Source organism: Mytilus californianus, unplaced genomic scaffold (genome assembly GCF_021869535.1).
Source record: "Mytilus californianus isolate M0D057914Y unplaced genomic scaffold, xbMytCali1.0.p SCAF_3, whole genome shotgun sequence".
NCBI classification, from domain to species: Eukaryota; Metazoa; Mollusca; class Bivalvia; order Mytilida; family Mytilidae; genus Mytilus; species Mytilus californianus.
Window position 1 is genome coordinate 89,211,656 of NW_026262679.1, and position 288,358 is coordinate 89,500,013.

A 288,358-nucleotide genomic window follows, 5' to 3' on the forward strand; every position below is an offset into this window, starting at 1 on the left:
ATATCAAAACTTTAATGTACAACAATTGACCTTTCTGCTTTGTCCATAGACTCCGGAACACCAGCTAAATAGAAAGTTTCATACTCAATAGCCAGTGACAAAGCCTCACTTAGACTATCAGGGCGTCTGAAAATGAAAAATTCATCTCAATATTCAAACATGATGGAAATAAGTCAGCAAAATACAACTCTAAAATTAAAAACTTAACGGGATAAGCTTTATGAGCTAGCATTTTGAATCGTTGACCAAATTCAGAAATTGTCCCATTTTCCTTCAAACTACAAACCCTTAGTTGAAATTTAAAATATGCCAACTTCTCCTTAGGATTGAACCTCTGAATGACTATATTTTTTCAAGCAGTTATAATCATACAATTGTGGTATTTTTAGGAAACGTAAAACAGTTTGAGCATCACATCTCAAATTCATAATCAGCTGACATGCCATCTCAAAATCATCCCACTGATTCCAAAGAGAAACTGTCTCAAAATTGACAAAGTCATTGGTGATATCAATGCCGACACCGTCAAATGAACATGGCCTTTCCTCAAATCGAAGCATGACTAATAAACTTAAATGATATTCTAACATTGCTCCATTTAAGTTTTCAGAAATATTCTAGTAAAGTTGCTTTCAAAACTCCGTATCCGACTCCCTGGACCAAAATGTAGCAGGATCAATTCTGCTGTTGATTCGGGAATGCGGACCACAGCTTATGCTAGATTATTGACTGATTGACGATGGATGCCAAATGTAATAACTTTTAATATCTAAGAGTAAATGAAACAAAAACAGTGTAATCAAAGTATATAATTTAGTTCCCATATACAACTTTCAGTATCAATTTTCAATTTTAACTAAATAGTGCTGTATGTAGGTATGTGGCAGTTGCACTAACTTCAGTGTATGAAAAGCACGGCTTACCTCCAATCATCAACAAATTGCCAGGTCTCAAGTTCTTTCCCAAAGTTAGCTAAATACTATTTATATAAATTACTAAGGTTCTAAAATTTAGTCATTTATATTGTTTTAATTTTCAAAACAAGATAAATAAATTTCTGAATATAAATAAATGTCTTTAGTAAACAAATTATCAATACCAAAGTCGAATAAGTGTGACAAATGTGTAAAGATTTAGCATTAGACGAAATATTTCTTAACAAATATGAATTTGGATATAAAAAAGGAGAGCTCACATCCCATTCTGCTAAACTAGTGAAAGCAATAGATTTTATCAATGATCTTGCATTGCAGGTAAGAGCTACTTACTGACTGTCGAAAAACAAAACAAAATATCTGCATTCGCGACGAATATGGAGAAAAAGTTCGTTTGGACTCGTTTTTTCTGTCTGTTTATAACGCATTTACAAATAACTTGAAATTTTCCGAAAATGTGTTAGGTGGTGGGCAGTGTGCCAGATTGCTTACACTATCAATAAAACTATTTAAAAAAACACGTAATAATATATAACATTGTTATGACATTTATTTAAATGTTATGACTAATCATTTCTCGAAAGGTTATATATAGTAAGTAAACGATAACGTAAAATTTGGTTTTGTTATTACATCAAGAAACAGACTTTTCATAAAACATATTTGAAGAAATTAGGCAAAAAACCATGTACAAGGTACAAATAAAAATAAAAAGCTTAATTTCCTTTGCAAGTCTGGCCGCAGGGGAATATTATATTGTTCACTTCAATTTCTCCATGTTCTTCTAATCATGCATTTTTTAAAAATTTTAATCAATTAAAATTTCTATCTTTAGTAATTCGTAAAATCCTTTGGACGAGTGCCAAAAAAAAAGGAAATATTTGAACAGTTTAAATATATAAATATATAAATAGCTCTCTTACAAAATTGTCATCTAGAAACTATCTGACAGTTTTTAGAAAATCATTTCAGGTTAAACTTATCTGTCAATAAAAGGAGATATGGGGATGTGTGAATAAGACAACATCCCAACGACAAAAATAGCTAGAAATCAACGAAAGGAAACATGCTTTCGTTTTATTTTTTATTATTTGTTTGTATAAGGTCAAATTTAAAAACCTATGAATCATACAGGAAGAAATAAACTAAAACTACACAGCATTGAATGATTTATAACTGAATAGTTTTGATTATTTAAGACATGCTATAATTAAATTATTGATTCTTAAAAGATTACAATGTCGCATTGGGCAAGTGCCAAATATGATAAAGCATAATCTAACTTACAAAATGACCTAACCTGAAACTATTTGAACGGAAGTTATTAAAATTATTTCAAGTTAGTTCATGTCAAAGTAAAGTTAAAGTTACAATCAAGATTATTGAACTGTAACTTTAAACTCTTCTATAAACCATGTTCGGTGTTTAATTTGTATGATTGCCAAGATTTTTTTAAATTATCATAGCTAGTGATGCCATTTTACACAAGGCTGCACATACTGATGAAGAATATTTGTTATCTGAAAAATTTATTGAATTTTGTATTTTTTGTTTTATATTTTTTACCCCCGCGCAACGCGTTGCAGGGGGACATAGAAATACCGAGCGTCCGTCCGTCCGTCCGTCTGTCCGTTTGTCTGTCTGGTCTTCTTAGCGCTCTCACATGTACAATTCTTGGCAGATTTTTATGAAATTTATATCATAGGTTTATATTAGCAATGTGTCGGATGATTTAAAAAATCAGTGCCGATCAATTATTTTTAAAAGAGTTATGCCCTTTGGAAACATTAATTATATGGAAAATTTCATCGTTAGCGCTCTCACGTGTACAATTCTTGCCAGATTCTTATGAAATACATATAGTAGGTTTATATCAGCAATGTCTCGGACGAGTTCGAAAATCAGTGCCCATCAATGATTTTTAAAAGAGTTATTCCCCTTTTGGAATCATTAATTATATGATAAATTGCATCGTTAGCGCTCTCATGTGTACAATTCCTGTCAGATTTTTATCAAACTTATATTGTAGGTTTATATCAGTAATGTCTCTGACGAGGTAAAAAATCAGTGCCAATGAACTTTTTTTAAAAGAGTTATGGCCTTAAAACATTAATTATATGGAAAATTGCACTGTTAGCGCTCTCATGTGTACAATTCTAGCCAAATTTTTATGAAACTTATATTGTAAGTTTATATCAGAAATGTCTCGGACGAGGTAAAAAATCAGTGTCAATGAACTTTTGTTAAAAGAGTTATGCCCCTTGGAAACATTCATTATATGGAAAATTGCATTGTTTGCGATCTCATGTGTACAATTCTTGCCAAATTTTTATGAAACTTATATTGTAGATTTATATCAGCAATGTCTTGGACGAGTTCAAGAATCAGTGCCGATCAATTATTTTTAAAAGAGTTATGCCTCTTGGAAACATTAATTATGTGGAAAATTGCATCGTTAGCGCTCTCATGTGTACATATCTTGCCAAATTTTTATGAAACTTATATTGTAGGTTTATATCAAAAATGTCTCGGACGAGTTCCAAAATCAGTGCTAATCAATTATTTTTAAAAGTGTTATTTCCCTTGGAATTTTTTTTATATGGGAAATTGCCTAGTGAGTGCTCTCATGTGTGTGCTAGATTTTTATGAAATTTAAATTATAGGTTTATATCATCAATGTCTTGGATGAGTTCGAAAATCAGTGGCGATAATTTTTTTTAAAAGAGTTATGCCCCTTGGAAATATTTATTATATAGAAAATTGCACCATAAGCGCTCTTATGTGTTCGATTCTTGCCAGAATGTTATGAAGCGTATATCATAGGTTTATATCCGCAATGTCTAGGACACTTTCGAAAATAAGTGCTGATCAAATACTTTTAACGAATTATGCGGCTTGGAAATATCAATTATATCAGAAATCACATTGAATTTGCTCTGAAGCATTCATTTCTCTAAGATATTTATGAACAATTTATAGAACAAAACAAAAGAGTATTGTCTAGCTATTGCCCCTGTACCTTGGATAGATAAAATATGTGCAACGCGGGGGACATTGGAACTCTTTTCTTTTATTATCATTGTGTTGGCGTTGTAAAACGTATATAATATATATATATATTAACCTTCGCCTTGAAATTCTAGAATTATACCAGTTCAAATCGCACAGTGCTATTCATTTGGGATGTATAAATTCGCAGCCTCTGCTGTAATTACTTAACCTTCGTCAACTTTAAAATTTTAGAATTATATCAGTCCAAATTGGACAGTGCTATTTTTTTTTTAAATCCGATTGATATGAAACATTTTACCGTCATCATGATTATACTGATGAAGGATATCTGTTATCCAAATATCTAAAGATACCTATATGTACTGTTTCCTTTTTTTAATATTGTTTTTTGTTTTGTATACTTTTTATATAGTTGTAAAGTTTGTTATATAAACTAATCAGTGCACTTAAATTATGAGCGGAGGAACAAACGAAAATTGTGCGGCGAAGGATTATAAGGGATCTTTTCAGTAATTCAACCAGTCGGCAGAATTATAATTTAAATTCGTAGAACTATCTATATTAGGATGAGGATTACGCGTATTTAAATTGAAATTATAGAAAAATAAATGAGACGCTTTTATGAAAGAATAAACAGAAAAAAGTGTAATATTTTAGCAAAAGATGTATTGGATTAGGGTTTTGTGATTTTATATTTTTTTTATATACTCTTGAAAAAACTCGGAGTATTTTCCGAATCATTTAGTTCACCACAAACAATAACTTTATGGTACTGTCTACGATTACGTTGAAAACGTAACAATAACGAAAATGGTTTACAAGGACGGGTTAGGAATCGGTTAATTACGAACGTGACATTAATATTTGTGTCTACAGCTATATTGTATTATTGCTACGTAAGATTTATTAAAACATTAGTAGACTTTAGTTTGGTTGCTTTAAAATTCTCCGATTGGTTATTATCATAATTGGTTTTCTTACGTAAAACTGTTTTAATGTTCTTTAAGATAATACTATATAGTTTAGTACTATTTCAATGGTTCGATTTTTAAAAGAAAAGAGTTCACTTCTTTGATTGAATTACGCTTATCTATTACTGTCAAGTATACTTTAATCAATCATAGTGGAAGAGGTTATTCCCATTACCAATTTGTCTTTGTTTAAATAATTTCAAACTTAAGATTTGTTAGACTCAATACTAAAAAAAACAAGATTCTAATTTTGTACAGTTCTATCAATGAACTTCGTATCTTCAAATAGCCATGGAGGACGTAATTTGTTTTCAAAATCTGACGTGTACACCGGGTTCTATTACTGCACTCCAACGTTGTTGATAACGGTAACACAGACGTTGTGCCACCGATAAAAAGCACCATGCAGCTGAACAAAATATACTGTGCTTGATCTGCGCAACAAACCTTATCTTCTATTGTTTTAGTTGTACAAGGTTATGTTCACCATGGTTGATCTCACAGTGGCATACTTGACGTGTACCACCGGGTTCTATTACTACATTCCAACGTTGTTGATAATGGAAGCCCAAATGTTGTGCCACTGGAGATGGATCGGGTCCATCTGTATGCAAGGTTCTCAAAATAAAGTTGGACGATGTCCAGCTTTTTTTGCAAAAATTCTCAAAATAAAATGGACGATGCCCAAATTTTGCGTTGGGTACTAAATAATGGATCGGGTTCATCTGTGTGAGCTAGAAGTGTTCCTAACTTCAAGCTAAACGTTCCATTTTCACTGAACTAGCACACAATTTTATTTAGGGGCCAGCTGAGGACCACCTCCGGTTGCGGGATTTTCTCGCTGCATTTAAGACCCATTGGTGGAATTTGGCTGTTGTCTGCTCTTTGGTCGCGTTGTTGTCTCTTTGAAATATTCCCCATTTCCATTCTCAATTTTATTTTACACTATTTGGTTTCTGTCATGACTTACAAAAGTCAAGAAGTCGGACTTACAAACGTCAAGAAGTCGGACTTCCATAAACTCTCTAAATACTAAATATTCAGCTAGAGGTTACAATCCAGACAAATGAGCAACAACTCATAAAACAAACCAATTCCTATTTATATTAGCTAACGGTCTTAACTACAAACTGCACTGACGACCAGACATTATTAAAGTTATAGAACTGAAATGATTCTTACAAGTTGAGATGCACGGCATCCCTCAACTTCAAATAGAAATAACCAAACAGCCAAACTGAGGTGTGTTACATCGCTGTTGAAACAAGCATTCTGTGAGTATTGCATGGCAATACATAGTCCCCTACTAGTTAAAAATTCATTGTATAAGAACAAAATTTTATCTAGATCTATAACTTGTCATGGTGTATAAACTATACAACAAATATCAAGTCAATATCTTCAAGCCTGACGAAAAAAAAATTGAAAACTGATTATTTAAGTGAATTTTCTAAGTCCAAGGATCATTACTCTGCACAAAATCATCAGACCGGAAAAAAATTTGAAATTGATATGTAACTTGTCATTATTAAACTATATACAAATTTTCAAATCAATATCTTTAAGCCTGACGAAAAAAAAAAGTTGAAAACTGATTATTTAAGTGAATTTTCTAAATCCAAGGACCATAACTCTGCACAAAATCATCAGACCGGAACAAAATTTGACGTTGATATGTAACTTGTCATTATAAAACTACATACAAATTTTCAAATGAATATCTTCAAGCTTAAAGAAAAAAAGTGCGGAAAACTGATTATTTGAGTGAATTTTCTATGTCCAAGGACCATTACTCTGCACAAAATCATCAGACCGGATCAAAATTTGAACTTGATCCCTATTTTGTCATGATAAAACTATATACAAATTATTAAATCAATATCTTCAAGCATGACAAAAAAAGTGCGGAAAACTGATTATTTTAGAAAATTTTCTAAGTTCAAGGAGCATAACTCTGCACAAAATCATCAGACCGGAACAAAATTCAAACTTGATCTGTAACTTGTCATGATAAAACAATACACTAAATATCAGATCAATATCGTCAAGTATGAAGAAAAAAAGTGTGGAAAACTGATTTGCCGGACTGACTGATGGACAGACGTCGGTAGGGGACTAATAAACCTAAAGTTAAACTATAAATATACAACACAAATGTAAGAACAAGCATTAAACAAGGGTAATAAAATCTGAACTACAATAACTGTGTTTCAAATTGTTCTTTAATATCCCGTCTTTTTTTGGGAACTTCACTTGACTATCTGCAGACCTTTCAACTGTAGCGTGAACTTTAATAGTCATAGTTGGACACTTAGACCTGATATGACCTGACTGTTGACATTTAAAACACTTCTTAGGTTTACGTTTACTACATGATCTCACTGCCCTTTTAAAATATTAATCATAATTTCAAGTCTTTTATGTACAGTATGACAACAATCTGATAAACAGAAAAGCTTCGTATTTCAGAGCCAGTGACAAAGCCTCAATTAAACTATGAGGGCGTCTGAAAATGACAAATTTAGCCATCTCAATATTCAAACATGATGTAAATAAGTCAGTAAAAAAAAAAATCTAAAACTAAAAACAAATTCAGGATAAGCCTTTTGAGCTAGCATTTTGAATCGTTGACCAAGTTCAGAAATTGTCCCATTTTTTTTTCAAACTACAAACCCTTAGTTGAAATTTAAAATATGCCAACTTTCTCTTGGGATTGAACCTCTGAATGTGTATATTTTTTCAAGCAGTTATAATCATACAACTGTGGTATTTTTAGGAAACGTACAACGGTTTGAGCATCACCTCTCAAATTCATAATCAGCTGACATGCCATCTCAAAATCATTCAACTGATTCCAAAGAGATACTGTCTCAAAATTGACAAAGTCATCGGTGATATCAATGCCGACACCGTCAAATGAATATGGCCTTTCCTCAAATCGAAGCACGACTAATAAACGTAAATGCTATTATTTCAAAGCTCCATTTAAGTGTTCAGTAATAATAACTCCGCATTCGACTCGCTGGACCAAAATGTAGCAGGATCAATTCTGCTATTGATTCGGGGATGCGGACCACAGCTTATGCTAGCTTATTGACTGATTGACAACGATGCCAAATGTAATAACGCTTAATATCTAAGAATTAATGAAACAAAAACAGTGTAATCAAAGTATATAATTGAGTTCCCATATACAACTTTTAGTATTAATTTTCAATTTTTACTAAATAGTGCTGTATGTAGGTATGTGGCAGGTGCACTAACTTTAGTGTATAAAAAGCACGGCTTTCCTCCAATCATCAACAATTAGCCAGGCCTCATGTATTTACCCAAAGATAGCTGAATACTATCTATATAAATTTTAATGGTTCTAAAATTTGGTCATTAATATTTTTTTAATTTAGTAAAACAAGATACATAAATTTCTGTATACAAATAAATGTCTTTTGTAAACAAATTATCTTTACCGAAGTCGAATAAGTGTGACAAATGTGTAATGATTTAGCATTAGACGAAATATTTATTAACAAATATGAAATTTGGATCTAAAAAGGGGAGCTAACATCCCATTCTGCCACACTAGTGAAAGCAATAGATATTATCAATGATCTTGCATTGCCGATAAGAGCTACTTACTGACTTTGTCGGAAAACAAAACAAAATATCTGTATTCGAGACGAATATGGAGAAAAAGTTCGGCTGGACTCGTTTTTCTGTCTGTTTATAACCAACGCACTTACAAATAACTTGAGATTTTCCGAAAAATGTGTTAGGTGGTGGGCAGTGTGCCAGATTGCTTACACAATCAAATAAACTATTTTAAGAAAACACGTAATAATATATAACATTGTTATGACACTTATTTAAATGTTATGACCAATCATTTCTTGATAGCTTATATAGAGTAAGTAAACGATAACGTAAAATTTTGGTTTTGTTTTCACATCAAGAAACACCCTTTTCCTAAAACATATGTGAAGAAATTAGGCAAAAAATCATGTACAAGGTACAAATAATCACATAAAAACCTATAAATAAAAATAAAAAACTTAATTACCTTTGCAAGTCTGGCCGTAGGGGAATATTATATTGTTCACTTCAATTTCTTCATGTTCTTCTAATCATGCATTTTAAAAAAAAATTTTAATCAATTAAAATTTGTATCTTTAGTTATTCGTAAAATCCTTTTGGCGAGTGCCAAAGAAGATCAAAGGAAATATTTGAACAGTTTAAATATATAAATAGCTCTCTTACAAAATTGTCATCTAGAAACTATGTGACAGTTTTTAGAAAATCATTTCAGGCTAAACTTATCTGTCAATAAAAGGAGATATGGGGGATGTGTGAATAAGACAACATCCCAACGACAAAAATAGCTAGAAGACAACGAAAGGAAACATGCTTTCGTTTTATTTTTTATTATTTATTTGTAGAAGGACCCATTAAAAAACCTAAGAATCATATAGGAAGAAATACACTAAAACTACACAGCATTGAATGATTATTAACTGAATAATTTTGATTATTTAGGACATACTACAATTTAATTATTGATTCTTAAAAGATTGCAATGCCGCATTGGGCAAGCGCCTAGATAAATCATAATCTATTTTACAAAATGACCTATTAACATGAAACTATTTTAACGGAAGTTATTAAAATTATTTCAAGTTAGTTCATATCAAAGTAAAGTTAAAGTTACAATCAAGATTATTGAATTGTAACTTTAACTTTTCTACAAACGATGCTCAGTGTTTAATTTGTATGATGGTCAAGATTTTTTAAAGTTATCATAGCTAGTGACGCCATTTTACACAAGGCTGCTCATACAGATGAAGAATATTTGTTATCCTAAATATTTCGTGAATTTTGTATTTCTTGTTTCATATTATTTTATCATTATTTTGGCGTTGTTGTACACCTTTTTAGACGTTTAATATATATAATATATATGTCAGCTGTAGTCAGAGGAGGGGATAAGGCGTCCGCGCAATGTCAGGCGGTGTTGTTGTAGAAGTGAGAAAATGAAAAGTACAAGTTCCAGCCCCGCTCGTGGAGGAAATAAAGAAACAAATCTACTCTAACATTGTTTGGTTGATTTTCTAAATATATAAATGTCTAAGCACGCTAATTGATACATTAAAAAGTTCTATTAGATTTTAACTAGATATACGCAATATTTCGCTAGACAAACTAGCTTCATCAGGCGTGTGCATCTATTAAGGTGAAATCGGATGCATGTCAAAAAATATTTTTGTAGCTTAAACTACACACAGTTGGAATAAAAGTTTAACATATTTATTGATGTTCTATAAATTAAACGAATTTCAAGATTATTGTTTTGATTTGTTTTTAAATCTTTCCTCGTCTCTCTCATTGAGTCCATCAGGTTCAAGAGTCCATAACTGGTACATCCAAAATCTCTCTCTCTCTTGTCTTCCTTGCGTGTCCCAATTTTGGTTTTTCTCAATGATTAGATATGACGTTTTCAAAATCATGCCCTTCTCTTAAAAGATGTCTTGTGATTGGGCAGTTTCTTTCTTTTGTATAAAATGACAGATGGTTATTCAGTCGGATGTTGAATGGTGTTTCTGTTTCACCAACATATTGCAACTTGCAAGTTCCACACGTTAGAACATAAATACAATTTTGCGTTTTGCAATTTGATGTTATAAATATGTTGTATTTATTTTTTGTGACTGTGCTGACGAGTTTGGTTTCAATGTTGGCCTCTTCCGCATGGTTTATAAGCTCCTATTGTCGATGTTTCTTGTTTAGATACTTTAGATGTAACTAGAATATATTTGCGGTATTTGGGTCGGCGGTAAGCTATGACGGTAGGTAATTGAAAAATCTCTTTTAAGGAAGGATAATTTTCAATAAGACGCCAGTGTTTGTGAACAATAGATGAAAGATTTGTCAGGTCAGGATGAAAGCTGACAACAAACGGAATTTTCTTTTCTTTGTATTCAAGTAGGTTTCTTCGGACTTTTTCCTTTGCTTTACCGAAAGCTTCTGAAAAGGTTTTGTTCTTATAACCTCTTGATTTAAGTTGCTGTCTGAGTTGTCCCAAACGGTGGTTTAATTTTGATTCCGCTTTAACCTGATAGCTTGGCTGTACGGAATGCTTCGGGAACAGTGTTTTGGATGACAACTCTTCGGAGAGAGAAATTGGTGTTTTTTTGGTGTGAAGGTCGGTTGTCATGACTCCGTTTTCTAAAGTTATGGTGGTGTCGAGAAACGTAATTTTTTCATTTGAAATTTCAGATGTGAACTTTATAGATTGATGAAAGTTATTACAGAGATCAAGAAAATCTTGTAGATGTTCTGCAGTTTCGTTCCATTTGATGTCGATGTCATCAATATAACGGAGCCAAGACAAGGGTTTGTATGGCACACTCGAATGGATGCGTTCTTTGAGATTCCCCATGAAAATGTTGGCAAAAGAAGGTGCCATTTTGGTTCCCATACTGGTACCGTCAATCTGAAAGCAGTGCTGGTTGTTGAATACAAAATTGTTGTTTTCGAGCACTAGTTTCAGCAACTGAACCAGACAGTCGGTTGGGGGATGTTTATCCTTACGATTATCCCATACTTTTTCACAAGCGACTACTCCTTCATTCTTTGGAATATTGGTGTATAAAGAACGCACATCCATCGAAACCAAAATTGTGTTGTTTGGTAAGGAATTTAATGAATCCATTTTCTTCAAATAATCTGTTGTATCTTGAAAGTAGGATGACATTGTTCTAACATGTGGTTTAAGATGGTAATCAACGAATTCAGATATTTTTTTTTCGGTTGGGTGGCCATTGGCAGATACTATTGGTCTTCCCGGAATCCCTTCATACAAGTCTGAATTGAAAAAAACGTTCAAACCTATGATTGTGTTGGATAAAAACCGCAATTTTTATACGTGTGCATGCAAAACAAATTTCTTGGTAGAGGGGTCTAAATACAGCACAAACAACATTTTCCAAAAGACCAAAAAAGTGAAAAAGTATATTTTAACAAAACGCATTTGACTAACAGGTCGAACAACGGATGTTCTTAAACCCTGCTGACTGCCATGGCGATTGCCAAATAAACGGATCACCAGATGAAACAAAATGGATCTAGATTATTATTTTAATACCCAACAGAAAACAATAAACTTGCCGAAAAGATGGTATACCGCAAACATGAGGTGCAAAAATTGGAACATCATATCCGGTATATAGAAGTCTATAAAAAGGACCAACCAGCAAATTTAATATGTACCGGATCGTCTAGAATAGACGATACTGCGCAGATAAGGAAAATATCATATAAGTTTAAAGATTCACAAACCTTTATACTATATATAAAATATAACAACTAATTTTATAACACTCATTCGTGTGTTAAAGTTACATTCTTAGGCATTCATATAAATTAATTTAGTAACTGCATTAGTTTATTTTCAAACTGATCCACGCCTAGATAGATTGAATATATATATTTGTCACAAATTGAGCCCAACAATGTTAGATCTGCAAATTTGCGTTAGCAAATTTTTGTTCTTCCCTCAGCGGGATTCGAACTTTTGCGTCTGTGACATCGTAACAACACCGCCTGCACCGTGTCCAGCGTCCTAGACCACTGGACCACCTAGACTACATAAAAATATAGCTTTCGGTGGTCGATGTAATGCCTTTCCTCGTCGGCTTTATCTAGGGTTGTAACACAGTACATGATGTATATTGGCAAGTGGATGATGTACCTTTCAGATCAGCGATTTTGTCTGTCATAAAGGATGATAATGTTAATTACCATGCCGCCATATCAAATGTTTTAATTTTATTATACATGTCTAAACATGTGACAACTTTATATATATACGTTTAAATATGTGACTTGAGAACAGACGTTAACCTGTGGTTATACAGGGATAACACCATAATAATTAAATATATATATATATATAACCTCAGTCTCTGTTGTAATGCCATTACCTTTTACCTATTCATTTGGGATATATAAATTCGCAGCCCCTGCTGTAACTTCTTAACCTTCGTCAACTTTGAAATGTTAGAATAATATCAGTTCAAATCGGACAGTGCTATTCGTTGAAGATGTATACCTACGCAGGCTCTGTTGTAATTACTTAACTTTCATCACCTGTGAAATTTTAGAATTGTATCAGCTCATATCGCACATTACTATTCTTTTTGGCTGCATCTCTATATAGTGTCTTTTGTAAATATTTTTAAACCCCGTGTCAACTTTGAAATTTTAGAATTATACCAACGTGGTTCGGTTTTTATTTTGTATAACGTTAAAGATTTATTTAAATCATAAAATTGAGAATGGAATAGATTGATATGAACCATTTTACCGTCATCATGATTATACTGATGAAGGATATCTGTTATCCAAATTATTTAAAGACAAAAAATCTATTGTTTCCTTTTTTAATATTGTTGTTGTTTTGTAAACTTTTTATATAGTTGTAAAGCTTGTTATATATATTATATAAACTAATCAGTGCACTTATTTTTTTAGCGGAGAAACAAACAAAAATTGTGCGGCGGCGTATTATTAGGGTTAATTTCAGTATTTAAACCAATCAGCGGAATTATAATTCAATTCGTTTTAATATCTATATGAGGACGAAGATTTCGCGTATTTCAATTGAAATTATACAAAAAAATGAGACGCTTTTATGAAAGAACAAATAGTGAAAAGTGTAATATTTTAGCAAAAGATGTATTGGAATAGGGTTTTGTAATTTTATATTTGTTGGTATACTCCTGAGTATTTTTCGACTCATTTGGCTCACCACAAACAATAACTTTATGGTACTGTCTACGATTACCTTAAAAATGTAACAATAACGAAAATGGAATACAAGAACGGGCTAGGAATCGATTAATTACGAACATATTAACATTAATATTTGTGTCTACGGTTATAGTGTTTTATTGTTTCGTAAGATTCAATACTAATCAAAGAGCTGAAAGCTCTGAGGAAAAATGACGCCACTGTCTCTAATATTGTGATATTTTTTATGCAAGTCTTGATTTTCACATACTGTAATTAGTTTAACATTCCAACATGTCTCGTAAGCATATAATTGATATTCGTATATGTGTGTGTTATGTAAAGATGACAACTGGCTGTTATTTTAGTACAAATGTATAGGTCAAGACTACCTGAATGATCTACAGTATCCAATGACTACTGGCTGTTTTTTTCTATAAATAAATAGGTCAAGACTACCACAATGATCTACAATATCCAATGACTACTGGCTGTTCTTTTGTACTAACAAATAGGTCAAGACTATTTGAATGATCTACAATATCCAATGACTACTGGTTGTTCTTTTGTACATATAAATAAAGACTACCTGAATGATCTAAAGTATTCTAAGTAATGTGATTTTTGTCTTGCAATTACATTTTTCTAAATCAAGAATATAGACTACTAGTATCCTTTTCAAACCAAATGATTATGAAGAGCCTGTTGTTATCAAGCTCTTATACCCCACATACTCATTAAATAAGTTACTAGTGACCTAGTTATTTCTGTTACTTGAAGCAAATTATATTTCTGTAGATTTAGACAATAGTATAATATTGTTTTACTAGTTTTATTTCACCTTGAAGATTAGACAAATAGGGATACTCCTTTGATTTTTTATTTCATGTCAGTCTGGTCGCTTTATATTAAACTTGAAACCACTTCTCTGCCATATTGTTATATCATGACAACTCTGCCCTTGACCATGTTGACCCATGTTATTGATATTCATTCTTTAACCATATATCATAGTCAGTTAGTTTTTGATTTTGCACTCCCACACCACCTTTCAGGTCAAATGTCTGTCTCCATTTAAATTAATGACATTGAACAATCATGGTATTAAACACAATTTCAATAGTGATAATGCTGTTCTAGTAGGTCACCATATATTCAACTTGGGTAGCATTCCAGTTATTGAAATTTGTGTCAGATTAGAACATTAATGATCTAGACCTTTAGGAATGGATCTTACAATTTAATATGGAGCCATAGTATGGGACCCCTACACGGTAACAAAAAAAAAACAAGCTTGAAAGGATACAACGTCAAGCGGCAAAATCTATCACCAGAAATTACAAGTCAAGAGAGGATGGACGGGATACGTCTCTAAAATGCTTGCCTAACTGGAACTACAACAAGATTTCCAGACAAGACGAACAAGGAGTTGAAGCCAGAAGTTAATATTTATGTAAAAAGTAGTTGAGGGGCTGATTCCCGCTATTGACCATACTGTAATTCTATAATATTATTGCGTAAGTATTTCTGTATTGTCCTTGTTATTGGTCCATGTCTTGGTGTATTGGTCTGAGGAGAAGCCGAAGGCCAATACTGCTGGCCGAGGACCAACAATAAGGCCAATACAGAAATACATGTAATAGTATCTTTATTAATTAACTACAGTGTTACAATATTTTTTTATTTCATTTCATAAGAGATAAACATTTTTACCTTGAAGTGGAACTATCCAAATCTCAGTTTCTTTTTATAAGAAGCAATATCTAATGATTTGGTGCCGTTTCTATGTATCTTCAGCCTTTTCTCATCTGATGAATTTTTCTACCCTTTCCAGTCACTATAAAGTGTTACAACTTTAATTTAGACACAACACATAAATAGTAATTGGAAAGGTACTGCCATTGCATGTGTAATGCAAATATATTTAAAAAAAAAATAACGTAAGAGTTGAAATTGATACAACTATCCATAAGCCAATTGACCAAAGAACGAAGATTTGCGCAATTACAGAATGCATATGCCTGTTTCGGGTTTAAAAATAAAAGACCGTTTACAAAACATGAGAAGCGAAAGTGAACAGTAAAAATCGATTTGTACCATCGACATGATGAAATTATGAGGTCGTCAAGAAATGAACTTTGTGATAATTTACTCGTTCCCCAAACCTGAAATAATTCCATCGTCTACTTTCAAAATGCTTTTCAAATGAATGGGACCGTCTTTAACCTAAAATATATGCCATACTGAACGTTTCAGCTTGTTTATGGTGAGTAAATAAAAACTGCGTCGTACAAACAACTGTTTACTTTCAGTTTGAGTTTATCGTGACTTACGATCTAAAAACTAGAGACGTTCCGAAATCCTGTTTTGGCCGGATCAAAACTCGGACAATACGGAAAAAAAATCTGTATTGGCCGAGTTGACATCTTATATTGCATATGCAGTTTTCATCATATTAAGTACAATAACAGTGTAGTTAATTAATAATGATACAATAACAGACTCTGCTGCTATAACTTTGTAAACAAAGATTCATACGCACCGCGTGGGTATAACCGTATTACTAATTTCCGATTATTAAAATCTTCGTAAATCTGGATAAAGACCAGTTTCTATCCAATGGATATCAAAATGATTCCGATTATTACTTTTTTAATGATTGTAAAGTTGAAATGGCATGAAAGGCTGACATTATTTAGGAGACCTATTTTGTCTAGCGATTGCTGATCATTGGAGGGTAAAAAGTCCAACACCATAACAAAACGGATCTATTTATCATGTATACATACCGATTGTTTACGATTGTAAGACATGTGCATAAAAGTGAAAGCTCGAATAAATATGAAAAATATAACAAAGGGATAGCTCCGAATAGCATTTAATAACAAAAAACATATGGACAGGTCAAGGATTTGTATAGTGAGAAATCACTATACAAATCCTTGGACAGGTCAAGATATCTTTTTGGTAAATAAAATAACGCGTACGTATGTAAACTGGTTCCTGTCCGACTACAACACTTTAACAAAGACCTTGTAGCGTAATACAAGCAGATTCCAGTTAGTATGTAAAATAGTAAATATGAAACCGAGTGCGGTAGGCGGAGGCATAATCAACTTCCGTTAGTTCTGGTCAATGGTATAGGAAACATGCCGCTGATAGCGTCATTTTCCAAAAAAAAACAAGATTTTAATTTTTACAGTTGTATAAATGAACTTCGCGAAAAATCGATGCATCAAAAAACGAAGTTTGACAGTTGTGATATCAGCAGTGAACTAAAATATTGTCAACATGTTTGTGGAATAGCCATGGTGGACGTAATTTGGTTTCAAACTCGGGTGCAACACGTCCAAACCAAAGGTATGTTTTTGAACTCTCTGGTTCCGTTTGTTTGATAAGTTGAAATGATATTTTTTTTGATGAAATTCCGATTGCTTGTTGAAATCACGGTAATTATTAAAATAATAATAATAATAATAATAACCAAGCATTTCGGAAAATTCAGCAACAAAACCAAAATACTAGTATTACTTTCGCAACTAATCGTTTCCTAACTCAACCTTGCATTCCAAAAACGTCTTAAACGTAAAAATATTTGTTTTGTTTTGGTTACCTTTTTAATCTTAATCGTAGCTATTGCCTATTTTAATATCTACGATAGTAACTACCGCTTTACTAACAATGTTTATTAAAGAACCCACCGAAGAATCAAAAAGCATATGAACATGGAAATCACCAGAAAAACCAAATCAAGTAAAGTCTTGTAAAGGGTCAGATGCAAACAAAGTATGAGCTATGGTACCAATTATTAATGAAAACAGCTGCCAAAATTCCTCAAAATAATTAGATTATTTTTCCGATCGGTTTATATTCAAACTTTTGGTTTCGATCTTGTTACTGTTTAGTTTGATTACTTGTTGAAAATCATTCGTGGTTGTCAAGTATCATACATTTTTATGTTTCAACTTCACATGTGCTTGTTCAATTTTATAATGGCTTTGATTTCCGGTTGTCCGTTCAAATTCTGAAACTGAGTTATGAGACTGTTAAAATCTTCTTCCCTTTTCCGAAACAATATAAAAAATAAAGTAGATTTCGATTCATAATATGGATTTTGAGTTGCAGTATACACTAGGAAACAGTAGACAACAGTTTTTCTAAAACAAAAAAACACGACGCTAGGTTTGATTGATTGATTGATTGATGGGTGTTTAACTCCAGTTTCAGCACTATTTGGGTATTTTATGTCGGTCAGTTTTCATTGGTGGAGGATTTAAACTGGAGTGCCCGGAAAGAACCACCGTCCTCCATTAAAAACACTAACAATCACAGTCAATTTAGATCGGAGTCGAACGGACCTGCCAAGTGCGGGATTCGAACTCACAACCTCAGTGTTGACAGGCTAGTGGTACAGTAGTAGGGCTACGCGGACTTCTCTCTTTAGGTTTGAACTGTAATAATTCTTTCTATTTTGATAATTAAACATCGTTCTATATTATTTGTTCACAAAACTAACTAGTCTTGGTACACGTTCTTTAAATAATTTCATATACTTTGGTTAACAATAACACTCACTCACGGTGCGGTGGGCGACATCTATTAAAAGAAACGATGAAGTAACCACAGCAGACTGGCAATCTTTCATTTTCATTTTCGTGTTCTAAAAGAAAAGACAGGTTATTCGCAAGAAAAACATCATTGAAGGAAGCAAGATCATTACTCTTATTCACAAAATCTTTACGTTGTAATTTTGTAAAAATCAGATTAGGAAAAAATCAAAATAAATGGAAAGTGTTTTAAACACGACAATTTTGTCTTGCATGCAAACAAAAATCTTTTTGAAGACACTTGGTAAAAGGGAGGAAACAGGAACACATGCACGTAATGAAACGCATTTTCAAGATATTTTATATAGGTCTTCTTTCGATAAAAATAAAATATCCAGATTCAAGGGGCCAGCAAAGTGGCTTTATTATACCTTCACTATAAAGCAAATGATTTTATAAAACATAATTTTGCAACCGGAATCAACAGTTGCTGTCACATATCTAGCTGTCTGTCTTTCTGTTACATTTTTTACTAAGCCGCCAACCACTTTTTCTTTCAAATTCAATACACTTCCAAGTTGACCTATTTCAGTTCCAAGTTGACCTTTTTCACTTCCATGTTGATATATCTCACCTCCAACTTGACATTTCTCATTTCCAAATTGACATTTCGAAGTTTGAACTTGGAAAAGAGAAATATCAACTTGGAAGTGAGAAATATAACTTGGAACTGAGAAATGTCAATTTGGAACTTAAAAATGTCATCTTGGAACTGAGATATGCATGAAACTGAGTAAATGCTAACTTGGAACTGAGAAAATGCTGACTTGGAACTGGGAAAATGTTAACTTGGTAGTGAGAAATGTCAAGTTTACAAGGAGAAATTTCAACAACGGAATGTCCATATACTTATCGGTCTTTCGTATATATGTCAATTAAATATGAAAAGAATCAAAGCGGGGAAAAAACAAAAGGACACCAGTACACTTCAAAACTAAACCCCCCTATAGACCTCAAATTTTCAAATTGTCATAGCTATTCCATTTGTGTTGTATAGTAATAATGCATTGATAACTACTTCGTAGGAATAAAAGATGTTGGAAAATATTTTAAAACATTTTAACTAAGCCAACTTTGCTCCTCGATGTCATAATTTCAGATAATAATAGTATTTCAAATACTTTACCTAGCTTAAATGCACCAATAAGCATTTTATAAAAATCATATGTTGGGAAAGATGTCCCATCATTTTTTTCCTTAACCATGGAATTTCGACCCCCATCATGGAAACTTGGTCCCCTAGTTTCCTCTCTTAGACGAAATAGACGAAAGAATCTTCAATTTCATGTTTTCTGGATTTTAAGCCGTTGTTCTGGAATTGTGACCACTAATTACTAGAAAATATCAAATTGCACTATGTGATGTTTAATTAGGGGTTTCAATTTTCCATGGGGGTTCAATTTTCTGTATGGCACCGGTTCACTCCGTGATCCCCTTTTAGAAAATACAGAACCCACCACCTCTTTCCTATTAATTCATAAACAATAATACGTTAACTGTTAAAAAATATTTTTATGTAGATATAAACGATAATTTAGTTAAATCAGTATAAATGGCAACATCAAGTGACACAATATGCTGTGTATGTGAAGTTGAACATATAACCAGAAATGCTGAATATTGGTGTCCTGAATGTGAACAAGGTCTGTGTTCCAAGTGTCTGAGGTACCACAATGCATTAAAGTCCTCTCGAAATCATGGTGTAATCTCTGTTGATAGTTATAAACAACTACCGCCGTCTATAATCAACATAAAACAATATTGCCCGGATCATGATAGGAAATTCACAAACTATTGTCCTCAACATTAGAGCCTGTGTTGTCCTTTGTGTATTCCAAACAATCATAAGGACTGTCATGGAATATTAGCGGAATTGGCCGAAGTATGATTTATTTTATCACCTTGCACTTTCACGACTTGACAGTGGTTTTCTACAGCAGTTTGTTCTAATTTCTGACCAGTTGAACAGTTTGGTTTTATAAAACAAATTGCAATTTGGTCAGAATTTTGAATAAATTGTAATTGGTGGAGAGCAACACTAACAGTCAAGTCACAGTAAAACTTTCAAATTGAATTTAGCCTATGCTGAAAACTCAGATTTGAACAAATTGAACACGTCTTTTTCTAATGAATAATGAATAAAAAATATATACATTATAGCATTTTAAATAAGATAAATGTAGTTTCATTTTGAAAAGTAATGATACTGACATTTGTACTGTATGTGTAGCTGGAAAACGCGATATGTATGATTCGAACATTCATTTAAAGCAAACATAATGTTGTTAAGACATGTAAGAACTGTTGTAGTATTAAAGCTTATTGTAATAGCTTGAAGTGATATATAGTATGAATAACACCTCCATGCAATGTAGATATAAAATATTTGTCTCTTATCATTGAGAAAATATATCTCTGTATATTTGTTTTTTTGTTTATTTTTGTCTGTTTTTGTATTTGTATTTTGTAAATGTCAGCTGGTATCATTCCTGTATTGGAATTTACACCAATAAAATTATTTGATTTGATTTGATTACATTATTTGTTGAAGACAAGTCTAACTACATTTTAGTAAAATTAGTAACAATAATTTTGATCTAATATTGCTGGCATGTGCTTTCAGATGATATTATTGTAGCACTGTATTTCAGGCAACTGATAATGAGGAATTCATCAAGTTATTTTAGATAAAGCGCCATTCTACATTTTTATAGCAATTCAAAATTACTACCCATCACCTATAGCATGACAATAACAATAAAATTTCTATACAAACTGTTAGACTGATTTTTCTTAATAACATTGATGTGGACTTAAAGTCTTATAGGATTGTAAGTATGATTTATTTTATCACCTTGCACTTTCACGACTTGACTGTGGTTTTCTACAGCAGTTTGTTCAAATTTCTGACCAGTTGAACAGTTTGGTTTTATAGAACAAATTGCAATTTGGTCAGAATTTTGAATAAGTTGCAATAGGTTGAGAGCAACACTTACAGTCAAGTCACAGTAACATAAATAATATATGTATTGAATTTCATTTGCAGCGAAGATCGGTTGGGAACCAGACATGGCGAAAAAGATATTACTTCTATTTTCCGTGGTGAACTTGAGCTATTTTATGTAGCAACTGTATTATGGTGTATTATCTTTTGATTGATATAGAATTCCAGCTAGGGCACGTGTGTCCTAACAGAATTGTGTTGATAGAAGGTAACTGCTTACAGGGAAGCTATTGCACCAACGGTTCACAACTGTAAAGTTGAATTCACACACCCTGTTACCGGCTGTCGGTACTGCAGATGCAATAGGTAACACAGATCAAATTCTACTGTACACGATTGCAAAATCCATTGTATTGCAATGGAAATCGAAAATTCAAACAAAAATATGCCGTATGCGATAGCCAAACAATTATTTTAACAGCAATCGGGAAAACAGATCATATTTTATCATAGCTCCGGTACTCTACTAAGAATATCATTGGTGAAAAGCGAACACGTGCGAACCGTGTATATTAAATATTATGTCAAAAAAACAAAACGGTGTTTTCTTATTGTTGTACAGTACTCCATATGAGCTTTGTATACTATTGGGACGTATAGCACCAACTAAGCAAAACAATCAATATTTTTTCCAGATATATATTGTCTACAGCAGATGTCCATCAGTACTTTTGCATCCAGGAGGGAACATATTAAAAATCTACCCATCTTTAGATTTTGACCTGTTCTGCAGTGTGAAAAGCATATCAAAAGCCATTAATATTCAATTTCTATTAATCAAAATGTATATTGATTACAACAATTGATCTATGTCCCGCTACTCTTTGAATCTCTTTAAGTTGTAGGTAAAATTTTGTTTATAACACATTATAAAATGAACCGGTGTAAGGTCGCCCATTTTTTGTAATTGGTTTAGATGAACTTCAAACAAAAATATTTATCTTAAGTACAAAAATGTCACAATGTGGATGCAATGGTGGTTGATTCTTTTTTACGTTTTATTGCAAATAGGTTTGAAATTAAGGCTGAAATTTCAAGCTCATACTTATCAAAAAATACCAAAATACACTTGAAGACTGCATTTGGACCGCTAGCTGTCTTTTTAGTTATGTGTTTGGTCGCTGTCCCATTGCACGAGTATACCCAACATATCATTTTATCAATATTATGTATACATTTAAGTAACTCAATAAATTGTATTTCTCTAATTTTTTCACTGTTTTCACATTTCCCAACCGATTGTGAAAAAATTGTTCTCACTAGTGAAATGTCTGTTCTCGGCAAATGATTGGTCTTTCGAGGGTGATTTCCAGTAACAGTTTATCCACTATTTCACAAATCACAGTATTTAATTCGAAGATTTCAAAATTCGAAGAACTTTCTTACCTTAGGGTTTTTACTTGTATAATTTTGAAGTCAGTCCTATGAATGTCATCATTACTTGAGGGATCAATAAGGAATATCTATATCATATATAAGTGACAACAGATACGTTCTGTTCATCGAGGCCGTTCTCCTTCCCTTTTTTTAAACTTATTGTCTTTTTCTGTCTGTCCCCTGCAACTTATGGTTTATCATTGCCACTTTTATATCCTCTTACATTTGTTTCATCCTAACTTCTTTAAATGTCCACTCAAGAAGCAGTTCAAATTACTTCTACGGTTTATTCCTCTGATATTTAGTTAGGTTTTTTCAGAAGTAAAAGATCATGCGAAACACAACTCCTTGAATGTATCGATGACATCACAAAAAAACCTGGAAAACGGAAAACAATCAGATCTGCTAATACTTGACTTTTCAAAAGCTTTTGATAAGGTGTCCCACAGCTTACTCCTCCATAAATTACACCATTATGGCATCCGAAGTAAAACAAACAAATGGATAAAGGAATTTCTCACCAATAGAACCCAGGTAGTAGTTGTTGAAGGCGAAACATCTGACAAAGTAAAAGTAGAATCCGGAGTACCGCAAGGATCAGTATTAGGACCCAGTCTTTTTCTGTTTTACATCAACGACCTACCAGAAGGCTTACACTCAACAGTGAGACTGTTTGCGGACGATACTGTGGTCTATTTGACAATTTCATCAGACAGCGACTGCCATAAACTCCAAGAAGACCTGGACAAACTGGCAAAATGGGAAGAACTCTGGAAAATGGAGTTCCATCCTGAAAAATGTAGTGTCCTCACAGTTACAAAAAAGAAAAAGCCAACCAAGTGGGACTATAAACTCCACGGCCATACCCTGGTGCATGAAACATCAACTAAATACCTAGGCTGCACCATCGCAAATGATCTAGATTGGGGAGAACATATAAACAACATTACAGGAAAAGCCATTCGAAGCCTTGGTTTCCTACATCGAAACCTCCACATTAGCTCAAAATCCATCAAAGAGCATGCCTATAAAATATTAGTAAGACCGCAAATGGAATACGCCACGACAGTATGGGACCCGTACCAGCAAAACCACATAGATAAAATTGAAAAGGTACAAAGAAGAGCTGCACGATATGTAACCAGCAGACATAGAAATAGATCAAGTGTCAGCAACATGATAAATGAATTAGGATGGAAAAGCTTACAAACAAGACGAAAAGAAGCGCGACTCATCATGTGTTACAAAATAACAAACGACCTTGTAGCCATAGACAAGAATAAATATCTACAAAAACCAACAAGAAGCTCAAACCGGACAGGACAACATACTTACCTATTACAGCCAGCCACCAAAGACTGTAGGAAATGGTCCTTCTTCATAAACACCGTCAAGGATTGGAACAAACTGCCACCAGATACCGCCACAGCAAAGTCTCTTGAGATATTCAAGTCTCAAGTCACCAAAACCACAAACTAAATCAACAGAACAATTTGTTTTTATCCTGTTTTTAACCTGTTTTTAATCATGCGCAACTTGCCAGAATATTCATCATGTTGAATGTGGGCAGTATTTGGAAGAAGAAGAAGAAGAAGAAGAGGTTATGCATATCACAGGAGGGCATATCAAACAGTAGCTAAGTATGCAAAAGCGAAAAGAGCTTCCTAATGTATGTTGTCCTTTACTGTTATATAAAATTGAGAATGGAAATGGGGAATGTGTCAAAGAGACAACAATCCGACCAAAGAGCAGAAAACAGCCCAAGGCCACCAATGGGTCTTCAACACAGCGAGAAAATCCCACACCCGGAGGCGGCTTCAGCTCTCCCCTAAACAAAAATGTGTACTAGTTCAATGAAAATGGACGTCACACTAAACTCCAAAACATATAAATGAACTAAAATTAAAAAACATGCAAGACTAACATATGACTAGTTCATGCATCATACATGGGAATATTTGTTTTTGTAACTGCCTGTTTTATTTGTATCATTATTGCCAACATTTCAATAAACACAATTATTATGAAGATAAATTCTGCAACAATTATAATTCCAATGTTATATATTAACTGTGGAAACTATCTGACTAAACAAAATATTGTAATACATCTGCTTGTCTCAAAAGAGATGAGGCAGATACCAAAGGGATATTCAAACTCACAAGTCTATGACAAAGCCATGGCGAAAAACACAACATAGAAAACTAAAGACTGAGCAACATGAACCCCATCAAAAAGCAGGGGTAATCTCAGATGCTCCGGAGGGGTAAGCAGATTCTGCTCCACATGATCAACTATACACATGCGACATAGCCGAAGACATTATCAGATTCCTAAAAGTATTTCAATATATAAAGACATAAGACTAAAACAAATATAAATTGCACATACATTAAAACTTTAGTAAGTATCATAACATACAATACAGAAAACTAGAGCAACCATACGGGCAATACAGAAAACTAGAGTAACCATACGGGCAATACAGAAAACTAGAGCAACCATACGGGCAATACAGAAAACTAGAGCAACCATACGGGCAATACAGAAAACTAGAGCAACCATACGGGCAATACAGAAAAAACGAAAGCAAAACACATGCAATCCATTAAAAACTTGTGGTGAACTCATTTGCCTGCATGGGTAACTTGTGCACCCCAAAAAGGAAGGCAGTATTTCCTCAACTAGTGGCACAAGTTTTCTTATCCAAGTAAAGATAAGCCCCAGAATATTTTATCTACTGTGAGATAAATACGTAACAAGAAGTGAGCTGTCAAATTGACAGCAAACCAGGTTTTCTGTATGTTGAAGGTAACCATTGTTGAACTTAATAGGGCATCTAGTACGCATGAAAATGATGTATTCTAATGTATGGCACTTTTATGCTTGTTGTGACCTGCCACGTTCTGTGTTATTTTCTAATCTTATCAATTATCATATCCCCTAACGGGTAAAGTGAAAAAAAAATCCTTTTGTCATCAATAACAACATATTGAAATTTGAAGAGAATTGGAAGAACAGTTCATTGGTTATTGCATGGAAACGACAAATAGTGCAATTTTCCAATAATAAGGACCAAAATTCCTAAAACGGCAAAGATGAAAATCGTCAATATCAAACTTGACCTCCATTTTATCATCAGTAATAACATATTAAAATTTGGAAGGCATCGGTTAATGGTTCATAAGTTATTGCACAGAAGCAACATAAAGTGTCATTTTCCAATACTAGTATATCAAAGACCATAGCTTCTGAATGGCACAAGTGAAAATCATCAATATCTAATTTGACCTTAATTTTGTCATAAGTAACAACAAATTAAAATTTAAAATGCATTAGTTGAATGGTTCATAAGTTATTAAACAGAACAACATAAAGTGTTATTTTCCAATCTATCGAGGAACTGAACGGTAAACATGAAAATCGTCAATATAGAATTCGATTCAATTTTGTCATCAGTAACAAGAAATTAAAATTTGAAAAGCATTTGTTGAAGGGTTTATAAGTTATTGCATTGAAACTGTTGGCAGCCGCATGCCTGCCACAAGCCCACGCACCAAACTGCCCGCTGCATTTCACCATTTCATGAGCCAAATTTTTCCATTGAAAATCCGGTTTATAATATTATTAAACTACATAATGGAAAATGATTTTTTAGTCCTAAAGTTTACTTCTCTCATCCTACCCTTACCATCAATTTTTAGATACAGGTCAAGATAGGAAGCAGAAGCTTACCTATAAGTAACTGTATCTGAAGTATCTTTTACTACTCGTTCAATAGGATAGAAAATGAGGTCACATTGTCTCCAAACTTTGATATATTTAATGAGAAGACAAACATATTCCATCATGTCATGAACAAGGAAAGAATGACACCATTGTGGTTAGGACAAACATAGTAGATGCAAAGGAAAACACAAGAAGGAATGGCTCAATACAACTCAGTAGACACGATTCATGTTTGAGTTTATTAAAACTACATCAGATGTTCATGTTAGATTTTGCTCAAATCCACTTATTAAGAATAAGTATATGGTAGCCTTTATGCTGGGAATATTGCCCATTGAATTACTTCCAAGTTAAGCTTTTTTTCTTGTCGACTTGGGACGTTATATTATTTTTGGCCCCTTATTCCTAAACGTTTTGGGTAATTACCCCCAAACTCAATTCCAGCTTTCCCTTTGTGATATGGAACCTTGTAGTACAATTTCAAAAAGATCCATACACTTACACACAAATTATTGTCATGAAACTAGAAAACTGCTAGTTTTTTGCCCCTTTTTGGCCCCGAATTCCTAAAATATGGAGGCAATTACCCCCAAAATTAATCCCAGCATTCCCCTTGTGATATGGAACCTTGTGGTACAATGTCAGAGAGATCCATACACTTACACACAAGTTATTGTCATGAAACTAGAAAAATGCTTGTTTTTTGCCCCTTTTTGGCCCCTAATTCCTAAAATTTGGAGGCAATTACCCCCAAAATCAATCCCAGCATTCCCTTTGTGATATGGATCCTTGTGGTACAATGTCAGAGAGATCCATACACTAACACACAAGTTATGTCTGGAAGTTACAAAAATGCTTATTTTTGGCCCCTTTTTGGCCCCTAATTCCTTAACAGTTGGTACCATAACCCCCAAAATCAATCCCCACCTTCCTTTTGTGGTATTGAACCTTATGGTAAAATTTCATAAAGTTCCATTCACTTAAACTAAAGTTAAGAGTGCGAAAACCAATGTGTCTTCAGACGACGACGAAGACGACGACGACAACGACGCCAACGTCATACCAATATACGACCGCAAAATTTTTTTGCGGTCGTATAAAAACTGTCATATCATTATTTATGTTGATATCAGTGGTTGCTTTTTCTGTGAAATAAACAAGAAGCCTGCTTGGAACTTCCTTTTTAAACAGAGTCATATATTTATGCTTTCGTAACTAAATACCAAACATCAATGAGGTGTGCATGACTACTTTTTAAGAGTTGGACCTACTCAGAAACCTTTAAAGTAGGAATTGACAATACTTATGATAAAACCATGAAACCAAAAAAATTATCATATGTTATAACATCAAAGTCTTGGATTACAAGAAACATTGTGATCATCATTTTTGACAGAATTTTTTTTACTTTTCCACTTTCATATTTGTTTGTTTGACTGTTAGTTCCTCTATACATTCAGTGGCCAATATCAATAGCAAACAAGAAATATATACAATTCATTTTTATACACATACATAACAATAAAGAGACATATTTGAATGCTGTCTTTCTATCCTTCCTTTGTAAAAAAAAAAAACATTTATACAGAGTTTTTTTCTTTTTTCTTTACAAATTGTTCTGAATGATTCATTCTTGCATAATGCCCTTCCTATAACAACTGCCAAGCTACTGTGCTCACAGGATTAAATATCAAAACAATAGAAATTCCTCTTTCAGTGACAAAGATTTTGATCATGTGTCGTCTCCTCTTGTCTTTCTTTTCTTTGATTTCCCTCCCTCCTGATGAGATTCTGAAAACGTTCTTCTTCTCTTCATGTCATCTTCCTGTTGAAAAGATATAAAATCTCATTCAAAGAGAAAACATAACCAATCATAATGACATCTATTTTCTTTTCTATGTGCAAAGTATAATTATAAGTATTGATTGTATATCCACCATTTTCTTTACTTTTTTCATATCTTTCAAAACTATAAAAATAAGAAGATGTGGTATGATTGCCAATGAGACAACTATCCACCAAAGTTAAAATGAAGTGGATGTAAGCAAACATGGGCAACTGTACAGCCTTCAACAATGAGAAAAACTCATACCGTATAGTTGGCTTTAAAAGGCCCTGACATGAAAAATCAAAGCGTGAAAGCGCTGTAAAGGCAGTTAATTACAGGTTGTGTGTATTTTTAGTCCAGTTATATCATTATCATGCATAGTACAGTGTACTTATCTGAGGTGGCTTTCAGTATTTATGATTTTGAGTTCTCTAATGATATTGAACAAGTTATATGAATGTCATATTCTGAGCACTATATGAAGGTGATTGTTCTCACTTGTTTATGAACTAGTGCATTATGTCCAGTTTGTACCTTTTTTTTCTATGTTTATAGTCAAATTAGTTATCAAAGGTACCAGGATTATAATTTAATACACCAGACGCGCGTTTCGTCTACATAAGACTCATCAGTGACGCTCAGATCAAAATAGTTATAAAGCCAAACAAGTACAAAGTTGAAGAGCATTGAGGACCCAAAATTCCAAAAAGTTGTGCCAAATACGGCTAAGGTAATCTATTCCTTGGATAAGAAAATCCTTAGTTTTTCGAAAAATTCAAAGTTTTGTAACAGGAAGTTTATAAAAATGACCATATAATTGATATTCAAATACTGTTTAAAATAGTTAGGCATTTTCTTTTCAGTAATAAGTAAATGCTATCAACTGTATTTTATTCAACTCTGCAAATGTGGTTTGTTACTGTTAAGTATGAATGATAGTTGTTTCATTGGCAATCATTACACATCTCCTTATTTATATAATGATCTATATTCAACGACCTCAGGTACAAAACAAATGTATGTAACTTAACTATGATGGGAAACCTTTGACTTCTTTCTTTTATATAAACTTTTGATTTGGTACCATAGAAGCTTGAATATTGTGTCCATTTTTGCCCCAACTGTTCAGGGTTGGACCTCTGCGGGTGTATCCAGCTGCACTCAGCGAATCAGTTTATTTCTTAATTAAGAACTCCTTTTTTCATTCATAAATTACTTTAAACTTGGAAATATAATTTTGCTTGGAGTTATAGTTTCTAAAAAAAGTGTCAAATGAAAAAAGGAGTTCTTAATTAAGAAATAAACTGATTCGCTGAGTGCAGCTGGATACACCCGCAGAGGTCCAACCCTGAACAGTTGGGGCAAAAATGGACACAATATCCAAGCTTGATACAGCTCTGAATTTGGATTGTAATTAAATATTTGACATATTATAGTTTCTGAATAAATGTAGTCAAAGAACTTGAAATCGGTTATATGAATTGAATTTATATTCAATTAAAGATTTCTTGCTGTTGTGCAATACACTGTGCTGTTGTGCAATACTTAATAAATCTGTTGCCAGACTATAAACAAATAAAGTTCAATTTCTTCTCAATGTCATATTTGAAATTTATGAAAATCTATAGGGAGATTACATCAATAGCTATAAATAATTCACCAAAGTTTCATGCGAACTGCTTAAAGCATTTTTGAGTTGTTGTCCAACAAGAGTGCACACGCTGAAATGTCTCTCCTTCTTCACTAATCACTGATATTATGTTGATAGTCCTTAATATAAAGCTTTATTACAACTGTCACATAAACTTAACATTAACCAAGAAAACTAAACATTGACCAATGAACCATGAAAATGAGGTCAAGGTCAGATGAACCATGCCAGGCAGGCATGTACAGCTAACAATTCTTCCATACAACAAATATAGTTGACCTATTGCTTATAGTTTAAGACCAAAACACAAAAACTTTACACTGAGCAATGAACTGTGAAAATGAGGTCAAGGTCAAATAAAACATGCGCGACTGACATATAGATCATAAAATATTTCCATACACCAAATATCGTTGACCTATTGCATATAGTATTAGAAAAAAAGACCAAAACTCAAAATCTTAACTTTGACCACTGAACCATGAAAATGAGGTCAAGGTCAAATGAGACCTGCCAGCTAGACATGTACACCTTACAATCATTCCATACACCAAATATAGTAGACCTATTGCATACAGTATAAGAAAAACAGACCAAAACACAAAAACTTAACTATAACCATTGAACCATGAAAATGAGGTCAAGGTCAGATGACACCTGCCAGTTGGACATGTACGCCTTACAGTCCTTCCATACACCGAATATACTTGACCTATTGCTTATAGTATCTGAGATATGGACTTGACCACCAAAACTTAACCTTGTTCACTGATCCATGAAATGAGGTCGAGGTCAAGTGAAAACTGTCTGACGGGCATGAGGACCTTGCAAGGTACGCACATACCAAATATAGTTATCCTACTACTTATAATAAGAGAGAATTTTACATTACAAAAAATGTTAACTTTTTTTTCAAGTAGTCACTGAACCATGAAAATGAGGTCAAGGACATTGGACATGTGGCTGACGGAAACTTCGTAACATGAGGCATCCATATACAAAGTATGAAGCATCCAGGTCTTTCACCTTCTAAAATATAAAGCTTTTAAGAAGTTAGCTAACGCCGCCGCCACATCACTATCCCTATGTCGAGCTTTCTGCGACGAAAGTCGCAGGCTCGACAAAAACTGGAAAATCTCCCCTTTTTTAATGAATAAAACCCCATAACTCAGAAATGTAAAATCTAAAATTTATAAAATTCTAAAGGGAGCTTACGGATTGATAATTTAGTCTTAGATGCAAGATTTTTTTATCAGTTGTTAGTGGCTTTGAACTAGCTGTAAGTAACTGTGAGTACTCTCAGATCTGTACTTAGTGTTTTTTTGTTGTTTGGATGTACAACTACCCGACCACGTCCACTTGTATTTGTCTTTATCCATCTGATGAGTTAAGCCTTCTCAACTGATTTTTATAGTTCGTTCTTATATTGTACTGTTACACCACTGTCCCAGGTTAGGGTGAGGGTTGGGAACTTGGGATCCTGCTAACATGTTTAACCCCGACACATTCTGTATGTACATGTATGTGCCTGTCCCAAGTCAGGAGCCTGTAATTCAGTGGTTGTTGTTTGTTTATGTGTTGCATATTTGTTATATTCGTTCATTTTTTGTACATAAATTAGGCCGTTAGTTCTCGTTTAAATTGTTTTACATTGTCATTTCGGGGCCTTTTATAGCTGACTGTGCGGTATGGGCTTTGTTCATTGTTGAAGGCCGTACTGTGACCTATAGCTGTTAATTTCTGTGTCATTTGGTCTCTTGTGGAGAGTTGTCTCATTGGCAATCATACTACAACTTCTTTTTTATATTTACATCAACAGATATAAACAATTCACCAAAGTCAAGGTGAGACAACAAAACTTAGTGGTAAGATCTCTGAAATTTTTTACATGGTACAAGTTTTTCTCATTGTTGGAGATTGTACGGTGACAGTAACACCTGTAACTGCTTAAACCCATTTCTTATGCACTTTAGTTCTCCTTATTTTTATATGCATTACAATTTACATGTGCATGTAATTATAAATATATATATATCAGAACAAAATTCATTGCGTCACTTTTATTTATGCATCCTTTGGCACAATACAAGTTCTAAAATTACACATCATAAAACAACTAAATATTATTTCAGATGAATGTTTTGTTTCAGTTCCATTCATAGGATTTATTAGAATTTTGTATGTTTTGCCAAGTCCAATAATTCGCTCTATGTGCACATGTTTATTATGTCTATCAATTTGAAATATATGTATCTCAAACAATGTGCTGCTGGACCAAGTTTGGTCAAAACAAATAAAAATTTAGTATACAACTCTAAACCGGTATAAAAATGCATGGCTGTGTCACGTGTCTTCATTTCAAAATTCTCTGCTGAAAACATAGGCATTGATGGTGTTTGCGTAATTCTATCTGTGAAGCTCAACATTAGCTCGGCAGTTGGTGGTGGACAGTCATAAATCCTTTCTGCAGTATGAATGACTTCTTCAGGAAAACCAACTTTACAATCAAAACTTTCCTCTAGATTTCTACTACAATATTCATCAAGTTTAGTTCTTTTGTTTTCACAGGAAACTGCCCTGATTTTTCTTTTTGCGGACGATTCAGTCTCTTGCTTGGTCCAGGAAAATAGGCTGGGAATGGCAGTAGACTTAAGTCTCTGTATGGTGGGTTTGCGCCCTGAAAAAGGTTATAAAACATTAGTTTTTTGATAATTAAATGAACTTCCATTAGCAATGTATACTTTGTATTACCTGGCGAAATATTAACTAAAATTTATTCATTACAATCTGGATAAAACTATGTTTGCCTGATTCAATGTATGTTATGTAAATCCAAAGGACAAACAATGAGAGACTTATGCAACAAACGTACATTGTTTGTACCTAAATAACTATAATATAGATGAGAGCATGTCATTGTTTTGTTCCTGTTAACATTGTCATTGATATTTTTCATAGCTTATGCATTCCTGTCATTACTACATTAGCATAATTACTGCTAAAATGATTCTCAGTATGATATACCTCTTGTAAGAAATCATTATAATTGTAGCAATCACCAAAAAATCTCAAACAGATCACATTGAATCGTAATCCAAAAAATTATGATGTCTTGAATTAACCACCCCCTTTTATTCTAAAACGATAATTGCGGTTGTAAACAGACTTTGGTTTATTCGCATGGCGATTACATATATAACTATATATTTCAAAAAGAAAATAGAGTTTTACCATGAATAGTTTCCTGCACGTAGTCTTTTTCAGTAAAATGTGCCTTGCAAACAACAGCTGATTGAGATGGACTCATCGTGTTCTCGTCCAATCTGCGTATGGGCCATGGCGTTGATCCAACTTTTCCTTTTGTTTAAGTCATTTGGAAATGCATGTCCTCCTCTTAAATGACATCCAGGTACACAACAACAAGTACTTGGCATCGTTAATTAAAATTGTAACTGAAATAGTTGCACAGTGCAGAAACCGGAAGTTGAGGAACAGGATCGGCTACCACGGCGCCAACTATTCAGGAACGATAATTTGCTACTTTATATAACTGCGAAATAACAATAACGTTAGACGGGTTCACGTGCATAAACAGAAATGCGCTTTAAATTGTATAATATAATTCATGTTCAGTCGACCTTTAATTATTATATCAACGACTGAAATGATTTATAAACATATAGATTGCAGATAACACTCGAAATTAACCCGAGCTCTTTCCACACGGAATTCAAATAATTCTAGTTTGTCAATCGGTTGACTGCTTATAATGCAAAATACAAATATATCAAAAGTTTTTAAAACTAACAAAACACAATGATCGTTTCTCTATTTCCCAATGTAAATGAAATGAAACAAAAAACATTTTATATCACAATAAGGAGAGGAGAGAATTCAACATTTCCGGATCTACTTGGAGCCTAATGACCCCCCACGTAGATAAGTTGGATTTCGCGGAAGGAAGGATTAACCCGGCAACCAGAAAGGCATTAAAGCACTGCCTTTAAAAATGAAACAATTCAATTGAGAAAACTAACAGCCTAATTTATTACAAAACAATTTACGAAAAAACAAATATGACAGACATGAACCAACGACAAACACTGAACTACAGGCTCCTGACTTGGGACAGGTACATAAAGAATGTGGTGGAGTTAAACATGTTTGTGAGCTTTCAACCCTCCCCTAACCTGGGACAGTGGTGTTACAGCACAACATGAGAATAAACTATAAAAATCTGTTGAAAAGTTACTTGATACTTCACAACTGCTGAGTTAAAATTTTGATTGATATATATAATATGTACCACATAAACATTAAATTGTACAAAAGGATAGCCAAGCATTTAAACTACATATTCAAACTCAAATCTTTAATAGGTATAGCCCTTCCTAATAGACTGTGGTGGTTTATTTTTGCAATTTTCTACCTTTGTTGATGCATTTAATGTCAGAGAAGATCCAAGCTTTATATTTTCAGAATGATTTATTTTCCTGTTATTTTTCTTCTCAGGAAAATTGCATATTTAAATTGCTAGCAAAAATTTGTTTGGTTACTGTGATTTTCAGAATGTAAAAGAAGATTTTTCTCACATGAAAATTGGCACTGCAACACAGCATTCCTTCTTAAAAGACCTAACCTTTTGATTCTAGCATAAAGCTTTTTTCTAAGATGAAGCCTTTGACAATGATCTCTAAAGATTTGATGTAAAGTCTCACATGCCAACAAGTTTGAATATCCCCAGTATCCTTGACCTCTAACCTTGAAATTAAATAAGAATCAAGCACTCTTAATTTTCTCAGCTATAGACACATATTATTAAAATTCTAAAAATAAATGTATATGATACCTAAAAGCCTATAAAGTCATGATGTAAACTTGACCTTTGACCACCCAGCTGTGAACAGAGTCTGAGATTAGATTCAAGATTTGACCTCTTGTACCTTAAATAGTTTTGTAGGCAGACTGATGATGGTTAACTATATCCTTTCCACAGGGATTACATAAAAATAAAGGAGATTAATGGATAAATATCAATGATGAACAACACAACATCAAGGAACATATACCTTATCACTTTTGTCACTGCTCTCTGTCCTCCTGGAAGGCCTTAATGATTTACTCTCTGATGACTGTAGCATTAATTGTGCACTGACATATTGCTGAAAACAATTGTAATCAAGTTAAATTACATCCATTATATTTCATTGTGAAAAATAGGTTTAATTTGTTGCTATGCGAATAAATTTTTGAAGTACAAACTTCAAAATGTTTTTCTACTGGCTGTATACCTCTCTGGAACACGCCAATTATCCGTACATGTATGCAGCTAGATCAGAGAAGTTCAGGGGAAAAATTCCAATGGAATCTATTGATATGCAGCAAAGATTAACACTATTGAAATTAAGTTACTAAGCAAATTCAAACGGACCTTATCCAAATGTAAACATTGAATGTAAATAGATCGAGAAGACCACAAATACATGTACAGAAATCGAGACGACCTTTTCTTAAAATTGTAAAAAATATTAATAAAAATCTTTAAACCAATAACCTACTTTATAAAAATAGTTATCTTAAATTTGTTAACCTGCACAAACATGACTTTTAAATTGTTGTATTCACAAAAAGACAATATTTTCATATTGAAAGTTCACATGACAAGAGCAGACAGGTGTACTGGATAACTTAAAATGTGAAAAATAGGTATATTTTGGGAAATTGTAGCATGCTGAGGACTATATGGAACGCTTTGAAAAAAATTGACCTGAAAGATCTTTAGATTTTGTATGTACATGATTTTTTCCAATATTTTTTATCAATATGCAGCAAAGATTAACATTTTTTAAATTTTAGTTTCACAAGCTTCTAATGCAGTTATCTCTGTAAATAATGAACATTAAACATTGTGTCTTTGCATATATATTTCTAATAACACAGTTTAACAAACAATTTCTTTAAATGTACGATTGTTTTTTAGAAATAACTTTTGATCAGTATCGTCACCAGCATTGTTTTACTACTGATTTTCTCAACTCTATCATAAGAAGAGGTTATTTTCTATTGTTCTTGTTCATCAGTTTAGACACTGATGTAAGTGGAATTCTAGTACATAACATCATCTTTAAAAACATTAATCTTATCATTTAATAAATTAATTATATAACTGTTTATATATTCCCATTTATAACTTTTGTAAAGTTCCAATGTCATTTAGGATAGTTGACCACATTTTTTTCAATTATCCTTTTATAAGACCCTTTTCTTATATCACTCTATATGTCTTACAACATCAGTACTTAAAATTTAGCATGTTTGCGCTCAACAGACATATTTGTATTACTAACCTCAATGTGTGTCATGACATCATCATACATCTCCACGGCCATCTTGTGTACATTATGATTACAACTGTTGTACATGATAGCGTTAGTAAACATTAACATCATGTCCCTCTGGAACTCAGGTGTCGTTCTTGTAATACCAGCTTCAACATTCTTCTTTATAGTTGTCAGGTCCAATGGCCTGGAGGGGCAAATAAAACATTTTTTAAAAATAGAAATCTTCAACAACACTTTAAAGTGGATGTCTAATTATCACAACATTTGTTGAAATCAATTAAAATACTTTATTCTGACTAAACTGTACCTTCCTTGTCATTTTAATAGAAAACAGTTAAAAACACTTTTCAAATATTTTCATACCAAATTTTGGGCACACAAGAAAATGCTGTATCAGTTCATTGCTAGATAACAATCCATGTATATTAAAATCAATGAATCAATTTATTACAATTTATTCAATATAACTTGGCTGTCATTTTAAAATTGTTGACTTGATACCTCAAATGAACTGAACAAGTTAACAGAAGACAGGTCTGAAATGGATGTTTGTTGTTTCATTTTTTAGTCTTACGGTGAAGGTAAATGCATGCAGTCAAATCAATCAGATCCTATTATATGAAAGGGACAAGATGATCTTTCACTTTTCAAAGCTTCTTAACCATTTTACCAATCAAGATGACAACAAATAATTGTACCTTGAGTAATATCACATTTTTTAAGTCACCATTAAGCATTGTACAAGTACAGAAATTTGACTCAACTCTTGTAAATGAACAAAGAAGGACTTATTCAATAATATAAAGGTAAGGATATATGAATTTTCATCTTTTCACAGAACTAATTGATCAGCAAAACAAGAGTAATCTATCCAAATTTAAAAGTGTGATACATGTAAACTTGTCTAAACTTGTATCATGACCTACACAGTGTTTTCTCTTGCAATTAATCCTTTGTAAATCAAACACCTGTCTTATTTGAACAGGTGTGTCAGTCCTGAAGGTATTTAATTGATATAGGTTCTACTGAAGCAATATATATATATATATATATATACCTGAGTACAATGCCTTGGTATCCTGGAGCTATTTCATTGGTTACTGGATGTAGGAACACATTTGCATATCTATAAATATATTGTAATGATTGACATTAGAGCTATTTTCCTAATGCTTGTAGTTTAAAGGTTTGGTTGGCTTGCATGCTTTGTTTGTATAAATGTTTGCTCAAGCATTGTAATTAAGATTGACATCTGCAATCAATAGATAGGCGGGGCTACAGCTTGAATACATTGTTATTGAGTATAATGTATACAAGCTGAAGCCCTGTCTATCTATTGATTGCAGATGTCAATCTAAACAAGCATTCTGAGAGTATTGTATGGTAATACATAGTCCCCTACCGTTTAAAAATTCATTGTACTGGAACAAAATGCTAACTTGATCTATAACTTGTCATGGTGTTAACTATATAACAAATATCAAGTCAATATCTTCAAGCATAAAACTTTGCAACAGAAATGTTTGTGTGTTCAGTCTTGCTAATAAACAAGTGATAAGAAGCAATTCTTCACATAAATATAACATACTTCTTGCTCATGACTGAATAATCTAAAGCAACCTTTTATACTACATGAACTTCTTAAGATTGGCAAACAATCTTCACTCAATTATATAAGATTGGCAAACAATCTTCACTCAAATATATAAGATTGGCAAACAATCTTCCCTCAAATATATAAGATTGGCAAACAATATTCACTCAAACACTATAAATTACATACTTGTGATTAGCAGCCATTCTCCACACCAACATTATAGATTTCTTCCAGTTCTTGTGGGCTTTGTCATCTTCTGTATCACTACTGCAATGGTCATTGAAAAAAAAATCAATATTTTTTTAAACACAAAATGATAACATTATTGACAAATTTTTATCTTTGAAAAAATGGTGTTATTAAAATATTAATATTAGCAAGGCTTATTGACATAAGTTTGTGACATTATTTATGTGCCATAGTGAGGAACATTAATCAGGTTTTAACGAAACAAAATTGGTTTATTTCAGGAACCGTTTTAGTAAAATTGATAGGGAACCAAAAAGGGATCATTCACTCATAGTAATCATAATCAACACACTATAAAGCACTTACAGTGCTCAGGTAGATATCCATCTTGGTATTTTTAGGCATTTGAAAGCTCAATGTTCAATATCTAGTGTTATTTTTCATTTTACTGAATAACAATATCATTAACACTACCAATTTAACTGCACCACCATGGCTTTTAAATATGTAATAGGAAATGCTTTACTAGTTACTTTAACAAAAATAGAAATGTTTTATTGAAAAACATTATTCATTTAAGTAGAGAAATTTTATGTGTATATGATTTCTGCAAAAATTTTGCCCCAATTTATACTTTCTCTTTCCTGTCTTTGTCTTGAAATTTAAACAAAGAAAAGTTTTTAATTGCTTTTTAAACATTTTATATATTTATTCAAAGATGAATAAGTATGCAGATTTGATTTGCCATACACCACTGACTATAAAAAGGTTTTTTAATTAACTTAATGACAGTGTACAATAATAAAGGGCTAATCCAAACTGGACAGTACATTGTATCAATAGCTACTGGTTGATTTACATGCATTGGTTGTTATACATGCATCTCCATAAAGCAATACGACAACAAAATCTTTCTCATGTGAAATTGAAGGGGATATCCACTTTCTTTTTAGATATACCAACATGCGTGTGTGCTTTGGTTGCATTCTCTGATTGATACCCCATACACATCTCCTTTTATTCAGACATACAGCACCTGATATGATCTGAAAGTAACTTTCATACATTTTTACCAAAAATATATTACCAGTGCGATAGAGGACTGTTAGGAATGGATTCTGAAAATGTAGCTGTAACTGATGTATTGGCAATGGATGCTGAACCAATGGCTGTGTCATCACTTTCCTGGCCATCATCGTCACTTGTTTCTCCATCTGTCAACTGAGAACTAAGATCTTCTTTCTTGTCTTCTTCCTGATATAAAAATGAATATATACAACTTTAGAAAATTCTACTCTCGGAAATCATATTGAAATCATATCTTATAGAAATAACAAGAAATTGTTGAACTGATTAAAATAAACTGAAAATTTTTAATTAGGATCTCTTTTGTCACTTAAATGTTGGTAGCTCAATACCTATACAAACACTGCAATACTATAGATTTCTCCTGTGTTGCTCAACAGGATTCTTAAAATGATTCAACACAATTAGAATATTTACAAATGGTCAATGTATTGGCCAAAATTTTGTCTTGCTGATCCTTTTTTGCTGAAGTTAGTTTCTGTCTATTGATTATGGTTTTAAGATAACAAAAAAAAATGAAAAAAAATCTCAACTGATGATTTCATCAATATTGACTGATTTGTAGATCTTGTTTTGCTGATAAGTTTTTGCTGTTCAAAGGATCAGTCTTACTATATATTATAGTTTTTAAGATAAACACAGTATATTGGTCAAAAATCATTATTTTACTTCTTTTTAGTCCCCTGTCAATTCAGCCATTTTCTTACTTGTAGTCTACAGTAAATCTTATTTTGTGATTTTCAAGATAATAGACAACACTAGCTTGCATTTTATAACTTTTGTGAGCTCATTAATAAGTTAAAATATAACAATATTATTTCAAACAAAAATAAAGAAAAATAAAACTTACAGAAACAGATTTCTTATTTCTAGCTGAAGATCTCCTGCTACTACTTTTCCTTGCTCCTGGAATATAAGCATTATAGTACTGAAGAGCCAATAAAAAACCCATCAACAGCATATCAATAACCTGTGATTAAAACTAGATGTGAATCTTCAACCAAACCTGTCTTTTGTGATCTTTCAAGGGATACTGCTAAAAAGATCACAGTCAACTGATGTTTTTTATATAGTGATCATCATTTCTGGGACAATAAGATTGAATTCAAATTCTACAGTTGCATACTTTATGAATTTTTATGCATTTGTTTTTATCTTTGTCTTTTTAAAAGATTCATTTAAGAAAGTGAAAAATATTTTTCATGGCACTCTAATTGTAGATATTATCATAATCACATTGTAACAATAATTCTTAGTTGCATTTGACATTTTTGTAGTCGTAAAATGAATGACTAAAATGTTGAGAAGGAATGAATTAGGTGAGATAAAACAAGAATTTTTATGCCATCACTAAGACAAAGTCTGAGACAACATGTTGATTGGCAAGGGATGCTATACTGCTGTTTAGTTCCTGTCTCAAAAGCATAACCCTTACTTAGTATTTTTTACTAAATCTTTTGATATGTAAACTTTAAGAACTTCCCTACAGTTTTTCTTAGTAAGGTATACAATATCCCATTCAATAACTGTTGGGTGGACCCAAAATCTTTGGAAATGGTAGTTGAGATTGAAGGAGGGGGGGAGGGGGGATTAGAACATAGAGATAAAAGAGGGGTGTTTCTACGGATTTATTGGAAACATACCTCTTTTGTTGAGAAATCTGACATCTCCTTCACTAACTTTTGATGATTCACTACTAGCTGGTGACATTGGCTCTTCTCTGATTGATATTTCTTCATCTACACTAACAAATGTAGCATTTCCAGCATCCACAGAGGCTTGACTATCCTCCTATCACAATACAAACATACGATTTGTTATGTCAGGTTATTATTCTATCTTAAATTTTTTGAAAATATACCATACCAAAATATCTACTTTGGGATGAGCATTTCTTTTTAAAGAATTTCTGGAACATTATTTATAAAAAAATTCTGAAACAGTCTGATACCAGATATTTTGAATAGTTCAACATAAAAGATATTCAAATCATAAAAACCTTAAACATCAAATGCAAATTTTGTCTGAGGTATCCTATCTTTATCTTAATAAATTTTGCATAATTTCAATTTTAAGGCAACATTGTTTGGAATGTTCAATTGATTGGATAACACCATAAATTTCATGGCATCAATTCCATGATTAATAGGAGTGAAATCAAGCTCGCAAATGCAAATGTCGTCTGACTGATTTATAATGTATGATTTAGTGGGGCTTTCATTCAGTTGCACTAGAAGGGAGATAACCATCCTATTTGAAGATTTGTGGGTATCAATTTTTTATTTGACAGTGGCAATATCTAGTTACTTACGGTCACAAATATCTATTAAATTTAATAAAGCATCACCAGTAAACTTAAATTCTATTTCAATCAATTAAACACAGTTAAAGATGGTGGTAAAGGTAGTGGATTTATTTGTGTACCTCTAAATACCTAGCTTTTCATCTGAACATTTTGTCATGTTAGGTTTCATATATTAGTTATCTGTAGTAATAAAATTGCTAAGTTTATATCACTGATTACTTTAATGGTTTCCAACAATATTTGAGTTGTTTGGAAAAAAAATCAAATTTAAACACAAAAATCTAGTATTAAAATCTTAGTACAAATAAACCAACTTACATCTTCCTCTTTGACATCAGATTTCTCCACTTCTGGGGCCTCTTTTTTACTCTCCACAACTTCTTCTTTCTCCAACTCTTCTTTTACTTCTTCAGTTTCTATTTCTACATTCACCTGAACATCTGTAATTAAAATTCCATTAAAACAAATCTAAAATAAAACTGGAATTAATAAAAATAAAATGCTCCACTGGGCGCAGCTTGATACGACCGCAGAGGTCGAACCCTGAACAGTTGGGGCAAGTATGGACACAACATTCAAGCTTGATACAGCACTGAATTTGGATTGTGATTAAATATTTGACACAGCATAGGTTTCTGACACAGAATGAATGTGGTCTAAGAACTTAAAAATTTTTGATTTACATATTCAAACCATATCATTATTATTTGCTTTTATATACAAATCAGAAATAACCAATTTAAAATGGAAAATTTTAAAGAAAAAAAAGGGGAAATATCCCCCCCCCCCTTTAATTTTTTGAACCCCTTATGATTCATCACCCCCAAACTCAATCCCAGCCTTCCCTTTCTGGTATGGTACCTTGCAGTACAATTTCAGAGAGATCCATACACTTGAACACAAGTTATTGTCTGGAAACTAGAAAAATGCTTGTTTTTTGGCCCCTTTTTGGCCCCAAATTCCTAAACGTTTAGGGCAATTACCCCCAAACTCAAACCCAGCTTTCCCTTTGTGATATGGAACCTTGTAGTACAATTTCATAAAGATCCATACACTTACACACAAGTTATTGTCCGGAAACTAGAAAAATGCTTGTTTTATGCCCCTTTTTTGGCCCCTAATTCCTAAAATTTTGAGGCAATTACCCCCAAAATCAATCCCAGCATTCCCTTTATTATATGAAACCTTGTGGTACAATGTCAGAGAGATCCATACACTAACACACAAGTTATGTCTGGAAGTTACAAAAATGCTTATTTTTGGCCCCTAATTCCTTAACTGTTGGTACCATAACCCCCAAAATCAATCCCAACCTTCCTTTTGTGGTATTGAACCTTGTGGTAAAATTTCATAGAGATCAATTCACTTAAACTAAAGTTAGAGTGCGAAAACTAATGTGTCTTCGGACGACGACGGCGACGACGATGACGCCAACGTCATACCAATATACGACCGCAAAATTTTTTGCGGTCGTATAAAAAATATATACCACAGCATAAAAAAAACATGATATAAACCATAGAATAAAAACTCTAAATTCAGGAAACCGTTCCTGAAAACCAGAGTTCAGAAAACAAAATAAAAAGGCACCAATTCTTATAATTGTTTCAGTGGAAACTGCAGATTTTTATTACAAATTTAATAAGATTAGAATTTCGATATATAACCAACAAGGTCACCCACCCTATCGAGGTAATGACAGTATATCTTGGACTTATTCGACTGGTTCTATTTTCACAACATTTACCTTGTATTTGTTCTATTGGTTCTATTTTCACTACAACTTCTGGATCTATCTCAACCTTCTCTGTGCTTGGTCGCTGTGGTCTCTTAACTTGTGCTGTAGTACCTAATATATAAAGGTGAAGATGATCAGTCCAAAGAAAAGAAGTTATGATATTCTTAATTCATCTAATAGTTAGTTCAAGTGAAAGAACATATCTCAGTTACTAATGATTTATGGAAAAAATAGATGTGTCGGTATGACATGAATACCCCCACTTGCATCCTTATTGTGAAATGTTGGTCAAGCAGAATGAAATGCAAAGTCGATCTGTAAGTCATTATTTTACAATTTTGTAACAAAAATAAGCATTAGAACTGCAAGCATTAGGTGAAAAGTCAAGAAAAGGTAAATTTTCAAGAAATTTTCTAAGTCTTACTGTCTATAAGCTGTATTTCTGGGAAAAGTCTATAAACCTGAACAAAAAGTAAAACAGATCTGTTAGTCATCCTGATACATTAATGTACCAAAATTCAGATGAATATCTACTGGCATAAGAAAAAAAGTCAACATGATTGTTTGATTTAACAAAGACAGAATGACAGTCATGTGTAACAACATATGCCCTGGACCCTTAATGGCAGGGGCTTTAAAGCACTGAGTTAACACAAACACCCAATTTAGAAAAGATATCAAAGATGACTTGCCAATGAATTCCTAATTAGGTTTCTTGAAATCCAATTTTCCATCTTTCATTTTAGTCAAAATTATACACAAAATTTCTAAACCAGTCTCACAATATCTTGACACATTTCATTTGTATACATTTCAATAACTCACTTGTTTTATCAGTTGTCTCCCCTGGTGTAGCTGTAGTACTTTCAGTTTGTTTTGTTGAACCAACTGAAGTCTTTGGTGTCTGTTGTTGGTCTTTAGATTCTACTTCCTGTAGTAAAAAAACAAAACAGAAAACAGAAATGAGTACTGCAAAACAATTACGGAAGCACCATGGGAGCCTATGCCAAGTTACTTTCGTAATGGATTTGCAGTAGAAGAAAAATAGATATTTGTGTAGAGTACATTTGAGAATTTATAAAAATGTGTGGAAACAAAATTTGCCTAAATTTCAGTGTATTCATTGCTGCTGCTGTAACCTTCACCTTTGACCTAGTGACCTCAAAAGACATGTGGAAACCAAATTTTTTTCACAAATGTCATTCTATCAGAAGCGGCCCTTGATCTTTGACCTTAAAATCAATAGGGATCTTCTCCCTCCCATGAGGTGTTTAAAATAACAAGTGGTAGCTGGTAAAAATTGGATATATGGTTCAAAAGATGACATCTTGAAACCAACATTTTGTTGAAATTTCAGTCTATAAATAGCTGATGTGACCTTCACCTTTGATGATTTGGGCCAAAAACATTAGGGGTCCTAAACCCATGGGACATTGTCCATACAATTTGGTATAAATTGGATATATGGTTTCGAAAGATAAAAAAAATTTGGTGAATATATTCCTAATGGCTCTAAAGATTTGGTCTAGAAACCAAAGCAAAATGTCTAGAAGGCATTCATTATATTATAAGCAGAGTTCGACTTTGTTTCAGATCAGCTAAGAAATTTTATTACCTTGTGTCCAATTCAGGATGGAGACGATAAGTGAGTAAGAACCTAATTCTACATATCATAAGGTTGAACGATTGTACTAAATGAAATAATACATACTGTGGATTCATTTATTTTCATGGTCACCAATTTTCATGGACGGAGAAAAAATTGTATCTTCGTAGATATTTAATTTGATTGTTTTGCCAAACTTTACACATATGCCTACAGTCATGAATAAAATTGCTTGGGAAAACAGCATGGTAGATCCCCAATAACTTTTGTTCATTTTACCTGTTTTAACTGCTGTAAATCCCCAAATGATGATTTAGAACTCTGTAACAATGTTGATAGCAATGGTGATGTTGGAGGGGTAGACTTGGGTTTGTCATCAGCAGATAACCTCTTTATATCAAGGGTCAATGGTTTGTTGATAGGGACACTAGTCTCTTCTATTTCGACCTACAATGTATATGGACATGCTTGTGTGATGAAAAACAGAATTTATATGAGTAAAGCTACAAATACTAAGCTGACTTTATTTTTATGTGATAAAAAAACCCACTGAAAATGGTTGTCAAAGTTGTTCTGTAAGTGATTTTCTGTATGCATTTTTAAATTCCACTGACTGAGATAATAGGATGTTGAGAACTCATCAAATTAGTTGATCCTTTCAAAATGTTACATTTTTTTTTCTGATATGATTTTACTGTTCAATGGGGCTCTTTATTCATGCTCATTAGTCTGTTGTAATCATTCACCTCAACCACGAGATATATTTAAAACTTGTAATAATCTATGGACGCCTGTCTATCATTGATGATTGTATAAGGACCTCACCTCTTTTTATACTTTGAACTGGATAATAATTGAAACAAGTTTACTCGATTTGAATAATATAACTACGAGATCAGGTGATAACTTAATGTTAACTCTTGAAAGAATTCAATTAATAATTTTAGTCCCTTACTATTGGGTCATTATTTCTAAAATTATGAATATTATCCAGCCAACCAAATATTCCATAATCTTCTTTTCCTCATAATCTCTTAAAAGAACCAGATTATAAATAGCATGCAATCAGTATTAAAAAAATGTACAAATAAATAGTGACACAACAATAAAATTTGATGTTGAAAAGGGTCATTAAAAATCTTATATTTCTTTCTTTGATGATGTAAATAACATTAAAATAAACTATAACCTTTATAGGAGGTGGTATATCTGTAGGTTCAATGACTGGTTCCTGGTTACTCTCTTCTGAATTTACTTCAATCTCTACTGACTTTGGTTTATCTATAAATTAAACAGAAAATACAAAACTGATACAATGTTTATTCTTGAAACATAACAGACATTATTTCAGAAAGCAAGCAATTATAATAAAAATATATTCATAAATGAAATCTATGAACAGTAAAAAAATTCTATAAATTCTTATTAACTAATAAGTGTCCTAGCTAGCCTAAAATAGAGGAGCAAAGCACCCCTATGGCCTTTTCTGTGCTCCCCTCTTACAGTCCTGCTGTATGAATTGTTTTCTTAAGGAAAACAAGTATTTTTAAATGCACTTTAACAATATTGGAAATAACTGTTTTAAAAAAAATAAAATGCTCCGCTGGGCACAGCTTGATACGACCGCAGAGGTCGAACCCTGAACAGTTGGGGCAAGTATGGACACAGCATTCAAGCTTGATACAGCACTGAATTTGGATTGTGATTAAATATTTGACACAGCATAGGTTTCTGACACAGAATGAATGTGGTCTAAGAACTTAAAAAATTTTAATTTACCTATTCAAACCATATCATTATTATTTGCTTTTATATATAAATCAGAAATAACCAATTTAAAATGGAAAATTTTAAAGAAAAAAAAAGGAAAAAAAAGGATCCTCACCCTAATTTTTCGAACCCCCTTATGTTTCATAACCTCCAAACTCAATCCCAGCCTTTCCTTTGTGATATGGAACCTTGTAGTACAATTTCAGAAAGATCCCTACACTTACACACAAGTTATTGTCATGAAACTAGAAAAATGCTTGTTTTTTGCCCCTTTTTTTGCCCCTAATTCCTAAAAATTTTAGGCAATTACCTCCAAAATCAATCCCAGCATTCCCTTTGTGATATGGAACCTTGTGGTACAATGTCAGAGAGATCCATACACTAACACACAAGTTATGTCTGGAAGTTACAAAAATGCTTATTTTTGGCCCCTTTTTGACCCCTAATTCCTTAACTGTTGGTACCATAACCCCCAAAATCAATCCCAGCCTTCCTTTTGTGGTATTGAACCTTATGGTAAAATTTCATAGAGATCCATTCACTTAAACTAAAGTTAGAGTGCGAAAACCAATGTGTCTTCGGACGACGACACCAACCTCATACCAATATACGACCACAAAATTTTTTTGCAGTTGTATAAAAATAAAAATCAAGCAAAAATACACTAATTCATTCAATTATTTCAATGTTTTATCTACAAACATGACCAATTGGTCCCTTTTCAGAAAAGAAACCACACTAACATGCCCTTTAATTTAAAACTCATTTGTGTGCCCTATGTACTTGAATCCTAACTAGTTCATAAACTGTATAATAAATTACTATGTGCAGGCTATATATATTATAAATTGTTTTTATATGATTTCCTGTCTACCTAATATTTTGTATTAGGTAAATCAATTTCACTTGGATACAACAGCCTTAAGAGATCATAAGTTGTTTTTTGTCAGCAGATCTCTAACACTTGACATATATTTTTTGTCAGCAGATCTCTTAACACTTAACATCTGTTTTTTGTCAGCAGATCTCTAACACTTAACATATATTTTTTGTCAGCAGATCTCTAACACTTAACATATGTTTTTGTCAGCAGATCTCTAACACTTAGCATATGTTTTTGTCAGCAGATCTCTAACACTTAACACAGTAAAATTAACTGATAATCTTACCCTCGTCTTCTGTGGTTTCTGTTTTCTTCTCTATCAAAGCTTCCTCTTTTGCTATTTTTTCTCTATAAATAATAAATTATTAAAACACAGAACAACTTAAACATTTGGAAACTACTATAAGAAAAATTTCAGTTACAAATTGTTTTGCTCTATAAAATATGAAAAATATTCTCAAGGTTTCTATGGAGCCCTGTGTCTTGTCTGCAATTGATCTGTTAGTATAAAAGTCTAATGTTGACTGCCAAAATTAAGCACATTTCTCAAAATACATAAATATCTAAATACAAATCAAAAATTTTTTCCTTAGATAGAATTTCTTAATGATGATGAAGCTTCTGTCCAATTTTCATAATATTCTATGTTTGTATGACAAAGTTATTGATGTCTAAAAAATCTAATCCCAGTCTTGTTGTAAATGTTATCTGCAATAAGAAAAACCTCAATCCATCTTTAAGTCAAATACAGATAAATGAAAAAAATATTTTCAAAAGTTTAGCTTTTTAATCATGTTAATCATTAAAAAGCTTTTGTTACAGTGTCATAAAATTCTATTTAAATATCATCTGACATAAATACAACTAAATACAACCATTCTGTGAGTATTGCATGGCAATACATAGTCCCTTAAGGGTTAAAAATTCATTGTAATGGAACAAGATTCTAACTTGATCTATAACGTGTCATGGTGTAAACTACATCAAGTCAAAATCTTCAAGCATGACGAATAAAACTGTTGAAAACTGATTATTTAAGTGAATTTTCTATGTCCAAAAACCATAAATCTGCACAAAATCATCAGACCGGAACAAAATTCCAACTTGATCTGTAACTTGTCATGATAAAACTATATACTAATTATCAAATCAATATCTTCAAGAATGACAAACAAACTTCCACTAAATTTTTCAAACAATTTACCAAAGACAAGGAAAAAAATCCAAAATGTCATTTTGTCTTTTAAATTTTTTTTTTAATGAGTTATTTCCCTTTGAACAGAAATCTACTAATTAATAAGTATTTCATCAAAAATTTAATTCTAGGGAAAGGGCTTTAACTGAACAAAGAGAAAATTTAAAATCGTGAAAATTGAACTTGACCGGTAACTTGTAAATGATAAAACAATAAACCAAATATCAAATCAATATCTTCAAGCACGAAGAAAAAAAGTCTGGAAAACTGATTTGCCGGACTGACAGTTGGACAGACGGACGTAGTGCAAACCTAAAGTCCCCTTCGACTTCGTCAGTAGGGGACTAATAAATTATTTATTGTAAGCTCCTCTAGGCCCAATGCTCCCAACAATTTTTTCTTTACTTACTTTTGTATTTGTTCCCATATTTCTGGCAATGTATCATCCCACTGACCAGTTTTGATGCTTTCAAGATCCCTCTTCAGTTTCCTGAAATGAAACGCATAATGTTAAATTTCTTTACATTTTACATTTTTCCCTAGCTACCTGTCTAAAGTATTTGCATCTATTGATGTGTGTTTCCTTTCAAAAATGATTTTGTCATGACATATTTGCCACTGGACGTTATGCAAAGAACAATCAATCAATCAAAAGTATTGTCCCCAAATGCCTAATTGTCTAAATATCAATATATCGATTGCTTTACAACCCATCCAAAAAAGTATATGAGATATCAATATTTTAGGAATAATATTTACTGGCATCTTTATATCCCTCTCTTATAATTCATGGCTAAAGATTGACATACATCTAAATAGAACAGTACTATGTTAAAACTGATGTGACCTTCAATATGTACATATGTAAACTGAATGCGTTTTTTACTGGATCATTTGAACTTCAATTAAGCAAATTATCATCAATATATAATTAAAGTTGAAAACAAAAAATATGAGATATATGTCAGAGTAGTTCCAACATTTTCATCTTAAAGCTAGTCATCTTTATTTGAGGAATTAAATGCAGATAAAAAGTTAAACAATTATTCATTTTAGGTAAACAATACAGTGACTCTTCACAAAAAATCTTACAAATAAAATTGATCATAAGTTATGCTGAAATGTTCATGACTTTAATATGAGTATTTTTATTCGTGTAAGATTTTTTGTGAAAAGAGCCTTAGGAGCATAAAGTAAAGACAGATCCTGCATACTGAATCTTACTTATATCTTTGCTGATATTCTACCACATGTTTCTTTAACTCCTCTGCTCTGTCAACAGCCAGCTGTCTTATTATCTGTAATTGAGGTGTTTCTGCTTCTCCTCTGTCTCCCCGCTTTCTCCTAAATATACAGAATAAACTTAAATATTATTCTCCTTTCTCTATAAGCTACATATAAATGCTGTACTATTTTTCCTTAGTTTAAAAATTCTATAATATTCTAAAAAAGCTAAATTTTCTTTTTCAACAATTTCTGCAAAAATGTCATTCTGTGACCTCCAATTAATGAATGAAATTATCTTTCTCAACAAAATTTAAAACAAAACTAAATATAGAAATAAATCAAAATGCAAAGATTGGATGTGAATGAAACAATTGTAGCGTCAAAATAGGATTCTGAAGGCTAGAAGTCTATTAGTAGTTTGATTATATCAATAAAATGACAAACATATGTGGAGGCTCCACTTGTGATATACATTTTAGTACACCTGTAAAAAAATCCCCTAATGTTAATAGCAAATTTAAATAAAAGAATTTGAAAATAACAAATATTAGGCCAAAAAAAATATATGTCTGTTTACGGTTACCCGACCGACCCTACTTTTGAGCGCCGACCCTAAGTCATTTTATTTCCGTTGTAAAGTGAAAAATAAACTGAACTCGTGTCAAAAGCGAGGTTAGTGTTGCCAATAATATAAATCAATTGCCTTATACATCCCAATGTTCACAATCGTGAATATGACAGCTGTTTTAAGGAAATTAGCGACTCGTGTGATGAAATAAACACTTTGCCACAATTTTTTTCCAACCAATAACCAAGGGAAATAATCCAATCATTACAATAACTGGTAAAATCGGCCCGTGATCAACTCAGACCATGACAAGACGAAACCGCATGACTCAAAATCATGTCACAAAAAATAAAATGAAAAAATAAAATAAAATGGAAATACCGACCTACCTACCCTATTTTTTTAAAGTATGTAAACTTAAACAGACATATATTTTTTTTCGGCCTTATAAACAAACCTTTCTGCAATGCATTCTATTTTCTATTGTAGTTAAAATATTTTTTCAAAAAGAAAGTGTTTGACAAGTGACTGAAAGTTTTATTAGTTGAAGAACCTAGAGTAAACCAATGACCTACAGGAGATACTGACAATCTCTATCACAAGCAGGTTGATCAGGTGTATGACCTGAGCAAGTCTAGATCTTGGTGTTTTCATGATAAGATAAAGTACAGGTAGAAATTGACCAAGCTCAAAATGGTGAAACATGAAGTTACCTTCCCTTGGTATTTGTTATATGCTAACTTACTTTGGTGTTTCAATTTTCTCCAATAAATCTGTATACTGCAAAGCACAATTCTGCAAAGATAAACAAATCATATCTCTGTCATGCTTAGGTAGTTATAAAAATTCTCCACTTGAAATGGGTTTTTAGTGAAGATTTTATAGCTCCAATTCTAATTAATTTTTAAGAAATTGAAAAATTCTTCAAGGCATTTAATTAAAATTTCTATACCCTGCCAACAATAGTACAGGGGCATTTTGTTTTCTGGTCTGTGCATCCATCTGTCTGCCTGTCCTGTAAAGTCAAAGTTTTGGTGTAAGGTAGGTTAAAGTTTTGGTTTAGGGTCACATCAACCTGAAACTTAGTTCATGTAGTACACATGTTCATTATGAAATGAAATATTTAATATATATGCCGAAACAGGGTTTTGACAAAATTAGTGTTTTGAATCAGATTTCACTGTTCATTGATATTTTGAAAGGTCTCAGTAAATCAATAATACCTACCCTTTGTGAAAACCATTCTGGTGATCTGTTATTTTCTCCAAAAGGTTTGATGGCTCTACTAACTGATACCCTATAAACAAATAGAATAAATGACACTATGAATTCACAGTGCAATAAAACAACTAATCTAACCTTTTTAACTAAACTTAAAAAGAAAGGTGTAAATTCGGTTAGGGTCATATTTGTACTTGAAGATTAAGTCTAATGTTTCAAGACAAAAAATGTTTCAAGTTGACAAAAAGACATGGAATAAAGAGAAATGCAACTATATTTTTTAAGCTTTTCTTCTAAAGCATTGACATTTACAACCCAAATAAACCCAAAAAAGAGATTTTGGTGAAAGTTGACAAAATTTAGATCTAGGAAATATAGATCCTTCTTTACACTAAAACACACAAGGAAAACATACAGAAACCCTAAAAAAAAAAAAGGATTTTTATATTTAACAATCTACTAAAATTTTAAATATGTTTTCTTTATGTATAGCATCAACATGATCAAGATACATGATTTAGAAATGCTATTGGTAGGGACTCCAGGAAAAAATTATGTATATGTGCCACATCACATGTGATAATTTTATAAGATAGCTCTTGCTATTGTGAACAAAGCAAAGAAAACAGAATGAAAATTGATAAAATAATAAAAAAGTTACGCAAGTTTTAAGTTGCAGATTTTTGCTATTATTTTGGAAAATGTGAAAATTTAACACAAATTTGCTTCCCATTGGCCTGGAAGGGCAATTTTGTAGGGCTACTTACTCCTAATGTATTCAAATATGACCATATATAGTTGTTTTCTTGAAGCAACTCACAGACTTTATGAAGACTTATATTAAACTCATACTCATAAAATTATATTTTTAGAACCAGGGGAACATCCGCTGTTCATTGGTTGTTATTTTAAAGGCGTAATTTGATTGGCTCACTGTTTCTTTTCATTGCGATCACGTGTGTACTAAATTATTTCAGTACCTTTACACTTTCAATGGAAGTACAGCATCACGACCGGTAGATTTTAGCGACTTAGTTCTCGATAGTCAAACAGAATAACTCAGTAAATGAACACAAAATTAAACAGTAGGTAATAAGGAATTGAATGCTGTATTTTTTATTTTATAAAAACACACAATCAGATAGAAATTAAGACATGAAAGTAAAGTGTCAGCTCGTAAAATCGACTGTTGCAATGCACGACGTCCAGACGTTGGAGTCCCTACTATTGGTTATTCAACAGATAACATAAAATCAAAGAACTGTTGCCAGTGTTCTTGCATAACTTTAGAAAAATGAATTAGTCTGTTTACATCTAATTATGTCTGGCTAATTTCTCTCTCTCTCTCTCAGTTGTTTTGCCTGCTGAACATATTTTTAAGTGACATATCATGAGGACATGGAGAAATCAATTTTTTATAGGGGCATTAGCTACGAGATATTAAAAAATATGATTTTTTTTTGTTCAATTATTAATGAAAGTAAAATAGTGAAATAATAATTCGCTTTTAGCAGCCAGTTTGGTTCAATTTTGTCAAAATAAGCTAAGAAACATTGCTGATGAACGACCTCATTGAATGCGTATTCATGTGACCCTCAATTTAAATACTTAGCTAGAGATGGGTTACGCATAAACTAGGTGTATTCACCTGTTAAAAGGAAAATAATGTCAACATTGAAAGTGAAACAAGGGTAAACCATTTGGTTGACTGATTCAATACACAAAAACTTATTCTTATACAGGTAAAAACGATGATTAACATATTTTTTTAACATATAATATGAAATCAAACAGACCTAGGAAAATTCAAAAGCATATGTTTGCTATCTATTTATATCTATGTTTATATAGAGTTATATGAACGTTGGCAGACTTCAGAGGTCACATCGATGGAAAATTAGATGGCGTCTAGACTGAAATACACACCATATGCTGATACATATCATCGAGTCCATGCATCGTAAATTGTATATTTTTTACTTTTTATAATTTGGATATACATTTTAGTATATTATAAATCAAATTCGTAAATTATATATTTTAGACTTTTTATAATTTGGATATACATTTTAGTATGTTATAATCAAATATGAGAATTTGAGTCAAATCTGTGAACATGAATTTGACAGCTAATCGCAGCCCCTTTAAGACTTCATTATCAATTTACCAGTTCTGATCTCCACTTCTTAATACAGAGCATGCTAGTGCCAGTTTTTCCCTTGTAGACCATGTGTCTAAAGGACCATGAAGCTTGAATTCTACAAAAATATAAACATGAGCATGCATAAAATTGAGAAAAAATATTCTAAAAATACATACAGTAGATTTAAACTTACATTCCCATACTGGCATAGAAAATTCTCCTTGTGAACTATGCAATGTCTAAATGAAATGCTTCGCTGAGTGCAGCCTGATATGACCGCAGAGGTCGAACCCTGAACAGCTGGGGCAAATTTGGACACAATATTCAAGCTTGACACTGTTTGAATTTGGATCATGTGGATTGTGATCAAATTTTTGACATAATATAAGTTTCTGACACAAAATAAATGTGGTCAAAGATCTTAAAAATCTATTGCTCAATACTGTGCAATGGAAGATTTCTTCTTGAAACTTTTCAAAAATTTGAAATTTGAAAAATTTGAGAAAAAAAAATATGAACCCTTTAAGAAAAATTGGAAACCCCCCCTTGGAGCAATTACCCCCACACTCAATCCAAGCCTTCCCTTTGTAGTATGGAACCTTGTAGTACAATTTTAGAGAGATCCATACACTTAAACACAAGTTATTGTCTGGAAACTAGAAAAATGCTTGTTTTTGGTCCCCTTATGCCCCTAATTCCTGCATGTTTGCGGCAATTACCCCCAAACTCAATCCCAGCCTTCCCTTTGTGATATGAAACCTTGTGGTACAATCAGGGGTACAATGTCAGAGAGTTCCATACACGTACACACAAGTTATTGTCTGGAAACTACAAAAATGCTTGTTTTTGGCCCCTTTTTCCTAAACTGTTGGTACCATAACCCCCAAAATCAATCCCAACCTTCCTTTTGTAGTATTGAACCTTCTTGTAAAATTTCATAGAGATCCATTCACTTAAACTAAAGTTATTGTCCAGAAACCAAATGTGTCTTCGGGCGGACGACGACGACGACATCATACATGTAGCATTATACGAACCCCAAAAAATTTTTGCGGTCGTATAAAAATGTCTATCTCTAGATGGTCAAGCATTATATACAATTGGTACATCTGTTGCTTGTCAATTTTTTAAATAATCATGATGTTTTCCTTTATTTGATATAAGAATTTTAAAACTTTTGATGGATACATACATAGATATAAGAAGATGTGGTATGAGTGCCAATGAGACAACTCTCCAACCAAGTCAAAATTTATAAAAGTAAACCATTATAGGTCAAAGTACGGTCTTCAACACGGAGCCTTGGCTCACACCGAACAGCAAGCTATAAAGGCCCCAAAAATTACTAGTGTAAAACCATTCAACATGTTCAAACGGGAAAACTAACGGTCTAATCTATACAAATAAACTGCTTCGCTGAGCGCAGCTAGATACGCCCACAGAGGTCCAACCCTGAACAGTTGGGGCAAAAATGGATACAATATTCAAGCTTGATTCAGGTCTGAATTTGGATTGTAATTAAATATTTGACATATTATAGGTTTCTGAATAAATGTAGTCAAAGATCTTGAAATTGGTTATATGAATTGAATTTATATTCAATTAAAGATTTCTTGCTGTTGTGCAATACTTAGTAAATCTGTTGTCAGACTATAAACAAATAAAGTTCAATTAATTCTCAATGTCATATCAGAAATTTATGAAAATAAAAAGGGAGCTTACATCAATAGATATAAACAATTCACCAAAGTTTCATGAGAATTGGTGACAGCATTTTTGAGTTATTGTCCTAAAACTGGAAAATCACCCCTTTTTTTAATGAATAAAACCCCATAACTCAGAAATGTAGCATGTAAAATTTATAAAATTCTAAAGGGAGCTTACATCAATACATACAAACAATTCACCAAAGTTTCTTGCAAGTTGGTGAAAGCATTCTTGATTTATTGTCTGAAAACTGGAAAATCCCCCTTTTTTAATGAATAAAACCCCATAACTCGGAAACATAAAATCTAAATTTTATAAAAAACGAAAGGGAGCTCACGTCAATAGATATAAACAATTCACCAAAGTTTTATGCAAATTGGTTAAAACATTTTTGAGTTAATGTCCGACATGTTGACGACTGACAGACGGATGGATGGACAGACAGACGGACAACGGTATACCATAATACGTCCCATAAACGGGCGTATAAAAACGAGAAACGAGAAACACTTATGAACCACATCAACAAACTACAACTACTGCACATCAGATTCCTGACTTAGGACAGGTGCAAACAATTGCAGCGGGTTTAAACGTTTTAATGGTACAATGTATATATGTTTAATCCCAGTTTCCCACCCATCTACTCAAATATACACCCAACAGGTGTTTTTTTTAATTTCTCATGTACATGTAGCCAAAAAAAATGCTTCTGATGGAAAACTGCTCAATTATTTGAAATTTAAACAAAATTTTGGTTATAAAAATTATCTCTCTTTGGATAAGAACTTTGATTTTAGAAGAGCTATTTGCAAATTACATATATCTGCTCATAAGCTTGAAATTGAATTTGGCCATTTTTCAAATACCACGAAATGAAATAATTAGCAAAAAATGCTCCTCTGGCTGTGTTGAAGATGAAATCCATTTTTTAACTTCATGTGAAAAATTTTAACTCTGATAGAGATGCTCTCTGTGACTTTGTTTGCCAAAAAATTCCAAACTTTTCTTTACCATGTTTACTAGACAATCAGCAACAATTCATTTATTTATTAAGCTGTGAAGACAATCAGGTCCTTAATGCTGTTAGATCTATTTATTTTTCATGTAACTATATTATATACTATAAACCAAGGGCTTTATTACAGTATAATTGTATTGTGATTGTGTATTTAAATTCTATGTACATGTATCTATGCTAATCAATGTTCTTTCTTCCTTATATATTGTACATGTATTCTCTATATGCCCCTTGTGGGCCCTTAATTGGTAATAAAATATGTTCTTGTTCTTGCTCTATAGTTCAGGGATCACCATGACCTATTGTAGCGTGTCAGTGCGCTATACTTTTGAATATCCCTGCGCCTATCTTTTAATTTTCATGCACTATACTTCAAATTTCAACAGATTGTTAGATACCGAATACCTCTAACCTAATTAAATGTATCATGTCAGTTGCAATAGGAGAGTTCCGGGATAGTTGTTTCAATTTGGAGATAAAAAAGTTGTATTGCACGACATTTTTCTATGCACATGCCTATATTTTTACACAGGCAAACTAAGTAAATGATATGATCTAATTATAATTCTACCAAAAAAGTCGACCACACTGTTCTAGTTTGACTGTCTCACCCTGACGAAAACCTATTGTAAGGTGACATCATCCATATGTTGTTTTTATGCAGTCTATGTTCTACTGATCCCAACACTGCATAGTTTTCTGACGTTATCACATTGTGTGTTAATATCGGGACACGTTAAAACGGACTATCTACGGGTATCAGGTCCCTTCGCGCCCAATACACGTTCGCACCCTACACGTTCGCACCCTACAAGTTCACACCCAATTTTTATTCAAATTCCAGTTGAATTATTAGATAATTTTTTATATGTATATACCAATAAAAATTATATTTTCCTGAATAAAAATTGGGGAATTATTACATGAAATGTTTTTTTTTTTATTAATTTGATGATTAATTGTTTAATTCTAATTATGTATGATTACTGCTAATTAGTATTTATACATGCAGCTAAATTTGGTATTATTGTTGTGTGTTTGAAAATCATGATTGTTGTTTTAACTTCCTTCGATGTAAATACTGCATGAATTTAGCTTGGTATGAGTAAAACATTGAAGATTTTAAATGAAAAACAAGAAAGATAATTGTTTTTTAACAGCTTGGCCCCTTTGAGCTCACTTTATTTTGAAACAATGAAAAAAAATTAAAGCAATACACTAACCAAAACATGATTATGATTTATTCAACACAAAACAAAACGTTGTCAGAATCTTAATTTATTTCATGGACGTTAAGCAACCAACAATCAATCAATCAATTTATTTTGAAATAATAAAAAAAATAAATAATAGCAATACACTTACCAAAACTCGATTACAAATTACTTTTTAAACACAAAACCAATAAAAAGGGTGCGAACGGACTTTGGGTGCAAAAGTGTAGGGTGCGAAAGTGAAAGGGGGCGAATGTGTTTTTGGGCGAACAGACCCGGATTCCAACTAAGTAATAAGCAATCAAATTAGTATTCAATTGGTGTGAACACTTTCAACAGTGCCTCTGGGAACATGTACTGAACTGTACTGTTAAGATATATAAAGACATAACAATTTTAATTAGCTTGGATGCCAAAAGTTTGCATTTATTTTTAAATAAAGGGACGTTTTGTTTAATTGAAAAAGATCATATATTGGTATTCAGATGTGCCAATCGTTTCACCAATAAATTAAACAAACTATCAGATTAATCATGTTTTATGGGCATTGAACCTATGCAATATGAATCTAATTGGAGAATTTTTGACACAGTGTATTCATTTAATTCAAAACATTGACAAAATAGAAGAAAACTTACTTGTCGCACTGGCCATCTGAACCGGAAGTCGATTTATGGATTATGAAAGTTAGAGATGCACGTTTCCGACCTTGTCCCATCTATTGGGACTTTCTTTTTTGAGTTCAGTATTGACACTTTTTTAATTTAAAGAATTTATTGAATCAATTTAATCCAATAATGGATTTAATAAAATAAATTGTGACAATTCTTGCATTGTATTTTTGAAATTTCTTTATTCTTTGTTCGGGAAGTTTATACATATTTTATGTCAAGTAAACCAAGTTCTAAATGAAGACCAACTTTTGTCTGATGGTCAACAACCAAAGAAACTTATAAATTTTAGTGACTGAAAGTAATCAATGTACTTTGGTGGATTTATTTATGTACTATAAATACGACTTGAGCAAAATTGTCACTTATACAAAAAGGTACAAATTGAATATTTAACAACTACTGCACAAAGTCAAAGAGAATTATGATTAATCTACAACGGACAAAAATGATTATTTACCTTATAATATGAAGTAATTGCATCAACAAACTGCAGGTAGCTTATAAAACACTGTAATAAATTGGTAGTAAATATGTTATCTTATCACTTGTGAAGTGTTGCTGTGGTTCATTTGATTAGTTGACTGTGCATTTGTCACATATTTCTTACGATTTAAAAAATACAAAAATGGCTGTGTTTACACCTATGACATTTGATACTGGCTACGATTATCCGCATAAAGTAAAAATAAGAAATAATTATTGTTACTTTCTAGACAAATTGCCAAAATGTATTTCCAGACAGGGATCTGATTTCATCCAGACTCTTGACAGAAATTGCATGTAACAACAGGTAAAAATCTGGAAAAAGTTTTCTGCCATGTTATTGAAGTTTGGTTTTTTTCGTGATAGTGCTACACCACTGTAGACCAAAATCGACCTTTCTACCATTAATGCTCTTTTGGGAGTATGATACCCACTTTTATGAGGATCTTAGCCAACCTGTTCAACTACCTTTTTATCAGCTGCAGCTTATGATAGTGGAGTACTACATTTTAACTACAGTGACTTAATTGGCTATTGTGCCATGTTCTTTCACAAATATTAGAATTATTGTTTCAATGTTTTCCCAATGCATCAAATCACCAACCATATCATGCAGCTCTGTTGGCTACTAAATCTGCATACACTAGAATACATGTATACTCCAAATACTTCTGATGTCTATATACATGATATAAATGCACAAATGAACTTTGAAATTTTAAAATTTTACTTATATCTCTACAGCAGTTTTTTCAAGTATGTATAACCTAATTTTGACAATTTTGCTGGTTAATTTAATTTGATATAAAAAGATATAGATAAACGCAGAGTTAAAAGTAAAAAAAAACCAGCGAAATGTTTGGTTTCTTATACTGTATTTGTTGCAAGTTACATTTAAGGAGATGATTTCTTTAAAAAAATTCTCTTACCATTTTAGATTGTCAATGGATGTAAATGTCATGCCAGTAGATGATTTCAACCCTCCTGATATATGTGGGGATGAAAGATGTCGAGATTATTTCATGGAGTTTGTGTATTGTTTCATTATTCCTGGAGGAATAATGTTGTTACTGACAATGATAATTACAGTATCTATTCTATGTACTTGCTGTAAAAGGTAAGATTATTTATATCAGTGGTAGATTGCAACTAGATCAAGTTTAATACAGAAAGACTAAAGTACTAGTACATTAGATAATTTCAATTATAAAAATAATGCAATCAAAATACATATAAAAATAATTAAAGAAAAACCAAAAACATTGTACATATATTGTGTTGGATCTGACAATAACTTTTATTTTATGAGTGCATTATGCATTCATGGTAAAAATGGAATTGCAAAATAGGGATTGTGCAATGAAAATCAAAACAGCTTACCTACAATAAAACATATTCTTTCCATAAGTTTTGTACAGGCAGGGATATAGTTTTAATGTCCTATCTGGGAATTATACCAAAAATTTGAAAATTTGAAACAAAGTGGATACATGTAATTAGAAAATGGACTATTTTATAGAATTAAAGCCAAAAACAAACTAGCTTTGGTTATTGCATAAAAACATAACACAACTGCAGTAACAATACAGTCAATAACATTTTTTTAGGATACTACAACTTAGGCTTATAGAGTTATCTCCCATTTTGAATATTTCTAAATGTTGAAAGAAACAGAAGTTTTAATCATTATTAGATATCTATGAAAACATATTTAAACTTAGTGAATGAATTTACACAAAGATGATTTAGCACATGTTTAAAAGACTCTATTAGTCAAGCTGAAAAGGTTGTATTATGAATATGTGTTTCTAACTTTTGTCTGGTTACATGTAGAAAACTGAAAGCATTAACACATTTATCAAAATATTGATAAAACTATTCTTTTCACTGCAAAATGTATTCCCTTAAAAAAGTAAAATGTCATCTAATATAAAGAATAATAAGCAAATTTGAAGAGAATTACATTTTAACTTTATAAGTTTGGTATTATATATCTAATTGTTCCAAAACATTGAATTATCTCCCCTGCACATCACTTAACATCAACACATATCATATATATACATGTATGATGTACACATAAATCTACAAACATATTTTAAATGTATGCATCAAAATCTTTTCATTGTTTGAAAATAGAAATACACAGGTTTACATGTTCTTTATAGCCAATTTAAATATGACAGATAAAATGCTAACACTAAATTACAAATGTATTGTTTAATTCTTATGTTGAGGTTTGTTATTCATGTTTTGAATATATTATTGTTTAGGTATTGGGGAGGGGGAGGTAATCCATATATATGTTGAAAGGGATTATATCAATATTTCATTCTGATTACATATTATTTGTCATATGCAATAATATGTAATCATGAATTACCTATAAATCAAATCATAACCTGGGAGACCAGAAATATTTTTGACGATAGTCTGTATACATTTTGTTCTTTTTTCTTCTTTAGGAAAGAAAAGCCAGTGGAAGAGTAAGTTAAAAATAATACATTTAGTTTTGAATTGCAATATAATGCATAAAGGTAAACATTTTTATTCTGCTAACGGAATGGTCACAACTTCTTAAGAGTTAAGCAACCCGACATATTACCAGTAACAATATAATACAAAAGTCAATATTTATTCAGGTGTATAACTGTAGATGTGAAAAGAAATAATCTCTCATTCATATCATGAACGTGTGCTTCCATTACAATGCTTAAGTCAAATACAATCAGATGATTAGATTTTTTTTCATGGCAAGTAATCTGTTCTTTCTGAAAATCATGTATTGATATATGTTTATAAGAATTCAGTGCATTTTCTTCTGTTTTGCTGTCTCATTATAATAACATCAGGGGTTAAAAAATCCACTAGCCCGACACCCGGGACTAGACTTTTACACTTCGGGCAATTAAAACTTGTAACCGAATATGCCAGACGGACTAGTAACAAACAATTCTTGGCATTTCCAAAATAGTAAGTGGAAAATACCCTCATCACTATTTTATCTTAGCCAATCAGATTCAATTACGTACGTCATCCGGGATTCCAAGAATTTGAACCGATTTTGTACATGTTTTAAAAATAGAACAACTAACTCTGGGTGGACCAGTATCATGTATTGATCGCAATTCACGTACTTTCAATATCAATTTCTCAGTACAGGGGGTATTGTACATTGCAGAGATTTTCAATTAATGGTACTTGGGTGTATGATGTAATGATCGATATTGACCTGTCTTGTCGGACAGCTGTTAATTTGAGCTTGAAACCATGCACAAATTATTTCTAAACATTTTAGTACGGCCACCACAGGAACTTTGTCAGTTTTAAAACGAAAAACGGTAGATGAAGGGGGTAATGAGGCTGAAAATTTATCCCAAAAAATGCCAAATACGACCAGGAAAAGCGGAAAAAAACATTTATAGTGTCATGGACAGAAAGATTCCCCATGGGCAAGGTCGACTGTTACTGATGATAAACAAGAGATGATGTTTTGTGAATATTGCCGTTATTTTCCCGATCTCGCTGATAAAAAGTCTGCTTTGTATGTGGGAACAACAAATATACGAATTGAACCACTGGTTTAACATGACAATATCAATGAACATGTTTTATGTGCCCGAAAATATTTAACAACCCATAGTACAAGGGATATCCAAAAAGATGTCTAGAGATCCTTGTTATAATTAATAAAACAAAAATTTATTTGATTTATTTTATCAAATACCGTGTATAATGCCGCATTCAAAACAAGTGACACCCACTCTAAATTTGAAAGGTATACTCGGGCTAGCAGGTCAGTTTTGATGGGCTAGCAGCTCTTTCAACAGGGCTAGTAAAATCCTGCTACCAATAAGTCCTGGGCTAGTGAGCTGTAACAAATTTTTTTAACCCCTGAACATTTAACAAACATTTATTTTTGAATACATGTGTTTTGTTCTTTTGTGTTTCGAAACATAATGTGGTATTAGTACATCAACGTTTGTACAACCAAATATTTTGTTGAAATCCTATTGAATTCTTGAAATAAAATGAAACTTGATTTGTGGAAGGTACATGTAAAACTGAGGAGCACAGATCAATTTGCAATTGAAACAAACAAAAGGCTAAGTAAGTTCTAAAACTGAAGGTATGAATAAAATGGGGAAAATATCATGACTTTTAAACTATTATCTTTGATCAGGTATGAAATGGAATGTTACAATACAATAAGAAGAGCTTCTCAGAGTCTTCGAGATCTGTCACACAAGAGAGACACATTGCTAGAACCAAGGAGTGGATCTCTGAGCTTGCCTAGAAATGGATCCAGTAGCAGATCACGAAGAACATGTTACTCTGCTCCTAATACACTACAAAGGTAGCAATTCTTATCTTATTTTGAAGAGTCAATCTTAAAAACATCTTAAAATACTGTTATATTGCCAATCTAAAAGGGAGAGGAGACATATAATGAACAAATAATGATATTAATCATGTTAATGATCTTAGTTTTTTTTTAAAGATTCCAAATATTTTTAGTTAAATTATAACATTATTGCCATGATGCCATCATTGTTGTCTATTTTTGCACATCTTTCCATGGCACTAAATATAGATTGGTTTTCCTGAAAAGATGTTTAAAATGAAATGGAGAGTTATTATTCATTGACACAGTAATGCAACAACACAGAAAAGCCAAAGGACAGCCTTTTTTTTGATGATAGAACTAGGCTAAGACAGATAAACTATGAAATAGTAACTTTTGCATTTTTTTCAAAAAAAATTTATGAAAATTGTTGTTCTATTCCTATATCTAAAAACAGTGTATTCAGTAGCTTAATTTTACTTCAAATAAACTTTCTAAAACTTAAATGGAGTGTAATTAATCATCACCAAACAATGGGCAAAATTTTAATATTTTATATTTTTATTCAAAGTTGTACCTGGTTATAGGTCATTAATACAGAAAGTGTAATTGGAGGGTTGCCTGCCAGTAACAAGTATTTTCACTACAACTTTACCAAATTTGGATACAGTGCTATTAAATTAGGCCGTTAGTTTTCTCAATTGAATTGTTTTCTTATTTTTCATGTCAGGGCCTTTTACAGCCGACTATACAGTATGGGTTTTTCGCATTGTTGAAGGCTGTACGGTTACCTATAACTGCTTACATCCACTTTATTTGAACTTTGTTGGATAGTTGTCTCATTGGCAATCATACATCATCTCCTTATTTTTATATTAAAACTAAACTTATCTTGAATTTTTTGTTGTTGTTGTTATTTAGGTGTTTTTTACAATTGCAAGAAGTTGTGCATCTGTAGCCTTTGAATGCATTCATCTATATGTATTTGTTATGTTATTTAGAAATTAGCAATATGATTGAAATATAGACAACTATTTTATTTTTCAGAGACAGACGTCGACATCAAAGAGAAGAAACACATAGTTTGTCACCACCCAGCTACCAAAATCCACCAGCATATTCATATGTGTCTGACTTCTCTGGGTAAGTCTTAACCTAGCTACCAAAATGCACCAACTTATTCATACAACTGACTTCTCTGGGTAAGCTACCATTTAATGACCAAAATCAACCAGCTTATTCATTTTTGTTTGATTCTCTTGGTAAGTCACCACCAATCTACCAAAATCCTCTACATGTACATCAGATCAAAATTTTATGGGAGGACAAAAGCCCCCATTTTTGAACTTTTATATAATATTCATTAAAGTATCTTTAACAGCAGTTCAAACCAAGCTAATGTTAAGAAAACAGACTCTTAAAAATTGCACTAACAAAGAAAAGTCCTTGCAAATGGAGCTGTTGCATTGCAATGTGAGAAACTTAGCTAGAAAGATAGTTTTCTTTATGAATTATCTTCTTTATATATATCATAAGTGATGGATGATATGAAATTATAAAAGGAAAACTTTTGTCCTAGACCTAGTTTTTATAGTCTCTACATATGTTTTTTTCAAGATGAAACCTATCATTTATGGACAATATATTGTCAATTTCAGTTGTGAGAAATTTGGATAAGCAAACTTTGAAATTTGACTAGGTTTTTAACTTCACTGTTAACTTATCGTAATAATTGAAACATAATTTGTTAAGGGGAGATAACCATTTCAATAGACTTTTTTTGTGTGTCATTAAATTTGATTAATAAGTATTCTGTGAAAACATTTATCAAAATTACATGTCATGTAGATAAGGTTTTTCCTTGAAGCAGCCACAATATGCATTCTTGAGTTCCAGTGCTTCTTATTTATTTACTCCTGTGCAAAATAAATAAAATACTAGCCTAAGAAACTATCTTTATTCAGATTTAATTCACATATACAACAAACAGGAAGCTAATGTTTTACACTTTAAGTGTTTATAGAATATGTTATTACTATGGCTATATCTTAAAGTCCTTAACAAGATGTCATATCACTAAGTCCTTTATAACATCCAAGAAAGTTAAAATACAACACAGTTATCTCCTATCAACTGTTTCTATTAAACTTTTGCGTTGGATCAGTATCGAGATATTTAAAAAAAAATAGGTTAACCATTTGAAGAAATAAATAGCAAGTATTCTTCATAACTTATTTCTTGGATAAAAGATGAATGTGCTGTATGTAAAATCCTTTCCATTTTATTTACAGATCAGGATCTTATGAATTAAACCAGCAAAGTATACCAACACATTACAAATATGACCTGTAATTATAATAACAAAGTTTTGGATTCAAGTTAACGATCTGGGATTATTAGAATGTGAGAAATCCATACACTGGCAGCCAAATGTAACACAGGACCTTCATAAATTTGAGTGTTATCTACCATTATGATTTAAATAATGCCATCAGTTTAGATCTTTCATAGTGGCATACACTAAAGAATATTCTGATTAAGGCTAATTGTTTCGTCAGTTGTGTAGCAAAATCCTTTTTGAAGACTTAAACTTTCATTAAGATCAGGAAATAAAAATCAATGATATTCTCTTTTAGGGCTGTTCCAGAATTAAACACATTTGGGGCATTGGAGGCACTTTTTTTAGACCCAAACCACCCATAAAATAAAATTTTCATTTTACTTATAATTTTTACAAAATTACATGGAAAATGTAACCACCCAGAACTTATTGATTTGATTCCCTCCCATCCCTCCCACCATAATCAATTTTGGAACAGCCCAAATTACATGTCATTACTAATTAGGGTCTTCTTTGAATGAGTCACAATATTAAATTTTTTAGTCATATTTATCAACCAGTACAGTTCCATAATTATAATTATCAGCTAGTGTGCTAGAATTTAATATTGTGGCTCTTTAAAAATAGAAGGTCCCTTATACAAGACATGTTTAGTTAAAAATAGTCAAAACAAAAATTCACATTTAAAGAAATTCTTGTAATGTTTTCATGTATATTCATTTTGAAAAATTACAATATAAGTTGTCAAACTGTTTTATTCATGTACTTCAAACAAGCACTTCCGTAATACCAACAAAGTCATTCTAAAAATAATGTTTGGGTTGATATTGCCCTAGAGTGATTTATGGTAGGACCTTATCGGATAAGTTAAGGTTTAAGGTACTTTACCATGAAGTTTTCATAGAATAGATGTTCCTTTATTATTTAAGTTCCAAATGGAAGAAATATTCTAGAATATTATTTGAACTGGAAGAAATATTCTAGAATATTATTTGAACTGGAAGAAATATTCTAGAATATTATTTGAACTGGAAGAAATATTCTAGAATATTATTTGAACTGGAAGAAATATTATAGAATATTATTTGAACTGGAAGAAATATTATAGAATATGTTTTTGACAGAATAAAGGATAAAGAATATGTGTTCCAACATCTACTTTCCAGTAGCTTACTTTTGCAGTTTATCTGTTAATACATATATTTCTATTTTATTGGTTTATTTTGATCAGAAAAAATATTTATTGTTTTATGTAGAATCTTTATATTCAAGTTATTATAATACTCCGTCCTTGATATATGTGCCAAAATATATTAAATGTTGTTCAGCTTCTACAACTACATTTTAGCTAGTTGTGTTAGTATGTGCATTAAACATATCATATTCATAATTCTTCCATAGATATTATAAATATGTATTTATGTGTATATTTAATTTGATTCAAAGTGAAATTATAACCCACCAAATTATGTTATTTATTTTTTTTTCAAATAGTAGTTTTTTCATGTACATAATTATTTATGATGAAGTTTGCTTTTACAGTTTTGTCCACTTTGTCTTGCCAGTTTGTTAAGATATATTTCAATTGTACCTGATTTTGTGTCTAATATTTGAAATTTATTTATAGATAAATATGTATTTTATAAAATAATTGGTCTTTTTTTCAAAGAAAATGACTTTTTGTGTTTAAATTTTCAGTGTATTTATAATGATGTATTTTACAAGATATAGTTTGGGTGGAAATTAAAACAATCGAATAGAGATTCCTATATCAATGTATTATGGAGGAGGTAGTTTATTGAGAAAACTTATTGTAGCACAGCTGATATATATCAATGTTCATTTACTTGTATAATGTGTTCATTATTTTGGCATTATAGATCAGTAGTCTTTATTATTGAAAAAACCATCAATCATTTTCAATTCTCTCTTTATTGGTTATTAATGTTAATTTATGTAGATCATGCAGTGTTTCAAAGGTATCAATTATTATGGTGTTACAAGAAAAAGTTAACATTTAAAAAAAAAAGATAACGGTACTGGTATATATTTTTTTATTTATCAAAAGAATAAAAATTTCTTTCGTTAAAATTAAGAAAGAACTATGGGATTGCTGTTTCAGTTACATGTACCCCATATCTCATTTTATAATGATATAAACAATTGTCTACAAACATTACTCAGAAAACTTGAGATTAAACTATATGAACTCGACCAAAAATCTCTAGTGAACTACAGAATTTTGGAAGAGTAAGCAGTTTTGTTCTATATTAGAAGCAAATCAAGGAATCAACAACCCCTACCAATAACATTTACAGTCATATCTTACCTCCTTATTTTTTATATATGTCTAAACAGGTGCTATTGTAATGTAGGTTTTGTCAGATAGAAAGTAACCATATGAAAAATGATATAAAGGTATTTGTACTTTTTATAGTGTAATGATTTTCACATTATAAACAGTTGGTTAGGTTTAAAAAGAATTTATCAAGATTCAATCAGTATTTTATTTATCAATTATTCGCTGTAACTCTATGTATTGTTTGTATATCTGTTTCCCAGAAATGCAAAGGTGTTTTTTTAATGTAGAAAGGGAACAATTGGATTTTTTTTCCAAAATGATCTTTGACTTTATTAGTTTATTTCCTATCTGACATACCTTTCATGTTCAAGAAAGTTCCCTAAGGTGCAATATATCTATATTTGTGTTTTTACAATATTTTTGTACTGATTGATAAAATGTAATAAAATGTTAATAAGTGAGCAGTGTTTTTGTTGATCTGTTTGCATCACCTTTATGTAAAACACAGACCAAAGAATGAAAATCTTTACATATTAAGTATCTTGCATATGCAGAGTTAGCAAGGACTGCAAGGCAGATACTGATTTTTCATATGTACTCTTATATTTATAGTTTCCATGATAGTGATAAAAACTTATGAGAGTTTGTGAACATGTCGGCGTCATCTGTTCTGTCATCAGTTCACCTAGGCCTAACAGGCCAGCTGAAGATATTGCCATCATCTGGCATTAATTGTTAAAACCTTTAATGGTCTAATTAAGATTTATAAAGCCTGACTTCAAGCACTTAAGGCCAGCATGCAACCACAAGACCATGGGCGTGTTTCATTTTAAGAATTATATGCACACAATAAAGTTCAGAAATTTCTACCCTTTTCAGAATTACCGGTAGTCTTGTTTATAATCTCCTCATTGTTGATTTTATCTGAATGAAATTATGTGGTAAATTGTTAGAAAATTAACATGAAAATGATTTGGTCCATTGAGTTTTGTTTACATTATTCCAATTGAAGTTAGAAAAGATATAACTATTAAGAAACCATGCTTTCATCATAACCCTTGTCATTTGATTAATTGTATGTATCTGAAACTGCTTTTTTTTGGATTTTGTCTCGCCTGTGACGAGGTGGCAGAATGTGAGACATATAAGGGATTACAATCTGCCTGTGGCAGTGAATTAAACTATTTGTATAAAGCTTTAGATTTCAGGGGGTAGGAGACCTTAATGCTTCTTACTAGTATACAGGTGTATTATGTCATAAAGTTTCTGTCTGTCATATGTCCGTTGTCCTTGACCTCATTTTCATGGTTCAGCGACTGCATAAAAAATCTGTATAGTTTTTTTTTTGTCATGTGAATTTCTCACTTAAAAAGCTTGAGTAATATGATAACTATATTTGGTATTTGAGATCCTTGAAAGGTCTACATGTCAGTAAGACAGAGTTCATCTGATATCAACCTCATTTTATGGATCAGTGATAAAGGTTAAGGTTTTTAGGTCAACTAAATTTTGTGTATGAAATGATTGTAAGGTGTACATATCTGTCTGGCAGGTTTTATCTGACCTTGACCTCATTTTCATGGTTCATTGGTCAATGTTAAGTTTTCATGGTAAGGTCAGTTTCTCTGGTACTGTAAGCAATAGGTCAACTATATTTGGTGTATGAAATAATTGTATGGAGTACGGTACATGTCTGTCTGGCAGGTTTGTCTGACCATGACCTCATATTTATGGTTCAAAGTCAGTGTTATGTTTTCATGGTTAAGTCTGTTTCTCAGATACTATAAGCAAAAGGTTTACTATAAGTGGTGCATGGAATGATTACAAGGTGTACATGTTTGTCTGGCAGGGTTAATCTGACCTTGACCTTGTTTACAAGGATCATTGATTATGTTTATTTTATGAAAATCTTGTAGTAAAACCTTTTATGCTGAGACTCAACATAAATTCAATTAATGAACAACATCAAAATAATAGCACCTGATATCAAATCAATTTCCATATAAGTTAAGTAATGTAAGATGTAGTAATGTCAACAATCCTCACAGATGCACAGCAGTTGTGGGTGTGCAAAAGCTTATAATTCAAAAAGAATGCACACCCTTCATAAACTGATTATGACTGAAAGACTTATTAGAATTTTTTTAGATCAACATCAATAAGTACTGGTTAAGAAGCCATTTAATTGTTTGATTTATTTAATTCAAAATATACTATGTGAATGGTTTAAAATACATTGTTCGTATATATTTATATACCGGTATATAACATGGATAACAAAATCACTTTAAAATACATATTCATTTTTGTAACAATGATGATTCATTGAAATGTTCTTTAGCTAAACCCTATACTATTTGTCATAAAATTCTATGAAAGTTTGACAAAAATTATTGATGTCAAAAAAACTTAAAACACCACACTGTCTCTAAATGTTAGCTGCAAAAAAAAATAAGTACATTTATCAGCAAAATATGGAAAAAATTGAAGATTTAAAAAAAAAGTTTGATCTAGATACTGTCTTTTGATCATGCAGAAACCTCTTTACGAGTTTTTGTAAAATTCTATGATAGTTTGACAAGGTTATTTATATCTAAAAAAAAGAAAGTAGACTAAACCTGCAATGGAATGTATGATCACTTTGCTTTTGTGACATTCGTTTCAATTGAGATCAAAATTAGATGTATTCAATTTCTTTAATTTCCAATTCATTTGAGAGCACTTTGTGATAGTTCATCTAAATGCAGTACTAAAAAAAATTTATGAAGAAAATTTTGTGAAAAACATTTTGATTTTTCATGGGACAAAAATATAAATCTTTGTATGGCAGGATAGCATTTTAATATCAATTCAAACAGGATTGATGAATCAAATTGTAATTGGGTCAGAAATTTTAAAGAACTGCAATTGGTGGAAAGAAACACTTACAATCAAGTCGTTTTAAATTCACTAAAATTTTGTCAAATTACACACTTCTTGAAAATGTCCAAAAGACTTTTGTTTTGTTTTATTTTACTTTGGTAGAATTTGTGTAATGGTAACTATCACACAACTTTCAATGAAATTTCAACATAATTTCACATATAATTATGTGCTATGTTATTCCCTGTATAAGTAGAACTCAACACTATTATTATTTAAGTTACCAAAAAATATACAGAAAATTGTAAAGAACGATTTCAATACTTCAAAATCAATAAATACATAAATACATACACATGTATACACAGGAAGTGCAAGTATATATACAGAAGCTTTATGTGTGTAAAAATACTAGTTTACTAAATCTATAAAAGAGAACTGAATTGTTCTTATAAAATATAAATCCAGTTAAAAATTTGTTCAAATCACCAGAGTTGTTCTTGATTACTGTAAAAAGCGATTAAATCAATTATTATGGCAAATAAAATTGAGAATGGAAACAGGGAATGTGTCAAAGAGACAACAACCCGACCAAAGAGCAGAAAACAATTTATATGCCAAAATATAGTTGGTTTGTTTATGGAAAGAAATTTTCTGTAATATATAGCTGAATCTAGTTTGTATCAAGTCATTTCTAAAGAAATTATCACTTTCCAAAAAGAGTTGATCTATCACTGCAACTAAGAACTACAACTCAAACAAAAACTTTAAATTGACCATTTGAGAATTCTGACCATTCTTGTACATACTTACGATGCAAATATAGTGAAACCTGACTAGTTGACAGCACTGCCATCAAAAAATTGTTATGAATGCCATGTGGTCTTAAAAATAGGTTTAATTAGTAATCATTTCTATAGGAATGTCAAAATCTTTTTTTAAAAAGGTGGTATCTTCATAGCAGAATAACAGCTGACAAGACATGATAATAATACCAAGTATTTTTAACATTCTTCAAGGTATTCAAAAGTTTTGAGCCAGACTTCACATTGTATGTTTAGATCTACATGTACATTTTCACTAGGAATGTATATATAAATCAAGTTTGCTACATGCCAATTGTAACACCCTCTGGTGAAGATCAACCCTGCAATGTAGTATTTTTTATTTATAATAATTAAAGTATATATGAAAATACATTTACTAATTAAATGGTAAAACAATTCATACAATGAATGCTCACTAACAGTATTATGCTGAATTTCTCTCAGACCATGATTTCTTTTAATTTGGCTTCAAAGTATAGACCAAACCGGAACACATGCACACACAAAAAATATGAAGTAAACAAACCAAACTGAGCAATATTTGTTATTATCCTAAAACACCATATAAACAGCCAACAAGATTGGCTTTGCATTGGTTTTCAAAATAATTATCGAGAAAAAAACCCAACTGAACTACTACATCGACATTTTTTAGAGCTAATATTAAATGTAACCATATACAATCTATGATGCAGGATCACAATAAAAACCCTCATAATCTTACAAATAAACATAATTTTACAAAAACAGTGATTTGAAATATACACTAAGACAAGGTCAGTGTCCTCTATTTTAGTTCACTGTTAACATGATATATCTTAACTGACCACTTGTATTTTCTTACAATTTCACTGCTCTTTCTTTACAGGTATGGAAAATCCTAACAAATTATTTAAATGGTAGTATTTACTGTTGTTTGGGAAATTTTTGTGAGGTGCTTTATTTTCCGCTAATTTCATGATTAACATAAAATCTCCAAAATATATTTGCTTAAAATTTTTGATTAAATTGAAAAAAAGAACTGACTAGTAGCTTAAGCATTGATTAACACATAAATTATTATAGCTGTTATCTTAAAATCTATTGATTTTTGCATATACAGTTGTACCTTTTAATTCAAATTGCAAATATTATCATCTATAGATCATCATAAAGTCCAATGGAATGCAAAATTTAATTCATTTAGGAATGTATTATTATATTTCATATGGAATGTCAAATCAACAAAGAAAACAGTAAAAATAAAATTTCAATCCATCTTTTTCCTCTCAACTTTCAACCAAGCATATTTTATCATTTTTTTTACTGAACATTAAATGACAATAGTCAAGTACAGTTTTGAATGCAATAGTGATAACTTTTCACTTTTAAAAGTAATTTTACCTCAAAAACAAATAACAAGCATCAATGGAAAATCCATGGAAAAGTTCATATCAAAATATATATTTAACAAAATCTGTTCAATCTTTAAAAAATTAGTTTAATATTAGAAATATATTAGCAGGTATGTTAAATCCTAAATATTTCTTTACTAATAGGTGTCAGAAAAAATTTATCAAAACATATCTAAAATGATTCTAAGGAAATGGTGGGATTTTATGTATACGTCAGTGAGACAGCAACCCGATGATACAAAAAGCAAAAGATTTAAAATGATCAACATACAGTTTACAACAATTGACAGATGTCATCAAAATATGTCAAGCTCCAAATCTCCCTAATTTTAGAAAAATAGTAAACAGATTTAACTGAGATTATCAAAGATCTGCCATCAACAGGAAATTCACCAAAGTATACAATCATTAAGATATAACATAAGACAACCACTGACAAAGTTTGTAAATTGAGAACATGGTCATGTGTCAGAGTTAACCTTGAAAATTTGTTTACATGCTTGCATGCTATATCATAAACTTTTTTTTCATAATATTAACAGAAATGGGGTAAAAACAATCATAACATCTCAATTATGAGAGGCATTAAGATGCTTTTTTCAAGGCAGAATCTAGCAAGTAAGTTCAATGAAACATTTGTATTTGACACACAAAATAATAAAATAATAAATAAGCACATTTTAAAACAGTTGTATCATATGATCATTAAAAATTCTCTAAAGTATTAATAATCCAGATATATCATAAATACATTTTTCACATCCAAAAAATAAACATTACTGAATGCATAGTAAAACATTTTACGATATATGTAGCATGAACACATAAGTACAAACATGCATGAGATTATTGTAATGTTTTGCATATACATTACACTTGATGGCAACGTGATATATACCCAATGGCTACCACCTCTCTTTATTATCACAGATTTCATATAATTTATCACTAGCATTTTCATAACACAAAAATACATTTACTAATGAAAAATAATGAAAGTAAATTGTTTACACATTTATTTCCTAAGTGCCAAATAATATTTTTTTATGGTCATAATATAAAATCATAACAGTAAGGATCTACCTTTATATTCACTCTTGTGAGTACCAAAAAAAACCCAAACTTTTACAGTTATCATTTTTTTTAAATTAAATAATTTTATCCATTAATGCTTATAAATGTATCAAGCTCAATATTTAAATCATATTCTTTTCTTATCTATATTGTATATCTCAATGCTGATTACTTTATCTTAAACTTTTTGGCACACTCACAACCCTTTTATTTATATTTTTGTGTTAAATAGTGATTCGTGTAGACTCTTTGCAAATTATGATAATTACTTGTGTAGATCATTTGTTATAGACTTTTTGTAATAAACCCAAAAAAAAGAGCAGAGTATAAAACCATGAAAATAAGCACCAATGATTCAAGCAATTTTCCACAAATAACTTAAGTGGCTTTAAAAAAGTTTGGTTAAATAATATTTCTAAATCCTTATTGCCATTCTTCTTTAAATTTAGCAATGACATTAAAATGTTCTGTTCACTTAGGTAAGAGTTAAATTCTTTTAAAATGTATCCCCTTATTTTCAGGGTACTCATGATGATAACCATATCATGGCAATGAATAGTGGGTATTGTATAATGTCAGTTTTCTACAAATTTTAAACATCATAATATGTTAGCCACTTTTCCATTGGATATTGCTAAGTCATACATGGCATAGAAGCTTGAATTATTTTAAATTAAAATGTTGATATATTGTAGATCAATCTTGAATACATTGGTATAACTGACAATTTTTTGTTCATGTGAGTTCTATGGCAGCTGTAGCTATAGCTGAAAAATTGTTTCACCTCAAACAACAAATCTAATACATTATCAGCATTTCTATTCAAAAATGATCAGTTTTACAATATGACAAGTCTGTGAATTTGTCAATGATTATCATTTCATTGGAGATCTAATCAGCATTGTCGTGTCTTGCTTGCCGTCTTTGTGAACCAGAATGACGTCATTGGACTGGTGGTGTTTGATTAAATCTTCCACTGATTTAAAAGACTGAAAATAAATGTAATTAAACACAATGTAAATTTAAACTAACAAAGCCTCCTTAGTAATGCTCAAAGCCAAAAAATTAGAAATAGACCATTTTGTTTAAACTTGTAATCATGCCCAGTACGATTGTTCCTGAAAAATATGTGCCCTTATTTTCATTTAAATTTTGTACATTCTGGATATGCTCTGAAATTTATATAGAAAAGCCAATATAAAATCTGAACCAACCTGAAATATAATAAAAGAAGAATGTGTCTGAGGACATGAAGCCCACGCTCAAGCTTTGCAATATTTTAAGTTAAAAAGGGGCATAACCCTTGAATGGAAAATGACTCACTGCCAAACTTCGACCTCTGTCTGCTTGTTGTGGTTCTTAGTATTGTGTATGAGTTTCATAAAATTTGGATGAGGAATACTTAAGTTAGAGTGCAGAAACGAAAAAATTTGCAATTTTCCAAGTTATAAAGGAGTATAACTCAAGAACGATAAGTGAGTCACTGCCCAAATTCAAACTCTGTCTGCAAGTTTTGGTTCTTAGCATTGTGTATTATTTTCATAAAATTTGGAAGAGGAAAACTTAAGTTAGAGTGTTTAAACGAAAGAAAATGCAATTATCGATGTTATAAAGGGGCATAACTCTAGAAAGGTAAGTGATTCACTGCCCAAATTCAATCTGTCTGCGAGTTTTGGTTCTTAGCATTGTGTATGAGTTTCATAAATTTGGATGAGAAAACTTTAGAGTGCGGACACCAAAATGGGACAGACGGAGGGACAGACAGAAGGGTAACATTTACTGCCCCAGTTGCCTATGGCAGGGACATTAAATAGGACAAACCCATCAAGAGCTATGCATGAAGGAGATGCTACTTATTATCAAGATGAATTCTCAAAATGAGATCACCTACTGTGGATTCATAATTATGTTTGGATACCAATTTTTCCTGGAATTCGTGGGTTAAGGTAAACCACGGATTCAAATGTTTAACAAAATACAAATTTTCTATAGGCCTGTGTGCAGACTTTGACAAAATCATGAAATCAAATATCCATGAAAAATAAATTTTTCCTCAATCCATGAAAATTGGTATCCAGGAAAATAACTGAATCCCCATGAAAATTGGTATCGAGGAAAATAACTGAATCCACAGTATTCTTAAACTATATACAGTTTCCTACAGTAAACATGTTGTTATGACATTGGGGCCATGTTCTATTAACCTCCAATCAAGCATGAGATAAAGGCTAATACTGAGTTTAAAATCTACATACAAACGATTGTGTTTTTGTTAGAGATGAGAACGCATTATCATATCAACCTACCATTTCATCAGGTTTTTCTTCTCCTATAGCCATCCTACCATCATTTCTTTCTCTTATCTTCAGATTATATATATGATCATTATATAAAACCATCAATGTATAAGGCTGATTATTTCCTCCTTTTGTACTTTTTCGTAACAAAAAAGATCCATTCTAAATGAAAGAATAACAACATTATTATATACATGTATAAAGATACATTCAACAAGACCAATACAAGGTCTGGGCCTGTGTCAATACATGCAATTGATTGAGGTCACATGTACTGGAGCATAACTCATCATTCCCTTTCATTGAAGCCAAGACAACTTTGAAGAAAGTTTTCCTTGTACAATGAGTGTTGTAAATTTTCAAACTATCAGCCAACAGGAAATGGATGCATGTTGCATGTAAAATTTGCTTACTCGTTACAACAACCTTATTAAGCTGCAGACCAAATGTAAAATCATTCCCTTTAATAGCAGACAAGAAAACCGTGACGAAAATTTTCCTTGTACAATGGCTGTTGGAAAATTTCAAACTATTGGCAAACATGAAGATGAGGATGTAAAAATTGTTTACTCCCTAAAACTCAACATTATCAAGCTGCAGACCAAATATTAAATCATTTCCTTTCATAGAAGCAAAAAAAAAAACCTTTGAAGAAAGATTTCTACCTAAGGTTTTTTGGACAGACGGGGTGGGGCATTGCTAGAACTGATTTCACTGTTGCATTTGGCAATGCAGGTAAAAGTGCATGTGATTTATATTAAAATGACTCAAACCTAAAGTTTTGCATGCTTTATCAGCAATAATGAATAAAACATAATTGACAATAAAGATCAAAATAATGTTTTTGTCAACTCTAAAATGGAGCCAGCTGCTCATTTCACAAAAAATTTTATGACTAAATTACTCACTGCTCCCACTTTCTTTAATTTATCATTTCCAACCATTCTGTCTATCTCTCCAAAATACCACCTTTCCTTCAACAATGGTTCTTCAAACTTTAAAATACAAATAATAACAATTAGAGGGAATACACTTAATCAATTTTATATCCCCCTCATGTTTTAGTAACTTTACAGTTTACATTAATATGAAAATTCATTGTTTTTCCCCCAATGTTTCATTTAATTTACATTATTCATATTAACATCTTTTTCCAACAGGTGCCTCTGTGGCTGAGTAGTCTAAGTAGTTCATTTACTGTACCACTAGCCTGACAACACTGATGTTGTGATTTGGACCTCGAAGTTGCATTTGTTTCCAATCTTTATTGATATTAACTAGGATTGCCAGTTTTCCGGCTGAAGGTTGGTGATTCTCTCTGGATGCTTCATCTTCCTCCACCAATAAAAACTCAGGGCCAACATAATAGCGCCAATAGTGCTGAAAGTGGCTTAAAACACTTACTACATGTATCAATCAATCAATAATACTTTTTGTAAAGTATCATTAAAATTGTATATTTTTGAAAAAATGTTTGACATTACAAAAAACTTCTAACAGAAACAAAGACTTACCGATATCGCATCATCATAAATTTCTTGGTCATCGTCTTCATTATTGTTTTCTTCTGCATCATTTACACTGACCTTTAAATAATAACTAATGATTACTACAAAATATCATTATTGATCAATTCTATTTGAAAAAAGTCCAAACTTCATAAAGCTTAAAATAGAAAGCCATATCCATATACAACAAAGGAACAAGATCGAGTTAAACCAGTATACTACTCTTTCTTTGAAGCAGGGGTCAGAGATGGGTCTGATTACTTTCAATGTCAATTGTACGATTAAATTAAATTAATGATTACATTCGCAAGTAATCATGATTACATCTGATTACAATGAATTTCAAAATAACCCATTTGAGTGATGTTAATGAATAAAGGTTATAACTGTAGTACTTTTTGAGAAAGGATTTTATTTGATATGTACACATACATAGTTAAAAATGCTGATATGAACTCCTATGCATATGGCAAGTCTTCAGCATATTTTAGTCAAGGGCTATTGGAATGAGAGAAACTAAATTTCTATACCAATGAGTTTTACTTAATGCACAAGTAATTTCTACCTTTCAACATGTAATCATGTCCTCACAAAACAAGTTTTAAAAAAATCATTAAAATAACATTTTGTTGGTATCAAATTACATGTATATCTATATTTCAGAATATTTTAACATGCTTTATAAAGTACTATTTTAACAAGTTATTTATTTATTAAATATGAATAATAAAAATTTCATATAAGACATGATATATTGACCATAAACACAATTTGAGATTTTTTTTTCATTTTTTATCAGAATGTAATCAGGATTACAAGGTTTTTTGAAAAGTAATTGATTAAATCAAATTACATGTAATCAGATTTTTGGCTGATTAATGATTATTGGAAAAATTGTAATCAAGTACAGCTGATTAGTGATTACAATTACAATTACCCCAAGCCTTGCAGGGTATAATAAATAAGAAAGGAACACAAAAAATTAATTCGTTGAGGTTAAGAAAAGTAAAAAATACTTCTGAACAAAATTATATTGGGTTTAATATTGCTCTTATATTGCTGAAATTTTCCAAATAGAATATTCTATTGCATGTACACAATTATTTGTACAAGAAGCCTGCTATTGCTTTACAGACACTTTCAAAAAGAAAAAAACCTTGTGTTTACATACTGTTAAGTTCCTTAATGCTATCAATATCAGGGGATATTGCATCAGTGCAATACATTGTATCAGAGAATATTTCATCGTAATAAACTACTCAATAATATACCAGTTGAGAAATATCTCAATATTAGGGTCATATTATTTCCCTAATACTCGGGTAGTTCCAAATATTTAAGTCATCTGGTCAAATCTTAGCATATTTAGAAAATCTGTAACCCTGATTTATGTCAATATGAAAGCTTGAAATGAAAATCAAAACAGTTATTTAGTGGTTTTCAGGGCAAAGGAAAAACAAGAAAGATCATTTCCAGCACAAACTTCACAGACACTCAAAATCCATAACAGAAAAATATCAATAAAATGCTTCGCTGAGCGCAGCCTGATACGACCGCAGTGGTCGAACCCTGAACAGTTGGGCAAATTTGACACAATATTCAAGCTTGATACTATCTCAATTTGGATTGTGATCAAATTTTTGACATAATATAGGTTTCTGACACAAAACAAATGTGGTCAAAGATCTTACAAATCTAATGCGCAATACTGTGCAATTGAAGATTTCTTCTTGAAACTTTTCAAAAATTTGAAATTTTGAAAATTTTGAAAAAAAAATATGAACCCTTTTAAAAAAAAATTGGAAACCCCCCTTCCCCTTTGTAGTATGGAACCTTGTAGTACAATTTTAGAGAGATACATACACTTAATCACAAGTTACTGTCTGGAAACTAGAAAAATGCTTTTTTAAAATTAAAAAGCCTCCATCAGCAACATTAAAAAGTAATATCTAAAAATAAAATTCCTTCACATACATAATCATGGCTATAATTAAATAACCTTTATTAAACATTTTTAAAATAGTAACTTCTAAAAATAAATTGACAGCTAATCACCTAAAGATAATACATTACTTTATAAATAATTTACAAGCAGTGTAAGGGAGGTAATTTGACAATATGTGTTTGAATTACCTCCCTTACACTGCTTTAAAATTATGTTTTGTACGTAAGTAATTGTCCATTAACCTGGAAACCCTTGTTTTTCCACCTTTTTTTACCCTAATTCCTAAACAGTTTGAGCCATAACCCCCCAAAGCAAATTTTTACCATCCCTTTGTGATATGGTAACTTGTGGTATAATTTCAGAGAGATCCATACACCATTTCACAAGTTATTGTCTGGAAACTAGAAAAATGCTTATTTGGGCCCCATTTTGGCCCCTAATTCCTAACTAATTAGGACCATAAACCCCAAAATCAATTCCAACCTTCCTTTTGTGGTCATAAACCTTATGGTAAAATTTCATAGAAATCCATACTCTTAAACAAAAGTGTCTTCAGACGACGACGATGAGGTGATACCAATATACGACCGCAAAATTTTTGTGGTCGTATAAAAAGTAACACAATCCTCACTTAAAGCAATGATTTAACTCAGATACTCTGGATGGGTAGGAGTTCCTGCTCCATTAGTGAAGCAAGTTTCTATAAAAATATGAAATAGAAAGCATACCTTTGTATAACCATCTTTTCCCCTAGGTGGTGGAGGACCAGGTGTGGCATTGGATGGAGTAGGAGGCAGATCTCGATGATGGGATGGGATTTCTTTGACTTGTGGTGGAACTGGTGGTAAGGAATCACTAGTTTTCTGAAATATATCAATTCTATAAATAATTTTCACCTAAATAATAGATTTTTGCAACAATAAACAAATCGGCTGACAGATAAAATATTAACAGTATTACAATTAACAACTCAAAAATACTTCTTTTTAGTAACAAGTTTCAAATACCATCCTAAATACATACTGAAAACTAAGAAATTAATGAAAAGATATTATCGATGTGATAATTTCAACAGGATGAACGTCACAATAATTAAAACTTGCATTTAAAATATTTGCATGTATAACTCCATAACAACATGTACTAGGCATTGCATTGATTTATCTACTTTTTTTCATAGTCAAAATTGAACATTAAAAGAACTTGAATGCTTAATTGTTAATACTTCAAACTAGAGGCTCCAATGAGCCTGTATCACTAACCTTGCATATTATGCATATCATTCATTATTGTTTCTTCAAGATTTCAAAAAAAGATATAGTGTGTTAGGATTAGATATAGAATAAATTAGTTAGGGAAAAAACATTATTTTGTAGGAAATTTTTATATACTTAGATACTGTTCAATTTGTTTAGATTTTGATAATGATTCTTAATAATTGTAATATGAAACTGAACATCTCCACCAGTTTGCCTGTGAATTAGGTAAGGTTTAGATTACGATCGGTCAAGGTCAGCATGGTCACTTCATGATCAGGTTCAAGATCAAAAAGAAATGATTATAACAGGATGCTGTTACGAAGTCTCCCAAACGAAGCTCCTATAATTCGTCATTCCCAGGTCTGACATTGGACAAAGTCCAGTAAAAATTGGTTTGGTCCAGTAAAGTGATATGCATTAGTGACATCTGGGGACTGACCCTGTAATTCATTCAAATCTTCGAGAAATGACGAACAGGAATATATATGGTTTAGGGGTGGAGAACTTGACCATTTACAAGATATTTAAACAAATTCAAATGACAGGGGGTGGGGATGACCCCTTGAGTCTCACCCCTTATACCATTCAAATCTTGGCATGACAAACCAGAATATATATGGTTTAGGGGTGGGGATCTCAACCACTTACAAGATATAAGAACATTTGAGTGTGGAGGAACCCTGGGGACCCACCCTATATATCATTCAAATCTTTGTGACATGATGAACAGGAATATATATGGTTAAGGGGTGGGGATCTCAACCATTTACAAGATATTAGAACATTAGGGGTGGGGGAACCCCTTGGGGACCTCTCCTATATATCATTCAAATTTTGTGACATGATGAACAGGAATATATATGGTTTAGGGGTGGGGATCTCAACCATTTACAAGATATTAAAACATTGGGGGTGGGAGAAACACCGGGGGACTGACCCTATATATCATTCAAATCTTTTTGACATGACGAACAGGAATATATATGGTTTAGGGGTGGGGATCTCGACCATTAACAAGATATTTGAATATATTCAAATGACAGGGGGTGGGGATGACCCTTGGGTCTTACCATGTATATCATTTTAATCATCTTGGCATTGCAAACCAGCATATATATGATTTAGGGGTGGGGATCTTGACCACTTTAAAGATATTTGAACTTTCTCAAATGGCAGGGGGTCGGGATGACCCCTGGGGACTAACTCTGTATATCATTTAAATCATCTTGGCATGACAAACTAGAATATATATGGTTTAGGGGCGGGGATCTTGACCACTTTAAAGATATTTGAACTTTCTCAAATAGCAGGGGGTCGGGATGACCCCTGGGGATTAACCCTGTATATCATTTAAATCATCTTGGCATGACAAACCAGAATATATATGGTTTAGGGGCGGGGATCTTGACCACTTACAAGATATTAGAACTTTCTCAAATGGCAGGGGGTGGGGGTGACCCCTGGGGACTAACCTTTTATTTCATTTAATGTGCTTTATCATTTAGAACATTTTCAATTATAAAAATTGTGTCTATCACTAATTGTTTTCAAGTTATAATCATTTGAAAATTTAAAAAAATCAAATCCCATAGGGTTCTATAGTAAACCCCTCCTTCCTTTTTGCACCTCAAAGTACCCCTTTATAAACCCCATTGCACAAACAAAATCCTGATTGCACCACTAGACATGTAAGTCTAACATATTTTTAATCTGACCAGCAGTTTTGGAGAACGGGTACGGACAAGTTCAAATTTAAAAGCGGCGGAAGAAGAAGAGGAAGAGGAATTACTGACCGTGCAAGGGCTGTATAGCCAGTCAAGGTCGTTAAAAACTACCATATATAGGAAGAGGAAGAAGAAGAAGAAGAAGAAGAAGAAGAAGAATAATAATAATAAAAATAACTGTGCAAAAACAATAAGTCTTCCCAAACTTCGTTTGGGAGAGTTAATAATCATTAGTTATTAATAGTCTAATTGACAGATGAGGATAAAGTAAATGATATCTGTTCACATGCATCTAGTGGCTCTACCATTCTAACAATTGAAATAACTGCTCCTGGACTCTATTTTTCGATTTGTCAAGAAGTGATGATTTTTAATTTGGGCAGAAAAATATGTGGGACTGAAAAAGAAGCAGAAAGCAGTTTTTGACAGAAGATCTTTAATTAATGAAATGAAAAGACACAGTTACCATTATAGAAATTGCTCGGACAGTAAACGCCACCTTAAATAATTTCATAGTTTATTTCAACTTTAGTTGGATTTACAGTGTAAATTTCTTAATTTGTGCAATATAATTCATCAAGTATTAATTCTGGGTCATTCATTTGTGCATAAATTAGAATCTTTTTTATATGAGAATTGTGCAAATAACTTATATTACTTAGGTTTCGATTGTACAAAAATCTGTTCAATTTCCAGGTTTGGATGGAGTTACATTGCCTCACTGTTGAATAAGTATTCAGAAAGTAGATATTATGAAATGTTTTTTTTACTTTCAAGCCAGATTCAGTATTTATGAAAATTGGTGGTCATGACTTGGCAAGCGAGAATGAACCAGAGAAATTAGTGTGTAATTCTCTGTTTACTGTTAATTCAGAAATTGTTGTGATGCTTTTACTAATCGGAAAAATGGGTCAGTATTAGGTTCCATTAATAAAATCTCCTTTCCTTCACCAAATGTTTGCAATAGCATTTATTAGATCTCACGTCTTCACCAGTAATCAGTGATTCGCAACAATAAATGCAAGCATTAATTTCTGAATTTACAGTATTTAATTACGGTGTATGATCATTGGGCAATAACCGAACGTTCAATTAAATGATGAAGGTATGAACATCTATGCCAAAAGTATTAGTGCAGGTATTTAATCAGTAAAAGTGATCATGTTGCTTACCAGAGTGTCACAAAGAAAATTTTAGAAATTGACCCTTCTGGATGATTCAAGCCATTTTTTCAAATTGTCCTTTTTTTATATAACAGATGTCTAATATATTAGTTTTACACAGACGAAAATCACAATCTTGAATATCACACAGGTTATATATGTAGTATTATAAGTTATTATTACTACAGAGCACATGCATGATACTCAGTTTCCAGCCTGCACATTACAAGCTTATATGTACTTTAATTTCAACGGAAAGTTTAAGGTCTTGATCTGTTTTCTTAAATGAACACTAAGTCTTACATCAAAAAATGTAAAATCTATCTCTTTTCCCTTGGACTTGGAATTTGACAGGTCCAGAAAATTTATAACCATTATTGGACACTGATGAGGAAAGTCTCAGACCTTGCAGCTTAATTGGATATTGATTAAAGATTATGACAGATAAGTGATATATCTGAGGTTATTCATTTTAAAAGAAATTAAAACTCTAGGCTAAAAACACTGCAAAAGTACCATTTTGTAATGGTTAATACTCACCCTTGATTGGGGTAATGACCTGTCACCTGTGGGTGATACCGGGGAGTTTGTCTTGTCATCTTTTGCTGGTATGGGTTTCTTAAAACCAAAACCGACAGGTTTAGGAGTAATATCTGGCTTGACACCTTTAGCTAAAGCTATTAAAGTACAACAGCATTCATTATAAGTCATGCAGTATAGGATAGAATGTTAAAAGTTAAATTTCTATTTAGGCTCAGGATAGGAAATCTGGAAGTGTTTAAGGTCAAACGTTCTGAAAATAAGAGAAAAATATTTATGAGACAGCTGATTCCACTTGTAATATAACTAATAAAAATCAAAATTAGTCAAGATAAACCCAGTAGTTGAGATAGGCACATTAGTTTCAAATTTTGTAAACCAAATGTTGAAAAAACAACCAAATAACCACATATCTAAATTTTGAGAGTGAAAAATTTAATGATCTTGCATTCACTTGAATTTGACCAGTTTATCCAATTTCATAGAATGTTAATGCTAGTTTATTCTTAGAAGTGGAACCAACATGTAGAATGAGATATAGTCTGTCTTTCTGACTGATATGAACAATAAACACGTTTTGGAGGAATCTGTGAATATTTGTCTCAAGATACAGGACTGGAAATAAATCCCTGAAAAATATATAGACAAGAGCAAAGGATTAATGACAACATGCTATAGATAATACAGTGTCACCAGTCATGCAAACAGAATACACAGACATAGAAAGCTACCAGTTTTGGTGGAATCCTCTGATTTGAGACTTCTGGATGCTCATCCAGGTAGGCATGCAGAAACGACTTCTTATCTGTTGGTCTGGTATTTGGTACTGGACGAGTTGGAGGAAAATTTCTTCCAGGTGGCTGTTGGGAAACACTTTCTTTCTTCTGAGCCATAAAACTTGGTCCAGTATGATTATGTGAGCCATTCTTGTCTGATGACTCAGAACTCCTTCCAAATTTTAAAGGTGATGGCTCTCTCTTTGGTGGTTGTAAAGGAATATTGCTAGTAACTTCTTTTTCTACAGTTTCTGCTGGTCTATTTACATGTTTTAACTTTACCTGACTTAAAAAATTTGAAGAGTCATTTTGCTCATCCGAAACACGTGAAGGTTTAAGTGGAACATTTGGTCTCTTCTTGGCAACAGGTTTGGGAAAGCGACCACTGGGAACATCGGAAGGTTTCACTGGTAAAGGTTTATTAAGACTAGGTTTTATTGGTTTCCTAGCATCATCACTGTCACTACTACTATCTGTAAACAAAATACCAATGACAAAATTTAAGGGACGCTTAATACATTGTATGAAACCTACATTACCTCAGTGGTTGCTTTTTGACTGTTTTAAAACAATAAAACATTGATTAAGTGTACAGTCTGATCATACCTGTATAAATGTGATATGTTTACGGGTATCTAATTTTGTCAATATTCATTTCTACGTTTTCTTAGGTGCACTGAAATCTACATTATATGTTCTCTCTGCACACATGAGAAATAGGAAATCATAAAAATCATCAAATAGAGTATAAAAGACATATGATTAAAAAACATATATCTATCCTTCCTGATGAAGGTAAAGCCAGAAAAGTTCTTCAGACTAATGAACTTTATAAAGTGTTTATTTCATTTCATATAATTCATTTTTTTAAACTTGTAGAAATGGAGCAAGCATATGTATAAATACTCAAGCATATGTGTAAATACCCAAGCATGTTTAATTAAAGTCTATTTTCCTCAATTTTTAAGCTATAAATATGTGTTCACTTGTAGACCTCTCTATACTTTTAAGCAATTAAAACTAAACTTTTTAATCAAAACACAAATAAAAATAAACTGTTTTTGATTATTAATCAAAGCTGCATGTAGTAAGTGGGCATGTTAGACAATAACAACTCATCTTCACACTCAGGGTATATACATGTATCATGATATCCATGTCTACATGTATGTTCAACCAACCTTCCATCTGTCCATTGGCTGTAACTGAGTGTTGCTTTTTTTTTTTAATGGATTCCAATTTTCATTCACTCAAAATAATCTATTCATGATGTAACTTTTTTTTTTTAAATAGTTAATTTGAAAAAGTTTCCCCCTAGTCATCAATAATAAAGAACAGTAAATAAACTGTGGTTCCATCTATTTTGAGGGTACCGTTTTTCATACAAGGAGACACTATTTTGACAAAGCACACTTAAAACTCATTTTCAAAATCATAGGTGACACAAAATCATATTCCTACAAAGCAGATAATAAAATGATTCATCAATAAGGTAAATATTTATAAAACACCATCTAAAAAGCAAATAACTACAACAAAGTCTGCCTCGTCTAACATTTCCTCCTACAAAGCCTATATCCATTATTATAATGTATCATAGTCAGTTTGTTGTTTCACAAGAACCGCTCTTTTTACACACAGTGCATTATATTGCACATATATTTCAATGTCTGCTGGCAATTGGTTATATTCACATGAGCTAGAAAAATTATAAGTAAAAGCTTGATGGCTCTGAGGAAATGACTATTGTTTCTATTGATTTAATGGTTCTCCTCACAAAATGTTTGAAAGGGCACAAAATTTAATGCATAGTGATTCATTTAAGGGATGTATGTTGCAAACTCCAATCATGTTAAATTGCAAAAACACTACAAAATGAAAAAAGCTTTTCAAAATATATGTTAATGAGTTTTTGGTAATAAGATCGTTTTTCAAAACATCTTGAATAAAATTAAATATTAAACCAACAAACTCAAGTGTAAAGGTATATAGCACTGTTCATTAATTCAGAAATAATTGTGTTGTTTTAATGCAAAAGATTCCACGGAATAAACATGTCAATAATCAAACTTGATTTTGATTTTCTATTCAAGTGCACATAACCTGTACTTATCACACAAATTGTAGGTTGTCAACAATACACACAAATAAATGCAGGTACGTAAATTCTGAGTTTACATTATCAACATAAAAAAAACCTTTCTTGTGAAAGCAACATACTGAGAAATTTCTATATCTACATGCTTTACTTATAAAGTGCCCCAACTTTATACATCTATTTATCTCTGACATTTTCATGTCCTATAGCCATCATATACCCTTCATACTTAATATATTCTATATCTAATACAGATAAACTTAAAATACAGATAACAGGGGGAAATCTGGGTACTAACTATAAGAATGCACTTTGTGATGTGGGTGGTAATATACTGAACAAACAAAAAATAAAGATAATCAGTTTATATTTTCAAATGCAAAAGTTTTGTTTGAATTTAGTACTTACAAAACGCAGCTGCAATTAATTTAATTGAAAGATAATTTAAGAAGAACTTTTAACTTCTTGAAACATTAAAAGACTTTGGGTACTTTTAATAAAAACAAATAATGATAAAGGGTTGTTCTTTCATTTATTTCTTTATTCTGTATTTTTTTTCTTACTTTCTCTGCATAATTTTGAATACAAAAGGCATAATTTTAACAATTTTCTGTGACTCAAAATGCAAAATATCAAATTACAATAACAGAAATAAAGTTTTACACATCAGTTTATCAAAGTTGAGCAATTTGCATGTATAAAAGTTGGTAATGACAAAAATGTAAAAAATCTATCCTATCTTGCAATTCAATTTACTGGTTCTCATCATTCTACAGACAACAAAGAAACCATTGCACCAAACTTAATTCTACAATTCAAAAGTTTACCTTTTTTTCAGTTTAAAAAAAAAAACGCTGAAACATTTTGTAGGATTAGACAAAGGAATTTTTTTTTATTGCATTTCAATTATATGGTATGCTCGATTCTAAGGTTTTATCAAAATTTTGCATAAAAGCATTTTGAGATTTGTATTTTGTTGAACATTTAAATTTTTTGTGGTTAACCTTCACCAGAGAAATTCCACAAAAATTGGGGACCCACATGTGATAATAAATCCAAATTGGGGACCTACATGTGATAATAAATCCAAATTGGGGACCTACATGTGATAATAAATCCAAATTGGGGACCTACATGTGATAATAAATCCAAATTGGGGACCTACATGTGATAATAAATCCAAATTGGGGACCCACATGTGATAATAAATCCAAATTGGGGACCCACATGTGATAATAAATCCAAAGTGCAAATTGCCATTCTAGCAGGAAACTGTGTATATAATAGAAATCTTCTCAATATCTCCTAGGATTTTACGATAATGTGAAAAGTTATCAGGACAGAGTTAGTTAGGTTACTTCAACAACCTGTGTTAGTATTCAAATTGCAAATTTCAATTCAAGAAATCTGTGGATAACAGTTTCAGAGCAGAACACATTTTCAGTGGAATATAGATAAGGAAAGGTTTTTGATATTATAATCATTAAACCAGGTTGTAATTACTTTTATTATAGGACATATTCAAACATTAAGTTCAGCTATGATTAACAGTTGTGTATTAGAAAAGGCTTCTCATGAAAACACACCATTATTCTATCAGTAAAAATTTAAAGGGAGTCAATACAGTTTAAGGGGAAATAATTGCTAAAGGATGAATAAATCTTAAACGGTCCATTACATTTGCACATAAAAATCGTTATGTTTGCGAACAGCTTTTTATTACATATGCGCTCATTCATTGTACAGGTAAAAAAGGTAAAATATAATCAATGGATTGTGTTTTTTTTTGCTGTGCATGTACTGATTTTGTGTCATGGATGGATACCCTATATCCTTTGTTTTTCTATTATTCATTTATTTCTATTTACAGTTTTTATTGTGCCTTTGCAATTCTTTACTGTGCATCTCCATGAAACAGTGCGTTCACGTTTCTCCAACATTTGATAATTCAGACTAAAACAACATTAGGGATTAGGGGGTCCTCTTAAGGACTGGCATCTTGATATTAACCTGTAATTCACCTGTTTCAGTTCTTAACTAAAATATTGTAAAAAGGAGTATTGTTTAAAGATCATATATATTAATACATTAACAAAACATATTTACAATAATTGGTTTTTCATATATTTTTGGTTGAATATAACCAGAAAATGTTACGTAATTATTTTTATATGTGTTTGAATTACAAAATTAAAAAGTTATTCCACAAAAAAAATCCATAATAATCAAGAAAAATTCAAACATTCCTCCTTCAACTGTGAAAATTTCATAAAAATTTATCAAGAAATAATCTCAAAATGATTTTTTACTGAAAATAACATAAAAAATCGAAATGTTCATTGACTACCTCATTTTAGTAATTTATTCTATAACTTGATATGTTTTTGTATTTGTGTTATGTAGATATCCATATCTAAAACGATGTGCAACAACGAAGGTTTATGTACGTATATAGTCATCGAAAGCTGTTGTCTTCTAGTGCGAGGAACCATATATCATCTACCTGGTTGTTCTGTCTGTATATCATAAGAGCCGAAGTCAATGTTCCTGGTATGCTGTCTTAAGCAGATGGAATGGTCAGTTGTATATCTGTTCACTTTTTCCACGAAAAAGGGAGAATACAAATTGGGCATATTACGAAGTGAACTGTAGGGTGTTTAATTGTGGGAACTGGCTTGTTGAATTGTGAGCTACAAGCATTCTCGATTTGTCACGTAAGCTTTGGACAATTAATGCAAGCTGACTAAGAAATTTAAATATACTACATCTTTGATAATAGCAGCGTTTGATACTTTTATATAAGCTTAATGACTCAAGCTATATAAATTCTTAAAAGCTCTCAGAATATAAGATGTTTATTTTTATTCAAGATCGCAACATTGTAATCAATAATACATTATTATGGAAAATGAAGAAAAAAAATATGAAAATAAAGTAAAATTAAAATTTACATCACTGTACTAGATGATATCGACTTTTAAAATCTTTGAAAAATATTTTTTTTAAATATGAAAAACCAATTATTGTAAAAAAAAAAATGTTTTGTTAATATTTTACAATAAATCTTTAAAAAATACCCCTTTTAACAATATTTTAATTAAGAACTGAAACAGGCGAATTACAGGTAAATACCAAGATGCCAGTCCTTAAGAGGACCCTCTAATCCCTAATGTTGTTTTAGTCTAATTATCAAATGATCGAGAAACGTGAACAAACCTATGAAACATCCGCTGACTTAAGTGTTCTATCCATACGGAAAGAAAATCAACTGTACACTAAAGATTTTTTTCCTGATGGGTTTCTGACAATCGGAACTCCATGTTTGTACATTGACACAACTCTAAAAATTACATAACATATTTACTAAAGCCATCACTATGGTATTTCTCATGATCGCTTAATATATTTTTCTAAAATCATAAATATGTTCAAAATTAATATCTTTCGACAAAATTTATTATGAATGATCTTCATATTTACCTGTGTTACCTTAAATTGAGCGCAAATGTTATAAAAAGCTGCGCACAAATGTAAAAAAATTTAATCCCCAAATATGCACAAATGTAATGTGCCCATTTCAAATGTCCGCTTGTTTTCCAGTTTTATCTATAATGATGTAAAATTAAAACTCTCTAATCTTGGGAATAAACAAAATTGGAAAACGGAACACTGTGAAAAATTACAAAGCTAATAAGTTACAAAAGAGAAAATTTATTTATTTCAAATAAATTGGAAGAGAATTAAGTTTTCCTTTTTTGTTTTTGAACTGAGTTGTTGTTTACATTTATAGTGAATTTATAATTTGCCAGAGACATTATTTAACTTTTCAGAATGTCCTTAAGTCAGCAATAGAGGACCAAAATTTATTTATATTGTTTTGTTTTTTTTACACAGTTTTACCTAAAGCTTGAAAAACTACTCAAAGGTCAGTAAATACTTCGATTGCAGTATAAGGGAAATAACAATACTAGCATGCAATGTTGTTTTTTCCCAAATTTGAATTACAAGAGCCTAAATAAATATCAACTTGCAAATTGAGTAATATTTGTTCTATTTTTTCAATTAAGGTTCCAATAAAAGTGCTGGTGGTGAAAGCAGGTTGTTATTTAATGGTGTTTTAATTGCAGTTCAAATGCTTTGTTTAAGGACGTTGAAATAAAATACAACAAAGAAAAGGTGAGAATAGTCAGACTTACGTGTAGGTGGACCTAAATATATAACAATAAAGCTTGCATATCCTAAATATCCTAAATATAATCGTAGAATACAATATTCTGAACATAGATTGTTTTGCCTTTTTTTATAATATAAGTCTGATTATAACAAATAATAATTCAACAAAGATATATGATGTTTGATTTGTCGCCAATTCTAATAAAAGCCAGCAAAAATTTAGCAAAAATATGAGGTCTTGTACGTAAAAATAAAAACACATCCTAGCTAATTCTGTTAATCAAATAAATGAGGAGAGTGCAAAAGAAAACAAACTCAGTGTACAATATTTCCCACAACTAAAAATGTACTATTGTGAAGTATTTTTTACTTAAAAGAATAGGAGTGTACAGAATTCTATGACCCCAAAAAATCCTACCATTGGTCGTTTTTAACCTTGCTACTTTACATACAACATTTATCAAGCTGTGCTGATATATTACCTTAACACTAACATAAAACATTTTGCAATATATAATAAAATGTTTTAGCTTACCTTCTCTCTCCTTGTTTTTAAAGAAATTGAATTTTGCTTGAAGTTCATTATGATCTGTATACTGCTTTGGTTCTTTCTTTTCAGGTTCTTTTTGCGGGACACTGACTTTTTTTAGTCTGTCTTTTATATTGAGAATGTCTCCCATTCCTATAGCAGGCATACCCATACCAGTAGGTTTTGGCACTGGTTGTTTCTTTTCTATATTCCTAGGAGCTAAAGTACATTATTCTGATCATAACAATATTACAAAATCACCATAGGTGCATAAGCCAAGTTGTTATATGAATGTAATTGCCTGACTTGGCATAGCAGTTGTCATATGGTAATTGTAATGATTGTATCAAGACAATTTTGTTAATTCAAAATGGAAAAATAACTATATCAATGTCCACCTTTCATTACAATAAATTCATAGAACATTACAATTTTTTTTTAGGTTGCTGATCATTTAAAACAACAATCAATAAAATATGAAAGAGGGGGGGGGGGGGTATAAAATATTCACTTCTTTTTATGTAAGTCATACTTAATTTGTTCCCTCTGTTTGTTGGCACTAGACGTTAAGCAAACAACAATCAATCAATCAATCAATCTGATTGTAAGCTTTACATCTCATGTCTGTAATGATTTCAATGTCCATATACAATGTTGTACACACTATTGACTTAATTGAGGCATGAACTTTAGATATAACATTAAGAAACAAAATATGTAGGACACTCTTAGTTTAATAATAAGTTTTCTGTTAAACTATCTATTTCATTCAGAAAAACTGGTCATCTCATCTTTCCGAATATACATTTCTACAATTTTTTGTGTGTGAAGAAAACATAGAAAACAGCACTTTACTATAATTATAATTAAAAGCTGACATTACTAATAAATACATACGAGGTGGTGCATCGTCTCTCTTCTGTTTCTGAAATAAAATTTAGCGCACATACAATATAATGAAATTTTACAGAACAACATCATGAAAAAATTTTTTACACATTTAATTTTAATTGTGAAATTTACTGACAAAAAAAACATTTACTGGGGTTTTTTTTCCATTACAAATTTATAAAAATTAACTAAACTGATGATAGTTATGCTTCATAAAGTATATATCATTGTTCAGGAGAGTCAAACTGATGATAGTTATGCTTCATAAAGTATATATCATTGTTCAGGAGAGTCAATACAGTTTCACATTGTATTGCTATTTTTGTGATTTTGATATTAAGTTGTAGAATGAGATGAGAACTTTAAATAAAACATTGAATAATTAGGATAGCAATTATAAATTGATGCAAAAATTTCTTAATTTACAGCAGTACAAAAGCAAATAAACCCCTGTAAGAAACCTTCATTTCATTGCAGAAATTCCTGAAAATTTCTGAGTCATAAACATATATCTTAGGTGTTTTAAGGAACCATTCTTTTTATTTGGTGTTTCTGTAAAATATTTTAGAAACAAGAGTGAACTAGTTACCGATGCTTGTAAACATGAAAAAAAAGTAGAGAAATTGCCTTGTTGACTTCCAGCAAAGGCTTTTTTCTTACATGCAATGAAACATTGTGTGAAATGTTCACTGTAGTACTGGAAAAGACTTAACTTTATTCAGGCAATATATTTCTTTATTTGACAATATTTGTAGCAAAGGTAAATTCTGTACAATTTTTGAAAACTGTTTGAAAAATTTAACATAGAAAAGTAGGAGTAAAACTTAAAGTGTTATACCCTGATGACAAAAGGCATTTAAAATCAGGTTTAACCAAAAACCATACATCGAAGGAAAACTAAAGGGACATAAACTCACCAATTCTAAACATGCAACAAACACATTTTTACCATAAAGTACGTACAATAATTGATGCAAATAATTTTTTCTAAAATAATATCTTTCTGTAAATAACCACAAAGAAACAAGGTTATACCTTTTCTCAAACAAGTAATTGATCCTGTTATATTTCTGGAAGATTTGGGTAACAACATATTTGGTGAGTTTGAATTATACCATTTCTGTATAAAAATTGTGTTAACTTCTTTTGAATGCATTAAACATGTTAAAAGAATCTAATGTTCATAAAATTCTTTGCAAAGACTTAAAATTTCTATGCAAAGACATAAAAATGCTATGCAAAGACATAACAATGCTATGCAAAGACATAACAATGCTATGCAAAGACATAACAATGTTATGCAAAGACATAAATATGCTATGCAAAGATGTAATAAACAGCTGCACTATGCCCTTATTGTGCATATCATGAAAAATTAACTAAAATCTGACAATTAAAATCCCATAACTCTGGAGGGACAAACCAGAAACTTAAAAAAAAAAATCAAATGTGAGCTTCCTTTCATCAATTCCCACAATATAGTGAAGTCTGGGTGAAATCAATCTAGGAATCCTGGTGTTAAGAGTGCGATTTGTGAAAAATTGCATTAAATGTAAAAGTTAAAGTTTCATAACTCTAGAACGACACACTGAAAAATTCTAAAAATTGCAATGGAGCTTCCTTTCATCAATCCTCACAATAATATAAAGTTTGGAGGATATCAATTAAGGAATACTGGAGTAAGTGCATGATTTTTTAAAAATAGCCTTAAATTCAAGGGTCAAAGTTCCATAACTCTGGAATGACAAAGTCAAATCAAAATAATTGGAAGAGAGCTTTCTTCCATCAATTCTAATGTTGTGTTAAAGTTCTTTGATAATTGGTTAAAGCGAATTTGAGTGATTGTACGAAGTGTTGTTAGACGGACAGACATTAGTATACCAGAATACGTCCCGTCTTTGACAAGTGTATAAAAATACTATGCAATGACATGAGTATATACTAATTTATTGATGACAAAATGCTAAAATAACTAAAACTTTCTTCCCTGGTGAAGAAATGAACCTAAAAGAAAAGGCTCAAAACAAAGTTATGTAGACTTATTTAAACTTGATATAGCTTCCTTTTTCGATTTTATTGCTAATGATAGAGAAGATTTATAAGGTGTTTATATTCTGTGTTATCAGACTTGTACTGCTTTTTCCATTACAATCTTGTTTACTATTTCTATGCAATTATTAACACTACCCAATGCTTACAGGTCTTGGTGGTGGAAGTGCTGGAGCTGCTGCTATTGGAGGGGCTGGGGCCGGAGGAGGTGGTGCCTCATCATCAGCAATCTGTAAAAAAAATTGTAAAAATCTATAAACATGATAAATATTTGTGATGAAAAGCTGTGATAGTATATTTTTTTTTTCGATTTTAACTGACATAAAAGTCTGGATACTTTACAGTATAAATGCCATAACAGAATCATCATATTAGGTTGAAGGTAATGTAATTTATTGAACTATCTGACCTTTGATCTTTCTTAGTATAAATGTGTTTAAAGTATACACCTATTAGATTTGAATTTGACTACTGCTGAAATATTGCATAATTTTTATAATTTTTCTTTTAGAAATGGTTGGCAATGAATGTGCTGGTTGTATGATAAATCCTCACAACTTAGTGACAATGTACATATTTTACCTGATACAATTCTTCTGATACTGCTGCTCCTATGTCACATTCCTGGTACTGAAAGTGTCAGAAATTAATATAGAATTAATTCTCAAAGTGGGATTAATTACAATCTCTAGCAATCTTTGTTTCTCATTTCAACCTAACTGACCAAAATACTGGAAACTTCAGTATAAAAAATACTAGCATTACCAAACTATCCAGTTTTCTATGTGTGCAACAAATATTTTGAAAAATACAGCCGTGTTCATAAGTTTCTAAAAGACATACCTTTAGTGAAAAATTCTACAGAAGTTACTGATACATGAACTCGAAAAACACTTGTCACCTTAAAAACACTTTGAGAGGTCATTGGTAGGCTTTTATAATATTGTTCCTGAGAAAATTTTGAAGAAAATATTTGTTTTCATTCAACATATTGAAAAATTCAAAGATTCAGCAAGAAGGTGCCAGACAGAACCAAAATGTGCTCACACTTTACTCATCTTAATCAAGCTGCTAGCCAAATATGAAGTCATTCTGTTCAATATATAGTGCCTGAAAAAAGTGTAACAGAAATATTTGTTGGACAAATGAATAAAGGAAAGGACAGACAAACAAATAAGGTGATTGCAGATTTGCAGTATACCTACAAATAATCACACACCTAGGTGAAGCTAATACCAGTTACTTGTATGTTTCACAGAGTAAGATAATCTTTGTTGTCCTAATTTTGTTTTTACATGGTTCACAAAATTCTGGAAATCTGTAGTTGGCAGGAAATTCATGCCTCTTTTTATAAAATCTTTTAAGAAGCAGATCTATGATTTGATGGACACAGTGACCTTGTGTGAAAACTGGAATTATTCACCTCCAGAAGCCACAATACAAAGAGTTCTTTAGGGTTCTGCTAAATTGAGGAAAATTTAATTTGCTCTGATTCTTCAATAATAGAACCACATATTTGATAATACTTTAGCTTCTAAACAAACAGCATACTTATCCAAGTTAACAAATATAGACAAAGGACTCAATGAAAATATTAGTATTACCATTTTTACAAAAAGAAGCATATAAATGTCACACACTGCACAACAAGAAGTTTTGAGTCGAGGAAAAAAAAAGAATACCATAATTAAAATATCACATCTGTTAGCAATCATACAGATACAGTAACTACATTGTTATGTCATCATAACCAGTAAATGATTGTAAATCTTTATATTTTATTCATGTGGAATTGAATATTTGTAGTAAACTTCAAAATGGTATCTTGACCACAAGCTCCAATTATCATTTTGTCCATATACACTGTGTCTAAACTACCCCGGCCAAAAATGTTTGGACTCGATAGTATCTAATGTCCGGTACGGTGACGGACAATCAACAGACAGAGAAAAGGTAGAATTTCTGTTTATTTATTTGTTATTTAATGACATTGAAGAATAAACATACACATATAACTATTTTCGATTGTGTGATGTAATATTTTCTACAACCGTTCTAGATTAATGGAGAAATAAGTAAAAAGGCACACGAAAATGGTGAATTGAGTGAACATTGCTACGAATTTGTTTAATTTCTCTTTAAATTGTGCACATTGTACGGAAAGAAAAGTACGGAAAGAAAGATATTAACACAGAGATTGCATGGCTAGTCACTATGAGCACCTCAATATTTGCATTTCTATGCATGGAACGAAATAAATGGGTCATGTCAAAATGGAAGGACCCTGTTTCGTCAATGTTGTTTATTACACAAGGACCCTGTTTTGTCTCAGTATAGGACCCGGTTTTGTTTTGTTTTGAAACCACAAATTTATGAAAAGCTACGTTAGCACGGATCTGGACATTGCCCATCGGAAGAAATTAAATATTTGAGTCAAAAAGATGTTATAAAGATGTTATTGCAATACAAACATGTGTTAAAATATATTTCAAACGGGAACTTTTCGTAATAGGGAGTAGACATTTTTGAATGCTATACGTATACCTTATTGATCTTTTCTTCGAACTAAGTTTAAATGGAAATAAATACTTTATATCATGTACCTACATTAATTCCTTATGATAGAAAAAAGAAGATGTGGTATGATTGCCAATGAGACAGCTCGTCACAAGAGATCAAATGACACAGAAATTTACAACTATAGGTCGCCGTACGGCCTTCAACAATGAACAAAGCTCATACAACATAGTCAGCATTAAAGGCCCACCAAATGACAAGTGTAAAACAATTCAAACGAGGAAACTAACGGCCTAATTTATGTACAAAAAAATGAACGAAAAACAAATATGTAACACAGCAACAAACGACAACCACTGAAATACAGGCTCCTGGCTTGGGACAGGTAAATATATACAGAATGGGGCGGGGTTAAACATCTTAGCGGGATCCCAACCCTCCCCCTAACCTAGGAAATTGGTGTAACAGTACAACATAAGAACGAACTAATAAAATCAGTTGAAAAAGGCTTAAGTCATCAGATGGATACAGATAGAAATACATCTCAAAAATGTTTGTTTGTTTTCTATACTACTGTAATGATGTAAAAATAAGAAGATGTGGAATGATTGTTTTACCATATCAATTTTATCAAAAGAGTAAGGATAGTATGCTTTACTACACTATACGCTATGTTCACAAAATATTTACTCATTCGTTCATCCATTGACGGACAGTGAGAGAAAAAGCTCCGTTTTGAAGGCCGTACTTTGACCTATAATGGTTTACTTTTACAAATTGTGACTTGGATGGAGAGTTGTCTCATTGGCACTCATACCACATCTTCTTATATCTATTAGAACGTTTTGGATATCTCAATCAAAATGGTTGCCTTTCGAACGTGTATTTTATGTCCGCTTCGAAATACACAAGTTCTAAACTTCCCCATTAGAAACAAAATAATTCTATCATGCCATGCTCTACGCTCATTTTAACATAGGTAGACATTATATTTGTCAATATTTTATACCTGGCTAACGCTTGGTTTAAAAATTTTAACAAATATAAAGCCTTCCTATGTTAAAATGAGCATTGAGCATGGCATGAAAGAATTATTTCTTTTTATAAATAAAAGTTGGTTTGCATCATTATAACGTCCAATATCTTCGTCTTCGTCTTCGTAGAACAACCTAATAGGCAATTTAGCCCGTGAAAAATGACAATGAGACAACTTTCCATCAGAGACCAAATGACGTATAAGTTAACAAATATAGAACACCGTATGGCATCCAACAATGAGAAACGTCCATACGGCATAGCAAGCTAAAAAAGGCCCCGAAAAGAAAACTGTAAAAAAAAACTAATGTGGAAACTAACGACCTAGATTTATGTACAAAATAAAAAACGAAAAACAAATACATGTATGATATATAGCAACAAAAGACAACAACCGATTTACAGGCTCCGTCGGTACTGGTACATACAGAATGGCGAGGTTGAACGTATAAGCCCCCCCCCCCCCCCCGCTCCCCCTCCAAAAAAAAAAAAAAAAGTGGTATAACAGCACAACATATGACCAAACTATAAAATTCAGTGAGTTGAAAAAGGCTTAACTCATTTGATTACAGAGCCCCTATAGTAAATATGGGATTGGCGGCTGTCTCTGTTTTTTCGTCTTTTTTAAAATTTTATGATGGTATACGATATAGTTACATTATATCAGTGGCGGATCCAGGGGAGTAGAGGGAGTACGCCGACCCCCCCCTTTTTGGTGGCTAGAAATAATTATTTTATCATGTTTTTTAGGATTTATATATGATTTTTTATTAAGCATTAAATCGTTAAAAAAAAGTTCCCCTTGCTACGCTCGGCGGTATAAAATCCATTTATGAATACGTCCCTTTCAAAAATCATGGCCTTGGTCCGCCCTTGCATATTGGCAATTTTAAACTTGACCAAATTGCTTAAATTGTAGAACATTTGTCAATGTACGATAATCATTATACAATGAAGAGATAAATCTATATATAATAGTTGTACTATATAGGGCAGTTGTTAACAACTTGATACTAGTGCATTAAAGAATTTGTTAATGCTAAAAAAAAAAAAAAAAAGAGAGATGAAACATCGTTTATTTATATAAATTACTAATCAAATAATCATTATTGCAATTTCCGGATGGACTAAGACTTTTATACTAATTTATACTTAGTATTATTATAACAAGGAGGGGTAAACAGATTTTTAACGCACTATTATTGTGATCCTTTGCGCCGCATGGAAATTCCTTTTCTTGGGCGATTCTGCATGCACATACATTTGTCTTATTCTCTTGCATTATAATGAACGTTTAGTTTCAGAATATTTATTTTCAAACGATTATACTGTCTTCCCTTTAAGTAGAGCGGAACACTAAGATAACCATCTTGTTGTCCCAAAAAATCACATATCAAATGTGTCCTTAAATTCTCAAGGCCGTACCCTAATTAAGTTTGAACACTTAAATTTACATAGATGATATAAAAAAAATCTAATTCCGTTTCAAAACCTTCATTTCTTTTTAATTTTTCCTTTTTTTTTTATACAAAACAAAATTGAAATTTGCTTTGTTCTAATATAGCAGGAGTTCAAGTGTTTACGGATTCAAAAAGGTAATAAGTTATCCTCTGAAAGAAAATGTTTTTCAACGATCCCTCAAACTGCGGTTGAACGCCATATTTTAATTTTCGTCATGCGATTATGCATTATTTTCTATGACAAAACCGGGTCTGCTTTGTGAAATATAAGGACAAAACCGGGTCGTACACATTGACAAAACCGGGTGCTTCAATTTTGACATGACCCACTTCTTTCATTCCATGCACAGACATGCAAATATTGAGGCGATCATAGTGAAAAGTCTTGAAATCTCCGTGTTAATATCTTTCTTTCCGTTCCTTTCTTTCCGTACAATGTGCTCAATTTAAAGAGAAATTAAACAAATTCGAGGCAGGGTTCACTCAATTCACCATTTTGATGTGCATTTTTACTTATTTCTCCATAAATCTAGAACGGTGGTAGAAAATATTACATCACACTATCGAAAATAGTTATATGTGTATGTATATACTTCAATATCATTAAAACAACAAATAAATAAACATAATTTCTACATTTCTCTGTCTGTTTATTGTCCGTCACCGTACCGGACATTAGATACTATTGAGTCCAAACATTTTTCGCCGGGGTAGTTTAGATACAGTGATATAAAAAGCTCAGACATTGCAAAAATTTCTCTTTTTGATTTTTATGGCACTGGGGATTAAAATAATATACTTTCTTATTCAAGTATTCAATGCAAATAATTTGTTGTTTATTTTTAACAAAGAGCAATTCTTTACAGGAATTTTTATATTACTGTATCCACTGGCCATAAAATGCAAGCAGAATTTTCTCACTGCGTTGAAGACCCATTGGTGGCCTTGGGCTGTTTTCTGCTCTTTGGTCGGGTTGTTGTCACATTGACACATTCCTCGTTTTCATTCCCTATTTCGTTCTAAGATCACTATGGTTTTGTTCATTTTATATTCTGGTATCTAATGCAACTGATATATTTAATATAAAAAAAAACATGATGCTTTGCAATGGAATTTTGGAGAGACAGGCAAGAAAGCAGTTTAATACTTTCTATTACCTTCCTGCATTATTCAATAATATGTCATAACATAAAAGGTGTGATGATTGGCTAGGCATGTGGATAAGAGACAAGGAAGTGCATTATCTAGGTGAGCTGTGAATTTGACTTTTGAACAAAAATCTCAAAATCAAGAAGAGTTCCTTGATTTATGGCAAATTATAATGTGAGCAAAGAAATTCTGGAGGTATTGGCTATTTTGTATGGGATTTCAATGCAAGTTCACAATGATTTTGATTCTCCAAAAGCGCTTTAGATCTACATGGGTACGGAACATAAGAAGTTTCATGATACTTGGTATGAAGAGTAAACAATGAAACTAACATAAACAAACTCTTTTATAAACAATTGCAGCAATTATTATGAATTCATCTAAGTGATCAATAATACTCCTTAAAAAATATTTTTTTTGTTTGTGGCTATTTGGGGAAATTTTGGTTCAATTTTTCAAGGTACACAGTCATGTGTTTTACCCGTTAAAAGTAAATTATCTGATCATGGAAAATTATAATTTGATTTCTTATGTTATTCTATTGTTGTTTGCCTAGAATACAAATTATTTTTTCATAACGATTAGTTATAAAGCCATCCCATGAAAAAAATTATACAACAAAGGAATCTCAAATAATGAAGAAGAAAAATATTCAAAGAAAAAAAACTAAACTAAAATTATTTGTGTTCTATGACTATTTCGAAACAACAAAACCTACACTAACTGTGTAATGTTAATTATATTCTAAAACAAAAATAATAATTCTAAAAAAGTGCTGAATAAACCTGTAATGCATGTATAGAAATAAAATAATTTGAGTATATGTCATTAGCAGGCTAAATTTAATAAAAGTAGTTGCCTTTTTTTCTTACATAAATTCAATTCTTTATCTAGCTGTATATCATTCTAAAAATCTTTCATGGAGTTACTGTATAGAATGTTCTCCAAAAATTTAGATTAAAAGCCTACTATTTATAAGATGCATGTAAATATTAATATTAGTGATTAACCAAAAAAAAAAGCCTCTACTGAAACAGTACCGATTATTGTTTCCTTGCCATACAAATATGGTTGATGTGTCTAACTTACCATTAATCCACTCTCCTATGTTAAAAAAAAAAACACCAACAAGTTTTATGGTCTCTGTTTACAACATTGCATTACTGAGAATCAACTTCAGATTTAAATATCTCTGTTTAATGATGATAACTATTTTCTACCAAAAAAATATAGTAAAAATCATCTCTTACGGGCAATTATCATACAAGGAGTTGTCGGACAGTTTTGTCAATATGGGCAGTATGTAGATCTCTTGAGATTCTGAACATATCTGCCCAATTATATTGTCTCTAACTATAAGGAATTCCAAGATACATGTACTAGATATTTTTTTATTTTTACCTCTTTTGTTCTATTTTTAGCCATGACAGTCATGTTTGACGATTATGGCTGCATTTTGGTACAATTGGCCTTTTATTTTTAGAGGAAAACATTTTTGTAAAAGTTAATGGATGAAAGACACCAAGTGATGGGAATAGCTCAATCTGAACCTGTGGGCCAGGTGAGCTAAATGAGTTGTTATTCTCTTTTCATAATTAATGGGCTTTTTCAATCTCTGTTACAGGTACATACCTCTTCTTGGGCTTCTTCAACTTCATATGTGTCCTACAAAATGCAAGAACAAAAATACAATAATAATTACTTCAACCACAAAATTTTAGCTTAAATACTATATATTACATATCCCAATAAATACTTTTGGTCTATCACTGAATTTAAAAAGCATCTTGATATTTGGTATATACATTGAATGTTTTATGTTACTTCTCTTCATATTCAATCACAGTATTATTGTTTTCATCAAATTCACTATCCTGAACATGTGTTGATTAGAATCTAAAGTGATCAGTGCCTATTTAATGCATCTATGGCAAAAAGTAATCACAGATTAACGAAAAGTGAGTGTGTCTTAACTATCTTGTACAGTCAAACCTTGTTGTGTAAATCTTGTTTTTATGTTAAACACAGATAAGTTGAGTTATAAGAACAGTCCCAGTAAAATTCAGATTTGATTTATACATTTTTAACTTATTTTCATCTTAATGGATTTGAAAACTGTGTTAGCCTGAGTATATTAATGCTAAAAGCTAATATAAATACTGAATCACATAGGTTGAAATGAGCAATTATATAAGGTTGTTTTTCACATAAAATCATATAAGTTGCTCATCTTCTATCATAAAAGTACAGTCAAGAAAATAGTAGTAAATCTGGTTTTCACAAACAATCGTTTTAATACTATTCTAACTTACAAAGTGCCATAACTCCAGTAAAAGTTCTGGAAGCTAATATACAAAATAATACTTACTTCTGCTACACCTTGAAACTCATCATAGCTTTCTTGTGGTTGCTAATGATGAAACAAACAAAAAATCCCAAATAGATTCATGTAATATAAAAGAAAAATTCTAATACATTTACTGGTATTAAGGATGTTCGCTCCTCTTGTTTTTTAATTTTTACCAGATATTCAGAATCCTCTGGTTTTATCCATGTACTGCCATTAAAAAAATTTCCTCGCTAACCCCTACTTTTCTTTTCATTTTTCATAATTTTATTACATATAGTTTAAAAAGCCCATATTTGAAAATGCTATAAAATCCTTGTTATTTTATCATATTATTTTAAAGAAAAAGAGTGCCAATGTTAAATGTATGAAAAGTCTAGAGAGAATTATTTCCCGCCAAATTTTCAATCTCGAATACAAGCACACGAACCCTTCATTTTTTTCTGCTTTTTTAGTTCCTTTATTTATATACTTTCAATTTATAACAGTCTTTTAAAAAGCTTGTTATTTTAAAACAGAGTAGCAAACATCCTTAAAAGTGAGGGAATATATAAACTATTATATAATTTTCAATATATAAGACAAAATACTTTTTGTATTCATTATATCTTATAAGGCAGTCTACAGGTATTTACAAACCAGGAAAAAAAACTATATTCAAACATTATCAATTTAATAACAAGATGATCACCCCCTTTTTTGTATCAGTATTTCTTCTGGATTTGTAGGATCAACTGTAGGCTATCTAAAAAAGTCACAAGAGTATCAACTAGAGGCTCTCAAGAGCCTGTGTTGCTCAACTGACTCTACTTTGGTTTTAGAAATCATGTAAAGATAGATAAAAATCATAACAGATACCCAAATAATGATTGAGGCCAAATTTTGATTAATATTGGTCCCGTTATTTAATAAAATATCCTGGTGGCCATCTTGAACAGTAAATCGGCAACAAAGTAGCAACTCTTGGTCAGCACTTCATAAGGAACATTCATGCCATGTTTGGTTTCATTCCATTCAGTGGTACTCTAAAAGAAGACATTTGTATGTATTTCCCATAGGGTCCTATGTTAAACTAAGCCCCCCCCCCCCCCTAGCGGCCATCTTGGATGATGGATCGACTGCAAAGTAACAACACTTGGTCAACAACTCATAAGGAACATTCATGCCATGTTTGGTTCAATTCCATTCAGTGGTTCTCTAAAAGAAGACAATTGTATGTATTTCCCATAGGGTCCTATGTTAAACTAAGTCCCCCGCTGTCGGCCATCTTGGATGATGGATCGGCTGCAAAGTAACAACACTTGGTCAACATCTCATAAGGAACATTCATGCCATGTTTGGTTCCATTCCATTTATTGGTTCTCTAAAAGAAGACATTTTTATGTATTTCCCAAAGGGTCCTATGTAAAACTAAGTCCCCCGCTGGCAGCCATCTTGGATGATGGACCGACTGCAAAGTAACAACACTTGGTCAGCATCTCATACGGAACATTCATGCCATGTTTGGTTCCATTCCATTCAGTGGTTCTCTAAAAGAAGACATTTTTATGTATTTCCCATAGGGTCCTATGTTAAACTAAGTCCCCCGCTGCCGGCCATCTTGGATGATGGATCGGCTACAAAGTAACAACACTTGGTCAGCACCTCATAAGGAACATTCATGCCATGTTTGGTTTCATTCCATTCAGTGGTTCTCTAAAAGAAGACATTTGTATGTATTTCCCATAGGGTCCTATGTTAAACTAAGTCCCCCGCTGGCGGCCATCTTGGATGATGGACCGACTGCAAAGTAACAACACTTGGTCAGCATCTCATACGGAACATTCATGCCATGTTTGGTTCCATTCCATTCAGTGGTTCTCTAAAAGAAGACATTTTTATGTATTTCCCATAGGGTCCTATGTTAAACTAAGTCCCCCGCTGGCGGCAATCTTGGATGATGGATTGGCTACAAAGTAACAACACTTGGTCAGCACCTCATAAGGAACATTCATGCCATGTTTGGTTTCATTCCATTCAGTGGTTCTCTAAAAGAAGACATTTGTATGTATTTCCCATAGGGTCCTATGTTAAACTAAGTTCCCCGATGGCGGCCATCTTGGATGATGGATCGGCTACAAAGTAACAACACATGGTCAGCACCTCATAAGGAACATTCATGCCATGTTTGGTTTTATTCCATTCAGTGGTTCTCTAAAAGAAGTCATTTGTATGCATTTCCCATAGGGTCCTATGTTAAACTAAGTCCCCCGCTGGCGGCCATCTTGGATGATGGATGGGCTACAAAGTAACAACACTTGGTGAGCACCTCATAAGGAACATTCATGCCATGTTTGGTTTTATTCCATTCAGTGGTTCTCTAAAAGAAGTCATTTGTATGCATTTCCCATAGGGTCCTATGTTAAACTAAGTCCCCCGCTGGCGGCCATCTTGGATGATGGATCGGCTACAAAGTAACAACACTTGGTCAGCACCTCATAAGGAACATTCATGCCATGTTTGGTTTCATTCCATTCAGTGGTTCTCTAGAAGAAGTTCAAAATGTAAAAAGTTAACGCCGACGACGGACGACGCCGGACAACGGACGACGGACGACGGACGCCAAGTGATGAGAAAAGCTCACTTGGCCCTTCGGGCCAGGTGAGCTAAAAAGAGGTACAAACTAAAAAAGATTGCCCCATCACCACCACAACAGGTATTTCAAGAAATACATGAAATTTTATTAGTCGATCATAATTATTCTTTGTCTGAAAGTCATATACAATGCCCATGCATGTGTTATAATTATTTAACCCATTTCTCTGACGTCAGTCTATTGTTCTTACTGTAGATTATTTTTCAAGAATCCACTGACCACAGTATTAACTTAAGAGAACTTAAATTATAACTTTAACCTTTTAACTTACGATCTTTTATCCTCTCAAAAACGAGTGGCATGTGTAGAATTCGAACCTGCGCGTATTTTCTTTATAATCAATACTCTTCAGTCTATGCATGATACCACTAGACCACGATGGCTGACATCAATCATTATATGAATAGTACTCTTAAAGCGCTTAATTGTCAATACATGTCATTTAACTGTATTTCTGTCTCATTGATAATTCACTTTTGTAATCTTAATGAAATATATATATATCTTGGTTTGTTCATGTTTATTGAGTTTTATTTTATTTTGGGTGTTATGTTTTTTTTTTAAGAAACGGGTTAAAACTACTTCTTTGACAGTAAAAACAGAAACAAAATCATCACCATTATATGAAAATGAAATATATATAATACTTTTACATGTTCTAGGATTAAAACAATATTTTGGTGCAGAAAAAAATTACAATGAAAAAATTTCATTCCGGATACTAGGTTCGAACTTTGCACTGCTAATATCACCGTTATGACATTCGTTACCAACGACTAGACGATCACGGCTATGAACAGCTTGATGGTAAATGAATGAAATCCACATACTTATTCATTGTAAGTCCGTAGCAAGAGCAATTCTGATGGGGATTCAGAATGCGTACCATAGATAAAACTAGTTTATTGACCGGTGAACGATATATGCCAAATGTAATAATGTTAAAATAATCTTAACTTAATGAAACGAAACAGTTTAAACAAAATTTAAATATAATTGTTCAATTTAAATCGTTAGCACATACTTTTAATACTGATGGAAAGCAACATGAATTTGAGCATTATCATGAAATGGCAGGTTTATGGCATCAACGCTAATAATATTTATCTGACTAAGAACGGCTTCACGGTGATTAGTCTCCAATATACCATTTCAAGTTGCTAAATATTATATAAATATTTTGAAGGTTCTAAATTTTGGTAATTAAAATTTTTTAACTTTTCAAAACAAGATAAATAAATTCTGTATATTAATATACGTCTTTTTGAATAAATTAAATATACCAAAATCTATTCAATTTAAAAAATTTGTAATGATTAAACAATAAATGAAATATGTATATACAAAAAATAAAATCTGGTGTTAAAAAGGGGAGCTAAGACCCCATTTAAGTTATTTTAAACTTATGTTAACTTGTCAAATGTCTAAATATAGATGCGAACCGTGTGGATTTAATCATTTCCAGCTATTATCGAATAAAAAAGACAAAATACGAAACTATTTTTATGAGATGTCGTTGATTCATTGTCAAAACGTAAAACAGACAGTCGTTTTACTAGAAATGGTTAAGCTAGAGAATTGATAACAAGTAGTGGATTCGGAAACGATAATCAACTTGCGACTAAAGTCGCTCGTTGATTATCGTTTACGAATCCACTACTTCTTATCAATTCTCTACTACATCATTATATAATTTGTATTCATTCTACTTTTGTGTAGTGTTAGAAATATATATATGTGCATCAATAAATTAGAAATCTACTTAATAATTCTAATCTTGCGCTTATTATAGTACTGAATAGTGCAGTTCTAATCATAATTGGTTGGGACAAAGGTACAGTTTCAATGTTTGTAAAGTTTAAGTTCTTTAAAAACCCTGTACTTTATATAAATATGGGAAATTTCCTTCAAAAAAGAAATGAGCTCAAAAACTAGTAATTTGTAAAAAACAGAAAAAATGCACATTGCTGGTATATGTACAACTGCTCTTCAAAATGAAGGTTCCATCTTGTTAACTGTAAGACAAATTTAACAGACACACCAGGAATCATAAATGGGAAATCACCATTGTAAGTTACAGAAAAAAAGAATTTAAAAACACATCCTTTTTCATTGTTTCTTAATGAGAAAAGTTTCATTGGATACTTGTTGCAGTCAACACCATCTTTTATCATTACCATTTTATTTTGGTGTGCACCATTAACCTTAGTAATTCTTACTAGCATCTACAGCTATACTACCGTGGATTCATTTATTTTCAAGTAAATTAATTTTCATGGATTAAGGAAAAGATGTATGATTGCGGATATTTATTTTTGTGGTTTTGTCAAACCTTCTACACAAGCCTATAAAAAATTTGTACTTAATTGAACATTTTAATTTGTGGTTTAACGATAGCTGCAAAATCCAAGAAAATTGATATCCCATGAATAATTATGAATTCATGGTATTATTAAATATTTATTTTGTGAAAAAAAACTCTTACTTCTATCTCTTCTTCAACTTGACAGTCAGCATACTCCTCTTGTTGCTACAACAAACAACAACATTTAGTTAGTTTAAACAATATTTATTCAGATAAACTGTCACATAACAATATAATACGCATGAAATAAATATCTTGGATTCAGACACATGCAAGTTACTTTTACAAATTTGTCTCCTAACATTCAGTTAAATATTGAAATGTGTTTTCATATATTATAGCAAATATATTACAGTGTATACAAAAAACAAAATTGCTTGGTGGACCATTAAATCACTTTTATATTTGCTAACATCCTTTTTTTTTACTTTATTATTTAAAAATATATTGATCATCCACATGATTTATAATAGAAATTTCTACAAGAACTTTATTGCAATGAAGGTATAATGATAAGGACCAAGAACTCTTACAGTATGCTAATTTTCAGTGACCCTAAAAAGCATTGTTCCTAATTTCATAGGAAAATAAAAGCAATTTCTGTCAAAATTCAGCAGCACTGGATAGATACAATACATATATTATCACCTTAAATACATTTAATTTTGAAGTAATGTCAATGCTTAAATATTTCTTACAAAATTCACACATTTCTGTTGAACAATGTAAACCAAAAATCTAGAGTCATATCAATTGTTCTCTGGAATTTTTAGATAAAAAGAAAGTGTGAGTGAGCAAAACCCGAAATTTTTTAATTTTGGTCAAGAAATATTTTTTTTAACTTTTTTGAGATATTGAATTTCGTAATCCCTTTGAAAATGTGCACGAAAATAATCATCCAATTTGCAGTCTTGCATATAATGCTTTCTTTTTGTGAAAAGGAATCTAATTATCTTTTTAAAACACTGGTATTGTAATACAGTAGATAATGCCACACAAACAAGAGCTGCTGATAACAATCATTTGATAGTTATTGGCACTATCATTGTCACAACAATGTAACAACAAATGGATCTTTTAAGTAGGTCTGAAGTTGAACAAAGAGGGCTGCACTGACATGACTCCTAATATTTCTTATTTGATTTGATTTGATTTGATTTTTTGTGTTTTAACGCCACTTTTAAGCACCGCTTTTGGGCTATTTCGTGGCGGCCAATTTTATTGGTGGATGAAGCCGAAAATGCCCGTAGAAAACCACCGACCTTCGATAGGAAAACTGACAATCCTAGTCAATTAAGATTAGAGTCAAGTGCACCCGCACGAGCAGGGTTCGAACTCACAACCTCAGTGTTGACTGGCTAGTGATTACAGTAGTAACTACTTAGACCACTTGGCCACCAAGGCCCTTTCTTATTTGATGAGTTGTTGATAAATAATATAAGTTATATGGTTCGCTACTGACACCCTACAGATCCATAGAGGTTAGTAAAATCCATAGGGGGTGAAGCCGAAGGCCTAATCTCCTACGTATTTTATTCACCCTCTATGGTCCGTAGGGGGTCAGTAGTGAACCGTATAACGAATTTATCGCACGTGGGACTTTTTCTGCTGCGTTTTGTAGAAAGATAAACAATGAAACACAACAACATTAATAGATGACGTCACCATTAACAGTAGACTTGATGTCATGAACCCCTATGAAATTTACTAACCCCCTACGGATCCATAGTGGGTCACCACGTGACGGCGTTAAACCAATCACAACGTGATAATTTACCCGCGGTGCAATAAAATAACATATACTGTGCATGCTTGTTCCTTTTAATTATACCTCTTTGGTTTCACAGTTTATATTTTTCACATAAAAATGTCTATCATCATTACTTGTTTAGCTTCACTTTAATCTTTTTTTTTTTAAATGTTTCCCCTTATTTTTTCTTTTCCAACTGTTATCTTATCATTTATTTACAAATTCATTTTACTTTGATTGATTTGAACAGTTAGAATTAGAACTCTTTTTATACAATAATAAGAAGTCTTACATCAGCTGCTTCTCCAATTTCCGCATCATCATAAGTTTCACCTTCTTCCTATTAAATTGTACATATTTTATATTATATTCTGCAAAATATTAAGTTCAATCATAATTTAACAGAACTAATATATTCTTCAATTATCATCTAGTCAACCAATCTACGATTTCATTGTTTTAAACACAAAATTCATATGCAAATATTATGTTCATCTGGTCTAATAGATTCTGACATTTTAAACAATCATATAAAAAAAAATACTTATTTTACAAATTTAAACAATCGTTGTTGTAGATGAAGCAGAAGCCAAAAACTTTCAACAAGCTTAGGTCTTTTTCTCAAAAGAAAAGGCAAAAGAAGCTACCATGGTTTGAGGTCCTCACATGGCTTTTTTGCATGATAATATCTACCAGTACCTACCCACCTCAAAAATCAAGCAAGTTGCCTCAGAACACTTTCAGACGTAAATTGAACACTCAGTAATTGAAATCTAGAGAAATTTCATTCAAAAAAATAAACAAGAATTGATTGATCAAATCTACATTATTACAGAATATTTATATTTCATGTATGTTCCATAAGAGTCAATACTTTTCATTGGCTAACAATTGTGAGGCAATCCAAAATCACTTTTTTTTTCTCAATAAAATGCAACATTCATGACTGCACATGCTTCGAATGACAACGTCACAGCAATGCATTGGAAAACAAAAAAAAACTTGATATAACTCGTAATATTTTGGTTGTAGAATATAAATGTAATCATCAGAATGAAAGGCTTCATATTGTAATTATATAGGGTTGTAAAAGCATTGATTGTCTGCATATTTTTTGGAGGCAAATTTTTACATTTTTACCTATTATGTCTGTTTGTTTTTCTCACACATTGTTGTCAATATAATGGAATTCTATGCAAGTGAGAGGTTTAGCTAGCTATAAAACCAGGTTTAATCCACCATTTTCTACATAAGGAAATGCCTGTACCAAGTCAGGAATATGACAGTTGTTTTCCATTCGTTAGATGTGTTTGAGCCTTTGATTTTGCCATTTTATAAAGGACTTTCCGTTTTGAATTTCCCATGGAGTTCGGTATTTTTGTTATTTTACTTTCTTTTTTTTTTGGCCAATGTTTTTACAACCTAAAAACAAATTATATACCTCTGACTCTGCTCCTCCCAAGGCAGCCTCATCATAGATATCACCTGCATCCCCCTCATCGTACAATTCATCTTCTACTGGCTCAGGAGGAGGCTGAAAATGTACAGAGATGTATTATTGATATTTACAAATGACTTCAATGAAATCAGAAATTTCCATCTTTAAATTAACTGAAAAATGAGACGTTACTAAATGATAAAAAGGTTTTTTATTCATATCAAATTCAAAAAGATTTTTTTCCAACAAACCTGAAATTTTATGGAGCATAATTATTTGTCCCATACTTCCCCTTCTCTGTTCCACTGAAAAGAGTACATTATAGCACTAATCCATAAAAATAAAGATGAAAAATGGAAAACTATTTTTCAATATCATGTCATGAATTAATATTCTTTCATATTAAAGTGAAATAATTATCACATACACTCATATCAAACAATTGACTAACATTATAAGTATGTTGATCTTTCACCCAAAATATTTTACCATGCATATATATATATATCCTAAATAAGAACAAAATACTAGCATATCGATATCTGTTTATTCTTCCTACATTTTACATGATATATCTGCAAGCATAATTTTGTTATAACACCAACAACAAATATAACACAGACTAGAAGCTACAACAATAGACACCATTGTTTAAAAAAGTTTCAAATCTATATACCAGCAACCATTAAAAACTGTTGTTTGTATATATGGGTATTTATTTGTTTTCCTTTTCAGCTAGTTTTTAGAAAATATTATCTTAACATTTAACAATCTATTAAACTGCATGTTGCAAGAACTAGGACAGAAAAAATTCTTATTTAAAAAATTTGAGATCTGAAATGTCTTGAAACCATTTATAACTTCACAGAAAGAAATATGTTAAACATAAATAACAAATAAACATACATGTATTTATAACTAAACACATAAAAACTGTTGGTTCATGTGTGAAACTATGACATATTTAGATTATCTGATAGAATTGAATTAACACTTTTCATTCCTTATTGCATGTTAATTTTCTATCTTACTTTCTTTTTTTTCAACTCTTTGATGGATTGGAAGAAACACTATTAATTTTGTATCACTTGTTTCTTTTTCTTCTTCTAGTTTTTTCTTCGTTTTGTCCACATTTTTGTTTAGAAAAAAGAAATTTAAAAAGTTAGAACTTGATCAGTTGAATAATTTTTTTTTTTTTTTTATCTTTAAATACAGCCTGAAACTAAAAGAATTTGAACAGCTTTCATAACATTGAAATTTTTTGCCTAAAGAAACTTACACCCCTAAAGTATCCTTTACAATACTTTCAGTACAGCAGCTCAGTCGGTTATTTTATTTGCAATTTAATTCTTACATCTTAGCATCTTAGGCTACAAATTTAAATTTTTCACAACATAATTCTAAGAAGTTAACGATAGAGACTAAAGATGACATTTAAGCACAACAGTAAATTAATGCAGATGAAACAAATAAGTTTCAAAAATTGAACCAGATGTTAATTTGCATACTGACACAAGACAATGTTATTTTACTGCTTTAGGAAAAATCGTCACTTATATTTATTTTTAAGGTTACGCTTGTGAAAAGAAAAAAATGAGAAATGATTACTTTATAATGTGGGGGCTGTAGGTGTAAGGAAGGAAGTCATTAAACACAAATTTTTAACATCCTTTTTTTTTTTTTAATTTGTTTAAGAAGTTTTGTATTATAAATGCTACTATGTGTTATATTTTATGACAGATAAAAATCATGCAATAACTGAATTGTAGAAATAATGAACTTTACAGAGAGCATTTAATGTACTTATGATCAATGAATTTCAAGTATGGTTAAATCTTCAGAAACCATTGAGATGATTTAGGAAATACATAGAAATTTGTAAATCAAACAATTAGTTAATCAAGATATGTTAAGATTAAAGTGATAAACATGAAAATGTCACTTTACGTTATATATGAAAGACATAACTTTGCTTTTCTATTTTTAGGGTTAAAATAACAGTTTATGAACAGAGCCAAAATGCAAGATGAGAACGATATGCAAAAATATTTCACAAGTAAATTAATAGATTAAATAGATATAAGTTCATAGTCTTGTCAATTCAATCAAAATGTTATTGAACTGCAATAGACAGTGCAATAAAAGCAGACAACAGTTGCCATGGCAGCAGCAGTAACCTTGAAGTTTGCTGGTGGAGGTGGTGGTGGCCTTGTAATGTTATCTTTATAACCTCTTTTTGGTATATCTGGTTTAGGCTGTAAATATAAAAATAAGAAGATGTGGTATAATTGCCAATGAGACAACTCTCCACTAGAGCCCAAATGAAGTAGAAGTTAGCAACTTCATATATTAAAAGTGGTAATCAATATGTAGAATTAACACTGATATATTGACTCAAAAATATCTTATTTTGCTATGACCTGAATGCATTTGTAAAATGTAAAAAAAAAAAATTGTTTCCAGTAACTATACAAAACAAAAAACATTAATCCATATCTAATATTATCCTTGTGCCCATAAAAAATTTGTAAAGGGTTCACCGGAACCCTGTATCTTGATTGCAATTTGTTAAGTCAGTGTAAAAGTGTAATGTTGACTGCAAAAAGTAGGTCACTGTAACGGTTCATTTATTCATTTCTTAATGCTTGCTTCAATGTAATGACACATTAAGCCCCAAATTTTAAACAGTATCTACTGAATCCCTGTCTACTGCTCTACTTACTGGTTCAATGGTCTGTCCTGACATGTCTTCATAACTTTTTGTGGAACTGTCAGAATCAGAATCAAACTCATCCTCGTCTGAATCAGAATCAGAGGCAGGTTGCAGAATTGGTTTGTTCTGTGAAGTGGCACTTAACTCATTATTTATAAGTTATTAAACAAAACGACAAATCATTTCTTAATATAACATATAAACATGCAGCTTCATACATCCAACAGCTTCTTATATTTGACAAATTACAAATAAAAAAAAATAAAAAATGCACAACAGACTAAACTAAATTTAAAAGGTATAAGGGAAGGATGGTAAGAAAGTTAACAAACTTCATCATTGTTCACATTCTGGGTGGGTAATTAGTAAATAAACTTTATGAAAGCAATGTAATTAAGGATGTTTTTAATAATGACTCACTTTGCATTTACAATTACCGACAAATCCATGTCATGTATGAAAGGATTTTTTTAATAGGAAAGGCAAAGTTTCCTTTTATTTTCACTTATTGTAACCAGTTGCTACACACACCTTTTGGTGCTCAGACAATGCTTATCAAAAGGCCTTATTGTCACATAAGCCTAAGTGCTCAGGCAATGCTTATCGATAGACCTAATTGTCACATAAGTCTAAGTGCTTAGAAAATGCTTTATAGACAGACCTTATTGTCACATAAGCCTAAGTGCTTAGAAAATGATTTATCGATAGACCTTATTGTCACATAAGCCTAAGTGCTTAGAAAATGCTTTATCGACAGACTTTATTGTCACATAAGCCTAATGTTAGAAATGCTTTATCGACAGACCTTATTGTCACATAAGCTGAAGTGCTTAGAAAATGCTTTATCGACAGACCTTATTGTCACATAAGCCTAAGTGCTTAGAAAATGCTTTATCGATAGACCTTATTGTCACATAAGCCTAAGTGCTTAGAAAATGCTTTATCGACAGACCTTATTGTCACAAAAGCCTAAGTGCTTAAAAAATGCTTTATCGACAGACCTTATTGTCACATAAGCCTAAGTGCTCAGAAAATGCTTTATCTACAGGCCTTATTGTCACATAAGCCTAAATGCTCAGAAAATGCTTTACAGACAGACCTTATTGTCACATAAGCCTAAGTGCTCAGAAAATGCTTTACAGATAGACCTTATTGTCACATAAGCCTAAGTGCTCAGAAAATGCTTTACAGATAGACCTTGTTGTCACATAAGCCTAAGTGCTTAGAAAATGCTTTACAGATAGACCTTATTGTTATACAATGTATAAGCCTTAGTATGCTTAGTGCTCAAACAATGCTTTACTGACAACCCATTATCAATTTCCATGGGAACTACATGTATAATGAAATACAGATGTCATTAGTTTTAAATCCTAACAATTTATTATTGCAAACAAACAAAAAGCAGCACAAGACTCTGAGGTGTATAAGTTAGGGTACTCATTCTCTTTCTTTGATTTATGGTTCTTGATTGTCCTCTTGATTGTCCTCTTGATATACTCTTGCTTTATATATGTCAATGCAATGTTTACATGTGTGCAAACAGATGCCTAAGGTAAACTATTTTCCATGGCAATGACCATTATTTGTCAGATAGGTCTCTAAGATCATATTAGGATAAGCTTTCCTAAAACCAGAACAAAGTTGTGGATCAGCAACCAAAAAAATAAACAACAGAAACTTGGCATAAGGGATGATTGTTGTATTACCATGATGACAAGTCATAAAAAATCATTTTTTATTTAAAACAATTCAACGTTTATGACTTACAGTATTTTTCTATTTATTTCTGGTAGAAAATTATCTCCTCATTTATGATGTATTTTCATACATTACATTAAGTACATAATGGAAAAAATCACACAAAGTATAACATTTTCTTGACCCCAAATTGGAAAAAATAATAGTCTAAGATGAAGCAGTGAAAAAAACTATAGTCCTGAAAAAGTTGTTTTTAATATGCTTTGTTGCAAAGAAAACACAAGAAAAGGTAAAAGAAAATGCTATTTTCTAAAAATAAGTCCTAGTGCATATCTTATTTTAACATATTTTTTTATATTTCAAACTAGGTATTTTAACATATTTTTCATATTTTAAACTAGGTTTTATAAATCTACCTATATTTTGGGCCAATAGAAGGTCCTATTTTTTTTTTACACAGGAATTCCCTGAAATACATGTATCATAGTAAAATTACAAGAAATGAATAAGAGAAGAAACACTTAAATCAATGTGATTAAATATTAACATAAAAAAATTATTTTTCAAAAAATTAAATCTCTTTACAAATTACATAAAACATGCAACAAAAAACAGTGTATATAAAGACAGAAAAATAAACAAATATGGAAAAATAGACAGTAGAACATGCATATTTCAAATTTAACTAATTATTACCATATGCACTTCAGAGAGCATGAAATTAATCAAAATCATATAAATACAAATGTTCTACAAGTTATCAACTACAAAATACTGATTAAAAATGTCATAAACAGTTTGTGCAGAGATATGTCCCACCTCTGCAACCTTAACACAAACTTTAACAATTGTTGACGCCACCTGGGACTAATAGATAATTGTAAAGATTCAATGTATTAGTCCCAGATGCCACCAATGCCAAAGCTTGAAACAGCATGCCTAAGTTTCAATTCTCAAACTATTGTTGCAGGCGAGACAAAAACTGTGTAATTTATTCCAGACACATTTTTATTTATACAATTCTATAGATAACTCCAATTTTTAATTGACAAGGATTGCCCAAGGTCATGGTTCCCTCTGGTTACTCCCACTACCTCTGTAAAATCAGCCAAGGTCACTGAAAGTGGCATTAAATACCAACAGACAAACAAACAAATCATTCATTCAAGCAAAGATTTAAAGGGGCATTAGCTACAAATAAGACGAAAAATAAAAATATGAAATTTTTTAGTTTTAAACATTATATAAAATGCTCCGCTGGGCGCAGCTTGATACGACCGCAGAGGTCGAACCCTGAACAGTTGGGGCAAGTATGGACACTACATTCAAGCTTGATACAGCACTGAATTTGGATTGTGATTTAATATTTGACACAGCATAGGTTTCTGACACAGAATGAATGTGGTCTAAGAACTTAAAATTTTTTAATTTACCTATTCAAACCATATCATTATTATTTGCTTTTATATATAAATCAGAAATAACCAATTTAAAATGGAAAATTTTAAAGAAAAAAAAATTCCCTTCCCTTAATTTTTTGAACCCCCTTATGATTCACCACCCCAAAACTTAATCCCAGCCTTCCCTTTGTGTTATGGTACCTTGCAGTACAATTTCAGAGAGATCCATACACTTGAACACAAGTTATTGTCTGGAAACTAGAAAAATGCTTGTTTTTAGGCCCCTTTTTGGCCCCAAATTTTTTAATGTTTAGGGCAATTACCCCCAAACTCAAACCCAGCTTTCCTTTTGTGATAATAGACAGTGCAATAAAAGCAGACAACAGTTGCCATGGCAGCAGTAACCTTGAAGTTTGCTGGTGGAGGTGGTGGTGGCCTTGTAATGTTATCTTTATAACCTCTTTTTGGTATATCTGGTTTAGGCTGTAAATATAAAAATAAGAAGATGTGGTATAATTACCAATGAGACAACTCTCCACTAGAGCCCAAATGAAGTAGAAGTTAGCAACTTCATATATTAAAAGTGGTAATCAAAATGTAGAATTAACACTGATATATTGACTCAAAAAATATCTTATTTTGCTATGACCTGAATGCATTTGTAAAATGTAAAAAAAAAAAAAACTGTTTCCAGTAACTATACAAAACAAAAAACCTTAATCCATATCTAATATTAGCCTTGTGTCCATAAAAAATTTGTAAAGTGTTTACCGGAACCATGTGTCTTGATTGCAATTTCTGAAGTCAGTGTAAAAGTGTAATGTTGACTGTAAAAAGTAGGTCATGGTACGGTTCATTTATTCATTTCTTAATGCTTGCTTCAATGTAATGACACATTAAGCCCTAATTTTTTGAACAGTATCTACTGAATCCCTGTCTACTGCTCTACTTACTGGTTCAATGCTCTGTCCTGACATGTCTTCATAACTTTTTGTGGAACTGTCAGAATCAGAATCAAACTCATCTTCGTCTGAATCAGAATCAGAGGCAGGTTGCAGAATTGGTTTGTTCTGTGAAGTGGCACTTAACTCATTATTTATAAGTTATTAAACAAAACGACAAATCATTTCTTAATATAACATATAAACATGCAGCTTCATACATCCAACAGCTTATCATATTTGACAAATTACAATTAAAAAAAAAATAAAAAAATACACAACAGACTAAACTATAGTTAAAAGGTATAAGGGAAGGATAGTTAGAAAATTAACAAACCTCATCATTGTTCACATTCTGGGTGGGTAATTAGTAAATAAACTTCAAAAAAAAAGCAATAGGATGTTTTTAATAATGACTCACTTTGCATTTACAATTACCGACTTATCTCTGTCATGTATGAAAGGATTTTTTTAATAGGAAAGGCAAAGTTTCCTTTTATTTTCACTTATTGTAACCAGTTGCTACATATGCCTTTTGGTGCTCAGACAATGCTTATCAAAAGGCCTTATTGTCACATAAGCCTAAGTGCTAAGGCAATGCTTATTGATAGACCTAATTGTCACATAAGCCTAAGTGCTTAGAAAATGCTTTATCGAAAGAGCCTTATTGTCACATAAGCCTAAATGCTTAGAAAATGCTTTATCGACAGACCTTATTGTCACATAAGCCTAAGAGCTTAGAAAATGCTTTATCGACAGACCTTATTGTCACATAAGCCTAAGTGCTTAGAAAATGCTTTATCGACAGACCTTATTGTCACATAAGCTTAAGTGCTTAAAAAATGCTTTATCGACAGATCTTATTGTCACATAAGCCTAAGTGCTCAGAAAAAGCTTTATCGACAGACCTTATTGTCACATAAGCCTAAGTGCTTAGAAAATGCTTTATCGACAGACCTTATTGTCACATAAGCCTAAGTGCTAAAAAAATGCTTAATCGACAGACCTTATTGTCACATAAGCCTAAGTGCTCAGAAAATGCTTTATCTAAAGGCCTTATGGTCACATAAGCCTAAGAGCTCAGAAAATGCTTTACAGACAGACCTTATTGTCACATAAGCCTAAGTGCTCATAAAATGCTTTACAGATAGACCTTGTTGTCACATAAGCCTTAGTGCTTAGAAAATGCTTTACAGATAGACCTTGTTGTCACATAAGCCTAAGTGCTTAGAAAATGCTTTACAGATAGACCTTATTGTTATACAATGTATAAGCCTTAGTATGCTTAGTGCTCAAACAATGCTTTACTGACAACCCATTATTAATTTCCATGGGAACTATAATGAAATACAGATGTCATTAGTTTTAAATCTTATAACAATTTATTATTGCAAACAAACAAAAAGCAGCACAAGACTCTGAGGTGTATAAGTTAGGGTACTCATTCTCTTTCTTTGATTTATGGTTCTTGATTGTCCTCTTGATTGTCCTCTTGATATATTCTTGCTTTATATATGTCAATGCAATGTTTACATGTGTGCAAACAGATGCCTAAGGTAAACTATTTTCCATGGCAATGACCATTATTTGTCAGGTAGGTCTCTAAGATCATATAAGGATAAGCTTTCCTAAAACCAGAACAAAGTTGAGGATCAGCAACCAAAAAAAAACCAACAGAAACTTGGCATAAGGAATGATTGTTGTATTACAATGAAGACAATTCATAAAAAATCATTTTTTATTTAAAACAATTCAACGTTTATGACTTAACAGTATTTTTCTATTTATTTCTGGCAGGAAATTATCTCCTCATTTATGATGTATTTTCATACATTACATTAAGTACACAACTAAAAAAATCATACAAAGTTTAACATTGTACCTGATAATTTTTGCCTGTTTGAGCTTTTCTTGACCCAAAATTGGAAAAATAATAGTTTAAGATGAAGCAGTGAAAAAAAAAACTGTAGTCCTGAAAAAGTTGTTTTTAATATGCTTTGTTGCAAAGAAAACACAAGAAAAGGTAAAAAAAAATGCTATTTTCTAAAAATAAGTTCTTCTAGTGCATATGTTATTTTAACATATTTTTTAATATTTCAAACTAGGTATTTTAACATATTTTTCATATTTTAAACTACTCAACAGTTTTATAAATCTACCTATATTTTGGGCCAATAGAAGGTCCTAATTTTATTTTACACAGGAATTCCCTAAAATACATGTATCATGGTAAAATTCCAAGAAATGAATAAGAGAAGAAACACTTAAATCAATGTGATTAAATATTGACATAAAAAAATTATTTTCCCCAAAATTAAATCTCTTTACAAATTTACATAAAACATGCAACAAAAAACAGTGTATATAAAGACAGAGAAATAAACAAATATGGAAAAATAGACAGTAGAACATGCATATTTTACATTTAACTAATTATAACCATAAGCACCTCTTATAGCACTTCAGAGAGCATGAAATTAATCAAAATCATATAAATACAAATGTTCTACAAGTTATCAACTACAAAATACTGATTAAAAATGTTATAAACAGTTTGTGCAGAGATATGTCCCACCTCTGCAACCTTATCACAAACTTTAACAATTGTTGACGCCACCTGGGACTAATAGATAATTATAGATTCAATGTATTAGTCCCGGACGCCACCAATGCCAAAGCTTGAAACAGCATGCCTAAGTTTCAATTCTCAAACTATTGTTGCAGGCGACACAAAAACTGTTTAATTTATTCCAGACACATTTTTATTTATACAATTCTATAGATAACTCCAATTTTTAATTGACAAGGATTGCCCAAGGTCATGGTTCCCTCTGGGTACTCCCACTTCCTCCGTAAAATCAGCCAAGGTCACTGAAAGTGGCATTAAATACCAACAGACAAACAAACAAATCATTCATTCAAGCAAAGATTTAAAGGGGCATTAGCTACAAATAAGACGAAAAATAAAAATATGAAATTTTTTAGTTTTAAACATTATATAAAATGCTCCGCTGGGCGCAGCTTTATACGACCGCAGAGGTCGAACTCTGAACAGTTGGGGCAAGTATGGACACTACATTCAAGCTTGATACAGCACTGAATTTGGATTGTGATTTAATATTTGACACAGCATAGGTTTCTGACACAGAATGAATGTGGTCTAAGAACTTAAAAATTTTTAATTTACCTATTCAAACCATATCATTATTATTTGCTTTTATATATAAATCAGAAATAACCAATTTAAAATGGAAAATTTTAAAGAAAAAAAAATTCCCTTCCCTTAATTTTTTGAACCCCCTTATGATTCATCACCCCCAAACTTAATCCCAGCCTTCCCTTTGTGGTATGGTACCTTGCAGTACAATTTCAAAGAGATCCATACACTTGAACACAAGTTATTGTCTGGAAACTAGAAAAATGCTTGTTTTTAGGCCCCTTTTTGGCCCCAAATTTTTTAATGTTTAGGGCAATTACCCCCAAACTCAAACCCAGCTTTCCTTTTGTGATATGGAACCTTGTAGTACAATTTCATAAAGATCCATACACTTACACACAAGTTATTGTCCTGAAACTAGAAAAGTGCTTGTTTTTGCCCCTTTTTGGCCCCCAATTCCTAAAATTTTGAGGCAATTACCCCCAATATCAATCCCAGCCTTCCCTTTGTGGTATGGTACCTTGCAGTACAATTTCAGAGAGATCCATACACTTGAACACAAGTTATTGTTTGGAAACTAGAAAAATGCTATTTTTGGCCCCTTTTTGGCCCCTTATTCCTAAACGTTTTGGGCAATTACTGTGGATTCATTTATTTTCGTGGATACCAATTTTCGTGGATTGAGGAAAACTAGCATTTTCGTGGATATTTAATTTCGTTGTTTTGACAAAGTCTGCATACATTTCTTTAGAAAACTTGTAATTCGTTGAACATTTAATTTCGTGGTTCCACTGTACCCACGAAATCCACGAAAATTGGTATCCAACGAATATTAATGAATCCACAGTACCCCCAAACTCAATTCCAGCTTTTCTTTTATAATATGGAACCTTGTACTTCAATTTCAGAAAGATCCATACACTTACACACAAGTTATTATCATGAAACTAGAAAAATGCTTGTTTTTTGCCCCTTTTTTGGCCCCTTATTCCTAAAATTTTGAGGCAATTACCCCCAAAATCAATCCCAGCATTCCCTTTGTGGTATGGAACCTTGTGGTACAATGTCAGAGAGATCCATTCACTTAAACTAAAGTTAGAGTGCGAAAACCAATGTGTCTTCGGACGACGACGACAACAATGACGCCAACGTCATACCAATATACGACCAAAAATTTTTTTATTTTTGCGGTCGTATAAAAAGCGGAATATAGTGATAATATTTTGCTATTGCCCGTCAATATCGTCAAAATCAGCTAAAAAAACATCCTTGATGTATTATTGACTCGAAGTCAATAAATCAACCTCATTTGAATCCATATTCATGTAACCTTTAACTTGAACTTTAGTGGAGATGGGTTACAAATGAGTTCAGCATGTGGTTCATTCATTAAAAAGAAAACAATGTCTACATTGAAAAATGAAACAAGAGAGACACCAGGAATAACCATTTCTATGACTCATCTGGCCAACAACAAATCTTTCTTATACAGGTAAAACAATGATATACATATATTTTTAATATTCAACATGAAAACAAACAGACTTAGTAAAATCGTCATTATACGATTTTACGTGCTTGACTATTTATTTATATATATATTAATATTGGGTTATATGACCGTCTGTAGTCTTTGAAGGTCACCTCGATACACAATTAGATGGCTCTAGTCTAAAATACACATGAAATGCTGATACATTATAGTGAGTACATTCATTGTTAATTGTTTCTTTTGGACTTTTTTTAATTTCACTATACATTTTAGCATGTTATAATTGCATGAGAATTTGGGTCAAATCTGTGAACATGAATATGACAGCTAATACCCCTTTAACAGAGATATTATATATGAAAAACCATTTTGCCTTTCACAGCTCCCATTAGAGCTAGAAGCACTTGAAATGATACCAATTTATAAAGGATATTAAGGGAGAAATACTGTTTGGAAGTAGATACAACATCTGAGAAATGTTTTTTTAACACTACTTATATATTCACCTGACAGTTTAATGGTTAAATGACTTATTACTACAGTGTTTATAAGTTTATAACATATAAAAAAATATTTTAAGGTACCTGTGGTTCATTTCTGACAAATGATACTCAACTTTTGTTTTTAACTGAACATGTTTTCAAGATCTCAGTTTATAAAGAATTTTCATAAATCAATTAACCTATTGAATCTTTTTAAGGTAAAATCAACATATGACCTTTCAAATCACTGAAGTTCTGTTAATAACCTTGCCATTTGAATAATATCATTACCATTTATATGTATTTTCGCAGTGGCGGATTTACCGGGGGGGCACAGGAGGCACGTGCCCCCTCAGTCGGGGTCACCAAATAATTTTCTAACATAGTTTTATTGCTACTGTATCTGCTTATCTAGATATCTAGATCTAAAATCAAGACACAACTTGATCTGACTTCCTAAACTGGTCGTTAATTAACCCCAGCTTCAACATGCGTGATTTATGACAACTTATCGATGGGTGTGTAAATATTGACACCTTTGTGTAATGTCTATATCCAAAAGCATTTATGTAAACTACATGTACATCTACATGCTGATTGGAATTAATACGAATATATTTATTGATTTCTAATACAATATTACAGGATCAAGATCGATTAACAAGAGAAATCTTCTGATCAGGAAAGAAATTACCAACTAAAATCGGTCTGAAAAGAATATGTAAAAATAGATGTTTTGTGTCAGGAATGTTAGTATCGATATGAGATACGTCTTTATTACCAAGCACTCACATTGTATACGGTTTCTGGGAAATGTGTCTTTCTCAGAACAGTCTTTTTCGGACTTTATTAAACAACAAACGATTTTTTTTCAATGCATACAGCTTTTTTTTAAACTGAATGTCGTGTTTTTTCCCTTTATTTTTTTTATGGAAACCAATGATTTGTCTTTAAAAAAAAACCTTAAGTCCCCCTCCACAAAACATGAATGGTCTGTGCCTTATATATATATCATTAATAAAATGATATTGTACTTTTAGAAAACCTATACTCATATTTGAGATAAAGAACAGCAATAAAAGCGCTGTTCCTTTGCTTATTGTGTGTTTTTTTGCTGTGCATGTACTGATTTTGTGTCATGGATGGATACCCAATATCCATTCTTTTTCTATTATAGTACAGTAATATGTGTATACACATTTTTTTCTTGTTTTAATTACCATGTATGAGGGTATGAATAGGTTACCATGAATGGTTTACCGTGAATGAGGGTATGAATGGGGTTTACAGATTAGAGAATAATGGTCATAAAGTAAAGACTAGAAAAAAATGTGCCCAAAAAATATAGAAAACAGATTAAAGGTGTGATGAACTATAAAGAATAGAGGACAATTGGCAGCAAATAAAAGAGTAGAAAGAAATGGATCCAAAAATACTGAAAAGATATAGAAATGAAGACCTAACCCCCCCTTTCCACGACCACCATCATCCCCAATACATGACACCACCACCACCCACACTCGCATATATACATATCTAAATAAATCTTTAATTTTGGTTTCATGGTGCCCCCCAGACTTCGAGGTTCTGGATCCGCCCCTGTTTCGTATCATAAACCATTAGTTACCTTGCCATTTAAAAACATATTAGATATTTAGTTTTTAATATACTTTAGGGAACATCTATTTGAATGCTGGTAAAATGAAGTGATATCTATTGATTTGTACAAATTAGCAAATCTAATCAATAAATACAGACTCCCAGGAGATATTAATTAAACAGACAAAAGTTCTCATAATGTGTAAAACTATAAAGGGACAAAGGTTAAATAAATTTACAAACTTTATAAAAAAGTTTGTAAGTTGTAGGTATAAAACTGCAGTAGGACTTTTTGATACATCCAAAAGTATTCCAAACAGATATATATTCTTAAACTAGAGGCTCTAAAGAACCTATGTTGCTCACCTGGTCCTAGGTCGTCTTCAACAATGGTGATAGACAATAATTCACGATTAAAATCTCTGTTTTGCTGATCTTGTATTGCTGATCATTTTTAGTTTGTTTACTTTCACTCTATCTGCTATAGTTTTTGCTTAAAAAATGGATTCAAGGACAGTAACTCCTAAAGGAAGTGGACTGACAATTTCGGCTTTGTTGACCTATTTATTAACCATTTTTTACTGATAGTTCTTAATGTTTACATTTTTCTTCATCTTCTTAATTTTTTGCACAAACACACAAAAAAGCGTAAAAAATAATTGTCTGTTAAGAGCAATAACTCCTATAACACATGTATAAGGAGACAACTGACAATTTCGGCTGTTCTACACATTTATTGTCTTGCTGATCATTTTTGCTTTTTAAAGTTTCTCACTATTTAATAACATTTTCAAGATAATAGGCAAAAATGCAAAAAAAGGGTAAATATCATCAATTAAGGGCAATAACTTCTTTAAGAAGTTGTCGAACAGTTTTGATGTAAATGGACAGTAGGTAGATTTCAAAATTCTGAACTTTTTTTGGGACAAGTGGGATTTTATGTATCTATAGCGGTTTTCAAGATATTTGACAAAACTGGCATTCTACCTTTAAATCTATTATTAGCTATGTGAGTTATGTTGGTTGGCAGGTGGGAACATCAGACAAATTTTCCAAATTAGATACCCCAATGACGATTAATTGTGGCCAACTTTGGTTCCAATTGGCCCAGTAGTTTCAGAAAAGAAGGTTTTTGTAAAATTAATGGTCGATGACGAACAACTACGAGGACAGACGCCAATAGATGAGAATAGCTAACTTGATCCTTTGGATCAGATGAGATTAAACTGTTAATCAAATGAATGAAAGAGTAAAAATATTAAAACAAATTGTCCATCAAAACTTCACCAAACAGAATTTATTATTTACCCAAGTTTCAATATATTACATGTGCATTGGTTTCTCCATTATTACCTTTTGAGCTGGTGGTTTTGGTTGAGAAGGTCTACTAGATGTTGGAACTGCAGGAGGAACTGATGGTGTTGGTCTCCCAGGTGTGGGTCTACTAGGAACTGGAGGAGGCGGGAATTCATCATCAGCTGGCAATGGCTGCAAATGCAAAAATATAAACAGTACATCAATGCTGAAAGTATAATCGTCTAACAACACTGGTTGTAGAGGTCAAATTTACATCATGTTTTTACGAGCCCACCCTTATCACAGGCATGTTTGTATTTCATTTTTTAAGGGAGTCAGGTGATGGCAGTTGGTATAAATCCCCAATATCTAGCTCTCCTTACAAGGCAAACAACAACAGATAGACTCTTGGTACAGGCACGAATTGCGGTTTGGTTAAATCAATTTTATGTAGGGATGTTCTGGTGATCCATTATACTGTAAAACAACTAATTTTCGCGAGCGATTTATTTTCGCGACTTTTGCGAGTAGAAAAATAACGCGAATATAAATCGTTGCAAACATGTAAAACTTGGATCTTTCCTTATTAAACAACAGCAAGTAAATTTGAAAATCGCGAAATCGGCTAGAAAAGACTTAACGTGAAATAAAGTATCCACGAAAATAAGTTGGTTCACATTAATTAAAAATCAGGCAGTTGAGGCAATCCAAGTAGATAATCAATTGTAAAATTTCATTATACATTTTTCACATTTGTGGATTATAATCAGATGTAAATATATACTCTGAAAGGCTTGAAGTTACTTTTTATGAATATTTGCTGCAAATATGCCCTCAAGGCCAAGCTGTTTTATTGCGTCACTTTTTGAACAAGCACAAAATAAATGATCTGGTCGCCTTTAAGTTGAAAATAGATATTCTGACCTCATCAAATTTGCCAGGCATCTACTCGGAATTAAGTGGTCGTCACCTAATGTGTATTGAAATATTTCATTCTCATAGGGTATAATACATTTTCAAAGTATCGTTAAATAGAATGTGACTGCCTTGAAAATATGAAAATGGCTAACACAGTAAAACTGTATAACTAAGCATTATTAAATTGTAAAGGACAGGAAAATGGAGCAACAGTCAAGTTCATTGAAAATCAAAGTGCTGGATAGCACCTGTGGAAAGTTTTGCAACGGTAGATGTGTATTATTTCAAATAGGTTGTAGATGTGTATTATTTCAAATAGGTTGTAGATGTGTATTACTTCAAATAGGTTGTAGATGTGTATTATTTCAAATAGGTTGTAGATGTGTATTATTTCAAATATGTATTTAATCACAGCTTTGGTGTTTTCCCTAAACCATTGTCTCATCAGCAATTTTCATAAATCACTTTTTTCATATGTTTGTCATGTAAAATTTTGATAATTTCTATTGCAACCTTAAACTGTAGATTTAAAATAATCAAATATACAGAAAGCTCTGTTAATTTCTTTCTGTGCCCATCCCATGTAAAGGGCCTGAGATTAAGTATTTTTTTATTGATTAAGGTCCTTCATATTTGTTTGTAGTAAATTGTATTATTACTAATTAAGCAGTTAGTTTTCTTGTTTGAATTGTTATATATTGAACAAACTCGGCTTAAAATTAGTAGATTGTGTAATTAACGTTTTTTCCGACTTCTAAATTTTTTTCTTAATACAATAATTGTAACAGGATGCTGTTACGAAGTCTCCCAAACAAAGCTCCCATAATTAGTCATTCCTATGGTCGCCTGACATTGGGCAAAGTCAAGTACAAATTGGTTTGGTCTAGTAAAGTGATATGCATAAGTGACGCTTAGGGATTAACCCTGTTTGTCATTCAAATCTTCTTGAAATCATGAACAGGAATATATATGGTTTAGGGGTGGGGATCTCGACCGTTTACAAGTTCTCAAAAAAGGGGGGGTTGATTCAAGAATATATATGGTTTTGGGGTGGGGATCTCGACCGTTTACAAGTTTTCAAAACGAAGGGGGTGGGGGTGACCCCCAGGGACTCCCCCTATATTTCATTTGATTTGTTTTATTGTCCCATACAAGAATATATATGGTTTCAAGGTGGGGATCTCAACCGTTTACAAGTTCTCAAACAGGAGGGGGTGGGGTGACCCAGAGGGACTCCCGCTATATTTCATTTGATTTGTTTTATTATCCCATACATGAATATATATGGTTTAGGTGTGGGAATCTTGAATGTTTACAAGATAAAAGCCCATTCTCAAATTGAAAGGGGGGGGGGTTGGCCCTAGGGACTCAACCTATATTTCATTTGATTTGTTTTATTGTCCTGTGATCATTACTGAAGACAGCGTGTCTATCACTCACTGTTCTCAAGTTATAGTCATTTGAAAATTTAAAAAAATAAAATCCCATAGGGTTCTTTAGTAAATCCCTCCCTTCTGTAGGCCCCTTAAAATACCCATAAATAGACCCCAAGAAGAATAAAATGCTTCTCTGAGCGCAGCTGGATACCACCGCAGAGGTCCAACCCTGAACGGTTGGGGCGAAAATGGACACAATATTCACGCTTGATACAGGTCTGAATTTGGATTGTATTTAAATATTTGACACATAATAGGTTTCTGACACCAAATAACTGTAGTCAAAGAACTTAGAATTGGTTATATGATTTGAATTTATATTCAATTTTTGCTTTTGTGCAATAATGCTGTTGCATATTGACCCCCCCCCCCAAAAAAAAAAAAAAAAAACTTTTTTTTTACCCCCCCCCCCCCTTTTTTTTTTTAAATATTTGAAGAAATTTTCCTTTTAATTTCTGAAATTTAAAATGAAAAAAAAAATTTGCCCCCCACAATTTCTTTTGTACCCCCCCCCCCCCTCCCCCCCCCCCCCCCTTTTTCCAAAAAAAAAATTCTTTCCCTCAAGATATGGTCATGATCTCAATTCAAATTTCCAATGGAGTTTGCAAACATAATTATCAATTTAAATACATCATAAAAGTCTTAAATAGATAATTTAAAAGCAGGGTAAGGGAGGTAATCCAACATTGTACAAAATTGTACAATTTTGTTTTTGGATTACCTCCCTTACACTGCTTTTAAATTGTCAATTAACCAGGAAAGCCTTATTTTTTCCCCTTTTTTGCCCATAATTCCTAAACAGTTTGAGCCATAACCCCCAAAGCCAATCCTAACCATCCTTTTGTGGTATGGAAACTTGTGTTATAATTTCAGAGAGATCCATACACTTAAACACAAGTTATTGTCTGGAAGTAACAAAAATGCTTATTTTTGGCCCCTCATTCCTTAACTGTTGGTACCATAACCCCCAGAATCAATCCCAACCTTACTTTAGTGGTATTGAACCTTATGGTGAAATTTCATAGAGATCCATTCACTTAAACTAAAGTTATTGTGCGAAAACCAAATGTCTTCGGACGACTATGACGACCATGCCAACGTCACACCAATATACGATTGCAAAATTTTTTTGCAGTCGTATAAAAATGATAAGAACTGAGCAAAAACAATACTTAATAACAAATAGTATATACGAATTTTGTTATAGTCCGATTTTGTAATAGGCCGAGTTTGTTATAGTCCAAGATGAGATACCAGATTACTTTCGATACACTCAGGCTTTTATGTCTTTAATTAACATTTGTATATATAATCGTAGTAAAAAAAGCGTCGAAAAATGTTCATTCATGAAATATTTTAAACACAGTATTTATTTTCTCTTCAACCGGAGGACGGGAGGAAACCCTTGAAAATGGGATTATTGTACTCCCGTCGGGAGGTATACATATATGGATCTCACACATGTCTGAGGAATTCCGATAAAAGCATAACGTAGAAACTGCTGTCTCGTGTAGATGTGTATTGATTTTAATTTCCGTGCAGCGCAGATCAAGGACGTAGTGTTTGTGATAGCTATTTTCAAAATGAAGTTAAATTCATTTGAATTATCGATGAACATTCAGTACATTTTTATTCAAGCTGTAAGCTAATCAAAATAGAAGTAACTCAAAATTTCAAAAGCATCTTCCTAGAATTAGTATTCAAACACTAGTACTACATTATCTAGGAGTAGAACACTTGCAATAGTCTGTCCAACTTCCGGTTTGAGGCTGATGCCTTAGGAAAGTATATTGCTATAGCAAACTTTCCAAAATCCACTAGCTCCTTGAGCTTGGGTGTAATGAAACTTATAAGACACATTCTAAGAAAACACTGAAACTGAAATAAGATACAAATAGAAATAAGAAGATGTGGTATGAGTGTATGTATAAAACTTTTCCTTGTTTTTCAAGATTTCAATAATACGATTCGTCGAATATATCTATTTTTCACATAAGTACCTACTGTTGACGTTCTTATTTATTAATACAAAGAATAAGTGTCTACTTGAAAATAAGCACCATGTAAGACATTTTTAAGTTTTAGCACAAAATATATGGATGGGAATTATAAATGTAAGTAAAGTGACCTGATCTACTTGAATAATTTGGACTTTACCCCTTTCCCCTTTAGGTAAGTGGTCTTACAGAAATGAAACAGGAAAATGAATGTACTGAAAACTCAGTCCATATATGTGTAATGATTATTCACTTCACAATAATACTGTGACTTACAGGTGGTGCTCTCCTTGATGGAGCTATGCCATCTGGTAGGGGTAACTGACGTCTCGCCATCAAAATCTACCTATAAAGTAAAAAAAAAAAACATGTTTTATTTTTATCCAATTTTATCAAAATTGGTTGCTCACCCAATTTTGTCAATATAATGGAACTATATATAAACAACTGTCATACAAGTGGGAGGTTTAGCAAGCTATACAGTGTTCAACTCACCACTTTCATCAGAAAATGCATGTATCAAGTAAGGAATATGGCAGTTGTTTTTCACTTGTTCCATTTATTGATAGCTTTGATATGTCAGTTCTTATGGACTTTGCCTTGGAGTTAGGTATTTTTGTTACATTTTTTTAACAATTATAAAAATAAAAAGATGTCCATCAACTGTTCTGTGTATCTTTTAGTCTTTCAATTTTGATAAGATTTCTCTGCAATCAAAGGGCAGGGTGGGTTAAGGGCTTAATTTAGCCTAAATGTTACTGAAATTTGAACTTTTAATCTAAGATTTCAATTTATGTCTGTTTTCAAGTTTTTGTGCAGCAAAATTAAAAATCAAGAGTTTGTTACCCATGACATCACAAAGTTCATCTATACATTTATTAACAAAAACTTTCATGTAAATAGTTTTGTGATACTTGCATGCGCTCAATATTTTCCAATAATAAATATGTGTAAAAATATGTTAATTTTGCCCATTTTATTAGAAACATAGGAATAACGACATCTTTATAGGCTATTCAATTTCTGTAAATATTCATGAAATTTCAAAGTTATTACAATTTAAACTTTTCTCATACTTAAGAGATTGCTGTAAACCAACTTATTTTCATGAGCGATATATTTTTTCGTGACTTTTGCCAATTGAAATTGTCGCTAATATATGAAATTGGGATCTTCCCTTATATAAATTAAATATATCAAGATAAAAATAAGATAGCGGAAATGAATTGCCACAAAGTCAGCTACCTCCTTTTACTATATTTCTTTGTTTACTTTCTTTAATCAATGAAGGACACCCATTGGAACTAACATTTAATCTGAATGGCTTTTAAAACACATGTTATAATCTGTGAGGTATTCTTTTTCATAGATACAAATTTCCTTTGATGTTTGGGCAAATTCTGCATAAATAAATTGGGAATGTGTCCATGGGACACAGATGATGCCCCCTCTTGCCTTCAACATTATAAAGGCAAGAACAATAAAAGTGACGCTACCCAATTTCATACTTGATCAGAGTTTTGAGGTAATAAGCATTGTGTATAAATTTCATAACATTTGGTTGAAGCAAATTTAATTTAGAGAACCAAAAATTCAGCAATTTTTCCATTTGTAAAGGAACATAACTCTAAGCATTGTGTATAAGTTTCATAACTTTGGAATTAAGGCAAACTGAAGTTAGAGAATGGAAACGAAAAATTTAGCAATTTTTCCATTTGTAAATGGGCATAACTCTAAGGTAAAAGTGATGCCACTTAAATTTAACTTAATCTGTGTTTTGTGGTAATAAGCATTGTGTATAAGTTTCATAACATTTGGTAGAGGCAAACTTAAGTTAGAGAACAGAAACCAATTTAGGGATGTATGGAAGAACAGACGGACAAGGGTAAAACTTAATGCCATCTCCGCTACAGCAGGGGCATAAAAAAGCCAGAGGGAAATTTGTAATGGCCAGAGCAGTTCACCTGGAACACAACAGTTATCATGAATAATCTCATGGCATAATCGTTGAAACAGATCATTCACAATGTTCTTAGGCTACATATTTTACCTTCAGTTTAACTTTATCAGAACCACATAAAGTAAGGAGATTGGGTATGATTGCCAATGAGACAACTATCACTCAGGACTCAGAATCCCAATTAATTGGATTAGATGGAAATAAACACCTGGTGAGTCATGTAACATTGTGGCAGACAAGTAAAGAATACACATGCAGAACTTGAAGCCAACTGTTAAACAATAATAACCTTTGAGAATTCTTCAAGAAGCACCTGTGCCATACCAAAAAGAGAAGAGGTCATTGAGTCAAAACATACCAGATACCACACAAGAGTGCACACTGTGAAATGTACCATCTGCTTTACTGATCATAATTGAAAACATGTTAAAAGTCTTAAAGAGAAAAAGGTTATACTACAAGTACAGTCGACACTCGTTATCTAGGAGTTAACTGGACCAGAGAAATATTTCAAGTTACCTGTAGTTCGACTCAAACGAATACAAGAGGTTTAACAGACCAGGGGATACATCTCTTGCTTAGCTTTGTAAAATAAATCCAGATGAATACATGTATGGGAAGGGAATCGATATATATTCTTGTCTGAAATCGATGTATCTATATGGAATGGTCTTTTTTTATTATAATAAAATTATATGCTTTTTTGTCTCTTATTTTTTTCTTCGTACAGTTACAACTTTTTCCCGTGATTTTTGGCCAAGAGAGTAATTTCCAATCGATTGTTAACTGTATTACATAAAATTAACATTTCGACTGATTCCATTTTTTCTCATCAGGAGTCGAAATACATATATTTATATGAAACAAAGTTGCTGACCACAGGAAAACTTTGACTCATCCAAAATTTCAAGTCCGAGATTGAACATAACTTAACCATGAAAACTTAACAATAACTAAACCATGAAAACTTAACAATAACCAATGACCATGATGACACATGAAAATGAGGTCAAGGTATGAAGACCCCAGTCAGACAGACATGCACACCTTACAATCATTCTATACAACATACATGTACATTTAATTTGTATATATTTGACTTATTGCTTAACCCTTTCGCCGATGAGTCCCCGTTTACCGGGATTCACGCTTCAGACAGCTGACAATGAGTCCCGTTTTACCGGGATCGGAATACCTATTTTATATTTCCCGCTCAACACAGTGCAAACACGAGTAATCTTTCTTTGTTGAATACCCGGATGAAAGTGTAAACATGGCGCTTCCGTTTGTTGAAAACCGTGTCAAAATCAGAGGAAATTTACGGAATTTACGAGAATTTGAAATGAGGGAACATTTTTTTTTAAAGAATATGGAAGAATTGAAGCCAAACTAGTATACTTTTTTGACATAAAATGTTGTTTTATGTACAAAACACTTGGAATGGACATCGTTCAGTGTAAGGAATTTGTACAGCCTCATTAAATTTTTCAAAATTTTGCCGCTTTGGGTTAAAAAATTACGATTTTGGGTCAAAGAGCAGAATTTTTGAGAATTTCACCTAGATAATGCCAAAAATTTGAAAATTGGAATATTTTATGAAGAAAAAATTACCAAAACATGAACAAAACTGTGAACATGGTGTTGGTGTCAATAGTGAATGAAATAAAGACACAAATAACTACAGACAAGTTTTTATTGACATTTATTATGAAGATCTCCCACTTGAGTAATAGTAGCCAGGGAAGCCATCGTCTCAGAGTAGCTTCTGTCTGGGCAGCTATCGGTGAAAGGGTTAAACATGTAGTATCTGAGAAACAAACTACAGCACAAAAATGTAGCATTGACCAATGAACCATGAACATGAAGTCATACTGTCAAGGTCAAATGAAACCTGCCACACAGAGTGATAGACATGTTCATCTTGCAATCATTCCATACACTAAATATACATTTGTTTTGTAGTTGACCTACTGCTTATTGTATCGTAGATACAGGCCTGACCAAGAAAACTTAACCTTGATAAGGCACTGATCCATGAAATTAATAAGGCTAAGATCTAATGAACCCTGTCTGAAGGATCTCATCTACAAAATGAAGTTATCCTATTACTCATAATAAGTGAGAAATTCACATGACAAATTGGTATAAAGCGGTCGCTGAACCACAAAAATGAGTTCAAGGACAATGGACATATGACAGACAGAAACTTTGTTACACAACCCATATGTATACAAGGTATGAAGCATCAATCTCTTTTACCCTCTGAAATATAGCATTAAACAAATTGGTTATGCCATCGCAGCTCGCATTCTTCGTCTTTTGACACAAGCCAGACAAAATTTACTTGCATGAAGCAAGTAAAATCACAGTCTGTAAGCCTGAAAAGTTATAATATAAATGTCATACATGAAACATGAAGAAAAAGTTTACGAGTAGTCCAATACCAAACTCATAAATGATGATATAAGTTTGTTTTCTACATGGTTATTTCGACAAGAGACATATACGCCTCTGGTTCAAATTTAGGAATTTTTACCCATTTTAGCCGTTTACCTATAATGTCAGTATTGGCACTTGGTGTAGTCAATAAGATGCATACACAAAATTATCTTCCCTACAGTATGTGTACAACTATCTTTATTGTCTTCAATCAAATCACTTCCTTGTTTCAAACTTCCGGGTTAGCAGTACTAATCAATCAACAAAGACGGAAAAGCCCCAAAAATATCCGTACACTTTTTCCAGAAAAGACAAGATTTAAATTGAAAAAAAAAATCTTTATTTCAGCCACTAAAGTTCCATATATATATATAACGTTATATATATATCACAAAATATTCTGTCTAGATAGGATAAGATGTTAAAATATGTACAATATCAAATAAATACTTATAGTTAAGAATCTTAGAATTAAGATGATTATATTCATCTGGGACTATTAAACTAAGTTATTATAATAGTCCCAGTATTCACATTTATATATGATTATCAACATTATTGTGTCAATTATCTAACTCGCTGTAATAAATTAATTTGCTCTTCACGGGCCGTTTGATTGGAATAACATGTCTTGAACATTGATAGTATACTGCTTGTTGGGACTAATAGTGGAGTGACCAAGTCGAGGAACTCCTTACATACTTTTGGCTTAATATTTTATATACAGTTTATGTCTCTACAATAATTAATAAATGTTTTAAAGGGACTATAAGAGCCTCATACGGCAGTGTTAATTCTGGAACACCACGATTAAACTGTTCACAAATAAGAATATGTTAACTGTATTGGGGAGAATAAACTCAATAGTCGACAAATATGTCATATAGCCCAACTGAAGTTAATAACTTATCAACTGTTGCTTTAAACAAGATGAAATCCCATGACTTACTGATATTCTTATAATGTGGGAATATAAAACGTCTGCCATAGACCATTTTTCTTATTGGGCAATAATAAACTGTCAGTGCCGTGTTGCTAGGTTTGGTGTATATCACCGGAGCGTACGTGGACTTGAAACGTATTTACAAATTTGAATTCTGGTAATCTTTTGTAAAAGATGAACCAAATTGGGAAATTTTTGTCAAGTGTTTTCTGCAGAAATGGGTATCTAAGTTTTAACTTGAAATCTGAGCTTGAAATAAGTCGAAGAAATATCCAAGACATATCAGATGTATAAAAAGAAGATGTGGTATGATTGCCAATGATACAACTCTCCACAAGAGATATTGTGACTTGGATGGAGAGTTGTCTCATTGGCGCACATACCATATCTTCTTATTTATACTGACATCTTTAAACTTGATTTTGAAAAAGGCATTTGATACAGTACCTCGTGAACTTCTAAAAAGTAAGGTCAGTAGATATTGAGTACGAACAAACATATTAAATTGGATAGACTCGTTTTAAATACAGAGGACACAATGATTGGTAGTAAATGGATGCAATTCAAAAACAACACCAGTGCTTTCAGGTGTCCTGCAAGGCACTGTCTTCAGTGGAGGATCCAGGGGGGTTCCGGGGGTAGCACCCCCTTTTGTTGGACGACCTATGCATTTGAATGGGGACATATGGTTGGAACCCCCTTTTAAAAACGGCTGGATCCGCCCCTGGTCTTGGATCCGATATTAATTCTTATACAAATCAACTAAATTTCTAAGAATAATACATCCTAAATCAAACTATTTGCCGATGACTGCGTTTGCTATAGATAAATTAGCACCATCAATGATTGTAACAAATAACAGGAAGGTATAGACAGCAACAACATGGTGTATGAGATTTTAACCAGTCAAATGTCACATGATGACACTAAGCAGGAAGAATAGTAATGTAGAATTTGATTATACTCTGAAAGGCACCAAACTGGTATTTCTCTAGTAATCAAATATCTTGGCGTAAACATCAAAAGTAACTTACAATGTGGAAAACAAGTTGAAGAAATCTATAACAAAGCATACAGAACACTGGGATCCCTATCAAACGTATCTCCAGGAGAAATGATAAAACTTAAAAAAAGAGCGGCCCCCTTTAATTCAACAAATTACAGAGATTATAAATCCAGAACAATAATAGCAATTTTGAAACATCTCAATTTACCCACAGTGTAGGATACTACTTCTATATAAAGTACTAAACAAAAAATATACCAACAGAGCAATACTGAAAATATCTGAAAAATATTCACCACTGAAATCCATGCATATACATCATTTCCTCAGACCACCATCAAGAACAGACTCGCTCAAATTTAGCCTTATCCCGAATACCATTTAACTGGAACTCAATACCACCGGACATTTTTGACAAGATAATTAGAATCTTCAACAGACCAAGTCATATTTTTTTGTTTTATTTTTCTCAAAACAGATAACAGTAAATTAAGAATACTATCAGGCGCGTAGCTACGTTTACGTCAAAATGTCCGGGCGTACATGAGACAACTCTCCAACAAGAGACCAAATTACACAGAAATTAACAACATAGGTCACCATTCGGCCATCAACAATGAGTAAAACCCATACCGCTGTAGTCAGCTATAAAAGGCCCCGAAATGTCAAATGTAAAATAATTCAAACGAGAAAAGCTAACGATTTATATGTACAAAATAATGAACGAAAAACAAATATGATACACAGCAACAAACGACAACTACTGAATTGCAGGCTCCTGACTTGGGACAGACACATACAAAATGTATTAATGAATGTATTAATAAATTATTAAAAGTGACGAAATTTACTATTAATCAAATGGTATCATATTATATATATTATTCGTTCATTTTCTGTCAAAGTCTGAATCTACTATGAATTCTTATGTTTCCTATTGTATAAAGCAATTCATTATCTGCTGAGATACGATACGTAGTTTGCATTTTTGTCGAGCCTGCGACATGTATGTCTCGAAAGCGAGACATAGCTTTAATATTATAGATTCTATCGGCGTCGGCGTCGTCAACATGAAGGTTGAGTTTGTGTTTTAAGTTTTTTTTAAGCATCAACAATTTTGTCAACACTTTATGGAATTTTATGAAATTTTGACAGAAGCTTTTTATGGTCAAAAGACAGTATCCAGAGCATAAGGAATTCCTTGCTACGCCACTGACTCTTACATTTACTGTCATATGGTATGGCTTTGTTGTAAATAATTCGCTTCGTTATTTTTCTTCCTTCTTTATATTGTTTGGTAGTCGCCCAGTTGCAAATATTTCATGCATATTCTAGACAAGAACAAAACAATACGTAAGCTATTTGATCACGATAGTGCGAGAACTCTCATGCTGTCGAAAGTGTGACTATTGAGTAAGGAGGTCCCTCATGGGGGTGTCCAAGTAATCACATAATCACAAATGTTTTGCCAATGTTATCACATAATCATTAATTATTTTTTTAAACAAGATAATCAAATAATCAAATATACAGTCCTAGATTATCAAATAATAGAATAATCATGAAATACTTGGTCTGGTAATCAAATAATCACGATAAAACACGGCCAAGTAATCACATAATCAAAAACCCCATGAGGAGGCTCAGTAAGTACACAAATTTCCCCTTGTAACTTGTCAGCTTAGCACTGGAGTTGTTCAAATTGTGTTAGGAAATAAATGTATGATTATTTCTATATAGATTCAAATCAGGTTGCTGTAATGAAAACTAGATATCAGGTGTACGTCTGTTTATAACAATTTCGCCGGTTAGTTCGTACTTAAGACTTCGATTGGTATACATACTTATATATATTGTTAAGAATAAATAATATATATTAAAAAAAATATTTCTCGTACTTCTTATTTAGAATTAAAATGAATGTTCTTTCTTAATTATAATTTGTCCCTAGGCTACGTACTTTTTTATGCTCGATTTGAGATCAAAATTTAATTGTTCAACAAGACTGTGGTCAAATGAATTTGTGAGTTGTTTTAATGCCGAGGGTGTGTCAAGTTGTTTTGTTGGTTCTCATTGGTTTCATGTTTTGTGACCCTCATTTTTTTACCAGTGGAAAACTTCCCGCCGAAATGTTTCAAATACTCCTTTGTCTTTAAACGAACAAGTCGGACATACTTCAGAGAAGTAAACAAGTTTTGATGTGATCCTTGTAGCTGTTCGTATCGCCACACATACAAGGTAGATATTTGCCCGGATTATTTTCGTTTTATTGATCAAAACCCGCCTTATAAAAACATCTTCTCTCATAAATTTTGGATAAATCATATGATACATATATCATCTGACGTTGAATTATTTTTTTATATACAAGATGACCCTTTCCAAAACCCCCATTTTGTTTATTGTTAATCAAGTTTCTGCTTTTTAGGACAGTCGTTTCTATTAACTTGATCGTCCTTAATATGCATGAAATATTTGTCACGAAAGTCATGCAAGTCGAAGGAAAATAAATTTATTATTGCCATCACTTTTTTAAAAATTCAAATCGAATGAACCTTTATCAGGGGTCAAGGTCAAAGTAAGCGGAAGATGGTTATATCCGAGATTTATTGCGCATGCATCTTTTTAAATTTGGACGGAATTTCACGATTTCAGTTTGCAATTCCTTCACAAATGCTACGTTGAGCATCGATAGAAAATACCAGAGAGTTAATGGGTTTTTTTTCAGCTATTGGCCATAAACAAGGGTAATAGCATTTTCGAATCTGAAACAGACGAAAAATATTACAACAAAAGATCAGTAGAAATGTGTTCATTCTTATTATACCCCACGCAACGAGTTGCGGAGGGTATAATGTTTTTGACCCGTCCGTCAGTCCTGTTTCTTGTCATCGCAACTCCTCTGAAACCACACAACAGAATTTCATGAAACCTTTTTAGATAATAAGAACATACTACGTAGATGTGCATATCGACAGGAAATTACGATTCATTTTTTTTTCTAGGAGTTACGCCCCTTTGAACTTATTTGCTTCAATGTACTTCTGCAACAATTTGTCATCTCCACTCTTCTGAAACCACACAACAGAATTTCATGAAATTTTGTAGATAAGAAGGACATACTATGTAGATGTGCATATTGACAGGAAATTATTATTCAATATTTTTTCTTATACAATATTTTTTTGTTACACTTATTTAATTTCTCCAATGACAATGTGGGGACGTGGGGTATGTGAGCATGCTCACTAAGGTTCTTTAATTTTTAAAATGAACGAGTGACATTACAGGTCTTGTAGTCTTATAAATAGGCAACAAATGGAGAGGGGTAATCCTACTACAAAATTGTAAGCAAAATGTTAAATGAAGGGACGGAAAGCTGCTTTAAAAACATAATTCAAGGTTTATGCACAAACGCTTTGGAAATGGACCATTTATATATATATATATATATAATATTACATTGTTGTGTTTAAATTTATTTTAAGGTCGATATAATTTTACAAATTTAAGAACATTTTGACTTTGCAATATAATTTTACAAATTTAAGAAAAGTTTGACTTTGCAAATTACATGCTTAAATAAATGAATGATATTATTGTTTTTTATGATATGTTTTGTTTTGTAATCTTTCTTTCTTGCAGTTTGATTAAAACCAGCCCCTGACTACCAACTTGCAGTGGGTGCTGGTTTTAATCGGACTATCTTTCTTGCAGATTGTAGTTCACACAATAGGACGTAGCTCCCTTGGAGAGTTTTGGCTCTTAAGTATTTAATGAAAGTGTTCCGAATAAAATATAAATATATTTTTAGGTCAATATAATTTTACAAATTTAAGAAAATTTTGACTTTGCAATATAATTTTACAAATTTAAGAAAATTTTGACTTTACAATATAATTTTACAAATTTAAGAAAAGTTTGACTTTGCAAATTACATGTTTAAATAAATGAATGATATTATTGTTTTTTATGATATGTTTTGTTCATAATCTTTCTTTGTTGCAGTCTGATTAAAACCATCCACTTGCAGTGGGGGCTGGTTTTAATCAGACTATCTTTGTTGCAGATTGTAGTTCACACAACAGGACTTAGCTTCATTGGAGAGGGGCAAGTTTTGGCTCTTAAGTATTTAATGAAAGTGTTCAGAATAAAATATAAATATATTTTTAGGTCAGTATAATTTTACAAATTTAAGAAAATTCTGACTTTGCAATATAATTTTACAAATTTAAGAAAAATTTGACTTTGCAAATTACATGTTTAAATAAATGAATGATATTATTGTTTTTTATGATATGTTTTGTTCATGATCTTTCTTTGTTGCAGTCTGATTAAAACCATCCACTTGCAGTGGGGGCTGGTTTTAATCAGACTATCTTTGTTGCAGATTGTAGTTCACACAACAGGACTTAGCTTCATTGGAGAGGGGCAAGTTTTGGCTCAAGTTTTTAATGAAAGTGTTCAGAATAAAATATAAATATATTTTTAGGTCAATATAATTTTACAAATTTAAGAAAATTCTGACTTTGCAATATAATTTTACAAATTTAAGAAACGTTTGACTTTGCAAATTACATGTTTAAATAAATGAAAAATATTATTGTTTTTTATGAAAATTTAATGAAAGTGTTCAGAATAAAATATAAATATAATTTTAGGTCAATATAATTTTACAAATATAAGAAAATTTTGACTTTACAATATAATTTTACAAATTTAAGAAAGGTTTGACTTTGCAAATTGCATGCTTAAATAAATAAATGATATTATTGTTTTTTATGATATGTTTTGTTCGTAATCTTTCTTTGTTGCAGAGACTGATTAAAACCATCCACTTGCAGTGAGGGCTGGTTTTTGTCAGACTATCTTTGTTGCAGATTGTAGTTCACACAACAGGACGTAGCTTCATTGGAGAGTGGCAAGTTTTGGCTCTTTTAAAGTATTTAATGAAAGTGTTCAGAATAAAATATAAATATATTTTTAGGTCAATATAATTTTACAAATTTAAGAAAAAATTTGACTTTGCAAATTACATGTTTAAATAAATGAATGATATTATTGTTTTTTATGATATGTTTTGTTCGTAATCTTTCTTTGTTGCAGTCTGATTAAAACCAGCCCCCACTATTCACTTGCAATGGGGGCTGGTTTTAATCAGACTATCTTTGTTGCAGATTGTAGTTCTCACAAAAGGACTTAGCTTCATTGAGAGTGGCAATTTTTGACTCTTAAGTATTTAATGAAAGTGTTCAGAATAAAATATAAATATATTTTTAGGTCAATATGATTTTTCAAATTTAAGAAAATTTTGACTGCAATATAATTTTATTTACAAAATTTAAGAAAATTTTGACTTTGCAATCACATGTTTAAATAAATTTAAATAATGTTGTTTTTTATGCTATGTTTTGTAATCTTTGGTTGTTGCAGATTGTAGTTCTTTCAACAGGACTTAACTCCATTGGAGAGTGATAAATATTGGCTGTTATAATGTTATTGATGTTATTGTTTTTAATAATGTGTTTTGTTTGTAATCTTCCTTAGTAACAGATTGTTGTTCACACAACAGGACCAGGTCTTTAAGCTTCATTGGGAAGTCAGTGGTGAGGATGGGTTATAAAGTATTTGGTGAAAGTGTTCAGAATCAGTTTTAATCAACTCGTATTCTTTATTTTGTTATCTTCCATCAACACAAATGATGTCAAAGAGCCAATAGAAAGCCACGGATTTATGAAGGTAGAGATTCGGAAAGTCGGAAAAAAAGTGTAAGTTTTCACTATATATCAGTTTTATTTTTTGCTTCAGGTTTTGTTCCTTAGTTTGGACATTAAATTTTGATAGATCTTCACTGCATTTATTTCTAATGTTTCATGGTCACAATGAGTTTTGTTATGTATCCCCTCATACTTTGAACGACAAAATTATTTTATGTCTACCTGTGCGAATTTCAAACGCGCGATTTTACGCCAGTACTTAAAATCTTCCATCCTTTATGGGTGGATTTTGTATAGATAAATAAAATCGTATAATATAAGCAAAACGAGGATTTTAAATTTGGTGTATGCCTTTTTGTGCTTCTTCGTTACATTTGTTTGTTTTTATAGTGATTAAGATGATAACACAATGTTGACTACTCACAGTACCCCTATTTTTGACATTTTTACCTATTGTGTCAAATTTAAGAAAGTTTTGACTTTGCAATATAATTTTACAAATTTAAGAAAAATTTGACTTTGCAAATTACATGTTTAAATAAATGAATGATATTATTGTTTTTTATGATATGTTTTGTTCGTAATCTTTCTTTGTTGCAGTCTGATTAAAACCATCTACTTGCAGTGGGGGCTGGTTTTAATCAGACTATCTTTGTTGCAGATTGTAGTTCACACATTCAACAGGACTTAGCTCCATTGGAGAGTGGCAAGTTTTGGCTCTTAAGTATTTAATGAAAGTGTTCAGAATAAAATATAAATATATTTTTAGGTCAATATAATTTTAAAATTTAAGAAAAATTTTGACTTTGCAATATAATTTTACAAATTCAAGAAAAGTTTGACTTTGAAAATTACATGTTTGAATAAATGAATGATATTATTGTTTTTTATGATATGTTTTGTTCCTCATCTTTCTTTGTTGCAGTCTGATAAAAAACCAGCCCCACTATCCACTTGCAGTTGGGGCTGGTTTTAATCTGACTATCTTTGTTGCAGATTGTAGTTCACACAACAGGACTTAGCTTCATTGGAGAGTGGCAAGTTTTGGCTCTTAAGTATTTAATGAAAGTGTTCAGAATAAAATATAAATATATTTTTAGGTCAATATGATTTTTCAAATTTAAGAAAATTTTGACTGCAATATAATTTTATTTACAAAATTTAAGAAAATTTTGACTTTGCAATCACATGTTTAAATAAATTTAAATAATGTTGTTTTTTATGCTATGTTTTGTAATCTTTGGTTGTTGCAGATTGTAGTTCTTTCAACAGGACTTAACTCCATTGGAGAGTGATAAATATTGGCTGTTATAATGTTATTGATGTTATTGTTTTTAATAATGTGTTTTTTTTGTAATCTTCCTTAGTAACAGATTGTTGTTCACACAACAGGACCAGGTCTTTAAGCTTCATTGGGAAGTCAGTGGTGAGGATGGGTTATAAAGTATTTAATGAAAGTGTTCAGAATCAGTTTTAATCAACTCGTATTCTTTATTTTGTTATCTTCCATCGACACAAATGATGTCAAAGAGCCAATAGAAAGCCACGGATTTATGAAGGTAGAGATTCGGAAAGTCGGAAAAAAAGTGTAAGTTTTCACTATATATCAGTTTTATTTTTTGCTTCAGGTTTTGTTCCTTAGTTTGGACATTAAATTTTGATAGATCTTCACTGCATTTATTTCTAATGTTTCATGGTCACAATGAGTTTTGTTATGTATCCCCTCATACTTTGAACGACAAAATTATTTTATGTCTACCTGTGCGAATTTCAAACGCGCGATTTTACGCCAGTACTTAAAATCTTCCATCCTTTATGGGTGGATTTTGTATAGATAAATAAAATCGTATAATATAAGCAAAACGAGGATTTTAAATTTGGTGTATGCCTTTTTGTGCTTCTTCGTTACATTTGTTTGTTTTTATAGTGATTAAGATGATAACACAATGTTGACTACTCACAGTACCCCTATTTTTGACATTTTTACCTATTGTGTCAAATTTAAGAAAGTTTTGACTTTGCAATATAATTTTACAAATTTAAGAAAAATTTGACTTTGCAAATTACATGTTTAAATAAATGAATGATATTATTGTTTTTTATGATATGTTTTGTTCGTAATCTTTCTTTGTTGCAGTCTGATTAAAACCATCTACTTGCAGTGGGGGCTGGTTTTAATCAGACTATCTTTGTTGCAGATTGTAGTTCACACATTCAACAGGACTTAGCTCCATTGGAGAGTGGCAAGTTTTGGCTCTTAAGTATTTAATGAAAGTGTTCAGAATAAAATATAAATATATTTTTAGGTCAATATAATTTTAAAATTTAAGAAAAATTTTGACTTTGCAATATAATTTTACAAATTCAAGAAAAGTTTGACTTTGAAAATTACATGTTTGAATAAATGAATGATATTATTGTTTTTTATGATATGTTTTGTTCCTCATCTTTCTTTGTTGCAGTCTGATAAAAAACCAGCCCCACTATCCACTTGCAGTTGGGGCTGGTTTTAATCTGACTATCTTTGTTGCAGATTGTAGTTCACACAACAGGACTTAGCTTCATTGGAGAGTGGCAAGTTTTGGCACTTAAGTATTTAATGAAAGTGTTCAGAATAAAATATAAATATATTTTTAGGTCAATATGATTTTTCAAATTTAAGAAAATTTTGACTGCAATATAATTTTATTTACAAAATTTAAGAAAATTTTGACTTTGCAATCACATGTTTAAATAAATTTAAATAATGTTGTTTTTTATGCTATGTTTTGTAATCTTTGGTTGTTGCAGATTGTAGTTCTTTCAACAGGACTTAACTCCATTGGAGAGTGATAAATATTGGCTGTTATAATGTTATTGATGTTATTGTTTTTAATAATGTGTTTTTTTTGTAATCTTCCTTAGTAACAGATTGTTGTTCACACAACAGGACCAGGTCTTTAAGCTTCATTGGGAAGTCAGTGGTGAGGATGGGTTATAAAGTATTTAATGAAAGTGTTCAGAATCAGTTTTAATCAACTCGTATTCTTTATTTTGTTATCTTCCATCGACACAAATGATGTCAAAGAGCCAATAGAAAGCCACGGATTTATGAAGGTAGAGATTCGGAAAGTCGGAAAAAAAGTGTAAGTTTTCACTATATATCAGTTTTATTTTTTGCTTCAGGTTTTGTTCCTTAGTTTGGACATTAAATTTTGATAGATCTTCACTGCATTTATTTCTAATGTTTCATGGTCACAATGAGTTTTGTTATGTATCCCCTCATACTTTGAACGACAAAATTATTTTATGTCTACCTGTGCGAATTTCAAACGCGCGATTTTACGCCAGTACTTAAAATCTTCCATCCTTTATGGGTGGATTTTGTATAGATAAATAAAATCGTATAATATAAGCAAAACGAGGATTTTAAATTTGGTGTATGCCTTTTTGTGCTTCTTCGTTACATTTGTTTGTTTTTATAGTGATTAAGATGATAACACAATGTTGACTACTCACAGTACCCCTATTTTTGACATTTTTACCTATTGTGTCAAATTTAAGAAAGTTTTGACTTTGCAATATAATTTTACAAATTTAAGAAAAATTTGACTTTGCAAATTACATGTTTAAATAAATGAATGATATTATTGTTTTTTATGATATGTTTTGTTCGTAATCTTTCTTTGTTGCAGAGACTTATTAAAACCATCTACTTGCAGTGGGGGCTGGTTTTAATCAGACTATCTTTGTTGCAGATTGTAGTTCACACATTCAACAGGACTTAGCTCCATTGGAGAGTGGCAAGTTTTAGCTCTTAAGTATTTAATGAAAGTGTTCAGAATAAAATATAAATATATTTTTAGGTCAATATAATTTTAAAATTTAAGAAAAATTTTGACTTTGCAATATAATTTTACAAATTCAAGAAAAGTTTGACTTTGAAAATTACATGTTTGAATAAATGAATGATATTATTGTTTTTTATGATATGTTTTGTTCCTCATCTTTCTTTGTTGTAGTCTGATAAAAAACCAGCCCCACTATCCACTTGCAGTTGGGGCTGGTTTTAATCTGACTATCTTTGTTGCAGATTGTAGTTCACACAACAGGACTTAGCTTCATTGGAGAGTGGCAAGTTTTGGCTCTTAAGTATTTAATGAAAGTGTTCAGAATAAATTATAAATATATTTTTAGGTCAATATAATTTTACAAATTTAAGAAACATTTGACTTTGCAAATTACATGTTTAAGTAAATGAATGATGTTATTCTTTTTTATGATATGTTTTTTTCGTTATCTTTCTTTGTTGCAGTCTGATTAAAACCATCCACTTGCAGAGGGGGCTGGTTTTAATCAGACTATCTTTGTTGCAGATTGTAGTTCACACAACAGGACTTAGCTTCATTGGAGAGTGGCAAGTTTTGGCTCTTAAGTATTTAATGAAAGTGTTCAGAATAAAATATAAATATATTTTTAGGTCAGTATAATTTTACAAATTTAAGAAAATTTTGACTTTGCAATATTATTTTATAAATTTAAGAAAAGTTTGACTTTGCAAATTACATGTTTAAATAAATGAATGATATTATTGTTTTTTTTATGATATGTTTTGTTCGTAATCTTTCTATGTTGCAGTCTGATTAAAACCATCCACTTGCAGTGGGGGCTGGTTTTAATCAGACTATCTTTGTTGCAGATTGTAGTTCACACAACAGGACTTAGCTTCATTGGAGAGTGGCAGGTTTTGGCTCTTAAGTATTTAATGAAAGTCAGTTCAGAATAAAATATAAATATATTTTTAGGTCAATATAATTTTACAAATATAAGAAAATTTTGACTTTACAATATAATTTTACAAATTTAAGAAAAGTTTGACTTTGCAAATTGCATGCTTAAATAAATAAATGATATTATTGTTTTTTATGATATGTTTTGTTCGTAATCTTTCTTTGTTGCAGAGACTTATTAAAACCATCCACTAGCAGTGAGGGCTGGTTTTAGTCAAGACTATCTTTGTTGCAGATTGTAGTTCACACAACAGGACGTAGCTTCATTGGAGAGTGGCAAGTTTTGGCTCTTTTAAAGTATTTAATGAAAGTGTTCAGAATAAAATATAAATATATTTTTAGGTCAATATAATTTTACAAATTTAAGAAAAAATTTGACTTTGCAAATTACATGTTTAAATAAATGAATGATATTATTGTTTTTTATGATATGTTTTGTTCGTAATCTTTCTTTGTTGCAGTCTGATTAAAACCAGCCCCCACTATTCACTTGCAATGGGGGCTGGTTTTAATCAGACTATCTTTGTTGCAGATTGTAGTTCTCACAAAAGGACTTAGCTTCATTGGAGAGTGGCAATTTTTGACTCTTAAGTATTTAATGAAAGTGTTCAGAATAAAATATAAATATATTTTTAGGTCAATATGATTTTACAAATTTAAGAAAATTTTGACTGCAATATAATTTTATTTACAAAATTTAAGAAAATTTTGACTTTGCAATCACATGTTTAAATAAATTTAAATAATGTTGTTTTTTATGCTATGTTTTGTAATCTTTGGTTTTTGCAGATTGTAGTTCTTTCAACAGGACTTAACTCCATTGGAGAGTGATAAATATTGGCTGTTATAATGTTATTGATGTTATTGTTTTTAATAATGTGTTTTGTTTGTAATCTTCCTTAGTAACAGATTGTTGTTCACACAACAGGACCAGGTCTTTAAGCTTCATTGGGAAGTCAGTGGTGAGGATGGGTTATAAAGTATTTGGTGAAAGTGTTCAGAATCAGTTTTAATCAACTCGTATTCTTTATTTTGTTATCTTCCATCGACACAAATGATGTCAAAGAGCCAATAGAAAGCCACAGATTTATGAAGGTAGAGATTCTGTAAGTTTTCACTATATATATCAGTTTTATTTTTTGCTTCAGGTTTTGTTCCTTAGTTTGGACATTAAATTTTGATAGATCTTCACTGCATTTATTTCTAATGTTTCATGGTCACAATGAGTTTTGTTATGTATCCCCTCATACTTTGAACGACAAAATTATTTTATGTCTACCTGTGCGAATTTCAAACGCGCGATTTTACGCCAGTACTTAAAATCTTCCATCCTTTATGGGTGGATTTTGCATAGATAAATAAAATCGTATAATATAAGCAAAACGAGGATTTTAAATTTGGTGTATGCCTTTTTGTGCTTCTTCGTTACATTAGTTTGTTTTTATAGTGATTAAGATGATAACACAATGTTGACTACTCACAGTACCCCTATTTTGACATTTTTACCTATTGTGTCTGTTTGTTTTGTTACGCATCGTTGTCAATAGAATGGAATTTGATGTGACTGTCATACAAGTGAGAGGTTTAGCTAGCTATAAAACCAGGTTCAATCCAAGGCTTCCAAAACGGTCATATATGCCGGACATTTGTATAATGTCCGGTAAAAGTCCGGCTGGGCAAAGCATGAAACGGTCATCTACTTTTTAGTTTTCAAGGCTTTAAGAGACGGTCATTTTAACATAATTCGCGATCTTTTTGACCCAACATTTTGCCTTTAACAGCCACACATTTCCGGTCATAAAAGTGACATGATCATTAAGTACTATCAAAACAACCCCTACTTTAATACCTTCTCATTTTAATCAAGGCTAATTAGTTGTCAAACAGCTGAAATTTACCTGTTCAGGTGACAGGTAAACTATTTTGAACCGGACATTGATCGGTCTATTCAAAGTTATTTTCTTACATTTCAGCGGTTTGCATCTAATTAATTTTAGTCAAAAAGATTTAAATTATCAGAAATACGTTTACAAATATGATTTGATGAAAAAATTAAAAAGGTGAAAATGAAAAATCGTCACAACCACGTTGTTTGGACCTAGAGACATGTCTCTGTTTGAACTAGTACACGTGTGCGCATGTGCGCAGGTGTGAAATTTAATTATGCATCCTAATTTCTTCAAAAAATGCTTAAATTGTCATTGATACCTTTATCTCACGTTTATTTCGAATATTTTCATGAAGAAATAACGTAGAAATAGCTACTTCCACTCATTCACGCTTTGCAAACGTACACGGAATTTACGTATCCGTCTCTGGTCCATGTTTTACCATTGTCAAGATAACATCCGGTATAAAAACGAAAGTAAAGTTTTTGACAACGTTATTTTGCACAAATAAAGAGTCTAAGGCAGATATAAGTACGCTGATGTTGCACACTTCGAATGATGCACTGCCAATTTAACAGTTTACCTCAGAACTTCGAATTTGAATCAAAGAAAGTTTAATATCGTTTTTTTTAATGTCAATCATTGGGATGGCCAACTCGTGATTACGTGAACTGATTTCCATAATTGCCTTTTGTTTATTTAGTCTTAAGGGATTAAAATAGGGATATTATATAAAATGTCCGGCTGGCTAAAAATAATTTTGGAAGCCCTGGTTCAATCCACCATTTTCTACATAAGAAAATGCCTGTACCAAGTCAGGAATATGACAGTTGTTATCCATTCGTTTGATGTATTTGTTTTTTTGATTTTGCCATTTGATTGGGGACTAATTCCTTTTTGAATTTTCCTCGGAGTTCAGTATTTTTGTGATTTTACTTTTTGATAAAGAAAAATGTTTACTGCAAAAATTGGACACACAAAAATTTCCATATTTATAACTAACTTTGTTTATTATATTATGGATCCAGTTCTACAATTTGTAAATGTTGGCTTGCATATTTACATTATCACAGCAATATATAAGATAGACTTGTTGATCTGTAAATCTTTAACATTTTAAGTTAGTGAACTCTTAATGAAAATTCAAAGGATTTTTTATTCTGAATCTGAATCCGTTTTATATATAAAAACAAACCTATTGTGTTTTGCACAATCATTCAATTGAAAAGTTTAGAAGCATGAGACAACTAGAATTAAGTATACTATATATATGTATTCTCCAATATGTTTTAAATGTGTAAAAAATTATAAATGGAAATTAGTTATACATATTTTGATATCTTTTGGTTATTTTTGCTGGATTATCATAAATATCTTGATTGATTCTACCACAAAGATAGTTCAGCCATGTTGATTTTAAAGTTAATTATACAAACTTATAATTTCAAAACTGTTCTTAATTTTCTTTTCAGACTTTCATCTTGTATACTGGAACAAGATTACATGCCAGCCTGCATCCTTAATTTATCAGATGATGGCTAACCTTTATTTTTAAACTTAATATATCAGGTAATTTATCTCCCCTGCAATGAAAGTCGTGTAAAGCAAGACATAGGGATTTATTCGGCTTTTCCTTCAATGGCGTGAACAATTGTTGAATCAGTGCATATCAGTTTGAATAGATATAGGAAGATGTGGTATGAGTGCCAATGAGACAACTCTCCATCCAAGTTGCAATTTATAAAAGTAAACCATTATAGGTCAAAGTACGGCCTTCAACACGGAGCATTGGCTCACACCGAACGGCAAGCTATAAAGGGCCCCAAAAAATTACTAGTGTAAAACTATTCAAACGGAAAAACCAACGGTCTAATCTATATAAAAACGAGAAACGAGAAACACATATGAACTACATAAACAGACGACAACTACTGTAATCAGATTCCTGACTTAGGACAGGTGCAAACATTTGAAGCGGGATTAAAATACTATTTTTAGGCCCAGCCCCCTAGATCATGGTCCAGCGACTGAATTAATTACCAATTTTCAATGTTAAGTTTTCTGCTTAAGTTAGTTTGATAGGATATACTTGTTATAGATTAATGATATTTTGTTTGAAGTTGCATTACTATCAGGGCATATCAGTTTAATGACTATTCTGATGCCCTGCCCCCTAGGTCATGGTCCAGTGACTGAATTAATAAACCATGTTGCAGTGAGTGTCCATCAAGTTCTTTTTTTCTGAAATTTATGCCACCAGGCGAGACATATCTGTGTCAACAGTTTATTTCCTTAGGTTTTGTTCCCTGTTTGGACCATTTTTCAACAGTTAAATTTGCTGGATTATCATAAATATTTTGATTTATTCTGTCACACAGACATGTGCATTTTATACAAACTCATAATTTCAAAACTCTTCTTTTCTTTTCAAACTTTCATCTTGAATACTTAAACAAGATTATATGCCAGCCTGCATCCTTAATGTATCAGATAATGGTCAACCTGTAATGTTATATATAGCATAAGGTCATTTTTATACCCCCGCTTAAAAAAAGTGGGGGTATACTGTTTTACCTCTGTCTGTCCATCCGTCCGTCTGTCCATCCGTCCCATGAATATATTTCGTCGCATCTTTCTCAGGAACTACATCATAAGGATTTCTGAAATTTGGTTTCAGGGTTTATATAAGTCAGCTATACCATGTGATGCGTTTTCAGATTCATCACTCCACAATTTCATGTTTACCGTCAAGTATTTGGGCGGGGTTATCATCAGTGAGCAGTAGCTTGCAGTTTCACTTGTTTTGCATGAGGTTTTATTCCTTGCTAGGACCTTAACTTTTGACAGTTAAACTCATTGGATTATCATAAACATTTTGATATATTTTACCAGAGTTCATTATATACAAACTTGTAATTTCTAAACTGTTCTCTTCTTTTCATGCTTTTCATCTTTGAAGAGATTATATACCAGCCTGCAAATTCTAAATGTATTAGATGATGGCCAACTTCAGTATCCTTTACTTAATAGATGTATGTTAACCTGTAAGTATATACGATACATATAAGAAAAAAAAATTTATCAGGTTTTGTTCCCTATTTGGACGATGGGTTTTGATAATTAAATCTTCACTGCACTTCTTTTTAACTCACCTGGCCTAAAAGGCCAAGTGAGCTTTTCTCATCAATTGCAATGGCGTCCGTCGTCGTAGTTAACTTTTACAAAAATCTCCTCTGAAACTACTGGACCATTTTTAACCAAACTTGGCCATAATCATCATTAGGGTATCTAGTTTTAAAAATGTGACCCGGCCCGCCAACCAAGATGGCCACCATGGCTAAAAATAGAAGATAGGGGTCAAATGAAAATTTTGCAGGTTTTAGTTATCTTCAATATTATTATAGATAGAGATAAACTGTAAACAGCCATTATGTACAGCAAAGTAAGATCTACAAATATGTCAACATGACCTAAATGGTCAATTGACCCCTTAAGGAATCATTGCCCTTTATAGTCATTTTTTAACAATTTTTTGTAAATTTTTGTAATCTTTTACAAAAAATCTAAAACTGAGACAAATTTAACCAAACTTGGCCACAATCATCATTAGGGTATCTAGTTTAAAAAATGTGTGATGACCCCGCCTACAAACCAACATGGCCGACATGGCTATAAATAGAACATATGTGTAAAATGCATGTTTTGTCTATTATTTTTTGAACCGTTATAAATAGAGAAAATCTGAATGGAGGAAAAATGTTCAGAATAATGAGCTCTACTAATTGTCCATAAAGAATGTAATAAAATTTGACAAAAATAAAATTGTCAGGTGAAAAGTGTGAGTGTTTTGTATATTATTGAAGAAATCACTTATATCCGTTGCCATGGAGGAAATGTACATAGTCTTAACCTTTGAAAGTCATCAATGACCTAACGAATAGCCAATGGAAATGCTGTTATATCTCCTCATGATGCTGGATAAGCCAATCAAATTAACGCGGATTTTTGTATCACTTTTTCCTATCACACTCTGTTCAGTGTGATACGAGAAATATCTATTCTTGCAAGAAATAGAAAACAGGCCACAACCATAAGAGAAAGACTTGTTGACCTGTAAATCTTTAACATTTTAATTTAGTGAACTTTTCATGTAAACTCGCAGATATTTGATTATGAATCTGAATCAGTGTTATATATAACAAAATTACTGTGTTTTGCACAATCATTCAATTGAAAAGTATATAAGCACGAGACAAAAACAAAAATGTATATTGCACTATAAATTCCCAAATATGTTTCAAATTTCAAATACAGATTTTGATGTCTTCCTTTTAATTGGATATAAACATTTTGCGTGATTCTACCAGAAAGACAGTACAAACTCATAATTTCAAACCTGTTCTTTTCTTTTCAGACTTTCATCTTGCGTACTTGAACCAAATTATATGCCAGCCTGTATCCATACTATATCAGATGTATGCCAGCCTGTATCCTTACTATATCAGGTGTTTGCCAGCCTGTATCCTTCACCTACCAAATGTATGCCAGCCTGTATCCTCACTATAACAGATGTATGCCAGCCTGTATCCTTAATGTATCAGATTTATGCCAGCCTGTATCCTTTCTATATCAAATGTATGCCAGCCTGTATCCTTACCATATCAGATGTATCTCTTGTGGAGAGTTGTCTCATTGGCAATCATACCACATCTTCTTTTTTATAAGCCTGTTTATCCTTACTGACTCAGAGGTATACCAGCCTGTATTCTTAATGTTTCAGAAGCTTGCCAACTTGTATCCTTAACCTATAAGATGTATATCAGTTTGTATCCTTTATGTATCATATGTATGCTAGCCTGTATCATTACTATATCGATCAGATGTATGCCAGTCTGTATCCTTTATGTATTATATGTATGCCAGCCTGTATCCGTATTGTTTCAGATGTTTGCCAACCTGCAATATTAACCTATCAGATGTATACCAGTCTTTATTCCTCATGTATCATATGTATGTCAGCCTGTATCCTTACTATATCAGATGTATGCTAGCCTGTATCCTTACTATAACAGATGTATACCAGCCAGTATCCTTACTATATCAGATGTATGCCTGTCTGAATACTTAATGTATCCAATGTATGGCAACCTGTATCCATACTATATCAGATGTATGCTGGTCTGTATCCTTAATGTATGCAATGTATACCAGCCTGTATTCTTACTATATCAGATGTATAACAGCCTGTATCCTTACTATATCAGATGTATGCCAGCCTGTATCCTTAATGTATCCAATGTATGGCAACCTATATCCTTACTATATCAGATGTGTGCCAGCCTGTATCCTTCATGTATCAGATGTATGCCAGCCTGTATCCTTACTATATCAGATGTATGCCAGTCTGTATCCTTATGTATCAGATGTATGCCAGTCTGTATCCTTCATGTATCAGATGTATGCCAGCCTGTATCCTTACTATATCAGATATATACCAGCCTGCACCCTAACTATATCAGATGTATGCCAGCCTGTATTCTTAATGTATCAGATTTATGCCAGCCTGTATCTTTACTATATAAGATGTATGCCAGCCTGTATCCTTAATGTATCAGATGTATGCCAGTCTGTATCCTTATGTATCAGATGTATGCCAGTCTGTATCCTTCATGTATCAGATGTTTGCCAGCCTGTAACCTTACTATATCAGATGTATACCAGCCTGCAACCTCACTATATGAGATGTATGCCAGCCTGTATTCTTAATGTATCAGATTTATGCCAGCCTGTATCTTTACTAAATAAGATGTATGCCAGCCTGTATCCTTAATGTATCAGATGTATGCCAGCCTGTATCCTTAATAGATCAGATTTAGCACAGCTTATATCCTTAATGTATCAGATGTATGCAACCTTGTATCTTTATCATATCAGATTAATTTTTATTTCAGAATGGACCAAGAGTCATACACTTTGAGAATGGCTCCGTTGTAGATGACCCGGACGGGGTAGTTGACAGTTCCACTGTGTTCCTGCAGCAATTACAGGCCTCTTACCCAGAGCTTGTAAAAGAGTACCATTACTTGAGGATGTAACAGCAGACGGTCTCCAATTTGTTTTTATTTCAGAATGGACCAAGAGATCTAAGTCATACACTTTGAGAATGGCTCTGTTGTAGATGACCCGGACGGGGTAGTTGACAGTTCCACTGTGTTCCTGCAGCAATTACAGGCCTCCTACCCAGAGCTTGTAAAAGAGTACCATTACTTGAGGATGTGACTGCAGATGGCCTCCAATTTGTTTTTATTTCAGAATGGACCAAGAGATCTTAAGTCATACACTTTAAGAATGGCTCCGTTGTAGATGACCGGGACGGGGTAGTTGACAGTTCCACTGTGTTCCTGCAGCAATTACAGGCCTCCTACCCAGAGCTTGTAAAAGAGTACCATTACTTGAGGATGTGACAGCAGAGGGTCTCCAATTTGTTTTTATTTCAGAATGGACCGAGAGATCTTAAGTCATACACTTTGAGTATGGCTCCGTTGTAGATAACCCGGACGGGGTAGTTGACAGTTCCACTGTGTTCCTGCAGCAATTACAGGCCTCCTACCCAGAGCTTGTAAAAGAGTACCATTTCTTGAGGATGTAACAGCAGACGGTCTCCAATTTGTTTTTATTTCAGAATGGACCAAGAGATCTAAGTCATACACTTTGAAAATGGCTCTGTTGTAGATGACCCGGATGGGGTAGTTGACAGTTCCACTGTGTTCCTGCAGTAATTACAGGCCTCCTACCCAGAGCTTGTAAAAGAGTACCATTACTTGAGGATGTGACTGCAGATGGCCTCCAATTTGTTTTTATTTCAGAATGAACCAAGTTGGGTATTTTGAGGATGTGACTGCAGAAATATCCCATAGATAACTTATGAAATATTTGTATTTTTTGCAGGATCTACAAACCGAACTTTTAATTTCATTCTTGGAAGGATTTAAATCTATTTAGTAGTTACTTTTTCCTTAATGTATTATATGTATGTATGTATCAGATGTGTTTCGTCCTGTCTCCTTAACATATCAGATTTATTTCAGCTTATATTCTTAATGTATCAGATGTATGCTAGCTTGCATCTGTATAGAAGCATATATATTAAATTGTTGATCTTACATTTTTTTTGTAATTTTTTTTCATTCAAGGACATCTAAAGCAAAATGAATGGTTTTAAAAAAAAAGATTATAAATAGATTAGAGATTTATACTCATTTATATTTGGGAAATTGCAGCTTTGAAAGTTGGCATTTGAGACAACCTGTTAAACTACAAAAAAGCTGTGTGGATATACATCATACATCATTGATCAATTAGACAGCAACCCAACGTCACAAAAAAAAAGAAGATCAACATAAAAAAATTATGGTCTCCAACAATCAACAATTTAAAAAAAAGTGTCTTTAAATAAAGAAAAAAAGATTTCAGTTTTCAGGTACATGTAAAACTATTTGGATGTCAGGTAATAATTTGTTAACTGTGAATAATTAAGCAATTAAATAAAATCACGATATTTTTTGGTGTTAATGGCCATAATTAATTACCTTATATAAAGGGGAATATGTGTACTACATTATAAATTGACAGAAAAATATTTTGATTCAAGGGTAAATGTGATAATACAAATAAATATCAGATAATAAATTCAGAAATACATCTTACTTGCTAGCCATTTCTATACTAACATTTAACCACCAATCTAACAGACCTAACTTTTTTTCTTTATCATTGGTATGGATAAACTTCATTGGTCATTTCTGAGTTGTGTTTTCTTTTTCTTACTAATTTGCTGGTTTGAATGGTTTCATATACATGTATTTGATAGCTGAAATGTTGTCTATAGTTTGTATAGAGTTTCTTAGTTATGTATTTCTGAAGTTTATTTATATGATGTTTTAAGTTTTAAAAAGTTTTTCTATGGGGTCTCATTTGATTCAGTAACAATTTGAATTTTTTCGTAATTATTTCAAAATTATATAACCAATGTAGTGCATATTATTCATTTACTAAAGTCCAGATCCTTAAGTGTCCATATTTGTCTTTTATCATTTAATATGTTATTTAGAGAACTAAATAAAAAAAAAATCCAAAATTTCATAAGTTAAATAGTAGTAAAAAATAATTTTAATATAAACAAAACACTGCTAGTCATTTTATGGTGCAGCAGTTCTTGGAAAATGCAATTATGTGCAAGTGGTAAGAGTTTTCTTACAGGGCCACACAATTTATGTGCAAGTGGTAGATTTTCTTACAGGGTCACACAATTATGTGCAAGTGGTAGATAGAGTTTTCTTACAGGGCCACACAATTATGTGCAATTGGTAGAGTTTTCTTACAGGGTCACACAATTATGTGCAAGTGGTAGAGTTTTCTTACAGGGCCACACAATTATGTGTAAGTGGTAAGAGTTTTCTTACAGGGCCACACAATTATGTGCAAGTGGTAGAGTTTTCTTACAGGGTCACACAATTTATTATTGTATTTTGTATTATTATTTTTGGACCTAATGGTTGTGTTCTAGCTGACTTTGAAGCTTTGTAAGGCAAGGGTAAAATATTCATTTTTAGTGCCATTCGAGTGTGGTTTCTATTTGGGATGGAGGGAAAACTTCAAAGAATTTTAATAAGTATCATAAAATAATATTTTAATTGGTCAATAAATAAAGTACAACAAATCTGAGAATAAAATAACACAAAGAAAACTGTGAGTGAAAAATGAATTGTCCATGCATTCCTCGATAGGTTTTCAACCTAACATTTATGTGCAGAAATTTAGAATACATTAAAAAGAAAAATAAATTGAAGAAAAGAAAACTTTACAACAGAGTATAAATTGTGGTGAGGTGGTATTTAGAGGCAATACCCAAACCCCTAATTAATATAAAATTTTATTCAAATTGGGAAACCCAAGGGTTCAGTGGGGTATGTGGTCATCTGGACTTCTACCATCCAGCGGTAAATCTTATTTGAAGGGGATCTGTTTTTTTTGTAAGGGAATATTAAGCAGTCGCATCCGATTTGATTGTGAAGTAGGAGATTGATCTCTGCACATTAAAGAACCCTGGCAACAACTCTGAGGGGTATGTAGCTTGCCAGTTGTAAGACAAAATTTCTGCCTGCAAGTTTCCCCTTTTTTCAATGGTAGTTTAAATCTTATACCTTTTATCCCGGTTTAACAATTTTGCAAAACGTACCTACTGGAATTATGTCCTGAATATGCATAAAATATTTGCAAGTGAACATCAACTGGCTGCAACGAGTTGGAATGGAATATTATGAAAGATGGTTATCCTAGCAAGAGATCTCCATTACCAGAGCAAAAGACCTGAGTGAACATTAAAGAGATTAAATTATATTAGATTATTCACAGTAATGCATTGCTAACTGATAAGTTAAAAAGCAGACAAAATTAAAGTAATATTTTTTAAACATTTAAATTGAACTTTTTGCATATCATATTTAGTCATCTTTTTTTAGATTTGCCATTTAATGGATTATGAAAAATTATGTGCCAGTGGTGAAGTATGTTTCATTTACAAATGTTAATCCATTCTTTATCAGATGCCAAGATTAACCAAAAAGGTTAATTCGATGTTGCTGCAGGACTTGGAAAATTGATACTGTTTTACCTCGGGTTTGTTAATAAATATTTTATTGTAAAGAGAGCAACTGCTATGATTTGTTGCACTGTCTTGTAGACTTATATCAGTAACATAAAATTGTATAAAAACTAACATTATTTTCAGTCAAAATTCTGAGACACAGAAAAGTGAATGGTGCATATTGAAATCTATTGCAAAGAATAACTTTAATTGAAAAAATTGGGAATTCAGGGAGGATTTTACTTTCTTTTGGAGTAAAATGAGTTTGATATATATGGCTATGGATTTTAGATTACTGTAAATTCAGAAATAATTGTTTTTCTTTGTCAAAATGTGAATAGTGACACTGAGTATTGCAATAATAATAACTTGCATTCTGATATATGAATATATATGCACATTTTTTTTGAAATCGCAATAATGAGTCATTTTTCCAGCCATTTTTCAAAAATATCAATAAATGCATGCAATAATTTCTGAATTTATAGGTAACTAATTTACATCTTTTGTTTTTCAGATGCGGACATCACACACAAAGGTTCAATTCAATGTTGCTGATGCTGACATCACACAGAAAGGTTCAATTCAATGTGGCTGATGCTGACATCACACAAAATGTTACTGCAGGACTTGGAAATTATATCCTGTTTTATCTCAGGTTTGTTAAAAAAAAAATTTATGTAAAGAGAGCAATTGTTTTTGTTTTGTCCCTCTGTCAAGTTTACTTATATCTTTAACAGGAAGTAACTAATGGACATAAAATTTTGTAAAAACTAACATGGTTTTTAGTCAAAATTCTGTAACAACAAAAAATGATTACAATTAAGGATGTTTATAATCTTTTATAAACTGGAACATATTCAAATTTAAATCTATATCAAGGAATTGAAATTATGTTTAATTTGTAACTTGCCATTCAGGGTGAATTTATCGTCTTTTGCAGAAAAATAATTTTGATGTTGAATTGGACCGGAGATCATTTACCTATTAATGATTAGTGTTTTAAGATATATATATGAACTTACTTTTTATTATCAGTTTGGAACAGAAATTGAGATACATTGCTGTCAAACATTCTGTAGACTTGAAAATGAGAAACATTTCATCAACAGAACAGTAAGTAGCATTTTATTTTTAAATCCATTCAGGACATAATTTTCACTTTTGATGCTTCCATTCAATCTTAGTATTAAAGAAAGACGCAAAGAAAAGTCACGTGCCATTTCATGATAATAATGAGCAGGGTTTAAGCTAGGATTTTGAGAGCTTTAGTCACTTTTCAATCACTGATAATGAGAAGTGTGAATAAGTTAAGTTATAGGAATTAAATTTTAAATATTAATAAAATTAGATTATATGCATTTTTAATTATATCATTTGTTTTAACTTTTAAGCATTTTTTTCTATTTTTGTTTTTTTCAGGATGAAAATAGCAAACAGGAAGTTTTCAAGAGATTGTTACCTCAAATCTGAAGTGGTTCAATGCAAAACATGAGGTAATCTTTTCTTAAATTTAAAAAAATACTTTAGAAGGTTGATTTATAATGGTCAATGCATCAATAAGACCCAGTCATCTATCCGGCTGGGACCTTAGAACTCTCATAATTTTTACTATATTGAGAAAATGCATAAGGAAAAAAATCCAATAAGAATAATGGATGCGATATTCTTGGGAAATTGTTCTTGTTTCAAATATTATCTTTCGAACACACTTGCAGTTGATGAAGGCTGAATTTTAAGTGGCTGCTCAGATTGGATAACTTTTAACAGAAAATAAAATCCAGAATAGAAATTAGTAATATGCTAATTAATTTTATTATTCTAATGCTACCAATTAGAATTTGAAGAAATATAAGTATCTCAGGACAGTTAAACATTTTGATAATTTATTTTTTCAGCTTCATTCAATGCTGGCCCTGCATGGTATTCACAAAGTGCCTTTAATAGATGAAAACTTAATGGGAATAAATTTACCTGATGTTTAGGTAAGTCAGCATTATGACAAAAACACTACACAAATGCATTGTTAAGAGACCGGTTGTATTCCTGTATAAAATTTCCTTGTTAAAGCATTCAGATGAGTTATTTCCCTTATTTCTACCAGTTTATATATTTTATAGCTTCAAAACTGACACATGTCTGGACTCATTGCTCAGAGAATCTTTTTTCATTAATAACTCAACGTGAAGATATACTTATGTAAAAATGTGTGCATCTCACAATCATACTGAGGAAAGGGGGGAAAATGCATTGCTGAAAATTATTTCAAGGGAGATAATTTTAGATTTTTTTTTCTTCAGGACTAATTTATAAATACAATATTATATCATCATCAAATCAGATTTGCAAATAGGGCTGAGATAACCTTTGGATCTTACTGCAAGATTCATTTTTTTATGCAAGAACCACAGAATGGTCAAGTTTTACCATTTGAAAATTTTTCGTCTTCTAAAACCAATATTTGCCACCTGGCTTGCATTGTAAACGGATATTCAATCTTGGACACAAAATGGTATAAAAAATAAAGAACATAGCAGCAAAACATAATCCTAACTGTCAATGATTAACCTGATTATGAAGAATAAATATTGTGACACAGAAAAACTGTTTCTCCTTTTTATTTTTAAGAACCTTGTGATAAAACTTATCATTCTATTTGTAGGTAATGTTTGATGCTTCCAGTTATGGATATTTTGAAAAAAAGGTGAAAATGAAGGAAGGACATCAACACACACGAACTTTTTTATTTATTGATTATAAAATTGAGGAGAGAGAGTCAAATATCATTTTAAAATATGAAATGTGTGAAAGGCAGAGAGAGAGAGTCAGCTAGGTTTTGTGAAGATTAAATTTGTTCATTTTAAAGCTCACTCATGCTTATCTTCAATGTTTGATTAAAAATGTTTTTCTTTTTCTTCAAAATTCATTGTTAAAATGTGAGATAGTTAGAATATTCCTTTGTAAAGATTTATCCTGTTTAAACCTTAAAGCTCATAATATTGTTTCCATTTTTACGAGCTGTTTGACTATAGACGGTCACTGCTAGTTTTTTGTTTGTTTGTATTTATGGTTTAAACAAGATTAATCTAAGAGGAATTGCAGTGTATGAAAGAGAGAAAGAAGGACTATGTAAAGGTCTATTCTTTTTTCAGCAAAACAGCAGGTTCTTCTTTATAACTTTTTGTATTGGAATAATCAAGCACCTGCCAATTTGCTTAAATTGGATAAATCTTGGATGAGTATTACATTGTGTATTGAAAATTGTATTTTTATACATACTAAAAAATTTAGATCATAAATTTTCATTTTATATCTAAATTATCACACTTGTGCAATATATTAAGTGTACCATTACTTATATATATATTTTTTTATTAGTTTTCAACACGGGAAGTGAAATCTAAGATGAATGAGGAGCTAATAGGTTGAAGTTATGGCAATTAAGGGGAGGGAATAAACCTATTTACCTCCTAATACTGGTTTCTTCCTATGATGAAAGTTAATTTATCATACTTGTATTATTTACATGTAATATATTTAAGGGACACAGATGTTATCAAAATTTGCCATTTTGTAGAGCTTAGTAAAGAAATAATGTAAACAAAAGAAAAAGAAAAAAAAAGAAGATAAAAGAAAAAACTGTAAACTAAGTTCTAGGAAATGGCAGTATGGGATTTTCTGAAATTTATAAGTTGTATTGGATCGATTATTCTTACAACTTAATACATCTGGTGTGTGTGAGGGAGAGAAAGATATTTTGTGGAGGTTTATTTTCTTTCAGCCAAACAGCATGCAGGCACTTCTTACAACTTTTTGTAGAGCTGGTCTCAAACAAGTTGCCAAAATTAACCTGTCATTTGGTTTAGATAAGATAAATCTAGAATTGGAAGATAGTATTTTGAGATGCTACTAATTTTCTTTGATTTGTTTTATGGCTTGAATCTATGAACAAAGAATATACACTTGAATATGACATGGGTCAAAATTTAATAAATCAGCTCTCATTTTTTTTAAACATCACAGTGATGTTCTATTCTATGGGTATCTATGTCATTTGTGAAACCTTTCAACACAGAAAGCAAAATCCAGTTGTGATGAATGAGGAGCTTAAATAGGGTGAAGTTTATGGCAAGGGGGAGGGAATACACCTATTTACCTCCTTATTCTGGTAGCTTCCTTTGGTGAAAGGTAATTAATTGGACATTAATAGGAGCACATCAGATGTAATCAAAATTTGCCATTTTGTAGAGCTTAGTAAAAACTGTAAACTAAGTTATAGGAAATGGCAGTATGGGTAATTGGTTTGAAATTTAATGATATCTTTTGGATATTCAATTCTTTTTATATTTTAAATTCATCTGATTTGAATATTTGATAGAGAGATAGAACAAGACTTTGTGAAGGTTTATTCTGTTTCAATCTAACAGCAGGTGCTTCTTTCATCTAATTGTAGTCATCTCTTATGACCAATTTTCAATAAAACTACTAAAACCTGCCATTGGATTAAGATTGGATGAATCTAGAAGGAGGGTAAAGTATTTCGAATTTGATTACCAGTACTTAAAAAAATAATTACATTGTTTCTTAATTTTCAATATTTGGAGTAAGAGCATGATATTTTATTAACATAGCGTTATTTTTTTTTTGTAATATTTCTTAATAAAAGTTTATATTGAAAATCAGCAATGATGACTTTTTGTCCTAGTATTATATCCCTCCTCTAGGAGTTAAGGCTATATTGCATTCACCTTGTTGGTCTGTCCCTCTGTCTGCCCGTTTGTCCAGCAAATATTTCCGTCACTTTTTTTTCAGGTACTGCTGAACAGGATGACTACCATTTTGGTCAAAGCTTGACAGTGATGAGTTATAACATGTGAGAGCTTTTCAGATCTGTGAGGTACCTACTTTCTGATTATGGGGAACCACTACTAGTGATAGGTCAATGATATTTGGTATGCAGTTTTATCAGCATTGGCACATCTCATTTCCATGGAGATTATTTGGCCCCGTCCCCTCGGTCATTGTCTAATGACTGAAACTTTTGCTTAGTTTACATGTATAAGTTTGTGATTAGGTCAGTTTATGGGTTACAACCAGTGGTAGGTCAATGATATTTGGTATGTTGTATTAGCATTGGCACATCGTATTTCCATGGAGAATGTTTGGCCCTGTACCTTCAGTCATGGTTCATTAACTTTGAATATTTTGCATAACTTGCATGTTAAAGTTTTGCTATTTAAATATCAACATTTGTATTTTACTAGCAAAATAACAAAAAGGCGAGACATATCTCTGTGTTAACAGTTTATGATGATGTTGATGTATGATGCTCAGAAGTATTCATAAGATCCCTTATATTATATTAGGTCACTTTTATGAGTTGTATTTAACTGTTGAGCTTGCATTTTAGACATTTTTGTTTGTTCATATTAAGGCTATTGAATAATGATATGTTCCATCCCAATTAACATCTGATGGAACCAGTCACTAGCCTTTCAACTTTGATCCAAATCTGAAACCTGGTCATTGCGAGGGTTCAACTCAGATCTTGATTAACAAGGATTGCCTGAGTTTTTCTACTGAAGATTGGTGGTTCTCTCCGGGTACTAGTTCCATCTTCCTCCACCAACCATAGACTGACTGCCTTATATAGCTAAGGTTGCTGAAAGTGGCCAACAACTATAGTCTTGTACTCATGGAGGGAAATGAAAAAAAGTCATATTTCATTCGGATTAATTTCTGCAGTAATTTTGTTCCTATTTAATTAAATATGTATGCTGAATTGATTGAGTAGTTGATGTTTGCTCAACGTCCAGTGGCAAATATTTCATGCATGTTGAGGACGAATGCTGAATTGAATCTGAATGGGGAAAATTTCTTTTTGTTTTAAGTCATATAACATATAAGCTGGAAGAATATCATGTTTGCTGAATGTTGTGCGACCTTAAGTCGAAATATTTAATAAGCAGCATATAATCATATATTTGTGGCTTGTGGCACTTTTTATGCCATGAAATAAGTATTGTTTGCACGGAATGACAAAAACTTTAGTACAGTATGAAAAATGAAAATTATGTCATATCAATTAACACCTTAAATTTATAAATATTGGTCCCAGGTTACGCCAAATAAGCTGAAATTATCCCAACATTATGAATTTTTAGAACATGCACAAGACAAGTAGGGCTAAAATATTTTCTACGAAGCATTAAGTATTTATGTGATTTTGAATTCAATTCAGAATAGTATCATTTTTTTACTTTTATGAAAACTTCTTTTGCCAAAAAAAAAAATATGATGAATATTGAAAACCCTGTAAAGTTGAATATGGAGTTGCATTTTAAAACTAAGATTTTTTCTTTGGAATTTTCTTGGTTCATTGGTTTACATAAAGTAAGATGAACTTATATATGAAAAGATTTTCACAACATTTGAATTATTCATACATGTTTCACAAGGTTGGCAAAAAAGCGGTCAATACTAGTATTGACCAGGCCGGCGGTAAATACCGGGAAATAGTGGCAAATACTGGTCAATACTGGCAAATACTGGTCAATTGAAATTTTGATATAAAGATATTACTATTAAATACAGTCCCTACCTGGTCAACTACAGGGTAAATGGACAAATATATTCACAGGACAGAAAGTCACTTATTTACTACATTGTAAAGGACAAAAAGGTCACAATTAATTAGTTAACAAGTTTTTGAATATGTAAGGGAAAATCCTTGAAATGAATTCATTGTAATGTTTATGAGATTGATAATGAACATGGGTAAATGAAGATTTGTTAAATATTAATCCTACAAAGGATATTTCTTCAATGGTACCATGAAGCCAGTCAAGAAAAGACTTGTTTTCTTAACAGTAATTTCAGCAAATGTAATAAAACAATGTCTTAAAAATTAGTCTTTTCTTAATCAAAGAAATAGTTCTTTCAAAATTGCATTGTGGCTTTCTGTCCTGTGATATTTAGCCCTACATTCAATAACTGTTAATGAAAGTTTTCAAGTCAAAATTAGACTTTTTTAATGTTATCTTTTCTTATATAAATTGAAATTATACATGAACACATCATGGACAGTGATTATTAGAATAAAATTGAAGGAAAAAAAAACAGCAGCCAAAGTATAGATCCTTCAAAATTTCCATTTTCTGTATTTACATGATTTAGTTTTAGAAGATATTTATCATGCAGTTGAATAGTCAGGAATCAAATAATTGTTTTAAATTAAACAGTCTTCAAAAATAACTTTTATGACTTTTTTCCTGTTATGTCAACATTTATTAGGGGACAGTTGTAATACTGAATAAACTTTTGACACCTGATTGCCATTTAATAGGTAATGCCCTGATAATCTAGTCACCTGTAATTCTATTTACCTGTTAAAATCAAACCTTTTCAAGAAAAAAATATATATATTTTATACATGTTGAAATAACTGATATAGCAATTTTATAATCATACCTAAACTATGTTATATCATTACCCATAAGAACTGAATAAGTCATTATTCATGCTAATAGTTGATAAAACATACCAATATCAATCCTTTTTATAAACTGAATCATGCCATATGAATAAAGTTAAAATAATTTCCCCTATCAACTAAGATTTAACTAACATTGATAGTAAAATCTGTCAAAAGAACCATGCAAATTTCAATTGTCCAGTATTTGCCAGTATTGACCACTTGAGGAGTATTGACCGGGGCGGTAAATACCGGTAAATACCACTGGTAAATACCGGGGGTGGTATTTACCGCCCAACCTTGATGTTTCACCTCTTTTTTTTCATACAGCAATATTGCAATTCCAAATTTTTTACTAAAAAGGGGTTTTAATATTTAAAGTAGAATAAGTATAAGACTATCTATCCTGCTTGGGATTTTGCTGCTAAAAAGAAGTTAATAATTTCACCAAATTCTAAATCCCATGTCTCTTGAAGGGCAAATTCCATACTCTCTGCATGTTAATGAACAGCTGCAACAACACTCTGATGGGTTAGTGGGAAATTTCCTGTCTATCCAGTATCCATCCTCAGTAGCCATCAATTTCTAGTGTCAGTCCCTGCTGTTCATCCCGGGGGACCGCTCCAGACATGCTTCAGTGGTCCCTAAAATATCAACTAAATTTTTCCCACAAAAGAGGCCCCTCATGGGGGTGTCCATGTAATCACATAATCACATTTTTTTTGCCAATATAATCACATAATCATTAATTTTTTTTTTAAACAGGATAATCATATAATCAAAAATACAGTCCTAGTTTATCAAATAATCATGAAATATACTATAAAAACGGCCAAGTAATCACATAATCAAAAACCACACGAGGAGGCTCACAAAAGGGGGCCGGGCACCTGCCCTCTCCCCTAAATCCGCCTCTGTCTTTAATTCACCCAATCTTTTTTTAACAATGTTAGCCTTTGATTCTAAAAAGAAATCGAATTTCCCACCGTTTGTACACCATTTAACGAAGTCCTACGGCACATTACGATGAATTATTTATAGATGGCGCTGTTAACGAGAAGTGACGTCAATCGAGAGCCAGTACTCGATGGAGAAACAGGAATACACTATTTGTGTATTGAATTGGATTTTAACGTTGTTTACAGGTGTCATTTCGTGAAATAAAAATCTAGAGCAGATACAAACAATGAGATAGTTCCAATTGTAAAGTGCACAATTTATGTGATGTAGAAAAACAACAATTTCAATGCAAACAATTTGAGTAACTTGCTTTGCACGAGCAACGTATTGATGAAGTGAAATATTATGGACGGGAATTATCCCCGAATGCTGCTTGTTACAGCAAATGTCGGGTCTATATTTGAAGATGTACGTATAAACATAAATATAATCGATCATCTGTTAGCTTAAACATTTGCACAGTGTAAAAAGTAATGTTTTGCTTTTACGACTACGTATCCCCAGGTCAGTATGTCATGAAAATGACCATTGCATACCGTGCAGTCAACCCGAGGACAATTATAATTACAATTTCAATGGCAATATGGACTGTAATCAAAACTTCATCTAAGTGATTTGTCCTGCTAAATGCATCCTGTACATCGAGTTATTAGTTCGGTAACAATACCCCAAATTTGGTACTGAGTTTTATTTGTGTGTATAGGAACATGCATGCTAAAATACATTTTCAGGCCAGAATAGTCTTTATTTTTGCAAGTTACTACAGTTTGATTTCAACTTCACTTACATTCAGACTATCCATATTTTTAAATTAGTAGAGAATGACTTCAAACATTGTCAAATTCACTTTAAATGTTAAAAAAAACAACAAACAAAAAAGTAAATTTCTGGGTACTTTGTTTTCTTGGATTACATGTAGTTTTATTAATTTTTTTTAGTTGAGGAAAAAAAGGTATTGTTATTCTCTCTTGGCGAATTCTCATTATATACAACAATTGAGCATATATCATTATAACTGTTTTTGAATATCAGGCTTTTTACACTATAAATTATTTATATAAACATGATAAAGGTCATAGATTACATTGTAGATATCATCTGCAACTATTTTAATATTAATATTTTTTAATTTGCTTGCTTGTTTAACATTTTACATTGTACATCAAACTTAAAATAGTCGAAATAGACAAGAAAATATGAAAGTCTCTAACCTAAAGATGTGCTTTTGGGACATATGTGTGGGGTAATTTCTAAAACTCTTAACATACATTTGTAACACTGGATCCACTTTTTCTGAAATTTTGTTTTGGAATATGCAAGGATTTGTATACAAATCCTTGGAATATGATACTGTCTTATTGTCAATATTGTAACCCCCTTAGTTTCCATGGCTTTAGCTACTTACCAATTTGGAGAAACATTTCCAGGAACCAAAGGCATTTAGGTCAGTTAGCTTATCTTTATAAAACTAATCTAAAACAGGGAATTAAAAATACTCCCAAAAAGCTTAAAAAAGATTTTTTTCAACTGTCAAGAAAGTATAGATGCAGCAAGTGATAAATTCATGTTGTGAAATTAGAATCTATTTATTAAGAATCATCAAGATGTCATAAAATATGTTTGAAGATAACTAAATATATAGACTTAGGTACTAAAACCTGTCGATCTCATTAAATTACTGCAGCAATCCCTAAAGTGTTGTTGTTATAACTGCTCTCACAAATATAGATTATATAATAAAACAGAAATACAAAATGAAATCATTTAAAAAGACCTTATCATGAAATTAGATCCATAATGATAACAGGATTTTGTGAACTATGAAAGGCAACTGACCAAGGAATACACATTTGGTACTCGTATCTTCATCATGTGTTAACTATGATAAATATTGATATTCAAAATCTGATTTTTACAGATGCAATCCCCACACAGTGAGCTTTAAACTTAAAAAATAATGTTCAATTTTCACAAAAAAGTATGTGCAGAAACAAGACATTAGTCATGCAATATAAGTTGATCATTGAAAATGGTAAACTATGCAAATACAATTGTATTTGGAGTTAAAATGTTCATTTGAACACGAGAAATATCTGGAATTTATTCAAGACTTGAAAAATAAAAAAAAATAATACAATTTTCAGAACAAGTACATTGTAACCATAAGGTTGAAGTTTGGTGATACACAAATTGAAAACCATGTCCCTTGTGAAGAAAGGATATATATATGTGACATATTTCTCAGATGACATTGAGGATGAAACTGGATAAAACTTACTTTTTTAACAATGTTCTTTTTTAATCAGCTTAAAAAAAAATTCTTGATTGTGTAACCAAAGAATGTCTTTCCTTTTCTAATTTTTCATGTCCTATCAGATTTAAATGGTAAAAGACTTATGGAAGATATAAACAAACCCTTAAAATATGTGATTTTTTTTTAGAGAGCCTTCCCGTCTGACTACATTTACATGTACATTGTCTATGCTATAATCATGATAATTAATCCTATTATTAACTACATTGTCTGTAATTTTCCATGATATTTATAAATTTTATCTTTTGCCTTTTATACAATTAGATGTGCACTAATAATGATTCTTTTATAATTTGTTAGACTATATGAAAATAAGGAGATGTGGTATGATTATCAATGAGACAACTATCCACTAAAGTCCAAATGAAATAGATGTAAGCAATTATAGGCAACAGTATAGCCTTCAACAATGAGAAAAACTCATACTGTATACATTTTTGTAGTTGGCATCAACAGGTGCCAGCATGAAAATTGTGAAACAATTCAATTATGAAAACTAATGGCCTAATTTATAACAAAACAAGTTACAAAAAACAAGTATGACAATCATGTACAAACAACAATTACTGAACTACTGGCTACTGACTTTAAACAGGCACATAAAGAATCATTTTTGAAATGGTTATATTTTGAGTATACAGCCCTTGAGTGCCCTTGATTAGTCAATAAAAGTCTTGAATCATCGTACAGCATCTGGAAATGTGGATTGTACCCAAATTTAGTATAAACTATTTTCTTAAATCTCTGTTTTGATTTAGATTTTCCTTTTTTGCTACTAGCTCTAGATCTGAATGCCAAAAGTCAACAGTAGTAAATTTTATTGTGATATATCTTTATTCTAATTCATTCTTTCTGAATATTTATGAAATAAAAGACCACTTTCGAGTTATGTCCTTCACAGGAAAAGTTTGTCAATTATGTGCGCCTTTATGACGTCATATACCAGATAGAGGGGACCGCCTGTATCTGTGCAGTATTAAAGTTCATCAAGCGTCTTGGTGATTGTCAGTATGCAGGATAAAATAAAAATAATTGTTACTATTCTGTAGGTACTTAATCAAAATTCCCTTATGACAGCAGTGCTCATTATCAATTATAAGAATTTAATTTGCCGAATAATTCATGCAATATACAGCTGTAGCATCATATTTTTTTCAACCGCTCGCTCAACATGGGAAGGAAGCAGCGATGCCCCTAAGCACAGGAAAGACGTTCACTAAAACCAAAGTTTTAACGGAAATGCAACAAACTCGAAAGTGGTCTATTGCCACTGGTGTTTAGAAATTAACAAGCAATCATTTTTATGCCCCCGCTGTTGTGGAGGGGGCATTAAGTTTTACCCTTGTCCGTACGTCCCAAAATTGGTTTCCGTTCTCTAACTTTAGTTTGCCTCAACCAAATGTTATGAAACTTATGCACAATGCTTATTACCACAAATCACAGATCAAGTTTGAATTTTGGTGGCGTCACTTTTACCGTTCTAGAGTTATGCCCTTTTACAAATGGAAAGATTGCTGAATTTTTTGTTTCTGTTCTCTAACTTTAGTTTGTCTCAACCAAATGTTATGAAACTTATACACAATGCTTATTACCACAAAACTTAGATAAAAGTACAAATTTGGGTAGTGTCACTTTTACACTTCTTGAGTTATGTCCCTTTATAACATTATATGCAAGCGGGGGCTTCATCTGTGTCCATTGGACACATTCCCCATTAATTAAGTTAAAGTTTTAGATTTGTTGAGAAAATTTACACATCTTCAACAAATGTATAAGTTATACCATATGTTGCCTAACGTAAATGATGATTAAGGCAGCTAGTAGGTTTTTTTCCCCTTCATTTAAATATTTATGAAGTTATTTTAAAAATGTAATGACTGCATGTAAGTCATTTGCTTGGCATTCAAGAGAGTAACTGCTAGTAGTCCTTTGTTAATTTATGTATCATTGTCATTTTGCTTAGTTTCTTTTTTTACCTATTCTGACATCGGACTCAGACTTCTTTTAAACTGAGTTTTACTGTGCGTATTGCTATGTGTTTCTTTATTCTACATTGGCTAGAGGTAAAGGGGGAGGGTTGAGATCTCACAAAACATGTTTAACCCCGCCACATTTTTGCGCCTGTCCCAAGTCGGGAGCCTCTGGCCTATGTAAGTCTTGTATGTTTTTTTAAATTTTAGTTTCTTTATGTGTTTTGGAGTTTAGTGTGACGTCCATTTTCACTGAACCAGTACACAATTTTATTTAGGGGCCAGCTGAGGACCACCTCCCGGTGTGGGATTTTCTTTCTGCGTTGAAGATCCATTGGTGGCCTTCGGCTGTTTTCTGCTCTTTGGTCGGGTTGTTGTCTCTTTGACATATTCCCCATTTCCATTCTCAATTTTATTTACATGCAATAATCCCCTCGACCAACAAAGATGAAAAGGGGATAGACTAATTCATGCCTGTGAAGATATTTGAATATCTTACAGGAAATTAGAATGATCTTTAGTCAGTTAATGCATCAAGTTTGACGATGAAGGAACATACTAAATCCATACCTACTTTGAATTTTGACCTTTATTAACTGTGACTTCATTGTATGTGTTGCTGTCCACCTATTGCAGTTCATTAAAACTTCTGACCAAATTGCAATTTTTTTCATTAAATCGATCAACTGTTCAACTGGTCAGAAATTTTAACTTTTTGCTGTTAAAGAACCAAGGTCAAGTCATCAATGCATAAAGTGACAAAATAAAGCATACTTCAATCCTATTAGATTTCAATTCCACTTAGAATAGGCGAACAGCAATAATAAAGTGACTGTAACATTATTAACATATGGATATCCTTAGTTTAGTTTGCATTGATAATTGATTTAATGTCATTTACCATGTTTACTACATTATCTATGAAATAAGGATATATTTTGAGATTAAAATTCAAAGAATAATTTCCTTTATACATGTAGCTAGCTATAAAACCAGGTTTAATCCACCATTTTCTACATTAGGAAATGCCTGTACCAAGTCAGGAATATGACAGTTGTTTTCCATTCGTTTGATGTGTTTGAGCTTTTGATTTGCCATTTTATAAACAGATAAAGGACTTTCCGTTTTGAATTTCCCTTGGAGTTTGGTATTTTTCTTATTTTACTTTTCGCTAAATTAAAGATCATTAGAAAACATATGGTAAACTACAATGCTTATATCTTAAAAGTATGCAGGTTACTTTGTAATGATTTAAAAGTGAAAGAAAATTAGATAATTCAAATTTTAACTGCATCTAGTGAACCAGTGCTAGTGAGTCTACTTTTGGTAAAATCCCATGAAGTGAATACCTTGGTATGCAGGATTGTCAATAAATGTTATCAAATAAAGTACCAATTTAACAACAATACTTAAAGAGACTGCAATTTTATTTAAGTGCTGGTTGACAAGTTTCGCTTGCCAGGCAGGCATCATCAGGACAATTTACATATAGAAATTAAGCACTGAAGAACAAAGCTAGGTATATTAAATTGTGATGTCAAATTTAACATACCATGCTTTGTACTTCAATGCTTAATTTCTGTATGTTATCAAAATTTGAATATCATTATTTGATTTTAGTAAAAGTTTTTACTTTTCTATATCTTTATCCCTGCCGTAAATGTTTTTACTGATGAAAATATTTAACATTCATTGAAATTTAAGATGTCACCAAAAACATTGGCACTTTGACCAACTAAGAAAATTTCCACTCCACAAAAAGGAGTCAATTGAACATCATGATTAAGGAAAGGAAAATTAACAATAAGAAATGAAAAGTTGTTCCATTTATCACAATCATGCATGGAGAATACCATTAGAAATTCTTATACCTATGTTAAAAAAAAAGACATAGGTCACTATTCATGTTTGATCTAGTAAGTTGTAAAAAATTTCATTTGTATATTTAGAATTGTCTTGTATGTTGTACATGTACTGTCAAAATTCTGCACTGATCTGTCTGTTTAGTTAGTACGATTATAAACTTATTATATTTCTATTTTTTAGCCTGATCATATGCTGAAGATTTGGCTGAGGGAATTTTTGAAGGTTTGTAAAAAATTTACACATTATATAACATGAGAAAGTCACGATTTCAAGTGAGTTATACAAAAATCATACACCGTAAAGCCAATAACTAAAATCTAATTTGAAATGAATCTATGAGTAAATAACGTTTTTGTGATGAAGAAATATAGTAGTTATTTGTTGAACTAGATATATTTTAAGGATGTCTTACTGCTAATAGATTACTTCTGCATACTACTACGGGGGTGTATAACGACCTTGACTACCCATGAGAGTCTCGCACACGTCTGGGTATAACTTTTGCATGGAAACTGTTTAACATAATATATGATAATATCAGAGATAAGTCTTCTTGATTGGATACCTTGGCAGATGATGAAAAATTTGCAATTTTACAGGATTCAAAATTAATATTTTTTCATCCCTTGTTCAAGAGAATTTAAATATTTTTTAGATGCATTAGGATGTACTGTTATATTCCACCTACACATACATGTAAAGATGTAATTAAAAAAGAAATCAACATATGAGTAGGGGATGGGGAGATAAAAATTTACATTATAGGGTACTTAATATGATGCATGATTTTTGTCTCTCTACAAGTAGTGGAGGCAAGACTTCAGCGAGTTATTTCCCGCGACATCAGCATCAACAATTTGTGAATATGTTAGTTTAAGGGAAACCACTAATTTTAAGTCCATAATACTTGGTATGTTTTTGTATAAGCATTAGTACACCTCATTTCTTATTAGGTTATTTGATCCTAACACCTCAGTCATTGTCTATTGACTTTGGAACTATACAGTCTTCAACAATGAGAAAAACTCATACAACATAGCAAGCTCTAAAAGGCCCTGCAAGGACAAATTTAAAACAATTCAAGAGAGAAAGCTAAAGGTACGATTTATGAACAATAAGTGAAAAACAAATATGATATGACAACCACTGAATTAGAGGCTCCTGATTTGAATGTTTTGCATTGTTCACATTTTTCACATTTTAAAGTATTGCCATATTAAAATTTCAACATTTGTATTTACATTCAGCCCAGACATATATCTGTGACAACATTATATTCAGACCTAATTATTACATTTTTTTTTCTGTTTATGTACATGCAAATAACTTCCAAATAAAACTTTAAACTTCAAAACTAGAACAGACATTTTTAACAATAGTGAATGAATATTTTAAAAACTTGCATGAAAAAAGTCAAGGATGTCAATATCTGACAATAATGAAGTTGTAATATATAATGATCATGTATTTGGATTAAAACCCTAAATTAATGATGAATGAAATAAGAAGATCAAAATGATAAATATAAACAACAAATGATGTGTAGGAGGATTTTTGTGATAAGTAAAAAGCAAGCTATTCAAAGGGGTACTGGATATGTATAATACTTGATAACTTCATGTTTTTGAAGAATCTAATTACAGTTTTAATGATAAAATAATATATTTTAAAACATCAAAATTTTCTTCAAATATTTCAAATTTGTGACATGTATACAGCATTTTCTCAAGAGGTTTTATTAATGGTGGTGCATGCCCCCATGCTTTATTATGGGCCCCTGTCCTTTAAAATTTGAGGAATTCACCATAACTCATTGTAATCCCCCTTCCTTTAAATATCTTGACCACCATCCATTCAATCAATCCCCCATCCTTTAAATAATTTCTAGGGAAAACACTGGTTTATTTCCATACTTTTCGAAGTAGTGTTTGACACAATGAGATATCAAATTTTACAGGAAATTTGTAATCTGATTTTGAAGTGTCTTCCTGGAAGAGTAAAATTATCCTCCACAAACTTACAAAATTTATCTTATGATTATCTCATTGTAAGATATTTAAAAAAAAATAGCATGTCTCTTTAAGTACTAAGCTGTTCTAACTTTGTAAATTAAATTGGTGACGGGTGTAAATTTTATGTGTATTTTTTCAACATAATGTTCAGATTTTCTGCTTCGTATTTTGTTTCAGAAAAGAACTACATTTATTTCTGATTTTTTTTCTTTTCTAAGTTTCTAAGTCATCAGTGGTCTTAAAATGAAAAAAAAATGTTATTTTTTTTCATCTGCAAAGAACAAAGATATAGAGGCAATAGACAAATGTGTGGTTGTTTTCTGTCACCATCTTCCCTCTGTAGACACTTTTTGTACATTGCAATAACTTGATCTAGTGGACTGATTCCCCTATAAAGAGGTGGAATGATACACTGGTGACATGCAATAGTTTCAGTGAATATTATTAGTCGTGAATCCTTATCCCTCTACCAAATGGGGTTGAAAAAATGTAGAATAAATTTGTTATGGTCTAGCAAATAAATGGGTGAAGCATTGTGCTTACCATTGCTTTACATATTTATTTTGTTCAACTTCCTTTTGTTGATTGCTGGGGTTGTAATCATACTCCACAAGTCATTGTAAAAATAAGAAGATTTGGTATGATTAAGATTAAAGAAAAAAAACATTGTCTGTTATGTTCTGATTTCCTGTACAGTTTCATTGATATGTATTTCAACTGGGCAGATGTATCAGTAAATTACATGTAGGTAATTAATACTTGATGTTTTAAACTATTTTCCTTGAATTGCCCATAATGCGTTTGAGAAGATTTTACATTCATCTTGTTAGACAGTTGAAATATCTAGTTTTTATAAAAAGTTGCAAGTCAAATTAATAGGGAATGTTGATCTTTATATGAATTATGATTATTTGTATAAATTGGCAAGTAATTGTACATGATAGTTATGGTTGGCATAGAGACCCTGTGTTTTTGTCATCAGCGTTATCTAATATCTCCAGCTTGGGATTTACACAATATACAAATATTTATTTGTTTTGACTAAAGCACTTGCATGTATGTGTTCATATGTGTACTAATAACATATTTATATAATATTGATATGAAAATAAGGAGATGTGGTATGATTGTCGTTTGAGACAACTATCCACCAGAGTTTAAATGACGAAGATAAAAGCAATCATAGGTCACTTTACAGCCTTTAACAATGAAAAAAACCCATATGTTTAGTCAGCTATAAAAGGCCCCAACTTGTAAAATGAAACTATTCTAACGAGAACAGACCTAAAATAAAAATATATCGGAGCTCACCAGGAATATTGTTTAGACTTATCTGTCAGATTCCTTTAACCTTTGTATATGCTTTTGCTCTTAGTCTTGTAATGTGTTTTTTTAAATGTTATTCTGTGCATCCTTTATGTACACATAACATACGAGTGGTCATAATTGTGTTAATATCATGTTACAACATGTACATAGTACAAAAAATGTAGTGGAAAAGACAAAAAAATGATGATGCGATAGAAACAGCTTTCTTCAAAATGTTTCAGAATATATAACTATTGTGAAAATGAAAGAGATGGTCCATTTCATATTTGAACCCCCTGCAAAAGAAAGTATTGAATTTGAAATAAATATATAATGAGGAAACGAATGTACAAAGTTAACTTATTTTCACTTTTAAACATTGCAAGCATTAAAAAGAACTTATGTGCCATGTACCCTCTTACCAATTTCTTTTGACAGTATCTGCAGTTTGAAATAAAAAAAAAAAAAAAAAAAAACATGGTTTGCCTGACTGCAGTACAATAATTCTGTATAAAGTTTGAAAGTGGCAAGAAAGTGTATGAAGAGGCAAATTTTTTTGTCCCTGACATATTTGAAAATCACAGAGTATTAGTAATGAAGTTTGTCTTTCAGGTTTGTTCTTAAGACATCAGTTATAACTTATTCAAGTTTTTATCTGGCATATATTTGTTGTAGAACAAACTTGTAGCATTTTTAAATATATCTTATGGAACATGGCAAAAACTTCAAAAATTTTATCATTTTAAAAACTTAACATTTAGATATGAACAATAGCCTTGTACCCAAAAATGTTTTTTGCTACAAGCTGTTTTGTACAATGATATTGATATGAGTAAAAATATCAAATTTGAAAAGGTAGGGCTTTATTTTATTTATTGAAACTATATTTAATATGACCTACATGTAATTTGTCACAATGATTTTTCTGCACAACTTGCATCACTCTATAGGTTCAACAATAAAATTAGCATAAATGTTATCTTGAAATAATTAACAAAAATACTCATTGTGCAATTCCAGGGGCCAATAAATTATACTTTCTCCTATAAAATGTGTACTATTTCCTGATTTGTAGACTGTACAGCATTACCAGCCAGGATTACTTGCACTTCATTGTCAAGAAGTTGGTGGTAAAAATTATGAAGATTCCATGCAACATGTCAACAAATTCGTCAAGTGAGTACCTCTATGAGAAGTTGTTGTTTTTTGGCTGTAATGAGCAAACAAACAAATATTTAATAGAAAAGAATAACCTGCTGTGCTTGATTGTCATGGGGAAAAATAAAAATCAAATGTGTTAATATTATTGCCATAAGTATACTTCATGAACATTCAAATATTATATTGCATAATAGCACTTTACAAAAGGGACTTTCCTTTCCTAGTAAAGTACCACCAAAACATCCCATGTCAAACTACTTTCACATAAAACAAGTACATCTAATAAAAAAGTCAGCAAGACAAAATGACCTGAAAAGTGGTTAGATTGACTGTTGATGCCTTCCAGTTAAAAATACATTAAAAATATTAAATATTATTTGGGAAAGGGGTACACAAGTGGGACGAAAGATACCAGAGGGACAATCAAACTCATAGATCGAAAACAAACTGACAACGCCATGGCCAAAAATAAAAAGACAAACAAAAAAATAATAGTACAGATGACACAACATAGAAAACTAAAGACTAAGCAACTTGAACCCCACCAAAAACTGGGGGCGATCTCAGGTGCACCGGAAGGGTAAGCAGATCCTGCTCCACATGTGGCACCCGTCGTGTTGCTTATGTTATTACAAATCCGGTTAATAGTCTAATTCGGTAGGTCACATTCGTGAAAAGGGAAGGGTATTGTAGTTACAACATAAGGAACATATCCAATATCATCTGTGAAATGGTTATTTAATAACGGTCAACCAACTCGTGATGGCGTCCGTAAAATTTAAGAAGGGATGATTTCAACTTCACCATTTGGAACTCTTTGGTTTAAAAGCTTCCTTGTGAGCAGCAATCCTCTATCAAGGAAATCATCATAGGAAATACAAGCCCGGGAATATCGTATTTTGACAAAGTTTATACAGAAAAGTAAAACGCACCCCTTTCTCCTTGAATACCTATTGTTTGCATATAATACATGGGTTTCTGAAAATGAAATTAGGTTCTGGGATATAAAACTCTCTGAATACAGGGATTGTCTTCAGGATTTGATAAAGTTTGGTTTGGACAAAAAAAAGATTTCAATCTTATGTCATATGTCAGTCTAATATTAACCATTGTAAAAAATTATTTCATTTAAAAAAATGTTTTGAACAGTGCATGCGAGAAAATTTTAAAGTTATGTTTTTAAGTGTTCTTATATCAGTAAGAATATCCTGGTGAGCTCCGATATTGTTATTTTAGGTCTTTTTATATCACAAATCATGCTGTGAATTTGATAAAAGAGAGACATCAGAATTGTGAACAATACTGTCATTATTTTGAAAGTTTAAATTGTTTCCTGATGATTTTGAATTATTACACCCTTTCTAAGAAATATGTATGTCAGTTCCAATTCATGCATAGATTATACAATTGAATTTAGTCAGCATCTTAACAAAGCAAGCATGTTTAATATGATCATTATCAGGAAACTTAATATATTTCAAACAGGAAATATTCTGTAATTTTAGAGATTAACTTTTATTAGGTGTTGTTAAATTCAAGAGATTGTATGTTGAAAATTCAATACTAGTTTAAATTCCTGTAAAGAAACTAATTTTTGCCAGTAGAAAAATGGGGGAAACTATGGAAAACTTCTGCCTTCCCTTATATGAATACATCAATGAGATTTAAAAATTGTGAAAATAAATGTGTGTGAAGGGCTAAAAGCAAAATAAAGTATCTACAAAATATGTTGGTTTACAGTATTTATCAATTGTTTTATTATAAGTGGACATCTGTATATCAATATTCACTGCTACCATCAAAGTCCATGTCTGACTTCTGAAAAAGTTGGTTAAAAATTGGAAGTGATATTTACACAGGGGCAGATCCAGCCATTTTTCAAAGGGGGGGGGGGGGGGGAGGTTCCAACCATATGTCCCCATTCAAATGCATTGATCGACAGAAAAAAAAGGGGGGTTCCAACCCCCGGAACCCTCCCCCTGGATCTGCCACTGTTACAGCAGGTATTCAGGAAATAAGTTATATAGTATATACTACTTTGTACTTTAATTATTTACATTTGCCGGAATAATGCTTGATAAAATTTCATATTGGCTTAATTGGATTTTTTGTTTGAAAAACTAATTATGAAATTTTAATAAACATTATAACAGAAAAGAGTATATGGAGTTTTTTTGACAACATAAAAATTTTAAATGGTTCTGTATCATGATGCTGAGTCATTACCTTTCTGTGGATACTATACTGTTAAAGATTTATTTCTGATATATGTGTTTTTTTTAGATTACAGTAATAGAAATCCACAGCATTTTAAGTTGAATGATATTTGAAATATTCCCAAACAATTGTTTTAGTCCTGTCTGTTACAAATCTGTAATATTTAGTATGCATTTGTATCAGTTTCCAATCATCTAAACAGCAGTTTACATGGTGCATGAGACCTTGACATCTCAGGCTCCAGCAGTTTTATTGTATTGTTGTGGTGCTCTCATGTTGATATAACCTTTTATCTCCTTTTATTAATGTTCAAAACTGATTAAAATTTTGAATCACATAATAGTTTAAAAAAATAACTTATTTTGTGAAATTTAGATAAACAAGTTATGATAACTTGTCCTTCATGGTCATTTTGTGATGTTTTTTTTTATATTCAAATGTGTGAAATGGAATATTTACAGCTGATGCATTGCCAGTAAAAGTTATTTGCAACCATTAATCCCATGACTGATGTCTGCAAATACAGAAATGAGGAACACCTAAATTTTGTTAAAAGTAAAGATTATAACTTTTGTATGGAAAAAATATCAAATAGATTTTAAAACCAAACTAGTTTTAAATTATGGAGAGGCATTGAAGCAAACCAAATCCTCTCAAGGTTTAAAAGTATTTAATGAAAAGTGGCGCTTGATATTCAGATAAATATTTTAAATGTTTGCTTGTTTTGAGGATCATGGAAATCTTAAATTTCAGTCAAACATATGAAGTTTTTTTTTATTTTCAATCTGTCATTTTTATTTAGATTTGAAAAAGATGGTTAAAAGAGTCATTTTTTTAACTGAGGATATGTTATTATGCAACATTGTGAGCTTATTTTGTTATTGATTTCTTATGTCCAATTTCAGCTCGCTTTGTTAATTACAGCCTATCACTTTGTGAAATAGCTATGCAACCTTTATTTGAATTTTACTCTCTGAGTTCGTCAGATAAGATTTAGGCACAAGTTAAAATAGATTGATTTTTGGTGTTTTAACGCCACTTTTAAGCACCGCTTTTGGGCTATTTCGTGGCGGCCAGTTTTTATTGGTGGAGGAAGCCGGAGTGCCTGGAGAAAACCACCGACCTTCGATAGGAAAACTGACAATCCTAGTCAATTAAGATTGGAGTCGAGTGCACCCGCATGAGCGGGGTTCGAACTCACAACCTCAGTGTTGACTGGCTAGTGATTACAGTAGTAGACCCCCTGCCTCTGTTCATTGATTTTATATATCTGATCCTTTCTCTTACACCACTAAATAGGTTCCATCAAAACTTATATCAAATCTTTCATTGTCTTTATAAACTGAACTTGTTGGGTTTTGGGTTTTTAACCCTTACCATGCAAGGACGGTAATATTACAGTCTTCCCCAAAATACTGTTATTTGGCTTCAATGGCTCTCCATACTTTTAGAAGTCAACTGTATGACATTAATTCCCAAGACTATGCATCAACCTTACTTTTCATTTTGAGCTCAAATACGAACTTCGAAAATTGAAATCAGTTAAAACTGGGTTTTTTGGAAGGGTGGGCTTCCCTTCAATGTCTGACACACGAAGTTCAGTGGCCTTAAACTTCCAAAAATAGTATAAACCCGCAGGCATATAACTACTGATCGTGTTTATTATTGAAATACGCCTAGGAAACGACTACTTCTGGTTGCAGGTCCAGTTGAAGTCAAAAATCAGAAAAAAATCGGGAAATTCCAAATTTTTTGTGCAAATGACCTTCTTTAGACTGCTGTACCCAGATGAGATTCACTCCCTCCTTAGAACTGTTGTGGTTAATATGTTCACTGGGGTCCACTCTTCATGCAGACTACAGTTGGATACATCTATCAGCATCCCTCGGTCTTCCAGTTCAAGAAATAGGACGAAAAATCGTCAAAATTGATGCTTTTTGCACATGATGACCAACTTTGGGGCAAATTCCCGCCCGCCCACCCATCCATCCCCTGACCCCAACCACCCTGCCCAGTGATCCCCTATCTTAGCTTTAATGGAATCAATACGCAGCAGCAGTAGGGTACAGCTCATTTATACATTTTCGGAAAACAATTCAGCATGATAAGTGTTAATAAGGTTGCATTCAAGGATTCAAATTTGGACATTTCCTTGTATAGTGATATATCTTCAGTTTTGTTACCATTTTCAACCCACTGAATGGATTTCAGCCAAAGGTTATGTATTTACTGATTTATTGATATGAGACAGTCATCCAACAGGGGTTTCTAAAGAAGTATATAGTATTTAGGACTTCATAAAATTGAGAATGGAAATGGGGAATGTGTCAAAGAGACAACAACCCGACCACAGAACAGACAACAGCAGAAGGCCACCAACAGGTCTTCAATGCAGCGAGAAATTCCCGCACCCGGAGGCGTCCTTCAGCTGGCCCCTAAACAAATATATATATACTAGTTCAGTGATACATGCATTCTGCCATAAATAAGGGTTTTACAGTATATCAGTGCAATAGATGATCATAGATATGTTCCATTGCAACAATCTTGCTCTCTTTCACTTTTGAGTATTCCTAATTTGTCTTCCAAGATATCTTTTCACAAAATTTTTACTTGTCATAAGCAGTGTTCAATGCAATGAGTGGATCAGGTACTGCTTTGCTTACTTCTATGGAGCACATAAGTTAACCACCAAATTTAAATTGGGATTCATAATTCATACATAGGTATGCTTTTTCCAGCGTCGGTGACGGTGGCATTATCGATGCATTAGTTTGTGATTAGGTCAGCTTATGGGGAACTACAAGTGGTAGGTCAATAATATTTGGTATGTAGTTGTATTAGCATTGGCACATCTCATTTCCATGGAGATTATTTGGCCCCGCCCCCTCAGTCATGGTCTATTGACTTTGAAACTTTTGCTTAGTTTACATATATTAGTTTGTGATTAGGTCAGTTTAAGGGGAACCACTAGTGGTAGGTCAATGATATTTGGTATGCAGTTGTATAATCATTGGCACATCTCATTTCCATGGAGATTGTTTGGCCCTGTACCTTCAGTCATGGTTCATTGACTTTGAATATTTGGCATAACTTACATGTTAAAGTATTGCTATTTTAATTTCAACATTTGCATTTTACTGTTAAAATAACAAAAAGGCAAGACATATCTCTGTGTCAACAGTTATTGTGTTTGAAGACTACAGTTTGTGTTTTTTTCTTTTCCTATGGTGTTGTGTGTACTTCTTTGAAGTTGTATAATAATTTATTTTCTGTATTGTGTTTGAAGACTACAGTGTGTGTTTTTTCTTTTCCTATGGTGTTGTGTGTACTTCCTCAACATGTGATATTTGAAGTTGTATAATATGATACCTTACGTTGCCAAGTTAACATGTCATCACAGCATTATAACTTGGAGAAATTGTGATAACAAAAGAATAATATGATGGAGAACAAACAAGTTGTCCATCATAAGAAGTGTTAATCAGCTTTATACCTAATCTCTTTACCTTTTGACAGTGATGTATTAATTACATTATCTCTAAATTACAAAATCAATAAGTAATTGTATTTAATACTACATTGAATGTAGTCAATGAGTGAGTAGATCATAATAATTAGTACCGTCGACAGAGGCTCATTTAAAAGTATGAAGCAGTGTATTGTGTCAAGAGCAAATTTTATAGGTATTTTTACTATTTATCCATCAAATCACAACTGAAAACATTAAAAGTAACTTTTATTCCTTGAAGTGAGTCTAAAAGGTCCTTGAAAGCTTTCAAACATAAAGAAACTTCAGGAATGTTATTTTCTTCTCTGAATGTGTGTGTAATATACATGGAAATGAACACATGATTTAGTCCAATATTCTTTTTAGTTCTGTTTTTTTCTGAGACCTGAATTTTCAAAATGTTTCTGTGACTGACCAATGCTTTGCAGTTAGACAGATGGAATCATGATGAAGTATGATAGCTTCACATAAACCTCCTTTATCATTGATTTCAACACAGTATAATATTTTTGTCTTAATTTGTCAGTTGCAGAACTTAAATTTTAAGTATATTCCCATGCTGAAGGATAAGTAAGCTGTTTTACCAATTTCAGATCGATTTTCTCTCTCTTGTTTCCTGTTTCCTGCCAGATACATACATGTCTGTTACATGTAATTGACATCTTCAGACTATAAACTTTTCATCACGTTTTTCTCAGCAACTATAAATCATAATTTCATGGTATTTGGTCCAGACTTCATCTGTTATACTGCAGGCCATGTCTTTAAATACATGTACCTGCTAATCTCTCAATAAAAGAGAGTAGGGTTATGTAGATTAACTCTGTTTACATTCAATTATGATTTGATAATTGAGTGTCAACATTTTACAATGATTACAGTCAAAACCAGGAGGGAAAGGTCATCAAATGATGTGACTGAATTTTTTGTAGAATTCATTGCAGACGATTGTTAAAGTTTTCTCCTTCAGGAATTTTCATAGATGCATCATTCCTTTAGTTTTGTTTTTTACCCTCTCTTACTATTCTGCTATCTTTAATGACTTTAACTACCTAGTCTTTACTTCAGTGAGTTTTTGCTAATAAATCTAGCCTTAATATATTTTTTTGTCTCTCCTGCAATGAAAGTCGCAGAATTTTAGACCTAAAGATGAACACAACTGCATTCAATATTTGTATAAAGCTTAATGTTTCAGAGGGTTGAGGACCTGGAAGCTTTCTCATTTTCATGGTTCAGCCACTACTTAATAATGTATAGTTTTTTTTATCATGTAAATTTCTCATTTTTCGTCAGTATATTTTCGACTTATGAGTTTGAATGTCCCTTTGGTATCTTTCGCCTCTCTTTTATAATGAATAGGATAGCTATATTTAGAATATGGGTTCTGTGTAATGTCAACACGTCCTTCAGATAGGGTTCACCTGACGTTGACCTCATTTCATGGATCAGAAATCAAGATAAAAATTATGCGATTAGATCCAATTCTCCGATATTATAAGCAGTAGGTCAACCATATTTGGTGTATTGAATGATTGTACGGTGAACATGTCTCTCTTGCATGTATGATCTGACCTTGACCTCATTTTCATGGTTCATTGGTCAATGTTAAGTTTTCATGCTTTGGTCAGTTTCTTTGATACTAAAAGGAAAAGGTCAACTATTTTTGGTGTATGGAATGATTGTAAATACGGTATACATGTCTGTCTGGCAGGGTTAATCTGACCTTGACCTTAGTCATGATTCATTGATAATGTTATGTTTATGTGATGTATGTAGTAAAACCCTTATCTTTAAGACTTTCAACATTAAATCAATCATGATCAGTAAAGCAGGTGAGACGTTTCAGTGTGTGCATGCCAAAGATACAAAAAAATTCTACCTTTCAATGAGGGAAAGGAGTCAATGCACAGGTTTGCTGTAGATTCAGAATGGTTTGCGGAAGATAATTTCTTTAGACTGTTTTCAACATTTCTGTTTATTCTTTTTGGGGTCCTGATGACCTGTTATCTTGCCATTTTTTGTTATGTTTGGAATTAAAGCTTAAACCTTAACATGGAGTATAATTAATGATTAGCTTGTATACTTGTCCATTCAAGGAATGAAAAGAATTGGCGCTGTTAAACTGTTTAGAAACATTATACTACACCAATTCTATTTCAATCATTCAGAAGTATAAACATATACAAAACACCTTGAAGTTCTTCAAGTCAATTTACTTCTCTTGGCAGCTGTATTAAACTGTTTATATATAGATTAGTGAAGAACTTCTTAGATCAATTAATGATGTGGAGAGAACATGAAAATCTCCTTTCCTCCTGCAGTAGTAAAAGTAAATTCTCCTGAAGTTTGAACATGATTAAATAAGCTATTGCTTAGAAAGATTTTTTTTTTAAATTTATACATGTAATTGTTAATATCAGCCTGTGATTTTCTAACCAAGGAAAAAAAAAGAGCTCAAGTTAGGGGTTAGCGAACAATATTTTTATTGACACTTCATCTATAAAACTAGATTATTCTGAAGATCTGAAAAAAATTCAAAAACAAGAGAAGCGAACAAACATCCTTAAGGTTCTCTTTGGTTTTATGAAAAGGTAATGGATACCGTTATATATTCATCTTGAACTTGATACTGTAAAATTATATATATGTAAAGAATATCAGATATGGACAGGAGGCAATGACTTCATGTATTCCAAAAGTTTGAAATGTTACTAAACCAATTGCACATAGAATTTTTCATCAGAATTGTTGCTTGTTTCATGGTTAAAAAAGAAACAGATGATTCCAAGGGGACAATTGAAAATAATCATAAGTCAAAAGAAAACAGAAAAAACATGACCAAAATGAAAAACAGGGGGCGATCTTTGGTGATCCAGAAGGGTAAGCAGATTCTTCTCCACTAGTGGCACTTGTCTTGTTGCTCATTGCAAGTCAAATTTTAGGATAAGTTCTTATGAGTTTTGAAGTTACACTCTAAAAAATAAAACAAAAACATTCATATACTTATTCAAACTTGGAGAGTGTTTAAAATGATTAGAGTTTATACAAGTATAATGGGTAATGATTTCCCATTTCCATTCTCTATATTATTGTTTAAATACATGTCTGATTATATAGGAAGGTATATATGTGCATGTCATAATTAATTGTGTGAAAATTACTTGACAAGGTCCATTCTTACAAGTTGTATACCGGTATATAGGACACTCATTTATGAATATTATACTGTCCAGTGCACAAAAATGATATGTATAAATATTAAATTTTAGTGGGTTTACTTGCAATAATGTCTTGTTTGTGGACTGTTTGCTATAAGTAGAACGCTTTGCGGAGCTACATGTATGATAGATCACAGAGTGTTGATGGTTTGTCGATTATTGTCTAACAATAACATTGCATCTGCATATAAACAATTACATGTGATTTTCTTGATAGCAATGTCTGTTTCGAGTCAGCCTTGATTGAAGTTGTTAGTGAATTAACTTGGGGGTAAATACAACAACAGAAATTTAGAAACAATGTAATACTAACAATTAATTTCTTCGGCAGATGTTTGATTTCATCATCAGTTAATGAGTACAGACTTGTCCATTTCTAAATTAGTTGTCTAGCAGCTTGTTAAACTGGATTGTTTAGTTTGGAATCAGTTCATTAGATCATTTGCTTGTATAGTCTATCTGGAGACTTTGCAGCATATTAATAGTTTATTAAGTTGTAACTGATCCAAGTTTTGTGCTGCTATTAATTTGTTTTTACTAAAGATAAAGGTTTTTTCTGTTTCTTTATTATTTTTATGTCTATTTGATTTTGGCTACATGTGCTTCACAGCACCTAAGACAATCCATATGAAAAAGATTGTCTATTTATTCTTCAATTTTTATTCTTTTAAGTTAAGTTGGAAGATTAATGCATTATGATTAATAACCTTCAGCATGTTCAGTGCTTTCAAGTTGATGAGTATTGCATCTAAAGAGTCATTACATTTTAGGGAACTGAGTACAAAATAAATTACAATAGAACAAAAACAAATATTTTGATTGTCAAAAACACTTAAGATATTCATTTTGTTGTTAAATTGTTAGAACGTGAGCAGATAATTCTAGATTAATTTTCATCTTGTATGAAGTTATAATATTTTATGTAATGAATAGAGAAAAGTTTAGAATTACTCTAAAATTGAGAATGGAAATGGGGAATGTGTCAAAGAGACAACAACCCGACCACAGAACAGACAACAGCAGAAGGCCACCAACAGGTCTTCAATGCAGCGAGAAATTCCCGCACCCGGAGGCGTCCTTCAGCTGGCCCCTAAACAAATATATATACTAGTTCAGTGATAATGAACGCCATACTAAACTCCAAATTGTACACAAGAAACTAAAATTAAAAATAATACAAGACTAACAAAGGCTAGAGGCTCCTGACTTGGGACAGGCGCAAAAATGCGGCGGTCTAACATGTTTTATAAAAACAAATTCCTCCAAAACAGCATGGTTATCTGTCTAACTCTTAGGTGAATGAAAACACTTTGGTGAATGAACAGCATGGATTGCCTGTCACTTCTAATATGCAATCAATTTATTATCATTCTTTAGCTGTCTAAATAATTAATAGTTCATTAAATTATCAACATTTATCATAATGATCAAACTTAATTAGTTCAGAATAAATAAAAAGATTCATCAGTTAAGTGAAAAGTTCAAAGCCAATAGTCAGTGACATGATTGAATGGATAAAAACCTCACCTCAATTGGACTTTTGGCAATTCTAAAGGAAACAATGGCACTCTTAAAACATAATGGACAGGGGTGTCCAACCTGAAGAAAGTGGAGCACAGAGTCCCTCTATTTTAGCTAACAAGACACTATTGCTATTCCATCAAAACAAGAAATTGACTGAAAAGCCTATTTGTGTCCAGACCGCTTATGGCTATTCTGTCCAAAACTTTTAAAAAGTGTGCCATTGTTTAAATATATAGTTAATAATGAATTCATGGTTTGTAACTGACTTGTAATTGTTTTTTTAAACACCTAAGTATATGTGCTGTACATGTGTAATTACAATGGATTCAAAAGATTAAGTAATTGTAAGAATGAATATTGTTAATTGTGTAAGGCTGATGTCACTTGTTTTTGTTACCTCAGAATATGTTTGGATATGAGATTTACAATATTAGATTTGTGGGTTTAAAATTGGAATATAATTATATTTGTATATTTATTCAAAGAGACATATTGCAATGTAATCATTTGAATAGAAAACAAGGGATATTGTGTATTTATTTGATTGTATATTTATACATATATAAGGTGTGGTATGATTGCCAATGAGACAATGATCCACCAGAGAGTAGATGTAGATGTTAGCAACTATAGTTCCTGCTCCACAAATGGCACCACAATTACAAGTAATAAACTGGTGTTATGTCTCAGTATCAAAGAATGAAAGGAAGATGGAATTGTGGCTCCAACACGAGGAACATATCAGTGGTCCTTTGTGACACATATTTTCCTTGATGTTTAATTAAAAATAATGATAGTTGCAATAAAACTTTCAAAAAGATGACTTCAACTTTATCATTAAGAATCCTTTGTCAATAGCTTCCTTGTAAGCAGCAATTATTTATCAAGGAATTCCTAATAGATAATGTAACTCTTGGATATATCTTAATGACTTGGAGATGTATACTGGAATGTTGCTACATGGATATAGGAAGTTGACAGTGCAAAATATTGAAATCCTCTTTATTGTTATAAAGTTATTCAGTGAAAAGGTGAAAGAATTGCAGAAAACAAATTTAAAAGTTATTGTAAATACTAAACAGAAAATGTTTGAATTTTATGTCGAGCCTGCAACTTCTGTCGCAGAAAGCTCAGTCAGCGGCGGCGGCGTTAACTAACTACTTAAAAGCTTTATATTTTAGAAGGTGGAAGACCTGGATTCTTCATAATTTGTATATAGATGCCTTATGTTATGAAGTTTCCGTCTGTCCTATGTCCATTGTCCTTGACCTCATTTTCATGGTTCAGTGACTACTTGGAAAAAAGTTAAGATGTTTCGTAATGTTAATTTCTCTCTTATTATGAGTAATAGGATAACTATATTTAGTATGTGCTTACCTTGCAAGGTCCTCATTCCTGTCAGACAGTTTTCATCTGACCATGGCCTCATTTCATGGATCAGTGAACAAGGTTAAGTTTTCGTGGTCAAGTCCATACATCAGATACTTTAAGCAATAGGTCTACTATATTTGGTGTATTGAATGATTGTAAGTTGTACATGTCCAACTGGCAGGTGTCATCTGACCTTGACCACATTTTCATGTTTCAGTGGTTAAAGTTAAGTTTTTGTGTTTTGGTCTGTTTTTCTTAAACTATAAGCAATAGGTCAACTACGTTTGGTGTATTGAATGATTGTAAGGTGCATATGTCTGTCTGGCAGGTATCATCTGACCTTGACCTCTTTTTCATGTTTCATTGGTTAATGTTAAAATTTCCTGGTTAAGTTTGTTTCTTAGAAACTATAAGCAATAGGTCAACTATATTTTGTGTATGTATTATGATTGTACTTAAGGTGTACATGTATTTCCGGTTTTGTTTATATGACCTTGGCCTCATTTTCTTGGATCATGTTAAGTTTATGTGATACTTGTAGTAAAGCTTTATATTTAGGACTATCAACATAAAATCAATGATCAGTAAAGCAGGCGAGACATTTCAGTGTGTGCACTCTTGTGTTAACTTAAAACCAACTTAAGCTGTAAATTTTTCCAATGTTCTGCCTTGCAACAGATAGTTCTGTCAATAGGGAAATATTGATGAAACCTCAAGAGGCAGACATGAATAAGGATATCCCAAACTGTACATGCTCAGATTTATTTACATATCTTAATATAACACTTTAACCTTAAGAAGGACCAATCGGGATCCATCTAAGCGTGTACACTTGAAGAAAGATTGATTAAAAAAAAATCAACCTTTTTAAAACCACCTCTGGAGGTAGATTGATGATCGATCTTTCTTGTTTACATTTGACTAAAGATCCATAGATCGATCTCTGGACAGATCAAAATCTTTTTTGCTAGTGTAAAAGGGGTCTAGGTTTAATGCCCATAACATTACATGTCTGCAGCAATAATCAAAGTGAAAATGCTGACCAAAAATTTCTTGAATTACTTATTTTAATCAGTTTTGCTACTATGTTGCTTGAAGAATGTGGTAGGTCAATGATCTTGATCAATATTGCAAATGATGTTTTCAAATGTGAACTCAGTGTTGAAATTTTCATTGTACAAAAATTCATTATAGTTGAATTATAGCAAATGTTAGCCACAAATGACTTTCTATAGATTAAATTTAGATGATTTGTTTTTTGTATAGTAGTGCATACCTCAGGTTAAAATCCAATTTCACTGAACTTATTTATGAAAATAAATGTGTATACTTACGACAAGAAATCTTCATGTTACCCAGGCAAATTTAGTATGGGGGAAACATACAGGAATCTCTTGCTGCCACCTATTTCATGCTTCACCCTTATTGTGATGATTGTTTTACTGTATGCCAAGAATAGGGAATAGCAAATCTACTAAACACCATGGTATATTGTAAAAAATCAAACATGTTATGTATTTGCTAGCTATAAACATATAGAATAACTATACATTATCTCCAAATATAAGATAATTATTTGTACAAGGCTTAGACACAGGTAGAATGAGTGTCTTTGTCGAGTATTTATATCCTATTACCAGCAGGGTACAGATAAGTTTTAAATTTCTAGACAATGCATAGTTGTTCTCTGTATACTGCAACTCTTACAACAGTTCTTAATGAATTATTTTGGGTATAAACCAGCAATTTTGAATTTAAAGACGTAAAAATTCAGTGAATCTATATTCTTTATTGATGGTATAATGAAAAACTCCACAGAAGCATATTACCAACATCACACACAACAGATATATGGTCAGTCACTGCATATCACAAATAGATATAATGTCAGTGCATTTTGATTATGCAAATAGCACAGTTACAGTATAAATGGGAATAAATGGTGAATGACTTACATAGTCCTGACAGTACAAACACTTTCAAATGAAATCAGTCAAGTCCCTACGGGGTATACAATGACCTTGATCTATTGTAACCTCTTTAAAGTCAACATATTAAGATATTTCTATTTTAGTATTGCATAAATGGAAATCAGTAATAATTCACAAAAGCTAATACTTCCACAGTTCAGCAGGTTAATATCAGTAGCTACAGATAGTTATTGTGACCAAAACAGTGTTCTCGCCAATATTTTCAAATTACACGTGGGATTTGAAATAGCACTGTTTCCTTAAAATTCTAGCACCGCATTTACAATGTATTCTATTCAAAAATCTATTCAGATAGCATGCCTTTAGGGAGAACACTGCAGAGGTTTTTATGGAGTAGTCAGGATTTGATGAAGTATTCTAAGTGTTCTCTATGATGGCTGCGGTATTTTCTGTAATTGGTATGCATTGAAGGTTAATTGCCCTATTTGTTATAATTTTCAGAGCCATGTTGAGCTGTGAAGAACTGCAGAAGTATGATAGAGCTAGAGTATTCCTTGATGAGGACTTTACTGCTGCAGACAAATTCACGGTAATACTCATAAATCGAAATGTTAAAGGCAAAGTATACTTCTCTTCAATCATTTTAGGCATTTCTGGTTATACCCAGTTATAGATTTCTAATGAATGAAAATATTGGAGTTCGGTGTGAGGAATCCCCACCATTCAATGGTAATTAATATTTACTTTAATCTCTGGGTGCATACTACGATTGTAATTAAAAATAGCTGAAGATGAGTATCCTTCTTTGAGAAACAGCTGATTAAACCACTGAGAAAAAGGAACATCAAATGAGCAACACAACCCACCTGGAAAATGAAAGTGCTTAAAAAATTAACACCATACTTATGCAACACTAAAAATTTTCCAACCACATTTGTAGGAGTCTCTTCTCCGAGTTTGGGGGGGGGGGGCCTCGGTGGCCGAGTGGTCTAAGTAGTTACTACTGTAATCACTAGCCAGTCAACACTGAGGTTGTGAGTTCGAACCCCGCTCGTGCAGGTGCACTCGACTCCAATCTTAATTGACTAGGATTGTCAGTTTTCCTATCGAAGGTCTGTGGTTTTCTCCAGGCACTCCGGCTTCCTCCACCAATAAAAACTGGCCGCCACGAAATAGCCCAAAAGCGGTGCTTAAAAGTGGCGTTAAAAGACCAAAAATCAAATCAATCAATCTGAGTTTGGGACACAGTGTAAAAGTGCCTTTGGCAGAGAAAACATTAAAATGGTATGGAACCTATTGAAGTTGACTTTCATTCACTTTCTTTACCAAATGATGCCATTTGTACCATGATAGTAATGTAACTTCTGGTAACCACATTATCTAGCAGGGATCTCATTTCATGTTATTTGTATGTTTATCAGATTTATCTGTCCTAAGACATAAATCTAAAATGCCAAAACTAACCTTTTTATAACCGACTATGCGGTATGGGTTTTGCTCATTGTTAAAGGCCGTACAGTGACCTATAGTTGTAAACTTATATGTCATTTGATCTCTGGTGGAGAGTTGTCTCATTGGCAATCATACCACATCTTATTATTATACGACCGCAAAAAAATTTTGCGTTCGTATATTGGTATGACATTGGCGTCGTCGTCATCGTCGTCGTCGTCTGAAGACACATTGGTTTTCGCACTCTAACTTTAGTTTAAGTGAATGGATCTCTATGAAATTTTACCATAAGGTTCAATACCACAAAAGGAAGGTTGGGATTGATTTTGGGGGTTATGGTACCAACAGTTAAGGAATTAGGGGCCAAAAAAGGGCCAAAAATAAGCATTTTTGTAACTTCCAGACATAACTTGTGTGTTAGTGTATGGATCTCTCTGACATTGTACCACAAGGTTCCATATCACAAAGGGAATGCTGGGATTGATTTTGGGGTGAATTGCCTCAAAAATTTAGGAATTAGGGGCCAAAAAAGGGGCAAAAAACAAGCATTTTTCTAGTTTCATGACAATAACTTGTGTGTAAGTGTATAGATCTTTCTGAAATTGTACTACAAGGTTCCATATCACAAAGGGAAAGCTGGAATTGAGTTTGGGGGTAATTGCCTTAAACGTTTAGGAATAAGGGGCCAAAAAGGGGCCAAAAATAAGCATTTTTCTAGTTTCCAGACAATAACTTGTGTTCAAGTCTATGGATCTCTCTGAAATTGTACTGCAAGGTACCATACCACAAAGGGAAGGCTGGGATTGATTTTGGGGGTAATTGCCTCATCATTTTAGGAATTAGGGGTCAAAAAGGGGCAAAAAACAAGCATTTTTCTAGTTTCCGGACAATTACTTGTGTGTAAGTGTATGGATCTTTATGAAATTGTACTACAAGGTTCCATATCTCAAAGGGAAAGCTGGGTTTGAGTTAAGGGGTAATTGCCCTAAATGTTTAGGAATTTGAGGCCAAAAAGGGGCCAAAAAAACAAGCATTTTTCTAGTTTCCAGACAATAACTTGTGTTCAAGTGTATGGATCTCTCTGAAATTGTACTGCAAGGTACTATACCACAAAGGGAAGGCTGGGATGGAGTTTGGGGGTGATGAATCATAAGGGGGTTCTAAAAATTTGGGGGGGGGGGGGGGGGGTTCCATTTAAATTGGTTATTTCTGATTTATATATAAAAGCAAATAATAATGATATGGTTTGAATAGGTAAATTAAAAAACTTTAAGTTCTTAGACCACATTCATTCTGTGTCAGAAACCTATGCTGTGTCAAATATTTAATCACAATCCAAATTCAGTGCTGTATCAAGCTTGAATGTTGTGTCCATACTTGCCCCAACTGTTCAGGGTTCGACCTCTGCGGTCGTATCAAGCTGCGCCCAGCGTAGCATTTTATTTTTATATTGTTTTAAAAACATAAGTTACATACCAAGGTAACCAAGATTGTAGTTGTTTATATGGCTTCTTTAATAAAGAAAAAAATATAGGAATACTTGGTTGTTTCTTTTGATTACTGTAAAAATTATATTTAGATAAATCCATAAAGTATTGGAAAATATACTAAAGATTGATATAAAGTTGCAGCTTATCTAAGGTGTACCTTAACCTCAAATTGAGACCACAGTTTTGTGTTATGTTCAATAATCAAGATCACAGTAAAACAGATTATATCATCAATAACTGTATATATAATCATTTACCATTCTTGATATGGATCACACTTCATAGTTTGTTCCTTTGAGTAACAATGTTGAGTGATGCCAATATCAAAGCCAAATTTATCTTTCCCAAACCATCACTCCAAACTGCATAACATCTTAATCATAGGGTTTCCTGACCTTGACTTAGATATTATCACCACACAGACATGTATACTATAATACAATTTATTTTATTTTTGTGTCACTTCAGTTTATTTTGGTGTAAAATTGTATTTTAAAACTTAACCTATAAATATATGTTAAGTGTAAAATACAGAAGTAAAATGTTTGCCTATAAATACATGTTAAGTGTAAAAAAAACAGAAGTAAACTGTACAAACATTGCATACAGTTGTTTTGGTTTGGACTGACACTGCTTGTAAATACACATTTATTAAGAACCAAATGAAACTTTTTCACAGATTCATCTCCTATTGTTCAATCTATTTAAAATTTTGTGTGTTCTATTGTCCCATTGAATGAATACAATAGCTATTGTTCTTTAAAAAAAAAAAAGTTGATTTCTGACAAAATTTTTAGCATTATTCCTATTGAAATTTGCATTTTTGGTTTTTGTTTAGTTATAGAATACATTTAAGAAGGCCTTAACTTAAACATTGTCATTTTCCAGTTTTTATTTGTCAAATTCAAAAAACAAAACAAAATTCAATAGGAACAATGTTGAAAATTTTGTCAGAAAATCAACTTTTAATTTTTATACGACCGCAAACAAATTTTGTGGTCGTATATTGGTATGTCGTGGTCGTCGTCCGAAGACACATTGGTTTTCGCACTCTAACTTTAGTTTAAGTGAATGGATCTCTATGAAATTTTACCATAAGGTTCAATACCACAAAAGGAAGGTAGGGATTGATTTTGGGGGTTATGGTACCAACAGTTAAGGAATTAGGGGCCAAAAAGGGGCCAAAAATATACATTTTTGTAACTTCCAGACATAACTTGTGTGTTAGTGTATGGATCTCTCTGACATTGTACCACAAGGTTCCATATCACAAAGGAAATGCTGGGATTGATTTTGGGGGTAATTGCCTCAAAATTTTAGGAATTAGGGGCCAAAGAAGGGGCAAAAAACAAGCATTTTTCTAGTTTCATGATAATAACTTGTGTGTAAGTGTATGGATCTTTCTGAAATTGTGCTACAAGGTTCCATATCACAAAGGGAAAGCTGGAATTGAGTTTGGGGGTAATTGCCCAAAACATTTAGGACTAAGGGGCCAAAAAGGGGCCAAAAATAAGCATTTTTCTAGTTTCCAGACAATAACTTGTGTTCAAGTGTATGGATCTCTCTGAAATTGTACTGCAAGGTACCATACCACAAAGGGAAGGTTGGGATTGATTTTGGGGGTAATTGCCTCAAAATTTTAGGAATTAGGGGCCAAAAAAGGGGCAAAAAACAAGCATTTTTCTAGTTTCATAACAATAACTTGTGTGTAAGTGTATGGATCTCTCTGAAATTGTACTTCAAGGTTCCATATCACAAAGGGAAAGCTGGGTTTGAGTTTGGGGGTAATTGCCCTAAGCGTTTAGGAATTTGGGGCCAAAAAGGGGCTAAAAACAAGCATTTTTCAAGTTTCCAGACAATAACTTGTGTTCAAGTGTATTGATCTCTCTGAAATTGTACTGCAAGGTACCATACCACAAAGGGAAGGTTGGGATTGAGTTTGGGGGTGATGAATCATAAGGGGGTTCAAAAAATTTGGGGGAGGGATTTTTTTTTCCTTTTTTTTTCTTTAAAATTTTCCGTTTTTAAATTGGTTATTTCTGATTTATATATAAAAGCAAATAATAATGATATGGTTTGAATAGGTAAATTAAAATTTTTGAAGTTCTTAGACCAAATTCATTCTGTGTCAGAAACCTATGCTGTGTCAAATATTTAATCAGAATCCAAATTCAGTGCTGTATCAAGCTTGAATGTTGTGTCCATACTTGCCCCAACTGTTCAGGGTTCGACCTCTGCGGTCGTATCAAGCTGCGCCCAGCGGAGTATTTTATTAAATTACTGTTTATATTGAACAGATTGAAAACATATTATTGATATTGAATAAATGCAACATCACATGCAATTTTGTGAGTTAAAACTTGTATTTTAATTTTTTAGAAGATAATTTTTTTAATCAGGTAAATTAATCAATGAGTGATGGATTTCTCCTAGAAGAAATTTAAAGGTCCCAGTGAATAAACTACACAGAGAGCAATAGCTATTGTAATTATTCAATGGGACAATAGAACTCACATAAGTTTAACAGATTGAACAATAGATGACTCTGTGGAAAAGTTTCATTTGGTTCGCAATAATACTAGTGGTTTTTATGTATTTTTATTTTTTTCTGTATTTTAATGTTTACATGTCATACATTAAGCCAGCTTTGTACATTGTAGTATAATTACTGTAGTTTACAACAAATTTCTATCTTTAAAAGAAAAGCTATTTAAGTCAAATGTTAAATATATTATTAATAGTACATAAGGAGGAAATCCTGATTTTTGGAAAGCTACAGCAATATACTTTCCTAAGGCATCGGCCTCAAACCGGAAATAGGACCGACTAACTTACTTCCGGTGTTCTACACCTAGATAATGTAGTACTAGTGTTTGAATACTAATTCTAGGAAGATGCTTTTGAAATTATGAGTTACTTCTATTTTGATAAGCTTACAGCTTGAATAAAAATGGACTGAATGTTAACCGACAATTCAAATGAATCCAACTTCATTTTGAAAATGGGTATCACAAACACTACTTCGCGGATCTGCCCTGCGCAGAAGATAAAAGCAATACAAATCTACATGAGACAGCAGTTTTTACGTTTAATTCAGACATGCGTGAGATCCATACATGTGAACCTCGAGACAGGAGTACAATAATCCCGGTTTCAGGGGTCTCCTCCCGTCCTCCGGTTGAAGAAAAAAAAATCCCGTGTATAAAATATTTCATGAATGAACATTTTCTGGCGCCATTTTTTACTACGATATTTACAAATGTTATTAAAGACGTAAAAGCCCGAGTGTATCGAAAGTATCTGGTATTACTGACATTAGTGTCTACGCAACATGTTTACGTTTTGACCAGGCCGGCGGGTAATTAACAAGTGATAATAGTTTGATTGAACAATAAACAGGTGACAGGATATTAAATACTCGATAATCATATTGATTCTGTCTATGTCACACGTCAAGGATGAGTAAAGGTAAATACCGGCTTTGATAGAAAAGTGCATTGTTTTTGTCAAAACATCGATCGGAAGGTTTTGATGCCAAAAACCATTTATAAACTTTTAATTCAGCAAAGAAATACTATATATACTAGATATAAGGACCTTCAGCATGCTCAAGTGGATCCAAACTGACAGCAGAAAAACATTTACTCAAGGATAGTTCACAACCTCCTAAGTGTTAAGATTAACAACTACACAAACTGTTACAAGGATAAGGATTACTTTAGTACAGAATCAAGTGTATTAAAAGCAGCCAAGTCAGCTTCTACTTCTTAGAATAACCCAGTGTGCCAAGACAAGTTCTGTAGAACTTATTAAAAAACATTTGTCCATGTAATATAGACAGTGCTTTACCTTATATATTTTAAAGTGTTTAAAACAATAGTCTTAAGTTTTCTAGTAAAATGACTTTGTTATGCTTAAAAACCATGCTTTGGTTATTGTTTGCTTGTTTATTTATCACGTTATAAATATGTATAGCAAATATTTGTTTATATATCTATGCCTATGACATTGCATACAAATAAAACAGATGGAGGAATGAATAAAACACTATACTTAAATTTTCTCTCAAAGAAAAGGTTAAATCATAGAAATGATTATGATAGTTGACTTTATCCAATTTGTGGCTGTTTCATAAAGTTTGTGCTTTAAACTTTGGGTTATCAAACTCAGTAGGCAGTTGCATCATGGTCTTTGGACGTGTCATATCCCAAAGTCGGATCACTTTGACCTTGACTTTGTCCTTTGATACCTATGATAGTAAAACCTTGTACAATTCGTGTCTGGGTCATACCTTTTGTACATGTACCTTAAAATTTTGTTGAACCTAGCGAGTAACTGCATGGTATGCAGTTTAACTGTTGCATTTGGGCTTGGGGTGCATCATATACCAAAGTCAGATCATTCTGACCTTTCTCATTTGACCCCTATGATAGTTACAGTGTATGGTTTGTGTTTGGTGCATACGTTTTGAACTGTAGCACTTTAATTGCAAAACTTTGTATGCAGAAGCATCATACTGACCTTGACATTCAATTTCAGAATTTACACTTATGAACCTCACACTTTGTTCCTGGGTCAGTATGATTCTTTTAGATTGACCTATAATTAACAATGTGTCAACTCAACACAGAGGCAATGATTATATCAAATGAATGGCTGAAAACCAAAAATCTCAAAATGTCATTGCCTCAATGCTGAATTTCACAGCAGCAACTAAAATGTATTACATGGTTATAGGTACCTCTATGAATCTAGTGTATCCTGTCTACATATTGCCATTGTTGGTTAAAGCCTTTCATATAAAATCACCTTCGTTACAGTTGTATTGATTTAAGTTTGCTGTCTTTAATATTTAAAATAGGAGATGTGGTATTTTTTGCAAATGAACCAGCTATCCAAAAGAGTTCAAAGGAGGAAGATATATAAACAATTATAGGTCACCATTGGTCGTCAACAATGAGAAAAACTCGTACCATATAGTAAGCTATAAAAGGCCCTAATATGAAAAATGTGGAACAATTCAAACAAGAAAACTAACGGCTTAATTAGTAACAATACAATTTACTAAAAACAAATATGAAGGACCTGAATCAATAAAAAATACTAAAATCACAGGCCCTTGACATGGGATAAGCACATAAAGAAATTAACAGAGCTTTCTGTATACTGGATTATTTTAAATCTACAGTTTAAGGTTGCAATAGAAAATATCAAAATTTTACATGACAAACATATGAAAAAAAGTGATTTTTGATAATTGCTGATGAAACAATGATTTAGTAAAAAAAACATCAAAGCTGTTATTAAATACATATTTGAAATAATACACATCTACAACCTATATGAAATAATACACATCTACCGTTGCAAACTTTCCACAGCTGCTATCCAGCACTTTGATTGTTATCACCTGTGATGAATGTGGCATTGGGATTTTAATTTGGGAGACAACTGCTTATACTATTTGTATACAGCTTTATAAGAAAGGTATAAGACTTGGATACTTTATATTTTTTATACAGCTGCCTTATGTTCTGAAGTTTCCATCTGGCATATGTCTGTTGTTCTTGACCTCATGTTAATGGTTTAGCAACTGCTTTAAAATTATATCTTTTTTTTGCCCCACCTACGATAGTAGAGGGGCATTATGTTTATCGGTCTGTTCGTCCTTCCGTCTGTCCGTTCGTTCGTCCGTCTGTCCCGCTTCAGGTTAAAGTTTTTGGTCAAGGTAGTTTTTGATGAAGTTGAATTCCAATCAACTTGAAACTTAGTACACCTGTTCCCTATGATATGATCTTTCTAATTTTAATGCCAAATTTGAGTTTTGACCCCAATTTCACGGTCCACTGAACATAGAAAATGATAGTGTGAGTTGGGCATCCGTGTACTATGGACACATTCTTGTTATTACATGTTTTTATACGACCGCAAACAAATTTTGTGGTCGTATATTGGTATGACGTTGGCGTCGTCGTCGGCGTCGTCGTCCGAATACATATTGGTTTTCGCACTCTAACTTTAGTTTAAGTGAATGGATCTTTTTGAAATTTGACCATAAGGTTAAATACCACAAAAGGAAGGTTGGGATTGATTTTGGGGGTTATGGTACCAACAGTTAAGGAATTAGGGGCCAAAAAGGGGCCAAAAATGAGCATTTTCTAGTTTCCAGACAATAACTGTGGAACGGTGTATGGATCTCTCTGAAATTATGCTACAAGTTTCCATACCACAAAGGGATGGTTAGGATTTGCTTTGGGGGGTTATGGCTCAAACCGTTTAGGAATTAGGGGCAAAAAAGGGGGAAAAACAAGGTTGTCCTGGTTAATGGACAAATACTTTAGTACAAAACATAATTTAAAGCAGTGTAAGGGAGATAAATCAAATACATCATTGAAATTATCTCCCTTACACTGCTTTTAAATTATGTATAAAGTAATGGTTAATGAACAATAAAGATAATCTAAAACAGTGTAAGGGAGGTAATCCAAATACAACGTTTTGGTTACTTCCCTTACACTGCTTTTAAATTATGTTTAAAGAAATGCATATTTATAAAGGAAGACCAGTAAAAATATCTGCAAATGTTTTCATCTTTTTTTTTTACATGAAAGATTTGACACTATATTTTTATTAATTCTATTATAAAATAGATTAAGTTAGCACTATGGTAAATTTAAATGGGTAATTATGGTTGCCAACTCCATTGGAAATTTGAATTGAGATTATGACCATATCTTGAGGGAAAGAATTATTTGGGGGGAAAAAGGGGGGGGGGATAAAAAGAAATTGTGGGGGGCCAATTTTTTCTCATTTCAGATTTCAGAAATTATAAAGAATTATTCTTCAAATATTTTTTTTTTTTCAAATTTCAAATATTGAAAAATTTCAAGAAGTAATCTTTAATTGCACAGTATGGCGCATTAGATTTGTAAAATCTTTGATCACATTTATTTATTTGTTATGCCGAATCTAACAGTGTATTTAGATTTTTAATTTTGGGTCCAGTTTTCAAATTGGTCTACATTAATGTCCAAAGGGTCCAAAATTAAACTTTGTTTGATTTTAGCAAAAATTGAATATATGAGGTTCTTTGATATGCTGAATCTAAACATGTATTTAGATTTTTGATTTTTGGCCCAGTTTTCAAGTTGGTCCAAATTGGGGTCCAAAATTAAACTTTGTTTGATTTCAACAAAAATTGAATATATGGGGTTCTTTGATATGCTGAATCTAACCATGTATTTAGATTTTTTATTTGTGGACCCCGTTATCTAATTGGTTCATATTGAGGTCAAAAGGGTCCAAAATTAAACTTTGTTTGATTTCATCTAAAATTGATTTATTGGGGTTCTTTGATATTCCAAATCTAACCGTGTATTTAGGTTTTTAATTTTGGGTCCTGTTTTTTAAATTGGTCTACATTGAGGTCCAAAGGGTCCAAAATTAAACTTAGTTTGATTTTAACAAAAATTGAATTCTTGGGGTTCTTTGATTTGCTGAATCTAAACATGTGTTTAGATTTTTGATTATGGGCCCAGTTTTCAAGTTGGTCCAAGATAGGGTCCAGTATTTAAACTTTGTTTGATTTCAACAAAAATTGAATATATGGGGTTCTTTGATATGCTGAATCTAAACATGTATTTAGATTTTTGATTATGGGCCCAGTTTTCAAGTTGGTCCAAATTTGGGTCCAAAATTAAACTTTGTTTGATTTCAACAAAAATTGAATATATGAGGTTCTTTTATATGCTGAATCTAACCATGTATTTAGATTTTTTATTTGTAGGCCCCACTATCAAATTGGTTCATATTGAGGTCAAAAGGGTCCAAAATTAAACTTTGTTTGATTTCATCGAAAATTGAATTATTGGGGTTCTTTGATATGCCAAATCTAACCGTGTTTTTAGATTTTTAATTTGGGTCCCGTTTTTTAAATTGGTCTTCATTGAGGTCCAAAGGGTCCAAAATTAAACTTAGTTTGATTTTAACAAAAATTGAATTCTTGGGGTTCTTTGATATGCTGAATCTAAACATGTGTTTAGATTTTTGATTATGGGCCCAGTTTTCAAGTTGGTCCAAGTTGGGGTCCAAAATTAAACTTTTTTTGATTTCAACAAAAATTGAATATATGGGGTTCTTTGATATGCTGAATCTAACCATGAATTTAGATTTTTTATTTGTGGGCCCCGCTATCAAATTGGTTCATATTGAGGTCAAAAGGGTCCAAAATTAAACTTTGTTTGATTTCATCAAAAAATGAATTATTGGGGTTCTTTGATATTCCAAATCTAACCGTGTATTTAGATTTTTAATTTTAAGTCCCATTTTTTAAATTGGTCTACATTAAGGTCCAAAGGGTCCAAAATTAAACTTAGTTTGATTTTAGCAAAAATTGAATTCTTGGGGTTCTTTGATATGCTGAATCTAAACATGTGTTTAGATTTTTGATTATGGGCCCAGTTTTCAAGTTTGTCCAAGTTGGGGTCCAAAATTAAACTTTGTTTGATTTTAACAAAAATTGAATATATGGGGTTCTTTGATATGCTGAATCTAACCATGCATTTTGATTTTGGACATTGGACCATAATAGGTAAATTAAAAAAATTGAAGTTCTTAGACCACATTCTTTCTGTGTCAGAAACCTATGCTGTGTCAAATATTTAATAACAATCCAAATTCAGAGCTGTATCAAGCTTGAATGTTGTGTCCATACTTGCCCCAACTGTTCAGGGTTCGACCTCTGCGGTCGTATCAAGCTGCGCCCCAGCGAAGCATTTTATTCTCATTTATTATGAGCAATAGGATTAATACATTTTATATATAGAATCAGTGCATGGTCTACATGTCTGTTGGACAGGGTTCACATGACCTTGATTTTATTGATCAGTGAGCAACATTCAGTTTTCATGGTAATGTCCCCTTCTCAGATTCTATAAGCATAAACTATATTTGGTTTATGGAATGCATGTATATAAAAGTCTGGCAGGCCTCATTTACATGATTTTCACTGGTCAACTGGTCTTACTTTTTAAGGTAGGTTAGTTCTTTTGATAATATAAATAATTGGTCAACTATATCTTTTGTATTTAGTGGTTGTAAGGTGTACATGTCTGTCTAGCATGGTTCATCTTACCTTGACCTCATTGGGGTTCATAGGTCAACATTAATGTTTGTGGCGAGGTCTGTTTCTCAGATACGATAAGTAATAGGTCAATTATTTTTGGTGTATGAAATGATTATAAGGTTTTTTTTTCTGTCTAGCAGGGTTCATCTGACCTTGATCTCATTTTCATGGTTCATTGTTCAACATTAATTTTTTCATAGTTTGGTCTATTTTCAGATGCTGCAATAGGTCAATAATGTTTGGTGTACATTGAATGCCATTATATCAGATTGATCATCCATTCATCCATTCAGCTGTTTGTGATTGTCGATTAAGGGGAAAAGTCCTGTTTAGTTTGTCTGCTTTATATTTCAGGCTTTAGGTAACCTTTACTTCGTCCATGAAAGTGTAGAAGATATATCTATATGGGACTTTGTAGGTAAGTAATAATGGATGTCAGTGTGTGCTAATCTTTTCATAGTATACAAATCTATTAGAAAGTAACTTAAATTATAAGCAGTCAGGCTTGTATAAAATAACACTTTATTATGCTGCATTTAACTGTTTTCCATGTTGTGTTGCTGTCTTATTAAAATGTATGTAACATCTCCCTATTTTACTTTTTAAAAGACAAAGACTGGCATCAGCTTTCACCACAATCGAACAAAATAGGTTTAAAATTTCTTGCATGCCCCTTTTACATCCTTACTTTCTACCACTTTTTCTAGGATATAAAGGGGGTTTTAACTTTATTATTCATTAGAGGTACACAGTATATCACTATTATTTGATTTGGTATTAGGCATTACCCTTGGTTACCAGTAATACCACATTTGCAGCAGTGCCTCCATAGATCACCTGCATTTACATCTGGTATCCCAGCCTCCCAGGAGTAGTTTTTTTGCCTCATATTAATGTAAACTGTAACGTGGAAACAATTTAATGTCTCAGATTAACAAATGAGTCGGTTAAAAAATTCAAAATTTATTCATGTATTTAAATTCTTTATGAGGTAGAATTTTTTCAGCTCTTTTAAAAACTCATTATAAATAGGCTGATTATATATGTTCCCCAAAAAGGTCAAAAGTGAAAATTTAATTCAGTGTAAATTTGATATTTGGATTGTTATTTTAACTTTTGTCAGAGAAATCAAAATATTCAGTAATAGATTAGATAGAACTGATCCACACCCATAGTTTGAATTACTATACTATATTTAGATTTTTAAACATTTGATAAAGGGAAAATGTAACTATTAACCTAATTAAATAAAACTTAGCTTACCTTATATATGAAACCTTTTATAATTTATTATTGTTACCTTGATATTAAAAAATCAGCAGGTACTACAGTATTGACAAAAAAATAAAATTTCATCTTTTGATGAAAATCTTTATAAGAAAGAAAAAGCATTTCAGCTTAAAGTATTGTTTTTATTTTATTCCAAATTGTTATGCTTCCTTTAAAAAAGTTCAGTGGTATTTTATGAGCTATTTTAGTGAAAAATCACAGAGTATTATAACTTTTTGAGGTGCACATACTAATATAACTATATACAAAATTTAGTATGTCTTGAAGTGTGTTTGGTTTCAATTTAAATAAAAGAAGATATTGGGTATATTCTAATGAGACAACAAGGCAACCATTCAATAAAGGAAGAGTCATCTAGAGGTCAACAAGAGTCAAGAAACGAAACAAGTGTCTGTTAAGGAATGGAGGCTCTGCTAAAATAAGATTTAATGAACATTGGTTGCACCAGAAAAATACTTTTGCAATATTTGGCAGATCATTTTTGTCTCGCATTGGAGTACAGTATTTTATAGAGGTAAAGGCTTCAAACAAGCCCCCTTTTGAAAACAAAATACTATTAAAGACTATTAAAGTCATGGTTCAGATTGAAGGTTGATAATTAAAGTCAGGGCGTTGTCACCTCTCAGGGACATTCTAGCTACAGGCCAAATGTATTACTTTGCTAGCAGTGGTAAGGATGGTGGCATTGACCATTGTAAACACCTTTATATCCCATCTCCTCTTGCTCTTAGAATCATCAAAATTTGTATGGCGTTGTATATGACAAGATCTTGTCAATCAGTCATTGTTACATAATTATGACTTTATTTTCCTAGAAAGTAAGTTTTCAGAATAAGATTTTCTCAGTAACTACATGTATGCAAGTCGGATCAATAAAATTTGTATGTAGTCAAATGTCTGTCTGGTCTTGTGGTTGTATATATCAATCTGACATGTATGGTACGGACTTTATCTCATATTTAAGCTTCAGTGGTCAGGTTTAAAGTTTGATGTAGGTCAGTTTTCATAAGTCAACAAGATTTGAATTCATTATCAGGATTGCCAAATGTGTCTGACAGGTTTCATTTGACCTTGATCTTCTATTTCATTGACCTTCAACATTATAACAGCAGTCAAAACATGTTTATGCCGCAACCGTTATTGTATAAGTATTATTTGTGTACCAAAAATCTAACAATTGTTACTGACAATTCATTATTGACTTTTACTTTCACTTTCATTTTAACGTTGTCAAACCAATAATTGTGACGTTAGGTCTTGTAACCTTTTTGTAACCCAATATGAACCGCATTTTATGTACTTCAGCACTTGTTTCCTATCATTGAATTGTCATGAAGATGAAACATGTAGACCAGAATAAAGCATTTCCTTGCAGTAATCCAGGATGTTGTTGTCTTTTTATAGTTTTAATTGTCGTTTAATTAAATTAGAATTTTGATTGATATCAGTTTCCTGTATAAAAAGGGCAAATATTAAAATAGTTATTTAAAATGGTGTTTCCATATATATTAAGGAGAGTTGATTTCTTTTCTCCAAAATGCATTTTGTTTTGATAAATTATTGCGCACACTTAATTAATATAAAGTTTTCTTTGTAGTGTTGAAAATGATAGAATGAACCAGAATTTATGTAAACATTTCTATGCCTTAATATTTGTTTAGTGATATAAACACTTTGTATTTTAATTTTATATTTTGACCTTTCTCTTTTGAAAATAGTACTTGAATACATTAAACATTTGCTTACTGATTTATTTTTTTTCTGCTTATTTAAACTTATAATATTTAAAAGTATTTCTCTTTTTATTTTACTTTAACAATTGTCAAATAACAGCAAGGAATTCACAAAAAGCTACAGGGTATTTTACATAAATGCCACTTAATATAAGGTTTTATATACATTTATGACTAGGGCTATAGTTTAACACCAGTATTCTTTTTAGCAAAATGTAAGTCTTAATTAGTTGGTGTTCAAAGTAAGAGAATTTTTACTTCTGCTATCTACTAGTCTCCAAAAATATACCCTATAGTATATAGGCTATACCACCATCTGAATTACAAGGGGCTAAATGACATATCATCAGTGCATACTGGAATCATTAATCAAATATGAAAATGTAAAGTTGTCTTGTCCTATGAATACTGAACACCATTTTATGATTTATAGATTAAGTTAACTGAGTTAAAGCTGTTTTAAAACAAAATTATCAGACCGAGCCATTTAAAATATGAAATTGTGAAGCTTAAAAATCAGGTTGATATGAGAGAGAGAGAGAGAGGGTGATAACCCAGCAATATGCTGACTTTCTATAAACATCAATAGTTTAATATCAAACAATATAGCTTATTCATATTAGATAATTATCAATTTGATTATTACGTCAGTATATTTTCATATTTATCAGACTGTTATCTTTTACTTGGGTATTTATTGTTTCATCACATGCACATGTGCCTATTACATCAGAAAAATCCTGCTGATAATTTAATTCTTTTTTAATCATTTAATCATTCTTATCAAAGATTAACCAAGTTGTTTGTTTAATTTGCAAATGCTTGACAGCAGTTTACTATATTAATTTGCAAATGCTTGACAGCAGTTTAATATATTAAATTGCAAGCTGTAGATTATCTTTCTAACCATATTAGTGAAACCTTTTCACATGAAATTAGGTTGATTGATTGCTGTTTGCTCTATGTTCCTTGGCAAATATTTCATGCATATTTGATAAAATTAGAGCATTGAGCATAAAACCTAATATGTGATTATCCTTGCCAAAGGCCTTGTGTTTGCTATTGCCATTACTTGCATCTATTGAAGGAGTAAGTGTAAAGAGGATCAATAATAATCTTAAGGATTCTGACAATTTTGTATTTAAATTAGATTAAGCACCACTATTACACTTATTAGATGTTGGCCATAGACCCAAGCTTGCTATAATGGGTACATGACTTTTGTCTCACTCAAGAAAGTCGTGGAGTACAGATTTGTGTGTACTAATCCTGGTTGGCAGTGACATCAACAATTGTTATATTTTGTGACTAGTTAATTTCAATTAATGAGAAGTTAATGATATATGTTTGGCAGTTGATAATCATTAGAATATCTGACTTCTTTGAATATTATTTGGTCCCATTCTCTTAGTCATGGTCCATTAACTCTGAAATTTTTGCATTGTTTGCATTTTACACTGGATGTACATATATCTGTCTTTTGGAATTATATTTGGTATACTTATGGTACACTAAGTAAGCATATATCCTGCCACTGGAAACATCATTTTACGTAGTACTTAATGGGTATATTCATGTAGCTTATCTTAAGAAAACTGCATGTCACATCATTTTGAACCAAACATGGTATCAAAGGTAATATATACCCCACCCACCAAGTAATATTGCCACCAGTACTATAAAAGAATATAAGGTAATACCTTAGATAGTGTGAAATATGTACATTATCAGATTGAGTTTCTGCCACTTTTTGGTGACAGTAGTTTACCATTAAGTTGTTGTCACATCAACTTGTAACTTATTACGCATGATCACTGTAGTGTATGTTTTTTTTAAAACTATATACCAAATTATAGTTTTGACCCTGATTTCATGTTTCTATGAACACGGACATATGATGGTGTGAGAGGGACATAGTGTCCTTTGAATCCATGTTGTTGTTTGATATGTCATCTGAGGCAAGCTTTTGTTAATTACTATTGAAATAAAAGAAATAATGTTTGTTTGTTTTTAGACACCAGATATTCTTGATAAATCATTGCTTGTTTTCTTTTACAGACTGTAAATTTATACCAGTTGTTGGAAGAGAGGTGAGTTGATGTAACTATGATGATAATATTTCTCATGTTATTCTACTGTAGGGTTTCCTACATTACCTGTAAAATATCACTGTCAACACTTTCTAATTTCTTGTGTGAACGAATGTATTGCAGTTGTATTTCTGAATTCATTTTTACCATGTTAAACATATTTGAAAATAATATTTGCTTTGGCCATTTTCCTTCAAAATAATGTGTGGATCAGAAGGGGAAGAAAGGGCTACATAGATATAAGTGAATAGTAGTCAAAAATCAGAAAAAAACTTACTTAAAGCACAGATTTTCAGACATCTAGATCTGCCCTTACTGGGTGTCTTTGTATATGTCTTCTGCCACCACAGCTGTTGTTGCAGAGTTATTTCATTTTATTTTGTGACAACATTCTTTTTTCTCTTATGTTGTGGTGTTACACAAAGTTGCATTGACAAATATTTGCTAGTATATAATAAAGGGGAGATAACCTATTTGAATTATTTCCCTTTCAGTGTTGTTTAGTGGGTATAAATTTGTTGGGGGTTTTTCCATCTTAATATTTTTATTTTTGGAAGCAGGCAATCCAAATTTGTTTTTAGTTGCATAAAGCAGAAAACATAACATAATATGACAATCATGGTTTTTGTCGAGCCTGCGACTTTTGTCGCAGAAAGCTCGACATAGGGATAGTGATCCGGCGGCGGCGGTGGTGGCGGCGGCGTTAGCTATCTTCTTAAAAGCTTTATATTTTAGAAGGTGGAAGACCTGGATCCTTCATACTTTGTATATGGATGCCTCATGTTACGAAGTTTCCGTCAGTCACATGTCCAATGTCTTTGCCCTCATTTTTATGGTTCAGTGACTACTTGAAAAAAAAGTTAAGATTTTTTGTAACGTTAAATTCTCTCTTATTATAAGTAATAGGATAACTATATTTGGTATGTGCGTACCTTGCAAGGTCCTCATGCCTGTCAGACAGTTTTCACTTGACCTCGACCTCATTTCATGGATCAGTGAACAAGGTTAAGTTTTGGTGGTCAAGTCCATATCTCAGATACTATAAGCAATAGGTCTAGTATATTCGGTGTATGGAAGGACTGTAAGGTGTACATGTCCAACTGGCAGGTGTCATCTGACCTTGACCTCATTTTCATGGTTCAGTGGTTATAGTTAAGTTTTTGTGTTTTGGTCTGTTTTTCTTATACTGTATGCAATAGGTCTACTATATTTGGTGTATGGAATGATTGTAAGGTGTACATGTCTAGCTGGCAGGTGTCATCTGACCTTGACCTCATTTTCATGGTTCAGTGGTTATAGTTAAGTTTTTGTGTTTTGGTCCGTTTTTCTTATACTTTATGCAATAGGTCTACTATATTTGGTGTATGGAATGATTGTAAGGTGTACATGTCCAACTGGCAGGTGTCATCTGACTTTGACCTCATTTTCATGGTTCAGTGGTCAAAGTTAAGTTTTTGAGTTTTGGTCTTTTTTCTTATACTATATGCAATAAGTCAACTATATTTGGTGTATGGAAATATTCTATAATGTACATGACAGTCTCGCAGGTTTTATTTGACCTTGACCTCATTTTCACAGTTCATCGCTCAAGGTTAAGTTTATATATGTGTTTCAGTCTGTTTTTCTTAAACTATAAGCAATAGTTCAGCTATATTTGTTGTATGGAAGGATTGTAAGCTGTTCATGTCTGCCTGGCATGGTTCATCTGACCTTGACCTCATTTTCAGGATTCATTGGTCAATGTTTACTTTTCTTGGTTAAGTCTGTTTCTTAGAAACTATAAGCAATAGGTCAACTATATTTAGTGTATTGAATGATTGTAAGGTGTACATGTATTTCTCGTTTGGTTTATATGACCTTGACTTCATTTTCTTGGATCATGTTAAGTTTATGTAATAGTTGTAGTAAAGCTTTCATTTAGGACTATCAACATAATATCAATGGTTAGTAAAGAAGGCGAGACATTTCAGCGTGTGCACTCTTGTTTTAACTTTATTTTTTATTTATTACAATTCATATGTTTGCACAGTGTTATACCAAAGATACTTTATGTAAGAAGGTAAATTTCTACATCATCTTGTTTATATGGGTACATTATCACAGCTTTGAGTTTTCATAGACAGTTGTATGAGTCAAAGTGTATTCAGAGGAATGAAGTTATTGAAAACCAAGGTGGAGAAGAATGCATTTTCAATTTTTGCCTTGATCGAAAAAAATCCATTTTGGAAAAAAATATTTGATGCTAGGAATGATTTTCAATTTTTACAAGATATATCTGAAATGAACACTTACAATATCTGGAAGTAAAAATGAAATAATGATGGGTAATGAATCAATTATATACACAGATAATAGACCAAAAAGGGGTTTGGCTGATTGATGATATTAGAATTTCATGACTTTTGATCAATTTAAAGATGTATACAATACAAGTATTAGCTTTCCAAAAAGCTATCTGTCTCTTTGCAGGATTATATGATAAGTTTTTATACGCCCATTGACGGGACGTATTATGGTATACCATTGTCCATCTGTCCATCCATCTGTCTTGTCTGTCCGTCCGTCGTCAACATGTCAGACATTAACTCAAAAACGGTTTAACCAATTTGCATAAAACTTTGGTGAATTGTTTATATCTATTGACGTGAGCTCTCTTTCGTTTTTTATAAATTTTAGATTTTACGTTTCCGAGTTATGGGGTTTTATTCATTAAAATAAGGGGGATTTTCCAGTTTTCGGACAATAACTCAAGAATGCTATCACCAACTTGCAAGAAATTGTGGTGAATTGTTTATATCTATTCACATGAGCTCCCTTTCAATTTTTATATATTTTAGATTTTATGTTTCCAAGTTACAGGGTTTTATTCATAAAAAAAGGGTGATTTTCCAGTTTTCCGACAAAAAATCAAAAAAGCTTTCAGCAGTTCTTATGAAACTTTGGTGAATTGTTTATATCTATTGATGTAAGCTCCGTTTAGAATTTTATAAATTTTACATTTTACATTTCTTAGTCATGGGGTTTCATTCATTTAAAAAGGGGGGATTTTCCAGTTTTCAGACAATAACTCAAAAATGTTTCAGCAATTCTCATGAAACTTTGGTGAATTGTTTATATCTATTGATGTAAGCTCCCTTTACATTTTCATAAATTTCTAATATGACATTGAGAATTAATTGAACTTTAATTGTTTATAGTCTGACAACAGATTTACTAAGTATTGCGCAACAGCACAGTGTATTGCACAACAGACAGAAATCTTTAATTGAATATAAATTCAATTCATATAACCAATTTCAAGTTCTTTGACTACATTTATTCAGAAACCTATAATATGTCAAATATTTAATACAATCCAAATTCAGACCTGTATCAAGCTTGAATAATGTGTCCATTTTTGCCCCAACTGTTCAGGGTTGGACCTCTGCAGGCGTATCCAGCTGCGCTCAGCGAAGCAGTTTATTACTATATGAATGCAGACGTTATTATTCAACATTTGCACACAGACATTATTATTGAATATTTGCACACACAAGTCTATGCTTTTTTATTAGGAGTGAAAAGCTTTTTGCATGTTTTGTCTATTAACTTAAAAACTAATTTGAATTGATAAAAAGGATGATATAGAGAAAGGAGTTATAGTGTAATATGTAAATGTATTGAAGTTGAGCTCTGACAACAACAAAAAAATGTTATGTGCATGATTTTACATATATCCTTTTTTAGCTCACCTGGCACTTCAAGTGAGCTTTTCTCATCATGGTGTCCGTCGTCCGTCGTCATTCAACTTTTACAAAAATCTTCCTCTCTGAAACTACTGATCTAAATTTAACCAAACTTGGCCACAATCATCATTAGGGTATTTAGCTTTCAAAAATGTGTCCGATGATCTCGCATACCAACCAAGATGGCCGACATGGTTAAAAATAGAACATAGGTAAAATGCAAGTTTTGTCTATTATCTTGAAAACCACTATAAATAGAGAAAATCTGACAAAGGTTGAAATGTTTGGAATGATGAGATCTACCTATTATCCATTTACCGCCAAACTGTCAGACGACTTTTTACAGGAGTTATTGCCCTTAAATGACAAATTTTATCAATTGTTTAAATTTTTGCCCATTATCTTGAAAATTATAATAGATAGAGAGAAATTTATATAGCAAAAATGATCAGCAAGATAAGTTCTACAAATAAATCAACATGGTTGAAATCGTCTGATGACCCTTTATTGGAGTTATTGCCCTTTAATGACGATTTTTACTAATTTTTTGCGTTTTTGCCTAATACCTGAAAAAGTATAATAGATAGAGAGAAACTTAAATAGGCAAAAATTATCAGCAAGACAAGATCTACAAATGTGTCAATAGTTGAAATTGTCTGACGACTCCTTATTGGAGTTATTGCCCATTAATGATGGTTTTTACCAATTTTTTTGCATTTTTGCCTTTTATCGGAAAAACTATAATAGATAGATAGAAACTTAAATAAGCAATAATGATTAGCAAGACAAGATCTACAAATAAGTCAACATGGTTTAAATCGTCTGATGACCCCTTGAGTAATTCTCTTTAGTTTCATTTTTTTTGCGTGTTGTCTACTATCTGAAAAACTATACAAGACAGATAGAAACTTAAATAAGCAAAAATGATCAGCATAACTAGATCAGAAAGTCTAGTCCACAAAGATAGAGAGTATCCATTGTTGAATATGCACATAGACCTAGGTGAGCAACACAGGTTCTTTAGAGCCTCTAGTTACACTCAGTCTTTATGATTTAATAAAAATAAAGATTGATGATCATGTTTAATGTCTGTTGAAGAATAAGATATATTTATCAGGATGAGAATATGTTAGTATGATGCCAAAACAAATCCTGTTTTATACTCCAATGGTTATTGTACTGTTGTTTGTCTTTTGGTCTTTTTTTGCCATGGCGTTGTCAGTTTATTTTTGACTGATGAGTTTGAATGTTCCTGTGGTATCTTTCGTCTCTCTTTAATATTGAAATTTTATAATACCAATAGGATAGCCCTGAAAACATTTTTTTTTTTAAAGTTATTAATAGAACTGCTGAAATACTTGGAATCATTTATTTTCATAACAATAAGAGACATACTCACATTGTTGTTTGAAATATGTATGAGCTTTCCAAAAAAAAAAGCAGCCTTTCATGCAATCATATTCTGGTATATTGAAATGATTTTTTGTTGTGTTCATGATTTTGTATTAATTAAGTGTTGGTTGTTTATCTTAACCATTGTAAATCTTTGCCTTTATTCTATATTTCTTTTTCTCTAATTCTATGGAAATTTATCCCTTTCCGAACCCATTGTATGAAAAAATTTAATCAACGTGTGGTTGCCAGTGATCTCAGATGATGATTGGATGAGTTTAAGGGTCATAACCTTTTTCAGCTCACTGGATGCATCAGAATATGCTAACAGGTGTTAATGAAATTGACAACTTTATGGAAAGTGGAAGGCACTCGAAGGGGATTTTAGTTTAGCAAAAAAGGAAAATTTATTTTTTAATCATTAGAGAAACAGATTCTTACATAGTTACTCGTGGATTATCAGATTTATCCAATCTCGATAGTTAAATTATAAATTTTAAAGTCCTCGCCGAGGCTCGACTTTAAAATTGATAATTCAACTATCTCGATTGGATAAATCCGATAATCCACTGGTATCAATGTAAGAATCTATATTTACAAGCATTGTAATATTATGCATAAAATGCATGTTTCAGTAACTGATTACTATGTTTCTGTGAAAAGAAAAGAAATTCATTATAAAATAAAGCACAAAAAAAAAGGAAAAAGTTTGCATTGACTTTTTTGTTTCAGACCAGTTGCATTTCTAAGAATGACAGGTTGTGTGTCTGTAGTTCTTTTGACAAGTTTTTTTTAATTTTTCTAGTAGCAGTGTTATTGTATTTTACTTGAAAGAAAAAAAAAGCTAGTAATTTATAAAATTTTGCATTAGACTTTTTTTTTGTTTATCTTTTCCTTGAATGAATTTATAAATATGACACAGCAGCTGTTTATTCTATTTGACATTTCGTAGTAATGTTGTTTTTTTTTCTGCTTTCAGGTTCTCTCAGGGAATATAGAAACAGTACAAATTAAAGAGAAGGCAAAGTTTCCACAAGACTTTTTCCCAGATGTAAGTCATGATCACATGGTTTAATGTACCTGAACAGAAGTTTACCATCTGATATTTGTATTTTATTTTCTGTAATACATCAAATATTTCAGGAAAGGTTTATTTTGAGTGATAATTTAAAAAGGTTTCCTATTAGGTTGATGTATCTGAGGACCCTCAAATTTTGTGTCACTTGACAGCAAAGCTGTAGCAACACACAGTGTAGGGATCACTAACTTATGTCTTGAGTTCAAGTTGTCTTCAGCATCACACTTGGTTAATTCATATATCCTTGAAAATAGCTAGACAGAATTATGCTAAACCTGGACACATTGGTGGCCATGTGCTGTTTTCTGCTCTTTGGTTGGGTTGTTAACTCTTTGACACATTCCTCGTTTCCATTCTCAATTTTAATTTTATACATTGATTCTTCCACAGGACATGATACTATGCCCCTGCTAATTTAATTTTTAAATCAGTTAATTTTGGGGTCCTCCAACAGTTCATTTTGCTTATGGTACATTTCTTTTAAAGATTTTTTTTGTTTCATGAAAAATTAATCAAATGTTAAAAAGTTTGTGATTCTTTAAATTGCATTGAACAAAAAGTAAAATAGTTATGCTCTGAACAATGATAAAAGAGTTGGTAAAAACATCAGAAACACATGATTATTTAAGGATGTAAAAGAAAATCAAAAGCAGAGAAATCTAGAATCTGCTTAAATTTTGGTAAATGACCTTTTATGAGCTATTGAAGTCTTATATGAAAAGAAAAATGGGTGTTATGGGGCAAAATGTTTTACCCTATAGGAAAAAAACCAAGGAGTCCAAACATTTGACAAAAATTCCAAAACCTCACCTAAGTACATCCTTAAGGCCTTGGCCTCATCGCAAAAAATGTGAAGGATGTTCTGATTAGATGTTTTGATTGGTTCATGTCTATAAGACTAAATTGGGTTCTCAAGTTGTGAAATACTGCATTTATTAAAAACATAACCTACTCATTGATTTTCTCTATGCTTCCTATTGTTAGTAGCATAGGTGTCATTAAGTAAGAATATAATTGAAAAACTAGAGAAATTGTTCAACATTAAAGGGATACTATATATAATAAGTTCTCAATGAGTTGTCTTTATTAAAACATTGAAAAATAATTAGATATTCAATTTACTAATTTCTTTGCAGTTTAAATGGTCTAGAAAAGGTTTCATAAGAACAAGGTGGAATATCAAAAATTGGTAAGGTTATGATATGATTAAGTCAATGTATATTAGGAATAATAGGATAAAAGAAACAGAAATATTGGTTTGCACCTCGATTTTAAAAAGAGAGTATTGAAAAAGTCTATTGGAATATGAAAATATATAGTGATAAAAGGAAAAAATAGTAATGACAATGTATGAGATGTAAAAAGTTTGGTAAAAAGTATTGAACAATGTAGCATGGAAAAATAGAATAACTTTCTAAGCATTGATGGATATTTTAAATAATTTTATTCATACATATTTGTTGTTAATGTAAAGATTTGCACATTAGAAATGTTGTCTTGACATGCTGTATTATTTGTTTGCAGCATATTTGACCTTGTAAACATCCATTTGTTCCATGACGCATCTAATATCATCTCCATGCAAACTGTAAGTATGTTTTTATGTCCCTGCTGTAGGCAATGAGGTCATTAAGTGTTACCCTTGTCTGTCTCTGTCCTTCCGTCCGTCTGTTCATCAAACATTTACAAACGCAGAATATTGAAATAAAAATTTCATTATTAGATGTCAATTTGGTTCAATTTTGTCAAATTATGCTTAAAAACATTGCCACTGTATTATTGGCTTGCAAGTCAGTAATTCAACTCATTTGAATCTGTATTCATTCAACCTTTAATTTGACCACAGGTTAGGCATGTGCTAACTGTGTTCGGTTATTAAAAAAAAGAAAATAATGTCAACATTGAAAAATTGGTTTACCGATTCATTCCACAAAAAATCCTTCACATACAGGTAAAACGATGATTTACATTTTTTATGCCCCTCTAAGAAATCTCTGTTTTAAAGACCAATATGAATTTCTGCACAAAATATTGTATGGCTATACACGGATAAATGATAATTTTAATATTTGTATACAAATATTGATTTGTCAGTAATGTAGCCCTATTTAAATATATATAAAATATTTATGAGAGAAAGGCTAATGCTCAGATTTCCCTGTGGACATTTATAGAAGTTTTATGTTTGGTATTCATTCCACCTAAATACCAACATACTGCACTGAGACATTTATGGCCTGCAAAAACTTTCAGACATTGATTTAAGTTATCCTCTGGTGTCTCTTTTAAAAAATATTAGAATTTATTTAGAATAAGGCATTTAAGAGTGGGCAATATAAAGCAGTGACTGAAAGTTACTGAATGAGAAATATGAAGCTTATATTGTCATTGTTGCAATGGGAAATATGAAGCATTAACAGTCATTGTTAGAATGTGAAATGTGAAACACAGACTCGTTGTAAGAATGAGAAATGTGAAGCATAGTTTGTCATTGTAAGAATGGAAAATCCAACTAAAATACTGTAATTTTTGCTGGTAAAAAGTTTTATCCAGATATAAGCCCATTCTAATGCTATTGTAAATGAATACAAGAGATTGTTTGCTCAGTTGGCAGCAGAGAGGTTCATTACTTTGCAATTTACTAAATATATACAATAAAACCTTGTTATAAAAACTCAAGTACCTCTAAAACAAACTGTTTACCTGTTTTAAGGTCAAAGATTATGATTATTGCAATAATCGTGATAAGAAATGTTTATAACACACTTATCTTCTGTAAATATGTACAAATTTACTTTTTCCAGAGCCCATCACAGTACAGTAAAAACAGAAAGGCAGCATTTATACATACTCTTAAGAGGTACATAGGATAAGTATACTTAGGTCATAAATCAACATATATTTAGTTTTCAGAAGTGTGTTATTTTTACAACTGTAACGTTATGTTTGTTTATATTAGAACCTGTTTCAACATTAAATTCTTCTCAAAGATTGAATTAAGATAAAAGATATAGTTCTTTTTGATTTTGAGTAAGCCCTCCATTAGACAGGAACCCAACAATATAATTAAATCAAATAGTCATCTGGAGGTCTCCAACACTTTAAGACATGCTATAACTTGAAAATTGAATAAAAAGTGACGGACAATAATTTGATAACAGTACACATATTAACCTTTATATATCCATCTGTCTTCTTAATGTTTCTGTCATGAAAAAAAATTGCCTTGACAATCAGACTAATGATTGACTAATAAAAACACTTTTCAAAAGGATTAGACTACCCAGATAACATTTCCTAATTATGAATATAAAAATAAGGAGATGTGGTATGATTGCCGATGAGACAAGTATCCAATGAAGTACCAGTAGATTTTTTTTTTGTATCTTTAGGTTTGAGGAAGACCAGTATGATAAAGTCCCACAGTTTATTTTTGGAGATTTTAATTTCCGACTAGATTCTCAAGCCTTAGTAAATGTAAGTATGGATAATAATAGATTCTGTTTACATTTAAAGTTCTGAAACATAGTCTCACAAGCAACCATCAGAAGTGCCTGCATACAAGCTTACCATACTATTTCAATTACAATAACATTCCAGTACATGTTTAAGTTTTAATTTCTATTTATAAAAACAGATAAAAAACCCTAAAAAACTGCAAAAATAAGAAGGAAGAAAAAAAATTATGAACAGGGTCTGAACTAAGTACTTTTGAAATCAGGATTTTGTTAAGAATCTATGTTAAATTGTGTTGTGTTTAAATAAATGAATATCTTATTGTGTCCCTACAATTATATGGGTACCTTTTAGAAAAAAATATTGCATACTTTCTTTTCATTTTCTTTAGGTTTACCATTATACTAAGATCTCTATAAAATTAGAAGTCAACTTGCTGTAAAATATTGATGAGAAGCATGTTTTAAATACCTTTTTATAGCTTAAAACTAATACTGTTAATAGGAATGATAGGCTAATGTAATCAAACATGTCGCAATCATACTCACATTTCTAAAATAAAGGGTCAAGAACAGAAATTACCAGACCCGCTTGACATCAGATACCACCAGTCTACAGTCAATATATATAGCTTTCTATTTTGACTTCTTCCAAGCAAAGTATTTATTTCATTGTTAGTTGTACAGTTTGAAAATATCTAGATATGCACAAGAGTTATCTCTCTTTACAGCTTACATTTAGACTGACTCTCGCACTGTAATAACGTTTTATTATTATATGTTAAGTGTTTTCACAAGTAACTAATCGTTATTAATCAGAGTGATTGGGGATACAAATGTTGTTAGGTTTCCTTTTGCTTTTGATTAACATGCTAAGCTTAAGCTCTTTGATATATGGTGTATTCATTGATTTTTTGGGTACCAAATTACGTGGATTGGGGAAACATTTTATTTTCGTGGTTTTAACAAAGTACATGTAGGCCTATGGAATTTTATTTGTTGTTGAACATTCAAATTAGTGGTTCACATATACCAAGGAAATCCATAAAAATTTATATCCCATGATTAATAATAATGAATCCACTGTAGTTAGATTTACGGTAATATAAATAGACATTAATATGCATATTATAAGTGCAAAGGAAAAATGTAATTCTATATAGATTTTGTAAGTGCTAAAACTAATAGTGTAGTTTAATCAAACTTCTTCCTTAATGGTTGAAAAATTTTGGCAAACTAAAATGAAATGTTGTTAATTTAGTACTCCTTACCTAATAATTCTAGAAGTAAATGTTCATGAGAATGTATATGATTTTTTAATAGGTAGAAATGGTATTATTAGCATATGAAAAGGTGTAAATGTAGTATCATTGTGAATTGTTACAGTTTTCCTTGAAGGTTGTGTAAACAGTGAACTGCTAAATTATTACATTTGTGTATTATTATAATATTAACTGAAAATAAATAACAGTAAAATGAAAGCTTTATGTTTCAGGAACTTACAAAGAAAACCACTTCAAACCAAACGAAAGGAAAGAAAGGACAAGTCAATAAAATATGTTATACTGAAGAGGTTAACAATAAGGTGAGTCGAAGATAGGTCAGGAAGATATGTTATACCGCAGAGGTTAACAATAAGGTGAGTCGAAGAATAGGTCATGAAGATATGTTATACTGAAGAGGTTAACAATAAGGTGAGTCGAAGAATAGGCCAGGAAGATATGTTATACTGAAGAGGTTAACAATAAGGTGAGTCGAAGAATAGGTCAGGAAGATATGTTATACTGAAGAGGTTAACAATAAGGTGAGTCGAAGAATAGGTCAGGAAGATATGTTATACTGAAGAGGTTAACAATAAGGTGAGTCGAAGAATAGGTCAGGAAGATATGTTATACTGAAGAAGTTAACAATAAGGTGAGTCAAAGAATAGGTCAGGAAGATATGTTATACTGAAGAGGTTAACTATAAGGTGAGTCAAGTTAACAATAAGTTGAGTCAAAGAATAGGTCATGAAGATATGTTATACTGAAGAGGTTAACAATAAGGTGAGTCAAGTTAACAATAAGTTGAGTCAAAGAATAGGTCATGAAGATATGTTATACTGAAGAGGTTAACAATAAGGTGAGTCAGAGAATAGGTCAGGAAGATATGTTATACTGAAGAGGTTAACTATAAGGTGAGTCGGAGAATAGGTCAGGAAGATATGTTATACTGAAGAGGTTAACAATAAGGTGAGTCGAAGAATAGGTCAGGAAGATATGTTATACTGAAGAGGTTAACAATAAGGTGAGTCAAAGAATAGGTCAGGAAGATATGTTATACTGAAGAGGTTAACAATAAGGTGAGTCAGAGAATAGGTCAGGAAGATATGTTATACTGAAGAGGTTAACTATAAGGTGAGTCGGAGAATAGGTCAGGAAGATATGTTATACTGAAGAGGTTAACAATAAGGTGAGTCAAAGAATAGGTCAGGAAGATATGTTATACTGAAGAGGTTAACAATAAGGTGAGTCGGAGAATAGGTCAGGAAGATATGTTATTCTGAGGTTAACAATCAGGTGAGTCGAAGAATAGGTCAGGTAGATATGTTATACTGAAGAGGTTAACTATAAGATGAGTCGAAGAATAGGTCAGGAAGATATGTTATACTGAAGAGGTTAACAATAAGGTGAGTCGAAGAATAGGCCAGGAAGATGTGTTATACTGAAGAGGTTAACAATAAGGTGAATCAGAGAATAGGTCAGGAAGATATGTTATACTGAAGAGGTTAACTATAAGATGAGTCGAAGAATAGGTCAGGAAGATATGTTATACTGAAGAGGTTAACGATAAGGTGAGTCGAAGAATAGGCCAGGAAGATGTTAGATTGCAGAAATTACTGTGGGATTTCTGGTCAATCGAGAACGGTCATTTATATTTCATAATATCATCAGCATAAGTTTTCCATGCAGATAAGTAGCTTTTCCAACTAAGTCATTGTCCATTTAATTAGTAATTATTCATTACATATATATTAATTGCATAGCATGATCCTCTATGTGACTGTTATCCACCAATTTCGAGTTCCAGGATTTAACTCAGATTGACATAATTTTTGCATTGATTGACATAATGACTTTCCCTTGTGGTCAGTAATGTCAAACTCTTTCTATTGTGACGATGAAAATGACAAGAAAAAGTTTAATTTCATGAAATAGCAAGATATTTGTATTACTTTGCTGCAAAGTTGGCAAACTTGTCATTGTTCATTTATTTGTATATTTCTTTTTCTGTTTTACAGGTTGTGCTAACAGTTGAAACTAAAGGTTTTGACTGTCATGAAAAACATTCAGAAATCTTCCTGAAAAAATCCAAACACGTAAGTCTTACTCGATGCAACTATAGCAACTTATGCTCTAATATTATTGGGTAAAGCTGTAATGAATATTGAAGGTACCATGTATAGGCTGACATCACAATATTTATAAGATTCTTGAAATAAATTCTTTCAATGAAAATGAACAAATTCTTAGGGCTGTTCTGTTAAAACATACATGGTACCCAGGGAAGGCACTTTTAAAATAGGGTAGCCACCCATATAGGCAAATTAAAATTTCACTTACATTTCCACTATGCAAAAACATAGATGACACCCACCCATAGTTGAGATTTGGGTCCCATGTATGTTTTTATGGAACAGCCCTTATGGATTTTCAGGAATATTGGGAGGTACTTTGTAATTATCGTTCTAAATACTTTTCTCTCATGAAAGTTAACCAAAGCCTCCCTTTCCTCATGGCGTGTCTGAAATTTATATTTATATGTAACTTTTAATATATTCAGGCTAGCAATTTCTGAAAATTCAAAGTTATACTGTTTTTCAACTTAAGTATAAAACAGCATACAGTACCTAGGTGAGAATGCCATAATGTGACAGGATTTTGAATTAAGCTGTTGGGTTGGCAGCATGCTGAAAATTTAATTGTACATGTATTTTTATTCCTTGGGTACCAACTTTTGTGGATTTCATTGGTATGGATGAATCAGCATTTAAATGTTCAATGAAGTATAAATTTTTTAAAGGATTGTATGCAAACTTTGGCTAAAACACAAATCAAGTATCAATGAAAGTAAAAATTTTCTTCAATCCAAGAAAAACTGTACCCACGAAAGTAAATTAAACCACAGTAGCTGTACTTTTTTAAAGATTTTTTTACAGCTGCTGGTAATAAAAAAAAATTATAATATGTTTGATTTTTATCTTAATTTATTTTTTGCAGTTACGGAAATATGACAATGAAATGATACTTTATAAAGATAGACTTTATGAATATGAGATTAACTTCCCTCCAAGGTAAGGATTGTCAAGTAGAATAAAACTATATGAATATGAAACTAACTTTCCACCAAGTTACAGGAGCATTAGTTAGATTTAAAAATAAAAATTAAAAGTATGAATTTTTTTTATTTCTCAAACATTCATATAAGTGGAATTTTAAATATTATTTCATTTTAAGCAGTCAATTTGATTCAGTTTTGTCAAAATTAGCTAAAAAATATCACTCATGTATTTTTGATTTGCAAGCTGAAAACTGAACATAAAGTCTTCATATTCAGTCAATAGATTGACAGTGATGAGCTGTAACATGTGAGTGCTTTTTGGATCTCTTGAACATCAACTTATGTTTGGTTTTTTTTCTCTATAATTTGAATTGCAAGTGGGGTGCTTAACACAACAACTTGTGAATTCTTGTATTTTTTCATTACAGTTATCCATTTTCTGAAGATGTCAGTGATGGTTTGTCTTATATGAAAACAAGATGTCCATCATGGTGTGATAGATTACTGCTCTCCCATAGTGCCAAAAATATCATTGTACAAGTATGTATGGAAAATGAAAATAAATATTCAAAACAAATTTGTTAAACAGATATATTTGTTATGTTTTTTTGCATTAGAAAATGGATACAGAAATTTGAACTCAAAATTTTACATGCAGATATTTTCCAAAATGAAAAGTCCATGAAGTTGTATACAATATAATTAGTCCCAACATTACAAACATTATAGACTGTTTGCAGAAATACCTTGTTTAAAATTTACAGCAACATGTAAAACATTAGTGTTATAGACTTTTCAGAGAATACCTTGTTTAAAATATACAGCAACATATAAAACATTAGTGTTAATTAGTAAATGTGTAAGTATTTACTGTAGTCCCAGATATATCTTTTTACTTATATGTAACCAATAATTGTGTACTAAAAATTTTCAAATAAGGATAAATTTCTATATAAAAAGGAAAGAATTTGATATAGAGGTTCAAAGGAGAGTGTCATTTGCTGCAAAGTAATGTATTACTGGCTTGATACTGTAATCATCTTCAAATGAAATCATTTAAGGTGTGACTGTTAACAGGCATTAACATATATATGGTTATATATAATGACAAAGGTCATTAAATTACATGATTAACTAATTTGGTACCAAATCAAGACCCGATAAATAGTACACAAGTGAATAATCTTTGAAAAAAAATTAAATTATGAACAATATGATATTTAAAATAGTAAAGTTATTGTTGCACTTCATGACATTAATATGAAAAAGCAAGATTTGTTGGTTTTTGATACTTCCTTTGAGGACATTTTTGCTTTATTGTTCTAGATTATTGGGACTTCAACCGTTTGAATTACAGCAATATTTTATATCGCAATGCCTTGATTGATTTCATCTAAACTTTATGTTATTGTTGGGATTGATAAAAGAAAGCTCCCATAGGATTTTTTAAATTTTCTGTTTTTCAATTCCAAGTTGTAGTGTGCACTCCAGAAAGTGGGGATTGATTTCCACAGAAATTTACAGTATTGTCGGGATTGATGAAAGGAAGCTCCCTTTCCATTTTTTTGAATTTTCTGCTTTTCCTTTCCAGAGTTGCAGGACTTTATTTGTCAGATTTAAGTAAATTTTTTACATGTTGTATTTTGAATTGAGTTTGTTTGCATTGATTTACTGACAACTTTACATAATTGTTTGAATTGGTGAACAATACACACTGTTTGATTTAAAAAAAAATTCTGATATGTCAATCCAGAGTTATGGGACTTTGACAGTAGCATAAGTAAAAGGAATTCTTTCAATGTCATGTTTACTACAAACTTAACACTGTTGTTGAGATTGGTTGGGATTAGTGAATGTACTCTTTTGATTTTGAAAATTTTCTGGGTTGTCATTTCAGAGTTATTGGACTTTTATCAGTCATAATTGACACAATACTTATATGCCTAGGGGTATCCTCATGCATGTTTTTATACAAAGCTGTTTTATTTGCTTCTGATTAAATGCTTTTTGAATTTCCCACTTTACTTTTGAAATAATTTCAATATGCACAATAAGGATGTATCATGCGCTCTTGGCACAGCTGTTTATTTTTAAGTAGAATATCCCTCAAAATCATTTTTTATGATTTTTTATATTCAGTGTGTCGTAGCTTTCTGTTATTAATCTTTTATCGTGAATACTTCAGTAATTAATCAAAGTATATGTGTGTAAATGATGCTGACTGGTTTTTTTTAATAACAATTTCAGAATGACACAGTTGTTCCAAAATATGACACAATAGGTAAAGATAGCTGTATGGGAGATCACAAGGTATTTATAGTATAGTTAATAAATTAAGTACTAATATAATTATCATACCAAAGGGTCAGAGTTTTTTTTTTAATACCAAAAGCAAAAATTTGCTAGTTACGGATGGATCAACTAGAAAATTATAACATAACTGACAAAAGCATAGGTGTTGCTGTGTGTTCAATGAAGCTATTTGCCAAGATATGGAATTCATTTCTTGTGTTCATTCCTCTGCATTTTGATTTAATTAGCAGAAAATGTTAAAAAAATCAATTTACAGTAGGGGACTTTAATAATTAAGTTGAGTTTCCTTTTTTGGGGAGGAAGGCTTGAGATATATCATGATACATGAAGCCTGCAACAGCAAAAAGGAGGATTGACCTTTAGATGGCATTAGTATTTCAGGTGAGGTCAGACATGTATTATCATCAATGGGAATTGGTGTTATCCTTGCACTTCAAAATTGGTAGTCCATGGTGCAAACTCATCAACTTCATTTAGTTATATAAAATAAGGAGAGGTGGTATGATTGCCAATGAGACATCTCTCCACCAGTGACCAAATGAAGTAAATGAAATCAAAGATAGGTTGCCATACAGCTTTCAATAATGAGCAAAACCCATTTGTATTATTGTTGTGTGTTGATTTATTAAATAAATAATTTTTAAGATGGACTGTAGTTGAGGAAAAACGGTTTATTTCCATTTGTACACCTTGGTTAGAGGCTTCTGCTTCTGATTACTCTGCCACTTTTAGTTAAACAATGGTGTGCACATATGTTTAATTACATGGAATTTATACAATTATTAGCTAACAAGCAAAAACGGTGCTGTACAGATCAAAATGTGCAAGTAAAAACAAACTGATTTGTTTTAACAAGTAACTAAGCCTTGAATGATTTAGTGGCTATTCCAGTCTCAAATAGTCCTTTGAGAAACATCAATTATTTAGTAGGGTATTTATATATTATTTTTGCTGTACAACAATTGTTGAATGCCTATCAAACAGTAAATGAGTCATTCATATGAGGGGTATTCTTTGGTCAGTATCAGGAAAGTCCTTTGTGGAAAATATTGTATTACATAGGCCGTCAATGAGAGCATAGCTTGAATCCCAATATAAAATTGATGGACCGTGTATATGCCCTATTAGGTCACTGACGGACTGAGTAATACTTATTGACTACCTGATACATAAAAAAAATGTTATCTTATATTGGGCATTGTCAATAAAGTTAACTCTTGTGGACATCGTGTATTTCACAACTGAATTCTCTGAAATCTGTAGAAGGTAGTATATTTTGAGTTATTATCAGTTTTACTAACGATGTATTGTTATTTTGAATTTCATATCTCGTTATTCTCACAGACCTAGAGTAACAAAATTATTTGCTATTTCATTTACATTCTTGTGTTTCTTATAGAATTGGAGTAGCATAGTTAGTTAAAAAAAAATTATGAATGATTTGTTGTAAAATTTCAATGTGTTAACATTTGATTAAACAGAATAAATGCCAAAAAAACAACTCTTTGGTCAGAGATTTACTTCATCTACATACAAGAAATGTACAAATTAATTCACATCATGTTTGTATTGACACATATTTATTCTATTTTTAGCCAGTGTTTCTGTTCTTCCACTTAAAGAAAAGCCAAGGTAACCTTGAAGACAGTGTTGTTTCCTCCCAATCCCCCCTGCCTCTTGCAAAGTCTCTCTCTATTAATGGCAATATCATTGACCCTATAGACTTAGAGGATATTAATATTCATGATTTTGCTCAATTTGAAAGTGAACACGGTCTTTCTCCTGACTTTAAAGCTAGCATTCGCAAGCGTGGAAGTGGAATTGAATTGACACGCCCAAAGGGAGACAGAAAAATGTCATTTGTTGAAGCAGCAAAGCATGTACAGAAAGTACGCAGCGTTTTACTACGATGGCCAAATCGCCCACGTTCACGTCACCACAGCTCTTCATCAGAAGATATGAAAGATTCAGACAGTGATGAGATTAAATCCAATTATTATAACAATAACATCGCTAACAGCGAAGACTGTCTATCTGCAAATACAACTGAATCTGATGTTTCAGAATCTCCTAGTAACAGTCCCATTAAATTACAAATAAACACTAATCCTGGTATTGGAAACACTAACACAAAGCATGTCTCTATAGAAACAGCCGAGCATGATGAGCATGTGTCACTTGTTAAACCCAGGACAGAAAATTCAACTCAGAAGAAAGATGGAAAGAGGCATTGTCCCTGTGTTGTACTGTGATTGTTCATGTTTAGTTTATTTTTAGTAAGTTTATGTTATTTTTAGTTTATTATTTTAATTTTTGTTATTTTTAGTTTTATTATTTTAGTTTCTTTTAGTTTTTGTTATTTTTATACGACCGCAAAAAATTTTGTGGTCGTATATTGGTATCATGTCGTTGTCAGCGTCGTCCGAAGACAGTTGGTTTCCAGACAATAACTTTAGTATAATTAAATAGAAATCTATGAAATTTAAACACAAGGTTTATAACCTCAAAAGGAAGGTTGGGATTGGGGGTTATGGTCCTAATAGTTTAGGAATTAGGGGCCAAAAAGGTGCCCAAATAAGCATTTTTCTAGTTTCCAGACAATAACTTGTGGAACGGTGTATGGATCTCTGAAATTATACCACAAGTTTCAATACCACAAAGGGATGGGGGGTTATGGCTCGAACCATTTAGGAATTAGGGTCAAAATTGAAGAACAAGGGTTTCCTGGTTAATGGACAATTCCTTAAGACAATTTAAAAGCAGTGTAAGGGAGGTAATCCAAACACAAAGTTTTGATTACCTCCGTTACACTGCTTTTAAATTATGTATAAAGAAATATTGTATTGTCTTGTCTCAATACGCAACAGCATAGTGTATTGCACAAAAGCAAAAAAAAAGAGGGGGATAAAAAAAATTTTTTTTGGTTGGAGGGGGGATCAATTCACAACAGCAAAGTGTATTGCACAAAAGCATAATTGAATATAAATTCAAACTGTATAACCAATTCCAAGTTCTTTGACTACAGTTATTCTGTGTCAGAAACCTATTATGTCTCAAATATTTAATTACAATCCAAATTCTGACCTGTATCAAGCGCAAATATTGTGTCCATTTTTGCCCCAACTGTTCAGGGTTGGACCTCTGCGGTCATATCCAGCTGCGCTCGGCGAAGCAATTTATTGTTATTTTATTTAGTTAATCTGCACAGCATTTATATCATCTTAATCCATATTATTTATATCATCTTAATCCATATTTATGTTGATATCTTTGGGATTTTCCTTTCATTGCACTTATTGAAAAAAAAATCCTTTAAATTGAAAATAAGGTTTCCCAAGAATCCATATTTCATTCCTATTCATGATCAATTCAAAAGAATTTTTATTAAAACAGGTAATTCATTTTAGCACCAAAAGATTTACTCTTTGAATGTATCTTGGGCAGATGATTTGAATGTCTAAGAACACATTACTTCTACACTCTTTTAGTTAATATACATTTTCTTATGGTTGAGGTTTGTTATCTATTTCTTGCATAATTATATATATATAAAGACATATTTCTCATATCACACTGCACAGAGTGTGATACAAAAAGTGATACAAAAACTTCATTAATTTGATTGGCTTATCCAGCATCATGAGACCATAGAACACCATTTCATACTGGTATGTGCAAAATCAACGATTCGCATAATTTTTAATTTAACACAATGAGAGTGTTTAGACCATAAGAGAAGTAGGTTTAACAACTCGTGAGAATTGGATTTCGCTTTAAGACTTTGAAGGTTCATATATACCCAGGAAATCTACAAATATCAGTCCCCTACATATAATGAATCTACAGTAAAATACAACAACAATTATAAAGTCATAGGTTTCATAACAAGTTAGAATTGGATTTCGTTATTAAATTTAGATAGTAATAATAAACTCGACAAAGGCTCGTTTATTATTGTATTGAAATTAAATAACTCTAGTTGATATCAAGCGATATCCAATTCTAACTCGTTATGAAACCTATGACTTTATAATTGTTGTTGTATTTTACTGTAGGTTCATTATATGTGGGGGACTGATATTTGTAGATTTCCTTGGTATATATGAACCTTTAAAATCAATGCGAAATACAAATTTCCTGGTGAATAGGATGTAAAAACCTGTTGATTTGACAACCTAATATTATACTTCTTAGATGAGAAGTGAAAAAAGGGTCTTCCTTCCTCAAATTGCTATAGATGAATGAAAGTAGTAGACATAAAAATATTGTGCCATTTTTATGGGGTCAGTTTTTCTTGGAGGTGGGAGTTAGAGTTCTCAGAGAGAACCACCGAACTTGGGTAGGAAAACTGACAGTCATAGTCAATCTGCCCATAGCGCACATGCCATGTGTGGGATTCGAACTCGTATTCTCCTTAGACCCTCTGCCAAAGGTCCCTGGTTTTAGAAATGCATGTTCTATTTTCAAAAAGAGTGTTTTTGTTTACCTTATTTTAGTTTATTCCTTTGTATGTAAAAGAAAAAAATGAAATTATATGGTTTTGAGAGACTTTTGCACAGGCTTCTTGTACACAACTTCCACTGCTTTGTCACAATAAAGCTTTGTTTTTTTTGCATTTTAATCATATCCTCTCTTAGCTCTTTTTTGTCAAATAATGTTTTTTCTTCCAGAATAAATGAATATATACTGATTTCAGCACACACACTGAATGTTTCTGGAATAACCTTCATCAGGTGCACTCCAGACCAAAATTTAAGGAAACGAATTGCATAAACATTTGGGTGCTTCAAAACCAAAAGGGCCTACACAGAAAAGTAAACACAGTCAGGTCAATTTTGCAACCGAATAATACCCCCACTTTTAAATGGTGGCTCTATTGTATTCCCCTTGTCTGTTTGTCTGTAAGTCCATTCAACAAATATTTTCGTCACACTTTTATTAGGTTCCGCTGTACAGAATAAATTAATATTTGGTTAGTAGCTTGACAGTGATGAGATGTAACATTGAGTAATTTGTGGATCTGTCAGCCACAACTCCCTGTTTGCTGATACTTTGATTTTTTCAAAATTTTGAATGAATTTAAAATTTTGTCAATTTTGATGAGGTAAAACAGAATGACTTTGTATTTAGTGAGCAGCCTTGACAGTGAAGAGTTGTAATCTGTGAGAACTTTTTGGATCTGTTTGACACAAACATCCTGTTTGACGATACCTTGAATATTTCAATATGTTGAATTAAATTTAAAAAAATTTTGTCACACTTTTCTCAAGTTCTTTTGAATAAAATGAATTTAAATTTGGTCAGCAGCCTTAATGATGAGTTGTTACCTGTGTGGACCTTTTGGATCTGTTTTACACCTTCTTCCTGTTTTCTGAGTTATGAATGGGGGTATGCTTATCACAAAATTTTTTGAATTTATATGAATTGTCTTTTATTGGTTTACATGTTTTTTGGACATATTTATTTCTTCATAATTTCCTCATAACAGATGAAGCCAAGACTTCTGTTATAGTGTCTTTTTCTCATTGAAGGATGCATAGTTTTTGTCGAGCCTGCGACTTCTGTCGCAGAAAGCTCGACTTAGGGATAGTGATCAGGCGGCGGCTTAAACTAGCTTCTTAAAAGCTTTCTATTTCAGAAGGTAGAAGACCTGGATGCTTCATACTTTGTATATAGATGCCTTATGATATGAAGTTTCCGTCTGTCATATGTCCATTGTCCTTGACCTCATTTTCATGGTTCAGTGACTACTTGAAAATAAAGATAAGATTTTTTGTAGTGTTAATTTCACTTTTATTATGAGTAATAGGATAACTATATTTTGTATGTGCGTACCTTGCAAGGTCCTCATGCCTGTCCGACAGTTTTCACTTGACCTTGACCTCATTTCATGGATCGGTGAACAAGGTTAAGTTTTCATGGTCAAGTCCATATCTCAGATACTATAAGCAAAGGTCTATTTTAATTGGTGTGTGTAATGATTGTAAGGTGTACATGTCCAACTGTCAGGTGTCATCTGACCTTGACCTCATTCCATGGTTCAGTGGTAAAAGTTTTTTTTTTTTTTTTTGCCTGTTTTTCTTATACTGTATGCAATAGGTCAACTATATTTGGTGTATGGAAATGTTTTATGATGTTCATGTCAGTCTGGCCAGTTTTATTAGACCTTGACCTCATTTTCATGGTTCATTGGTCTATGTTAAGGTTTTGTGTTTTAGTCTGTTTTTCTTAAACTTTAAGCAATAGGTCAACTATATTTGGTGTATGGAATGATTGTAAGGGGTATATGTCTGTCTGGCAGGTATCATCACACCTTCACCTCATTTTCATGGTTCATTGGTCAATGTTCAGTTTTCCTGGTTAACTTTGTTTCTTAGATGCTATAGTCAACTATATTTGATGCATGGAATGATGTTAAATTGTACATGTCTGTCTGGCAGGGTTCATCTGACCTTGAAGTCATTTTCATGGTTCATAGGTCAATATAGAATTTCCATGGTTTGGTCTGTTTCTTTTATACTATAAGCAATAGGTCATCTATATTCGGTGTATGGAATGTTTGTATTAAAGGTGTACAAGTATTTCAGGCTTGGTTTATCTGACCTTGACCTCATTTTCTTGGATCATAAATGTTAATGTGATACTTGTAGTAAAACTTTATATTTAGGACTATCAACATAAAATCAATGGTCAATATAGTAGGCGAGTCATTTCAGCGTGTGCACTTTTGTGTAACATAAGTGCCATGTCTATATTAGTAAATTTTAGTATATAGGAATTTGTCATTTAGTCTACAAAATCAAGTCAGTCGAAACTGAGTATAATGAAATTTACAAATTAAAAGAATTGAATAAAAACTATATTTAATAAATCCTTTTGAAGCACGGACTTTGTGTGGATGATACATACATTTAAAGATCCATTTGCAGTATAATCTTTTTCAAACCTTCATAAATGATACGTAACTTTAACAAAACTCACTGCTATAATATTGTCCAGATGATGTATGTATTTTGTGTAATTGTATTATACAGAGCTTTATTTATGCTAATGATATTATTCAGAATAATGGAAATGCATGGTAAACTATTAATAAGGTGGATGAAATACTAAAATACAACACAAAATAAAATATGATGTTAACTGTATTAAGTAAGAACAGATTTGTAACAAAATGTAACCTGATTCTCTAATTCTTTGTCATTTAATTGTTTTTAACCAATTGGATTTTTTTTTTTATAAACCACATGATTGTCACATAATTGTTCATTTAATCATTCTACCATTTTACCTCATGAACTATGATATTATAGGAGGGTCATTGCTAAATTTTTGGATTTCTGACATGAAAATGTAAATCAACTGATAAGTGGATTGACTTATACTAAAGTACATGTATATACTGTAGATGTTATAAATATTTCATCTGAACAAAATCAAACGATGGCCAACTCTACTACTTAACATAGATTTAACAGTAAAAAGTCATCTCTTTTGAATTGTACTTGGCAGAGTCAACTTTAGGAACCTATTTAGTAATTATTTTCTATTATAGATATTGTCTCTAGAACTTAAAGGGTAAATAACATCAATCATTGTCTTTGCAATTCCACAATTTTCTAAGCCAGTTTTGGTCACATACATGTATTAGTAAATTAGTTCTGTTGTGATCCTGTTTTGGGATAGTATCCCTATTATCAATATATGGTATATGTGCAAAATGAGGGATGTAAGCCCTTTGGAAGCTTTTTTGCTCATTAATATAATAAGTGTAGGGTGACATGGTCCAAAGTATCAGATTCTTAGAAGAAATAAAAGATTTCAAAGAATGATTTCTTTGACATGAGTTTGCCTTAAATGAAAATTATACCAGTAAATATTCTGCATGAACTGACATAAAAAAAAAAAAACTTATAAAAGCCAAAGCTGAAAATTGTTAATGTTTTTCATATTTCTTTTTCAGCACCAACAGTTTCTGCCCCTGAATTGTTACAGCTCCCTACTGCAACAGAAGTTATTGTCCCTAGTACACAAGTGAAAATTTCTCATGTTGACACAACTAAATACATTCATATACGTCAACAAAATGGAAAATCTACACGAGTATTTAGGGAGACATCTGTGTGACCAAGAATTCTAATTTATTTCATATTCATAGTAAATCAATCAGTTATTTTTTGAATTAAGATTTGCTGATAAATGTATCTATCAGCACCATGGAAAGGAAATATTCTGTTTGTAATACCTCAATAAGACATATTTTACTAATGTGTCAAGAGGACATGTTCTACTTACCTGTTAGCATGCTGACTGTCTTTTTGTTAGTTCTACGGGTCATGTGAGAGGATCTTGTTGGTGGGTATGTGTTAATTTTAAATATAACTGATTGCAAAAATTTGTTAATTGTAAAGTTAGAGTGAGATGTAGCCAAATGATGTGGCTGTTAGGTTAAAACTTCATTTGAAAGAATAATTATTTTTTGTGATAGAGAAAATGAATAGTTTAAGGGTTAGGCTGTAAAAACACACACATGACTTTTGTTTGAATTAATCTTTTTATAAACTGACTTTTTCAACATCAAAATTATAAGGTTATTGGTGTATGTGAAAATTGACAGATAAATTAATGAAGATTAGAAGTAAGATATAGGGCATTAATTTCTGTTTAAGTGTTTCAGTACATAATTAGAACATATATTTGATTTCTAAAAGATGCAATATTTGTTATTTGATTGATGCAAAGATTATTATGTTTAATAATCATACAAAATATGTGCTGCATTATTTTAATCTATAGACAAGGTTAGCTATAGATATTATTGCAGACAAATTAGTTTAATTAGTGTGGTATGACATATGTGCTTCTCTAAGTAATCAACAACTTCATATGATACATACTAAAATGATTACTTTCCTATATCTTGATTCTGAATAAGCCATCATTTTGACAAGATATAGAGAAATCAAACTTCATAAAACTTGGTATACTTAATTTTCAAGGTCAGAGGCCTAATTGTCTGTTTAATGGATAACAAAACCCTGATGACATGATATCAACTGAACAGAAGGTCATATACTGCTTTGTTACTTAGTCAAACATGGGAATGCCACAACTATGAAAAGGGTAATGTCAAAGTTCAAAGGGCAAGCTTTAAAGATAAATGTAAAAAAAAATCTTTTTCATTACAATTCAGAGTTAAAGGTTTATTCAGAGTCTATATACATGTATATTTTGATAAAGATACACAAGGAAAATATGACTTGTATTGATTAAGGTAAAAATGTTGTGAAAATATTCTGATTTCAAAAACTTGCCCCAACATTTCATCCAGTCATTTTTGTTAGTTCAGTATGTCTTGGTACAGAAAGTACTGTAAATTTGGTACAGCAAAATGTACATGTATTTTATTTATTTATTTATACTAAAATAGTGCATTTGTTTGTTTCTCAGTTGATATTTTAATAACATTACTTTTTAATAGTATAAAAAATGTAGCATCTCTAAATTATAAAATATAACTTCCTATATCATTAATGATGAGTAGTGAGAGTAGATTAATATTAGGTCAGCAGGATCATTGAGGATCATGAATTTGTATGTCATTAACAACAATTTTAAAGTGTATGTGCATAGGTTGTGTTGAAAGAATGATTGGTTCACAAGTTTTGTGCAAGCATTAACAAATAAACAGTAGTGTTTGCAAAGTTATTGAAGAAGCGAAAATTTTCAGAATTCAAATCTTAAACGTTTATGTAGTGTATATATTTGAAATCCTAAACCGATTTGGAAAAAAAGGTTTTTATCTTTATTTTAGTTTACCTTAAATGGGTACGTAATTTTTAAGTGAAATGGTTCAATCTTAAAATCATCCTAATAACCCTTCAATCATATAATTTCACTGTCAAATAAATGTACTCTAACATTAGGCATAGACCGCAAATGACAAAATGACCTGATTAGTCTGAAAATCATGTCTTTCAAATTTATAGTCAATGCTACAATGTGCTGATTTTGGCAAATTTACATATCCAAACACATTTATAGTGAGTTTTTGAAAAAAAAAGTACTGGCTCTTTTGTAGTGATTAGTGAATATAGGTTCCTGAAGCAGAAAAAAATAAGTGTTTTATCTACTAAAATTCTTAATATACAAATTTTTCAAAAATCAAAAACTGTAAAGATGCAACATATTTGGAAGAATAGAGCTTTCAGTAGAATATACACCAATATTGACACTCTTTTTCCCTTTTAAACCAGTTCTTTATAAGAATAAGTTACATTCTACACTGAATATGTCAGATCATTCTTGCATTTACTAAGTTTGTTAGTTCATTCCCAGAAATATACTAAATCAGTAGGAAAATTTTGCCAAAAAAGTCTTATAAAAAATGATTCATATAATATATATGTTCAGTGTATTAAGTTGTGTGTCTAAATTAATCTCTCAAAATTTTACTTGTAAAACTTGCATTAAAAGTAATATATGTAATGATTATGATTGACTTATTTTAATTTTAGCAATAAATTTTAAAATGGCCATATACTGTATATCAGGTAGGGAGGAAATGCTTCTAATCTTCACAGAAATGTTTATTTCAATATTAACACAAAAAATGCAGCTAACAACAATATCAAAGAATAGAAAGCTTTCATTATATTTAACTTATTTTTATCTTAGAAACATAAAAAGGAATCTATTTTAATGTGAAAAAGTTTAGAAAAAGTTGATTCAACAATAAAATTTCCTAGATTTTCATATTTTGATAAAATGAGATTCTGAATTTTTTTTTAAAAAGCAGTCCATGTATTACATGCATTCAGGTGACATCAATTATACCTAAACAGATCTTCACCCCAAAACTCCAGAAACTGAAATTTTTTGTTTTATCAAAAACACTTGGATTTATATTCTTTCGGCAATAATCTACTGTTCAAACAGAAATTCCCAATTTAACAACCAAAAAAATAATGTATATTAGATCAGGCATTGTTTACAAAAAGGGACATGCATTGCATTCAAGGATTATATGTTAGATATGTGTCTTCCATCATTTTCATTTTTATCAATATCATTTTAAGGTGGTACATTACACTTAATCACATAATCAGCTGAACGTTTTAATCACATTCTATTGTTAAGGAAATATTAAGATTCTCAATGATCAAAATTAGTGTTTGTCAAACTGCTATATATCCAATAAAATTTTTCCGATAAAGTGTGTGGTTTTTGAAATTTTTATATTTTTGTCAAAGGGTCGTTTTAAATTAAATATTTTGTCAAAATTTTATGAATATTAAACAAGCTAAATTAATTTTAGTCGAGGTGTTTGGTACCACCTTAACCACAAATGGGTAAGTAATGAACAAATTTTAATTATCTTAATATTTCGTTACTGTCAGATGTTCGGTAAAATCATTTTTTTTTCTACCCCTGTTTAAAACTTACTGATATTAAATGAAAATTGTGTGATTAATGTCATCTGTTGCTTGAATTAATCCATGATAGTTTTAAAGAAAGCATTTAAATTTCTGCTGCCAAAGGGAGGAAATTGTTGATTAGAAAATGAGATTAAAAAGCAGATATATTGGTCAAAAAATGTTTGTAATACAACAATACTACAGGGTTTACATATGCATAACAAGGTAAATGTGTGCAAGGAGGATTATAATACTGTGAATGATTGTAGAAGTTGTTGAGTTGATACAAATTGAAAATTAAAACGTGGGGTTTTATAATAATTTTTGTGTCCGACTCATTTTGTATATTAAATCCTATCTTTGATCATCATACATATTTATATATAGGTGCTTATTTATGTAGTTTATTAGACTAGTGTACATATGTGTAGCAATAGAGATCTGTACAGAATATTTACTTTTGTTAATCAGGTAAAACCCTAATTAGTTACTAATATGTCGTTGATATTTTATAGAATCTATTTATTATTATTTGCATTGCTTATTTGTATGCATATCTGTGTTAATTCTTATATCTATATATCATCATTCTGACATCGTGATATAAGGGAGGCGTTATAATTGTTTGTTTTAATTCAGCCTTTTTTATGTGTATTCTGTTAGAAACAGTTATAGAATGAACTTGTGTTAAGATTCGGAAAATTTTGTGTAATTACTTTTTTTCATTTGATGGTGCTGTCATTTTGGTTTTGATTATGTGTACAAAGTTACTAGACATAATAAAAAAAAAAAAGAAACCTTATGGGATATCCTGTAGGGTCTGGCATAGCATACAGTTAAAAAGAAATAATGTTTTATGTTACAAGAGATGCTTTGGCTGAATCCAGGTTCAATGCACATTTAAGCATCACTGCATGTATAAATATAACATGACATATAAAAGATATTCTCCACTAAATCAGAATTTCAGGTTTACAACTTAATGATAATTTATTTTGTAAAAATTTTATAATCAGTTAGTATATGCAATTTAGAAGTAATTATTCAAATTAGTATTCAGCATGTATTATCATATATTAACAAAATAAGATATAAATTCATATAATTTAATAATCATTTTCAGTAATGTGCTATGCCATCTACATTTAAATTCATTACTAAATGAACTGAAAATAATTTTACTCAGGAATTTTGTTAGATAGTACAGACAGTACTATAAATAGATTGTAAACTGTGTGGAAAAAATAGAATTTTGTACAAATTAAAAAAAAATTGTATGTAGCATATTTGTTAAATTTTTTGTCTGAGAATGCAATTGTTCTTTTTCAAATCAACCTTGGTGTAGCCATTTACCACAATGTATATTTTGTTTATATTTAAAATTAAAAAGGCTAAATCTGTTGAGACCTCAATGCAAGTCCATGACATACAAGTTGAAAATTTAATTGCCTCAAAACAAGATATTTTTTTGGGTGGGGGGAGGTTACCAAAACTTAGTGGTTAAATTTTGGTGTGTGAACTTTTGACACCTTATTTGAAAACTGTATTTTAGTTTCTTTAGAAAATTCATAGTTATAGGGGTTGGCTAATAATTTGAAAAGATAATGTTTTGAGACCTGAAATAGGATAAAACTTTTAAAAAAAAATGCTTTATCAGAAAAGGGTTTGCATTATAATAATACAATTTCTATCCTAAATTTTTCATTCTATTGTTGCAGTTTAATATTTAGTTACTGGCAAAGTACAAATTTCTGTTTGAGATCTCTTTAATACTTAGATGTAACATATATACCAAACTTTCAGGTTCTATGATGAGTTATTTTGCATATTATTCATCATACAATTTTAATTCTCATATTTTTGTAATATGCTTTCTATAAATGTAGATTCTTTTATTTTTTTACTAGATCAAGATAGAAAATGCTGTCTTTCCTGCTTTAATCTACATAATGTTAAAATTTCACATTATCATTTATGTTTGACATTGTTAATTATCTTTTAAACATGTTAAAAGCATCCATATCTATAAGTAGAAAGTAAAGCATTTTTCTAAAAATGAATTATTGATTTGATCAAGAACATATTGGTTTATTTTTAAAATTGCAGCTTTTGGCACATAGTTAGAATGAATCGTTAGGCATTTGTTAATGTTAAAGTGAGGCCACATCAGTTTGATTTGTTGTTCAAACCGTAAATTTTGAAAAAAGACTAATTTTACAGTATTGTGAGGCATTTTATATTGTAAGATAGCAGCTATGAATGGAAAACAGCTTCGGAGAACTTCACATGGAATATGTTATAAGGATATGATTGGTTAGGCAAGACTTAGTGTCCACCGGAAAGTAATATGATGAAAATGTGAACATTATCATAGAAGAAAAACAAGATTTGCCTTTTCAAATAATATTCTTTTGTTTCTAAACATTAAGGTGTATGAAAATAAAAATATCAATCATTCCAATTTAGGGGCAGATGTGTGGCATACAACAAACTAATTTGGTCTGGCCTAATTAAAATATACTCAGTCCCCCTGAGATTGTACTCTTAAGATTTATCATTTTTATACCCTTCCCCACCTTTTCTGTAAGCACAGTCTTTGTTTTGCTTTCATTGAATATAACATGCAGATAGTAAATTTCAAACTTTTTTGTTGAATGGATAAAGTATTTGGTTCACTAAGTATAAAATACTCTTTTTTTATTATTTGATACTGCTAACAGCCAAACACAGATTACAAATCAATAAAAAAAAATCCTGTTCAAATTAAAAAAAGAGTTCTGTGTGTTGAAACATTTTTCATTTGGTTAGATCATTGTTTTATATAACATTTAACTATTCTACTAACTTGATTGCAATTTTTGGTATAAATTGAAAGGTATTTTAATTGTGTGCAGTATTTGTGATAAGTCGTAAGATTTATAGCTTGAAAACAATCCTATCTGAAATCCATTCAAGGTTATAAAGTACAGCATAAGTGTACATTTGTTTGATCTTTATTAATACTATTATAAAACAACAAGAACCAGACCTTGTTAAAACCACATTTTCATTGTTGTGATTCTTTTCAGCAATATTACATTTTTTGTTATATTTTCTGTCTTGTTGTAAATCCAAATAAACTATGAAAACTCTTATTTCAGTTATCTTTGTAACAAATCTTAAAGTCATGCTTAGAAGAATTATATTTTGATAAACAATGTTATGGAGTACATGTCTTGTTCATGGTGAACAGATGATAAGTGGTGTAGCTGTCCTATATAGATATAAGCTCACCTGGACGACAGGACTTAAGGTCCAGTGTTGAGTTTTACCCATTGCTTGGCATATGTCTCCTGTCATAATAATGATAGTCTTTTGTCTGTTACCTTTTTTATGGCCCGGCAACAAAGTTGTCGGGGCCATATAGTTTTACCCTTTTCAGTCATTCCATCATTCCATTATACGCAATTTTTTTCTAAACGCCTTCAGATATTGGGCCGATTTTTGGTATGTGAGTTAACCATGATGAGTTACAGATCAAGTTTAAGTTTCGTTCTGCTCTACTAATTTTTGCCGAAATTACGGGCTTAGGACTTTGATAAATTGTTGAAAATCACAGTTATATAGACTTTTTATACGACCGCAAAAATTGAAAATTTTTTGGTCGTTTATTGGTATGACGTTGGCGTCGTCGTCGTCCGGCGTCGTCCGAAGACACATTGGTTTTCGCACTCTAACTTTAGTTTAAGTGAATGGATCTCCATGAAATTTTACCATAAGGTTCAATACCACGAAAGGAAGGTTGGGATTGATTTTGGGGGTTATGGTACCAACAGTTAAGGAATTAGGGGCCAAAAAGGGGCCAAAAATAAGCATTTTTTGTAACTTCCAGACAATAACTTGTGTGTAAGTGTATGGATCTCTCTGACATTGTACCACAAGGTTCCATATCACAAAGGGAAGGCTGTAATTGATTTTGGGGGTAATTGCCTCAAAATTTTAGTAATTAGGGGCCAAAAAAGGGGCAAAAAACAAGCATTTTTCTAGTTTCATGACAATAACTTGTGTGTAAGTGTTTGGATATTTCTGAAATTGTACTACAAGGTTCCATATCACAAAGGGAAAGCTGGAATTGAGTTTGGGGGTAATTGCCTGAAACGTTTAGGAATTGGGGGCCAAAAAGGGGCCAAAAATAAGCATTTTTCTAGTTTCCAGACAATAACTTGTGTTCAAGTGTATGGATCTCTCTGAAATTGTACTGCAAGGTACCATACCACAAAGGGAAGGCTGGGATTGAGTTTGGGGGTGATGAATCATAAGGGGGTTCAAAAAATTTGGGGGGGGGGATTTTTTTTTTTTCTTTTTTTCTTTTTTTTTTTCTTTTAAAATTTTCCATTTTAAGTTGGTTATTTCTGATTAATATTTAAAAGCAAATAATAATGATATGGTAGGAGATACACACCAAACAGGATGTGTAAATTATTATATAATAAGTATTGTGCAATAGCAAGAAATTTTCAATTGCACAGTATTGCACAATTGCAAGAAATCTTCAATTGCACAGTATTGCGCAATAGCAAGAAATCTTCAATTGCACAGTATTGCGCAATAGCAAGAAATATCCAATAGCACAATATTGCGCAATAGCAAGAAATTGTCAATTGTACAGTATTGCACAATAGCAAGAAATATTCAATTGCACAGTATTGTGCAAAAGAAGATACTTCGTATAAATTGCTTATTTCTTGATCAATTTCAATGGGGTTTTATTCTTGAATTCTTGGGGTTCTGATATATGCTGAATCTAACCGTGTATTAAGTTTTTGGATTTTGGGCCCCGTTTTTAAATTGGTCCACATTGAGGTCCAAAGGGTCCAAAATTTAACTTTGTTTGATTTCATCAAAAATTGAATTATTGGGGTTCTTTGATATGCCGAATCTAACCGTGTATTTAGATTCTTAATTTTTGGTTCCGTTTTCAAATTGGTCTACATTAAGGTCAAAAGGGTCCAAAATTAAACTTAGTTTGATTGTAACAAAAATTGAATTTTTAGGGTTCTTTGATATGCTGAATCTAAACATGTATTTAGATTTTTGATTATGGGCCCAGTTTTCAAGTTGGTCCAAATCGGGGTCCAAAATTAAACTTTGTTTGATTTCAACAAAAATTGAATATATGGGGTTCTTTGATATGCTGAATCTAACCATGTATTTAGATTTTTGATTTTTGGGCCCCGTTATCAACTTTGTCCACATTGAGGTCAAAAGGGTCCAAAATTAAACTTTGTTTGATTTCATCAAAAATTGAATATATGGGGTTCTTTGATATGCTGAATCTAAACATGTATTTAGATTTTAGATTTTTGGCCCAGTTTTCAAGTTGGTCCAAATTGGGGTCCAAAATTAAACTTTGTTTGATTTCAACAAAAATTGAATATATGGGGTTCTTTGATATGCTGAATCTAACCATGTATTTAGATTTTTGATTTTTGGGCCCCGTTATCAACTTTGTCCACATTGAGGTCAAAAGGGTCCAAAATTAAACTTTGTTTGATTTCATCAAAAATTGAATTCTTGGGGTTCTTTGATATGCTGAATCTAACCATGTATTTAGATTTTTTATTTGTGGACCCGCTTTCAAATTGGTTCATATTGAGGTCAAAAGGGTCCAAAATTAAACTTTGTTTGATTTCATCAAAAATTTAATTATTGGGGTTCTTTGATATGCCAAATCTAACCGTGTATTTAGATTTTTAATTTTGGGTCCCCTTTTTTAAATTGGTCTACATTAAGGTCCAAAGGGTCCAAAATTAAAGTTAGTTTGATTTTAACAAAAATTGAATTTTTGGGGTTTTTTGATATGCTGAATCTAAACATGTGTTTAGATTTTTGATTATGGGACCAGTTTTCAAGTTGGTCCAAGTTGGGGTCCAAAATTAAACTTTGTTTGATTTCAACAAAAATTGAATATATGGGGTTCTTTGATATGCTGAATCTAAACATGTATTTAGATTTTAGATTTTTGGCCCAGTTTTCAAGTTGGTCCAAATTGGTGTCCAAAATTAAACTTTGTTTGATTTCAACAAAAATTGAATATATGGGGTTCTTTGATATGCTGAATCTTACCATGTATTTAGATTTTTTATTTTGTAGGCCCGCTATCAAATTGGTTCATATTGTGGTCAAAAGGGTCCAAAATTAAACTTTGTTTGATTTCATCAAAAATTGAATTATTGGGGTTCTTTGATATGCCAAATCTAACCGTGTTTTTAGATTTTTAATTTTGGGTCCCGTTTTTGAAATTGGTCTACATTAAGGTCCAAAGGGTCCAAAATTAAACTAATTTGATTTTAACAAAAATTGAATTCTTGGGGTACTTTGATATGCTGAATCTAAACATGTGTTTAGATTTTTGATTATGGGACCAGTTTTCAAGTTTGTCTAAGTTGGGGTCCAAAATTAAACTTTGTTTGATTTCAACAGAAATTGAATATATGGGGTTCTTTGATATGCTGAATCTAACCATGTATTTTGATTTTGGACATTGGACCATAATAGGTAAATTAAAAAAATTGAAGTTCTTAGACCACATTCTTTCTGTGTCAGAAACCTATGCTGTGTCAAATATTTAATCACAATCCAAATTCAGAGCTGTATCAAGCTTGAATGTTGTGTCCATACTTGCCCCAACTGTTCAGGGTTCGACATCTGCGGTCGTATCAAGCTGCGCCCAGCGAAGCATTTTATTATCTCATCGGGGCCCTTTCGGGCCCCATGTGAGCTTATGCCATCACTTGGCGTCCGTCGTCGTAAACTATTTCAAAAATCTTCTCCTCTGAAACTACTTGGCCAAATACCTTCAAACTTTGACTAAATGTTCCTTAGGGTATCTTGTTTACAAATTGTATCTGAAGTTTTGATCCATCGACAAACATGGCCACCATGGCTAAAAATAGAACATAGGGGTCAAATGCAGTTTTTGGCTTATATCTTAAAAACTAAAGCTTTTAGAGCAAATCTGACTTGGGGTAAAATTGTTCAATTGGTCAAGATCTATCAGCCCTGAAATTTTCAGATGAATCGAAAAACCCATTGTTGGGTTGCTGCCACTAAATTGGTAGTTTTAAGAAAAATTTTGCAGTTTTTTGTTATCTTGAATATTATTATAGATAGATATAAACTGTAAATAGCAATTATGTTTAGCAAAGTAAGATCTACAAAAAAGTTAGTAAGACCATAATTGTCAATTGACCCCTTAAGGAGTTATTGCCCTTTAAAGACAATTTTACACAATTTGTTCATCAAGTTTGCTAACATTTAAAAATCTTCTCTGAAATACAGGTGAGTGATTCAGGCTCTTGAGAGCCTCTTGTTTTCTAAACACCTTCAGATATTGGGCTGATTTTTCTGATGTGAGTTAACCATGATGAGTTACAGATCAAGTTTATGTTTTGTGCCGCTATGCTGATTTTCATGTCGTTTCAACACATCTTGTTAGATCTGCAGTACATCCACTTCCTGTTTGCTGATAGTTTGAAATTTAACTACCGGTACTCATTGATCAAGGAAATTTTTCATCAAACTAGTATTGGTCTTGAGAGCTGGATACTATCCATGCATGTTTGTGTCCACATGTGTTGTTGAAATTGCAGATTTTCAACTTTTTGAGACAGGGCCATTCGTGTCGTTCCGACACATCTAGTTTATTTCTACTTTGAATTGGCCAATTTAATCAATTTCTGTCACAACAATCTTTCTTTGTAAAAATTTATCTAATTTACAGTTAATATTGTGTAATAGGTAGTTGCATATATTAATCTAGCTGGCATTATTATACCCCAATATATGTTTGACCTGTCTGTCCATCCATCAGTCCAGTTCTTGTCATTGCAAGTCCTCTGGAACCACACAACAGAATTTCATTAAACTTTGTAGATAATAAGGTAATACTATGTAGATGTGCATATCGACAGGAAATTATGATTCAAATTTTTTTCTAGGAGTTATGCCCCTTTGAACTTAGAATTTTTTGCTGAAATATACTACTGCAACAGTTTATCATCACAACTCCACTGAAACCATACATCAGAATTTCATGAAACTTTTTAGATGATTAGGAAATACTTTGTAGATTTGCATATCGACAGGAAATTAAGAATCTATTTTTTTTCTAGGAGTTTTGCCCCTTTGAATTTTGGCTGAAATATGCTACTGCAAGAGTTTGTCATTGCAACTCCTCTCAAGCAACACAACATAATTCTTGAAACTTTGTAGATAAAAAGGACAAACTATGTAGATGTGCATACCCACACAAAAAAATTATCAGTTGACTTTTGTAGGAGTTGTGAGTCTTTGAACATAGGAATATGGTTTTATTTTGTTTGACCAGTGACAATATTGGGGCTTGGAATATGTGAGTGTGCTCACAAAGGTTCTTTAATTTGACCTATTTATGTTCATTTGACTTTCATTAGAATAACAATGTTCTTCTCTTCCACAGCTTTTTGTTATATACTGATCTTAATAACAATATCAATCAGAATCTATTTTACTGCACCATATTTGCATTTTGAAAAATAAAGTCTCTCTAGAACTAATTTGACCGAAAAGGACCAAAAAATATACATATACCTGGATTATGAATTGGAGCCATGGGTGAGAATGATACATTCCTAAATTTAAATCAAACAAATCACATAAAAAATAATGTAAGTCAATATTATACATGAATACAGGTTGTTCCATATGACGTCTTGAGCCTCTAGTTAAAAAGATCCCATTAACATTTTCTGCAGAACACACCCTTTGACATGCAGGCTCCAATTTGCCTGCCCCGTAACACCAAACTGATCACACCTAATTCATTAAAAACTTGAGTAATAAACACGGCGTAAAATTGAAAAATTTTGGCTTGTCTGTGTTGAAGATTTTGTATATTTCATTGTTTGAGAAGTTCAGTATTGCATAACATCAAACTCATTGACACAATCTTAACAGAAAGTTGCATATCATCAGCTTAGAAATTTCAGTTTCGATACTAACATTATTATACTTCACGCAACAAAATAGGAGTAATGAGTTTTTGAACTTTGTAATCTGGTGAGATTTTGTTTGCCCAGTGACGATGTGAGCGTGATCACAAAGGTTCTTTAATTTGCTTAAATTCTCCGTTCATAAATTTAGAAATAATTATGAAACTAGAGTTCCAACTCAATGAGGTAAATAAACTCATCATAGATACCAGGATTGAAATTTTGTATTTGCGCCAGACACGCGTTTCGTCTACAAAAGACTCATCAGTGACGCTCGAATAAAAAAAGGGTAAAGTAGTCCTTTGATGGATTTGGCTGTCTTTTGTGTTGCTTTTGGTCATACAGCTCATCCAATGTTGAGTATTCATGCATCATTGCTTTAAAAATAAATGGGGAATGTGTCCATGGGACCAGAGACATATGTCTCTGATGGGACACAGATCATGCCCCCGCTTGCATATCATATAAAGTTTTAAAGGGACATAACTGAAGAACGATAAAAGAGACCCTACCCAAATTTATTATTGATCTGAGTTTTGTAGTAACAAGTATTGTGTATAAGTTTCATAATATTTGGCTGAGGCAAACTTAAGTTCGAGAACGGTAACAAAAAATTCAGTGATTTTTCCATTTGTAAAGGGGCATAACTCTAGAACGGTTAAAGTGACACCTCCAAAATGTTGTGTTCATATCAAATTCCATTTATGATGTGTGCTTTTTAGAATTAAAGGCATGTCGCAGATCATGGAAATTTGATAGGTGTGAATTGGAAAAAGTGTCCTATTTGGAACACGTTCTTGTCAATAATGTGTTGAAGAGAATACTAGTATGTAAAATATGAAAAAGTACGGATTCGGCTCAGATTTCGCGTTTCATGAAACATGAAAATAAGACAGTGTTATCGGAACAAAGTGTCCTTAACTTTCTCGATGGAGTAAATGACTGCACAAACCGTTGAAAAACAAATCAATGTGCTGAAAGTTTTCATGCGACTGTGTACATTTAACACCAATGAGGCTTGTATTGGGTATATTGGGATACGGGATATTTGCCATTTTAATTTTAGGGATATGGGATATTTGTCCTAAAAATAAATGGGATATGGGATATTGATGCATTTTAGGGATATTGAATTTTGAACATGAAAAAAAAATGTGGAATTTAAAAGTTAAGTACAGAAAAAGTTACATCTCACTTGATAAAATCAGAGACATATATACATGTGTATATATGTCTCTGATAAAATTGCCAAAAATAGGCCGTTAGTTTTCTCAGCTATTGAATTGTTTCATATTTTTCATGTCGGAGCCGTTTATAGCCGACTATACGGTATGGGTTTTTCTCATTGTTGAAGGCCGTACGGTTGCCTATAATTGCTTACATCCACTTTATTTGAACTTTGGTGGATAGTTGTCTCATTGGCAATCATACCTTATCTCCTTATTTTTTATAAGGGTAAAAATGATAAGCATGTTAAGATTTATCTGCCACGTAATTTTTCAAACCAATTGGACAACCCTATTTGCAGTTATTGCATCTGGAATTATAAATTGTACGAAATATCTCTGTTTTTTTTCTTTTTTATTATTATCTTAAATGCTGATAAAGAGAAATTTTGAACAGCAAAAATGGCCAGCAAGTTGAGATCTACAACTAAGTTAACTGACCGAAATTGTAAATTTATCCCTTATAGGAGTAATTGGCTTGAAAAGCATTTTTTTTAATTAAACTTTCATTTTTTTTTAAGAAACTATAATAGATGAAGTGAAACTTTAAGTGACAAAAATGTTCAACAAAATTAGATCTACGAATAAGTTAACATGACCAAACTGGTCAACTGATCCTTTATAGGAGTTATTGCCCTTGAAAGATTATTTACCAAAAGTTTAAATCTTTTGGAGAAACTATGTTGGACATGGATAAACATTAAATGGCAAATTTCTTTAGTAAAATAAGACCTACAAATAAGTTATCATGACCCAAATTGCCAATCGAGCTCTCAAAGGAGTTATTGTCCTTATTTGACATATCCTTGCCATTTTATTTTTCAAATATAGGAGCTAGATCAAAAGTTTAATTTTGGAAAATGATCTACATGATGACATGTATCCACCCTGGAAATTAATCTAAACACTTGTTTTTGAGTTATTGCCCCTGAAATGTCTATTTTTATAATTTTTCACAGTTGTTGGCTGTTATCATGAAAACTATATGAGCTAGATTAAAAGTGTAAATAAAAAAAATAATAATCAGCATAACAAGACCTATTTACTATGATATTTTTAGCAACAAGTTCTAGAAGTATTCCCCCTTAAATGTTGATTTTAACTGTTTTTGAAGTTTTGGCTTTTGGTTTCTAAAAACCTATAGGAGCTAGGCTAACATGTAAATTGCAAAAATGATCAGCAACAGAAAGAGTAACTAAATTATGTGCATATCAAAGTCCTCATTAGCAAACTGGCGATTTTTTTTTCATCAGGTGAGCGATAAAGACAGAGTTGTGCCTCTTGTTTTATATGTCAAATAAATAATAACTTTTCTCTGTGAAAAAGCCCACATCCTTACTACAACGCATACAACACGTATTTAAGAAATGTTGTATACAAAAATGGGTTTGGGAATTAATTAATGATTTTTTGGGATATTTCAAAATAGTTTTAGGGATACGGGATGTTTGTAAAAAATATTTATTGGGATATTAGGGGTAAACATTATAGGGATATGGGATATTGGGACAAAAACTTAATGGGATATGGGATATTGATATCCCCCCTAAACAAGCCTCACCAATTATCTATTAGTTAAGAAAACAAAATAGACAAAAGGTTTTGTGAGCATACAATTTAGTTTTCTATGTTGTATTTTGTGTACTGTTATTTGTTTGTCTTTTTTCTTAGCCATGGCGTTGTCAGTTTATTTTCGACTAGTGAGTTTGAATGTCCCTTTGGTATCCTGCTCCTCTCTTTTGTATAGTCTGTTCCAACTTTATAGATATAGTTTACCAGTGTTTTTTGTTTGTTTATATATTCGGTATTTTTCATTGTATAGTTCCATTTTGATTTGTGTAAATAAATGATTGAACCGTTTAATAACATTTACTTGCAAAAAAGGGTAAAAAGTTTAATTATAAGATTACCAAAATTTCAAATATCTTCAGAGGAATATTTTTTCAGCTTATTAATGGCATTTTTACCACACAGAAGTGAGGAACAACTAATGAAAGACAATGACAATTCATCTTTTGAGCACGCAAGGGATGCATTTATTAATAAGAAAGAAAATATGAGTTTAGACTTTTTACATTATTGCACTTTGCAAAATGAGATTGAAAATGCAATTCGATTGATAAAAATGTCAAAAGTGGAATTAAATATGTCTATGAATCCTGCAACTACTGAGATAGAAGAGTTTATAGATGATGAAATTTCAAACGTAACTGTCCCTTTATCAAATGGCTTTGATTCGAATGTGAAATCAGAACACTTTCAACCCCTTTTAGATATGAATGTAAATATGAATAATAATGTTAGTAATGAAATATCATTTTACATGAATTGCAAGTGTGTAGTATGTCACATGAACAGATGCAAATTGAGTTACAAAAGTTAACTAATTGTCAAAAAAAGTTATGAAGTTTATTACAAATTATTTGACCTCTTTATGTATTTTGCTGTTTCATGTCTTAGTGTCACTGAAGTATACATCAGCTTTCATTGTAATCATGTTCTGGTATTTAAAATATGGGTGATAAAACGCAAAAGTGATTGCGCAATTCAAATCGCTTCTAAAGCCTATCTACAAAAATGTTGTCTTACCTTGAAAATCCGTGTTGTCTTTTTTATCTATTAAGAATATCAACATAATGAAAAATATGTTACGATTGCCAATGAGACAACTATGCATCAGAGTCAAACGGACGAGGATGAACACACATATATAGGGTACAGAACGGCGCTCGAAACCCATGCTCAATAGTTAGCTAGCCGCTATAAAAGGCACCAGCATAGCAAACCACGAAACAATTCGAAAGAGAAAACCAACGGCCTGATTTGTGATAACAACAACAACCAAACACAAATAAGTTTGACTGCAACCAACGACATCTACTAAATTACAAGCTCCGGTCTAGAAACAACAGAACACCACTTAGCTCACAAAAATACCTAACAAAACGGAAACAAAACCAATACAAGGTACTACACACAGTACCTAAGAATAATTGCTGTCACCTAAAGCTAGTTCATGCTTATGCAGAAAATTATCTTCAAAGTCTCCAGCTGTTGCTAATATGGTAAATACACGAATATAAAACAAAATTCAGAAATGTAGTAAATTGTTAATTAGATAAAACAAGAAGTTATTTGTACCTTGGGTACAAAAGAAAATGTAGTACAAGTGACAAGCCTGCACACTTGGGGAATGGAAAGTTGTGTAAAGCAAGAAAGCATTCCTTACAATTTCCGATTTTGTAAATTTACTACACAGGTTACAACCGAATTTCAACAAATTTTGCAAGCAATATTTCTTTCTTTATTTATGTTCCATTGGTAAAGCAAATACTACCAATTCGGCAATATTCACCAAGAATCAAAAAAAATTTAATAAAGACGTGCATTTTACTACTTTACGGTATGGTGTGTAATAAAATACACGATTGACGAATATTCCGAGATCCCAGATTGTAATAAAAATATGGAATTACAGTAACCAGCTCACCATTGAACTGCATTGGATAGTTTGATTGAAAGTTCATGGATCACCAATCAGTTACCGCAAATGCTGCCACATGATATCTAACGTCGAAACGTCACAAACCTCTCTGGCAACCTTGTATCAGATGAGAACGTTGCTGCCTAAATTTATGCCGTATGAAGATCTAAAATTGAATTTTACAGCATTGGCGAAGATTGTAGGAGACTTACTAAGTGTGGACTAGTTCTTTTTTGTCTTAAGGGTAATACTTTGCAGTCAGGCAAATGCAATGCAAAATTAACGAAAATTATTGGTGTGTTTGATTTTTTTTTAGACTTTTTACCAAATTTCTTGTTTCTCCTACCTTTATTTTACACAACTTTGAAACTTTGAAATTACATTTTGTCTGACGCTAGTAGAATCTCTATATTATCCCGATCATTCAACTTGACAGCAAGGCTGCATAGTTAGAATATGAGAACTATTTCAATATTGCTTGCTTCAGGGAACCAGTTACATAAAATAAACGTGTGAAAAGGTTCTTTTGTTTCAAGAAAAAAATCTAAATAGAAGCAATTTCACCACTGCCTACATTATCATTCATTTATTCGTTCTTTTATATTTGGTTATTGTTTTTTTGTTGTTGCTGGAACGATGATTATTGAATGTAAAGTTTTGCTAGTGCATCATAAACATGTAAAATAATTTAAAAGTTAGTCTGTTTATCTAGCAGAAGTATGCATAGAATTAAAATGTAATTAGTTAATACAAGTATGCAAAGTTAGTACCTTGAAATTTAAACATCGTGCGTCCGAAGCGCTTTTCTGGATTTACCTTCACCAGTCCCGCTCAAACACGTTTTGAGATCATACATGACCCAAAAGAACCTTAAGTAATGGCAAAATTTTCTCTAATGTCAACTTTGTAGGAAGGGAGTTGGAACCTGCTTTTGAAATAATACTTTTAGTTATTGATACACGCATAATACTCTTAGAACAGGGATCATCAACCGTTCAACCTCGACTGATAAAAACTATGTCACACGACCTTTGACGGCATACCGTCATAATCATGATATTTCTTTGGCAACGTCGTCAGTTTGTTAACTTGCCTGCGAGAGGGTACACGCTTTTTGAAAATTTAAAACTTAGAAGATTTAGTTATCGAGACTAACTTGGTAAGTTTGTAGAGAAATTGAGTGAACGAACCAAATAATGTGTTATCTGATCATTTGTTCACACAAGAGAGAGAGAGAGAGAGACAGAGAGAGACAGAGAGAGGCAGAGAGAGAGAGACAGAGAGAGACAGAGAGAGAGTACAATACATTAGGGAAAATAAAAAAACCTGATAAACCAGTTGTACTGTTATATCCCCCTTTCTTTTTTTCAGAATGGAAATGGAGACTGATAGTAGCAGTATTGAACGGAATATCCGTAGTTTACTGTTGTCGTTATTGCACGTTGCTTTTAGGTAGGTACCATTACTTTTGATAGATGTCCGCACTGCTGTTATACTTCGATGAATATTATTTTCTGGAATTTAAGAACTATTGAATATTGGCCATAATGAAATTTAAGATGTATTACTACAAAGATGTGTATAACTTCAAAAAATAAAAAAATGTCAGATAAACTTTATAATATTATAACATTTCAAAAACTTTTCTAATTAAAAAAAGTATATCATTTAGTGTGTCTTTCTGCTTTTTTGCGGATGACCTATTCATAGTAACGTGTGTTTTCTTAAATTGGGAATAATTTTCCGGAAAGGTGTTGCATTAATTCTGAATCAATCCTTAATGTCATTTTCAGCGAAATAGATGCAAATATGTTGTCTGGTCCACAAATAGTTAATTGTAACGAGATGGTGATACCACAGAATATTATAGAAGGAGAAAAAGAGGCAAACGAGCATGTGGTATTCGCTTTCTTGAAAGATGCAAGAGACACGGAATGTAACAAGCTTACTGACACAATGAATCTGTGTGAAGGTAAAAATGAAACAACAAACGCAGAGTTAAATCTAGCAAAAATAAAAGCTGCTGAGGCTGAGGTACTATCGCTGGTTAATTCTGCCAATAATGATGAGTGTAACATGCTGCGTACCATTGGAAGCAGAAATACATATAAAGAGTCCTTAGAAGCACCGGAATTCGTATCATCCAAGGAAATGACAGACGATGAGGAATATGCTGCTTTTTACAAATCCATCAGAGATGCTGAATACAATAAATTTGTTGAAGCATACTACAGAGAAAAAATAATCAAAGAAGAAAAGGAGAGACGTAGGATAACAAGAGAACAAGAAAAGATAAAGAAACAATTTGAAGAAATCTGGAAACCAGCCACTGAACTTGATGCTCTGCGGCATGCTTTTCATGAGGTATTTACTTTTTTTTTAATTCTGCGCTTCTACCACTATTGGGTGCTTAGGAACGTGGTATTTTCACTTAAAATGCAGCAGTGTTTAATCTTGTGTACACAATGATATAGTATCAGTGTTAATATTAGGAACAATCATACTCTTCTAGAAGCAAGCGCCTTATCAATCAGTAGCTCATAAGGTTTTTTTTTATAAAAAATGTTCGGTTTTAATATTGCGCGTTGATAGCAAAACTGTCGACTTTTCGTAATTTTATTGTCTACATATATTTATTTTTAAAGAAGCCAAGTGCCAGTAACGAGAAGACTTGCACTTCACAAGAACTGCATCTTAAAGAAGTACGAGAAGAGAAAGAACTGCCAGGACCCTTCCTTTCACCGGTGAAAGAAGAAAGAATAAAATCATTTGTGAGAGACCAGCATTACAATTATCAAAGCTTCCAAAGCACAGACATTAAGAATTCAGAGACCGACAGTAAGCACATATAAATGTTATCTCCTAGTATGAAAATATGGGATTTAAACAAGAACAAGGAACACACATGCAAATATAAACAACTGTCTTGTCCTAAAGGGGGAAAAAACCAACAAATCAATCATGGTGATTGTTCTCCATGGAAACCATCAATAAAACAAATAGTTGATTTTTGTTTACCCTGTTGTCGTAATTTTTGCTATTAATGATAAAACGTAATAATTTATGATTTTCATCAACCAGTTAGTTACTAAAAAAAAACCAGTTAGTTACTCAAAATTGTCTTTATTCAATTATTAATTCTTACTTCTTTTTAAGAAAAAAAGATTCCCTTTTGACTGGTCTATTTAAGCTAAAGGTTTTCATCGAGTAATATTCAAGTATACTGCACCAGATGCGCATTTCTCTTCATGTCTCTTCAGTGTTTTTCAAGGCCACTATATTTGAAAATACAAAACGAAAAAAGGATCTTAAGTATAATACAGGTCATTCGAAAAATACTGAAAATAACAAGTTCTTCGTCAGAAGGCACCTGCCAATTGTTAGTGTTTCAATAGTGTGTGTTATTTTATTTTCAAGTTTATAACTGAGGAACATTCTTATTGTGCTTTTCAGGAGAACTGGACAGAGCTGTAATTAGTGAAACTGTAACCAGTAAGAGGGGATCTCTTCAACAGATAGTCAAAAAAGTATTTAAGGTAAATTAAATTGATATTGTACTGTACAACTATTTCTAAAAAAGAAGAAACGAAATTTTTCAACATTGATATACATGTACTGGTGTGTGTTGTCGAGTAGCCTAAGTCACGATGAAACAAAATGTCAAAATAACTTTAAATAAACGCATATCTTATTCTTGCTGAAATACTGAGGTGGTTTTTCAAAAAAGAAGCTCTCAATTTCCGTATCATGATTGACCTAAAAGAACATGATAACACTTTATTTTTCTCTATTTTTCAGAGAAGCAAGTCTCCAACAAAAGATATCAATGATAAACAGCTTGCGTTAAAGGAAGAACTAAAGTTAGATTTGTCTACATTAGATGACAAAATAGAGGATCAAGGTAAAATATATTATATCACCTTTTTCGTTCTAATGTAGATACCATTTTATTACCTTGCTGGCTTTTCATTTCATAATGATTCTTTCCAAATGTTGGATATCATCACTGATTGTTGTGCAATTTTTTTTATTAACGAAAACCTTAATAAATTGTACAATGAAATTTTCAATTTGAATACAAATTGTTTGTTTGAAAATATTACAAAAGAGAGGCGAACGATACCAAAGGGATATTCAAACTCATGAGTCGAAAAAACTCACAATGCCATGGCAAAAAAAACCGAAAAACGACGAAAAGACAAACAACAGTAAATAAAACACAACATAGAAAACTAAAGAATGAGCAACACGGACCGAACCAAAAACTGGGGGTGATCTCAGGTGCTCCGAAAGGGTAAGCAGATCCTGCTCCACATGTGGCACCCGGCGTATACTCATTATGTTCTCAGCCTTCACACCCAAAGTAGTTTTGCTATAATTTAAGATGAGAGATTGCAAAAGGCGAGCATTTAAAAAGAAAATGTTCACTGTTCCCATATAGTAATAAAGTTTCATTTTCTTTTAGATATACCAGACACAACAAGGACATCAGACAGTGAATGGTTCAGTATAAGTTTAAGTGACACAGAAGAATCTCCAAGACCACACTTACGGCCATTCTTTTCACCAGTAGTGGAAGAAATACGTAGTTCACCGATTACTAGTAAAACAAAAGAATCTGCAATAGATATAGAAGTTGACTTTCAATCCAAACCTAACAGTGGATTCATGGGCTTTCGACAGTGGTTCTGTCAACTATTTTGTTGTCATAGCAAACCCAATGAAGATGTTGACAATTGAATATAATTATTTTCGTTATTTATTTAATAAAACTTTTATTTTGTTTCATTTTAAATTTATTCACATGGTTAATAAGTATTTCAAATTTAAACATCATAATGACCTTGACTACGTAGAAGAAATAAAATTAAGAATGGAAATGGGGAATATGTCGAAGAGACAACAACCCGAACAAAGAGCAGACAACAGACGAAGGTCACCAACGGGTCTTCAACGCAACGAGAAAATCCCGCACCGGAGGTGGTCCTCAGCTGGCCCCTAAATACAATTGTGTACTAGTTCAGTGAAAATGGACGTCACACTAAACTCCAAAACATATAAATGAACTAAAATTAAAAAGCATACAAGACTAACAAAGGCCAGATGCTCCTGACTTGGGACAGGCGCAAAAATGCGGCGGGGTTAAACATGTTTTGTGAGCTTACATTAAAGTACATTAAATCTATAGTTTGCATTACTGTCACTAGTGTTAAGAGCGTCAATTACATAATCAGTTTTAACCTGAGACCCGTATTTATAAGACTTAAATTTATTTATTTATTTAAAGCAAAATGATATTCATCTTCAACCCCCTTTTTACGTAACAGCTCTTTTGGGGTCCTCTTCGCTGTACGTGTTTAAACTACGTCGATTTCTATGAAAAATCAGAGACCACTATTTGAATTTAAACAAATAAAGCATGAATTGCAGGATAAACTCAATATATGTACATTATCGGAAATATAGAATGTATTTGTACTCTCTACGAAACAGGAGAAAAGCTCGGCGAGCCTCGCTGTTCGTTCTGCTTCTAAAGCTCATACAAATAAATTCAATTATTCCGATAAAGTAACTGATAATATATCATATTGCATGCTACAAAAAAGTTGATTATATTCATCATTAAAGCTAGCAAAATTCAACATTCTACTAAACATACCCGGGAAAGTGAATTTTCCATATAAAAATAAGAAGATGAGGTATGATTGCCAATGAGACAACTATCCAATAAAGTTAAAAAAAAAAGTGGATGTAAGCAATTAAAGGCAACCGTACGGCCTTCAACAATGAGAAAAACCCATACCGTACAGACGACTATAAAAGGCCCGACATTAAAGATCTGAAACAATTCAATTAAGAAAACTAGGTAACGGCCTAATTTATAACAAAACAATTAACGAAAAACAAATATGAAAGACATAAACCAAATACAACCACTGAACTGCAGGCTCCTGATTTGGGACAGGCACATAAAAAATGTGGCGGGGTTAAACATTTTTGTGAGCGCTCAACCCTCCTCCTTACCTGGGACAGTGGTGTAACAGCACAACATAGGAACAAACTATAAAAATCAGTTGAAAAAGGCTTAACTCATCGGATCGATACAAAGCAGAAGAAAACATCAAACATAAACACAGACCGGACGTGACAGGGTATTTATCCACCCCTCATCCCTAACAACAAAAAGGACACTAAGTACAGATCTGAGAGTACTCGCAGTTACTGACAGCAAGTTCAGAGCCAATAACAACTAATAAAAAAAATCATGCATCTAAGACTAAGATCAATGCTTGGATTATGAAAGTTCGCTTTAAAGGCAGGTAACCAATATGCACCACTCGTAAAACCCTTTAATGACATTATCGATATACTATTTCTATGGGAATTAGTTGTAGGGAACGCCAGGAAAAACACACACTGAACTTATTTCTCACAAATGAATCTAACTTCCGATGGTTACTCGAGATGGTCTTTTCCAACTTTTGAACAAGACAGCCTTATTTTGCAAAACCAGAGTTGCTTAAAAGTAGACATTAATACCCATGAATAAATGGCCATTCAAAGAATTTGCAAAAGTCTACGAATAAGACGAATCTCAATGCCCAAAAGTAATACATAAATGGAAAAATGGAAAACCCACCAGAAATAGTGGAAATATCACGAAGATATGCTGACACCTCGAAATTGTGGTCGGCCAACAAAATGGTCTTAAAATTACGGACCAATTATCACCAATCAACATAACCAATGAAGGCACTGATAATACTTCTGCAGAACCTTCACCAAGCCAAATCAAGCGGCTAGTTTAAATATCTCCACGAATCATTGACAAATATTCTCCAGTTTAACAACAAACACAACTTTTCAGTTATGATTCACATAATCGACTTGGGCCTGTCAAAGACATTCATGTCTTCAAGAAGGATCAAAATATGTTCAAGAAAAAGTAAAGACGACCTAAGTTCCTTACTTCCAAATGCTGAAATGCATAGCATATCATTATCTGAGCAATGTAATCCATGGAGGGGAGAGAAAAGTAAAAAAGATGTTAAATGGCTTCGTAATAGGGAGATCACTATGAATTCAGCTACTAGAATTTGCTGGACAATTAAGAATAGTTTGAAAAGGAAAAGCAACTGATTTACTCACAACGGAATTTTCCCGTAAGCCGTTGATATAGTTAACTATGACCTGCATGCTCGTGGAATCGAAGGCTTCATCGATAGGTTGATGAATAAAATGGTGCGAACTAGACGCAGTGTCGATGTAGATCCCAGGGTTTCTTAGGGGTCTGTCTTTGGTAAAGATTTTATTTATATTCAACATCAGTCCCGAGCGCTACAATGTGTAGACTGTAACATCTAGATATAAAAAAAAAAAAAAGAAATCAAAAAGATCTGTAAAAACTAGCTACATGAAAATAACTTATTTATTAAATTTCATCCGTACAAATGAAACTTCCTTAGAGTCAATCAACGAAAGGAATAGATAATCTTGGCTGTATTTGGCGAAACCTTTAAAAATATTGGTTCCTCAATGCTTTTCAACTTCGTATTTTATTTGACCTTTTCAAAGACAGATACGACGACATAAACCAACATGAAATAAATCAACTGCAAGCTTTTCGACTGAAGGAAAGCTTACAGAAAGTAGAAAGGCATAAGACGGATTCAGAGTGTAAATGGTTTTCAGGCACATCAGTGGTTATCTTACACATCGGATCTCTACCAAAAAATGGTTTAAGAGCCGACCACCAAATATCTGTCATTTTGAAAAGGCATATATATGAAAACAGGATCCTTTTACATAACTATAAAAATATTCAATTTTTTTTTTCTTTAAAAATGGAACATTCACTGGCACAACATGATTTGTTAAATTTTTTCCTTTCTAGTCAATTTTATTTTTGAGCAAGGTTATTACGAAGTTGTCTTTAGAAAGGCTGGTGACAACAGTTTGTTTCTTGGACAATAGCGAAACTATCTATTCTGGGAAGCGATATACGTGTGTCACCTGTGCATGCTTTTTTGGTGTATTTTTCTGCTGCCGTGTATATGTCTATTTAATGTGTTATTCTGCTGCCTTGTATATGTCTATTTAATGTGTTATTCTGCTGCCTTGTATATGTCCTTTTAATGTGCTATTCTGCTGCCGTGTATTTGTCTTTTTGGTGTATTATTCTGCTGCCTTGTATATGTCTATTTAATGTGTTATTCTGCTGACGTGTATTTGTCTTTTTGGTGTAGTATTCTGCTGCCTTGTATATGTCTTTTAATGTGTTATTCTGCTGCCGTGTATTTGTCTTTTTGGTGTATTATTCTGCTGCCTTGTATATATATATGTCTATTTAATGTGTTATTCTGCTGCCTTGTAATTGTCCTTTTAATGTGTTATTCTGCTGACGTGTATTTGTCGTTTTGGTGTAGTATTCTGCTGCCTTGTATATGTCTTTTTAATGTGTTATTCTGCTGCCTTGTATATGTCTTTTTAATGTGTTATTCTGCTGACGTGTATTTGTCTTTTTGGTGTAGTATTCTGCTGCATTGTATATGTCTATTTAATGTGTTATTCTGCTGCCTTGTATATGTCCTTTTAATGTGTTATTCTGCTGCCGTGTGTATGTCTATTTAATGTGTTATTCTGCTGCCTTGTATATGTCTATTTTTATGTGTTATTCTGCTGCCTTGTATATGTCTATTTAATGTATTATTCTGCTGCCTTGTATATGTCTTTTTAATGTGTTATTCTGCTGCCTTGTATATGTCTTTTTAATGTTTTATTCTGCTGACGTGTATTTGTCTTTTTGGTGTAGTATTCTGCTGTCTTGTATATATGTCTATTTAATGTGTTATTCTGCTGCCTTGTATATGTCCTTTTAATGTATTATTCTGCTGCCGTTTGTATGTCTATTTAATGTGTTATTCTGCTGCCTTGTATATGTCTATTTTTATGTGTTATTCTGCTGTCTTGTATATGTCTATTTAATGTATTATTCTGCTGCCTTGTATATGTCTATTTAATGTGTTATTCTGCTGCCTTGTATATGTCTATTTTTATGTGTTATTCTGCTGTCTTGTATATGTCTATTTAATGTATTATTCTGCTGCCGTGTATATGTCTATTTAATGTGTTATTCTGCTGCCTTGTATATGTCTTTTTAATGTATTATTCTGCTGCCTTGTATTTGTCTTTTTGGTGTTTTATTCTGCTGCCTTGTATATGTCTTTTTAACGTGTTATTCTGCTGCCTCGTATATGTCTTTTTAATGCGTTATTCTGCTGCCTTGTATATGTCTATTTAATGTATTATTCTGCTGCCTTGTATATGTCATTTTATTGTGTTATTCTGCTGCCTTGTATATGTCTTTTTAATGTATTATTCTGCTACCATGTATTTGTCTTTTTAATGTGTTATTCTGCTGCCTTGTATATGTCTTTTTAATGTATTATTCTGCTGCCTTGTATATGTCTTTTAATGTATTATTCTGCTGCCTTTTATTTGTCTTTTATGGTGTATTATTCTGCTGCCTTGTATATGTTTTTTTAATGTGTTATTCATTCTTTAAAATAAAGAAATGCAATCGAGGACCTAAATGCATGTTTGGAATGAAAGATCAGATAATTTTTTTATATAGATGCATGATTTCTCCTCATTTCTTATTTATATAAGATGTAGATACACTGACATGGATTCTTAATGAAACTGATGTTCTATGTTGGGCATAATTTTCTTGTAAAAGAAATAATTTCTCTCTCCAATCCCATTACAACATGATGAATAAGAAGAAACCACTGTATGTTAATTCCTTTCTGAGGTACTATTTTAGGAATTAGAAGTAGCTTCCTGGCTGAAGTCGAAATGTAACTGTGAAAACAGTCTTTGTTGTAAAGAATTTTAAAGAAATGAATCATGATTATTTGTTTTTGTAGCCAGTTTGAAAATAGTTCAAACCCTAAGCTATATTCTTATTTGTTAATCCCGAAATAAACCATTTTGGAAAACCAATATGGTTTGGTCATTGGCTATCATATTCAAGATATGCTTGATCTCAATTTATTTATACTCCAGGCAACAAACTCAAATCAGGTCTTTAGAGTAGAAACAGTTTGAAACCTAAACCTTATACTTAAATCAGTCTTACTTCCATGGTTCAAACAAATCTCACATTTTCATTTCATAACTTGTTCTTTTGTAAATCAGCCAAAATATAATGAAATTGTTGATTTGTTGTTTTTATACGAGTGTGTGACAGACAGGGTAAAGCAGGAATAACAGTACCAATTCAGTATAGCTCATGTCCAGTACGCAATTTAAAAATCTTGTTTTGCAATCGCATGTCCGTTGAATACGGATAATGATTTTAAGAAAAATTATTTGTTACTAAGTTGTGCTATTTTTTCTTATGAATACAAACGTTTTTTCGTCTAATTTGTTATGATATCGTCATATTTTGTCGCCAGAAACGCTCTAAGCCTTTGTCAACTAGACCCTCTAAATTCGCTTATGAATACAGATTGCCTCGACTTAAATAAAATAGTTTTCAATCCAAACATCGAGGAATATTTCAGACTTCATTGTTTTGCTTCATATAAAGATAAGAAGATGTGGTATGATTGCCAATGAGACAAATCTCCAAAAGAGACCAAGTGACGTAGAAGTTAACAACTATTGTCAACGTACGGCCTTTAACAGTGAACAAACCCCATACCGCATAGTAAGCTACAAAATGCCCCGAAATGACAAATGTAAAATAATTCATACGAGAAAACTAACTGCCTGATTTCATTTTTTTCTTATTTATATTTTGAAACAAATGTAGAACCTAAATAATAATAATATAATTTAGAAATTCATTATCTTATCTCTGACTGTATCTATTATCACTCAGTCCCTATAAAAGACAATCGCTATTTTATCTCTGACCCTGCATTAGTATTTCACTCCTGCTATTGCATATTATCCATCATCTACGACATCAAGTCATAAAATTTAATTATTCTTTCAGAATCATCAGCATACCGCTAAAATATTTGATAAGTTAAATTTTATTAAAAAATGAAATGTTTCGTTGTAGCATCTCATATCTGCATTTTACACATCTCAACGATTCTTTAAGGCTCAGTTAGTTCATCTTTTAATTTGTTTTCTTTTTATTTCAATTTGTAATTTGATAACGATGAAAAAATATGTTGTTCCAATATTTTACCAATTAAATAATATGAAAATGATAATTTAATTTTTGCTATTTTAATTAAAATAGGAGTAATTTTAAAAAACTCCTTAATTACTGCATAAACGGACTTTTTAATTTCGCTAAAATGGCTCAGTTATAAAATCTTAAAAACGCCTAATCATTGACGGTATTTTTTTTCGCTTAAAATCTAATGTCGAATGTTTACACAGCTTGTATTTCAGAAAAAATTAATATATGCGTCTATAATTTAATTAACTACTGATGTAAAATATCATTCAGTCTCGACTCTCGATTAACACTTATCTTTTTAGCAACTGTAAGACACTAATACATATTCAGTAGGTCAATTAATTACCTATTACGCAGGTGGCCACAGAAAAGAACAGAATGATGTATTCCGAAAAGACAATAGGCATTTTTGGTATTCCGAAAGACTACACCATCAATTAATATATATGCGTGAACCCTCAGGGGTTAACGCAATCAAATGTTTTGTTTTATTGATTAAATGTCAGAACAAATGTCAAAATAATGGCATTTATTTATAAAAAATATCTTGATAATTCATCATTAACGTTTCCCAGTGATAATGATTGAAATACACCAATCTTGGCAATGTACGATCAATTTTTCATTCATTACAGCATAATTTATATAATCTATGAAGCAAAAAATGAAAATATGTCGCACATACTTAGACATTTTTTAACAGTTAAATTTATTTGTTAGAATTTATTGTTTCTTCTATATTAGCATTTAAGAGTATTTACAAAAATTGTAAAATAAATTAGGCGAACAAATGAAAAGGAATTTTAAATGTCAATTATTTAATTCTATAGTTTCATTATATTACTTTTTATATTTTTTCAGAATTGTTCCAACAATTTAACAATCTTGTTGAAATTTTGTAAAAATTAACCAAAAAATATGCATATTTTATTAAAAGTATTTGTCAAATTCAATGCATTTTTGTGGGAAATGTATAAGATATTTCCACAAAATTGCACACATTTTGTTGAATATATTTATGCATATTTCCCTTAACTTAATAGTAGGATTCAGTATCCTTTATAAAATTTATAGGTAAAAGACAGTAAATAATATGATTACAATTCAGGAAAAAACTATAATTGTCGAAACAACAAAACACTTTATGTTTTATAAACTACAATTTAATGTAGGCAAACCAGACAACAACAATCACATATCATTACATATATGTTGTTACAAAAACCTCATATAATATGATAGTGCTTACAACCTTTTAGAAATTATGGTTTGTCCAATATGTTTAAAAAATTTTTGTTAGTTCACACATATCAATTACGTTCAACGGTTAAATGCTTCTTATATATAATTAAATTGATAAAAAAATGATATCATTTCAATGAAATATATTTCTATAATATTTTGCCAATTGAAAGTATATGTTTTTGCTCCACCCCCAAATATTTTTCCAATTGACAGTATATGTTTTTGCCCCCCCCCTCCCCCGAAATAATTTTCCAATTGAAAGTATAAGTTTTTGTCCCTCCAAAAATAAACAACAAAGACCTCTTCGGTTAGTAAAATTACTGCAACAAAAACATGAAAATGACCAACTCTAGACTTTAGATCATGTAGAGGCGTGTGTTTTTTTTTTGTGTTCTTGTTTGCTAGTCATTTTACAGCTCCTCCCCTCCTGTCTCCTCACTTCCAGTCAACTCCTATGCCATTGCTTTATTTTATTTATTAGTATGCTTTTTAGTTTGTGTGATATTATAGTTTAATAACTGTATATTTCATTTCTTTAATGTTTAGAGTTAAAGTTATATATAGAGTTATCTTTCCTTTTACATCCAAAATGACTCTCCTCCAATCTGTTATTACTGTGCACTATGCAAGTTAGTATGAAAGATATCTGCGAAAAATATGCAAAGTGTGTGTGAATCAGTTTTTTCCTGAATATATGCTTTTAATAAGCCATTTAATTAGGTTTCATAAACATTTAAAGTTTATAGTTTATATACTCTATAAATAGATTGTAGTCAAGGTGATAAGGTAAATAAATACTGTCATTTTAGAAATCTGGTAAGTTTGAATTTTACATAGTATACCCATATTTCACTATATTTCTTAATAATTGGAAAAGATATCAAGATAAAGGATCGGAATAACGAAACCAAACAATGATGACAATTTAAACATGAAGCCGTGATTCTCCTGAACCATATAGCTTCTGGTAGAGTTCTCGAAATCTTTTTTAGTCAGGTAGACATTAGGACCATCAACGTTACAAATCTGGTGGTCACAGTGAAAATTTGGTGGTCCTGTATTTCCATATGTGTAAATTAGATACGGCCAATTTGCACACTAACTATAAGGTTGTATATCAAATATTGATATACATTCCTTATTAACGGAAAAGCCACCAAAACTGTTAGTCGGACTTCGGGACCACAAGTACGCTCAATAATATAAGCCGGGTTGGCAAATCATGTAACCCCGCCAATTAAATTACAAAAATAAAGTTCCACAATTTCTTGCTCAAAAATCTTTTATTTCTATGTATTTTTATTAAAGATTGACTCAGAGTTAATTCAACATGACAACAACAAAAAGACAACAGATGATACAGCACTATGTTGATAACATGTCAAAGATTGATACACAAAAGGACAAAGCGCTCAATCAGTTAAAAACTTTCTGCAGTGAAATGCGTCAACAAATCGACAGAATGGAAAACTCTCTCAAAGAAGAATTAGACTTAGCGGCGATCAGATATAAATCAAAGCTTCAAGAGCAAATCAAACGTCTTAAAGAACAAGAATCAAGCACTGATGAGCCTGTCAAAAAGGAAGCTGATCACACCAAATCTTTGAAACAACTTTCTGTAGAGCTTTCCCTTGATAGATCGATTCTAAATGTGATCAAATGTTCAGGGAAACTTCTATTCAATGAAACAGATACATCATTTGTTCCGGTAAAAGAGGAAACGAAACACTTCAAAAGTATTGAAATGGGTAGTAGCATATTTCATGCTATTGGGAAATTCCAGTTCCAAAGGTTAAACACTAATGTAAATATGCCAATAAATGGGACACTTTTGCCAAACGGTAATATCATATTTGCTGCTCCTTTCCCTCCAAGTGGACAGTTACTTATCTATACTCAGACAGGGGAACAGGTTAAAGCAGTTCATCTAAGCTCGTTTCCTCACTCAGTAATTGCAATCAATCCATCTTTAGTTTGCGTTTCGATTCAATACATGAAATATGTAGAATTTCGAAACGTTGAATCTCTAGAAATGATCCGCACGGTAGAATTACCAGAAGCTGTATCAGGTCTGGGTCGTATTGGTGAAAACGTAGTTCTCGCTTGTGAAAATACTGGGATACTGATTGTTAATGCAGCTGGTGAGATAATACAAACGATTAAGGCACCTATCAAAACAGGGTACATCGATACTATGGAAGAAAACATATTTTACATTGATACAAAACTAGGCAATTTATTTTGTTTCAACAGTGAAACCGGTGATAAATGTTTTGAGGTAGATTTTAAATTTGAAAATTCAAATGGAATCGCAGTTTTAAGGGATAAAAGTATTTTGATTTCTATGTTCAGAATGGGTAAAAATAATATTTCTCGAATCTCAGCGGACGGTACTAAACAGGTAAAACAGAACGAATTCTCTTCATTGAGCTGGCCATGTGCAGTGATAAACAACAGTACAATGAGGAAATTGTATGTAGTTCATAGCAATAATCAAGTGTCGATTTATGAAGAAAAATAAAACTCATTTGTTGTTGTTATTTCCCCTGTTCACTAATTATTCACATATACACTTATATATGAATGTTAACTATAAGATAATATTAAAAATAGATAAAAGAATTATGCATTAAGGAAACGGATTTCATATTTTGCTTTATCTAATATTTATATTGTCGCCATATTTCTATTCACCCATTCTATTTTTGTTTCTTCATTCTTATCATCTATATTACATTCTTTCTTCCAACTCACACATAATCTTAATGATTGTCCATTTCCTGTTTGTTTTTTACTTATGTGAGCGTACATTTATACCGATGTGTCTAATATATTTAAGTATAAATTGGTATTCAGTAGGATCCAGAATCCTCCCAGTACAAATTGGAAATCCATTATCTACTAGAAGATATTCTGATTTATTCTTATGAAATTCTACAAGTAGAAATTGAGATATCCTGATATCAGGATCCTGGATTGTGCAAGATTAATACTTCAAAAGACACAATAGTAACAGACTTTTGATTTACTTAATCAATAAATTTATAATCAAAACAAATCTAAATCAAAAGTAAAAGAGGTAGGACAAATTTCCCATGAATTTAATTCACTGCTGATCCTTTTCTTAAAGTCTTTCAATCTTGACTAAAATTCAGAACTTTTATGTTTTAACAGCGCTTTTAGTGTATTTTCGAACATTTGATCACATTATAGATACCTATAGATGGTCTGAAACTTTCGTTTTAACAGATTTTGACAAATATTTAGTAATAATTTACAAATGTATAAGGACTCTCCTAACCAAAACCAAACTGTTATTGTAAGTATTTCCATATAATGTAGTGAACTGATGTGTTTCGAAACAAACATAACTTGACAAAATCTTTGAGGAATAAATAAGTTGACCTAGCAAGAGGTGAAAATTAATATTTCTTCTTAAACCAACATCCCAGAATAGCGAATAGTTGATCCTCTAGCTATTATAAAAATAATTTCACGAAAGTTTATATATTTACCAGATTTTCTGTGTAATATATTATTGAAAGTGACAATTTATTATCATTTATTTTTGGGTTTCCTTTTTATCCGTGAAAATATAAAAAAATTAAAAACAAAACCAGTAAAATCCAGAATCAAACTTATATACTAACTATAGTTTTTTTTAAGTAATATCCTGGATCCAATTAGAAATTCAGTACAATCCAGAATCCATTAGTACAAATCTGGATATTCAGATTTCTACTAGGAGATATTGGAATTCCTATTTGTACTTGATTATATTAAGTATAAACCAGAATTCCGATTTCTATTTGTAGATATTAGAATTCCAATAAGTACTAGGAGGATTCTACTGAATTCCAATTTGTACTGTAACATATATATTCCTAATACTAGTAAAATTGAGAATGGAAATGGGGAATGTGTCAAAGAGACAACAACCCGACCATTGAGCAGACAACACTCGCGATATATAAAGTTTCTCAAACTTCGGATGAATATGCTATTTTAATTTTAGTTTTCTATGTTGTGTTTTGTATACTGATTGTCTTTTGATCGTTTTTCATTTTTTGCCATGGCATTGTAAGTTTGTTTTCGACTTATGAGTTTGAATATCCCTTTCGTATATTTTCGCCTTTCTTTAAATATTTTAAATATTCTCTGTATTACAAAATTTATTTGAAAAGTAAGAACTGGCAAATATAACCGTTTCATTGATAAAGATAACATAAAATCGTCCAGTGTCCAGTTTCAAGGTCAACTATATTCCAAATTAACCTTTTTTTATGTGCAGGATATGTTTATATTGAAAAGTTTTTTTTTTCTTTCAAAAGAGTTAAATCATGACATATATGTAAAAGAACTTTGTTTTTATCATATCCATATAGTAAATCAATGAGTAGATGTGTTAAGACTTGAACACTTAGTAAAAAAGAAAGTCAGAAAATGAAATCATATGTGTAATTGTCAATCGACTTACAAAACTATTTTATAACTTCTTTTTTTGATTTTGAGAGTTGCGATCACTGTTTGTAGCAACAATATTGATTTAACATAATAAAATTTCACGTCCTGACACTCCCGAAAATTTCAACAGGTACACAGTTAGAAATAAAGCAGTAATAACTCAGTCCAATAGAATTGTTTAAGATTCATTAAAATTTACCAGTCAAAATTGAAATAAGTATGAGGGGGAGGGTAGGGAGAAATGACAGCTTTATAAAGATAATGTCTTGTAAAATACTCTTTCCGAATGGGTTCAGGGGCTGTGAGGTTAATACAAATTAGAATAAAAAAAAGACTGAATATATGAACACTACATCTATCATTCAAAGTCCAAAACGTGGCTTAACACCTGTGATACCTCCATGACAAAAATATTGTTGTCCCCGCAGATTGAGTCCCGAATAACATCGGATAGTGTATGTAAATCACATTTCATAAACAGCTTGATAACGAAATTAGGTGTTGAAAATTCACTTGAAACTCAGCATAAACGCCCACGACACTTACAAAAAAAAGGAAATCCTAAACAATCATAGGTCTGTTCTATGTTTCTTTGGAATTTCAACCAAAGATGAAGAACTTGATCTTCCTACACTGTCCTGGATACCAAAATTACATAAATGTCCTTACAAACACTAGTATATTGCTGGGTCTGCCAAAGGGTCCACGTAACATCTTTCCAAACTATTAATATCAATTTTATCAGCAATCAAAGCCAGTCTTAAGAGTTACTGTGAAACTACCTAGTCTCCGGGCACTGTGAATCAGATGTGGATACTGAAAAATTCGAATGATCTGTTTGAGTACATACAATATAAGTATCTATCTCTTGTAACAGTTTAAAAAAACATTTGATTTCTCTATCTTTTACACTAGTTTTCCTCATTCTAAACTCAACAACATGTTGTTATAACTCGCCAAGCGAAAAGATTGGCAAACGTAGATACAAATATCTTGCTTAAGGAAGGGATACATTTTACTTTGCAAAAAAAGCCCACTCTGATTCAAACAAAAGATTCTATGAAACTGACATCATCAAGATGCTTGATTTTGTTATTGACAACATATTTTTTTACGTTTGGAGGGTGTGTTTTCTCAACAAACAATTGGCATTTATATGGGAACTAATTGTGTTCCTCTTCTTGCCGACTTGTTCGTTTATTCGTATGAGACAGACTTCATACAGGAGCTTCTCAGGAAGCATGAACAGAAGCTAGCATTATCCTTTAACCTCACGTTCCGCTATATATATGATGTCCTCTCACTAGATAATCCAAACTTTGATGACTTTGTTGAACGCATTTATCCAATCAAATTTGAAATAAAGGATATCACAGATACAATTAAATCGGCCTAATATCTTGACTTATATCTAAAATTTGCCAATATGGGTCGGTTGAGAAAACAAAACTTTACGACAAAAGGAGTGATTTCAGTTCCGAATAGATCTCCCAGTTGATACGATATTCCAGAGTTTGCATTTCCTATCATGATTTCCTTGCTAGACGGTTGCTACTTACAAGGAAGCTATTGAACCAAGGGTGAATTTGTTCGTCTTTTCGCCTTTTTGGGTTTTTTTTTTTTTGCCATGGCGTTGTCAGATTTTTTTTCGACTTATGAGATTTGAATATTCCATTGGTATACTGCGCCGCTTTTTCATAGTATTATTCTGGTTTTTGTGTTTTTTGTCAGTTTTCTTTTTTTTAAGGTAGCAGTTACAAAAAAATTACAAGATACTGAAATTAATTTAATGCACCATATGCATATTTAGAATATTTATTCCTCGTCGATGGTACTCAAAACCAATTATTAATATGTGAAAGTATCATTAAAGTCATTTCACACAAAAACACATGGATGATAAATATATCATTTCAGCAAATTGTGGTAGTAATTTTGCCTACAAATATTTTCATATTTTTTTATATTATCTTTGTCCTCTTCTTTCGACAACCAAAGTATTGACTTCGGTATAGAAACAGTGTCAATTGGGCTTCTGTCCGAAATAATGCTCAAATAAAAATAACACAATCCCCCGACCGTATTTTTAAGATTTGATTTTTTTATGCCTTAAATAACCGTTGTTTTTGTCTCGGAGCGTTTTGTAAGTGACCTCTTTTTTTAGACAAAATGTTCTTTCCTTCGTCACTGTGGACCCACATAAGTTGACCTACCAATCAGATTCATTATTTAATATAAAGCACACTTTCAAGCAATTGATTTTTATCTGAGTAATATCGACTATATTGTAAAACCGGCAGGCATGTCTATAATTCTGAGCCCTAAGAATAATGCAGGCCAACTACAGTCTTGTTTTGCAATACTTATTTTTAGAGCAGAATATGAATAAGGTTAACTATTGGCAGCAAGTAATGGCAAAATTACTATCAGCATTAAACGATATATTGCACTGTGCCAAACGATCGTGAATGCATCTTTTTATTTTTCAGGTGAATGATATGTGTACCTAACACCAATGCAGTCACTATTTTAGCACGCAGATATTGTTTTCTAACATACTATAGAAAAGAAGATAAAAATTGAAATTATGTCTAAAAACCACTCTTTTCAAAATGGACTCAAGAAACACATCTTTTAAATTTTATAATCCTTAGAGGTTAAACAGCAAAATCCAGTCATGTGTATTCATTTCCGATTTATTTCGGCATAGCAATATCAAGAGGACAACATAATATATGATAACATGTCTAAGATGTGTAGAACTTGTCTTACTCAGCAGGATTGATTCCTGTTGTCGATCATGACCAATTTCAATCCTGTTAGAACTATTAATTCTTTTAAACTTCAAAAGCAATTAGTCAGCATCATATTTGAGTTTTAGAAAAAAAAAGTGAGGACATATACCATAATTCTTACGGAAAAGGGGGGTGGGGGTGGCGTGTTGTCTTTAATGTATAATTTGACCAAAATTTTAGTAGCAATTTGTCTGTTATCTGATTATTGATATGTTTTATTGATTTTGGATCTAGTTTTCATTGTGAGTTCAAACATAGCACGATATAGTGAACGTGGCCTTCAACAACAACAACAACAACAACAATCAATCAATCAATCAATCGTGAGGAAGGCAAAGTTTGTAGGCGGATGGGATCATTAACCAAAAGTCTAAAATAGGGTCATAGTTTGTGCTACTTTTGACTATACCAACAATTTTGGCCTAATGACGTGGTCAATCAGACAAAATTTGACACAGTTCGGATTCTTATAGAGAAGTAATGCAGCCTTACATTTCAGACGAATTATATGTAAATTGTGTTGTTAGTCGTGTAAAACCATAAGTCATCCGAAGGAGAACGTCTGTCGTAGAGTTGTCATATCATAAAAACATATAGATGTGACTGCATGCTAATATGATAATCCTTTACAACTGACAACATTTTCTACATGCAATTATACATCATGCACTGTGATAAAAATGACGAGGAATAATACATCACCCGAGTAACGAAAGCTTAATTTTATAGCCAAACTGAGTGGACACATTGCAGGTGGTACTTTTACCATATTAATTGGTTGTATTTCATTGGTGTGTACCCATCACCTCTTTGTTTGTTTGTATTCATATTTTCATATTTCCTGAGGACGAAAAGACACAGAAACTAAATGAAAAAAATAAGTTTTGCTAAATTGTGCAACAAAATCGCTGACCACGAATTTCAACTTACACAGATACACCGATATGTTTTGTGACATTATAGTGTCCTTTAAATATTTTTAGTGGATGCGTGTTACGAAATTTCTTCAAATCCAAGTGTCATGTAGGAAAAATTAATGTACAAGTGATTATTCACACTTATCAAATTTATACTTTTGATCCATTTTCTTTAAAAATAGAAAAGAACAGACGTACATTGTAACTTGATTTCTATAAATCCTAACATAAATTATATCATCAGCTCAGTAGGAAGTACCTTTCTTAACTTGACCGATTATAAATTCAGAAATTATTTAGAAAACTGAGGTTTCAACTCCCTCAGGTGGCAAAGTTAACCTTAGATGGATTTGGCTATTATATTTTGGTCCTCTTTAGTCATATTGCTCTTGAACTGTTTCGGTTCTTATACATCCTTGGCGTTCTTATATTTAGCTTTGAGCGTTTCTGATGATCGTAAATCCAGAAAAGAGCTTCGGACGCATGAAACTCATAAAATTTTAATTTCAGTTTCTTCCCACACGGAAAACTTTCCGCAGAGTATGTGCAAGTTGCTGGCTCTAGGTTCATCAGATTTGTATTTATTCTTTTAAACTATCATCAAAATTCTTTCCTAATTTTGATATCATTTTATGTAATATTTAGATCATTGTAATATTGTAATATTTAAATCATGCAATATTCAAATCATTGTAATATCTAAATAATTGTACTATTTCAATTATGGTAATATTTGAATCATTGTAATATCTAAATAAATTTTTTAAGTGTAAAATCAAAACATTACTTTCGTTGTGAAAAACACACAATATGCATTCCAAACAAATATAATATTTCGCTGAAATAAAGATTTTTTTGTTGAAAAGCGTACAGGTTAGATCTTGGTATTATATTAACTAATGCGCATATATTTTCTATTTGTTATCGTTATGCACTCCAAGATTATACTGACGTTTGTAACGAAAGGATGATAGGGAAAAATATATCACAAAAAGAGTAATCTTATTCAAATTCATAACCAAAACTGTTTAATGAATTTCTTTAGATAAAATTTCTTGTAATATACAGTATTGCTCCCTTTTCAATTTTTTAGATTCAGTTATAGATAATGCATATTTTAAGGTTTCTCTTGTTGTATAACACACCGAGGGGTTCAGTGTTGATCAAATGAAAGATAGACAGTAAGGAGGTCTTTCTTTGGGCGATCCTGACACCCCGAGGTGTGTTATACGACCAGAAAACCCTTAAAATATGGATTATCTTACTTACATACCGTCAAAAAATATTATTTTCTGCAAAGATTTGCAGGATTTGCATCCTATTTTACTGACCACACTAAAATGGGATATTCTTTTCTGATGCGTTCAGGTTTTAATACGCCCTACGGCTCATTTATAATGTGAAATGAATCTCACTAATTAATCTAGATATAAATTTAGATATAAATCATTATTCTGTTACAATAAAAATATTACTGTAACTTTATGAAGCAAGTTACGGTGTATGAAAAATACAAGTCACAAGTCATTCGTTGGATGTCTTTGAGCTTTTGAAATTGCCATTTACTTAGGGACTTTCCGTTTAGAATTTTCCTCGGAGTTCGTTATTTTTGTAATTTTACTTTTTTGTAAGTTTTTTATTGTATCAAGTCAGTTTATGAAAGAGGATGCTTTGTTTTTTTATTTTTTTTCATGACATTTTTATCGCGGAAATGCAGATTACTTTTTCTTTAATTTCTAACGAACTATTCAGAATAATTGCTTTCTCTCTTTTGTCTAGCAATACAATATGTTTTTTTGAAACTGAGAATCGAATTAAATATTATACTTTCTCACCACATTATAAAGTGTTATTCTATAGAAAATAAGAATATTGGTCATTTGATCATTTGATAGAGTAAAAAGTATATATAGATTTAATACGTTAAGAACTAGCATGAAGAGAGCACGACATCGTGATACATGTACATGTAACACGAGAAACGAATATCCATAGGTCAAAGTAACTATGATTACCAATACAGTGTGAATCAATAGGATTTTCAAAAACCTATAATCGAATGTGTAAAATCTTGTTAAAAGTGTTATGAAAAGTTTTTCATTATCAAATTCATCTAACATAATGTCCTTTTATTGTAGCGATAAATTAACAAAACGTCACATTATTTGTTTCGAAAGTTAAAATGTGCGTCAACGACGATTTTTGGTATTTCAGTCTAATAAATAGAGAAAAGGATTTCTTGTGCCTTAAAATCTACTGAATTTGACTGATTACCGGGTTTGTACTATAAAACGACTTAAATGCTCAAATGAATTATAGTTTGCATTTTCATCAAGAAAAATAATGACCTTACACAGGTTTTTGAAGCAAATTTCATTGAAACTTGGTATCGTCCTGGTTAATTTTTCAAAAGGAAGACCTATCGTTCTGAAAGAAAATAACTCCATATAGATATATAAACATAAGTTACAGTAAATGCATGTAAAAGTAAGAATGACAGAATGATAATTTTAAAATATCTTTCAATAACTTTTAATATCATATACATGTAAGTGATTGCGACACGCCTATAACACACAGTCTATTAGTATCTGTTTTTGATGTATATAAAATTGAGAATGGAAATGGGGAATGTGTCAAAGAGACAACAACCCGACAACAGAACAGACAACAGCAGAAGGCCACCAACAGGTCTTCAATGCAGCAAGAAATTCCCGCACCCGGAGGCGTCCTTCAGCTGGCCCCTAAACAAATATATATACTAGTTCAGTGATAATGAACGCCATACTAAACTCCAAATTGTACACAAGAAACTGAAATTAAAAATAATACAAGACTAACAAAGGCTAGAGGCTCCTGACTTGGGACAGGCGCAAAAATGCGGCGGGGTTAAACATGTTTATGAGATCTCAACCCTTCCCCTATACCTCTAGCCAATGTAGAAAAGTAAACGCATAACAATACGCACATTAAAATTCAGTTCAAGAGAAGTCCGAGTCTGATGTCAGAAGATGTAACCAAAGAAAATAAACAAAATGACAATAATACATAAATAACAACAGACTACTAGCAGTTAACTGACATGCCAGCTCCAGACTTCAATTAAACTGATTGAAAGATTATGTCTTCATCATATGAATATCAGGCACAATCCTTCCCGTTAGGGGTTTAGTATCATACCATCATAACATATATGAGAAGAACATAACCCGTGTCATGCCAACAACTGGTTTTTAAATAAATGTGTTTAGTGCCGATGCAAAGACCCTATAAGTGAATCAATATTAACGCCAAAATATGCAATCTTTAATGACCTGACAACAGTATCGTAACTATATCCCTTCTTAATAAGTCTATTTAAAGGTTTTGTTAGTTTCAGAGGTGAATACTGACTTTTTTGTGCTTTATAAAGAATATTTCCATAAAAAATTGGATGTGAAATACCTGAACGTATAAGAAGTCTGCATGTTGTGCTATATTTACGAATGATGTCCTTATACCGATGATAAAATTTAGTAAATGTTTTGACTAGTTTGTGATATCGAAAACCCTGGTGTAATAATTTTTCAGTAATACATAAATTTCTCTTGTTAAAATCTAAAACATTGTTACATACACGAGCGAATCGTACAAGTTGAGATATATAAACACCGTAAGATGGTGACAAGGGAACGTCACCATCTAAAAATGGATAATTAACGATAGGAAATGAAAAATCATCTCTTTTATCATATATTTTAGTATTAAGCTTTCCGTTAATGATATAGATATCAAGATCGAGGAAAGGGCAGTGGTCATTGTTAGTATTAGCTTTATTTAAAGTAAGTTCAACAGGATAAATTTCTTTAGTATACATACTGAAGTCGTCATTATTGAGAGCCAAAATATCATCCAAATATCTAAAAGTATTATTAAATTTGTGTATCAGATGTTGTTTCGATGGGTCTTTACTGATTTTTGTCATAAATTGTAACTCATAGCAATACAAAAAAAGGTCCGCAATAAGTGGTGCACAGTTAGTCCCCATTGGAATTCCGATAACCTGACGATATACGGAATCTCCAAAGCGAACAAAAATGTTATCTAGTAAAAATTCAAGGGCATATATAGTATCAAAGCATGTCCAATTGACATAGTTTTTTTGTTTATTGCTACTAAAAAATGACCTAAAAGAAATTGAACATATATATTCACATTCTGACTTTTTAAATGCCCATTTAATTAGGTGTGTGAATTTTTTCTTAATGAGAATGTGAGGCAATGTGGTATATAGGGTAGAAAAATCAAAACTTTGAACAGATTCAAAATCACCAATATATGCATGCAATTTATCAAGTACTTCCAACGAGTTCTTGACACTCCAAAAGTAATTATGCATATATGATCATATCTTTTGACCCCTTATGAGAGTAGAGATACGCTTACATTGATGCAAAAAGTAACAAAATATACAAATCATTACATGAAAAGTATATAAAAGCTGTCGATAAACCGCTTCATGTTAATTGATGTCGGGTTCAACATAGATGCGTGAATAAAATGTATTAATTGCAGATGTTAAAATTATTAAAAAAAGTAACTCTCAGTGTGTAATTTTTTCTGCTTTATCAGGAACGGCTAACCATAAACAACGACTGGATTGAATGCTGAAGTTGAAATATAGGTCCCTACTATGTATTGGCACACAAAAGCACAATTTGTTTGGAGTTATATCTATAAATGACCACCGGTACAAGTGGTTTGTAGTCAGCTATTGATTTATTAAATATAGCAAGAAGATGAATATAATCAAATTATGACTATCTAATGAAATTAAAGATGTCTCTGCCAAGTTTTTCGGATAAAATGCGTTCGTTTTCTAAGAACACGTGTGTCGCCTGCCGTCGCCAAAAAATATATATACCAAAATGGCATTGGATTTGAATGAAAAATTCCCCCGAAAGCCAGTCAGATCCAAAGTAAAAGTTCAGGCGCACAACTTCATATCTCATTGACGAATCCGTCAATCCGCTTTAAGAAAAAAAACGAAAGATACAAAAGGGATATTCAAACTCATAAGTCAAAAACAAACTGACAATGCCATGGCAAAAAACGAAAAACGACTAAAAGACAAACAATAGTACAAAAAACAACATAGAAAACTAAAGAACGAGCAACACAAACCTCACCAAAAACTGGGATCTCAGGTGATCAAGAAGATGCGGATCAGTAAAGTGTGTTAATATACGACATAAAACATGATATCAATTCGCTAAAATCTGTTTTCGATAAAAATATCATTCAAAGAAAAAAGAAAAAACTCCAACGAACAAAATGTAGTCACATGCAAAATAATATTAATTGACAGAACTCTCGATGAACCAAATAATGTTCTAATTATGGCGAGTGTGTGTTTGCTTTCCAAAAACTATTTATTTGTAAAAGGACGCGCGGCTTTTAAATTGTTAATGACATAGTCGTCAATCGTTTTATCGAGACTCCCGTATGTTGCTATTGTAAGTGACAACAATATAAATTGATTGGTTGATTAAGTAAATTATTGTCTTTAGCATAGCCATATTTTTGTCAAAAAAGACTTTAACGTATTATTATTAGTTATCGTATAAATAATACAAGTTACGTCTGTCTATTTTTAGCTTAGATTCTAAGGCATCAAAGAAACTCAATTTTTATTATACATAGTCTGGTTTTTTATAATGCAAAATGGAATAAATGCACCCAGAAAACTATTTTTCTTCTTCTAGTTGCTATACAACATGTTCAGACAAATGTTGACATATTTTTAAGGAATTTAATTTCACCGATTGTGATTTTCTTATGACTTAAATTTCGAGCTGTTGAAGATTTTTCAAGTGAATATTTTATTAGTATAATACATGAAATCAATTCGCTAAAATTGGTTTTTGATAAAAAAAAAATATCACTGTAGAAAAAATAGTCAATGAACCAAATGTCATAAATTTTCCCGATTATGACATATTGACTCGAATGTGAATCCCTATGGCGGGTGATGCATGCATAACAAGAGACGCTTACCCTGTCGACCTAACCTGTCTCGCATCTTCGATTCACTCAGTTTTTGCTAGTTACTTTGATTTTTTTCTTTCTTTCTAGTCGATTAACGAGATTTGAACATCAATAAACTACTGTCGACTTACTATAAACTATTGGAATGGTGATTACTTGCCTTTTGGCTAGACAAGGAATGGATAAAATAATCGTGTTAAAGGCATAATATCTTTAAATTATCAACAATGGGTGTAATCACTGTTACGATATTGCAATAAGATCAACGAACTCGTACTCAATATATTGAATGACGGGCGTAAAAAGTTAAACACAAAAATACTGAACTCCGAGGAAAATTCAAAACGGAAAGTCCCTAATCAAACGACAAAATCAAAAGCACAGACACATCAAACGAATGGACAACAACTGTCATATTCCTGACTTGGTACAGGCATTTTCTTATGTAGAAAATGGTGGATTGAACCTGGTTTTAAAGCGCTAAACCTCTCACTTGTATGACAGTCGCATCAAATTCCATTATATTGACAACGATGCGTGAATAAAATAAACAGACATAATAGGTAAAAATGTCAAAATAGGGGTACAGCAGTCAACACCTGTCACAATCTTGATCACAACAAAAACAAACAAATATTTAACAAAGAAGGACAAAAAAGCATATATATCACATTTAACAACCTCGTTCATTGCTTACTTATTTTTATATTTTATTTATGTATGCCAAATCAACCCATAAAGGATCGAGGGATTTTAAGCACTGGGACCGAATCGTAATTTTAACATTAACTCTGGCGTAGAATCGCGTGTTTGACGTCAGAATGTAAACGTCACACAGGCAGAGATATAAAATAATTTTGTCGTTCAAAGTATGCAAAAATTATAATAGAACAATAACACAATGGCGGGATGTTTAAAGTACAGAGACACGTCATATGTATCAAAGAAACATAAAAAGTCACACGGACAAAGCACACAAGTAAAAATGAAAAATAATACAAACAACACAATGACGGGATGCATAAGTACAGATCCACGTCAAATGTATATCACCAAAAACAGACCAAACAGTAAAAGTAATATTAATAAAGACAAATAAAAGAACACTTTAACACGTTATTAAGATGATAAACAGCGTCAGTACGCAGAATCTATACTTCAAGACCATCATGTATTATTTGTGAAGTTGATACGGAATATTTATCAACAAGGTCTTAGTACCTTCCGATGATTTTTTTTTAGAAAAAGGACGAGACGTTCTTTGACATACCCCTGGTTCATCAACTTTTTGCTCAGACACTGGTGACGTTTTACAAAGTCTGAGTAGGAGCTGCAAGCTCTTGCATACCGAATAAGTTGGGAAATGTATATCCCATATGCAGGTGAAGTTGGTATGTTGCTACTAAGGTGGGGGAAATTGATAATTTTAAAATTAAAATCGCTATTAAAAAATATGCCTTATGGTATCCCAAAGTAATAAATTTATAGCGTATGCTACCATTTTTATGTTGAAAGAAATTTCAGAAAAAGACCGAGATTTAAAATTATCCAGAAGTTCTTTAGAATTTTTAAGAATCCACATATGATTAATACCACTCCGCGAGTAAACAGTTTCACAGTATTTCTGAAGACCCTCTTTCACTGCGGACAGTATTTTAGTCAATCAAATGGACAATTCTTTGGTGGAACATGCAGATGAGCCGGCAATGTACCGTTGTTTGTACGGAATTTTGTGAAGCTTAGGTATCCAATACAAACAAGGTAAGTCCTCTGATTTGTTGTTCAATGTAATGTTCATTGTAGCTTAAGCCATGAAGGACTTATGATTCGCCAAAATCTCATCCTTGTCAAATGATATGTCTTTGCATGTGGGATTACCTGAGTGCTCATTTATTCCTAATTCTTTGACAAGACATTCGTAGTAATACGATTTACATACAAAGACAATATTATTTGAAGCTTTGTCGCGTAAGTTATATCGATACTACAAAGATGTGGTCCGTATTGCATTACTTTTAATTTTTAATTTGAAAAGCCATTTAAAAGGTTATAACACTAATATTTGAATGACAACAAGAAAATATATACGCGTAAGTTATATCGTCCCTCGCAAAAAAGATCACGATAGACATTCTTGATTCAAATTTTATTGCTGAATATGAATACTACACACATATATTTCATATAACTATAAGTATAATTATGTTTAATACAAAACCTTTCCATAATTTTATTTCCGAAAAAAAAATGAAATGAGAAGAATACCTTCTTTACTTTTATAAAAACATGAATTCAAAAATGTGCATTATGAAAGAGTATTGCACTTTTTGACTGAATATATCCTTATTGTATTCAAAATGTTTTTACCCCATACAAAGAATGACAAGCATTTATCGAAACCATGGTGAATTTAATGTAAGTGATATAGCTGAAATTGTTTTCTGTCTGTTCATAGATAATTAAATTCTGTTTTAAATCAATTGAAGGGGCATTAGCAGTCAAATTCATGTTCATCGATTTGACTCAGATTCTCATATTTGATTTATAACATACTAAAACGTATATCCAAATTATATATAGTCTAAAATAAACAATTTAAGATGCATGGAATCGATAATATATATATCAGCATTTCGTGTGTATTTTAGTCTAGACGCCATTTAATTAACCACCGAGTAGACCTCCGAAGACTGCCGACGGTCAAATAAACCGATATAAACATAAATATATAGATAAATAGATAGCAAACACGTGCAATGGGATTTTTCTAGGTCTATTATAGGTTAAAAACAAATATGTTAATCATCGTGTTTACCTGTATAAGAATGAGCTTTTGTAGATCGAATCAGTCAACCAAATAGTTTACCCGTGTTTCACTTTCAATGTTGACATTCTTTTCCTTTTAAAAGCTGAACATGATTAGTTTATGCGTAATCAATCTCTATCTAAGGAGTTAAGTTGAAGGTCACATGAATACGGATTCAATGAGATCAAATTATTCACTTGAAAGTGAATAATTCATTAGCGATGTTTCTTATTTTGACAAAATTGAACCAAACTGGCTGCTAAATTTATTATTTCACTATTTCACTTTCATTAATGATTGAACAAAGACAAATCATATTTTAATTTCTTTTATATCTCGTATCTGCCCCTTTAACAGTGCTCTATATGATCATAAAAGAGATTAAAAAAAATAGAATAGGTACATATGCACTTGCAAAAACCTTCCTCTTTCCACTTAATTTCACAAGAACCACATCTTTATAGTAAATAATGTAATATACCAAATGTCCGGTAATTGATGTTGATGAAACGTCTCTGAAAACAACCCTACTCATCAAAATGACCGTATTGCATTACTTTTGATTTTTAATTTGAAAAGCCATTTAAAAGGTTATATCACTAATATTTGAATGACAACAAGAAAATATATACAGTGATCTCACAAATAAAAAAAAAACTTTCCGGGAAATGTTACTTAAAATTAAAAAAAATCACGGGTACCTCCCATCAAGAGTGCTGCTAAATATTGCCAAATTTTCACCATCAAGAAAATCTGCCATTTTTTTCCAATGTATAAAATATCGAGATGCACATGAACGATATCTAGGCAGATATTCTAGAAAGTTTGAAGGCGCTGTGTTTACGTAAAGACATTAAGGGTTTCTCCAATCAAGGTAAAAACAAACTTTCACCAAATGGAAAACCTAAACATTTCCCTAAACTTTTATCAAAAGTAAGGTACGCCTCACCAATGTACGTACTGGCATTCAACAAAGTTCGAAGGTTCTAGTTTAAATCTAGTACCAGTTGGGGACTAGGCAATTTGTTTTGCTGAAACAGTAAATTTAAATTCAAATTGAATCACAAATTTAAGATATCAAAATACACAATTTTGAAAAATCTGCTGCAAATTCACCAAGTTCCACAATCTGGAATGGAAATGAGGTGCACATCATCTGACATTTTAGAAAATTGGTTAAAACTGTAAGAGGAGTTGATTAAACAAAACAGATATCGTCTTAACCCCATCCGACAGCTAAAAAATCTTATGTATTTTTCATAAAGGTTATATATTTCAATATGGCAACAACAAGAAGACAACAGATAATTCAGCACTATCTTGATAGATATCAAAGATTAAATATCTAAATCAGTTTAAAGCCTTCTGTAGTGAGTTTCGTCAACAAATCGACAGAATGAAAACATCACTGAAAGAAAAATCAGACTTAACGGCGATCAGATATAAATCAAGGTTACAAGAGCAATTTCAATATGATCATTTTTTGCGGAAAAATTCGATTGAATGATTTAGACACATCGTTTGATCACATAATTGATGAAGCAAAACATTTCAAAAGTCTTGAAAAGGAAAATTTCATATTTCATGTTGTTTGGAAAATCCAGCTCCATTTGTAAGAGCAAATGTAAATGAGGCAATAAAATGGGACAAATTTACCAAACTGTAATGTCAAATTTGTTATTCTTTTTGCTACAAATAGACAGCTACCGATCCACACGCTGACAGGAGAGCATATTAACGTAGTTCATTGGGACACATTTACGAAACGGTAATGTCAAATTTGTTATTCCTTTTGCTACAAATGGACTGCTACTGATCCACATACTGACAGGGGGACATATTAAATAGTTCATTTCAGCTGTTTCCTCACCCAGTAATTGCCATCAAGCTATTTTAGTTTGCGTTTCTAATCAGTACATGAAACAAATTGAATTTCGAGATATTGAATCTCTGGAATAATCCGCAGGATAGAATTACCGACAGCTGTGTCAGGTCTAGGTGGTGTTAGTTTTCGCTTGTAAAAATATTGGGATTATGATTGTTAATACAGATGACGAGACAAAAAAAATTAAATCAAAATTGGGTACTAAGTACTAAGTACATCAATATTAGGGAAGAAAATAAATTTAACATTGATACAAAACTAGACAATTTGATTTGTTTTGACAGTGAGATCGGTGAATTACATTTTGATGTATATTTTATATGAAAATTTCAAGCAATTGCAGTTTTAAGGGATAGAAATAATTTGATTTCTATTTTCCGAATAGGTAAACATGATATGACTAGAATCTGAGCCGACTGTTCAAAACGGGTGACACCGAACAATTTCTCTGCATTGAGCTGGCCATGTGCATTTATATACAACCGTACATCGAGGTAATTATTGTTAACTTCAGGTCAATAACCAAGTGTATACATTGTATTTATGAAGAAAACTAGAAATCACTATTTTTGTTGTCGTTGTTAATTCTCCTTTTCACTAATAAATTAAACTTATATAAGTTACTTATGGATGTAAATTATAAGATAAAATTACAAATAAACTGAAACTGAAAGAGTTATACATAATAAAACGGACTACATATTTTCCGTTACCTTATATTGATATTGTCGCCGTATTTCAATGCACGCATTCATTTTTGGTTCCTAATTCTAATTATCCATATGACATTTTTCTTCCAACTCACACGTTGCTTTCGTTTCGATAACATTCTTAGTTCTATTAGTCTTAGTGATTGTTCCTGTCGGGTTTTTTTTTTACTTATTTAAGATCATATGAAATTTCAAATTTAAAGAAAAAGTGGAATATGTTTTATATACTTGAATAGCTAAGATTTACTATGAAAAAGGACACATGGATATTCTTGTAAAAGAAAATATGCAAAGACCTTAACTACCAGACATCTCGTTAGAACTTTGGCCACCGCACAGCGCAAGTGCGAGGGGAAAACCGTGATGAAAGAATGTAAACAAACGTGCACTGGAAGGTAAATAGTAAAAACTGATTCATATAAAACAAATTGTATACAACAAATCATCTGACAACTGTTAAGGAAACGTTTAATTAACAAATGGGACGAATGGAAAATTAAGGATCATCTTCTCTCCATATGTCAAATTGCATTTAACTTGGTATTTACAAAGGCTAATGAAAATAGCTATGCTTAGTGTCACAATATAACGTTGACTGAGAACGAAGTGAAATTGTCCTTCTGACATAGTCTGTTAAATTACTCTATTACTACTTTCGAAACAAAAAACGTTTTGCCTTAAGTGTCGTAGTTCAACGTAAGTGTTTTGTGTTTCCATAATTAAAATCATTTAGTTTCTGAAACTGACATTATCAAGATGCTTGATTTCTTGATTGACAACATGTTTGTTACGTTTGGAGGGCGTGTTTTTCAACAAGCAATCGGCATTCCCATGGAAACCAACTGTGCCCCTCTTCTTGTCGACTTGTTCCTTTATTCATATGAGGCTGACTTCATACAGGAACTTCTTAGGAAGAAAGAAAAGAAGATAGCAGTATCCTTTAACTTTACTTTCCGCTACATAGATGATGTTCTTTCACTAAATAATTCAAAATTTGGTGCCTATGTTGAACGCATCTATCCAATCGAACTTGAGATAAAGATACAACAGATGCAGTTAGGTCTGCCTCATATCTTGACTTACATCTAGAAATTGACAATGAGGGTCGGTTGAAAACAAAATTTTATGACAAAAGAGATAATTTCAGCTTCCCAATTGTAAACTTTCAATTTTTATGTAGCAACATTCCAGCAGCGACTGCATACGGAGTATATATCTCCCAATTGATACGATACTCCATGACTTGTATTTCCTATCATGATTTCCTTGATAGAGGGTTTCGGCTCACAAGAAAGCTATTAAACCAAGAGTTCAAAGTGGTGAAGTTGAAATCATTCCTTCGTAAATTTTACGGACGCCATCACGAGTTGGTTGACCGTTACGGAATAGCCGTTTCACAGATGATAGCGGATATGTTCGTAATGTCGTAACTACAATCTCGTCCCCTTTTCCCGAATGTGACCTACCGAATTAGACTTATTACCGTATTTGTACTAACACGAGCAACAAGACGGGTGCCACATGGGGAGTAGGACCTGCTACCCTTCCGGAGCACCTGAGATCACCCCCAGTTTTTGTGGGGTACGTGTTACTTAGTCTATAGTTTTTTATGTTGTGTTTTGTGTACTATTGTTTGTCTGTTTGTCTGTTGGTCTTTTTCTTTTTTAGCCATGGCGTTGTCAGTTTATTTTCGACTTATGAGTTTGAATGTCCCTTTGGTATCTTAATTTCGCTCTCTTTCACTAATTCCATTTACATATTTTTTATTTTTTGAAAGGCGAAAAAAAAAATCAGTGTGTGTCTTATTTTCTTTTGGTTTGTAATGTCAAAACTCATCAAAAATACCAGGCTTATAATTTATTTCAACATGGGCGCATTTCGTCTACATCAGACTCACCAGTTGAGCTCGAATTAAAACAGTGGTAGGCGAAATCAAAAATACGAAGTTCATGAGCATTTAAAACCGACAATTTTGCCAAAAAATTGTGCAAAATACTGCAAAGGCAATCTATGTGTAGCAATTAAAAAATTGAAATAAAACTTTCGCCGTTTCGGGACAGCGAAAAATATTATACATTGAGTATAACGCATGATATTTATTTGTTGTAAAGATATGTGTGATATACATTTTTATATTAATGCGATATTGTGCATTATAGCTTTTTTTGGATATTATAATAATTTATGTATATATTTTATTTTGGGTTACTAGTTTCATATACTTCTGTTTGCAGTGATTAATTGGTTGATACGAGAGGGTGAAATTTTAAAAGTTGTTAACTTCTGAGATATGTGTAAGAATAGAAGGTTTACCTCTTATTAACCAAGAAAAAAATATGACATTTTTGGAGTTGTTATTAAACGGTAGATTTTTAATAGTGTCTGTTTAATTTGTTCACAACTTTTCAAGACGTGGGGATATTTAGAGCTTTCAATACTATATAGACAATTGTCTATTTTCGAAAACCATAATTTGACTTCTAAATGTTTCCTCGTCGTTGGTTTGCTGTCACATTGAAGTAAAACCCATATCTTCTTTTATTATTATAGTTCGTTATTACAAAATTCGATTTAAGAAAAACCATTGAGTTGATATGCAACACCGATTTTCAGATGCGATCTCTGACTTTTACGTGTTTATCTGTATGAAACATATGATAATAATCCGTGTACCAAAATTCATGAATCAAATTACAAATTAAGGGAGATTGCATTATTTATTCTAACCATGGTGATTTCACTTGCAAAATTGGTGTTAGTTTCGTTATTAAACTTCACACCACATTACATTTTGATTATTGACAATTCATAAATGACCGCATTGAATCCCGAATTTACAGCATTTTATATGTATATGGGTGGTTTTATTCGATGATCTTATTTTTTTTTAATGAAAGCAACCATGATCGATAGTTTGGCAGCAAAATTAAACGATACTATCATTAATTTGTTGCACGATATACACATGCAATTATGTATTTCATGTCGATGGTCCTCGAAACCAATGATTGATGTGAGAAATAAAATCAAAAGTAAACAATTTATTAACTTAAAATTACATGAAATGGACATCGTAACTAAAAAACGTATGGGAATCCGGTGATAAATAAAGGCAACAGTAGCATACCGATGTTCAAAAGTCATAATCGATTAAGAGAAAACAAATCCGGGTAACAAACTAAAACCGAAGGAAACACATCAACTATAAGAGAAAAACAACGGAACAACAGAAACACTGAACTGCAACAAAAACAAACGCCAACATATATAGAAACGGACTATTTGATAACAACTGCCATATTCCTGACTTGGTACAGGACATGTTAAGAATAAATGGTGGGTTAAACCTGGTTTTATGGCTTGCCAAACCTCTCGTTTATTTGGCAATGTTAAAAAATATCTCCAAAATGACAACACTACGTGACAGGAATACAGTACAAACAAACGCAAGAACAATCAGCACAAAGAAATGCATAAATAAGTACTATAATACTACATTACAACATGTAAACCGCAGAATAACAACGGACATCTCCCATTAACGACAGCACAGGACACCACAAACTGCGCGTCACATGAATGGATCAACGCCACATAAAGTGACGTATTTTTGTGACGTATATATATAATCTTGAAATTCATACAATGATATGAAACGAGATCCAAAAATTCACAATTATTTTCACAATGCTAGTCCAAATAATTATCATGATTATGACGGTCTTGAAAGGCTATTTTGAATTAATGCTGTGATAAACCTTAGGATTTAATCAAAAAGGCATGCTTTTTGTAAACTGAAAATAAAACAAATACTAATACCAAATCGTTTGTTTTTGTTGCACTTCAGTGTTCCTGTTGTTCCTTTGTTTTCCTCTTATAGTTGATGTGTTTCCCTCGGTTTTAGTTTGTAACCCGGATTTGTTTTCTCTCAATCGATTTATGACTTTTGAACACCGGTATACTACTGTTGCCTTTATTCATGCAAAAAACAAAATGGATTATTATTATAGTATTTCGTCAAAGTTTGGAATTAATTGAACCTTTTAAAGTTTCAGATTGTTTATGTAATTTTTTTCCCATTCTGATGTTTTGTCTATGGCCAACCAGAATATTGACTTGGTTGTAAAATCATGGTATTGACTTGGTTGTGGAAACATGGATACTTAAGCTTCTTCTCGACATTGACACTTGACAAAAAGGGGTGTAATTTTGGCTGTACGTAAAGTATAAATACACGAACATGTCTGGTGAAGATTGAGGTGTCAAATCCGATGCCCCTAATTGTATGAGTTTCATGCCCTTGCATGTAAAAGAACTGTTGGTATTATTCTTGTAGAATTCAGAAGGTGACCACTTTTTCTGGTCCAAAGTCTTTGCCGTTTGTCCTTGTCGACCCATTTTATAGGACAACCTAGTTATTTAAATATTTTTTTTCTTATTCTGATTATGCACGAAATATTTGCAACTAGACATTTAGCAAATTATCAATCAATTTATCTTTTCTGAGTAACAGCGGCCACTTTGTTACATCGGCTGGTACAAAAGACATGCCTTTAACGTAGATTACCATTTCCATTCTCAATTTTACTATTAGTAATGCATGCCAAGGAGAATGAAAAAAGTTAACTACGAACACTACTGATCTGAATGCAAAATAACTTTCAAGAGTAAGCGAAAGACTGCATGCACTGTGTCAATCGATACTTAGTGTATCTTGTTTTTAATGTTAAAGTAAATTAGATATGTACCCAATATCTACTTTGAGACGTTTTTTTATACGAAGAAATTATTTTACAAAGAAATAGAAAAGAAAATAACAAAGTGTCTACAAAACATCTCATTCAAAACTCAAGAAACGCATCTTTTAAATTCAATAATTCTCAGAAGTAAAACGGCAAGTTCAAGTTAGGGACCGGTCAAAATTTCTTGATGCATGGGACCGGTGCAAAAAGAAAATTGTCTGAAATAATTCTCTTGATCCCATGGTTACTGGCAGAATAAAAATATGCTTGTCCCATGCACTTTACCTAGTAAAAAAGTGTGTGTCCCATGTTAAAGCACAAAAAACATGATCAAAGTTGTGGCTACATTTCATGCTACAATGTATTTGGATAGCTGAAAAGTAATGCTACTATGTGTGAACTGTATCTGTATTGCTGTTATAAAGTAAACAAAACAATACATAAGCATATTTTATTGCCAACACAGGAGCCAAAACAGATGACAATATGTTATTGACTATAATAAATGATACATGCAATATTAAACAATTAACATGTATGAAGTGTATGGTAGAATACATTTTTTCAAACAAAATTGCAGCTTAATTTAGAATCTGACTATTCTAAATTAATAGTGGGTAGGTAAATTCTGCTTTATGGTAGGACAGAATTATATTTGACAATCATGCTTTTTTGTGCAGAAACACTATTCATGAATTCGTTTTTTTTACATTTGTTAAACAGTTATACATGTAAAATATCTAATCAAATTTTTACATATTTTTTTAATTTTATATCAAAGTATTTTTTTATGTTTATTCTGTTCCAAAGTTTTTTTTTTTTTGCCTTCACTGTTCTTTAAGGGACTGGACAATATTTATTGGGGGGTTGGGACCGGTGCAATTCATATTTCTCCCTTACAAAAAGCTATGTCCTACCCTCTGAATATACCAAAAAAAGTTTCTGTCCTATATGAAATATCTACTAAATA

At 31.8% G+C, this 288,358-nt stretch overlaps 7 protein-coding genes and 1 long non-coding RNA gene across 15 annotated transcripts; 5 read left to right on the forward strand and 3 right to left on the reverse strand.

The window, feature by feature from the left end:
* Nucleotides 1-27,907: 27,907 nt before the first annotated feature.
* Nucleotides 27,908-58,397, reverse strand: LOC127735336 (bromodomain-containing protein 8-like). Its single transcript, XM_052245491.1, has 20 exons — nucleotides 58,345-58,397; nucleotides 53,789-53,879; nucleotides 51,628-51,697; nucleotides 51,146-51,195; nucleotides 49,830-49,949; nucleotides 49,015-49,095; nucleotides 47,697-47,758; nucleotides 45,947-46,038; nucleotides 45,037-45,204; nucleotides 43,977-44,082; nucleotides 43,161-43,262; nucleotides 41,732-41,853; nucleotides 40,752-40,899; nucleotides 39,959-40,014; nucleotides 39,110-39,276; nucleotides 38,020-38,100; nucleotides 37,294-37,362; nucleotides 36,243-36,420; nucleotides 34,965-35,057; nucleotides 27,908-28,241 (listed from the first exon to the last, which is right to left on the reverse strand). The coding sequence occupies exons 1-20, from the start codon at nucleotides 58,358-58,360 to the stop codon at nucleotides 28,149-28,151; spliced, it is 1,965 nt and encodes a 654-aa protein (XP_052101451.1). The 5' UTR covers nucleotides 58,361-58,397; the 3' UTR covers nucleotides 27,908-28,148.
* Nucleotides 31,941-33,764, reverse strand: LOC127735343 (uncharacterized). The gene is made up of 2 exons (XM_052245507.1): nucleotides 33,127-33,764; nucleotides 31,941-32,572 (listed from the first exon to the last, which is right to left on the reverse strand). The coding sequence occupies exons 1-2, from the start codon at nucleotides 33,200-33,202 to the stop codon at nucleotides 32,103-32,105; spliced, it is 546 nt and encodes a 181-aa protein (XP_052101467.1). The 5' UTR covers nucleotides 33,203-33,764; the 3' UTR covers nucleotides 31,941-32,102.
* Nucleotides 58,398-58,609: 212 nt separating the features above from the next.
* On the forward strand, nucleotides 58,610-68,313 carry LOC127735342 (uncharacterized). Its single transcript, XM_052245506.1, has 6 exons — nucleotides 58,610-58,754; nucleotides 59,801-59,980; nucleotides 61,329-61,349; nucleotides 63,047-63,220; nucleotides 64,256-64,351; nucleotides 65,500-68,313. Exons 1-6 carry the CDS (start codon nucleotides 58,708-58,710, stop codon nucleotides 65,558-65,560), a joined length of 579 nt encoding a protein of 192 aa, XP_052101466.1. The 5' UTR covers nucleotides 58,610-58,707; the 3' UTR covers nucleotides 65,561-68,313.
* Nucleotides 68,314-70,031: 1,718 nt separating this feature from the next.
* LOC127735337 (B-cell linker protein-like) lies at nucleotides 70,032-135,422 on the reverse strand. 6 transcript variants are annotated; one of them, XM_052245497.1, is made up of 21 exons: nucleotides 135,302-135,422; nucleotides 131,065-131,134; nucleotides 126,495-126,629; nucleotides 114,379-114,495; nucleotides 113,834-113,911; nucleotides 111,660-111,752; nucleotides 110,511-110,558; nucleotides 108,589-108,633; nucleotides 103,490-103,531; nucleotides 102,754-102,786; nucleotides 102,211-102,225; nucleotides 95,543-95,590; nucleotides 95,110-95,190; nucleotides 92,918-92,945; nucleotides 92,027-92,239; nucleotides 84,445-84,581; nucleotides 80,487-80,621; nucleotides 77,820-77,891; nucleotides 77,214-77,300; nucleotides 76,315-76,467; nucleotides 70,032-74,997 (listed from the first exon to the last, which is right to left on the reverse strand). In XM_052245497.1, exons 2-21 carry the CDS (start codon nucleotides 131,122-131,124, stop codon nucleotides 74,884-74,886), a joined length of 1,734 nt encoding a protein of 577 aa, XP_052101457.1. In that variant the 5' UTR covers nucleotides 131,125-131,134; nucleotides 135,302-135,422; the 3' UTR covers nucleotides 70,032-74,883. The 6 variants fall into 6 exon arrangements, with proteins under 6 accessions (XP_052101457.1, XP_052101452.1, XP_052101454.1 ...); XM_052245492.1 differs by lacking the exon at nucleotides 84,445-84,581 and adding an exon at nucleotides 85,503-85,693; XM_052245494.1 differs by lacking the exons at nucleotides 84,445-84,581; nucleotides 114,379-114,495 and adding exons at nucleotides 85,503-85,693; nucleotides 118,424-118,540.
* A 24,780-nt stretch (nucleotides 135,423-160,202) lies between these two features.
* On the forward strand, nucleotides 160,203-163,447 carry LOC127733591 (uncharacterized). Its single transcript, XR_007997131.1, has 4 exons — nucleotides 160,203-160,273; nucleotides 160,580-160,653; nucleotides 161,056-161,142; nucleotides 161,820-163,447. It is a non-coding gene; the product is annotated as an uncharacterized LOC127733591 (long non-coding RNA).
* Nucleotides 163,448-167,701: 4,254 nt separating this feature from the next.
* Nucleotides 167,702-240,007, forward strand: LOC127735350 (inositol polyphosphate-5-phosphatase A-like). Of its 3 annotated transcripts, XR_007998324.1 has the most exons (19): nucleotides 167,702-167,999; nucleotides 173,922-173,963; nucleotides 178,137-178,237; nucleotides 192,496-192,583; nucleotides 204,415-204,478; nucleotides 209,142-209,173; nucleotides 215,270-215,341; nucleotides 216,505-216,557; nucleotides 216,893-216,956; nucleotides 218,173-218,228; nucleotides 218,761-218,845; nucleotides 220,319-220,408; nucleotides 222,104-222,181; nucleotides 223,083-223,156; nucleotides 223,572-223,683; nucleotides 225,391-225,453; nucleotides 227,052-227,088; nucleotides 233,420-233,815; nucleotides 235,974-240,007. XR_007998324.1 is itself a non-coding variant. In XM_052245511.1 (18 exons), exons 1-18 carry the CDS (start codon nucleotides 167,937-167,939, stop codon nucleotides 233,581-233,583), a joined length of 1,338 nt encoding a protein of 445 aa, XP_052101471.1. In that variant the 5' UTR covers nucleotides 167,702-167,936; the 3' UTR covers nucleotides 233,584-240,007. The 3 variants fall into 3 exon arrangements, 2 of the variants coding, with proteins under 2 accessions (XP_052101471.1, XP_052101470.1); XM_052245511.1 differs by having other exon boundaries at nucleotides 233,420-240,007; XM_052245510.1 differs by lacking the exon at nucleotides 235,974-240,007 and having other exon boundaries at nucleotides 227,052-227,732; nucleotides 233,420-233,568.
* A 12,397-nt stretch (nucleotides 240,008-252,404) lies between these two features.
* On the forward strand, nucleotides 252,405-255,334 carry LOC127733682 (uncharacterized). The gene is made up of 5 exons (XM_052242995.1): nucleotides 252,405-252,958; nucleotides 253,240-253,432; nucleotides 254,048-254,130; nucleotides 254,393-254,495; nucleotides 255,060-255,334. The coding sequence occupies exons 1-5, from the start codon at nucleotides 252,440-252,442 to the stop codon at nucleotides 255,332-255,334; spliced, it is 1,173 nt and encodes a 390-aa protein (XP_052098955.1). The 5' UTR covers nucleotides 252,405-252,439.
* An 8,487-nt stretch (nucleotides 255,335-263,821) lies between these two features.
* On the forward strand, nucleotides 263,822-265,582 carry LOC127735354 (uncharacterized). Its single transcript, XM_052245516.1, has 2 exons — nucleotides 263,822-263,858; nucleotides 264,351-265,582. The coding sequence occupies exon 2, from the start codon at nucleotides 264,373-264,375 to the stop codon at nucleotides 265,561-265,563; it is 1,191 nt and encodes a 396-aa protein (XP_052101476.1). The 5' UTR covers nucleotides 263,822-263,858; nucleotides 264,351-264,372; the 3' UTR covers nucleotides 265,564-265,582.
* Nucleotides 265,583-288,358: the final 22,776 nt, after the last annotated feature.

What these genes read in the sequence shown, in the direction of transcription:
- LOC127735343 (XM_052245507.1), bottom strand. Translation starts at nt 33,202, where the DNA reads ATGAGTCCATCTCAATCAGCTGTTGTTTGCAAGGCACATTTTACTGAA. An exon ending in CGTGCAGGAAACTATTCATG is followed by an intron (nt 32,573 to 33,126) that starts GTAAAACTCTAT and finishes AACCTTTTTCAG; the next exon opens with GGCGCAAACCCACCATACAG.
- LOC127735336 (XM_052245491.1), bottom strand. An exon ending in GAGAAAATTGAAACACCAAA is followed by an intron (nt 49,950 to 51,145) that starts GTAAGTTAGCAT and finishes CTGTATATTTAG; the next exon opens with GAGAAAGCGGGGAGACAGAG. An exon ending in GAAATAAGAAATCTGTTTCT is followed by an intron (nt 39,277 to 39,958) that starts GTAAGTTTTATT and finishes TTTTTATATCAG; the next exon opens with GAAGAAGACAAGAAAGAAGA.
- LOC127735342 (XM_052245506.1), top strand. Translation starts at nt 58,708, where the DNA reads ATGTACTATAAATACGACTTGAGCAAAATTGTCACTTATACAAAAAG. An exon ending in ATTGTCACTTATACAAAAAG is followed by an intron (nt 58,755 to 59,800) that starts GTACAAATTGAA and finishes TTACCATTTTAG; the next exon opens with ATTGTCAATGGATGTAAATG. An exon ending in TATGTGTCTGACTTCTCTGG is followed by an intron (nt 64,352 to 65,499) that starts GTAAGTCTTAAC and finishes TTTTATTTACAG; the next exon opens with ATCAGGATCTTATGAATTAA.
- LOC127735337 (XM_052245492.1), bottom strand. Translation starts at nt 131,124, where the DNA reads ATGGCGAGACGTCAGTTACCCCTACCAGATGGCATAGCTCCATCAAGG. An exon ending in CAGGACAGACCATTGAACCA is followed by an intron (nt 113,912 to 114,378) that starts GTAAGTAGAGCA and finishes TTATATTTACAG; the next exon opens with CCTAAACCAGATATACCAAA. An exon ending in AGTTTCAAGGTGTAGCAGAA is followed by an intron (nt 102,787 to 103,489) that starts GTAAGTATTATT and finishes TGCATTTTGTAG; the next exon opens with GACACATATGAAGTTGAAGA.
- LOC127735350 (XM_052245510.1), top strand. Translation starts at nt 167,937, where the DNA reads ATGGACGGGAATTATCCCCGAATGCTGCTTGTTACAGCAAATGTCGGG. An exon ending in TACCAGTTGTTGGAAGAGAG is followed by an intron (nt 209,174 to 215,269) that starts GTGAGTTGATGT and finishes TTCTGCTTTCAG; the next exon opens with GTTCTCTCAGGGAATATAGA. An exon ending in TTTATACATACTCTTAAGAG is followed by an intron (nt 218,229 to 218,760) that starts GTACATAGGATA and finishes TTGTATCTTTAG; the next exon opens with GTTTGAGGAAGACCAGTATG.
- LOC127733682 (XM_052242995.1), top strand. Translation starts at nt 252,440, where the DNA reads ATGGTGATACCACAGAATATTATAGAAGGAGAAAAAGAGGCAAACGAG. An exon ending in TAAGAATTCAGAGACCGACA is followed by an intron (nt 253,433 to 254,047) that starts GTAAGCACATAT and finishes TGTGCTTTTCAG; the next exon opens with GAGAACTGGACAGAGCTGTA. An exon ending in TGACAAAATAGAGGATCAAG is followed by an intron (nt 254,496 to 255,059) that starts GTAAAATATATT and finishes ATTTTCTTTTAG; the next exon opens with ATATACCAGACACAACAAGG.
- LOC127735354 (XM_052245516.1), top strand. Translation starts at nt 264,373, where the DNA reads ATGACAACAACAAAAAGACAACAGATGATACAGCACTATGTTGATAAC.